The 263,698-nt window shown below is 40.1% G+C and overlaps 5 protein-coding genes and 1 non-coding gene across 6 annotated transcripts in view; 2 read left to right on the top strand and 4 right to left on the bottom strand.

The window, feature by feature from the left end:
• Positions 1 to 4,896, bottom strand: part of PLK4 (polo like kinase 4) — an 18,271-nt gene extending 13,375 nt beyond the window's left edge. Inside the window, exons 1-5 of the mRNA XM_066385011.1 lie at positions 4,628 to 4,896; positions 3,916 to 4,011; positions 3,043 to 3,138; positions 2,847 to 2,961; positions 1 to 431 (exon numbers count right to left, since the gene is read on the bottom strand). The exon at positions 1 to 431 is cut by the window's left edge and continues 572 nt beyond it. Coding sequence (XP_066241108.1) covers positions 1 to 431; positions 2,847 to 2,961; positions 3,043 to 3,138; positions 3,916 to 4,011; positions 4,628 to 4,657 — 768 coding nt within the window. The 5' untranslated portion in view covers positions 4,658 to 4,896. The remainder of the gene's footprint in view (positions 432 to 2,846; positions 2,962 to 3,042; positions 3,139 to 3,915; positions 4,012 to 4,627) is intronic.
• Positions 4,897 to 20,267: 15,371 nt separating this feature from the next.
• On the bottom strand, positions 20,268 to 72,667 carry HSPA4L (heat shock protein family A (Hsp70) member 4 like). The gene is made up of 19 exons (XM_066385026.1): positions 72,337 to 72,667; positions 61,425 to 61,482; positions 58,738 to 58,878; positions 52,302 to 52,424; positions 50,355 to 50,454; positions 49,857 to 49,990; positions 47,568 to 47,812; positions 47,366 to 47,442; positions 45,258 to 45,409; positions 44,714 to 44,820; positions 40,428 to 40,561; positions 38,188 to 38,387; positions 36,570 to 36,665; positions 34,044 to 34,181; positions 32,131 to 32,256; positions 31,482 to 31,589; positions 28,277 to 28,396; positions 23,902 to 24,063; positions 20,268 to 22,364 (listed from the first exon to the last, which is right to left on the bottom strand). The coding sequence occupies exons 1-19, from the start codon at positions 72,441 to 72,443 to the stop codon at positions 22,173 to 22,175; spliced, it is 2,520 nt and encodes an 839-aa protein (XP_066241123.1). The 5' UTR covers positions 72,444 to 72,667; the 3' UTR covers positions 20,268 to 22,172.
• On the top strand, positions 55,063 to 56,930 carry LOC136389745 (tetratricopeptide repeat protein 24-like). Its single transcript, XM_066361509.1, is given in 4 exon segments — positions 55,063 to 55,083; positions 55,520 to 55,625; positions 55,628 to 55,729; positions 55,732 to 56,930. Coding segments are annotated over 4 exon segments (1,428 nt in total).
• A 4,130-nt stretch (positions 72,668 to 76,797) lies between the features above and the next one.
• SLC25A31 (solute carrier family 25 member 31) lies at positions 76,798 to 93,906 on the bottom strand. Its single transcript, XM_066360906.1, has 6 exons — positions 93,641 to 93,906; positions 85,753 to 85,880; positions 84,555 to 84,672; positions 80,648 to 80,802; positions 79,175 to 79,300; positions 76,798 to 76,998 (listed from the first exon to the last, which is right to left on the bottom strand). The coding sequence occupies exons 1-6, from the start codon at positions 93,882 to 93,884 to the stop codon at positions 76,798 to 76,800; spliced, it is 972 nt and encodes a 323-aa protein (XP_066217003.1). The 5' UTR covers positions 93,885 to 93,906.
• Positions 93,907 to 96,915: 3,009 nt separating this feature from the next.
• Positions 96,916 to 179,256, bottom strand: INTU (inturned planar cell polarity protein). Its single transcript, XM_066385017.1, has 16 exons — positions 179,056 to 179,256; positions 167,240 to 167,778; positions 144,090 to 144,175; positions 138,139 to 138,345; positions 133,443 to 133,561; positions 131,968 to 132,057; positions 129,392 to 129,469; positions 124,160 to 124,349; positions 111,176 to 111,229; positions 110,614 to 110,676; positions 109,668 to 109,889; positions 108,155 to 108,628; positions 106,526 to 106,623; positions 104,751 to 104,940; positions 101,648 to 101,799; positions 96,916 to 99,011 (listed from the first exon to the last, which is right to left on the bottom strand). The coding sequence occupies exons 1-16, from the start codon at positions 179,199 to 179,201 to the stop codon at positions 98,900 to 98,902; spliced, it is 2,820 nt and encodes a 939-aa protein (XP_066241114.1). The 5' UTR covers positions 179,202 to 179,256; the 3' UTR covers positions 96,916 to 98,899.
• TRNAT-AGU (transfer RNA threonine (anticodon AGU)) lies at positions 161,127 to 161,202 on the top strand. The gene has a single exon. It is a non-coding gene; the product is annotated as a tRNA-Thr (tRNA).
• Positions 179,257 to 263,698: the final 84,442 nt, after the last annotated feature.

Here is a 263,698-nt window from a genome sequence, read left to right as displayed (position 1 = left end):
CAGACTTAAACGATCTTCTGGATTTCTGCGAAGTAACTGGTGTATAAGGTCCTTGGCTTCTCTTGACAAGAAAGTTGGCATTTCATAATCTGCCAATACTACTTTATTTAACGTGTTCTTGACTGTGTCAGTGTCAAAAGGTGGTCTCCCAATAAGTAACGTATAAAACATACAGCCTAAGGACCAAATGTCAGATTCAAGTCCATGTGCACTTCGAGTTGCAATTTCTGGTGAAATGTAATTAGGAGTTCCACATAAGGTATAGTGTTTTTCATGTGGCATTTGCAGTTGGGTTGCCAGCCCAAAATCGGCAATCTTGATGTTCATGTTACGCGTGAGTAAGAGGTTAGAGAGTGTGAGGTCCCGGTGTAATATACCATGAGAATGGAGATACAACATTCCTGTGATGATCTGGTGCATGAAGTGTCGAGCTGTTAGAATGCAAACATAAAACCTGTGATTCAGAAAATCTGGACATTCAGTATTTAGAATATATGACCCAAACCCAAGCACACATGTCAAGAGTATTAAAATTAGAACACAGGCTTGCAGCTTAGTTATATCAACCAAAATAATACTCTGATAATTTCATAATATTTTTAAATTCCCTTTGAGACAACTAGGCAGTTCTTTTATTGAATCACTGTCCTTTCTAACTGATGAGGTTTCTATATAGTTTAGGGAAGCTTAATTTTACTAACATTTGGAAAAAGAGTAACTAGGTTAACCAAAAGTCTCTAGCAATTAAGAGAAAACATTTATAATTGAATAAATAATTCATAAATACATTCTAATTGTTTTTTAAAAAGCAACTCACAGATACAGAGAACCTCTGATAGTGGACAGATGGGAGGGGGTTGGAGGACTGAGTGAAAAAGACGAGAGGGTTTAAGAAGTACAAACCGCTTGTTACAGAACAGTCATGATGCAAAGGACAGCAGAGTGATACAGTAAATAATATTCTAATAACTATGTATGGTGTCAGATGAGTACAACACTCATCAGGATGATCACTTAGTAAGTTTATAATGTCTAATCAATGGGCCATACACTTGAAACTATACTGCTCACAAAAATTAAGGGATATTTCAAAATGAATATCAAGTGATAAAAAAAAGCATTTGTGGGTTTTTTTAATTAAACAAGAACATCAGAAAAGCAAACATGTCAAAGAAAGTTGTTTGATTATGCAAATGAGATGCAAAACCAACTTTTATTTCATTGGTGAAAATGCAGACAAAAGCTGAGAGTACTGGATTATCTGTACGTTCCCTGATCCCCTCATTTTTGTGAACAGTGTAATATGAGATCATATAACTGTAAATAAAAAATGATTTAAAAAAAAGCAAGCTAATGTTCCTCTGATGTCCCCCCAAATGCTCCCAAAAAGCAATTACTATTGTCTGTATATATTTTTATACTTTTTCTTGTGTGCCTATGTACATTTAAGTCTACAAAAGTACGTGCGATAATTGCTTTTTAAATATAAAAATGATATATAGTTTCATTGTTTTCTCTCTGCCTTACTCCTCTCAATAATTAAAGAATAAAAAGTTATTTATAAGAAACTGGGGGCCCAGGCCAGTTAGCTCACTGATACAGTGTTGACTAAGTATATGGATGTTCTGGGTTCGACACCCCATCAGGGCACAAGGAGAAGTGAGCATCTGCTTCTCGCCCCTCCCTTCTCTCACTCACTATTCCACTCCCACAACCATGGCTCGACTGGTTTGAGCAGCCAGGCCCAGGCACTGAGAATGGCTTGTGGAGTCTCCACCTCAGGTACTAAAAATAGCTGTTGCCAGCAGCCCCAGATGAGCAGAGCATCGGCTGGAACTGCTGGGTGGATCCTGGTCCAACACATGTGGGAGTCTGTCTATCTCCCCTCCTCTCACTTAAAAAAAACAAAACAAAACTGGGGAAGCTGAAACCGATTATGTATTTGATGGTAGGAAATTATTAGGTGTGATAATGACTTTATAGTTACTTATTTTAAAGTCTGTATCTTTTAAAGAAATATGTCAAAATATCCATATATAAAAAGAAGTCTCTGATTTGTTCAAAATACTCTGGGAAACTGAGGAAGTAAGGATACAAATGAAACAATCTGACCAGGAGTTGAGTTTTGAAAGCTGAGTGGTTTAACTTCATGGAGGCTCATTATACTCCCTTCTCTATGTTTAACCTTCTATGATAAGTCATTTCAATAATTATTTTTGACTTAGAAACTATTTTATATTTATCAACAGCATTCTAAAGTTTTTCTAAATTTAAAAGGATACATACTAAATTGTTAACAATTTAATTTAAAATGTAATATTGGTGAAAGGTAATACAAATTTATCTTTTATTTTACTTCTATAATGCCTGCATATTTTATAAGAATTAACAGTTCTTACAATTGTGGGGGTGGCGGAAATCTCCTTTTGTAGTCCAGAATAATAATTAGATTTTATTAGCCTGACCATGCAGTGGTACAGTAGATAAGAGCATTGGCTGGGATGCTGAAGACCCAGGTTCAAAACCCCGAGGTCACCAGCCTGAGCATGGGGTCACCAGCTTGAGCGCAGGGTCTCCAGCTTGAGCGTGGGATCATAGACATGACCCCATGGTTGCTGGTTTGAGTACAAGGTTGCTGGCTTGAGCAAGGGGTCACTGGCTCAGCTAGACCATGAGCAACTGAGGAGCCACAACTATGAATTGATGCTTCTCATCTCTCTCCCTTCCTGTCTCTCTCCCTTAAAAAAAAAGTTTTATTAAATATTACAAAATAGCACATTCTTCAAAACTACAAAGTTACATTTATATCTACCAAAATAGAAAAGAAAAAGGAAAAAGCAGCCCACCTTCATTTTCTGAGAATGGTTTCCTTCTGTTCTTCAGGTATCTGTTCATTTCTCCATTGTGGCACATTTCTAATACCAGGTAAACATAATTGCTATCTTCAAAATAGTTATACAGCTAAAATGTAAAAGAGTAGAATAAATTATAATAGACAAAAATTCAACGTCCCTGGCGACTTTTATAAAATTCGTGTTTTACCTCCAAGATAGAAGGATGTTTCAACTGGCAGTGTATTTTCACCTCATTTTGGACTCTCTGTACCATTCCAACTTTGTACATGGCTTTCTTATCTATCTAAAAATAACATGAGAGGTTTAAATGTTGATGATAAACTTTCAAATATGAAGTTGTCACGTTAACTTTGAAAAGAGAAAGTACATTTAAAAATATTCTTAAATTCTTTTATTTAACTCTTTATGAGATTAAGTTACCGTAGTCTATTTTCCCTGTGCACCTAACAGACTGCCTAGCAGATGGACTCAGAAAAGTTTTCCAATGCATGCTCACAACCTCTCCCAGAACGACTATCGACTCTGAAACAACAAAAATTTGGCCACGCTTTAAAACAAAACTTTCTTTCCCTTCCCCTAGTGGTTTAGATGGCTTTAGGAGACCCCTGTGTTTTGGTCGTTCAATCCCCGCCGGGGTGAAGACCCACAGGTTGAGACCGCTGGTTTACATAATTGACTCTTAATTACTATGTTACTGTTAGTAGACTGACTTCCGAAATAGTATTTCAGATTGTTACAATACAATCTAGAACTATGCACAAATGCACTTATTAAAAATAAATCATTATTTATTCTTTGACTTCTACCAATGACTGCAAGTATGTAAAATTAGAACAGATACCAGGTCCACTGAACATTAACAAACTTAAAACACTTCTTTAATCACGATCAAGGACTTCCTAAGATATCTGTTAAGTTCATTGCTGAATGTGGAACTATTTTCTTCCGCCTAAGCAATGCGTTCTTTACACTGTAATAAAAAAAATAGGCTGTAGGTAAGGAGCTTCTGACATCTCAAGTAGTGCATCTCTCCTAGAGAATTTGACAAATGTCTTCTTACCATTTTGATGGCAACTTCCAAACCAGTGTGAATGGACTCAGCTCTGTAGACACCAGCAAATGATCCTTTACCAAGGAGATTCCCAACTTTAAAATCCTTAAAAGTGAAAGAATATATGTGATGATTCACAAGAGTAGAAAGGAAGAACGATAGAAAGGGGCTGTAAAAAGAAAGTACATTAAATGAATCGAGAGGAGGATTTGCATTCAAAATTCAAGCAGGTATTACACCTCAATACAGCAGGTGTCTGGGGTGGGAAGCATGCTGACGCCTCCTGGGGTTCCCTGAGTTTCCAGCTGGGCACCAGGTCGAGGACCCTAATGCTCTGGCTCCTCTGCCTCGGCGCAGCCTCCTCCTATCCCCCGCCAACCTCAGGGGTCCAGGGGCTGCCGGGATCCCGCCGCAGCTCCCGCCGGAGGTAACCGCCATCCCCTAGGAGATGATGCTCTAGCGCGGCAGCTCCGGCGGGACCGCAGACTAGAAGCAGCCGGGCGCAGGGACAGAGGGGCGGGGCCCCGAGCCACTCACCTGGGCCGCCACCTCGACCCCGCCCCCGCCCCCACGCACAGGGCCCTGGGCGGTTGGGACCCTGCCCGAGCACCTTGGCGCCCGCCCCGCGGCCGTTAGTTTCTCCGGGTGCCCTGCCTGCGATGGTCTCGAGTCCCGCCACTACCCCCGTCCCCGCCTGGCCAAGCACCGCCGAGTCTTTCACCTCGATCTTCTCCCCGATGCAGGCCGCCATATTTCCGGGCCCCAGCCTGGGTCCCCGGGGTCGGCGCCCTTCTCGCACTCCCTTCGAGGCAACGCTCCGAGCAGCCAGCGGTCCTTGGCGCCCATCAGTCTCGGCTCTCTAGGCCGCCGCTCCTGGCGACGACAGCGCAGCCACCGAAAGGTATCCGGCGCACCATTCGAGATCTGGGCGGCGCCTCCGCGCCCCCATTTTGAAAAACTCCCGCCGATTGCCGTCCGAGTGAGGCTGGCGCTGACGTAAGGAGATGGTTGGCTGCGGAGAACCCGGGCGCACATGCGTGGTGAGCTCTGCGTCGCCGCACGCCCGGTTTTCAGGCCTTGGGCGGAAGTGCTGGGCCGCCCGCGGCTGATGAGGGCAGAGTGGGCAGCTCTGCTTTGGGAAGACGGTGGGCGGCACGCGGAAGAGCTAGTCTGGCGTGTGAGGCATTTCCACCTGTGCGTTACTCCCCTGAGGGTCTGAAAAACTACTTCCAGTTCTGTAAGGGCTTTAAAACGATTAAACATTTCAAATGTTTAGTCTGACCAGGCGACTGCGCGGTGGATAGAGCTTCGGACTGGGACGCGGAGGACCTAGATTTTCAAACCCGAGGTCGCTGGTTTGAGCAAGGGGTCACTCGATCTGCTGTAGCCCCTGGTCAAGGCACATATGAGAAAGCAATCAATGAACAACTAAAGAGACTAAGGAGCCACAACGAAGAATTGATGCTTCTCAGCTCGCTCCCTTCCTGCCTGTCTGTCCCTCTCTCTGTCTCTGACACACCCACCACCACCACCACCATCACCACCAAAAAAACCATTTCAAATGTTTAAACTTGACAGGACTTCCCCCTGGGGTGGGGGGTGGGGGTGGAGGAGCATTATCTGGCTTAAACTCTAGTTTTCAGAATTGTGATGAATGTGTTCTCTGCTTTAAGAAGAGGAACTCCATTCTTCATTGTACTAAATTCCTCTTAATTATAATAATGTAATTTCTCTAACAACTTGAGATGCCACACATGTAATGGTAAGCATTGGGCAGAAGAGACCTCGGAGGGTGGCTGGGCCACTTCTAGCAGATGAGAAAAGTGTGATGCCTAGGATGTACACAAATGGAGTGCCCAACCAACTTCGATCTGTTTTTTTAAACATTATTTACTTAACCCTGTCTACCTACAAGCTGTAAAACAAAACAAAATGAATAAAAACAAACAAACACCGTTAAGAGGAAAGTCAGCTTTTCCCCTTCGTATCTGACATCATTCCTGAAAGGTTGTATGTTGCTGTGCTTGAACATTTGACTCCAGAGTCCAATCTTCCCATGAGACTTGCTTCTGCTGTTGTTGACTTTTCATAAATACCTATACTTCACATGTCATTGTGGGTTTTGGGGTGTGGAGTATATATCCTTCATTCTATTAGTGTATCAGAAAAGCAGATGGCCATATAGCCCACTAGTTCTGCATCTGTGGAACTGCACCCTCTGTGACAAGGAATGGTTGGAGGGGAAGAACTTGCTAGACTAGTAGCTGCCTGCAATCCAGAACACAGTGGCTGACCCTAATGGCCCTTCCGAAGGCGGAAAAGTTTGAAGAGAAAGGGAACACTAGCAGAGGGTAAGGGAATGGATACATGGGTTAATGAGGGGTACCTAGGTGTAAGACCTAGACAGAGGCTCAGAGCAATATGACATTCTCCTTAGTTCAATCATACCAGACACCTGAGTGAGGCCATATATTGCTGAGACCACACCTGCTTTTGGAACCCAACAAAATCAAATGGAAGCCTTTAAACCTGAGTGGTCTCACCCTGGGAGACATTTTCATAAGATAGTTGTTCTTTTTTTATTGACTTGAGAGGGAGATAGATACATGGAATTTTTTTTTGTTCCACTTAGTTGTACATTCATTGATTACTTCTTGCTTCTTGCATGTGCTTTGCTGGGGGATCGAATTTGTAACCTTGGCAAATGGGGACAAGGCTCCAACCAACTGAGCTACCTGGCCAGGTGGTGTGGATAGTTATTAAAGGCAGAATGAGATCCTACTAATGTGACAGTATCTTTTGACTTATGTGATTGTTTTGCTGTAAAGGGATCTGTTTTGAAGGCCAGGAGATGGATTACAATATTGTGATTTATAAAAAATATGTATTTGGTCATTCAAATGACCAAAATGTATTCAAATTTCTCATATATATTTGGTCTTCATCCACAGTTGCTGGCTTACAGCTCTCAAAACCCGTGTACTTTCCTAAGTGATGAGAACTTAAAGATGTATGTTTATAAAGTGACTTTTGGAACACACCTAAGGATGGCGGTTGATTGCCATAACTAACCATGTGATTGGAGGTTTAGAACTTGTAGTCCTACTTCCAGAGCCCCTGGGAGGGAAAAGGGTGTGGAGGTTGAGTCAGTTGACAATGGCTAACGATTGAATCAAGAATGCCTCTGTATTGAAGTCTCTGTAAGCCCCAGAAGGCTGGGGGACATAGAACTTGTGGGTTGGGAAACATGCAGAGATTTCAGGACAGGTGCTCCTGGACGGGCATGAAAGCTGCACGCCCTTGCCTCACATCCTGCCTTTCTGCATTTCTTCCACCTGGCTGTCCGAGTTCCGTCTTTTACACTAAACCGGGAATCTAGTGAAATCTAGTTCCCTGAGGTGCTGTAGCAAATGAATTGAGCCAAAGGAGGGACTTGTGGGAACCTCTGGCTTATATCCAGTCAGTGAGAAACAACCTGAACTTTCTACTGGAGTCCGAGGAGGAGATCGGTGGAACCTCTGATTTTTAGCCAGTCAGAAGCACAGGTTACCAACTGGGCTTGCAACTAGCATCTGAAGTGGTACTGAGCCCTCAGCCTGTGGCACCTGATGCTATCTCCCGGTAGACAGTGTCAGCCTTGAATTGTAGGGGACCAGACGGTGGCATCAGACCAATGCTCAGACGTGTAAAGAAGCACCTTGCCCCCTGCCCGGGAAATTAGGCCCAAGAACACAAAATACTTGCATATCTGGGATAAATCTCAAGTTGGCTGTGGTGTATAATGCATTTTACATATTGTTTGATTTGACTGGCTGATTTGTTGAGGGTTTTTTTTTTGTTTGTTTCTATGTTCATGAGCTATATCGGTCTATAGTTTTCTTGTAATGTTTTTGTCTGGTTTTGGTATTAGGATAATGCTGACCTAATAGAATGAATTAGGAAGTCGTCCCTTTGCTTCTGTCTTCTGAAGGAGATAGAGACTTGGTGTAATTTCTGAAATGTTAGGTAGAATTCATCAGTGAACCCACCTGGTCCCGGTGCTTTCTGTTTTAGAAGTTACTCATTACTGATTCAATTTCTTCAGTAGATATAGGCCTATTCAGAGTGTCTATTTCATTTTGGCCATTGTGTTGGAGCTTTGTAATCAAGGGGGAACATAATGAAACATTAGCAAACACATGTAGTGGTACAGATATGTAGGACCTTGCAGACTACAGTAAGGACTTTGGGTTCTACTCTGAGTGCTTTGGAGATCCATAGACAGTTCTAATCAGAAAAGTGACATACATTCTGATGCAACTTTTAAAAGGACCAATTTGGAGTAGATGTCAGGAAGACTAGCTAGTACATACACTAATGCAGTAATGTAGGGAGATGATGTGGCTTGGATGAAGTAGTAGTATATGATTAGTGTATTTTTTAAAATCATAAAGTGGAAAATAGTTTTCCAGCATCTGTTAAAATAATCATATATTTTTTTCCTTCCCTGATATGTTAATGTGGGAAATGAGATTTTCTTTTATTGAAGGAGACAGACAGACAGACATGAAGGGAGAGAGATCAGAAGCATCAACTCATAGTTGTGACACCTTAGTTGTTCATTGACTGCTTTCTCATATGTGCCTTGACTGGGGGGTGGGGGCTCCAGCAAAGCCAGCAACCTTGAGCTTCAAGGCATCCACCTTTGGGCTCAAGCCAGCGACAATGGGGTCATTCATGCCTATGATCCCATGCTCAAGCTGGTGACCCCTTGCTCAAGGTAGTGAGCTTGCACTCAAGCCAGTGACCTCCAGGTCTCAGTGTCCCAGGCCGATGCTCTATTCATTGCACCACAGGAATGGATTTTCTAACTTTAAATCACTCTTGTATTCTTGGGATCAAACTAATTAAATAGTAAATTTTAAATATATTTATAAATTCAGTAATTATAAAATTTATAATTGTTACATTTATGTTCATGAATGAGTATGAAGAAATAATTATGTTCCTCATAACATTCTTTACTCGTATGGATGGTATCAAGAGTATAGCGTACTGTGAAACTGGCTTTTTTTCCTTCTATTTATTGAATTTAAAGAGAAAGGGAGAGAGACAGAAACATCCATCTGTTTCAGTATGTGCCCTGAGGATCCAATCTGCAACCTTTACACATTGGGACAACACTCACCAGCCAAGATATCTAGCTAGCGCTTAGACAGGCTTTATAAAAGGCATCATGATGTATTCTTTTCCTGATTTCTGAAACATTAAATTAGAAAGGATATATTTATTCATAGAATATTTGTTTGTAAAACTATCTAGATTTGGTGTATTTTTTATGGATAGTTTAAAATTCAGTTTCTTTAACGTTTATTTTTCTTAACTTTACTAGAGTGCATTTGTTTTTTTTTTAATTTTTATTTATTCATTTTAGAGAGGAGAGGGAGAGACGAGAGAGAGAGAGAGAGAGAGAGAGAGAGAGAGAGAGGGAGAGAGAGAGAGAGAGGAGAGACAGAAGGGGGGAGGGGCTGGAAGCATCAACTCCCATATGTGCCTTGACCAGGCAAGCCCAGGGTTTCGAACTGTTGACCTCAGCATTTCCAGGTCGATGCTTTATCCACTGCGCCACCACAGGTCAGGCAGAGTGCATCTGTTTTTGAAAAATATTTTGAGATATGGGTTTTGATTCTGTTGATCCTTTATTCCATTTGCTATTAATTTCTGCTCTTTTTATTCTCCCAATTTTTAGGTTTATTTTGCTGTTGTCTTTCTATTGAAATGATTAGGTCATTAAATCTTTAATCTTTTTAAGTATATTTATTAAAGCACATAAACTTCTAAAACAGTGCTTCAGTTGCACATTACCATCTTATATTCAGCTTTTATTTAAAGATTTTTGAGCACTTACGTGCATTTTTGTGAATTGCAATGAGAAAAACTGACTAAAAGGTATTGAGATTTAAGAGTGTACAGTTGCTATTTAAAGTAAGCTTATATTACCATTTGATTTGTAGTCATTGATATGACTTGATTTTTTTAATATTTAATATGACGACATTTCTGAAAAGTTAATTTTGTCAATTCAAGCATATGGGCATAAGAAATTTCTTTTGGGTTACTTTGATAGGTGATATCTAATCTTATTGCACTGCTGTCTAAAAATCTGAGTCTTTGGTATTTATTGAGATTTGCTTTGTGGTTTACGATATATCAATTTTTATAACTATTCCATGCATACTTTAAAAAGTTTTACCTAACAGTTGACTGATAGTTATGTAAGCCTATTAGGTCTAGCTTTTAAAGTTGTATTCTTCTACTTATTTATTGCCTGTCAATTATCACTGTTATTGTATACCTAAACTTCTCTTTATAAGTATATATTCCAAGCCTGTTGTTTCAGAGTTGCTATCGTTTTGGTGAGATTGCTCTATTATTATTATTAAAGCCCCTTTTTTATCTCAATACTTCATTTGTTTTTTTTACCTTAAAGTCAATTTTATCTTTCACAATTTATCTTTGATTGGCATTTTCTTAGAATATTTTCCCCAACAATTTACTTTAGACTATTACATCATTATGTTTAAGAAGTGTTTCTGTAGAAACTACAATTAGTTTTTATACTTGCAATTTGTGGTACTTAATATTTACTATTACTTATAGACTTTATTTTTAAAAATATTTTATTTATTCATTTTAGAGAGGAGAAAGAGAGAGAGAGAGAGAGAGAAGTGGGGGAGGAGCAGGAAGCATCGACTTCCATATGTGCCTTGACTAGGCAAGCCCAGGGTTTCGAACCAGCAACCTGAGCATTCCAGGTCGACGCTTTATCCACTGCGCCACCACAGGTCAGGTTATTTATGATTACTTATATTTGGATTTCTTTTGCGTGATTTGTTCTTTGCTTCTCTTTGCCTTCAATAGGGTTCAATTTCTCTAATACATTCTTATTAACTTTTAATTTAATCTGATCCTTGATATCTCTAAAACCAGTACCCAAATCCTTTTAGATTTATGCTTTATCACCAGTGAGGTTGAACAGGAGACTAAATGTAATGGTGCAAAAGTGAGGCAATGTTGCTGAACACAAACAATTCAACTTCGTGCAGGCTATGTGAACCATCTTGAACCATTTTTGACCTTTAGAAAGGGGGGATTTTTGAGGATAAAGTATTGGGAGGAACCTAAAAATCAACAAACATTCCTTTTTCACCTCTGGAAGGTTATCACCTCTTTCCTATTTAATTCTTAGGGACTGAAGTTTTAAACAAAAACACACAAAATCCTCTACAATTTCCCAAACTCGGGATGAGATAAATAGAAATAAATTTCAATTGTTCACACATCTAAACTTCAGAAGTATTTAATTGCATTTCATTGGAAAATTTCAAGTGGATGGAGACATACACATTTTTTAGATTGAGGGTCCATTATCCTTCAAGTTCTCACAAACTGTTCAACTCCTGGAAAGTTAAAGACTAAATGCTCTAGCTTAGACCATGGGTCCTGAAGCAATTATTTTTTATTTTTTATTATCCCAATATGCTAAGCTATTTGACACCTTTTTGTCAGGAATAGCAATTCTCAAACAGAGGAACTGTGATGAGACTCTCTGGGGAAGGAAGCTCTTCTTTGCCTACTGAAAATTTCTAGTCTTCAAATTCATTTATTTCTAGCTCTCTTGACACTATAAAGTTATTTTTTGACAACACTTCCAAAATTAGTAACTACTGTACTGCAATTGACTCTGGAAAAACACAGAATTTTTTCAGTAAATATACAGTAGGCTCTCTGTCCCTGGGTTTTTGCATTCTCAATCAACTGAGGACCAAAACCAGTATTTTCCACCTGCAGTTGGGAATCCTCAGATGCGAAGAGCCAACGGTATGCATTGTTTTGTGCTATTTTATATAAGGAACTTGAGCATTGGTGTACTTTGGTATATACAGGTGGTCCGGGAACTAAGTCCCCATGGATACTGAAGGACAACTGTGGTTTGTTTTGGGGGAGTCAAAAGTTGTATGTGGATTTTTTTTTTTTTAATTTAGTGAGAGGAGGGGAAACAGAGATACAGACTTCCGCATGAGCAGCAACCGGGTCCACCTGGCAAGCCCACTAGGGAGCTATGCTCTGCTCATCTGGGGGTTGCTCTGTTGCTTAGCAACTGAGCTCTTAGTGCCTGAGGCGGAGGCCATGGAGCCATCCTCAGTGCCTGGGGCCAACTCACTCCAATAAAGCCATGGCTGCTGGAGGGGGAGTGGGGGAGAGGTGGAGAAGCAGATGGGCGCTTCTCCTGTGTGGTCTGACTGGGAATTGAACCTGGGATCCACACACTGGGCCAGTGCTCTACCCCTAAGCCAACTGGCCAGGGCCATATGTGGATTTTCAAGTATGCCAGGGGTAGGTGCCCCTAACTCTTGTGTTGGTTAAGAGTTATTTTAATTTTCAGAATCATTAACATCTGAGTGTTGAAAAATTTGCCAATTTACTACATTGCCAAGCAAATTCCTGTAAAGGACTCTGGTGACATGTCCACAAACTACCATCAAGTCAATGAAATTCAATCTGTGAAAATTAAACCTCAAATGTGCAAAACTCATGGGTAAAGGAGTAAGTAGATATATATTTATTATAATTACATAACTTCTTGCCAGTGTGCACTGACATCCAAAATGAACTGCCTTTATTATCAATTGCCATTTGTTTGCTCACTAGTTTTAAGCTGCCAATTTACATACATAGAAAACTTTGATACTGCCAATATGTAAGCATTTTTATGATATGTTTGTGAACTAAAATTGTATGAGATATATATATATATATATATATATATATATATATATATATATATATATTCCTAGAACGTTACCAACATAACATCACAAACCATTCTCATGTCTGCTCATTAAAGCTAGGAACTATTATATGCAAAACTCAGTTCATCATATTTATAGACACATCCCACTTGATTATGATTTTCAACATTGCACTGGTAACTCTTTGTATTCAAAACAAACTGGGAAATTGAGAAATCAAATGTAATAGTTTTCTTTAAAAAATTATTATAAGCTGCCTGAGACATTTTACATTAATGATTAGAATAAAAGTCACTATGTATATGAATTATTTTAATAATGGTTGAAGAAAAAAAGTGACTTGGATGCCATATTGTTATACGGGTACTTTCATTCAATGTTGCTTCTATAAACTGTGGTATTAAATAGCGATGGCTTCATCCTCCCAAATATAAGGTAACAGCTTTTAATGGGAGTTTCCTTCTAAACAGTAAGCCATAAGAGCTTCTCTAAGGGGAAAATAATCACATATTAAAGCTTCCATTATCCAGATTTCCACCTCTAATTACATTTTTAACATCTACATTCTGGGTGGGGACATATGATTTTAAGATCATTTATTTTAACTCAAGGTCTTGGAAGCAAAAAAATTAAGGACATTCTAAAACAGGGGTCCCCAAACTTTTTACACAGGGGACCAGTTCACTGTCCCTCAGACCGTTGGAGGGCCGGACTATAAAAAAAACTGTGAACAAATCCCTATGCACACTGCACATATCTTATTTTAAAGTAAAAAAACAAAATGGGAACAAATACAATGTTTAAAATAAAGAACAAGTAAATTTAAATCAACAAACTGACCAGTATTTCAATGGGAACTATGGGCCTGCTTTTGGCTAATGAGATGGTCAATGTGCTCCTCTCACTGACCACCAATGAAAGAGGTGCCTCTTCTGGAAGTGTGGAGGGGGCCGGATAAACGGCCTCAGGGGGCTGCATGCGGCCCACGGGCCATAGTTTGGGGACCCCTGTTCTAAAGCAAGGAAGATGCATAATGTGTGTAATCAGAAAGCAGCAAAGAATTGAAGATGTCTAATCTTTAACAACCATTTTAAATTTCTGACCCTTACTATTTTGTCACATTGATATTTGGATTAAAAATGAGGGGTGTTGGTTGCTTAAGACTCACAAAACTGACCTCTCTGGTCCAGAACTGCTTACAAGTAGTCTGAGTCAGATGTGAAAAATCTACTTGACCTAACCAATGTTACATTCTAAAGATATTATATGATATATAGAAGTTTACAACATGGCTTTTCAAGTATGAATTTAAGATAAAAGAAATTCTTAGTAAGATTAGGCGTTAAACTAAAAGCAGACAGAGGTAATCAAATTAGGTAGTAAAGTGATATGAAAGCAGTGGAACTCTTTAAAAATGCATGAAACAGAGCCTTCCGGTCAAGATGGTAGCATAGGTAAATGTGGTACTAGCATCCTCCCATGACCACATCAAAACTGCAACTAAACTACAGACTATCATTCAGAACTGCCTAAAATCTAGCTGAACACAAGTCCTACAACTAGGCATTTAAAGAAGCCATATTGGGAAAGCTAGAAGGGTAGAGACACAGAACAGGCTGGTCCTACGCCCACCTGTGGCAGATAAAAATTGGAGATATCACAGCTGTGGAGGTCCCCGGAGGAGTGACGGTACCAGCCCCATACCAGGTCCCCAAGCCCAGGGTTTGAATGCTGAAAAGATAAGTACCCATAATTTCTAGCTATAGAAACCGGTGAGGGTTGTGGCTGAGGGAGGTGAGAGGGCTGGTGGAGTCCCAGTGAGCCCCTCTGACGCACCGCATGGAGTTCTAGCACTGCCGTAGTAGCTCTACAGGCACCAAGGACACAAGGAGGAACTGAATTGTCTGCCATCAAGCAGGTAGCTCCGGGCAGCTTTCTCCCAGACCAAAGTGCTGGCAGAGGCCACTGTTTCTTTGATGAGCCCTCGGACAGCCAGCAGGCGGGTGCCATATCTGAGTCTCTTAAACTGGCTCACACTGTCCACCCCATCCTGTCATCCCCAAGACCCCGCCCACCAAACCTGCAGGCGCGCCCACGCTGGCTCAGTGAGAGTGGCCAATCTGGGCTCATGCTTCACTTTCCTACAATCTCTCAAACAAGCCATAGCTCTGGCCTGGCCATGTCCTCTCCCTCTTGTGGAGTGACTCCAGGCCTGGCAGTAGCAGCAACCAGCTGTGGTTCACAGCGTGGCTTCTCCTGGTCATTGCCAAGCACAGCAGAAGTAGCAGCCATTTGCAGATAGCTCTGTAGCTCAAGCCGCGGGCAGGACACAAGTGGCAGCTGACTTTGGCCTGCACCTCCTGAGAGGCCCAGGGGCCAGCGTACCCAGTGGATAGCTTCAGACCATGTCGAGCACCACCCAGCTACCTCCACAGTGGCCCACTCCAAGGGGAGACTCTGCAGGCACCAGAAGTAAGCCCTGATCTGTGGGCGGCAACTGCATAGCTGCTCTCCTATGGTGGTCAAAGCCAGTCCTTGCTGCCGCTGGGCCTAGGGGTAAGCTCCTCCTGTTGATGGGCCCACAGCAATCAAGGCTCAACTACAGCATGAGGGTGTACACAGCCTACACGGCGAGGGAGTGCACCTGAGTGCCCAGCTTGGATGCTGTACCAGTGTACTCTACAGAACAGCTACTATATTAGGCCGCTCTACCAAGCCTGGGAGACACAGCAGCTCTACCTACTGCACAGAAACAAACACAGCGAGGCTGCCAAAATGAAGCAAAGAAACACGTTCCAAAAGAAAGAATAAAATTCCAGAAAAAGAACTAAACAAAGTGGAGACAAGTGAACAGATGTAGAGTTCAAGATACTGGTTATAAGGATGCTCAATGAATTCAGGATAAGAGTAGATGAACTTAGAACTTGAACAGCATAAAAAAGGACATGAAAACCATAAAAATGACCAGTCAGAAATGAATGCTACACCTAATTAAAATGAAGAATAATTTATAGGGAGTCAACAAGAGTAGATGAAGTCAAGAATCAAATCAGCAATTTGGAATATAAGGAAGCAAAAACACCCAATTAGAACAAAAAGATTTAAAAAATCCAAAAAAATCCAAAAACAACAGCAACTGAAGCTAGTGTGAGAAGGCTCTAGGACTTGAAGCACACCAGCATTCACATCGTGGGGGTGCCAGAAGGAGACAAGTCTGCAATGTCTGTTTTTTTTTTTTTAATTTTATTTATTCATTTTAGAGAGGAGAGAGAGAGAGACAGAGAGAGAGAGGAGAGAGAGACAGGGGGGAGGAGCTGGAAGCATCAACTCCCATATGTGCCTTGACCAGACAAGCCCAGGGTTTCGAACCAGCGACCTCAGCATTTCCAGGTCGACACTTAATCCACTGCGCCACCACAGGTCAGGCCAGAAGGAGACAAGTCTGAATGAGAAATTGAAAACCTATTTCAAAAAAGAATGACAGAAAAGTTCCCTAACCTGGTGAAGAAAATAGACATACAAGTCCAGGAAGCAGAGAAGAATCCCAAACAAGATGAACCCAAAGAGGCCCACACTAGACACATCATACTTAAAATGCAAAATGTTAAATACAAAGAGCGACTCTTAAAAGCAAGAGAAAAGTAGTTACCTACAAGGGAGCTCCCATGAGGCTGTCAGCTGATTTCTTAACAGAAACTATGCCGACCAGAAGGGACTGGCAAGAAATACTCAGTGATGAAAACAACGACCTACAGCCAAGACTACTCTATCCAGCAAAGCTGTCATTTAGAATTGAAGAACAGATCAAGAGCTTCCCAGAAAGAAAAGGCTAAAGGAGTTCATCAGCACCAAACCAGTGTTACATGACATGTTAAAAAGTCTTAAGAAGAAAAAAAGATAAAAAACATGAATAAAATGACAATAAATACATATCAACAAATGAATCTTAAAAAACCTCCAAATCAAACAAAGAAATAGAACAGAAACAGACTCATAGATACAGAGAACATTTTGACAGCTGTCAGATGGGAGCAGGTTGGGAGCATGGGTGAGAAAGGAAAAGGGATTAAGAAGTACAAATATGTTGTTACAGAGTAGTTATGGGGATGTAAAGTACAACATAGGGAACAGAGTAAAAAACCCAGTAACTATGCATGGTGTCAGATCTATCAGGATGATCACTTAGTAAGTTATGTAATGTCTAATCACTGGGGCATATACTGGAAACTAATACAATATTGTATGTGAAGTGTAACTGAAAAATAAAAGGCCCTGGCTGGGTGGTTTAGTTGGTTAGAGTATCGATATGACCCACCAAGGTTGCGGGCTCAGTCTCTGGTCAGGGCACATACAAGACTCAACCAATGAATGCATAAATAAGTGGAACAACAGATCGATGGTTCTCTATTTCTAAAATCAGTCAATAAAGGAAAAGTAAAAAATGATTAGAAAATATATATATATTTTTTAGCGACAGAGAGAGGAACAGATAGGGACAGACAGGCAGGAAGGGAGGTGAGAAGCATTAGTTCTTTGTTGCAGCTCCTTAGCTGTTCATTGGTTGCTTTCTCATATGTGCCTTGATGGGGCGGGGGGGGGGGGGGTGTTACAGCTGAGCCAGTGACCCTTTGCTCAAGCCAGCGAAGCGACCTTGGGTTTCAAGGCAGTGACCATGGGGTCATGTCTATGATCCCAGCTCAAGCTGGTGATCTCGAGGTTTCGAACCTGGGTCCTTGGTATCCCAGTCCGACACTATCCACTGCATCACTGCCTGGTCAGGCTGATTTAAATTTTTTTAAAAATTCATGAAATAAAAGATCTAAACAACAACCAAAAAAAACAAAATAGACTGGAGAAAAATATAATGGTTATTTAAGGGTCTTAAACTGGATGAGAAGATAAATGAAACACAATAACAGAAAAAACTAAAGACCATGTAATTAAATTATCTAAAACATGTTGAATTTTACTCATGTCTTTAAAGGATGGGTCATTTTGAGGTGTCACTATATTTCCCTAATCATTAACCTGTGGCTTAGAACATGACAATAAATTAAGAGATTCTGAAGCAAACAGCATACTATTAATTTCTGTTGTTGTAGATGTTGACCTATTTGAGAGACTGAATCAAATGTTCATGATTCAATTATAATTATTTCTTTGACTTGAAAGCTCCAGGTAATTTAGTAATGTATTTTAACACACGTGCTTTTTCTTTTCATACTTACTTTAACAATATGCAAGATGTATCCTTAGGGATCTGGAAAATGAAAGATCCATTACCTAGAGACACTGACCACTGCTGTAGTCATTTAGGGGTTTTGTTTTTCCTTCTAAGCAGTTTTAGTTTGTTATTCTAAAAATTACAGGTGCCCATTTATTGTATGAAACAATTACCCTTGAATTTCATAAGAAAAGAAAACTTAGACATCTGGCTGTACTATAAACCCACAGCTGTGTTCACAGGAAACATGAGAGTACATGGAAGAATATTCATGTTAGTGTATTTTAAATTATAGATGGGAAAGTAAAATAGCTATTCATTTTTTAGTTAAAAGTCTTGGTCTTTGATCTGCATTAAAGTTTTGTTACTTTTTGTCAAAAGAAAAAGATTATATGCTTCCTGGGAATTATTTTTAAATGATACTTTAAATTAGACCTTGCCAAAAAAAGAAAGTAACTAAACCTAATTTTCACTTTTGATCAAAAAGTTTTTCTCTTCTAAAATTGATTCACTGCTTTAAGATTTAGTCTGCTAAATCAGTGACAAAACATGTTAAGAGAATAATGTTAGATACAACTTTATAAGTGTCTCTACCTATGTCATTTGAAAAGTCATCAGTGGCTATTTAATTATTGCTATATTTTAAATAGAGAAATACAATTAGATATGCCTCTCATTAAGTTTTACAGAATCAAATACCACAAAACCAAAATCCATTTAAAACTCAAAACTTCCAAAGTTTAACCATAAAAATAACATTTACTTTAGAATTGCTTTTGTTGTTGTAAAATTCTAAAAGGTAAGAAAAACAAAGCATTATTGTTCTAGCCATTTAAGAAATCACTTCTAAATCTGAAATGTAAGATTAATGTGGAGGCTTTAATTGTTGTGGACTACCATATACAAATTACCATATTAAAACAAAATCTTAATGAGTATGCTTATAAGCTTATTATTATAATTCCAATTTATGAAAATGGAGGGATGGTTATGTCCATCTGGGTCAAACTGAAGTCAGGTAATTTGATTACTGTATTTAAATGTCTATTGTCTTTAAATATGAATAATTTACAAATGTGCTAATGTGGATAAAATATTTTAACACTACAATTTTATTATATTGATAATTGAGCCCCGAAATTCACTTTCAATAAAGACTTCTATCAAGAAAATAGTCATGGGCCCTGGCCGGTTGGCTCAGTGGTAGAGCGTCGGCCTGGCGTACGGAAGTCCTGGGTTCGATTCCCGGCCAGGGCACACAGGAGAGGCGCCCATCTGCTTCTCCACCCCTCCCCCTCTCCTTCCTCTCTGTCTCTCTCTTCCCCTCCCGCAGCCGAGGCTCCACTGGAGCAAAAGTTTGCCCGGGCCCTGAGGATGGCTCTGTGGCCTCTGCCTCAGGCGCTAGAATGGCTCTGATTGTGGCAGAGCGATGCCCCAGATGGGCAGAGCATCGCCCCCTGGTGGGCATGCTGGGTGGATCCCAGTCCGGCGCATGCGGGAGTCTGTCTGACTGCCTCCCCATTTCCAACTTCAGAAAAATACCAAAAAAAAAAAAAAAAAAAGAAAAGAATCATGAACATATACTTAAAACCAGGCCCCCCAAAGTCTTAAGAAATCTTTATTTTTTCTTAATAAAAGTCTAATTACCCTTTAAAAACAGATTATCAGTTATTCCAATACCCTAATTCTATGGTATGCTGTTTCTAGTGTTTTAAAACTTAAGAATTCTGTCTACTGCTAAGGAATTAAAATTTGTCATATTATTGTCATAGTACTTAACAGTTTTTGTTTTATGGCCACAGTAGAATGGGCTATTGGGAGTTGGTTTTCAAACCAAGTAATTTATACTTTTCCATATGGCCAAAGTGTGTTAATATTTATTAATCATCCTAGATAACTCCTATATACTTAGTTCTTATTTGCTTACTCTAGAAAATGTGTATTTTGCTATGTATATTTTAAAATAACCTCTAAAATAGTGTCTTTTGATTTATAAAAAAAATCTTTAATTTTTTTTAATCTAGCATTACATATTTCAGTGATTAAAATTAAACTAAACCACAGCACTTACCCAAAACTGTATTAAGGAGAACATTTTCTTTTATTAATGTAGTTAATAAATAACTGCAGTATAAGGTTAAAGAGCTTTTGAAAATACTACGTAAGTTGAATAAACAGGTAAAAAGTATACATCTTATCTTTGGATGCATCTAACTTATTGAATAAGTGTTATATAACTGCAAGAATTGGAATGTTATACATCTGACCAAAGCACAGAACTATATAAAATGATTTAAGAGAAGGAATGGAAAATGTTAGGATATACCAGACAATCCAGATGAAGAACAGGTTGTTTCCAAATTTATTCCCAAGAAGTTATTGAGGTATAGCTCCTTAAAAAGTGGGTAGAGGTCTTCTTGTTAACTAAAGAAAAGCTATAAACTCCTTACTTATACTATTATGAAATCCATTTAATAACTGTTCTTCCTGAAACAAATCTGTATGTTCAACATACCAATGAAAACTGATACATGCTTCTTAAAATAATGTACTTATATTACTAATAATGGATATAATGATTTCATTTTAAGAGTATTAAAATAGTGATAGTTTAAAGACTTGGAAGACAGTAAAAACATATTGGGGATATATGATTTTCAATGTACAAAAGGGCCTTCTCCCTCAAAAAGGATGGATAACCTCCCTGGAAAATGCCATCCTCCTTCACACCCCCCTTTCAGTGCAGACTACATTGTAGAAACAGAAACTCTCTTAGAGAACTAGCTGTGAGAAATAATGACTATCCCTAAAGATATTAAACTCTCAATGTTTACTAAAGAAAAGTCCATATTAATTCTTAATATAAAGATTTAGCTTTGGGAAAAGTCTTTCAAAATTTCAAAACTGGGTCAGTGTGGTTGACTGGCATTGAACACAAGAGCCCGTGCACTGTCTATGCCCCGTGGCCTTACAGGTTTAAGTCATTTCAGTCTGCTCCCAGTTAGTTTCAAGCTTGTGGACAGAACTGAACGATGTGAACAAGTCTGGTGACGAAGCACAGATTAAGCCACAGTCCCTTGTCCCATATAATTTATATAAGAAGCACCAAAACTGGAGCCAAGGTCTGAACAGGTAAAGTTAACAGCTGGAACTATAATTTAATCACATCATATCATATCACACTATACATTCTATATTTGCCTGTTGATATGTCACGCCGTTTAGTACAAGCATTATTTCCTAAGACTTAGGGTATAAGTGCTTCTTTTCAAGTATTACTGCTTATTTAATAGTGTTTATATCTTAACATTAAGCATTTCAGTGAGAAAGGTACATAATGCAATACATTGTGCCGTTTTCCCTTATCCTGGGTTAGGATTTTAACAGAATCAATTAATAAAACTAAAACTATTAAGATTGAAACAAGGCTATCAATATCATATATGCATATCTGAGAAGGTCAACAGCATTTCCCACTTAACACGAAGGTATTTTCATCAAAAATGATTCTTTTCTTTAGGCTAGTTTCTATAGCAGCAGGTCTTCAGGACACGTAGATCAGAAGTTTCAAGTGAAAATGACACTGACTTACTCTGAGAAAACATCAATCCACATTACTGATAAAAGAAGAAAACTGCTGGTGTCACCTTAACATAAAAATGTGTGTTTTGCCATCCAGCATTTGATTTGGTTCATGTATGAGATGACAGCTAAGCTCTGGAGGTCTCAGGGCATACCGATGAGATGGACTAATTTGTCAAGGACCTCTTACTTGTTTTAATATTTAAGTCAGAACAATAACTAGAAAAAGGTCAGTGCCTCAGTGACTCTAAACCACATCAATTTCAATATTTGTTTTTCAAAATAATGATCAGCTATATCTATGTTCTGCAACAATAGTGCAAATACGGTCTCCTTTCCTGAATCAAGAGCTGAAGTTTATCAAACTAGAAGCTTTAAATAAGGTAGATTGTTGCCAACTACATGACAATCTTGCATGTTTGACATAAAATATATTAGGAAAGCTTAAACTGATTTATAAATCTATATTCAGCTAAAGCTTCACATAAGCAGCAATGGAAATGAACAGACGTGTACTCAATATAAAATACTTTTCAAAACTACTCCAAAAAACAAATGACAAAAAGTGGTTAAGAAAAACTGGACACGTGTTGTGTGTACCAGATGTAAAGAAGAATGGACCCGTGGCTGCTTGCACTGTTTGAATTACACGAAGGGAGAATGAAGACTTAGTCGACCTCCATCTCTCCGGAAGATTTAGCATGCTGTGCACTGTCTTTCGGTGTCTCTGCTTTCAGCTCAGGCCCACTCTGTCCATCCATCTGTCCACTGTGTTCACTGTTAGCTTTCGCGTTCTCTTCTGCAACCTCGACTTTCGGTTTGGGTTTATAAATGATGGGGTTACAGAAATTATCCAGTTCCTAAACAAATGAAGAATATTGATTAAGTTAAAATATTACTGTTAATTCCACATAACTTTATAAATTTTCATTTAATACCATACTTAGCTCAGTGAGATAACCAGCTGTTTATCAGTAAACAACTAAAGTGCTTCAATGAAGGATTTGGCTTCTGGGCTAGTGCTTGTTAGGGGTGACAGGAAACTAGTAAAACTTTAACAATGCTTTTTGTATCTAATCTTCCCCAAAATTGGTTCCTCATAATGTAAAATACAGTTTACTTCAGCAGCAATAATTTTTTTTAAACATATTCTAAAAATTATTTGTATTATAATTGACATACAATATTATGTTAGTTTCAGTTGTACAACATATTCATTCTACATTTATATACCTTATGATGTGATTACCACAGTAAGCCTACTAATTATCATCACCATACAGTTATTGTGATATCATTGATTATTTTCCTTATGCTGTACATTATATCCCGTGACTTCTTTATCACTGGAAGCTTGTACCTCTTATTTCCCTTTTCCCTTTTTATTTATTTATTTGTTTGTTTGTTTTTTACAGAGAGAGAGAGATGAGAAGTATCAACTTATCATCTTGTAGTTGTGGCACTTTAGTTGTTCACTGATTTCTTCTCATACGTGTCTTGACAGGTAGGGGCCTCTAGCTGAGCCAGTGACCTCTTGCTCAAGCTGGCGAGCCTGCGCTCAAGACAGTGACTTCTGGGTTTCAAACCTGGGTCCTCAGTGTCCCAGGCCGATGCTCTATCCACTGTGCCGCCACCTGGTCAGGCTTGACATTTTCATTAGTAATGTTTTTAGACTGGAAACTTTACCTTATAAATAAGATTTTACCATAGAATTAAACACTTTTTGAATTATGTCAGAGACGGCTATATTGCCAAGTTTTACAATAGAGACTTAAGAGGTAAGTCTTATCCAGCTCAGAAAGTCTGACATACTTCATTGTCAATAATTGTCAAACTGCTTTATTTCATTCTGTATTACACTTAAAATACCCCCCCCCCCCAAATCCTTGTGTATTTGACTAATGAAATCAAGGAACCTAATGTATAACCTAGAATCTTTCTTTTTCCAAAATTAAAAATTATAGTTCCAGCCTGGCTGGTTGGCTCAGTGGTAGAGCGTTGGCCTGGCGTGCGGGAGTCCCGGGTTTGATTCCCGGCCAGGACACACAGGAGAAGCGCTCATCTGCTTCTCCACCCCTCCCCCTCTCCTTCCTGTCTCTCTCTTCCCCTTCTGCAGCCAAGGCTCCACTGGAGCAAAGATGGCCTGGGCGCTGAGGATGGCTCTGTGGCCTCTGCCTCAGGTGCTAGAATGGCTCTGGTTGCAACAGAGCAACGCTCCAGATAGGCAGAGCATCGCCCCCTGGTGGGCGTGCCGGGTGGATCCCGGTCAGGCACATGTGGGACTCTGTCTGACTGCCTCACCGTTTCCAACTTCAGGAAAAAAAAAAAAATTTATAGTTCCCATTAAAAAATTTAAGTGCTTGAACCCCTTAAAAAGAGAATTTTATAGTTTCTTACCTTTGACTTTGCAACTATTTCTGAAACTTTCACCATAGGATCTTGAGTGAGACTCAATTTATTCTGTGCATTCATCTTACTGTTCAGCCAACTCATGGCTTCGCTGATGTATTTTTCAACTTTTTCCATTTCAGCAGGATCCAAATGATCATATCTTTCATCCTATTAAAAGAAAACCGTAACTTATTAGAACAGATTTTTTTAGCAAGTAAATTTTATTAATTTCTAGTTAAAAGATTCATACTCTTATTGTATATACCTTGTACATAACCATGTGAAGAAGCCACATACACATTACATAGAATTGGAGAGTGTGGCTTCTTAAAGTGAAAGGCTTTCTGAAGGGTTAAGATTTGGAAAAGAATGACTAGTGGTGAACATTCAAGGAAAGGTATTTAGCCAAAAAGAAGCTGTATGAAATTGAATTTGTTAGTGATTAAAGAGAAATAAAGGAAGCAGGCATACTACAATCTAAACAAAAAATTCTGAATATACAACAAAATATAGCAAGTTGTTGGTAAGGGGGAAGAACATAATAAAATTCTGTCTGAAAAAGAGAACTACAGCTGGCATACCTAGAAGACCATCTCAGAAGCTGTAGTTTATACTGTTTACCACAGAACCAGAAAAAAGTGGCAGTGCAACATACAGAAAGGGGATTTCCTGATGAATGGTAGAGTGGACATGGAAAATACACGGAAAGAGAATGTAAGAACACTCAAAGCCAGAGAACTGAGAGGACCGTGATGCCGTTTTTTTAAAACCATAAAGCTTTATCAGATACTTGACTCATTTTTCTGCTTGTATGATTACAAATTATGTATCCATCATCACTGACTCAGTTTCTCGGACCTCCTTTTCTGACTTCCAACTTCATGCATCATTTAAGTTCCTCTCCATTCATGCTCCACCCACATGCTTTAAAAAAATCTCTAGCCTTGACATGGACAAGAGTGTGGTGGTTACCAGGGGTGGGGGGAGGGAGGACAGGGGGAGAGTTAGGGGGAGGGGGAGGGGCACAGAGAACTAGATAGAGGGTGGCGAAGGACAATCTGACTTTGGGCGAGGGGTATGCAACATAATTTAATGACAAAATAACCTAGACATGTTTTCTTTGAATATATGTACCCTGATTTATTAATGTCATCCCATTACCATTAATAAAAATTTATTAAAAAAAAAAAAAAAAATCTCTAGCCTTAAAACTTCCCTGAAATTCCAACTCTATATCCAACTTCCAACTTGAATTTCTATTTATAAAGTTTGAATTGACTACTTACTTTATTTTTTAAATTTTTTATTGATTTTAGAGAGGAAGGGAAAGAAAGAGACAGGAACACAGATCTGTCCCTGTATGTGCCCTGACTGGGGATCAAACCGGCCACCTCTGTGCGCTGGGACGATGCTCTAACCAACCAAACTACCAGGCCAGGGCTTTTTTTTTCTTTTTTAAAAAAGAGACAAAGACAGACAGGAAGGGAGATGAGATGAGATGAGAAGCATCAACTCGTACTTGCAGCACTTTAGTTGTTTACTGATTGCTTCTCATATGTACGTGTCTTGACCTGGGGGCTCCAGCTGAGACAGTGACCCCTTGCTCAAGCCAGCAACCTTTGGGCTCAGGCCAGTGACCTTGGCGTTTTGAACCTGGGACCTCAGCATCCCAGGTCAACAATGCTCTATGTGCTGTGCCTCCACTGGTCAGACTATTTTTTTAAAGATTTTATTTACTGATTTCAGAGAGAGGAGAAAGGGGGTGGGGGTCCAGAAGCATCAACTCGTAGTAGTGCCTCTCATATGTGCCATGACCGGGCAGGCCTGGGCCTTTGAACTGGCACCCTCAGCACCCAGGCAGACCACCTACATTCCAAATGCCTGATGACCTCCCGACCTACTCTTTCCAGTTCTCCATCTAAGTAAATGGAAACTTCATCCTTCTACACCAAAATCTTTTGAGTCATTTTGGACTCCTCGTTCTGTTATATTTATATAAAATCTATCAGCAAATTTTATTAGTTCTGCCTTCAAAATATATGCAGCAAAAATCCAACCACTTCTTCCCCCTCTACTATTTGGATTCAAGTCTCTCATCATTTCTTGCCTGTATTTTATTTTTCTAATAATGCCTTCACTAGTCTGTTTCCAAGTTCTTTAAAAAGTAAGTTAAATCATATTCCTTTTATGCTGAAAAGTTGCAATGGATCCCTACTCTCAGAGGAAAGGCCAAACTTCACTAATGAGCAACTAGTCCAGGGGTAGGGAACCTATGGCTCGCGAGCCAGATGTGGCTCTTTTGATGGCTGCATCTGGCTCACAGACAAATCTTGAATAAAAAAATGTTAAAAATATAAAACATTCTCATGTATTACAATCCATTCATTTCCTACCACTCATGTTCATGGTTGCGGGTGGCTGGAGCCAATCACAGCTGTCCTCCGGGACAACACCAAATTTTTATTGGATAATGTGTAATGTACACAGGTCGTTGTATGGCTCTCATGGAATTACATTTTAAAATATGTGGCGTCCATGGCTCTCTCAGCCAAAAAGGTTCCCGACCCCTGCACTGGCCCCTCTGTCATGATCTGTCAACTGCTAACCCCACCCCAACAGTTTTAAGCCACACTGGCCTTCCTACTGTCATCCAACATGTTTTCCCCTTGAGGTTGTACAACTGCTATTCCCTTTTTCTAGAACTTTCTTCTTACAGTTATCATACATCTTGGGCCCTCACCTCCTGCAGTTCTCTCCTCACATGTATGTCATCTTATAAAGTCTGCCCTCTGATAAATCTCTACCTCTGAGAGTCCCTTCCTTTTCCCAAAGCCCTTTCTCACCCTTGTCTCCCTTACAGGAATTTACTGTAAAGCATCCCCCACTAAAGCATAAAGTCCAAGGTGCTGCTTCAGGGTGTAGTTTAAGCACCCTGAAGGGAGCCTGGCACAAAATCAAAACTCAGAATCCTGAACATAAGCAAAGTCTCCCTTGCTTCAGATTATCCTAAACGCGCACACTCGGGAAGACTGGGAGAGCCTGGGGACACTGGGCCATAGTCACTGTTCGGGAGGCTCCACTACCACGTGTGCAGCGGTCCTGGTATTCTCACTGGTCTGCTTGTTCCGCCGCGCTTTTCCGGTATCCTCACTTCTGTTTGTACCCACGGACAGTGTGAATGCTGGCAGAGGCGGGCACATTCATAGTCAGCACCTGGGTTCTCTAGGTCACCTGGATTGCAATCTTATTTTATAAATTTCACAGGTCTTTTTTTTCTGTAATCAGTAACTTTTCACATTACGTATAGTGAAAAGCACTCTAAAGAGTTTTTATGTTAACTTCAGACTGCTTAGGTTTAATCCTGATCCTACCATTTACTACCTGTGAAATCTTTGACAAGCTGCCCAAGCACTGTAGTTTTCTTGTTAGAATCAAGTGAAATAATCCATAAAAAAATGCTTCAAATTCACCAAGTGCTTGGTCAATGTAAACTATTATGATAATCTGCCTGAAACTTTCTGATACAGTATAAATTGCAATTTAAGTTCAATGCAATGACAATGATAAAAACAGGAAGAATTACAGTGACTATTTATTTAAAGCAGAAGTCAGCAAACCTGCAGGCCAAATCCAACCCGAAACCTATTTATTAATAAGTCACTCTGGGATGCAGCCATGCCCAGGCATTTCTGTATCATGTATGGTTTCTTTTGTACTGCAATGCAGAGCTGAAAGATGTAGAGAAAAAGCCCACAAAGCCCAAAATATTTGTTCATTTAAAGAAAAAGTTGGCTAAAAAACAAAAAGTTGGTTAACCTCTGGTTTAAAGGGAATATATGATAAGCTTAATTTTGTTAAATCTTACTGTTATATCCAAATAGAGATATTATTTGTACAAATAAATTTTTGAACCTTAAAGTCAGTGGAAAGGTCCAGGGTAGTGATGTAGATTTGGGTACGTATATATATAAAAGAACAAAGAGTACAGGGGATTACAAATGATGAACAGACTGGAAGAGAAATCAAAGAAAGGCCAGAGTATGAAATAAAGGCTGGCAGAGTCCTGTCTCAGAGAGGCCTGTTATAAAAAAAAGGTTCAAGAAAACCTCTTTCATTGTATCAATACTGATTAATAATGGATTTGGTCACTGGATTAATATTTTAGGGATTTAAAAAAACTAAAGCCACATATCTGCACTGCATTTTAAATAAATTAGTATTGTTTACCTGACAATTCTGCAATAAAAAACTAAGTGTCAAGTTTGGTGCACTGTGGCAGCCACAGCTGTGATAGCTCGTAGCTGAGGACGGGCAGGTCTGCCCTGTGCTCAGCATGTACCACCCATGCCATCATCATCAGTCGGCTTTATGCATGCAATACCTTGTTTCTGTATGCTTCTATTACTTTCATGACAAGTTGGATCTTTTTTCCCAAGTCGTTTAAAGCTTTGGGTCTCTCTTCATGTTCCATGTATCTCATTTGAATAGGCTGGCCATATTTCTGTCAACATAAGACATTTTTTTAAAAGAAAAAGTTACTAACAAACTTTTTAACATAAGACCTTAAATATTATATATATATATTATGTTTATTCATTAGACTAATATGTCTGTATTATAAATGTAGTGCTTTAAAAAAAATAAACCTTTGGGCCCTGGGATGGGGAGTTTTTATTTTTTTTTTTATTTTTTTTTTTTATTCATTTTTTAGAGAGGAGAGGGAGAGAGAGAGAGAGAGAGAGAGAGAGAGAGGAGAGACAGAGAGAGAGAAGGGGGGGAGGAGCTGGAAGCATCAACTCCCATATGTGCCTTGACCAGGCAAGCCCAAGGTTTCGAACCGGCGACCTCAGCATTTCCGGGTCGACGCTTTATCCACTGCGCCACCACAGGTCAGGCGGGATGGAGAGTTTTTAAATGTTAAAATAGCATCTATAACTTTGAGGAGGAGGATCCACTAGAAGAATAACTTTTCTTTCAAATGTTTTACACAATTAAATAAAAACAGCTTATTTTCGATTTTCTGAAAAGTTCCAAAGGGAATGCTAGAGCCCAGTAGCTCACACTGTTTGTCTCTAGCGCTGACATCGATACCAGTGTGGACAGTGGTCAGACTCAGAGACCAGCACTGCTGCATCACTAGAACCCACCCGGACTTCACTCAGACCTCATCTTTCCCTCTTCCAGAATACCGTATTGCATTTTAGCTATTTACATAATAATTTTTATTGTAAATGTTTCCCAAAGTGAATACTGCATTTTTAATTTCTAAAAGCCATCTCAAAACAATAGTAAAGCCTATAAAAACTTCTGCAACATTCACTTTTATGGTTACTTATACAGTTGGGCAAAATATCCATGTTGGGTGCTACTGGGCTTTTCCAGTTATTTCTATTGGCTTTAGTTGCCTGGCTCTTCCTGTGGCCCAAAATATATGCATTCTCTTAGGGAGATCATGAGTAAAACCACCAAGAGGATAAAATAGGATAAAGCCTAGTATTTCTATCATAAGCTTAGGTTTTCTGGTTATTTTCTAATTACAGGGGGTCCTTAGGTTAGGGCACAGTTCAGTTCCTACAACAGTAACATAACCCGAATGTTCATGTAAGTTGAAACACACCCTACCCTAACACAAAGGGAACACTTGGGCTTTTGAGAGTTCAAAATGGCATAGGTAAGCGCACTGGGAGATGCCAACTCCCTCACCCATACGCCGCACGCTGCATTACTGCAGAGTCTTCCACCGTGCACAACCTAACTAGTTTGGCCATGTAGTTCGTAAGTATGACGCCAACTGTGTAAGCCAAAACACTCGTCCCAATTTTTTAAAGTTTTTATGCAAGTGAGCATCGTAAATTCAAAATGTCGTATGTTGAGACTGTTATAACCTGAGAACCCTCTGTATACCCTTTGCAAGTAATTTACTGGCATGAAAATAATTGTTGCAAGATACTTTTTTTGCTTTTAATTAATTTCTTTGTACCTCCTCCCATCCCAGCTTTAGCCCATATTCTAGAAATCCTATTAATGCCATCACAGCATCCATGTATTCCCTTGCTATTCAAAGACTAGTTCAGGGGCCAGCAACATCAGACTCTCTCAAAAGCTTGTCAAAACTGCAGAACCACGAGCCCGCCTCACTATACTGACCCTTTACCTGCATTTCAGTAGGGGCCCCAGGTAATTCCTACACACAGTAAAGCGCTGCCATGACCCACACTAAGAAAGAAAGAATAAAATTCCCTGTCATTCTTCCAGGCTGAACTTTTTTTTTTTTTTAGCGGGGGGGGGGGGGGGGGGCGGTAGGGAGGGGAATAGACAGGAAGGGAGAGAAATGAGAAGCATCAACTTGTTGTTGCTTCACTTTAAAGTGAGGACCTGGCCATCTGGCTCAGTGGTAGAGTATCAGCCCGGAGGTGGAAGTCCCGGGTTTGATTCCTGGTCAGGGCACACAGGAGAAGCACCCATCTGCTTCTGCACCCCTCCTCCTCTCGCTTCTCTTTCTCTCTCCCTCTCCTGCAGCCATGGCTCAACTGGAGCAAGTTGGCCTCGGGCACTGAGGATGGCGACACGGTCTCTGCCTCAGACCCTAAGAGCTCAGTTGCTGAGCTTGGTTGCAATGCCCAAGATGGCCAGAGCATCGCCCCCTAGTGAGCTTGCCTGGTGGATCCCAGTCCGAACACATGTGAGAGTCCATCTCTGCCTCCCTTCTTCTCACTGAATAAATAAATAATAAAGTACACTGATTCCTTCTCATCCGGGGGCGCAGGCTCAAGCCAAGCCATTGATCCCTTGCTCAAGACAGTAACCTTTGGCTTCAAGTTAGCAACCTTTGGACTCAAGCCAGGGACCTTGTTCCTCAAGCCAGCAACCTTTGAGCTCAGGTTGATGATCTGACATGCCAGTTACCAGCACTAAAGCTGGTAAACCAGTGCCCAACCTGGTGACCTTGGGATTTCAAACCTGGGACCTCAGTATCCAAGGTTAACACTCTTATCGACTGCACCAGCACCTGTGAGGCCCAGGCTGAACTTCTAATCAAACTTTTTTTTTTTCAGGGTAGGGAGAGGCTACCTAAAAGGGAACCTGGTGACCATGTCTTTAAAAAAAGAACATTTAAGAGAAGGGGTGCTATTTTTGAAGTTTTCGCCAGTCAGTTGTCCCCATCAGTTGCAATGTGAAAATACAAAAGGGTTAGCAGTGTATTACCCTCAAACTCAGAGTAGTGAAGGGGGAAGAGAGGCTGAGAGCATGACGCCTCTGATATGCAGGGCTCAGACTGACAAATCACTTCTTAGTGACATGTCTCAGAAATACATGGCTTGTTAAAGTAATAGTAACACTCTGGTCATCTTCTAAATATATCTGAGTATCATGAGAAGACAAATATGATTATACATTATTTGATTTTAATTACATGTAGCATTACTCACCTCTCAAAATGCTTTTAAAATGAGAAACATTTCTTACACATTATCTGTCTTAAAACTTTCTTATATAGTTATAAAAAATACACTGTGCTCTTTTACAAATTTTTAGGTAAACTTAATGGTCTATTTAATAGTAACATAGACTTTAAAAAATTTTACCTTTAGTTCTTGAAGTTTATCCACATAAATTTGTTTAGGTTGGTCCTCTCCTTCTTCATAAAGCCAATTTTCTGTGTCTTCCAGTATTGAAGACAATTTATTCAAGTCCTAGATACACATTTAAGAGACAATGATTAAAAATGCTCTTCTTAGAAATAAAAGTCAAGGATACAATGTTTTCAAGCATAAAAAATTAAAGAGGACAGAGGGAAAGGGAATGATAGGATGGGATAAACCTGAAGGGAAGGGGGGAGGGCACTGGGCAGGGAGGGGGGCAAGGGAGATGTTGAGGGGAATAAGGGGGAGGGGGGATGCATTTGGGGTGACCCTAGAATCACAATTAATAAAAAAAATATATAAAAGAATAAAAAAATAAAATTTTGTGGGAGGAGCAAAAAGAATGAGATAAAATTTTCCAAATGTTAAAATAAAAAGTATAAAAAATTAAATTTTATATTTTTATGAAATTTTACTCATAAATTTGTCCTTCACCATACTTCTGAAAATTAGAAAATAACTGAGAACCATTTCTAAATGTGCTAAAGAAAATTGACAATACATTTATTACATTTATTTGCATAATTTATATTAGAAGTCTGAAGCAAATACTAAAGTAGTTCTAATAAAAAATTCTAAAATTTAGACTCACTTCTTGAGTGATGAATTTTTCATATACCGTGCCCAGCTTGTCTCTAAAGTCATATACATATTCTTCAACAGCATTCTTAGCATCGTTTCTTTCTTTTTCCAACTTATCTTGCATTATCATTTTCCCCTATTCAAAGAGTTTCAGGTTAGTTGCCATTAAGAGTATTAGGGAATTAGGGATGCAAATCAAAACTACAATAAACTGTCACTTCAGACCTACTAGGATAACTAATAAAAAAGTGTTGGTGAGGATGTGGAGAATTTGAAATGCTTGTGCTGTGCTGTTGGGAATGTCAAGTGCTGCTGCTATGACATAAAACAGTTTAGGGGTCCTCAAAAAGCTACACAAAGAATTACAGTATGACCCGGGAATTCCACTAGGTATATACCGAAAGGAACTGAAAGCAGGAACTCAAATAGATATCTGTATGTCAATAATCATTGCAGCATTATTCATAATAGCCAAAAGGTGGAAATAACTCAGCTGTCCATTAACAAATTAAAGGATGAATAAAATGTGTACATTCACAATGGATATTATTCTACTATAAAAGTTCTGATACATGTTACAAAGTGTAGTCAGTCAGACACAAAAGGACAAATATTGTAGTATGATTCTATTCATCTTACAATAGGCCAATTCACAGAGACAGAAAGTGGATTAGAGATTAAAACAAAACAAAGCACCCAGACAATCAGACTATGCTTTTGTAAATACTCAGGTTCAAACCCTAAGTTCCCCATTTATTAGCTTTGAGATTTCAGAAAAGTCACCTAAACTCTCAGCCTCAGTTTTCTTATCCTAAAATTGCACATTTCTTTCTAGCTCATAGGATTAATAAAATTGACACAGTCCATGGAAAATATATCGTCCAGTGCATGAAACATAACTGGTACTGAAAAATGTTAGTTCTGGAAGGTAATATAATATAGTGGTTGTCATTTTGAGCTTTGGAGAAATACAACTTGGATTCAAATGGAAAGTTTCTGTTTGCTGTTGTATGGTTCAGTCTACTGGTTCCTGTTTCCTTATCTGTAAACTCAGATCTCCAGCAGCACCTACATGTCACAGGGTTGTTTTGAGGTTGAAATAAAACACCAAAGATTTTAGAAAAATTATTATTGTTATAATAAAAAGCAAAAAAATTACCTGAGGAGTGTAATACGTAAGGAACAAAATTTTCACTTAAAAACATAGCATTTTAAAAACAAGACTGCAGTGTAACTAACATTTGTGAAACTAGCAAGACACTAAAAAACTTAATTTTAAAACCCAGATTTGCCATAATTACAAATTCTGAATTATTCAGGGCACGCAGGAATGCTTGCTTCCCATAACATGCAGCCTTCAATAATTACCGAATAGGAATTAAACTAGGAACCACTACTTAAATGTAAATTTTAAAAAAAAAAAGTTACTTCTTATAGAACTACTGGTAAAGAAACAAAACTCTTTTCTTCAAGAGACTAAAATTAAACATTTAGACATGTAAAGGAAATTTCAAGAATGACAACAGATTTAAAAAATTAAATGGAAGTCAGAAGCATTATGAATAGAGCCTTAATCTTTTAGGACAACATAATAGAAGAGGGAAGCTTCTAATACTTCCCTACATGATGTCTGTTCAGTGTTACTGTTACAGATGGAGTAAAAGGGGTAAGAATCATTAATGTTGGGATATCTTTCCTGTATAGTGGAGATAATCATGTTCTTCATATAACTCAGATGAAAAGTACATTATACAAGACATTACTATAGCTCAATATTTTGTCCAAAATAAAGTAGTTCAATGATCAATTTAATAATTCCTTAAGAGTTATAAACTAGTTTCCCCATTTGGGGAATAATCATTGACTTATAAAAATCTCAGAATACACGACCATCTATTTCAACATCAACTCAGATTTACAAACCTCATTTTCAATGTAGCTATTGAGAAGATCTTGACCCAATTGTCTACATAGGCTACTCTGGATAGGTAGATCAATATTCTTAACTTTTCCTTTTTTAATGGGCTGATTTAATCGGTCTTGTTTGTCCAAGGAAGCTGACTATAAAAGAAATGCAAGAGAATAATATTAGTTTCTAAAACACTTTAAAAATAGATTTAGGCCTGACCAGGTGGTGGTACAGTTGATAGAGCGTTGTACTGGGATGCGGAGGACCCAGGTTCGAGATCTGAGGTCGCCAGCTTGAGTGCGGGCTCATCTGGCAGAGCTCACCAGCTTAAACCCAAGGTAGCTGGCTCGAGCAAGGGGTTACTCAGTCTGCTGTAGCCTCACGGTCAAGGCACATATAAGAAAGCAATCAATGAACAACTAAGGTGTCACAACGAAAAACTAATGATTGATGCTTCTCATCTCTCTTCGTTCCTGTGTGTCCCTATCTATCCCTCTCTCTGTCTCTGTAAATAAAATTAAAAAAATTAAAAATTAAAAAAAAAATAATATAGATAGATTTAGGAGTAATTTCAGATAAGACAAAAAAGTAAAACCAAATAAAACTTATCATCTACTATACCTTATTTAAAACCACCACTGTAATGCTGACAGCATTTTATACTCTATATACTATGTCTTTCTACATAAAATATTGGGCTGGAAATGCAAATTTAAGCCATAATGAGCTACTATTATATATACTTCTCACCCACTAGGATGGCTATAATATAAACAAGGGAAGATGACAAGAGTTGGTGAGGAAATAAGGAAACTGCAAACCTCATTCACTGCTGGTGAGACTATAAAATACTGCAACCATTTTGGAAAACAGGCAGTTACTCAAAATATTAAACACAGAGATATGATGGAAACCAGCAATTTCAGTCATAGATACATGTCCAAGAAAAATGAAAACATACACTCAAACTTGTACATGACTGTTCAGAATAGCATTATTCAGAATAGTCAAATGTGGCAACAATCTAAATGTCTACTAGCCAATGACTAGATAAAATGGGGTATGCACCCACACAATGCAGTATTCTTCAGCTCTAACAAGGAATGAAGGACTGATACATCCTACAACCTATGAATCTTGAGGACATATATCAGCAGTGGAAAAAGCCATTCACAAAGCATCACTTATTGTATGACTGTATTTTTACAAAATGTCCAGAATAGGCAAATCTATAGAGAAAGAAAGATCAGTGGTTGCCTAGCACTGACAGGGAGAAAGCTGGAGAAAAAGATGCAGTTACTGCTAATGGGTACAGGGCTTCTTTCTGAGGTGGGAAAATGTCATAAAATTGATTGTTACAGCCTGACCAGGCGATGGCGCAGTGGATAGAGCGTCAGACTGGGATGCGGAAGACCCAGGTTCGAGACCCCGAGGTCGCCAGCTTGAGCATGGGCTCATCCGGTTTGAGCAAAAGCTCACCAGCTTGAACCCAAGGTCGCTGGCTCCAGCAAGGGGTTACTCGGTCTGCTGAAGGCCCGCGGTCAAGGCATGTATGAGAAAGCAATCAATGAACAACTCAGATGTTGTGACGTTCAATGAAAAACTAATGATTGATGCTTCTCATCTCTCTCTGTTCCTGTCTGTCTGTCCCTGTCTATTCCTCTCTCTGACTCACTCTCTGTCTCTGTAAAAAAAAAAAAAAAAATATATATATATATATATTTGTTTTTGCACAAAGAAAAATATTTTAAAATATGCAGCCAAATGTATATAGTAGTTAACCTTTTTTTTTTTTTTTTTGTATTTTTCTGAAGCTGGAAACGGGGAGAGACAGTCAGACAGACTCCCGCATGCGCCCAACCAGGATCCACCTGGCACGCCCACCAGGGGGCGATGCTCTGCCCCTCCTGGGCATCGCTCTATTGCGACCAGAGCCACTCTAGCACCTGTGGCAGAGGCCAAGGAGCCATCCCCAGCGCCCGGGCCATCTTTGCTCCAATGGAGCCTCGCTGTGGGAGGGGAAGAGAGAGACAGGGAGGAAGGAGAGGGGGAGGGGTGGAGAAGCAGATGGGCGCTTCTCCTGTGTGCCCTGGCTGGGAATCGAACCTGGGACTTATGCACGCCAGGCCGACACTCTACCACTGATCCAACTGGCCAAGGCTTACAGTAGTTAACTTTGAGATGGAGGGTTATTGCTAATTTAAATTGTCTTCATTTAGTTTATTCCATTTTCTATATTCTCTGAAATTGTATGATTTTTAATGAGAAGTCACGAAATAAACACATTTTTCCTACCAAAAAGTTAGTTTTACTTATAGTATTATCAGAGTTCATTCTTTAAAACACTCTATAATATAAATCTTTGAAATGTATTCATTCTGGTTCTGTGCTTTCTATACATTTCCATAGTAGTAAGATTGAAAACATCAAGTGCATTAAAGCATGCATTATAAAGTAAACATATCAATTTGAACTATCAATCTCAAAAGACAAAACCATAGAAATAGTAGAAAAAAAAGAATAGAAATAGTAAAAGAAACCTTTGTTTTAGTTCCTGTATGATCAATTTCCTCTTCTGGGGTGTGTTCAGCATGACATTTTTGATGACCTTCTTCTTGATCAACCTGCATTTTATCCTGAAAAAGAAAATGTAATTTATAGTATTTCTAGTATATTTTTTAATAAACAGTATATTAGAGCCTGACCAGGCGGTGGCACAGTAGATAAGAGCATTGACCTCTAACGCTGAAAACCCAGGTTTGAAGCCCCCAAGGGATCACTGGCTCAGCTGGACCCCCTGGTCAAAGCACATATGAGAAAGCAATCAAGCTTGACCTGTGGTGGCACAGTGGATAATGTGTCAACCTGGAACGCTGAGGTCACCAGTTGGAAACCCTGGGGCTTGCCCGGTCAAGGCACATATGGGAGTCCAGGCTTCCTGCTCCTCCCTCCCTTCTCTCTCTCTAATTTGCAGCAGCAAATTAGAAAGGCTAGGGAGGTAGAAAATGGGTGCCATACTAGTCTTGCTTATAGTGCCCAAGATTCACAAACATTCCACAGAGAAAACGAAAGTCGCCACAGAGACATTTTAAGAAAAAAAGTGAAGTAAAATGGATATCAAGAACTCCTCCCTAAGACAGTTCTCTTAATTTTAGTAAATATTAATGTTAATGGATTAAATTTATGTCTTCCATAAATTGTGAACTACAAGTAAGAACTTTTCACCTATCGTTCTTATGTTACTTTATGAAAAACTGACTTATCTTCTAACACATTAGGATATTTCGTTCTCAATTCGAGTAAGGATGTAATAGCAACATAATACATTGGAAGAATGAAAGAAACACCGCAGTCCCTAAATGAAGTACTTTAAAGAGTAGTGGTAGAAATATGATCAAGTCTGAAAGATTTTATAGTAAATTATCAATAAAAACAGACAAAAGACAAACTTTCTAAGGAAGAAATTATCTTGAAATTTATCAAAAAATCCATTTTTTTTGCAGATGACATACAATATGATATTAGTTACAGTGTAAACTTAGTGATTAGATATTTATATAACTTACAAAGTGAGCCCCGTGGTAAGTCTAGTACCCTTCTCACACAAAAAATCTGTTCTAAATATGTACAAATACATAAAAAATCTAGGGATTGCCAATTATAACAGGGAAAAAAAATCTCACAAATGCCATTAAAAATATAACAAACAGTATATACAAAGAGATGAAAAATTTGTGTAATGAAATAGAATCATGTTCTCCTAAGATTCCTTCATCTATTGTATACCAAGAGTAAGTACAGTATTAGGGTCACAAACTCTTTCCTAAAGAAATAACCGTATTTAGAGTTACTGAATGAACAGCACATCATTCTGCTCAACTGCTGAAAAGCTCTGAAAAATTCTTCACTGTGTATTTTCAATGCACATGTTTCACGCTATAGAAGGTGCACAAGCTATGAGATGTGTTACTATATGAAAAAGTACAGCACTTCAAATAGAATTATTCTTTGATGCTTTTATTTAAAGAGTTTATACTGATTCCTACAACAGAACTTCAGAGTAAAATCTGAGATGAATGTTTCTGACTATTGAAGTACCAGTTATGAATACAAGACTGTATATTTATTAGAGAAACTTGAAACAGACTTGCAACATACCGCATCATCTTTGCTTTCACCCTTATACAGAGTCTCTGTCTCCATAGGAGCATCGCTGTGGTCCCCTTCTATATTTTGCTTCTCAATCACTGACGCGCTGGCCACACTGAAGATCCCATGGACGTTAATGCGAACTTTAACCTTCACTTTGGAACTGTCACCATCAGACTGTGGAAAAACATTCTGAATAGCGAAGCTCCCTTCAAGAAAAAAGAGTTTTGATCAGTACAGGGGCCTCAGACTAAGTCAGTCAATTCATGAAATTCAATAATCTGACCATCATCTTTCCAAAGCTGGCAAATAGTTGTAAAATTATTACCATATCTAGATTAATTACTGTGGGATAGGTATTTTCCCCAAGTCACTGTTTTCATACCTTAGTAAACTTGGTTGTAAGACTCAGAAAGGTTAAGCTACCTGCCCCAAATCATCAATGCTATGAAAAGAAAGAACTGGTACAATACTTTAACCAAGGACAATCTGACTTAAGGCAATATAACTTTTAAGTGTGTTTTATAATATTGCTGCTCTAAAAACCAAATAACAAAATTCAATTTCTGAGTTTAAAAAACAAATATAAAATTACCCCTTTTTGCTATTATTAGCTTTGCAAATCATAATCATCTTGGCAATTCATAAATAAAGCAATTAAAAAATTTTCTGTATTGTTCTTATAGGAAAATTGCCATTATCCACTTACAGAGATCATATTAATTTTTCACATTAAGAAATCTAATTTTTAAAATAATCTCAATTGTATAATGATATTCATAGTACAAAAGAACTAATTTATAAGCCATCTGGTTCACCTCTGCTGCAGGTTAAATTGTGTCCTCCGACCCCAGTTCACATATTAAAAGTCCTATTGTCCTGTACCTCATAACGTCTTTACAGAGGTCAAACAAGTTAACATGAGGCTGTCAGGCTGGGCTCTACCCCAGTGACTGGTGTGTTTCTTTGGAGACAGACACACACAGAAAGAAGGTCATGTGAAAACGAAGATGGCCACCCACGGCCAAGGAGAGGGACTGAAGAAATGCCAGCCCCTTGACTGCCAACCTCCAGCCCCGGAACTGAGAAAAATGTCTGTGGTTTAAGCCCCCCCAGTCTGGGGCACTTTGTTTCAAAATCCCTAGCAAACTAATACCACTGTCAATAATTTACACCTACCAATTTAATTAATGTATGTGAAATATTTATACAGTCCCCTCTCTAGTCTGTAAATGAAAGCAGTTCATAGAGGATTTTAACTCCTAAAAATTATTCCTTCTCTTTTAAATGATACAACATCATAATTGTTTTGTACCTTCTAAAAAGTTTATTAGGCAAAAATAAATAAATGAAAATAAAAAGCTCAATAGGGATAATACAGTCTCCCATTCTCACTTTCCTATTAATCTAATCATACTCACTCTACTTGTCACTGAGCTTAAGTTTAAAATCAGAATACATAGGCAGCACAATCTGAATTTACTGATTACAGTTTTTCCATAAAAAAATCCTTATTCAAACCTTTCACACCTATTATAGAACATTTTAAATACAGATGTCAAAATGAATTAAAAATACTCAAACCTGCTGTTATTCTAGAAATAAACTCTGAGTACTAAAAAGTACATGTTTAAAAAAAGGTACGGGCCCTGACTGGTTGGCTCAGTGGTAGAGTGTTGGCCTGGTATGTGGATGTCCCGAGTTTGATTCCCAGTCAAGGTACACAAGAAAAGCGACCATCTGCTTCTTGAACCCCTCCCCTTCCCCTTCTCTCTTTCTCTTCCCCTCCCACAGCCATGGCTGGATTGGCTCGAGTGAGTTGGCCTTGAGCACTGAGGACGGCTCCATGGCCTCCACTTCAGGAGCTTAAAAAATGGCTCAGTTGCTGAACAAAGGAGCAACAGCTGGGCAGAGCATCACCCCCTGGTGGGCTTGCCTGGTGAATTCTGCTCAGAACATACATGGGAGTATCTCTCTGCCTCCCCTCCTCTCACTAAAAAAAAAAAAAGTATGAATATCCATCTTTTAAAATCCAGTGCTAGCTTGGCTTAAATATCAACTTATTTGTTTCTTTGATTCAAATATTAACATATTATCTATAAAAGTAAAAAAATTGTAAAAGTTTTTTCTTTTCAATTATTTTTATTAAATTATTTAATTTATTGTATTAACATGGATTCAGTTGTCCCCCTCAATATAACACCGCCACCCCCAAACAACGTGAAAATTTCTTTCTTGAGTTTTCTTACCAATTCTTGGATCAGGATAAGGCACTTCATGTAAATTAGTATAAAATGCTTCTAGTTCAAATGGTTCCTTCTTGTGGAAAGTAATGACTTTTGAGAATGGGGCAGGATGGTTCTTACAGAATACTTCACATTCCCTAAAATGGAGTGGGAAAATGCTCAGTTCAAAACAAACAGAAGGTTATCTATAAAAATAATTACAGAATCCATCTCATTTTAAATTCATAAGCAAAAATTATAAAACCCTCTCTATGTACCAATGAACAGAAAAAAAGAATTGGCTGCACTATAAACTTGCATTTTATTAAAAAAATTTTTTTTTTTAGATTTTACTTATTCATTTTTAGAGAAAGAGAGAGAAAAGAGGGAGGAGCAAGAAGCATCAACTCCCACATGTGCCTTGACCGAGCAAGCCCAGGGTTTTGAACTGGTGACCTAAGCGTTCCAGGTCAACGCTTTATCCACTGCGCCCCCACAGCTCATGCCAAACCTGCATTTTGACAGGTTTATGGCTGAAAGTTTTTAGAATGTCTGTCATAGTAATAAACAATTCTACTCAAAAGAGAAAAATTACCTAAGAATAGGTATATCTTAAGGCATAAGAATTTTTTGCTCACATAGGAATTTTTTGCTCACATCTGAGGACCAAATCCTATTCATTAACTTCCAAAATACTTGTCATATGTAACCTGTTTTATTCTAGATTCTTTAAAATGGAACTTTTATTTGCAAATAAATTCAAACTTACAGGGTGAAAAAATAAAGAAGTAACAACTGAATACTGTATATATTTTACCTAGATTTGCTACTGTTAACATTTTACCTCATTTGTTTCAGCATTTGAGTATACACACACTATCTGTATTTTATTTCTGAAACAATTAAAAGTGTTATATACATTTATGGCTCTTTCCCTTTAAATACACTGCTCAAAAAAATTAGGGGATATTTTATAGTTTCATATTAATTTTAAATACCCCCTAATTTTTGTGAGCGGTATACTTCAATGTGTATTCCTAATAAGGAAATTTTCTAATATAACCACGGTAGAACTGTCAACTTTATAAATTTACATTGATACTTTGTGATCCATATCTCAATTTTTTTCAGTTGATATAATAGCAGCACTTGTAGTATTTTCTTCTTTCCAGTACAGGAAATTTTATTTCTATATATTTTTATTTTACTTAAGTGAGAAGTGGGGAGGCAGAGAGACAGACTCCCGTATGCACCCCAACTGGGTCCACCTGGCAACCCGCCTATGGGGCAATGCTCTGCCCATTTGGGTCCATTGCTCTGCTGTTTGGCAACCAAGCTGTTTCAGCGCCTGAGGCAAGGCCATGGAGCTATCCTCAGCACCCAGGGCCAACTTGCTCTAACAGAGTCATAGTTGCAGGAGGGGAAGAGAGAGGTACTGAGAGAGAAGGGAGAGGGGGAGGGGTGGAGAAGTACATGGTCATTTCTCCTGTGTCCTGACCAGGAATCAAACCCAGAACTTCTACATGCCGGGCTGATGCTCTACTGCTGAGCCAACTGGCCAGGGCCGAGGAAATTTTGAAACCAAGGAAGCAATATGTATTCTTTAAATAGTGTAATAGGTTTATAACAATTGTTAACAGTGTCCCAGAAACTCATTCTTTAATGTATAGCACCATCCTATTAATACTTCAAGGTTGAAAATTGCTTATACATGGGCCTTGTCTCTATTCTAGTATTCAAGAACCTACCACAATTACCTTCTACTTTCCTACTGTAGTCACTTCGATATACTTACTTTTAAATTTAACTCCCCATGTTATAAATTTTTTTCTGGATCACTTCTACCTTTAACTGAAATTAGCTTTAAAGAATAATATTTCTTGCCTCAAAATTGACATAAAACAAATGCCATTTAAATGCTATGTAAAACATTCAAATCAGATTGATAATCCATAGTTTTGAAATTTGTGCAAATATTTCTATTTCTTGGGAGATGTATAGTATAGTACATAGAACAAAAATTTAAAAGCAACTTCAAAAGCTAAGTACAATTTTATTGTATAAGCTATAATTCTGGAAAATAGTCAATTATAATATTTGAAACAAATTATTTTTGTAGGGTAGCAAGTTATTTAAATCCTGAGTAGTTCATTGAAAAGAAAACATAAATGTCAATAAAAGTATGAAATTGTGACTCACAATAGTTAGAAACAGAAATTTAATGAGAAAGTAATATATATATATATATTTCCCCCCCCCTGAAGTGCGAAGTGGGGAGGCAGTCAGACAGACTTCTGCATGCGCCCGACCGGGATCCATTCAGCATGCCCTCCAGGGGACGATGCTCTGCCCATCTGGGGCGTTGCTCATTGTAACCAGAGCCATTCTAGAGCCTGAGGCGGAGGCCACAGAGCCATCCTCAGTGCCCAGGGCAACTCTACTCCAATGGAGCCTTGGGAGGGGAAGAGAGAGAGACAGAGAGAAAGTAGAGGGGGAAAGGTAGAGAAGCAAATGGGTGCTTTTCCTGTGTACACTGGCCGGAAATCAAACCTGGGACTTCCACATGCCAAGCTGACGCTACAGCTGCACTAGCCGGCCAGGGCCAAAGTACTACATTTTAATATTAGAAAATTAAATTTAAAAGTATAGGAGAAAATGAGTGATCTAATACACAATTATTAAGAATATAAATTGATAAATCTTTTTAGTGAATAACTTGGCAGTATCAGTTAAAATAATGTCATACTCTGGCTCAATTTTATTCCTACACAGTTATCTTATAGTTATACCAAAGAAATGTTACAAGGACATCCTTAAAAGCACTGCTCAAAACAGGAAGAATATAACTTTAAAGTGTATTGGTTAAATTAATAATGGCACATATAACTGTAGAAAAAACAGTTATTTTCTGTTGGCATGGAAAGGTAATATACAACATATTTTAAAAGCAAGTTACATGGGAGATATACAGATGATCAGTGCACACATTAAAAAGTACATGCTTTTTGCCAGACCAGTGGTAGTACAGTGGACAGAGTCTCAACCTGGGATACTGAGGTCCCAGGTTCAAAATCCCAAGGTCCACTTGCTTAAGCGCGGGCTCATCCGGCTTAAGTGCAGGCTCACTAGCTTGAGTGCATTGGGCGGAGGATCATCAACATGATCATCATGGTCACTGGCTTGAGCAAGGGGTCACTGGCTCAGCTGGAGCCCCCCCGCCCCTGTCCAAGGCACATACGAGCAGCAATCAATGAACAACTAACAGGCCGCAATTATAAGCTGATGCTTCTCATCTCTCCTACTTAATAAAAAAATGCATGCTTTTATTCTTGGGTATTTAAAAAAGTATATTTAGCCTGACCTGTGGTGGCGCGGTGGAAAAAGCATCAACCTGGAATGCTGAGGTTGCCAGTTCAAAACCCCAGGCTTGCCTAGTCAAGGCACATATAGGAGTTGATGCTTTCTGCTCTTCCCCCCCTTCTCTCTCTCTGTGTGTCTCCTCTCTCTAAAATGAATAAATAAAATTAAATAAATAAAAAGTATATTTAGAAAAGCATTAGACTTAGCTGTTAACTATGGTTACCTCTGCAAAATGGGCTAAGGAGAAGAGGTGTGACAAATGCAGGTTTTTAAGTTTTTATATTTTTATACTGTGATTTTTTTTCATTAGAAAATAAAAATGGGCCCTGGCCAGTTGGCTCAGTGGTAGAGCATCGGCCTGGCGTGCAGGGGACCTGGGTTCGATTCCCGGCCAGGGCACATAAGAGAAGCGCCCATTTGCTTCTCCACCCCCCCCTCCTTCCTCTCTGTCTCTCTCTTCCCCTCCCGCAGCCAAGGCTCCATTGGAGCAAAGATGGCCCGGGCCCTGGGGATGGCTCCTTGGCCTCTGCCCCAGGCGCTAGAGTGGCTCTGGTCGCGGCAGAGCGACGCCCCGGAGGGGCAGAGCATCGCCCCCTGGTGGGCAGAGCGGCGCCCCTGGTGGGCGTGCCGGGTGGATCCCGGTCGGGTGCATGCGGGAGTCTGTCTGACTGTCTCTCCCCGTTTCCAGCTTCAGAAAAATACAAAAAAAAAACCAAAACAAAACAACAACAAAAAAAAACAAAAAAAGAAAATAAAAATGTTTTACTTTTTAAAAAACACTTTGAAATATGCCATCATGCTTTATAGCTTATGTATTCTTTTTACTAACATTTAATTTTATTTAAATGTGTTTGAAAATTTTAAGAAGTGTGAATTTCATTAACTTATGAAAGTAGGTTCAATTGATTATTTATAACAACCTCTACCCAAGGCTTTAAGAAGTAATTTACCCGGTTCCATCTTCAAAAGAGCTCTTCCATCTTAATGTGATTGAATAGGGAACAATGTCCGTTATGGAGAACTCACGCACTTTAAACGCTGGTGAGAGAATCGCACACTGCAAATAAGACGTACACCACAGTTATACCAACACACACGAAACATAACCTAGGCAACACTTGATTAAAATGCTAATAAAGCCTTCTAATAAAATTGTGACATTTTAAAAACTACTGTTTAATGGTAACTGGTTAAAATTTAAGTGTGTCAGAGTATTCTTTTTTGATATTTTGAAATATCAAAAAAAATTTTAAGTTTGTTTACATGGATTCATAAAATAAATAATCTTTCAGTCCAGTTATAGACATATTGTCTTATGATCGTTTAAAAATATAACTATGAAAGGCTATAAGACTTACTTTTCAGGAATGATTTCAATTTACTTTTAGCCTATTGACAAGTGGTTAGAAATGATAATATTTAAAACTCCACTTAGGCCTATCACTGTATTTCTGGCAAAATATACATTTTACAAAGAATGTCTGATACTCCCACCTGTAACGCACATCCTCGTGCAACGGCTTCGTCAGCGTTGAGTGTGGTGCTTATCTCTTTAAAGAAGAACTTAGTGATCTGTTCCTTCACTGCAGGAATTCGCGTTGCTCCCCCCACAATTTCTATACTACTTATGTCTTCACGTTGCAAGTCTGAAAAGAAAAATGTTTTTAATTGAGAAAAATAAGATAATCTTTATAACAGCGGTTCTCAACCTGTGGGTCGCGACCCCGGCGGGGGTCGAACGACCAAAACACTGTGTTTATAACAATGTGAAAAGTAGACTTTGGGAAGTACTTTTTTAAAACGTGGGTTTTTTCATTGGCTCAAAACAAGAAAAAGGTAAGAAGATAGGCAAATAAAAGGCAAAATCTAATACTAATTATCTGTGAGTCAAGCACTACACTTGGTCCCGATGACAGAATGATGAGAATAAGGACAAGCACTTCCTGGGCATTTAACGGACTCTCCAGAGTCCTTCAGTGTTCTAACTACCATCTCACAAACTGCCACAGCAGGTAATTTTTTTTTTTAAGGACAAAATATAGTTATTTCCTGGGAACAGTTTTCAATTATAACTTTCTTTCTCCACAGAAAGTGGATTTTAATTGACTACCAAAAACTTAACAAAAAGCAATCATCTCCCCACTTCTACTTTACTTTCATCTTAGAATCTTCTAAACACTTCAAATTTTACTAACATTAGTTTTATGATATAAAGAAAGAAATGAAGCAGGAGGAGTTCTCAAAAACCCAGATTTCTAGCACCCTACTTTTATAAATGAAAATGAGTTACATGCCCATCAATAAATGATTTGACAAAATAGCTGCAGTATGTTTACACAATGGAATACTGCACAGCCATAAAAAAGGAAATATTACATTTTGCAACAGCACAGTTGGACCTGGAGGTTATTAGGCTAAGTGAAATAAGCCAGTCAGAGAACAACAAATACCGGTGATCTCGCTCATATGTGGAATCTAATGAACTCGGTAAACTGAGGAACAAAACAGAAACAGGCATGGACACATGGAACAGGCAGACAGCTGTCAGAGGGAATGGAGCTAAAGGGAATGGAAAAAAGGAGGTGAAAGGATTAGCCAAGAAAACATATAAACATAACATACAGACACAGTCACCAGAGTGGCAACAGCCAGAGGGAAGGGGGGGTGGATGAGGACAGAAAGAGACGTCATTTGGAGCGGAGGGTGGATGCTGCCCTGTGCAGATGGTGTTATATTGAATTGTACTCTTGAAACCTGTATGGTTTTGCAAACCATGTCATCACAATAAATTAATAAGCAATTCAAAAAAGAATGAGTTATAATTTCATCTAAAATGAGAAATAAAAATCTTAAAAAAAACATGAAGTTTTATAGCTTTTACTGTTTCCTACACCAGCGATTTTCAACCTTTTTCATCTTATGGCACAAATAAACTACTAAAATTCTGTGCCATACCAAAAAAAAAATTTTTTTTGTTGATCTAACCAAAAAATTAGGTTTAATTTTGATTCATTCGCACTAGAAAACTATTGTTGTGTTGACTGTTGTAATTTCTTTTATTTGACAATCAAAGTGAAAAGAGGTCAACGCCTTTGACTAAACAGTCAAGTATTGTGTGTTTTAAAAGTTCTTGGGTGGCCCTGGCCAGTTGGCTCAGTGATAGATCATCAGACTGGTGTGTTGATGTCCAGGGTTCAATTCCCAGTCAGGGCACACAGGTGAAGCAACCATTTGCTTCTCCACTTCTCCCCCACCCTCTTTTCTCTCTCCTTCTCCCACAGCTATGGCTCGATTGGTTCGAACTCATCAACTCTGGGTGCTGAGGATGGCTCTGTGAAGCCTCCACCTTAGGCACTAAAAATAGCTCGGTTCCGAGCATGGCCCCAGAGGGGCAGAGCATCAGCTCAGATGTGGGGTGCCAGGTGGATCCTGGTTGGTACATATGTGGGAGTCTGTCTCCCTTATCTCCCCTCCTCTCACTCGGAAAAGAAGAAGAAAAAGAAAACAATTCTTGTGGCACATCAGTTGAAAATCGCTGCTTTATACCATCCCAATGAGTAACAACGTGCTACAGGATGGGTGAGTCCAATGCTCCCACTTACTAGCTTGTTCCATTACTGCTTTTAAAGGTGGTTCCACTCTGGCAAACAGGGAAGCACATAATTGTTCAAATTGAGCCCTGTGGGAAAATGAAATAAAATTCACTATTTTGAGATCTAAAAATTGAGCATATCTTCTGAAATAACAGAATATAAACATTTTAAATTAAGCAAACACTTTTTCAGCTGAAAACATCTATAGTACCTGTTCATTTTACTGGAAACATCAAGGTCATTCATGAAACATTCAATGTTCAGAGGAAGATCTGACGCATTTGCACTCATCAGCTTCTTCAGTTTTTCACATTCCTGATACAAACGCAACAAGGCCCGAGAGTTTTCTTTCACATTAATCTTATATTTGGTCTTGAACTCTTCACAGAAGTAGTCTACTAAAGCTTCATCAAAGTTCCTGCCACCCAAATATGGATCAAAGGTAGTAGCTAAGACCTGTTTAATTGAAAAGGAAGAATTGAGTTTTCAGAATATACATGTTTGCTTACAAACAAACAAACAAACACAAAAATCTTTTAAGATCAAAGACAAAAACCTTGTCAAAAGTCACGAGGTGCCAAATTTGAAATCAAATTAATTATAATTTATATTTAGCCAACATATTTACCCACAGTGAATTATCTGCTTGACGTTACAGATCAACATATTGTAATTTAAGAATAATTCTAATTCTGGAATAACTGAGTTACAACTAAAATTTCACATCCTTTGATTCTATGACAGGACTGAACAGGTATACCAAAATCAAGTTTAAGAGAACAGAGAAATAGTCCTAAACATGCAAGCAAAAACAAAGCAGCCAAGAAAAGCTGATCCAAAGATTAAATCTAAAGTACTATAATTGCTCAATTTAGAGATCAGGAATTAGGTCTTCAAATATTTTTTTTTTTTTTAAGTGAGAGAGAGACAGGCAGGGAAAGACAGGAAGGGAGAGAGATGAGAAGCATCAACCTGTGTGGCATCAACCTTAGTTCTTCATTGATTGCTTTCTCATGTGCCTTGACTAGGGGACTTCAGCTGAGCCAGTGACCCCTTGCTCAAGCCAGCGACCTTGGTCTCAAGCTGGAAACCTCAGGATTTCGAACCTGGGTCCTCAGCATCCCAGGTTGATGCTCTATCCTCTGCGCCACCATCTGGTCAGGCTACGCCTTCAATTATTTAAATAAACAACAACAACTAGGCTATTTTTAAAAAAAAATACAGAAAAAACAAAGACTACATGAGAGGTCGAAAAAGAAAACAAAAGTGTGAAGAAGATACAAGAATCTGCTATGGTAGGCTTGTTGAGCAGTAAGCCCCAGTTAGCAATTAGGTGGAACAGGAATAGATAAGTCACGGACCTTTGACACCAAAGCTACTGAAATCACAGGACCAGCCATCTAGTCTGCCTCCCTATGGTGCAGGGCACAAAGGACTACTTACAAAAGTAACTACTGAAAGGTAGAATCTCACTGTTTTGTCAGCCTTTTTTCACAGGAATGGGTGGTGGAATAGTGATAAACCCTCAGATTTGATGGCTTGGCCCCCCACAGATTAGCACAGGGAATCCATGCACAGACTTCTCATGAAGTCCAATATTACCCAAAATTAAATGCAGAACTGTGTTGGTATGTAACTAGTGCAAATGTGCAGCATTCTGGACAGAAGGTCAAATAGCTTTTATCACACTTTCAAAGGTGTCTATGATCTAAAAATTATAGATCACTACTCTAAGGTATCTACTAAAAAGGAAAAAGAATGTTCTTTTACTTTTCCATTAGTTAAAATTCAAGACTGACTACCAAGGAGTAAACCAATTTACAGAAAACTACCCCATATTCATTGTGAACCATGTCCATTTAATTTTAAGATTACAAGGATGTTGTGATAGTAATAGAAACTGTAAGACAAAAAGGCTTTAAAAGGAATTGGATAACCCAGAGCATTTCATATTCATGTAAATTCTACACATGTGCATAATGGAAGGAGAGAATCTGTAAATCTTTGTAAGATAATCAATGTAAAAATGAACATAAAACCAAATACAGACTATACAAAGATAAACAGAAGTAAATTATGTCACGTCACAGAAAACTTTGATTAGGACTCCCGGATGCAGAGAGGTTTCTAAAAACAATAGAATCATTTTAGAAAATGTTTCCTAAGTATATTTATAAATGAATATATAAATTTATGCTCCCCAATAGCTGATATAACAGGTCAAAAATAATACAAATACCTAACGCACATTATAGCATTTACTATATGCATCCCAAAAATTATATATATGTTAATTCATTTTGTCCTAAAAATTCTGAGATAGCTACTAGTGTTATCCTCAGCTGAGATACCTAAGGTTTAGGGAGGTTAAATCACTTGTTCAAGGTCACCGTTTTTATATACAAGAGTCAGGATTTAAATCTAGAGATTAAAGTTCTCTATATAGTCTTATATGCTCTGAACCATTAAAGTATAATACTCAAATCATTTATTTACTTACTTTAAGTTTTCCTTTGTTAAAAGCACAAACTGAGACTTGGTAGGCAGAATGTCCCATATCTATAAATATTACATTTCTTGGTTTCTCATCTAACAGAGGAAGATCCTGTTTATAAATTCCATATGCTAGAGCAACTGTGTAAGAACAAAGAATTAGGTTAATTCCAGCATAGCAATCACGTGGAAAACACATAAATCACTCTGATACTGCACTTTAATACACAGTACAGCATGACAAATTATTAATTTCAAAGTAACTTAATTTTTCATAATTTGCTAAATATTTTTAAATTTATCTTTTTACCCATCTATAACTCTATATTAATGATTGTTATAGCCAATGTAAGATATATCTTAACTTCTGCCAAAATGTTGTACTCCAAAATAACAAGCTTACAAGAACCAATACATGATAGTTAAAAATATAAATACTTTGTACTAATTAGAAAAACACTGTAGCTATTTATCTGACAGTGATTTCAAATTGCAAAGGGCTCACCTGCAGTAGTTTCATTCATCAATCTTAAACAATTTAAGCCTGCGACCTGGGCTGCAGCCATCACAGATCTTCTCTCGGCATCTGTGAAAAAGCTAGGAATCTGGTATTTAAAAAAAAAAAAATTACGTATATTAATTTGATGTAACTTATTTGATGCTTAAAAATGTAAAATAATTAGACTAAAACTTGTGTATAACTTAAGTAAAAAAAACCAGTGTCTTAATTAAATGAGAAAATACACTCATTTTTTTTTAAGTTTAGCAGTTTTTTGTTTTGTTTTTAGCGGGAGATCGAGAGAGATAGGAAGGGAGAGAGATGAGAAGCATCAACTTATATTTGTGTCACTGTAGTTGTTCATTGATCGCTTCTCATACATGCCTTAAAGGAGAGCGGGGAGGGGCTTTCAGCTGAGCCAGTGACCCTGGGGTTTCAAACCTGGGTCCTCTGCGTCCCAGTCCAATGCTCTATCCACTGCGCCACCACCTGGTCAGGCCAGAAACAAACAATTCTTAAGTTTTAAATTGTTTGCTGTTTGTGGCCTGACCTGTGGGGGCACAGTGGATAAAACATTGACCTGTAATGCTGAGGTCACTGGTTCGAAACCCTGGGCTTGTCTGGTCAAGGCACTTATGGGAGTTGATGCTTCCTGCTCCTCTCCCTTCTCTTTCTTTATCTCTCTCCTAAAATGAATAAAGTCTTACAAAAAATTGTATGTTGTGAGTAGCATGATGAAATCTCACACAGCCCTGGCCGTTGGCTCAGTGGTAGAGCGTCGGCCTGGCGTGCGGGGGACCCGGGTTCGATTCCCGGCCAGGGCACACAGGAGAAGCGCCCATTTGCTTCTCCACCTCCTCCTCCTTCCTCTCTGTCTCTCTCTTCCCCTCCCGCAGCCAAGGCTCCACTGGAGCAAAGATGGCCCGGGTGCTGGGGATGGCTCCTTGGCCTCTGCCCCAGGCGCTAGAGTGGCTCTGGTCGCGACAGAGCGATGTCCCGGAGGGGTAGAGCATCGCCCCCTGGTGGGCAGAGCATCGCCCCTGGTGGGCGTCCCGGGTGGATCCCGGTCGGGCGCATGCGGGAGTCTGTCTGACTGTCTCTCCCCGTTTCCAGCTTCAGAAAAATACAAAAAAAAAAAAAAAGAAATCTCACACAATCCCGCTTCATCCTGCCTGGGCCAATCATCTTTTTGTCCCAAGTGTCCACCTGCCCAGCCCTTACCAGCCACCTCGGTTATCAGAGTGACTGCTGTGGCATTGTAGTGCTTGTGTTCAAGTCACCCTTATTTAACTTAATAACGGTGCCCAAGTGCAAGAGCAGTGAGGCTGGCAATTTGGACATGCCAAAGAGAAGCTATAAAGTGCTTGCTTTCTTTGAGTGAAAAGGTATGTATGGGGAGGAACAAACATAGTATAGACATAGGGTCTGGTACTATTGTGGTTTCAGGTACCAACTGGGGGGTCCTGTAACTTAACCCCTGTGGATAAGGGAGGACTACTGAACACTGGAAGATATGATTCGAGTATACATTACTTGGCCCTGGCCGGGTGGCTCAGCAGTAGAGCGTCAACCTGGTGTGTGGAAGTCCTGGGTTCGATTCCCAGTCAGGGCACACAGGAGAAGTGCCCATTTGCTTCTCCACCCTTCCCTCTCTCCTTCCTTTCTATCTCTCTCTTCCCCTCCCACAGCCAAGGTTCCATGGGAGCAAAGCTGGTCCGGGTGCTGAGGACAACTCCATGGCCTCTGCTTCAGGTGCTAGATTGACTTCTATTGCAGAGGAGCAATGCCCCAGATGGACAGAGCATTGCCCCCTGGTGGGCATGCCGGGTGGATCCCAGTTGGGTGCATGTGGGAGTCTGTCCGTCTGCCCCCCACTCCCCTTACACCGTTTCTCATTTCAGAAAAATACAAAAATAAAAAAAAAAGAGTATACGTTACTGATGTAAGACTTACTGAAATCACACAGTCAGCCACTGGTTTCTTCAAAGCATTTTCTGAAGTCTCTTTAAGCTTGGCCAGCAGCATCCCTGTAACCTGCTCAATAGCAAAAGGTCTCTCTTCATCTAGGTACCGCACCTAAACCCAAAGGTGAGATTTCTACTGAATCATTTATTCACCCAACAAATATTTGTGAAATCTTCTCTATACATGATGAACATACAACAGGGAAAAAGGCAAAGTCCTTGCTCAAGGGAACTTACATTCCAAAAAGATCTTCCAGTATTACAACCTCTTAGCTCACAAGTTTCAGCGTCTCACACAGTGTCACAGCCAGACTATTTTCCAGTGTCTTTATGTGCTCCAGATCCCTACCGCCCACAAAAGCAATGTTTATCATTCAGTTTCCTAGCTAACAACAAAGAGGAAAAAGATATAATGACCTTCTTCCTGGGTTTAAAATAAAAACTTTCATTATACAGTTTTAGGAAAAGAAATTAGAACATCAAGAGGAAAAAAAAAATTCCTTATTTAAAAAACGTTATGTGCCTGACCAGGCGGTGGCACAGTGGATAGAGCATCGGACTGGGATGTGGAGGACCCAGGTTCGAGACCCTGAGGTCGCCAGCTTGAGCGTGGACTCATCTGGTTTAAGCAAAGCTCACCAGCTTGAGCCCAAAGTCACTGGCTTGAGCAAGGAGTTGTTACTCAGTCTGCTGTAGCCCCTCGGTCAAGAAATATATGAGAAAGCAATCAATGAACAACTAAGGTGCTGCAATGAAGAATTGATGCTTCTCATCTCTCTCCATCCTGTCTGTCTCTATCTGTCCTTCTCTCTCTCACACACACAAAAAAACGTTACGTATTACTCCAAGGTTTCTGGAAATAATTATCAACTAAACATTAGAGTTGTATATATTAAACTTAAAAATTAGTTTTTGACCAAATAACTATTTCATCTTATACACAGGTTTAGGACTAGGTTGCATTTAAGGCCATAAAACTTGAAAGTGCTCCTTGACTAAGAAAAAGTAGAGGACCTGTGCTTATTCAAGTAATTAAGCCCTTTTATAATGACCACCACAGAATTTATAAGCAATGAAGCCCTTTTATAATGACAATCACAAAACTTATAAGCAGTACAAAGCTACCTTAGAGCCCATATAACGCCTACCCTTACTGAGGAAAGGCAACGTCTGACCTCTGTACCTCCAGTAGAATGAGTTTCTTCTTTAGCACTCAGCTCTGGAAGAGCTTTAAAGAACCTCTTTCTCAAGCAGCACAATGTATGTGTGTTTATAAGTGTGTATAAGTATATGTATGTAATGTAAAAATTACTTTGAAACAGATCTAAAATTGATATCCACTTAATTTAAAAACAAGTTCAACACCAAGTATAATATTATATGAAATTAATAAATGTGGGAAGGTATCAAAATCAGGAAAATGAACCAAATACCAACAATATAGTATTCCTTTGCATAAGAATATAAACATAGATGAAACAAACATCAAAGTATATCCAAACAAATGTAAAAAAAATGTATAAAATGCTTAAGGAGCCGAAATCTAAAGATTGTCAATCTTCAAAAGATGAAGATATTTAGTTCAACCCAGAACTGATTGATGGTTTCAAAGCCTCTTACACGCAATCATTATGACTGCATAAAAATTGTATCACTCAAAAATCAGGTTTGGCCTTCTTTTAAAAAATCTTATTCTATTTTTCTCAAACTTCTTACAAAGCATGATTTTTTATTTTTTTTTAAAGAATAAAAGCAAAACAATTTAAGTCTCTTTAAATAAAATTGCTTTACATGGTCATTAACCTGAAACACCTAAATATTTTCCTTTATCTCATTCATTGTTGTCACAGCCCATCCAGCTTCCTAGTCAGCAATCCTTGACCCATAAATTTCACCTAAAATATGGCTTCAGTTTGTCTCCTTGTCTTTAACCACTCATGTGTCTCTGAATTATTTTAATAGCCTCATATCTTATTAATAATCACCCATTATGTACTCAGAACCCTCTTTTAAAAATAGAAATGTGAACATAGTTTAAAACATATACATTACATTTAAAATTAATTAAAATAACTTTGAGATATAATTCATATAGCATAAGGTTCCTACTTGTGGTGCACAGTACAGTGGTTTTTAGTGTATTCCTAACTGCAGTACATTTTCATCATCCTACAAACACAGTCCTGTACCCATTCCTCTTCACCCTCAGCAATCACCCACTTTCTGTGTCTACTGACCTGCCTTACTATGGACACCCATATATATGGAATCACACAATATATGATCTTTTGTGACTGGCTTCTTTCAGTTAGCATGTTTTCAAGGTCCACCCATGTTGTAGTACATATGAGTACTTCCCTCCTTTTTATGGGCAAATAATATTCCATTGCATAAGTTTACCACATTTTGTTTATCTACTCATCAGCTGATAGGCACTTGAGTTGTTTCTACATTTTTGGCTATTATGAATAATGCTACTATGACCATTTGTGTACAAATGTTTTTTTCAAAATTTTACTTATTGATTTTTAGAGAGGAGAGAGAGAGAGAGAGAAGGGGGAGAAGCAAGAAGCATCAACTCCCATGTGTGACTTGACGGAGCAAGCCCAGTTTCAAGCCGGTGACCTCAGCGTTCCAAATTGACTCTTTATCGACTGTGCCACCACAGGTCAGGCTGTGTACAAGTTTTTGTGTGCACATACAGTTCAAATCTCTTGTGTGTATACCTATGAGTGGAACTGCTGGGTCATATGGCAACTCTGTGTTATGAGGTATTGTTTTGTTTTTGTAAAATCAACAGAAACATATTTTTATTAACCAATATATAGCTTACTATCTCAGGATGTAGAATTAAAAATCCAGACTCCAGAACTTACTCGGAAGCAGTTTGCTTTAATACTTCTAATATGTTTTAGGATTCTTCTAAATTAGGGAAAACTCATTATAGCAATTAACATATTCTTTGGGACTATTTTTCTAATCACATATGCCACCTCCGCCTTTACCCCTTAAAAACAGTTCACCTCTAAAAGTTCTCCCAATAATAATCATTTTTCCTTGATAATACATGTACTGTTGTGATTAAAAAGATTATCCAGAATCAAAGAATTCCCTAGGAGTGGAGAGCGGTACCTGGTTGTCTGGTACCAGCGGTGGCTCTGAGCTAGGAGCTAGGGTAGGTAACCCAAGCCAAAGGGACCATTCCAGAAAGTCAGCTGCCGAGAAGATCAGAGGAGTACTACGTCTTCCCCCAACCCTGAGGCTACTCCACAAGAGCCTGAGCCTTCAAGTTCCAAGAAGAAAAAGAAGAAAAGGGGCAACAGCAAGAAGCCAGCATTCAAGCCCTCACCAGGGCTGGCCATGGAGCCCTACTGGCCGGCCAGAACCATGAGGCCTTGGTCAGCTTCCAGAGGGCCTTCTCTTGGCCTTCGAGGCCCCACAAAAAAGGAACAGCCCTATTCTCCAAGCCTGTGCCTTCAACCTGGGGGCTGCCTACGTGGAGACTGGGGACCCAGCCAGAGGCCTTGAGCTGCTCCTAAGAGCCCAACCTAAAGAGGAGTCACAGGGCGGGTGTCATGGTGACCAGTGTTTCAATGTAGCTTTGGCCTACCAAGCCCTGGGCAACCTGCCTCAAGCTTTGGCCTGGTACCACAGGGCCCTGGGTCACTACCAGCCACTAGGTGACCAGGGGCAAGCCCAGGCAAAAATGGGAGCCTGCTCCCAGGCTCTGGGACAGCCGGAGCTAGCAGCCCACTGCCTGCAGGAAGCAGGCTGGGCATATGCCCAAACAAAGCAGCCCCAGGCTGCAGCGCTGGCACTGGGGGCTGCGCCAGGGTGTATGCTGAAGAGTGGGCAGCATGGCCTGGGTGAAGTGGTGCAGGTGCTGGAGGAGAGCCAGAGGCTTGCTGAAATGAGTACTGAGGGGGGACTGCTGGGGCAACTCTTTAATGACCTAGGTCTGGGTTACTCCCAGCTCCAGCTGTTCCTGATAGCAGCAGAGGCCTTCCAGCAGGCCCTGCCCTTGTGCCAGGGGCCAGGAGAGGAGGCCAGAGTGCTGAGAACCCTTGGGATGGCCCACAATGCCCTTGTCAACTCTCAGGAGGCCTGGAAGTTTCACCAGAAGGCTGCTGACCTGTGTGGCTCTGTGGGGCAGCAGTGGGAGCAGGGCCAGAGCTTTGGCAGCCTGGCATTCGCACTGAGCCAGCTGGGGGACCACAAGGCCACCAGAGACAACTACCTACATTCTCCGCAGGCTGCCCAGGACACTGGGGACACGAAGGGGCAGTGGCAGGCCTGCAAAGGTCTGGGTGCTGCTGCCGCCAGGCTGGAGCAGCACAATCAGGCCTTGAAGTACTATAAGAAAGCGCTGGCCCGGTGTCAGGAAGAGCCTGATTCTGTGCGAGAGCGGCTGGTGGCCAAGTTGGCGGATGCCATGAGGACCCATTTGGCCCGGGGTGGGCTGGACCTGACTCACACCCTGACCTCAGCTCCAGAGAGGCCTCAGGCTACAGGTGGGGCCTGCCCAATGGGGACTCCAGCCAGGGTGGGAAGGGCCGGGCAGAAGCACAACACAGGCACTGGCGAATTGTTCCCACATCTAGCCCAGGCTTGTCAATAACAGAGTCTTTGGTACAGCCTCCATATATAGTGACCAACACATTCCCTGACATCTACTTTCTTTGTTCTCCCAAAGCGTTCTCATTTCCAGCATGAGGGTTCTTAGTTCAGAGAGGCCTGTAATAAATGTCTGTCCCTCTCCATCCAGGACATGGGTACCATCTTCCATTTGGAGGCCAGAATGGAGTAGCCTGGCTTTCTGGTACCCAGTGGTGGCCCCCAAGCTAATAGGTGGGTCGCTGGAGGAGGGAAGGAGGCCTAGAGAATGGATAAAGGGAACAGGAAAGGATGTATCTTTGGATGGTTTTAATGGGACCATGACCACTGTTAAAACTGGGAGAAGATGTGGCCTGTGTTTGGGAAATAGTGTTCTGAGTCTCTGTCCTTGCCGTTTAGCAATCTGAACAACCTTCACCCAGCTCAGGAGGCCTGACATGTACCCTGCCACCTGCACAGCCTGACTGTAGACCTCAGAGAAAGGGAAAGTCCCATTGAATGGGGGGATATGCAGCTTAAGTCTATTCCCCATTGCTCTGCAACCCACCGGCACAGGTAAGAGCCAGGGAGGGCGACAGAAGATAGAGCCAGAGCAGGCTGCTTCTGCTCTTTTCACAGCCACTCCCACTGGCAAGTTCTGCCCTGTCTCCTGCAGTTCATTCAAACAGCCCAGGAGAACCCCCACAGGAACCCACAGAGGAGACCCACCATATCAGGTTTCTGCATGATCATGTAACCCTGCCCTGCTGGCCTCAGCGGTACACCCCCAATATACACACTTGTGTTTCTGGGATCGAGCCTCTTCCCAGTGTTTCAGCACTGTATAGACATGGAATACAACATAGTGAGCACTTGGGCTGCTGAGCAGGCTGGACAAGGGCTCTGCAGTCTCAGCACTGAGGTTATTTGCTCCTTGCTGGGAGTTTTGGACTCAACAGGCAAAAGGGAAAAGGAAAATAGATGATGAATTTCCCCCTTTTCTTTCTGGATCCAAACCTCATGATCATTAAGGCCCTTTCCAGTTCTAAAAAATGAATTCTTGGCTTTGGAGTCGGTGATTCTCTCCAGACCTCCGTTTTCTCATATGGGAAATGGGATTATAATACTATATAAGGTACGTTTTAACCAATGGACTCCACTTCCTCCATGAAATATCACAGAGGCTGGATGCAGGCCCCTGAGGCCTGTAGCCTGTAGGACAACTGCTGCCAGCAGCCACAACACTGATATCAAGTAGGTTTATTGATCACTTAGCACATGCCACACATTGTTCTAAGTGCTTCACAAGTATACTTACTGCTCACAAAACTTAGGGGATATTTAAAAAATGAATATGAAGTGATAAAATGTCCCCTAATTTTTGTGAGCAGTATATTTTCTCCTTTAATCATCACAACAGGTCACTCCTCTTTTGCAAAAACATTAGTAGTTTGTCTTCTCAGGTCACACAACTAGTAAGTGAAGAAGCCATGATTCTAACCTAGACAGTGAGTTGAGTTCCTTCTATTAATGCTGGGCAGTTCTACTCCCCCAGTTAAACCATGGTTTACCAAGAGTTGGTTGTGCTTGACACCAAATGTATTTATGCTGGTTGTATGTATTAGTGCAATTTGGTAATGTAATTTATTTAAAAAAAAAAAAGATTATCCAAATTATAATTTTTTGTACTCACTAAAGCTTACTAAAACAGCTGCCTGTATCTTGCCATATATGTACTACTACTACAGGAAAAAAGTTAAACTGCAAGTAAGCAATATTATCGTATTTGGTTTCTTTAAGTATATGAGTGCACTCGGGAATGCAAAGCCTACCTTAACTCCTGCACTTCCATTAGGCATCTTCTGCAGCTCATAGGGAAGTCTGATCCTTTCAGTTTGCACGATGGGATCATCAAATGATCGTCCATGAAGCTTTTTGAAGCCATGAATTGTATTTCTTACATTTGTGACTATCTGTTGGTAGTAACATTTTATTAATTACTTAATGAATGCAAAATAAACATCATGCTAATATCTGAGAACCACCAAGTCTCTTTATTCTCACACTGAAGTTCAGAATTACACACAATCATTCATTTTTTGGTTTCCAACTAGTAGTAAAATTATACAATAAAACATATGCATCTTAACTATTGCCCCCCAAATTCTCCTTCTTTCCTAGGAATCATAGATTCAAAATTAATGTCTTCAAAAAAGAATAGAACTTAAAATTTTTTCAAATAATAAAAACCTATCTACAACTTCTATCTTTGGTTTTCTTCAACACTTTTGCTATAGTACAGTGATTTTCAAACTGTAAGCCACAAGAATTTTTAAAACATGCAATGCCTGACTATTTATAGTCAGGATGCACTGACCTCTCTCCCCTTAGACTGTCAAATAAAAACATGACAACAGCCAACTTAACAATAATTATCTGGTATGAATGCCCTATCTTGAACTATAATATACAGGTTGAACTTGAATTATAATATTTAATAAAGTTGCATCTGATTGGTCATGACACATAGTAAGGTTGTATCTGATTGGTTAATTCCTGATACCGGAAATCTTTATCTACAAGTACAGGCATCTGATTTTTAAAAAAGTCACTTTGGAGCAAAAAGGGTAGGTAATTACTATTAATATATTTTTTGTAAATCAAAATTACACCTATTTTATTGACAGATCAGCAAAAAACATATTTTTGGTGTGCTGCAGAATTTCAGTAATTATTTTTTGATTTCTTCTGTTTCTTTCCATTTTTGTTTGTTTTCACTGTCCTGTTTTTCTTTTCCTCTGAATATCTAATTCTCTGTGAAATTTCTTACGTACTATACTGTGCTGTTACCATTGCTAAGAATTGCTTCTAGGCTAGTAAGTTAAAACTTTTTCCATGTAGCATGGTGCTAAGTTAAAGTGTTAATTGCAAATGGCTTGTATTCTGGCAAAGTAATTTTTTTCTTTAACTAGAGCATGCAGTTATAACTATAGAATAGTAATGAGATCCATTTGTTGCCCTCTTAGTGATTTTTAAAAGCCAGTTAAATCTTTATCTTCAGTTATGAGATGAAAACTGCAGGAATGCTGAATTGCTATGTTGGTCTTCAGCTTTTCAGGAGAAATATCTTTATAACTTTCTTTGGAGACTGATATCTATGATACACTTAGAAAATCAGCCAGCATATGAGATGTAAACTTTAGTGAAGGGCTCATTTCAGCACCAATTGACATTTGTTAGTGTACAAATAACAGTAGAAGAGCATACAAACCTATTCATATATAGACCAATTGTAAGACAACCTTCATAAACATGGTAAGCAAAAATTCCTGGATAAATGAGTCAATTATTCCTACAAAGTCATAAAGAAAAAAGCCTCATTAAACAAAGTTAACCTATAATGAAGAAAAGAAGACCCAGGAATATATTAAGATTTAAAAAGTAACACTGGTCAGATAGCTCAGTTGATTAGAGCATCACCCCAAAGTGAATTGCTGATTTGATTCCTGGTCAGGACACATGCAGGAACAGATCAGTGTTCCTGTCTCTCTCTTGCTCTCTCCCTTCTTCTCTTTAAATCAATAAAAAAATAAACAACAACAACAGAAGAATTAACTATAAAGGGCTGTGGTTGGAGCCCAGAACATAAGTGAATGAACGTGCTACCACCAGCATTTCAGAAGCTGAGAAATAAGAACACTTAAACAGAGTCCATGTAAAGTACCAGCAGCCACATTAGTTTCCTCTGGAAATGATCTCTTCCATTTTCCCCACCAAGACACTGCTCACTGCTGTTGCAGTGGGTATCTAGATAGGACATCCCACAGAAAGTGACCGACCATATAGTAGAAAACTGAAACCATATGACAGTACATCCTAAATTCACAACTAAAGATTTTTAATAAATAAAATTTAAAAAGTATTTCAAAACCAAAGCAAAATATATCTAATAAAATACAAAAATTTAGGATGTCATGTTTTCCCACTCTTTTTTCACCCTTAATACATAAAATGGGAGCTTAATTACCAACATTTAGTTGCTTATTCCTCTAAATCAGGGGTCCCCAAACTTTTTACACAGAGGACCAGTTCACTGTCCCTCAGACCGTTGGAGGATCGCCACATAGGGTGCTCCTCTCACTGACCACCAATGAAAGAGGTGCCCCTTCCGGAAGTGCGGCGGGGCCAGATAAATGGCCTCAGGGGGCCACATGCGGCCTGCAGTTTGGGGACAGGCGCAGTTTGGGGACGCCTGCTCTAAATCAAAACACCTACATTAAAAATTTACCTGGCTCGGCCTGACCTGTGGTGGCGCAGTGGATAAAGCATCAACCTGGAAATGCTGAGGTCGCCAGTTCGAAACCCTGGGCTTGCCTGGTCAAGGCACATATGGGAGTTGATGCTTCCAGCTCCTCCCCCCCTTCTCTCTCTCTCTGTCTCTCCTCTCTCTTTCTCTCTCTGTCTGTCTCTCCCTCTCTTCTCTAAAATGAATAAATAAAAAATTAAAAAAATTTTTTACCTGGCTCTTAGCTGCATTTCCAATGGCACGAGTTCTTGATCCCAAAGATATACAGGCCCTAAAGAGGGAAAAAAGACACAAAGTTTGTTTCCACAGTGCTTTTATATCAATGTGCTATGCTTCACTTTTATAAAAATAGAAAGATTAATACATTAATGTACTATTTTTGTGTGTTTGTGATGAGAACCATCAATTCTTTGTTGTAGCTCCTTAGTTGTTCATTGATTGCTCTCTCATATGTGCCTTGACAGGGGGTGGGGGCGACAGCACAGTGAGTAACCCCTTGCTCAAACCAGCAACCCTGGGTTCAAGCCAGTGACCTTGGGCTCAAGCCAGTGACCATGGGGTCACATCTATGATCTCACGCGCAATCCAGTGACCCCATGCTCAAGCTGGTGAGCCCACTCTCAAGCCAGCAACCTTGGGGTTTTGAACCTGGGTTCCTCACGTCCCAGTCTGATGCTCTACCTATTGTGCCACCACCTGGTCAAGCTAGTCATGTACTATTTTTAAAAGAGATTACCAAAAATCAGAATTTTACATATTTTAAACTTTTATAAGTAAAGGAATAGTGATTAGAGTAAATGTTATAATTTTTTAAAATGTGCTAATAGGTAGCAACACTTTGTTAGTCCACAAAATTGTTTTTCAAATTCTACTGGTATGACCCGCTAATAAAATTAACTGTATTCAGTAAGGACAGGCTGCTTGGATTTAAATCCTGTTTCTGCCACATAACTGCTAAATAACCATGTGGAAGTTATCTAACCATTATTTCCTTATTTTCCCATCTGGGAGATAGTAGTAATAACACCTATTCATAGGCTGTATGAGGATTAAATGAGTGAATATAGGCAAGTGCTTTTAAACAACAGAATTGCTGTTTTAATTTCTGCATTTATTTGTAATTCTGCTTATAAAAAGCAAGTATAGAGTAACATTATCATCAAAATACCATTTCATGTAAATATTTAAGAAAAGTATTTCTATGATTTCAGATGTAATTACAGGTAACTATACATTTAAGGAACAAATAGTTTCAGATACTGTGTGTATACTAGCTACAATAACTCTCTTTGAAGAATTTATAGTCTATTGAAAAAATCAGAATAGATTTTCAATGAATGAAGGTAGCAAAAAAAGAGGCTAATTACTTCTGGATGATAAGGTTTTAGGAAATGCATGCAAGAGAGGTGATTTCTGAATTAAGACTTGAAAGAGAAGAAAACATTTTATTATGTTTTGTTGAGAAGGACATTTATAGTAGTTAGGTTTATGTCTAGTCTCAATGATACCCAGAGTAATCCTCTTAAAAACTAAGGTCATGAAACTCTTCGGTTTAAAACCATCCCATGGTGTCCTGTCTCACAAAGTAAAAGCTTAAGTCCCCTAACAGCCAATAAAGCCCTTCAGAGCCTGGTCCTTGGCTGCTCTATCTACCCTGTAACTTCAACTTAGGAACAATGGTCTTGTCATTTCTAGAATAGGGAAAGCACATTTCTACCTCAGGTCATTTGTACCTGCTATTCTCTTAGTGAAACACTTCTAAATATTGATATATCCATATGGTTCCTGCTCTTTTTTCATGTCTCTGATCAAATGTCAGCTTATCAGAGACACCTTTTCTATCTATATAAACAAAATTCCTACTCCTCCCACACATACATCTCCTACTGTTTACCTAATTTTACTTTTTCTTTATAATGTATGACCATTTGATACAATTTATTTATTTACTGACTGTATCACCATACTGGATTGTGAACTCCATGAGGGTAGATACATACACTTATGCCTTGATTTGCACTGTCCAATATAGCATCCACAGGTTGTATGTGACTAGAAAAATTTAAATTAGCAAAAGTAAAAATTTCAGTTCTTTAACATTAGTCATAGTTGAAGTGCTCAATAACCAACTTCCAAGTGCTTAACAGCCACACATGGCCAGTGAGTACAGAGAGAACAGAACAGAAATACATTAGAATGCAAAGTTCTGGATAGAATTGGCCTAGATTATTATCTGGTACATAGTAAAGGTAGTTTCTAAATAAATGGAACATACTGAGTACGAAGATTTTAGATATATTGAGTTAAATATATTAAAATTAATTTCACCTGTTTATCTTTTTAATGTAGCCATGAGAACATATAAAAATGTATGTGGCTCATCTTATACTTTCAGTGAACAGTGTTAGAGTTGGTAATAGAGAAGGGAAGTGTCAAGAACAATATCCAGGTTTCCATTCTGCAGAAGAGAAAAGACAGACAGTGGGTGCCATTCAGTGAGAAAGAAAACCCTGTAAGGAGGACATGTTTGGGGAAGCTCCACTTCGAACGTGCTGTGATTGGGGAACCTAGGGGACACTGAAGATATAATTACAACGAAAATGTGGAAAGCGATGAACAGATGGAGAAGGTACTGCAAGTTACTGTTCTCTAACTGTGAGCTGGTGAAAACGGGAAAATGAGGACACAGCAGAGATCAGTGGGTTAGGTGCCATCTTCACATCTCTCACGAACAACTCCCAGATTCGACATAGCCTCTGCCACAGCAGATACGTGCGCCCCAATATGGCAATCCATGTGGATGGTTAACACTGCCCCCAAAACTCATCAGAGAAGATACTGATTAGCCATCTCTTAGCCAACTTTATAACTTGTCTTTCTGTCTACTCTATCATTTGGACATAATTCTGAATACTTTTAATTTTTCATTACTTGACTACCAGCAATTGTGTGCACAGAAAATCTTATGTTGAATTCTCAAGATTTTGACTTCTATTGGAACACTAGATTCATGTAACATTGATTCAATTACCATTTATTAAGTCCTAGATTCTTTGAAATATGCTTCACACATATATCACTTCACAGAGAAAGCTAAACAGTTGCCATTACCAGATATTCTCTTTAGTTGAGAGTAGACATATAAAGTTTAAAAAATTTAATGTTATAGCTTGAAAGTACCCAGTTTCAATATAAAGAAAACCATCCTCAAACTTCTTCCTTCAGTTTTCTGTCAAAAATATTCTAGAACACAATCATTATATAAATATGTCAAGGATTTTCAGAAAAATAAAAAGTTAAATACCTTTCTCCCTCAAAACTTTTTCAAAACTTTAGTAATACCAAGGTAAATAGGCACCTCGTATCACATATTAGGCAGATATAAAGTTTTTATAAGAAAAGATATTCAACTGTTTATCCAAATGTGTATCATGTAATCCATGTATATTGCACTTTCAACTAACACTTAGAAATTCTATTTTACACCTAAGAAAAAGGAGTGTTTATAGTGCAACTTGCATCTGTAATATTCAGTCTAATGTTGTCACCATAGTGGTTATCACAGATTCTCAAGAGAATGCCACAGAACTCTAAACAAACAAGCAGAACTTCCAAATGTCCTATGTCCCTTTCAGTAGAGGAAGGGCATAAAATCAAATGACAGTATTACTTTAAGTTATATTTACACTGTCCCTTAAGATTGAAGGTTAACTCTCTGTCTCTCTCATAAAGCCCATTTTAATACTTGCCAAGCATGACTGGGGTGGAGAACACACTGCCAGCCGACTAAGAGACTTCTCAATTAAGAGGTCAGCACTGTAAATCTGTTTCTTCTTTGTCAATCTCCACTAAGGATTCAGAATCCCTCGAATTTACCATTCACACTTTAAAAATAGCCCTATTTAAAAAATTCTGGCTTTCCCTTGCCAGTTTCCATATGATCACAGTAACCTTTTATAGCAGCGGTTCTCAACCTGTGGGTCGCGACCCCGGTGGGGGTCAAACGACCAAAACACAGGGGTCGCCTAAAGCCATCGGAAAATACATATTTATTATACAATACATTTTTAAATAAAATATGTATTTATTATACATTTTAAAATAAAATATGTATTTATTATACATTTTAAATAAAATATGTATTTATTATACAATACATTTTAAATAAAGTATGTATTTATTATACAATACATTTTTAAATAAAATATGTATTTCCGATGGCTTTAGGTGACCCCTGTGTTTTGGTTGTTCGACCCGCACCGCGGTCGTGACCCACAGGTTGAGAACCGCTGATTTATAGCCTCTTCGGCTATCATTAAGTAGACTCTAAGAATACAGCTCAATTAATAATGATGTGAAAGGGCAATAAGTTGGTTTAAATCATGGGGTCAGCTTACACTACCAATTTCAACTAGGGTTGCCAAGATGTCCATAAAGTATCGATAGGATTTCTCAGCCTTGGCCCTACTGACATTTGGGCCAATTTTGTTAGCAGCATGGGGCTATCCTGTGCAGTGTAGCATTTTAGAATCATTCCTGGCCTCTACCTGCAGGATGCTGGTAGCATTTCCTCCCTCTCCACCTCCAGTGTGACAACCAAAAATATCTTCCGACATTGTCACGTGTGCTCCAGGCAGAGGAAGGGGGGAAGGAGGGGATTGCTTCTACATAGTTTAGAACCACTGACCTATAACATCATTTCCTAAATATTGTTCTGTGGAATATGATTTCTTAGTCAAAAAGTTTGGGGAAAGAAAAACAACCATTCCTTGAGTGTTTCAATGTTTATAAGTAAATTAAAGGACCTACTAAGAAGTTCTGCAGTTAAAAAAAAATCTGGTTAATTCCCAAACTTAACTATCTGGAAAAAAGTTGCCCCAGGAGGAGGTGGGTGACAAATGTTCTTAAAAAACTCATTGTTACCATTTGCCTTCTTAGAAAAATAAGACTTCTTTTAGGCCTCATGCTTAGTAATCACAAAAGCTTTCCAATCTTTCAGTGTGGACAATGGATAAAAAATTTTAACACATAAAAACAATAAAAAATTTTTTAAGTTTCCAAATGCTTTTAGTAAGCATAATTCATAAATAAATTTGTTCATAACTTGAAACCATTAACAGAAATCACATTTATGTATATAGATACAATGTTTTAAAAGCTGATTAGATACATTAAATTAGATATATTATTTAACTATTAGATTATTACCTTAGAGATACCATATTTTTTTTTTTTTGTATTTTTCTGAAGTTGGAAATGGGGAGGCAGTCAGACAGACTCCCGCATGCGCTTGACCAGGATCCACCCGGCATGCCCACCAGGGGGCGATGCTCTGCCCACCTGTGGCATTGCTCTGTTGCAAACAGAGCCATTCTAGTGCCTGAGGCAGAGGCCACAGAGCCATCCTCAGTGCCCAGGCCAACTTTGCTCCAATGGAGCCTTGGCTGCGAGAGGGGAAGAGAGAGACAGAGAGGAAGGAGAGGGGGACGGGTGGAGAAGCAGATGGGCGTTTCTCCTGTGTGCCCTGGCCGGGAATCGAACCCGGGACTCCTGCACTCCATGCTGATGCTCTACCACTGAGCCAACTGGCCAGGGCCTAGAGATACTATTTATAAAGCTGATTATCTTACTTAAAACTCAACAGTTCAGAGACAAATAGCATTGCACAGGAAATTGAAAGTTCTACACCAGGGGTTTGCAAATTACCACTTGCCATCTATTTTTCTAAATGAAATTCTATCAGAACATGGCTATATGGCTATGCTCATTAATTTGTACTGCAGTGACCACATACCAAAAGAACTACCAATGGCATTTGAAACACCTCAAACCCAGATATTATGTAAACTGTATTTATTATTCCTTGCCTTCTAGAAATCTTTTAGAATTTCTCACCCACAAATTCAAGGCAATGACTGAAAATTTTATGTTTTGTTGTACATTTCATTTTGTTGTACATGATACTCACACCCAAAGGTCCTAGCTTTGGCATGCTCAAGTGTGATCTGCCCTTCTAAACATCTCAGCACAATATGGCTTAAAAAAATGTGAAGACATTCATTAAATTTTTGTTTGTCAACAGTAAAATATTTCAAATTTTCCACTAACAACAGTGTATCTATCAATGGAACATAGTAGAGCCATTAAAAAGATGAGGTACGTTAGAGACACATGTATATGTTTGAAATGTTGCAATATACTTTGAAAGGAGCAATTGTAAAATATGTATAATGTAATTCCACTTTGTTAAAAATCAAATAAAAAAACATCCCAGCCTGGCCTATGGCTACGCAGTGGATAAAGCATTGACCTGGAATGCTGAGGTCGTTGGTTTGAAACCCTGGGCTTGTCTGTTCAAGGCACATACAACAAGCAACCAATAAACAAAGTGAAGCAACTATGAGTTGATGGCTCTTACTCTCCTCCTCCTCTTTCTGTAAAATCAAGCAATAAAAATATTTTAACAAATTAGAAAAACATCCCAGTTAAGTACATATATTCACATATTTGTGTAAAACTAGGAACAAACAAGTTTTGGAAATAGCTGGAAAGGCACAAAAGGGGAGATTTACTTTGTGTAATTCTTCAATATTCTAAATCAAAGTTGACATAAGCTAATGGTAAAACGTATAAACAGAAACAATTTATATAGTACAAAGAATATTTAATAAAAAAAGCAAAAGCCTCTTCTTTCCCCCAAAATACTATCACCATGAAAAGTCCTCCTATCCAACCATAGCCACTCTTAATCTGTGAATTTTTACTTTTGAAATATATAAAAAAAATCTTAATATATCCCAGTGTAAGTGATTTCTACTTTTGTACATTGAAGAGGACATCCTAAACACCTGAGATGTAGTGTATAAATAATATTTTCCTATACTGTCAGATTATTCATGTACTGGTAAAGAAATAGGGAAAAAGAACAAAAACAGAAATTCTGGGACCTGAATATTAACTCTGATCACACAGAATTTGATGATAAAACAATATACCTAACAAAAATCTCTTGAAATAACAGTTCATTAAAAAAACCTATTCTCCTTATTGTAAAATATGTTCATAAGAATTCAAATTACAGACTGTATGTTAAAGCACTACCTCCAAGAAACATCCACTGTTAATAGTTTCTAGTCTTCCACATTGCTTTCCTCCTGTTTATTCAAACATATTTTGTGTTAGCATATGCTTTTTATGAATGTTTAAACTAAAATTTTATGTTAGTAAAATAACTTAGGAAATTAAAACATTTTAAAGCAAGATAGTATTTCTTAGAAACTAGCCAAAAATAGATGAGTTTGTCGATATTAGAGCAAAGATGCTTCTCTGTCCAGTAACTGCCCAGCTACCCCATTAACCCAGTTTGTGTACAGCATCCTAACAGCAAAGGAGAATGGAAGGACTACGGGGTTCTGGGGTCAAGCGGCCTGATACCGAATCCACTGCATTGCTTAGTTAGTTCTTGGCCAAGATACTTAACCTTGCTTTAGGTTTCTTATGAAAAAAGACGGTGGTAACACCAAACTAGAGAATGAGTGAGGTATAGATGACAGTGGAAGCACTATCATCAACATAGGCAGCATGTTTTAGGTGACCTCATGCTTTCACCTGGTATTGAATGAGGATCCCTGGCTGCAGTTTCTTTTATCATGTGTGAAACTAATCACTTTAATATAATTAAAGCCTAGAAATTCCAGACTCCACATCTCTACTTAAGTGAACAATACAAACATATCTAAAACCTTTCAATTCTGCACACATTAATTCTACTTTTTGAAATGTATTTGAAGGAATTATTTCTGGGTGGAAGAATTATAATTTTTAATTTCACCTTTCTTTTAATTGATTTTTTTGATAGAGGAGAGAGTGACGGGGTGGGGGTAGAGGCAGGAAGCATCAACTCATACTTGTTGCTTTCCATAGTGCCTTGACCAGGCAAGCCCAGGGTTTCTAACTGGCGACCTCAGCATTTCAAGTCAAAGCTTTATCCATTGTGTCACCACAGGTCAGGCCTAACTTCTTTTTTTAATGTGCCTATATTGTTACAATGAGCACATACTATTTGTTAAAAAACTTTTTAAAGAAAATGTTCAGAAAAAGTTAAGCTAAATTTTTCCTTTTCAATTTATGCATGTTAATTTTTTTTTTCCTGCTTAAGAAGAGAGGCTAGACACTCCAACTTTACAGAGGTGAAATCTGAAGAATTAATAGGTTAAATTATCTGGCCTTGGTTCCTTAGTTATAAGCCAAAATTAAGCAATGATTTGTTCATTAAACTGTCCCTGGTTTATACATAGTATCCTCCTATGTATATAATCAAGTATGTTACAGAATAAAACACATGTGAAAATGTATGGATGCTAACACCAACTAAATCAAGCCTTTCTTTCCTCTTTTCCACAGAATCCTTTTATAATGTATTTGCATCTTAGAAATACCTGTCTTATTACCTTGATGTCAGCAACTGGAATATGGAAAACACTCTTTTTGAAAAGCCAGTTTGCATGTATTATTAACTAGTATGGAGTATTAGAAGAGTTACACATCCTTTACTATTTATAATGCTTTTTGCCAGATAGGCATTCAATAAATAAGTACCCGGGATCAGGAAGAGCTATATATTCACTCAATAATTTAATCCCCACAAAATAATTACCCAGTCTAAAAAACCTGGACTACAATGAACTACTAATTCCGTACAATACAAGATACATGCCTAAGGTAAATCATAGTACATACGGGAAAGACGGGCCAAGCTGCCGATGCAAGCAAATTAAGAATGTGATCCTTACACCTTGGAAATTTCTAGTTTGTTAGGCTCATTAATCTAGATATTGGTAGAGGTTCTCTTACACACAAACCAGAAGTATATTAAATCTCAGCCACAAAGAATCAGCCAATATGCTTAAGAATAGTAACAGATCTCTAGAAGACTCAAATGAGCAGCCTAATTTTTAAAGAACTCCCTTTGTAAGTCTAGCCAGTTCTTTAAAGAGTTATGGACTCACTACTAAGATTTCTGAGTCTAGAAAGGCAGTATGTGTCTTACAGTTCTGGTTTTTGATCTTTCAGGATAAAGCTTTAAGGATTAAGGGAATGTCTACCCTACCTCTCATTTTTTCTCATAGGTTAAGTCCCTGAAGCCAAAGGCTGCCCCCATTAATCCCCACTCTGCTGAAAAGGAGAGACTACTATTTCCTGGTCCTTTTCTGCATGTGCTAGCCAGGTTTACCGTGCAAGTCAGGGAGTGTAGACCAGGGGTTCCCAAACTACAGCCGTGGGCTGCATGCAGCCCGGAGGCCATTTATCCGGCCCCCTCCGCACTTCCGGAAGGGGCACCTCTTTCATTGGTGGTCAGTGAGAGGAGCACATTGACCATCTCATTAGCCAAAAGCAGGCCCATAGTTCCCATTGAAATACTGGTCAGTTTGTTGATTTAAATTTACTTGTTCTTTATTTTAAATATTGTATTTGTTCCCGTTTTGTTTTTTTACTTTAAAATAAGATATGTGCAGTGTGCATAGGGTTTGTTCATAGTTTTTTTTATAGTCCGGCCCTCCAACAGTCTGAGGGACAGTGAATTGGCCCCGTGTAAAAAGTTTGGGGACCCCTGGTGTAGACACTCAGCAACACTGTTCCCACGGTTAATGACAACTCAGCAAAGCACTGTTTTTATTTCATGCAGTCTTCAATTTGAGAAAGGTGAGAAATACTGTTTTAAATAAACAAAATTCATACCATAAAAAAATCTTGTAGAAATGTCATAAATAGTTCACAAGTACTATTTCAGCCTCTCATTATACAGAAAAACATGTAAAAAGAAGAGTTTAACAGTACAATGAAGATTAACTGACCTACACTCATATTCCAGTATATAAAGATTCAAAATTTCAATAGAAATATATATAATGCCTATATCTGGAAAAAGTGCTATAAAACCTTCTAGAATATTCTTCAAAGAAACCAATGCAGACTGCTTTAAGTAAGATACTCCAACATTTTGACATGCTTAAAAATTTTCAGAGTTGTTGTAATTTAATCATTTAAAGGCTTAGCTTAACACTGATATTGGGTAAAATTAGTTTTACATTTAAATTATTATATTTTAGACCATTCTGAAGGGTCAAATTAATGTTTAGTGACCTTTGCAGAGGAAATAAGACATGGAAACTTGATTTCCTCATAAAATGACCAGTAACAGGAGCCCACAATAAGGATCCAATTTTGCATATCCCGGCCTTAATTTCATTTCTTTGCCAACAAACTTCCCAGCCCAGAGAAACAATGAAGCGTGTGGGAGCACGTTTCCATGACACAATGCCGCTCCTTTTAAGTCTTTCATCCAGTGCTCACAACAGACTCACTCCACAACCATGTTTCCACAGGACAGCAGGCTGCGACCCGCCGACTGTCCATTCTGTACACAGGCTTCTGGATAGGCGTTCACTCCACCTCCCATTAAAGCAGGTGCATACCCGTCCACGAAGCCAACGCCGATTCTCCCTCCCTAGTAATGCACCATCAACACACCCCCTGGAAACCGGTTCCATCACCTCAAATTCTCAAGGACAGTGGGGTAGAACCCAGCAAACCTCAACTGCTTCTCAAAAACAAAACAAAACAAAACAAAAAACCAAAAAAAATGAGGGGTGGGGGCCTGGGCCAGATGACCCTACACCTCGTCTTCTGACCCGTGCAGGCTAAGCTTTCCTTTACTCTCTGCGAGAACGCTGACACGCAGAGGGACGGGGAAGGAGGAAGGGCAGAAGGAACGCAGAACTCTTGACTCCGCTGGCGGCGGACGTCCGCCTGCAGCCGAAAATTCTCCGCAAGCTCCACGAAAGTACCCGGGGACCGTTCTCCAGCGCCGGGGACGTCGAGCAGGTCCACCCCAGCCCCCTGCCGGAAACTACAGCAGGGCTGCCGGGGAGCCAGGCGGGGGTGCGGGGACCGACAGGGGACATGCGCTAACTGCTCGAGTCGAGTCCCCGGTCCTGCCGGAGCAGCCCCGCGGCGCGGGCAGCCCGGGGGGCTGCACCTGTCACCCCGGCGCTCGGCGCGCATCCCCGGGGCCATCGGCGGGCCCAGCGCCAGGGCCGCGGCTAGGGCCGGACGTGGCACTTACGGGGTACACCTGTCGCTGTACTCGTTGGCGATGGTCTCGATGCCGCCGCTCCTGGCGACAGCGATGTAGCAGTTGAGGAAGCCGAGGTCAATGCCCACCACGGACATCCCGCCGCTGACTGGTCGCGGAGCCGGGGCCGCCTGCACGGGGACCGCGTCCTTTTCTAGGCTGTTGCTCCAGGGATTGCCACCCTATGGGAAGCAAAGGAGGGGAGGTGACCCGAAGTCACTGCGCTTTAAATCGGGGGCAGCGCGTCGGGAAGCCGCGGGGAGCCAGCAGACCGCCGCACCGCAGCCTGCGCCGCCTGGGTCCCCACTGCGGTCCGGCCGCCTCCAACCGGCAGTTACTGCGCTCAGCGCCTGCGCGCTTGGCCGCCCGGGGAGGGGGGGGGGGCGGGCCTCGGCTTCGGCTGCTTCCGTCAGCGCTCGGGCAACGGCTCCCCGAGGTGCTGCGGATTCGAGAAAGATCTGGAACGTGGAGGCGGCTGCGCCAGCTGGGGGATGGGCGAGCGGGGAGGACCGGAGAGAAGGATGCAGGAGGGGAGCGGCCGGGCGTGCTCGCTCTCGCCCCCGCGCGGCGGCCGGCGGCACTGAGGCCGGGGCTCAGGGTGGCGGCGCCCGCCCGCGGCCTCCGAGGCGCCCAGGCTGCTGTTGGCAACCGGGGCCGCGCCTGGCATGGCGGCAGGACGCCGCCCAGGCTGCCCAAGCCGGGCGCGCGGGCCGAGCGCAGCTTCTGCATCAGCCCGCCGGACTCGCCGCCTCGAGGGGCCCACGTGCCGCCCGCCGCGCGCGCAGTGTGACGGTCGCCGGGGGCTGTGCGGCACGCCCTCCTCGCCGTGCCCCAGGGCGCAGCGGATAGGCCGAAAGAGGGCCTTTCCCCCAGGATGCTACCACCCCATACTGGGGCTGGAAGGATCAAAAGACAGACTGTCTAGAGTCCAGCACACTGACAGCTTTCTCCTCCTGTCACTTCCTTGCCACAGCTCCAGAAGTGCAGTCCCCTCCATCAACAGGGAAGCGACCTTAGGCGTCTGTCACCATGCCCCGCCCCCCAGCCAGCCTGGGCGACGCCTCCCGCGTCCACCCTGTAGTTGGTAGGATAGGAGACTAGCGAGGCCCGGCCGCCTGCCTGTCCACTTGATGAGCATCTGAAGTCGAAGGGACCAAGTCAAGGTTTATACTTAACGGAGTTTGGCTGTCCTGTTCCTTCTGGTTCCGTTCTAAATGAGTTTCCTGTTCCTTCTCGTTCAGGTCCTTTTGAGATTCCTGTTCTTTCTCTCCCAGTTCTTCGTGGGATCCCTGGTACTTCTTGTCCAGTTCATCAAATGTTTCTTGCTCCTTCTCCCCAAGTTCTTTATCCTGTTTCCTATTTGTTGACATCTTAAAACAGACTTTCTTACCAGACTTCTGGGTACTCGCATTGTCACTAGTTCGCCAATTCTTAAAAGAATTTATGCTTATTACTATCAATGCTGCAACAACAGTGGCAGCAGCAACTGTGGCTATAGCTCCTACTGCTGTTGCAATGAGCACCAGGAAGTCCATTTTCCAGGGCAATACTGGGAAACTGTAATGTATCGTATTGCCCTGACCCTGGTCTTTCTACATGAAAGAATCACACCTCTCCTCCAGTTCAGCAGTACGCGAAAGCAGCAGCAGCTCCAGGGTGACGCCGTAGTCAGGGACATCGCAGGCTGGCCGGAGGGGCCTCCGTCAGTGTGCCAGCACAATGGGATTGGCTACCCGCTCCCCCACAGAACCCACCCCAGCCCCACCAATCGGCGCGTGGATTCGACCCACCTCCTTCAGTTGCCTTGGCCGCCATCATCCTTTTGGACCCACTACCATCTAGACTTATTCCAAAATATTCTGAAACTTGTTATTAAAAATTTTTGTTAATACTCAAAGCTTGTACATACAGGGATAGGCAAAAAGAGGTTTAGTTATTATCAAAAAGTCATATGCCAAAAAAAAAAAAAAAGACATGCCAGCCAGAGAAAGACAAGAATCATATATCATTCATACGTGGAATCCAATGAACTAACCAGCAAAATAGGAACAGACTCATACCTAAGAGCAGGCTGACAGTTGTTGGGGGAGGGGGGGCCCTGGGGGTTGGGTGTGGGAGGTGGGAGGTGGAGAGAGCAAAAAAGAACAAAAAAATCCTTCATGGACACAAACTACAGTGTCATAATTGGTTGGAGGGTACTGGGTGTGGAAGAGGGTATAAGGGGATAAATGGTGATGGACAGACTTTAAATAAAGTTAAAAGACTTGCAGCTGATGATTATAATATAAGAATAAACTTTTACATAATCACAACTATAACCTACTTTTGTGCACCCTTGCATATGAATAAAATGCTACATATATAGACATAAAATCTCATTTTAAAACTCCATTTTTTATTATAGTGGGCATATTACCTCACAGATAACTTGCAAAAAATTCTTCCCCCCGAATTCCCCCAATCCAGATGACCTACAAGTCAGGATGTACTGCTGAGATATTTAGAAACACTGAAATAGATGGAAACTGACACAATCAGACTGGAGTTTAAAAAATATTTTGGTAGCAGTGTTAGGAATGGATTAGAGCAGTGGTTTCAACCATTATACACTTGGGGACTGGTGAAAATAGAATTATTTTGAGGACAGGTAGGCAAAAATCACCCCTGAACATAAGCGAATTGAACTAAAATCATTGGGTCTATCTATAATCTTTATGCAATACCAGGGTAGTTAACTCTTTCGTGGACTGGTACAAAATTCTTGGCAGCCAGTCCACAATGGTAGTTGAAAAACACTGGATTAGAGCAAGATGAGATTAAATACATTAAAGGTCACTTAGGAAACTGTGGCAGACTCCTACTTGTCTTTCAAAATCGATTATTTTGTCTTGTACGTGTGGCTGCCCAACGACATACTATCTTTCCAATCTTCCCGTATAGACACATGACTAAAGTCTAACCAATGTCCGTATGTGACATGTGCAACTTCCACCTGCCCCGGTTTCTTCCCCTTTTCATGCAGGTGGGACTACATAATAGCAGGAGCCCAATTTGACTATGCAAGTGACTACAGTGCTCTAGCGAGGTCCTTTCCCTGCTGTCTCCAGACCCCCCAGAGCATAACTAAGATAGATTTAAGGGGGGATTGTCTTGAACTAACCTTTAACTAAAACTCAACATTTTTTTAAATTATGAATGTAGATACAAATCACAAAACAGTGATTTGTACACATCATTAATAGTATGACTTTTCCCAACAATAGAAATCAGACATTTTCACACTACATTATAATTATTGGATATATTGTTTCAAACCACATTTATGGTCATTAATATTATTAAATTAAGTACTCATTAGAACATGATCTTGGGAATGTTTAAAAGCATATTACTGTATGTCATAAATTTGTATTTTTAAATATTTTAATAACCATAGTTCAAATAGTTTTCTTTATAATCCTACATTATTTTATGCATTTAAAAGCTATTTATCGGGGGTTCATAGGTTTTACTACAGTTAAAGGTTTCCACAGCATTAAAATGGTTAAGCATACCTGCTTTAAGAAGTTAGAACAGAAAGACTGAGGAAGGCAGGTCTCTAAAGGACTCATGGACAGAGACCCGGCTGTATCTGACGAATCACTGCCCACAACCTGTTTTCTGTCTATATGTCAGTGCCTAATTCTGACAACAATCTTGTTCCTCTGCTTATTAATAAAGTTAAAATCAAGGAAAGCTCAGATATGTTTTAAACTTCCTTTATTATCAATACAAAATACGCAAACTAATTTTCAAAGGGACTTTTTTTGTTCCAAGATATATTCACATTAGCAAGATTTGATTTATTTTAAAGATAAAAGTCAGAAGATGTACCATGTCATATCTTTTATTTTCTAACTACAGGTTTACAGTGTTCATTGAAGTCATTATCAATTATTTCTTTGATATCTAGAATGTTTTTATTAAAAGCTATAAGCTACAATAAACACTACTTTATAATAAACTGAGCGTCTTAGTAGAGATATTGAGGAAGAAAACTTACTTACAGATATAATGATGACATCTTCTGGTAAGCTTTTAAGAAATATTTGTTATATCATATGATTTTTAAAAATGGGAAGACAATTATATTAAAAGAATGGTATTTTAAAAGAATAAACTTATATTTTAACATTATACATTTTAATTTTTAATCACAAAAGGATTTTAAACTAGTAGAAATAACATTCTAAGTTTAAGTAAAATGTTTCATTACAGTGAGTTTTAGTCTAAGTGGGAAGGACACCCACATTTATCTGATTTGTAGTCTTTAAATCCTTGAAAAAGCTTATGCTTTATTGTAGAATTACCACTTTACAAAACACAGACAGTGATAACAAACTATCAAAATGTATACAAATGGCAGGCTATGTAATTTGTATGTTTAACAAATTAAATGAATGCATTTCTCATTTAATCTCCTGATGAACTACCTCCAATATCAATATTAAGGAATTCTTTAATTTTATCATATAATACCAACACTAAGGCACCCCCCGTACCACGAAGAATATTGGAGAAGGCACCACGAAAAAATGCATTGGTTCCCTCATGTTGGTATATCTTCACAAAGCAGTCTAAAGTTCCTTTATACTGCCGTTCAGCTTCACCACTCTATAGAAAGACAAATATTTTGCCGTTATTTTAATAGGTTTTATGTTAAGGTAGATTTTATTCAGCACTAAATACCAATAAAATTAACATTGTGTTGAGTAAGTATGCTGGGTTGGGTTGAGGACATATATTGAAATTGTATCTCTAGTGGTTGCAGAACAGAATACTCATACTTTGCAGACACACTTAACAACTGACCCGATATTAGGGTTAACAAATATCAAAGGATGGCATCACATACCATGACATCCTCTCACCAGATTGCAATGAAGTGCAAATCAATAGTAAAAAAGAAAACCAGAAAAATATCATGTTTGGATATTAAGAAAAAACACATCTTAGAATATATTTAAAATGTAATAATAACCGCAAAACTCCTTAACTAAATTTGTAAGATCCTCCAGAACTATAAGAAAATAAATTTCTATTGTTTAAACTACCCAGTATGTTGTACTTTATTATGGTAGCCTTTGCAATACACTAAATACACTAAAAAACAATTATTTTGACAGTGAGTTGCAGGTATCATGACACTCATCTTTAAACATCTGAGTATACATTTTTCAAGAATATTTTCTTTTTTTAGAGAGAGAAACAGACAGGAAGGGAGAGAGATGAGAAGCATCAACTCACAGCTGCGGCACCTTAGTTGTTCTTTGATTGCTTTCTCATATGTGCCTTGACCAGGGGGCTCCAGCTGAGCCAGTGACCTTGGGCTTCAAGCCAGTGACCTTTGGGCTCAAGTCAGCGACCATGGCATCATGTTTGATTCCACGCTCAAGCCGGCAACCCCACGCTCAAGCTGGTGAACCTGCACTCAAACCAGATGAGTCCACACTGAAGCCAGAGACCTTGGGGTTTGACCTCGGTCCTCAGCACCCAGGTTGACGCTCTATCCACTGCACCATTGCCTGGTCTGGCTCTAAAAATATTTTCTCACATACTCAAAGTACAGTTATTAAAATCAGAAAAGTTACCATTCACACAGTACCATTTACTAATATAAAGTCTGTATGCAAGTTTAATGTTCCATTTAAAAATGTTTTTAATGTACTAAAACTACAGCTAGATATAGATCAAGAATAAAAAGATATACAGTAAATTGAATAACTTTAAAGATGGTCCAAGAGTGATGTAATAGGTTAAACATGTTTTACCCTTGTAGGTGGTCTCGTGGGTTCTTCCAGGACCATTTTGTAGACACAAAATGAGGATAATGATAGTAACTACACCTCAGAGCATCGTTTTGAGAACTAAATGAGTTGAAGTATCTGGCACATTAAGCAATAGAGTGCTGACTTTCTGGCCTCATTCTTTTCACTTGCCCTCCTGAAACCATTCACCTGGGTATACTGAACTACTTCTCAAGTGTAGCCCAGTGTTCTATGTTTTTTCCACTCTGCTTAGAATGTTCTCTGACTGGAGAAAAAGCCCACTACTGAGATTCAGCTCTGAAGAGGCCACATGGGATCACTTTAAGCACTGGGGCAGCCACCTCTATCACAATGCTGGAACCTGGGCACATTTCTGTTTAAACCTGTGACTGTGCGCCTTCAAGACTACACTAGGAATCTGGGGGCAGGGCTGCCTTCTTTTATTTGTGTCACCATAGTTTAGCATAGACTGGGCAGTCAAATGTTTGCTGAAGGAATGAATGTAACAAGTAACAGCAATGCAGACTGAATGTATCAAAATTCTGGTTTGGGGATTTTTATTTAGAACATAGATCAATATAAACAAGTTTTCATCTATAAAGTTAAAAGTATTTACTTTTATTAAGATATATACAACAAATAAAATTACATATGTCAGTGGCTTGTGACTGGGCTTATTCTATCTGATCTAATATTCAGTTGTGAATATTAGAGTTATATAATAAAGAGTTAAGATAGACATACTCATCCAATCCCTGCCACCCCCTCCACCCTTCCAACAATATACACCACAGGAGGGGAAAACATTTCTGTTCTGGGACCAGAAGAAGAAAAAAAACTTCTGGATGACGGCTGTTTCGGGATAGGAAAGACTACAAGATCACAAAGTAAGCATTTATTTTAATAACTAAAAGAAATGACATATGCCTTTCAGCTAAATTTTCCTCTAAAATTTGAATAAATGATACCTGAGTATCAGAGAGATTGGAAACTCAAACTTTTAAATAATAATATAAAAATACCTGCATCATCATACGTCTTCTAACTGTGTCAAAGGGGTAAGAGAGTATTCCAGAGCATGTAGTCACGACTTGAGCAATGAAAAAGGAGACAAGAAAGGGGGTTTCTTTTGGTTTGGGTAATAAGTCCTGGAAAATAAAAATGTATAAAGTAACCATCTAAATTCCTCAAATAATTAAATACTTAAGTCACAGAATAATTCTTAGAAATATATGAAAGAGGGCTCAATTATACTTAAAGTGCAATTTAAAACAGACTTAATGTGGAAAAATTAAAATATTAGTACGAGGTCAGGAAGAAATAGAATGTCATACATGGCTATACTTAAAAAATATATTTGATTTGAAAAATAAAAGTATATTTTCTATTTAATTGATTTGTCATTAATGCCACTGAAGACTAGGAAAGATGGCAGCCAGTGAGCGAGTTTTCTTCCATGGCTCTTCACAGAGTTGAAAAAGGTGAACGAATTCCTGCTATTATATGTAACTGATGACAGTTGATAAACTTGAAAGCTCTAACTTAGTGAAAAACATTCCTAAATTTCACAATTACTACAGGTGGTAAAAGAGAAATGAGGGAGACCTCACATAAATTTTCTGTTATTAAATTAACATACATAAGAAAAAACACTCTACCAGCTAAAAGTTGTATGTCCAGACCACAATGACATTTGAAAACATTTGATGGAGCATACAGATAATATATAAAGCACTTATAAAATGTCCATAAACTTTTAATCTTATTTAGTAAACAATACAGATATTGATTTCATTGCTTTATTTTGGAAGCATTATGATATAGTGATTAAGAGCATAAGACTTTTACCACTCTGGGGTTATCTATCTTTAAAACGGGGGTTTTAAAAGCTATCCTAGAACACCACGAGGATATAAAGAACTTAACAAAGGTCTCAGAACTAAGTAATAGCTCACAAAATGGTAGCCATTATTACAATCTTCTTCCTTTCTACCTTATAAAAATGCTATTACAATCTGAAATGAAGAGGCAAATTCCTACAATAACCTGGAGGATACAATAAAGTATCTAAGAGTACGCAATAGACACCTGATCTACTATAGCACTGATTACATTTAACTAATTATGCCTGTCTTACTTTCTAAAAATGATGAGAGTAAATTTACTACTTGCATGTAAAAAAATGATAATGAATGTAAAATCAGATAATTCTGTCAGAAGACTTTCTGTATGTCAAAGACTTGATTATGATGTGAGCCTAATCAGAATGTTTAATGTTTGGGTTCCTGCTTTATATCTAGTCATATCTAGTTATAAAAGAATTATAACTTAATTAGGTCTGGCACAGTTGTGGTTAAGCAGGATTCTATAATGTCTCTTATTCCATCATTTATTCTGATTGATATAATTAAAAAGTAAACATATATGCTGAACATGTTACTAATTACAACAATAAAAAAGTTGTTTAATATATACTAGTTAAAGCCCCAAATTACCTTAACTGTGTCATAAACTCCAAAATAAGAGGCTCGGTACACAACGATGCCCTGTACTGAAACACCAAAGCCTTGGTATAAACCAACAATTCCATCTGACTTTGCTATTTTCATAATACAGTCACCTAACCCCTTGAACTGTCGCTCTTCAGGACCTAAAATAAAGCCATTTAAAATTTGTTAGCAGAATTACATATCAGATAAATACTTTATTTAAACAGTTTATATATTTAAAGTATTTGGATTTGCCACTTAGAAATATTTTTAATAATAATAACAAAAAGCACACATCAAAGTCCTCCCATTCATTAAAAAATAAATAAGGTTTTAAGTAGTACTTTAAAAATATTTAAATATATATATCTTAAAGATTTTAACTATTGATTATACAGCGAGAGGAGAGAGGGGCAGTGGAGCGAGAAGTATCGATTCATAGTTGTTTCACTTTAGTTGTTCATTGGTTGCTTGTCGTATGTGCCTTGACCAGGCCAGCCCAGGGTTTCGAAACAGCAACCTTAGCATTCCAGGCTGACACCTTATCTACTGTGCCACTACATGTCAGGCAAAGTTTTAAATATATATTAATCTCTAATAAAAGCAATTAATTCAAGCAATATGACTGGCTTAAAACATTACAATAAAATTACCAGAAGTTACTAGAAATATAGTTACTGTACTGGGAATGCAGAAATTTATAGTTTTCATTAGAAATTAATAACTCCATGACTTGTTTCAGTTGAAGAACAAAAAAACAGATAATAAAGCAAAAGACAACACTAAAAACCAGTAACTTAAGAATCATTAACATTTTAGATGGGGTGTCCTATTTTTCGAGTGTTTGTTGGTTTTGTTTTTATTGTTCCTTCATTTAATATACATAATACAAACTAAATATAAATAATATAAACTAAATTCTCTCAATTTTGAAAGAAAACAAAACTACTAAACTTAAAGCAAGTTATTTTGAGTTATTTTCACTTTCTTAGCAATAACAAGAAAAAGTGGACTGCTGGTTAAACTAAGATGGAACTCCTGTTTTCATGTTTGCTCATAATGTTACCCTTTCTGAGGTATTTTCTCTGATCATTTATCTAAAATTGATGTCACTCCTTTCTCCTATTTTTCCCATGGTATTTATTAGTGACAGTATATTTTAGTCACTCATTATTTATTTATTTATTTATTTTTTATTTTTCTGAAGCTGGAAACGGGGAGAGACAGTCAGACAGACTCCCGCATGCGCCCTACCGGGATCCACCCGGCACGCCCACCAGGGGCGAAGCTCTGCCCACCAGGGTGCGACGCCCTGCCCCTCCTGGGCGTCGCTATGTTGCGACCAGAGCCACTCTAGTGCCTGAGGCAGAGGCCAAGGAGCCATCCCCAGCGCCCGGGCCATCTTTGCTCCAATGGAGCCTCGGCTGCGGGAGGGGAAGAGAGAGACAGAGAGGAAGGAGAGGGGGAGGGGTGGAGAAGCAGATGGGCGCTTCTCCTGTGTGCCCTGGCCGGGAATCGAACCAGGACTTCTGAACGCCAGGCCGACGCTCTACCACTGAGGCAACCGGCCAGGGCCAGTCATTCATTATTTTATTACTTGTGTCTTCCACTAGACTACTGAGTACACGAGCCCTGAGCTCCATGTTTTAAATGAGGCGTGTGTGTTTGTGTGAGATATGCACACATCTTGTATCTGAGGCAGGGCCTGATTCATGGAATGCAATGAAGAAATGTTTATTAAGTGAATTTCTCTCCCTTAAGACATTCCATTGAAATGACAATAAAGAAGTGAAACAGGTTTAAAGCTATATAAGCAAAGAAGAGTACATGACAGAGAATCAAATCCACTTTAGCAGATGGCAAGGAGGACAAGGAGTAGAACCTACCCAAGTAGAACAGAGAAAGCTGAAACTTATTTTCCTGCAGAAGGAGATACTTTTGAGAAGCAAGCCACCAAACTCCAACCTCAGAAAAACTTAGAAATTGGGAGGAACGAAATTCTATTCTTGTGGTGAAAGCAAAGTAGCATCTGGATGCTCAAAATGCACAACTTCGCCCTAAGCCGCCAGGGAACCTGCTCCTCTGCCATCCTCAGAATCGAACACAGGGCTCCAGATTGAACGGGGCCAATTGAGTTACCTCCACAATCACTGAAGAAAGATTCATACAAACATTCCTGTGAAATGTCAGATCATATGTCAGGGATATAAGGTGATTAAAAAGAAAGAGAGGCACATACAAAAGGATCAGCGGTAAGAGATCAACTTCTTAAGAGCACTTCTAGAGATTAGGATCCAGAGTAATACTTTTAAACTTGTGAAAGAAATTAAAACCCAGAATTTTTTACATCACAAAGAATTAAGAGGATAAAGCTGACATTTTTATTTTTTTATTTTTTATTTTTTTTTTAATTTTTATTTTATTTTATTTATTCATTTTAGAAAGGAGAGAGAGAGAGAGAGAGAGAGAGAGAGGAGACAGAGACAGAGAGAGAGAAGGGGGAGGAGCAGGAAGCATCAACTTCCATATGTGCCTTGACCAGGCAAGCCCAGGGTTTCGAACCAGCAACCTCAGCATTTCCAGGTCGACGCTTTATCCACTGCGCCACCACAGGTCAGGCTAAAGCTGACATTTTTAGACAAGCAAGATCTTAATTTATCTCCCATTCTGCTCTTCTCAGAAAGCTACCAGAGAACATAATCTAACAAAACAAGTGTGTAACAAAAAGAGAGGAAGACGTGGTATATAAAGTAAGGACAGGGAAGGGAATCTCTAGCATGAGACGTATACGAGTAACCTAGAGAGGAGTCACAGTCAGGGCAGGAGTAAGTGTACGAGTCACCAAGTAGGTGGCGCTCTAGGAAAAAAATGGAAGTGAGTTATAAGCAATCTTTAATTTGCTTTTTTGTCACTACAGTGTTGGCCTACCCCTCCCCTCTTTTAAGGAAACAGAAGGAAGTAGTAATCTTTAGGCCCTATGACTGTACCATTTGGTTGGGGATAAAGATTTTAATGTAACTAACACTGCTGTTACAGCATAACTACGTAAATAACACATTGTTCCACAGAGACAGAGAAAAAGCTGACTGACAGCTGCCATAGAGGGGTGGATGAAAAGGTGAAGCGATTAAGCAAAACAAAACAAAGAAACCCCTCACAGACAACAGCATGGGTACTACCAGAGGGAAAGGGAGTTGGGGGCGATAGCAGAGGGTAAAGAGAGATAAATGGTGATGGAAGGAGACTTGAACTGGGGTGGTGAACACACAGTACAATGTACAGATGATGTAGTACAGAATTATGCCCCTGAACCCTATACAGCAGGGGTCCCCAAACTACGGCCCGCGGGCCACATGCGGCCCCCTGAGGCCATTTATCCAGCCCCCTCCGCACTTGCACTTCCGGAAGGGGCACCTCTTTCACTGGTGGTCAGTGAGAGGAGCATAGTTCCCACGGAAATACTGGTCAGTTTGTTCATTTAAATTTACTTGTTCTTTATTTTAAATATTGTATTTGTTCCCGTTTTCGTTTTTTACTTTAAAATAAGATATGTGCAGTGTGCATAGGGATTTGTTCATAGTATTTTTTTTATAGTCTGGCCCTCCAACGGTCTGAGGGACAGTGAACTGGCCCCCTGTGTAAAAAGTTTGGGGACCCCTGCTATACAGGTTGGGGTAAAAAGTAGGTTAACAGCTGTGAGTATATGAAAGTTTCTTCTTGAATTATTATTTATTAATTATCATATTATTTTCCATATGAACTGAAAACCTTTTATACCACCCTGTATAATTTTATCAACCAATGTCACCCCAATAAATTCCATTTAAAAATAAATAACAACTGTTTAAAAAGAGAAAAAATACATTGTTCAAAACACAGAGCAGGAAGAGTTAGTATTTCCAAAGTCCCATACCTTTTCCAATATCAACACCTAATCGGGTTCGGGCAAAATCTAACGGGTACACCACACATAAGGAGGTTGCCCCCGCTGCTCCTCCAGAAGCCAGGTTTGCCAAGAACCACCTCCAGAACTGAAACATTGTAAATTAAAAAGTGGTTATTAAATTCTAGGATCTGACTGTGAAATTCTGATTTTTCTAAAGATTCAAAGGCCAAATTTACAGACTGCTTTTCTGCAGTAAACACATACTGTCCGGAACACAGTCTCTTCATGTCCACGTAGCCTGCGTTTCTCGTCAGGCAGTCTGCGAGGTACACTTCAGATGTGGACACACTGAAATGCCAAAGCAATCTAATGGTCTTCAGCAAAAGTAGCCCAGATTAGTGCAAGTGGCCGCATGAGAGAATCATCTCTTTAGATTGTATACACCATACACTTTAATCTCAGCTAAAAAGGTCCTTAGTCATAAAAGAATTATTTATCTTTTTAGAGAATTAACCCAGAGGTAGAAATACATATCTCTTGACTACTTTATTTATTTATTTAGCTTAATAAAAGAAAATAGAATGCTGAATTTTCCTAGCAAAGTAAAACAGTGATTATAAACTATACTAAAATTAATATTTATTCAGAGAAATACTGCCTTGAAGCAAAAGATCCCTTAATTATTATTATTATTTTTTTTTTTTTACAGAGACAGAGAGTCAGAGAGACGGACAGATAGGGACAGACAGGCAGGAATGGAGAGAGATGAGAAGCTGAGAAGCATCAATCATTAGTTTTCCATTGTGACACGTTGTTCATTGATTGCTTTCTCATATGTGCCTTGACCGTGGGGCTACAGCAGACAGAGTAACCCCTTGCTTGACCCAGTGACCTTGGGTCCAAGCTGGTGAGCTTTTCTCAAACTAGATGAGCCCGCACTCAAGCTGCCAACCTTGGGGTCTTGAACCTGGGTCCTCCACATCTCTACGCACTGCGCCACTGCCCGGTCAGGCAAGATCCCTTAATTATTAAAACTGCGTTAAAAGGTTTAGAGAAACTTGTAAAAGTTATATAATTTTACTTTCCATATAAATTTCTATAACATATTATACATCGTTAGTGTTTTAACTATTATTTTTCCACCTCTTGAGCACACCCTCACAATATCACATGTAAGACAAATCCAACTATTCCCTAAAAAATTTAGACATTAAAATACACTTGCCTGTTTTTCTTTATTAACTCCAGACATGAAAAGTTGTTTGTATTTGTCCTTAAAAGCAAAATTTAGAGCTTGTGTTGGAAAATACCGAATAACATTTGCAAAATTGCCACGCCAATAACTGAAGAAACCTGCAAAAGAAAACATACTAAATATAAACTTTCATTGTATTATTAAATAATTTCCAGTTTTAACAAACTTAGCTATTTATTTAAAACTAAATCCCTTTCTCATGAGAAAAAATAAGTTTGTGTGTGTGTTCACTAAAGAAAAAAGGCAGCACCTTGTTCCAATTTTGTTCATTTCCAATAAAAAACCTTGAATACCTAAGAACCTACGGAAACCATTATCAGTTAAATATAAGGCTCTTCACCAGCAGAAAAACATCTCAGGAGTGTTTCAGAGACATTAGTAATCCTTAGCATTATTCCCAAATCCTGACGTGCAATTCCTATAGTAGTAAGGCTGCTGGACAAAATGGGATTGCATCAGACTTATGAGGAGTCTAAAACATCCTTGCCTGCCCAGGTGGTGGCGCAGTGGATAGAGTATTCACCAGGGATGCTGAGGACTCAAGTGTGAAACCCTGAGGTGGGTGGCTTGAGCACGGGGTCACTGGTTTGAGCACAGGATCATACACATGACCCCCTGGTCACTGGCTTGAGCCCAAAGGTTGCTGGCTTTTAAAGCCCAAGATCGCTGGTTTGAGCCCAATGTCACTGGCTTGGCTGGAGCCCCCCAGCAAGGCACATATGAAAGCAATTAATAAACAACTAAGGTGCTACAACTATGAGTTGATGCTTCTCATCTCTCTCGTCTGTCCCTCTCTCTCTTTCTCTAAATAAATAAATAAGCAAATACATAAAGCACCTTTGTCTTTATGGTCTGGAACCTAGACAGAAAAGACATTAATTTACAATTCAAGGCAATTTCCAGAGGCCTGATTGAGAGACTAGAGGAAACTTTAAAGGTCAATGGTCTTCCCATTTCAAATCTCAATGGATTGACCAATCCTAATGTGTGACTCTTATAATTTAGAGCTGCCCTAGAATACAACAGTTTGCTCTTTACTAGCCCAAATTATCTTTACTTGATTACAAATTGTCAAATGGTTTGATCTCGCTACTCTGAATAGGGTACCTCTAGTCCTAGCTTGGAGAATATCTAGAATCAGATTCAAATGAAAAGAATTTCAACTGGTCTGCTACTCAGAAACTGAAAGTTAAATAAGTATACAGAAGAAAATATATTTATTTGTTCCATAAGTATATTTAGTGGGGAAAAAGCCCCAGAATCTTGGTGAATACATGCTGAGCTGAATATAAAGTTGCACAAAGACAATTAAGAAGCACAGTAAATAGTCAAGAAATAATCTTCTCGGTGCTCATAGCTGACTCCGTCTTTACCAATACCTTTACTACGTAATGGTGATAGCTACCACTTCCTAAGCATCTGACATGTGCCAGGTGCTGGTACAGGCTTTATCTGTATTTCACTTGATCATCACATTATGCTAACGATATAGGTTCTCCTATAGTACCTATTTTATACATGCACAAACGAAAACTTTAAAAATTTAAACACTATTTAAGAGCCAAACCAGGATTTTGAATCAACTTCCATCTAGTTTCAAATTTCTACTGTAGGTTTGGGTTTCTGGCGGGTTTTGTTCGTTTAGTCCTCATAATTACCCATAAGGTAGTCACTTTATTCTCTTTATTTTAAATATAAAGAAATGAGTTCCTTAGGATTATAAAAGTCTGCTCTCTGGGTAATGCCAGTGTAGAGGAGCAAAATTTACCAACCCCAAAATGTGTCCCTGGAGTAAGGATTATTTAGGGCTGATTTTTTTTAACTTTCCTGTTAACTACCAGAAACAATTTAGAGGGCCTGGTCCAGGGAGAGAACTAGCACCAGAGATAAATGTAGAATACGGGCCAGTGTGACACGCTGGGGGGAGCTGGCAGCATCTGCTTGTTCAAAGTCCCCTCCGTATCCTTGTCTTAGCACAGTACAACAAACACTTGTTTACAAATATCTGCTTTTACCATTTTCCTGTAAAAACTGTCTTTTTCCCATTGGAAGACCTAGACCCTTACCCCCTTCTCCTTAGTTCAGAATGGCATCTGAGCCTCAACTGACTGCCTATGGTTCTGGGTCTTTTAGGACCCTGTCCATATGCAAGTAAATGTTTTTCTCCTGTTTTCTGTTAATTTGATTAGAATATCCAAAGAACCTAGAAAGGTAGAAGAAAAATATTTCCTCCGCTACCCAAGTTTATCCCAAATACACTCACTTACAAATGAACATAAGAAATACATATTTGCAAATTTAGGAATGCATACATAATGATTAAAGAGTTAAAATTTTGTGAGCACTAACTATGCGATAGACATATTGTAGAGGCATTATCTTGTTTGACCCTCACAACTACCATATCATTAGGTATGCAGCATATAACTGAGGAAACTGAGCCTGAGAAGGGTTAAGTAAAACAATTCAAAGTCACAGGTAAGGGAAAGGCTGGGACTTGATTCTAGATCTGACCCCAGAGCTACAGCTATTAAATTTCTACTACCTCTCTATAAAAATCTATTTTCCATAAAAACAGTAGTCATTTTGGGTCAGAATAAAAAAAGGGAAAAACAAGAGTAATACAAAAGCAAGAGTATTTTGCCTCTCCTGTCATATCAGAGTAAAAGGAGTTTTCTAATATATAATCACAAAAATTAGTAAAGAAAAACAGCAATTGTGGTATCTTTGGTAATAGCAGAATAGCTAAGCTAAGTTTTTTACTTAACTGGTAAGAAAAAATAATCTCTTCAATATTTAAGGGCAATGAAAAAACACACCCTGAACTTAATTCTAAAAAGAAAAAAATTAAGAATTAAAACAGAACTTATGGGAAAATAGGAAAAAGTTATTGGGTCACTTCCTGTCAACTCACAGACAAGAATGGGCATGCTAGGCACACTTAGGTGCATATTTAGACTAGTGGGCCCCAGTATATTCTGACACAATGCCTATCAGTAAAAATACATGTAGTTAGCATGGTTCACAAACATGTATATATTAAAAATGTTATATACCTTTGTTACTATACTATCCTGTTATGTACATTTTAAAGATATACCCAAAATAGAAATTAAAGTATGAGATAAAGATTCTTCTTTTAAAAAAACTCCTTTTTGGTACCTAGTGCATAGCAGACCTGCTGGGGATAGTTCTAGGAACAAAGTTCTTGGTCTTATGGAACGTACCTTTTGAAGGAGTGAGGCTAAGGAGAGAGACAATGACCAAATAATTATGTCAGGTAGCCACAAGAATTATATAATTATGTCAGTTAGTCATAAGAACAAAAATAGTGTATGGAGACGGAGAATGACAAAGGGCTATTTAGATAAGGTGCTTAGGGCAAACTGCTAGCTAGGAAATATTAGAACATAAATGAACACTTATTTGAACATTTAAAAAACAATATTTTCAAATATCTTGCTAATTATGATGTTTTCACATCACAATTTGCTATTATCACAAGGCATCCTTAGGGTCAGGTTAAGTCTTAAGAATAGTGTACATAAATCTGTATTTCAAATAGTCTTGTTGATAATTTAAAATATTCAAATTCTTCTTGTCTCTATAAATCCATTTAATCCAGTGAACATAAACTATAATGTTTATTATGTAATATTGAGGATGAGGGCCTGGATCCTCTCTAGACTGTGTAATGAACTCCTGCTCCTTTTTCAGAATGTCTTCGTGTCCTGTGATATGTAACTGACATTTGGTCCAAGCATAAACGCCAGTGTTAACATAATAAATACCAATGAAGTTTATTTTCCCATTTTCTTTAAAGTGAATACCTAATATTTTATTTGCATGTCCCAGAACATCATCTTCAAGATATAAAAACTTTACTGTTTACTGTTACTGCCTTCAAAAAAGTAAGTTTGGAAAAGTTCAGATTAAAGATAGCTGATGAACTCATGTCCAGGATTTCCTATATGAGAAGAGTTCTGGTAGGGTCTTAAAAATGAGAATGCATAGTTCAGATCTTTAAAAGACTAAGTGACAATATATTAAACATAACAATTGTGATAATTAAAAATACATTTGCATATGCATATTTTTCCCAATGAAAAATCATAGAGTAAATATCAAAATGTTAACTAGTGATCTTCATCAGTGATTTGTTTTTACTTGTTAAATTTTGTTTTAATTTTCTAAATCAGCATGCATTACTGTGTAACAAAGATTCACAGTATTATATAAAAGAGCATACACAAAGCTAGAAGATCATAAAACCAACTAAAGAACAGAGTAAATCTTTAAGAATAGCATTAGTCAGGATAAATCCAGAAGCTTTCATTATCCAATGAAAACTTATAAAAAGTATCAAAGACACCCAAGAGATGTTTAAAGCAAGAATAAAGTTATTTATCCTTGGACTGGAAAGAAAGCAGACAGATAAAGTAAGAAAGTAGTGAGAGAATATCTAGCTGTGCCTTCTGAATTCTTGTTTCAGACTCATTCCATGTTGCCTTAAAGAAAGGAAAAGTTAGTAAAATTAGATCAAACATAAAAAACAAGAGAAACTTGCCTGATCTGTGGTGGCACAGTGAATAAAGCGCTGACCTGGAACACTGAGTCCACCAGTTCAAAACCATGGGCCTGCCTGGTCAAGGCACATATGAGAGCAGGGTTCCTGCTCTTCCACCCTTCCCCCTTTCTCTCTCTTCTCTCCTCTCTCTAAAATTCAATAAATAATTGGAATGCGGTTATGTCTTGACTTTCAGAAAAGAGACAGAAGGTAAATTCCAAAAAATAGCAACCTCAGAGTGGGATTATCTAGTAAATTCCAAAATAATCTAGCATGGTGATTCTAAACACTACCAGACTCAAGTCCTCTCTAAATAAATATTTATTGTAAATACTTCACTATTTAGAAACAGAATTCAAAGACAATGAGCTCTTTACCAATTCAAAAATAATCAATGTAATGTCTTCACTATTATATAAAAGAAAATAAAGGAATTTATAATCAAATATGTATTTTAATTAGAAAATTGAGCAATGATCACACTATAGACATAATAGATACTTGCTTCTACTTACAATTTATCTGTTCTATTTAAGATACACATTGACATTTAGAAAAAAAAAGGTCTTAATAAATATATTTATATATGTACAATGATCATGAATGCAATAGTTACAAATACAGATGGTGTAAGTGGTGATCCAGTACCACAAGCAGAGTTCCTGATATGAACTTTCACAATGAAGAACTCTTAAGTAAAATTCTGAATAAAAAATTCTTAATAATCTTCCCTCAACTAACATGGTGCCTATATTACTGGAATCAGTGTTCACTAGAATTACGACCAGATAGTTTGTGTTTCTAAGTAAATCAGTTAGGTTCAAGGCTTAGACAATCATAACCAGGTTTTACTGCTACATGAATGTCCAGTGAAAGGTCTGAGTCCTTCAAGTTGCAAAATAAGTCTTCGCTGTGTAGCACTGGCCATGTATAGCAACAAGATGTTTAGCCTCCCTGGCTTTTGCCTTTCACATCATTACAATGAAAGATTACACTCCTTTAGCTTTGTGCTAAACAAAAAATTCCCCATGAGTTTCCAAGAAAGCCCCTAGGTGGCAATATTATTCCTGTTGTGAATTCCTAATCTCTAAGCCTCTGATATACACCATAGTGCAGGGGTCCCCAAACTACGGCCCGCGGGCCACATGCGGCCCCCTGAGGCCATCTATCCAGCCCCTGCCGCACTTCCAGAAGGGGCACCTCTTTCATTGGTGGTCAGTGAGAGGAGCCTAGTTCCTATTGAAATACTGGTCAGTTTGTTGATTTAAATTTACTTGTTCTTTATTTTAAATATTGTATTTGTTCCCGTTTTTTTTTGTTGTTGTTGTTTTTTTTTTGTTTTTTGTTTTTGTTTTTACTTTAAAATAAGATATGTGCAGTGTGCATAGGGATTTATTCATAGTTGTTTTTTTTTGTAGTCCGGCCCTCCAATGGTCTGAGGGACAGTGAACTGGCTCCCTGTGTAAAAAGTTTGGGGAACCCTGCCATAGTGTATTCATAAGAAGGTCTCATATGTAAGAATAGAAAACATCTTAAAGTTCTGCTATTACCATTTCATCTTTGAAGGTAAAGAAAAGAGGAACTGGAATTCTATTCAGAATGATCTCAATTTATAAGAGCCATATTGAATATATTTAGGTAGAAATAGTATAAAGAGCATCTAAAATATAAAACAAATTAGCACCACTTAGCACAATCTAACCAGACTTTGCCCAACTGAACATTTAAAGCAGATATATATATATATGTAATCTCTGAAAAGGTTTTAGAATATAAACCAAGGAGAGAGAAGTTCCTACTTTTCCTGTAAAAACCTTAGGAGAAATGGGAAGCTTGCTCTGATAAAATAAATTGGGTGTAGAGATGTGAACCATTCACGACAAAGATCCAGGCACAGCTCTCAGATGGGCATTTTAAATTCAGTTTAGATAATCCCTTAAGAGTCTACCTTAAACACTAAATATTGCACCCAACATATCAAGAAGAGTTGCAACCAGATCTATAGGAAGAGAATGTTTTTGCCTTTTTTTTTTTTTAAGCGAGACAGAGACAGAGAGAAAGACAGACATCCAGGAAGGGAGAGAGATGCAACAATTCTTTGTTGTGGCACCTTAGTTGCTCATTGATTGCTTTCTCATATGTGCCTTGACCGGGGGGCTACAGCAGAGAGAGTAACACCTTGCTCAAGCCAGCAACCTGTGGGCTCAAGCCAGTGACCATGGGGTTAAGTCTAGGATCCCACGCTCAAGCTGGCAAACTCAAACTGGGTCCTCAGCATCCCAGGCCAATGCTCTATCCACTGCACTACTGCCTGGTCAGGCGAGGCACTGTCTTTTCATGGGATACTAACCTGCTCTAGACTTAGAAATGGAAGAAAAAACTACATAGAAGTGGAAGCCACTTCATTTCCTGTTCAGAATACACAACAAACAGGCCTATTTCCTTTTTAAAGTTCGTAAAGAATTTTCAATTGAATCCAACTACATGAGTGGATTATAAAAGACTTCTGATAAATTTATCCTGGTATCCACTGAGCTAACTTAGGAGCCATTCTGCAAAAGGAGGACATTTAATGGTTAAGAAAGTACTTTCATTGTTTATTCTTTGAAATCTTTCAATATTAATGGGAAAAAAAGCTCTCCAAAATAAAAAAAATCAAAATTTTAAATAAATACAAGGTCTGATGCAAAAGAAAATATTAGCAATACTGATCCTGCCTTTATATTAAATTTTATTTTGTTTTGCTCATCTTGGATTTTTACAATATACTGCATTAACATATTATTTGTCTTTACGAAGTTATTTTGCTCCCTTCCCCAATTTATGTAGAGGTGAGAGCCTCTTCAGGCTCAGTCCTGGTCCTCACGAGTTCTCAAGAATGAACAGAACCTCTTTTCACTGCAGAAAGCCCAGAGTACTGAGGTGGGGGCAATGGTCCCATATTTGGAATACTTCTCAAACATAAGATTTCAACAAGTACTTAAGCACGTTAAGCATCTGTTAAGGCAGAGCCAAGTGCCTAACAGCATCTTCCCGAAGCCTGGGAGCCAACCACTGCCTTGGGCGCCAGGCCCAGAGGCGCCAAGGTGTGAACCCCACTGGGAAGGAGAAGTTCAAGAGAAGGCAGGGACCTCCCTAGGGAAAGCAGAGCCTCTTGGACTGGACCGAACCGAATTCTCCAAGGGGGAGAAACAAACCCACACCCACTGACTGGCACGGGCCCGGCTCCCGTAGCCGCCCGCTCCCGGCTGTCCCCGCGGGGAGGGCCCGCGCGGAGGCCGCCCTACCCACCCTGCTCGTGGGGAATCCGCACTAGACAGTCCACCATGCCTTTGTACTGCGCCTCGGGGCTGATCTGCTTGGACGAAGCCTGCACCTGCAGCAGCAGCTTCACCCGCTCGATAGGCGCCACCGCCGTCTTGGACACAGCGGCCGCCACGCCGCCCGCCAGCAAGTCCTTCCCGAAGGACTTCGCGTCCAGCAGCTGCTTCGACACCTTCTTGTCCGGCTTCTTCTTGGGCACGTCACGCTGCATGGCAAGACCACGGCGGTATGTCCCAGCCCGACAGCAGCAGGTCAGAAATGAGCCCGGCAGAGATTACGAATAGGGGGGCACAAAACCACCTGTAGTCGTCCTGGCGGGAACGCTACGCTGAGGACGCCGGAAGATGAGCGCACCACGTGGGCAGGGCTGGGAGCTGCGCAGGCACGCTCCCAACTGCCTCCCGCCACCGGGTGCAGGCCACGTGACTCCCCCACGTGACGCCCCACGGGAAGCGCAGGAGCGAGTTTTTCCCGCTGCAGCGGGTGCAGGTGGGGCGTCTGCAGCCTGCGGGCAGAGCGGGAAGGTGCGGGGAGAGCCGCTTATGTGTAATGACAGTTAGTGTACCGAGGGGCGCACAGCCCCCAGCCACCTGGGCCTCACAGTTTGGTGTTAGTTCCCACGGCTCCTCTCCATTTTTCTGCGAGAAACCGCTTTCATGTCTGCTCCTTTCCTTGTGCAGGGGCCGTATAGTCGCATTGTCCTTGGCTGATTGCACCCCCTTTCTCTTCTATGTGATTGAACTCGGTGACCCCATCTGGAGCGGCGCATCGCAGGCCAGACCGCACACCCCGAGGGGACGGGATCGACCTGCTCTAGAACGGGGCTACACACCCTTTCTCATTTTCGGACCCCCCCACCCCCTTCCACTCGCAAAAATTCAGAGCACAAGGAAGCTTCTGTTTTCCTGTAACCTAGATGATCTGTACCATTTCAGAAAGGGAAACCAAATTTAAAACTCTTTAACTCATTTAAAAGAATAATTCACAACACAACACTTAAAATAAGTTTTCAAAAACAAAAGTAAAATGTAGTGAGGAGCATAGCCTTGTTTTATATTTCTGGAAATCTCCGCACTGTGTGGAGAAAGACCCAGAGATTTGCAGCAGTGCTTCTCAGCCTCTAGCGAGGTCACACCTGCTGGGGCCGCAGGACCACCCCCCGTGGAGGAATGGGAGAGTGAGGTGAGACTGGCAGGTGGCTTAGTGTTGTTAGGGCAGTGCTGACCTGATGGAGGCCCAGACGTCTGGGTGACATCTGCACCTCTCCCCTACCACGCTTTGTGAACTGATCAGAGGAGGTACGACTTTGGGCTAGAGTACTCAGTACATCTTCATCTGTCTCTATTTCCGTCCACCTCCTTTATAAAAAAAAAAATTCATGTATCCCCGCAATCCCTCTAGAATATATTCCTCATTCCTTTTTCTTTTAATGTTCATTTTATTGATTTTAGAAACAGAGGAAGGGAGGGTGGGAGGGAGAGAGTGAAAGAGAGACAAGAGCATCGATCTGTTTCTGTATGTGTCCTGACCAGGGATTGAACCGCTACCTCTGCGCTTCCGGACGGTGCTCTACCCACTGAGTGACCGGCCAGGGCTCCGGATTCCTTTTGATAGCCTGTTGGATGGTTTTGCATAAAAGCAGTCTCCATTTTATCATCTCTTACTCTGTAGGATCTGCGTGGTCTTGAAACAAACCCAGAAAACCTGGGATGGACATTTTTAAACTTAGATTCTAATTTTTTTCTTTCATTATCTTAGGTGTGTTATAACACTTTTTATATAACTTGTCACTAGTGAAAAAACAAATATGTAGCCCAAAGGGATTCCAGAGTAGGAATTTTGTTAATATTTTGATGACCTCACATCAAGCAAGTTGGCAAGCCCTGATGGTGTGTTGTTTTATGCTACTGTACCTTCCTTGCCACAGCAGCTCACTCGACTCTTAACTGGTTTTTCAGCCAGAGTTTCTCTCTGTTTTACATGTCACCACCAGATTAATCTTTCTGAAGCAATTGCGTTAGTCATTATTCCAAGGCTTAAAAAATTTAAAGTCTTCTCATTGCATTGACTTCAGGATCCTTTATTAAAACCATTGCAAATTCAAGAAATGAATTGTTTTACTTGCAAAAATCTGAAAAATGAAAGGTTTCAATCTCCTTAAAGGGAATTTGAAACATTAACAAGCACACAGGGAGAAATTTAAGCGGTGATTACTTGAATCACACTCCAAGGCGCCAAGAGGAAACATCTCTGGTCAGGGAATATAAGTATCTGAGGACAGAAAGGCAAATGGCCATCAGCTCCTTAGGGACTCTCCCTCCTTCCTTCTTGCCTCCCTTTCCCCTCACTGCTGCATTTGACTGCAGTTGAGAATGTTCATGACATATTTCTGTATGGTATCCTCAAGCTTATTGATGATCTATGTTCTCTGATAGAAGACAGCAAAACTGAAAGTATATACTTAGAAATGTAGCTTTTTTACCTTATTAAGAACTTAAGCCCTGGCCGGTTGGCTCAGTGGTAGAGCGTCGGCCTGGCGTGCAGAAGTCCCGGGTTCGATTCCCAGCCAGGGCACACAGGAGAAGTGCCCATCTGCTTCTCCACCCCTCCCCCCTCTCCTTCCTCTCTGTCTCTCTCTTCCCCTCCCGCAGCGGAGGCTCCATTGGAGCAAAGATGGCCCAGGCACTGGGGATGGCTCCTTGGCCTCTGCCCCAGGCGCAAGAGTGGCTCTGGTCCTGACAGAGCGACACCCCGGAGGGGCAGAGCGTCGCCCCCTGGTGGGCGTGCCGGGTGGATCCCGGTCGGGCGCATGCGGGAGTCTGTCTGTCTCTCCCTGTTTCCAGCTTCAGAAAAGTACAAAAAAAAAAAAAAAAAAAGAACTTAAGATCAACTCTTTTTAATAGGCTGAGCTATTGCAATAAAAATGCTCATTTTAACTTGCTGCGTTGCATTTTATATACTAATTTAGGGAACAAAAGCAGTTCTGGTGATTCATTTGTTAATATTAAAAGGACAGAGTTTCAGGGCCTTTGTGTTCCTCACTCCCACGAAGATGAGGATTTTTAGCTTTTTTTTCATCATTGTATCGCCAGCATCCAGAACAGGTTGGCACAGAGTAGAAATTCAATACACAGTTTTTGGACCAATGCACAAAAAGGCAACACAATCACAAACAAACCTCCAAACCATCTTTATTAAAAACTATCAATACAGTATAAAAATAGCTTCAGTGATACTGAATATAGAAATATAGCTCTACAAAATCAAATTGTTTTCACGCAGTTTAGTGTATAAAGTTTTAGTAACATTTAACAATATTTTTTAAATTATCCAAAAGTATATATCCTTGTTCTTGAAAGTGTTAATGCTGAATAGGTTTCCTCAGCATCTTCCCAACATTTTGTACAGTAGCACGTAATGATTTAACTGACCCCTCGGTTTTCAACCAACGGCTATTTGATAATAGTAGCAGCAGCTAACACTTTTACAGCACATAACATGTGTGAGGCACTATTTAGAGGGAATTCACACACAACAAACAATTATTCACAATATTTTCAAGAATGTTCAAAGCAGACAAACCTAAATTGGTTTCATAGGTTTTCCCATTTGTATTACAAATATACAAAGGCAGACACTGCAGATTTTCTATTTGCCTGTATGCATCATCGTTAACAGTCCCTTGGCACAAATAAGAAACTCTCCCTTGCTAATTATAGTTCTCTAACCCCACAAAAATAAACCAATGAGAGCTAAAGAAAGGGAAGAAGAAAAGGGAGTAGAGTCTAAAATGGAATTTTGGGGGGACTAAAAATATAAGGTGAGGCAATAGTAGGTTTACAGTCGTGAGTATGCAAAAGTTTATTCTTGTATTAATTATTGTATTATTATCCATACAAAAACCTGAAAACCCATGTTTGCCACATTCGGTATATGACAGTGATAAGACAGTACTTGATACTTTTAAAATGGTAGTCACATAATCTTTTGCATAAACAGTCTTTGGTGAAAGGACCATGTGCAGGATGCTAACAAAATCCAACTGAAGAGTGTTTCTGTACCTGCTAACGAATACACACCTCTGTGGTGTCTGCACTGTCACTGTGTTCCCTTTGTTTAATAAAGTGGCAGATAGACATTCACTATTGAGTAACAGCCTAAACTACTTTCAGATGTGACTATGAACATATTTGGAAAAATGAGCTGCTGAGTTTATTTGCAATGTTTACTTCAAGGTACATTAGGAGATGAAAACCAAGATGACGTTTGGTTTCATTTAAAAAAAATGCAACATCTCCACAATATGTACATCTATAATATAGCAAATGATTTCCCCTTATTCATATCTGTAGTATGCAAAAAGAAAAAATATATATCAGTAGTTTGCTTAGTCTTTTTATTTCAGTTACTGAGCAGTAGTCGATATGATTCTGACACCAGGAAAGCAGTTCAACAGACAAAAATTTCATTAAGTGAAGCAAAAAAAAAAAAAAAAAAAAAAGGTTTGCTATGATAAAACCCCAAGTTTTCAGTCTGTTTCAAAATCTGAGGTGATAGGTAGCTACATTTATTAATAATTCTCAGTATTAAAAATAGATCATGGTGAGGCTGAACATCGCCCCCTGGTGGGCATGCCGGATGGATCCCGGTCGGGTGCATGGGGTATCTGTCTGCCTCCCCTCACTTCTTACTTCGGAAAAAATACCCCCCCAAAAAAGATTATGGTGTTTTGGGGGAAAATATCAAGAAATTTAAGACATTTAATAAATATTTTTAAACAAAGTGCCTAATACCCATGACACTTTAATGCCCTGAGCTCAGAGAGGTACAAAGACTTGCTCATGGTCACAGCATTAATGATTCTTTTATCAGACTCAGTATTAGTCTTGAAATAAATACACAATGAATTGAGAATTTTTTCAAAATAAATATTTCCTATATTAATTTTATGTAAAACACTTCACATTATTTCAAACTTGTCAATAAATTAATGTATATACCAACATGGAAATAAGTTAACCATTCCTTCTACATACTTGGACCAAGTATTTTTTCAAAAGTCTCACAATTCTACATAAGATGTAGGGCATCAAATCCAAAATGTAACAGTCGTGAATATGCAATCCTGCACAGTGAGCAGGCGCTCACCCCTCTCCTGTGTTGGAGGTCAGCAATCCCAGCGCTGCTCAATGCTCCCTGCAGTCTTGCTGTGCAGCCAGAGCACAGTCACAGGGTCAACCCCAAGAACAACTTAAAAGCCATTTCAATGGCAATTTCTGTGACTGAGTCATGAAAACAAACGTAAAGTTCCTGAACTTTGGGATAAAGAAAGAGTCTCCTGTAGAGGAAAAGAAAACACTTATTTTAGAAATTCAAAAAACAAAAACCAAAGTTCACACTTTCATTTTTTTGTTTTGTTTGTTTCTGAAAGTATCAGTAGCAAATTGAAACACTAATGTTCAATCTGTAATGGGGGAAATACAAATAGATTTACTTTTAAATAAATATATATAGTATGCCTTAGGTCAATTATTTTTATTTTTTTCCCAGGGTGTAAAAAGCCTATTTCACCAATATGTATTAGCATATCCCTCAATTTTTAAACATTAAATTTCGTCATTATTATTACAATAAAGTCTATGATGATACCATCATTTTACGTACAATATTTATTAAACATTACCACTTACTTTTTAGAGAAGTTAATTATTATTAAAACATTAAATATATGATAGCTCTTCTTTCAAGTAGTATTGAATTGGGATTAATAATGAAATTTGGTTTTCTTAAAGAGTTAAAACATATTAAACCACTACTACTGTATATAAATCCGACTATTTAAATCACAGGTAGTCCTGCTTGACTCCCTTAATTAAGTCTCTGTTCCACATAGATCTGCGTCATCAGAACTCACCCGCTCTTCATACTTTCTAGTCCAGTTGTGAATGCAGCTAAGGCTCCACTGCACACCTGCCAGCATGCCTAATTGTTCCCATCTCTATTCTTTGGCGTATCCACACCATTCCAGTTGCTGTCCCAATTTAAGCGTCCAGTGGCACAGCTGTGATTACGCTGCACAGAACTGAACTGAGGCTGGTCTCCAAACCTTAGTGAGGTACACATCAGAATACAAGGGAGCTCACTGGGGTGGCCACAGGCGTCTCTGATTTCAACAAGTGACTCAGGTGATTCTAAATGCCATGGACCAGCACATGGGAATTACTGCTTTGGGTGACATTTGTCAAGTGTTTGTCATACAATTTAGAACTATATGGTAGGTGTCCAGTTAGTGTCACCTAACTTCCTGCTCCTTCTTCCCTCAAGTCTTTACAACTCAGTGGCTCAATATTTCCCTCAAAATTCAACTCTTTAGTCAGGGATTGAAGGCTCTCTGCTTTCCATTTTGACCCTTTTCACCTTCTCTTTGTATATGTCATTCCTTTATCTTCCTGGCAAAACAGCCTACTCACTGCTAGGCTTTATGACTTCCCTTGTTTAGATCTTTATTCATCCCATCTTTTTCCTAAAGTGTTCTATCCAGATCAATTCATTTTCTAAACCAGATCCAATGGAATCTGAAGGCCTTTCTTTGTATTTGGTTGTAGCAACTAACTTATTGTCTATCTATCTAATATATCTATATCCATATAATATATATTCCTAAATAGGTATCTAATCATAATTCATATTTCTTCTGCTAGATGTAAGGCCATTAGAGGCAATGAATGTGACTTCATCTTTCTGTTCACCATATCAGCCTCCCTCCACCATAGTCTTCCAAGCACAGCTCCATTTACTAAACTGGTGTATCTTTACCAGTGGTGTGCTAGCTGCCAGTGGTGGCCGAGACAGACAGGATGCCTGACCTCATAGAGCTGAAGTTCTAGTTTGAGGGAGAAAGACCATAAACAAGAAAATAACTAGTAAAGAAAGGGGTTATATATTGTAAGAGAGAATAATAGAGTAGCTCTTTTAATGCAGGAAAGAGATCATGGATCCTCTCTTTGAGGAGATAACTATTAAAACTGGTCTGATTATCAAGGAGCCAGACATGCCAAAGTTAAGAGGCAGAGATCCCACACCCAGGGAATGGCAGGAGAAAGACTCCAGCGGTGTCCGTGTGGCTGTGCATGTGGGATGGAGGTGGAGAGGGGAGGGGCAGGAGACTGGAACCGAGTGCTGGGCGGGCCAGGCGGGGCCAGATTGGAGGTGAGAGGTGAGGGGGAGGAGAGAAAAGGGAAGAGGGAAAGGACGGAAGAAAAGGATAGAGGGAAGGAAGGAAGGACACAAAAAAGTTGTGAAATCATTGTTTTTTAGTATATTGCTAATTGAATTTATAAGATAGCTGAGTAAGGTTTTTGTTTTTATTTTATTATTATTATTATTATTTTGGTATTTTTCTGAAACTAGAAATGGGGAGAGACAGTCAGACAGACTCCAGCATGCGCCCTACCGGGATCCACCCGACACGCCCACCAGAGGGCGACGCTCTGCCCAGCAGGGGGCGATGCTCTGCCCCTCCAGGGCCTCGCTCTGTTACGACCAGAGCCACTCTAGCGCCTGGGGCAGAGGCCAAGGAGCCATCCCCAGTGCCTGGGCCATCTTTGCTCCAATGGAGCCTCCGCTGCGGGAGGGGAAGAGAGAGACAGAGAGGAAGGAGAGGGGGAGGGGTGGAGAAGCAGATGGGCGCTTCTCCTGTGTGCCCTGACCGGGAATCGAACCCGGGACTTCTGCACGCCAGGCCGATGCTCTACCACTGAGCCAACCGGCCAGGGCCAGGTTTTTGTTTTTAATAAAGACTTGGGAGGAATTTAAAAAAGACACTTAGCAAATAAAATAAAATTCTCAAAAACATTAAAATATATATTACAGTTAGATTGATAATTGCATCCCTACATCTTAAAACTTGATCTCCTTTACCATGTTTCTTTCACTTTTCTAACATTTTGCTTTCTGTTCACTTTCCCCACTTACCCGACAACCCAGTAAGCCATAACTGGTGGAGCTTTTCTCTGGTCAGTCCAGCGTTCAGGCGAGCACTCAAACAACACCCCGTGTTCCTTCACAGGGTTAAGAGAAGACACTGAATTTGTAGCTGAATCTGCAACATTTACTGCTTTCTTTTTCTGTAAATGAATAGGTATTATTAGTATTAACTGGCATTAACAGTGTTACTTGAACATGTTTGCACACTTTCCCAGGGAACATTTTGTTCATAGCCCCATATCAGTATTTACATTATATTATACTCGCAGTTTTATAGTCTGTCTTCCCCAGTGCATGACAAGCTTCTTTTCCAGGGCAGGGACAATATATATACTATTCATCTTTGTATTTTTTGAAGTGCCTGGTACATAGTAGGTGCTTAATGAATAGCAATGAACAGATGATTTTATAACATACTGAAAACACATTAAATTTAAAGCACTCTTGTTTCTTCCTCTGATGCATACTCTCTAAATTTCCCATGGATTAAATCATTAGCAAAACAATGACTTATGTGGAATGTAAATCCTTTTTGTAAGTCTCAGTCTAGAAGAGTAGCGTAATCCTTGTTTCTTCTTTCTTTCCGAATCCTTACGTAACCCATCAACAGATCTTTTTGCCCCTCCCTCACCTGCAGAATACATCCAGAATCCAGACGCCACTGTTTTTTGCTTTGAGAATCTCCATAGCCCCTAACTGGCCCCTGCCTCCAGCCCTGCTACTCTATAGCACCGTTCTCCCATCGCAGCCTGAGTGATCCCTTTAAAACTAAGGATCATGTCCCTGCTCTGCTCAGAACAGTCGAAGCACCTCCCATCTCTGTCAGAACAAAGTTCAAGTTCTTAAGTCCACCAGACCCTGCTGCCTTTGCCACCATAGCGCCCCCCACTCTCCTGCCCACGCGGCCACTCCAGTGCTCTCAGCCACTCTGACCTCCGTGGCTTTGCACCTGCTGTTCAGAAACTCTGCCTCCAGATTTGTCACTTGGGTTCTCTCTCACATCATTCAACTCTCTGTTCAGATTTACTTGATATGACCAGAGGGCTCTTTTTTCCCATTTTTTTAGCGAGAGAGATGGACAGGAAGGGAGAGAGATAGGAAGCAGTAGTTCTTCATTGTGGCACCTTAGTTCATTGATTGCTTTCTCACATGTGCCTTGACCGGGGGGCTACAGCAGACCGAGTGACCCATTGCTCAAGCCAAGGACTTTGGGCTCAAGCCAGCGACCATGGGCTTCAAACCAGCAACCGTTGGGCTCAAGCTAGTGACCATGGGGTCAAGTCTATGATCCCACACTCAAGCCAGCAACCCTGTGCTCAAGTCAGGTGAGCTTGTGCTCAAGCTGGCCACCTTGGGGTTTCAAACCTGGGATCTCAACATCCAGGTTGACACTCTGTCCACTGCGCCACTACCTGGTCAGGCCCAGAGAGCTCTTTTGAAACAGTAACCCCACCTCTCATACCCTGTTTTATTATTCCTTTTGGAACTTACCGTGCTGGGCGTGTTCCACGACTTGCTAATGCATTGGTCGCCTCTATTAGAATACAGGCTTCATGAGGAAAGGGGCCCTGCTTTGTTCACTGCTGGATCACCAGCCCCTCAAATAGTGTCTAGCAAATAGTGAGTACTCCAGTGTTTAAATCATATGGGAAAGGCTAATGTGTATTACTAAACATTATTGAATAAGCGAGTGAGCTATTTCCTTATAGAATATCAGCATTGTTAAATAGGAAAGGAGGAGCACAGGAATGCAGATTGCATGGGAGATAAGGTTAAACGTGATGTTTCACTGAAGACCAATTTCTGATAGCTTGAAGAAGTCCTATGAGACACAGAAGTTTCCTGCGGAACGGGTCCTAAGAGATTATATAATCCAGCCCACTTTATAGCTAAGGAAATAGGAAGAGTTTGGGCTCAGGGCAGGAATCCTATTCCTAGCCCAATGTTCTTGTACCTTTAAGCCCAATTTCTTCACAAATTTAGATCCTGAACACACATACTGCTATATACATTATAATCCTCTTCAGAGTTTTGGGGACTCTATGATGAGTGAACAATCACAGTACAGTAAACTTCTATGTGTTTATCCTTTTCTAGAAATGAATATTTATCTTTTCCTGCCATTAAAACAACCTGATATTTTAATTATATACAACATTGCTACTTATCCAGACGGTACAATAGTAAATGAAATTTCATTCTGGATGAAAAAGCAACCAAACCACCAAATGGCTAAAACATCTGCAACAGTATTGTGTCTGCTGCTGTACCTTATCCCGTTCCGTTCCAAACACCTTATACTGCTGGCTGAACGCTTAATCTGGTAGATATCACTGTCCAAGGAGTGGGTGAATCATAGATATCAAATATGGGAGGCTAATTTACATTACAAGCTATACATTCTACTTTGCTGTAGAAAACATAGGTCTACCGCCCTGGCCGGTTGGCTCAGTGGTAGAGCGTCGGCCTGGCGTGCAGAAGTCCCGGGTTCGATTCCCGGTCAGGGCACACAGGAGAAGCGCCCATCTGCTTCTCCACCCCTTCCCCTCTCCTTCCTCTCTGTCTCTCTCTTCCCCTCCCGCAGCCGAGGTGCCACTGGAGCAAAGATGGCCCGGGCGCTGGGGATGGCTCCTTGGCCTCTGCCCCAGGCTCTCGAGTGGCTCTGGTTGCAACAGAGCCAGAGCGAGGCCCCGGAGGGGCAGAGCATCGCCCCCTGCTGGGCAGAGCGTCGCCCCCTGGTGGGCGTGTCGGGTGGATCCCGGTCGGGCGCATGCTGGAGTCTGTCTGACTGTCTCTCCCCGTTTCCGGCTTCAGAAAAATACAGAAAAAAAACAACAAAAAAAACATAGGTCTACTGTTTCCTGAAATAGTAAGGTAGGATATCAAATTCAGTATTATAAACAAAGCTTTGAAGTTAAGTACTGTGAATATAGTTCTTATGCCACTCTAACACTGTTAGAGTGGGTGACTTAAAAAAAGTAAGTGAAAATGGTCATTGCTAGACATACTGATTAAAGAGCTTTTAGAGAGACTACTTAGAGATCTTGAAATGAAACTGGCAGAAAACTATAGTACTTAGAGCAGTGCCTACCTCTTCCATCAGGGTCTGTTGGAAAACGGCACGAATGGAGAGACAGCACTGATGGAAATTCTTTATTAGCTGAGGGTGGAGAGAGCCGCTTAGCTGGGCCACTTCTTCGTGGGTAGGAGTAATGAATATCCCTTGCACTGTTTCTAAGGCAACGTAGTGGAAAAGTGTGTTCTCAGGACCAGATGTCAATCTTGACCAAAAAAAAAAAAAAAAAAAAAGGAAAGAAAAGAAAAAAGATATTTAAGTAAACTTAAAAATATTGCTTCATTTTGAATTGTGTAGACTCCTAATACGTTTTTAATCTACAATATAATATTAGGAGTATAATTAGGAAGGGAGAATTAGGCCAAACATTTAATTTCCTCATTTAATTCCCCCTTCCTCCTTAAAAGAAGTACAGGCTAGGGTTATTATCAATTCCCTTAATGGAGGCAAGTATTACATAGTATGCAAGGATAAATAAACACCAGTTCATTTGCAAGTAACCTAATCACCCCTTTGCTAGACAACCCAAATTGGCTAACCCCCTCTTTTTCCACGGTTGGTAATGAAGAACTCAGCCCATGTCTGGGGCGGACCTCCACAAGCCATGAACATGCTATCAGTCGAGAGCGCATCCCATATAAAAACAACTTTCAACAAACTGAACACATTTAAGTCAGCAGCATTCAAGCCTTTACCATGATAGTTAAATTGATGATCCTGAAGAAAAATAGAATTATTTCCAACTGTAGAGCTGGGTTAATATTCTAGAATACCATGCCAATTACTAGTTGTATTGTATTTCTCATTGTTTCAGTCTTACTTCTTGACTGTGTCCTTACTATTTTCATTTCTCCATTCTTCTTCTTCTTCATCCCTCCTTCCCCAATTTAGGTCTCACACAATCCAGCATAACCTCTATATACTGTTCATTTCTACAATTAGTAAGTAGAGCTAAAGAACAACAAAATAATAATAACCATATACTGAATGCCCTCTATGTACCAGGGTAGGTGTTTTAAAATATCTTAGCCTTAATTCTTATAATGACCCTGCAGGGTATTAAATATTACCAGCTTCATTTTAACCATGAGGAAATCAATGTTCAGAGGACTTAGATTAATTTACTTGACGTTACGGAGCTAAGTAGCAGAGCGCAGCTCACTCTAAACTTCATCCACTCTACTCTGCTTTTTTTCTCTCCACTGCTGACTTCTGATTGGCAGTCTTTAAAGATATGGACAGTAATTCCCCATCTGCCTCTCAAACACTTGTGCTGCCTCATTCTAATTCTAATGTATGTAGTAAAAAATCCCTTCAGTTGATTTGTTTTTCCTAGTCAGGAGCCCAGAGGCAAAGAAAGCGCAGGTGGCAGCCTTAGCCCAGCTACTGCCTCAGTGGTCCCGGCCAGGCCCTGGAAACGAGCGCTCTGGGTAGGGAGCTTCCGGGCAGCACAACGCAGCACCCGCCAGAGTCTAAAAATAGGAAACTCTAATTTAAAAATCAGACCCACAAAAGGAAAGTTACCTGTGGAAGAGAGATAAAGGGAGACTTTCACATTTTGAAATACTACTTTGTATGTTTTTATCTCTTATAATAGGAATATGTTTCCTATATGTGTAAGGAAGAACATTAGAGAAATAGCATAGATATTAACTGTAATATACAAGACACATCATAATTATAGTTGTTGAATATAATCTCTATCTGCTATAAGCTTATCCTTTCTCATTGTTAAATTTGTATGAAGATAGAGTTTAAGTGAAAAAGAATATTATAAAGAAGTTTCTTACTTCATTGTGTTAGATATTTCCATTTCTTTTTCTGAAAGGTCCCTTTTCAAGTTCCCCAAATGAAATGGATTTGGAAGAGTCGACTTCTTTTTAGTGACCTGAAGAATACATTAAGTAGGTCAGTTTATAGCTAAGAATGGAATCAATGAGCAGAAATGATGTAAAAACTAAATATCTGTCTAAGAGAACTATTTACTATTTTGCAGTGTTGCCTTTAAGTATCTTTGGTGCTAACTTGTGCCTCTTGGCTTATCCTTCATTATAAACCCAGTGACCACAGGGCCATGGCATAGGAGGACATGGAAGTTCTCCCTAAAAACCTTCTACCACAGCCACGATGGAGCCTTTACCGAGTTCTGTTATAATTTACGTGTATGTGTATATGTCTCCCTCTCTGGACTGCACTCCTCAACAGCAGGGGCTGTATCTTATCATCATTGTATCTCCTTTGTGTAGCCCTGGGGACATAGTAGGTGTTCAAGCAACAGCTGCTGAATGGCTAAATCTTAGACATTAATTCAATTTTTCTTAGGAGTTGTTCATGGCCTCTTAGTTCTTTCCAACTAGTCTTTTTTTATTTTTATTTTTTTATGTGCCTTGACCGCGGGCCTTCAGCAGACCAAGTAACCCCTTGCTCAAGCCAGCGACATTGGGCTCAAGCTGGTGACCTTGGGGTCTCGAACCTGGGTCTTCCGCATCCCAGTCCTACGCTCTATCCACTGCGCCACCGCCTGGTCTTTCCAACTAGTCTTAATGATATTTCCCACCAATTTTACCTACCAGGATAATGAGTAAAATACCAGTGAGCACTTCCTAAGTACATCCCCTTCGGGCCCTAAGAGCGCTCTTTTGTTTGGAATTAGGAGATCAAATCTACGGTTCTTTATGCCAGGACACTCAGAATCTCATATTCTATTCCTGTCCCTTCGCAGACTTGCCTTCTTTAGGCTTTGTCACCTCTATCCACCCGAATGACAGCTTTCAAAAATGTTTTGAAAAAGCAACATCACTAGAATAAGTAGGAAACGTCCTAGCATGATTATTTTGATAATCATTTGGATATACTATGGTAATTTTCATGGAAAAAATTGTAGAAAATGATAAATAAGCAGTCTGAAAAATGAACACTCTCTTTGCTTAATAACCACATTTTCAGTTCTTAAGTATGGAGACCAGAACTTCACAGGTGCAGATAGATAAATAAACAATCTGTAATAGGTAGAACAATAAACACAGGTATATTTTAAGTTACCGATTCTCTTTTTGTTTCTGCTGAGCATTTTATTGGCTAGTCAGATCAGCCCCCTAACTGTCCCACAACGAGGGTGTCCCTGTTAACACTGTGAACAGAGAAGAAAGAGATGAACAGGGAAAGCAGGATGAAAGAGTTTCTCTGCTTATATATAATAGTGTCAAAGCAGATGTCCTGGATGTTAAGGGGCTACTGTTTCACTACTTGATAATTCTTCCTCTTTTTGGTTCTAAATCATTGGTTTCCCAACAGTGACTAAAACAACCACCAATTCAAGTGAAGAATGGTCTGCCATTAAGAATTCTGTTGCAATTATAAAATATGGACCGGAAAGACAGCTTAGCTCCCAGAACATGCACACTTGAATGAACACCCACCTTAAGCAAGGCCCCACTCTCTTCTAAGCCGTCCGATTCCCTTCGCTTTCGTACCGCATCTGGTGTAGCGTGGGGGCTCGGGCCAGCTCTGTCTCCCCCTTCACAACCATTGTCAGATCCTCCACTGCTTTGGGAAGGGCTGGGCTTATGGCTCTTTAAGGCATAGTCACCAAAAAGAGTTCTTCTGCAGGTTGGAGAGGTTGCTACTTTGGAAGTACCTTGCAGCCTACTGAGGATAGGTGAGGTTGTCAAACAATCTAGTTTTTCATGGGACCCAGCAAGGAACCAGTCGGCACAAGACAAGTAGGGGCGTGGAGAAGATGCCAGCCGCTCGTTTATGCGGCAGTCTACTCCTTCCAGCTGGTGAAGAGTTGTTCTGACCTGATCCACGTATATACAGTCTGGTCCTGGGTTCCCAATAGCTTTGGATGCACAGCCTCCAGCTTCTAACAGTACACACAACATATAATACCTCTGTAAGAAAAAAATGTTGTTAGTGGGATTTAGCTACATGAAGATACTTATATGCAATATGCATCTATCAGTTTATGAATACTGAAGACAGATGGGCATGTGGCATAACCATGTGATGATTATTACAAACTCCTCCCTCCCCTTTTTCTTAGTTATTCTCAGTGCTTCTTGATCACCCTTGAAAAGAAATACCGTATTGCCTTATCCTGATAAACCATCAGTCACTACTTTGGGCACATGGAATTCCCTAATGTAGCTTTCAAACAGCCTCAATTACTGGAAGTCCTTTCATTTATAATCCCATATTTACTCTGACTCTGTATTATTTTTATGTCTCCTTGTATTTCCCAAAACAAACTAGAGGATAAAACCGCTATAGAAATTAGAACAAAAGACCTTAAGAACCTGCTGAAATCTTATCCTAGGTTTCATTAATATTTCTGCATGAAGATTAAATGGATGCTAAAGAAAAGAAATAAATAAGGGGCTCCTGACCAGGTGGTGGTGCAGTGGATAGAATGTCGGACTGGGATGCTGAGGACCCAGGTTTGAAACCCCGAGGCCGCCGGCTTGAGCATGGGCTCACTCAGCTTGAGCGCAGGCTCATTCAGCTTGAGCATGGGGTTGCTAGCTTGAGTGTGGGATCAGACATGACCCCATGGTTGCTGGCTTGGGCCCAAAGGTTGCTGGCTTAAAGCAAGGGGTCGCCCGCTCTGTTGGAGCCCCCCCGCCCCCGCAGTCAAGGTACATACGAGAAAGCAATCAATGAACAACTAAGGTGCCATAACAAAGAATTGATGCTTCTGATCTCTCTCCCTTCCTCTCTCTCTTGTCTGTCTCTCTCTCTCACTTGAAAAAAAAAAAAAAATATATATAAATAAGGGACATATAACATTTTCTTGAATACTGGTATTTAAAATGCTCAAAATTTTAAATTATCACATTGTGTATTTATGTAGATGGTAAACTGCTGTGTGTGTGTGTGTGTGTGTGTGTGTGTGTGTGTGTGTGTGTAAGAAAGAAACCAAGGTAATCTTACCCAGCCAACAATTAGCAAAAAATATCTCCCTTCAGGTTCTGGAAAGGCTTCAGTGTTTGCATCTGTAGGAGGTTGGAGGTGATGTCGAGGAAACACTTCTCTCCATATTACCAACTGACCAACTCTTTGTTTTGCTGCCAAAGGCAGTAGGCCACAGTGACGACAGTATACAGCTATATCAAGAAGATCATCTTTAGGCAAATGACTGCATATCAAATAACCCTTGAATTTAACCACAAAGAGCAGAAATCAACAAGTGATATCAAGCAATAATCCTATAATATATTTTAAGAGTTTTATAGGTACTTCTTCAGTTGGCTTAAAATATTCTACTTTCAAATGGAATAAGTGAAGACATAGTAAAAATAATTCCCCCCCTGTGGTCAACTAGACACCAAATATTTACCATAACTTAAGTCTACAACAGGTAGATGGTGGCACAAAGCAAGATCATCTCCAAGTAATATAAGCCTAAGTGTTGGGCAAAATTAGAACAGAACTGAATCCTAAGGATGGAAAGTGGAGAATGAGGAGTTGAAAAATGAACATACTTAGATTCATTTGATGCTTCACTTTCTTTAGATTGAGCCAACTCCTTGGTGTTCAAGGACTCATTCAGAAGGTGCATGGTTATGTGTGGAGATAGGAAAGCAGTGTACTACTGCGAAAGGAAGCCCAGGAGCATTCTCTCACTCTTACACACTTGGTTGTTTGCGTATGACTTCTCCTTTACAGATGTACAAATGCTTTAGAGCACTTTGAAGCCAGAAATAGTCATTGTATTTGTAAATATGTAGGTACAGTTTGGTTTTAAGATCTTAATTTTAGGGTACCTACATTCAGAGGAAAAGAGAAGGATGTATTTTTCATATTTGTAAAAATCAGAAAATTTAGGTCTGTTCATATAGCAGTTCAACATTTGTAAAAGATTCAAGCTTCAACTTACCTTGTAAAATAGGGAAGACCCTAAAATCGTATACAGCCGCCTCATGTCATAGTAGTCTTCAGACTGGGGGAAAAAGACAACCATAGTGGATTTAGATTTCGCAGTTAAGCGACAACAGTTAAAATGGCAATTACGTTCTTGGTAAACTGAACAACTAAATGGAACAGTGAGTTGATGCTTCCCGCTCCATCTCTCCCTTCCTCTCTCTCTGTCAATGGAAATATTAAAAAAAAAACAAAACAGATTAAAAAAGCCATACTGTTCCTTTCTATTTAAAGTCAGATCTACAGAGTTTTTATTTAATTTAATGAGCATTACATGTATGTCCTATCTCACAAAGCCCAGTTCTTAATGATACAAATGTGAATTAATCATTAGATACACATTATGTAACAAATATTTTTAACTGAGTAGAAAATTTTAAGGCAAGCAAAATAGATTTTGTCCTTGTCAAAATAGGAAACTAATATATATCAAGATAATTACATGGTACTTGCAAATGACTGATTTACAAAATGAGAATTCAACAGTGATCTTTCCTAAAATTCACTGCTTATCTTACCAATTCTGCAAAATCTGCAGCCTCCAAGTCACTCAGTGCATTGTCTAGTTCCATCTATGTGGGGAAAAAAGAGTAACATAAACATTTAATTCATAGTTACTTTTCAATATTGGCCATATAAACATGTTTGAGAATTACTTGTTAGGAACTGAGTATCTTTCTCCTTTGTATTATTTAAGAACAGTCCCAAATAGAACATCTTGTTTCTAAACTTTGCAAATGTAAAAAAAAAAATTTAACACGTAGGCATTTACAATTAAATAACAATTGCAAAATAGGCTTTACTCTGTATTCAATATAAAACAATTTATGAGATTAAAAACTGCTTTTAGTTTTAGATTAGAAAAAATTTTAATGTATTAAAATTCTTAAAGAGGAAATAATAACAGTCATAACGTGGCTACACTATTTTGATTTTTTTTTCTTTTTCCTATATATTTCTCAAAAGATGGACTCTTGGGAAATACCAACATTCTTCCCAGTGTCTCTCCTGAGTTTTGTATAAAGAACTGTTAATCTTTATTCATGAGTTAAAACATGAAGGCAAGTGTCCCCTGGAATCTGGCACAGTTTAACTACCCTACAGAGTTATTAGGAAAATCTTTTACTTAAGGTTTAGCCTTTGTTTCTATGGAAACTGCCTCAACTCTTGCATGCATTTTTTTATCGCCTAAAGCATTCGCAACTTAAAAAACAATAAATTTAATCAGCAGTTTAATCTGTAATGCATATTTAAAAACTATTGGCAATATATGCTATTTGTGAAAAAGAATTATTTTCTTTCCTTTTTTAAATCCAAGACACTCTCTGCAGGACTGTCTTACAAACTGGTTCTCACTGAGATGACAAAAGCTTTGGAAACATTAGTCATGGCTTTTAGTGCTTTCGCATGGTATGACGTATTACTCATTTGTGATCTATATTCTGCATCTAGCAAATACTTCATGTTCTCCTTTTTGAAGCCCTAGTTTCTCTTGAGAAAAACTGCAGGACAGAAAGAAAGTTACCCAGCTGTGATTTTTAATTTCAGAAATGTTACTGTTTAATAGATTGCTATTCCTGCTCCAGAACTCTGTAGCCTAATGTACAACAAGGTTACTATAATTGTTTCCTCATATTACTTAAGAGAAAAGGTAAAGTATCCTTTCTCTTAATTATTCCAATGTACTGTGGGAAAAATAATTTTTAAAAAATAAAACATATGACAGACAAACAAAAATAAGGAAATTCTCAAACATCTGGGAAAGAAAACTGCCCTCATTGTATACTAAACTCAGAACTAATTAAGTTTTTTTTTTCCAAGTTAAAATACTTTCCACCTAAAATTTATCAGGCACAAGTAACCTTACATACATGTTTTAAAATAGGTTTTTTAAGACATAAAATTCCTTAATATTTTCATTAGCAGATATATAGTCACTAAATCCTACTATTTTTAACACAGTAAGCAATTTCAAAGCAAAAAAAGTAAGCTTTTTGAGTTTTCTGGTAAAACAAAAACCTAAAATTACTAGTTTTAAAACTATATATTCACGAGACAGAGAAAGACAAGTACTGTATGATTTCCCTTATATGTGAAGTCTTAAAAATTAAAACAATAAAACTAAGAGGACTCTTCAACCAAGAAACACTGAAGAAGCCACACCAGGACTGGTAGGAAAAGCGGAAATGCGGAGAGGGCTGCCCAGCTCCCTGGAGCCAACGGCAGCAGGGAGAGACTCGCGTGGCGGGAAGTGAGTTTAGCAGAGGGGAAAGGGTCCTGAGCCCCAGGAACAAAGCCCCAGCCTGCAGCCCCAGAGCCCAGAAGAGGCGTAAGGACAGTATTTAGCTGGAAACAAGTCAGGATACTGTTTGTGAGAAAGAGTCTGATTTCTCAGACCCAGGAACCTTCTTAAAGGGACCGTGCAGAACATCTCTCTCACAACCACTCACCCGGGGCTCCTGGGGACAGGGGGAGAGAGGAGAGGACCAGAGTAACAAGAAGAGAGTGTAATCTAGGAGGCACAGGGAGAAACATTTTGGGAGATAGCCACCCTAACCCCTGGGACGAGTCACTCCCCAAAGCTGAAGTGAATATTTCCCCTGGAAACAGCAATACCAGCAAAGGGAAGCAGGAGAGCAGCCAAACAAGCTCCCCCGCGGCATTCAGAGCAGAGTCGCATAGAAGGAGGGAGCATTTGCGTCTACAGGAGTGAGTCTTAGGGTCCGAGCTGCAAGGCTCCCACCCACGTGGCTGAGGGCGCGCCGGAGGGCGGAGGGCGGGCGGCAGCGGGAGACAAAAGCGCGGTTCTGCTGGCAGGGGCAGAAGCCGGGTGGCCACCACTGGGCTCAGGTGTTAGCTCAATCTTGCCCGGCTGGGAGAAGAGGGCGTGCAAAAGCGGTCAAGCTCAGCGGCCGGCAGCCTGTAATCCAGCCAGCAGGAGAAGGGCGGGAACCCCGGAAAGGGTGGAGACCAGCAAGGGCAGAGGAGCACAGCCTTGCCCGCCCGTGCAACCCAGGCTTGCGGTCTGACTTGGTAGCTGGCTTCTCCCGCGAAGGTGGAGCCAAAAGCCCAGAAGAGGCAGAGTTCCGCTACTTAGCTGAGCTTGGGCACGCAGTCCTGCCCGGTGGTAGAGCCAAGGCTAGCAGCCGTTCCTTGAGTGGGCTCCTTCTGCAAGGGCAGGGCGAAAGTCCGGGAACAAGCAGAGACCCACAGCTGAGCAAAGGTGCTCGCCAGTGCCCTCAGGACCGAGCATAACGTCACACATGGGGGCGGGGCAAAGGCCAAGGCCACCAACGCTTGTGCACCCGAGCACGTGATCACAGCCACTCCCGTGAAGAGAAAATGCGGAGGCAGAGAAATACAACACAAATAAACGAAGAGAAATGCCCAGAAAAGGACCTAAGTGAATCAGATATAACCAAATTACCAGATACACAGTTTAAAATAACGATTGTTAGGATGCTCAAAGATATTAGAACAACCATAGATGACCATTACAAAAACCTAAATAAAGAGATAACAAATTTAAAAAAGGACATTGAAATAATAAAAAAAGAATCAGTCAGAAATGACAAATACAATATCTGAAATAAAGAATACAATGGAAGGAATTAAAAGCAGGATGGATGAAGCAGAGAATCGAATCAGTGAGTTAGAGGACACGATAAATAAAGGCACAGAACCAGAGCAGAAAAAAGAAAAGAGACTCAAAAAATTCTGAGGAAACTCTAAGAGAGCTCTGTGACAACATGAAGAGTAATAACATCCACATCATAGGGGTTCCTGAAGAAGAAGAGAAAGAACAAGGGATAGAGACTTTGTTCAAACATATTATAGCGGAAAACTTCCCCCAATTAAGGCAAGGAAACATTTCACATGTTCAGGAAGCACAGAGAACTCCATTAAGGAGAAACCCAAAGAAACCAACACCAAGACACATCATAAGTAAAATACCAGAGCTAAATGATAAAGAGAAAATATTAAAAGCTGCTAGAGAAAAAAAGACTATCACCTACAAAGGAGCCCCCATAAGGATGACTTCTGACTTCTCAACAGAAACACTTGAGGCCAGAAGGGAATGGCAAGAAATATTCAAAGTAATGCAGAACAAGAGCCTACAACCAAGACTACTTTATCCAGCAAGGCTATCATTTAAAATTGAAGGAGAAATAAAAAGCTTTAGAGACAAAAAAAAAACAACTCAAGGAATTCACTGCAACCAAACCAAGGCTACAAGAAATGCTAAGGGACCTGTTGTAAACAGATCAAAGGAAAAAAAGAATACAGCAAAAGAGGAATACAGTTTTAAAGAAAAAAAAATGGCAATAAACAATTACATATCAGTAATAACCTTAAATGTTAATGGATTAAATGATCCGATCAAGAGACATAGATAGGGTAGCTGCGTGGATAAGAAAACAGGACCCATACATATGCTGTCTACAAGAGACACACCTTAAATCAAAAGATGCACACAGACTGAAGATAAAAGGATGGAAAAAAATATTTCATGCAAATGGAAATGAAAAAAAAGCTGGGGTAGCAATACTTATATCAGACAAAATGGACTTTAAAACAAAGACCATAGTTAGAGATAAAGAAGGTCACTACTATAATAGTAGGGGATTTCAATACCCCATTAACATCATTAGATAGATCCTCAAGAAAGAAAATTAACAAAGAATCAGCAGACATAAAGGACATATTATATCAACTCGATTTAATAGATATCTTCAGAACCTTTCACCCTAAAACGGCAGAATATACATTCTTTTCAAGTGCTCATGGTACATTCTCTAGAATAGACCACATGTTAGGGCACAAAAGCGGTCTCAACAAATATAAGAAGATTGAAATCATATCGAGCACTTTCTCTGATCACAATGGCATTAAACTAGAATTCAACCACAATAGAAAAATTGAAAAACATTCAAACACTTGGAAACTAAATAGCACGTTATTAAATAATGAATGGGTTAACATTGACATCAAAGAAGAAATTAAAAAATTCCTAGAAACAAACGATAATGAGCATATATCAACTCAAAATTTATGGGACACAGCAAAAGCAGTCCTGAGAGGGAAGTTTATAGCATTACAGACATACCTCAAGAAGCTAGAAAAAGCTCAAATAAACAACTTAACCCTGTATCTAAAATAACTAGAAAAAGAACAGCAAGTAAAGGCCAGAGCTAGTAGAAGGAAGGAAATAATAAAGATCAGAGCAGAAATAAATGACATAGAGGCTAAAGAAACAATACAGAGGATCAAGGAAAACAGGAGCTGGTTCTTTGAAAACGTAACAAGATTGATGAACGTTTATCGAGACTCACCAAGAAAAAAGAGAGAGGACTCAAATAAATAAAATTAGAAACGAGAGTGGAGGAATAACAACTGACACAACAGAAATACAAAATATTATAAGAAAATACTATGAAGAACTGTACGCCAAAAACCTAGACAACCTAGATGAAATGGACAAATTCCTTGAATCATAATATCTTCCAAAAATCAATCTGGAAGAATCAGAAAACCTAAACAGACCAATTACAACAAATGAGATTGAAACAGCTATCAAAAAACTCCCAAAAAAGAAAAGTCCTGGGCCTGATGGCTTCACAAGTGAATTCTACCAAATATTCAACGAAGAACTAACTCCTATCCTTCTCAAGCTATTTCAAAATATTCAAGAGGAAGGAAGACTTCCAAACTCCTTTTATGAGGTGAGCATAATTCTGATTCCAAAACCAGGCAAAGACAACACAAAAAAAGAAAATTATAGGCCAATATCCCTGATGAACTTAGATGCAAAAATCCTCAACAAAATATTAGCAAATGGGATCCAGCAATATATGAAAAATATCATACACCATGATCAAGCGGGATTTATTCTTGGGAGGCAAGGCTGGTACAATATTCGCAAATCAATCAATGTGATTCATCACATAAACAAAAGGAAGAAGAGAAACCACATGATAATTTCAATAGATGCAGAAAAGCATTTGATAAAGTCCAGCACCCATTCATGATCAAAACTCTCAGCAAAGTGGGAATACAGGGAACATACCTCAACATGATAAAGGCCGTCTATGACAAACCCACAGCCAACATCATAGTCAATGGGCAAAAATTAAAAGCAATCCCCTTAAGATCAGGAACGAGGCAGGGGTGCCCCCTTTCACCACTCTTATTCAACATAGTTCTGGAAGTCCAAGCCACAGCAATCAGACAAGGAAAAGAAATAAAAGGCATCCGAATTGGAAAAGAAGAAGTAAAACTATCATTATTTGCAGATGATATGATATTGTATATAGAAAACCCTAAAGTCTCAGTCAGAAAACTACTAGACCTGATAAATGAATTCGGCAAGGTGGCAGGATATAAAATCAATACTCAGAAATCAGAGGCATTTTTATACACTAATAATGAACTGTCAGAAAGAGAAATCAAGGAATCAATTCCCTTTTCCATTGGAACCAAAAAAATAAAGTACCTAGGAATAAATCTAACCAAGGAGATTAAAGACTTGTACTCGGAAAATTATAAAACATTGATAAAAGGAAGCAGGGAAGATACGAATAAGTGGAGGCATATACCGTGCTCATGGTTAGGAAGAATAAACATCATTAAAATGTCTATATTACCCAAAGCAATTTATAAATTCAATGCAATATTGATTAATATACCAATGACTTACTTCAAAGATATAGAACACATATTCCAAAAAATTATATGGAACCAAAAGAGAACACGAATAGCCTCAGCAATCATGAAAAGGAAGAATAAAGTGGGAGGTATCACACTTCTGGATATCAAGTTATATTATAAGGCCATTGTACTCAAAACAGCCTGGTACTGGCATAAGAACAGGCACATAGATCAATGGAACAGAACAGAGAACCCAGAAATAAACCCACAGCTCTATGGACAACTGATATTTGACAAAGGAGGTAAGGGCATACAATGGAGTAAAGACAGCCTCTTCAACAAATGGTGTTGGGAAAATTGGACAGCTACCTGCAAAAAAATGAAACTAGACCACCAACTTACACCACTCACAAAAATAAACTCAAAATGGATAAAAGACTTAAATGTAAGCCGTGAAACCATAAGCATATTAGAAGAAAACATAGGCAGTAAGCTCTCTGACATCTCTCACAGCAATATATTTGCCGATTTGTCTCCACAGGCAAGTGAAATAAAAGACAGGATAAACAAATGGGACTTTATCAAACTAAAAAGCTTCTGCACAGCTAAAGACAATAAGAACAGAATAAAAAGACAAACAACACAATGGGAGAATATATTTGACATTGCGTATGATAAGGGGTTAATAACCAAATTTTATAAAGAACTTGTAAAACTTAATACCAGGAAGAAAAACAATCCAATCCAAAAATGGGCAACAGAAATGAATAGACACTTCTCCAAAGTGGACACACAGATGGCCAATAGGCATATGAAAAAATGTTCAACATCACTAATGATTAGAGAAATGCAAATTAAAACCACAATGAGATATCACCTCACACGAGTCAGAATGGCGCTCATCAACAAAACAACACAGAATAAGTGCTGGCGAGGATGTGGAGAAAAGGGAACCCTCCTGCACTGCTGGTGGGAATGCAGACTGCTGCAGCCACTGTGGAAAACAGTATGGAGATTCCTCAAGAAATTAAAAATCGAACTGTCTTTTGACCCAGCTATACCACTTTTAGGAATATACCCCAAGAACACCATAGCACTGTTTGAAAAGAAGAAATGCACCCCCATGTTTATGGCAGCATTGTTCACAATAGCAAAGATCTGGAAACAGCCCAAGTGTCCATCAGAGGACGAGTGGATTAAAAAGCTTTGGTACATATATACTATGGAATACTACTCAGCCATAAGAAATGATGACATAGGATCTTTTACAACAACAAGGATGGGCCTTGATAACATTATACTGAGCGAAAGAAGTAAATCAGAAAAAACTAAGAACTATATGATTCCATACATAGGTGGGACATAAAGATGAGACTCAGAGACATGGACAACAGTGTTGGGGTTACAGGGTGGGGGGAGGAGAGGGAGGGGGTTGGGGGAGGGGAGGGGCACAAAGATCATGGCTTTTCAGCATTTGCCTTATTCCCCCCTTAATCTATAGACAGACAGCAAATATTTACTTATGGTGTTTCCACTATACAGACTGCTGTCTTAGGGACAAATGCTGATGAACTATTTCAGCAGTTCCTCCTTCTTCAAAGACTTATATGTCAACATAGAGCTCCATGTTTCATAGGACATACTCAAGCTCACTCCATGCTCCCTGGAGCTTTAGCACAAAGGAATGTCCTTTTTTTTTCTCTCTCTCTCACTTTTTTTTTTGTTGTTGTTGTATTTTTTCTTTTATTTATTTATTTTTTGTATTTTTCTGAAGATGGAAATGGGGAGGCAGTCATACAGACTCCCGCATGCACCTGACCGGGATCCGCCTGGCATGCCTACGGGGGGGGGGGGGGATGCTCTGCCCATCTGGGGTGTTGCTCTGTTGCAACCAGAGCCATTCTAGCGCCTGAGGCAGAGGCCATGGGGCCATCCTTAGTGCCCAGGGTGGCTTTGCTCCTGTGGAGCCTTGGCTGCGGGAGGGGAAGAGAGTCAGAGAGGAAGTAGATGGGCGCTTCTTCTGTGTGCTCTGACTGGGAATCGAACCCAGGAATCCTGCACACCAGGCCAATGCTCTACCACTGAGCCAACCGGCCAGGGCCTAGGAATGCCCTTGTTGATCAAGTTACCCAAAAGAAAATTATATGGAGCAACCATGACAGACCAAGCAAGTCAGTCTCATACTATTCATCACCAGAACGCTGTAGCCCGGTGTGAACAGTTTCAACTTTCTCGGGAAGCAGCACAGCAGATTGGGAAATCCTGTCCAAGGGGTCCTATATTGCCCCTTCATTTGGAGTTAACCCTCAAAGACCCCTACCAGGACAACTTTGGCAGATGGATGTTACTCATATACCTTCACTTGGCAAATAGTCGTATGTCCACATTACCGTGGATACATATTCCTGATCTATAGTAACCTCTGTGAGAACAGGAGAGGCTGCTAAGCATGTTATAGCTCATTGTCTGTATGCATTGTTCTATTATTGGATTTCCTAAACTGGCTAAACTGAAAATGCTCCTGCATATGGAGCAAAAGCATTTACTGTATTTTGTCATGCTTACAATCTTTAAAGTTAAGGTATTATTAAAGTGTACTCAGCAAATATAGTAAGGTCAATTAAAAAATTTTTTTTAAAAGGGGGTAGTCATATCCTGGAACTCCTACGGGTCTACCATATCATGCTTCTTAAAAAAAAAAAAATTACATTTCTTTTGAATGCTGATGAACAGGAGACACCAAATCTTTTTCGCCTGCAAACTACTCCCTCTTTATTAGATCCAGCTAATAACACTGTTTTGTCTTTTTCCAAATAGCTCCAGATATATGGAAGAGATTTATATAGGCGGATGGGGATCTTCAAACCCCTCAGTGAGATCTTCTGAGCATGGCTTTTATGATACCTAGAGGCAGAAAAAGCCCAATAGAGATCAGGGGAACTACCAGCTTTTAGGATACACCCTTAAAGGCTCCAATGCCCCAAAGGGGTCTCATAGGATGCCATCTGGGTCCTGCTTCAATAGTGGAAAGGAAGGTCATTGAGCTAAAGCCTGCCAGGCTTACATGCCTCTGCTGTGAGGAAACAGGGACACTGGAAGGTAGGCTTCCCCCTCGCTCTTCTAAGGGAGGGTTCAGTCTCTTCCAGCCCTGCTCCAGCCACCTATGACCTAACCTTGCCCAGAATGCTGGGGTTTGCCACTGAAGGCTGAAGGTGCCCAGGGCCGTCAGCCCCATCTACAACACTGTGGATGAGCCTAGGGTATTTCTTCCAAGAAGCAGGTAAACTGATCTCATTTGCACAAGGGCCACTTAACTATGTTTTGCCTGAATAGTCAGGTTTTTTATTCTTCCCTCGAAGATCTCTGTTGTGGGTGTTGATAGTCCTATTTTCTGCTGCTTTGCTTAATATATAGTGTTTCCTTTATCCCTCCTACCTCAATGCCCCACGCATATTGCAGGCTGGGACCTACTCCTAATTTAGAGCTCTCTTTCCCCCTTTTGCCAACTTCTATTATGAATCTACCTTTGCCACCCAGCTTAGTGTATCCCAAGGTTCTCTTTACCATGCCACAGTCGCAGAGCTCCAGGGAAAAGCAACCTGGTCTCAACTCTCCAGGCAGAGGAGAACAGAAGCTCCATATCCACACATGCTGCAAATGGTTTTTCCAGTCTACCTGAATCATTACCAGCTAGAAGCAGCGGTCATTGGGACTTGGACATGAGCTGAAAAGTATAGAATGGTGACAAAAATTCCAGTGCCATGAGGACTTTTCCTGGATGTGGACTTTTCCTGGACTCCTGCTCCCTGTGACAGCTCCTAACAGACTGAACTGTGGTTGGGTTGCATTTTTCAGGAATTTGGCATGGTGTTGGGGCCAACGTGGACTTGGTGAACATCTTAAGGACACTACTCTTTTATGGATTCTTGCTGTATTGGCCAAGAGTTTGCTTAAAGACTTTTAATCAGTGTAAAAAAAAAATAGAAGACTGGATAAAGAAGATGAGGCACATATACACCATGGTATACTATTCAGCTAGAAGAAATGATGACATCGAATCACTTACAGCAGAATGGTGGAATCTTGATAATATTAAGCGGAGTGAAATAAGTGAATCAGAAAAAAACAAGAACTGCAGGATTCCATACATTGGTGGGACATAAAAACGAGACTAAGAGACATGGACAGGAGTGGGGTGGTTACGGGGGGTGGGGGGAGGGGAGGAGGGAGAGGGGGAGGGGGAGGGGTACAAAGAAAACTGGATAGAGGTGACGGAGGACGATCTCTCTTTGGGTGATGGGTATGCAACAGAACTAAATGGCAAGATAATCTGGAAATGTTGTCTTTGAATATATGTACCCTGATTTATTGATGTCACCCCATTAAAATAAAAATTTAGTTATAAAAAAAAAATAAAAAAAAAGAAAGCAAGCACAGATAAATAAAAAAACAAAAACAAAAATCTATACATTCACCAAAAAACTTCAGATCACTTAATAGCAAGTATACCTCTCTTTCCAGAAATTTGTTCTTAATTTTCTTAAGTAGACTACAAAATGTAGAAAAGCCTAAGCTCTGTCCTCAGTGTTTCAGTGTGTTAATTTTGCCTATCCGGCTGAACTTGAGCGTGCAGAGAAGACTTGTCTGGACTCCCCAGAGTATAACACAAACCCGAGTACTTGGCACAAGGAAGACTGATCTCCAGATAAGCAGCGTTGGTCTCACAAGAATAAAAGCAATGGAAGCTTTTTGAAGATAAGCAACTGGTATGATTTGAGGCAACAAATTAAAAACATACACCAGAACTCACACCAGAATTTCTCAGTTCAAAATTTCTTTCAGGTTGAGATAAATAAAAGCATATAGTCCTTTTAATCAAATGTATGCTAAATTAAGGAGAAATGCCAATAAAAAAGAAATCTGAATGTAGGAGGTAGCCTTCACATGTTATTTGTAAGAACAAAATAGGCTGTATGTTAAAATGTCTTAAATTTCTTAGGAGGAAGATAATACTTAACTCAATGTATTCATCAAAGACATTAAGTACCTCTATCACAAAAGAAGAGACTACCTATTTTGAAGGAAGAGATTTCTCTAGTGAAGAGGTTCAGAGACAGGAAAGAACCAGACACTACCAGACCAGACTGGCAGACCACAGGAGACTGTAGCTTCTGACTCAGGAAATCAACCTTCTGTTTATCAGAAGAAAAAAGACACTGGAGTGGCCATGAGACAGACTTTGGAGTCAGAGACTTCCTATCTTCAAGGTAAAGTTTTCTCTTTCTTTTCTGTGTATATTGAACACTTGTGATTTCTTATGAAAACACTGGTGGGGAGAATTATATCTCACATACATTTTAGTTTTCACATAATTTAGGAAAATGGTAATCTTCAGCCTGAGATATTAAAAGTTGCAGTATCAGTAATTGACAAAGGGAAGAACAAAACACAAATACCAGAAAGCAAAGCTTCCTCTAAACATGCTCTAACCCCTCAATGCCATTCAACTAAAAATTATACAATAATACTCGAACCACTGCAACTATGACTAGAACATGCCAGGCTTGATTCTAAGCACTTTACCCAAAACAACATGTAACTCGTCTGGGAAGTAGCTTCTGTTATTGTCCCTGTTTTATAGATGACGAAACTCAGCAAAGTCACTGATATACAAGTTTAAAATATCAGTCAACCGTCAAAAGCAATTTATTTGATTGTACACTCAAGAATTTCATGAAGCATAGAACCCTGAATGGAGTTTTCACTACGACACAGGCTGGGTTTCCTCATGGACAGGGAACTGGCTCTGGCAGAGCATGTCATTTAATACCAACCCAAATGTTGCGGCTAAATACACTGTTGGTGACGAAAACGTCTGACTTGCTCCTTTCAATTATTCAGCAGTCAAGTTATTCTAGGTCTCCAGCTATGACTAAAATCACATTGATAATACTTAACCATCATGAAGCCTTACTTTTGATATGCTATCTAGGGGACAAGGGAAAAGTTAGTTATAGGTGTTCATGTGAAGAAAGATTTTGCCATTATTAGTGGATATCTGTACTTTAGCTAAGAACATTGTTTGTTAGCTAATCACTTTATCTAGTCTTAATTTATACAGAAACATAGCCCTGCCCTGGTCAGTTGGCTCAGTGGTAGAGCATTGGCCTGGCGTGTGGATGTCCAAGGTTCAATTCCCGGTCAGGGCACACAGGAGAGGCATGCACCTGCCTATCCACCCTTCCCCCTCTTGCTTCTGTCTCTCTCTCTCTCTCTCTCTCTCTCTCTCTCTCTCCCCCTCCTGCAGCCATGGCTCAATTGGAGCAAGTTGGCCCCAGGTGCTTAGGATGGCTCCATGGCCTCTGCCTCAGGCGCTAAGAAGAGGGTGGCTGAGCAACCAGCAACACCCCAGGTGGGCAGATCATCACCCCCTAGTGGACTTGCCGGGTGGATACTGGTCAGGGCGCATGTAGGAGTCTGTCTGTCTGCCTCCCCTCCTCTCACTGAAGAAAAAAAAAAACATAACCCTAACATAACCTTGCATTACAAAATCAAAGTCACAAAATTCATAAAGCAGAATATATCATATAATTAGGATTTCTGAAAAGTATTCCAAGTTTGGACAAAGCTTAGATATTATAATAAGATGAAAGCGCTAATTTCTGTGTAGAAAGGAAAATTTGTCTCAGTTCACTGCACTGGACCTCCTTTTTCATCAGCCAATTGCCTTCTTAATTTTTACCCACAATCCCAAAGGCAACAGAAAGCTTAAGGAAAAAAGTAAAAGAGAGAAGACAGAGAGTTAGTTATAAGACAGCCGGTTGTGACGATTCTTTTCCGGAAGCTCAGCTTACCTTGATTTCTGGTGGGAGCGGGAGCCACCGCACGCCAGGCAGGCCATCTAAGAGCACCACGCTGGAGGCCTCGTACTGCTGGGCCCCGGGGCTGGCTCGGCCGTGCAGCCTTGTGGGCTGCAGCGCTCTTTGAAAAAACAGTTCAAAGAAATGGTCCAAACGAGGAGCCGACTCACCCTGGCAGAAGGCACTGAGGGACCAAGCAAGAGCTCTGAGTTAGAACAGCACACGGAAACGGCGGGCATCATCTGCAGGATGCCAAGGGGACTGGGTCTGTCCCAACCACATATGCTCTCTTCCTGATCCCTGTCCCTTCGCAAGGATCACTGCTGTACCGTTTCGACGGAGTGTGTGAACTGAAGAAATGCACTGTTGGTATTTCTTACCCTAACACTTTCTCTTAGAAACACTGGGCAGATGGTCCCATGAAGAACCACAGGCTAATCAAGTGATACGTCTACAGCAGAATGGCTGAAGTACCCTTCCGTAAAAAAAAAAAAAAAAATGTAAGTTGTTTTTTACCTCTGCCTACCAACCATTTACAACACCCAGTATCTACCAGGTGACGTAGGAAAATAAAGAGGTTTTGAGCTTTGTAATAGAATAGCTCTGGCTTTGAATCTGATCATGGTACTTACTAGGTAAATACAGGGATATCGTCTAACCTTTCTCCTAACTTTATTTCCAGCTCTGTACCCGGGATAACACAATCTAATTCACATGCAAAGTATCTAGTCCAGTGGTTCTCAACCTGTGGGTCGCGACCCTGGCGGGGGTCGAACGACCAAAACACAGGGGTCACCTAAAACTATCGGAAAATAGGCGACCCCTGTGTTTTGGTCGTTCGACCCCTGCCGGGGTCGTGGCCCACAGGTTGAGAACTGCTGATCTAGTCTATAGTAAGTACGTATTCGGCTTATTACTTTGTAAGCACATAAATTAGCCTGAGTTATTTCCTGATAAAGACATAACTACCGAAAAACTCAAAAGAAGTGGAGAGAGAAACTTGGTTTTAGCCATGTAAAAGTAATACAGTACTGCCTGCGCCATTCATGGGAATAGCTCACTGGATAATACAACAACTGGATATATCAGAATAGTATTCACTGATGCAGTCAACAAATTACTTGAGTACCTATTATGTTCTAGGCACTATTCTCATTGCTGGAGGTACAGCAGTAGGAATACCAAGACAAAAGACAGCATATCTGCTCCTGTGGAGCTCACATTCTATGTACAATGAATGAACAAACAGTAAAAGTATGAACTACGAAGGACCAGGAAGAGAACAGGACCGTGTGCATGTGTGATGCCACGGTGTTTGAGATCAAATGGCTGGGGAAGAGCCTCGTAGAATTGGGCGTGTAAGCTGAGATCCCAGTGCCTGGACGGTCCGGTGAGGGGAGAGGGCAAAAGTGAAGGGAGGGAGAACAGGCTTGGCCAGGTGCCTGTGGAGCTGGGCAGGGGTTGCATGCACTGGGAGATCTAAATCAGGTACGTATGCACCACATACCGTGCAACGGTCACTTTCCACATTGGGAATGACCTGAAGTGGCAAGAATGAAGGCAAGGAGGCCAGGAGGTCAGTGCAGCAGTGAGAGCGGCTGTGGCCGGACAGGGCGATGGGGAAGGTGAGAGTGGACAGACTGGCTGACGGAGAGCTGCTGATGGACGGGCTGGGGACGCTGAGGGAAATGGTCAGAGCGTCACTTGGATCACAACACTGAAACTTGATTAGCGTATCCTCAGTCTTCTGTGGCTCGGTGAGCCTTTCTTATCCTTCATATTCAGGAAAAAACCCTTGTTTTTAAAAAAAGTACTGCAAATTAACATTGGATCCGTGTACTTTTTGGTTTTAAAACTCAATGGATCTTCATATGTATTGCAGTTTGCCTTTCAAATTCTCACTTGAACAAGAAACTAGTTAAATTCGCTGCCAACTCAGAGATAATTCCAAATCAATGGGCGCTAAATTTCATGAGGAACTTCAGAGATACTGAGTCCCTCTGCCCACCATCTACTCCATTGAAATTTGCAGAATAACTCCAGTTGGTTATCTTCGTGAACAGAGTTCATTGCAAGAACCGATTCTTTGACTATCATTTTATGAAAACAGAAGATTCAACTAGGGCAGAACATAGCAAGGTTTGCTCAGCTAGTGTAAATTTAACGAGGTAGTTTATAACCACATCCTTACACTTCATTGGTTAAACACTTCTTTATGAGTAAAGGGTGAAATCCCTGTTTGTGGCTGCCAGGTCTCTTGTAGTTCACACATTTGGGAAATGCTAATAAGTACTTGGGTTTGAGAGGAATGTGTCTTCTAAGCAGTTTCTGGAGGAGAGTACTGTAAACCACACAGTTTGCCCAGATGTCAATCACAGAAAATTCCTTAAGGCTACTTAAGAACAGCGACAAAAAAGATCCACGTAAAAAGAGAGCTGGTACCACTGTGGTTGGAAAAATGTATAAACTGTCTTTGGACATATTGATATATGCTTAAGACTTTGTAATCAAAGGTATCATTTTAGTTCTCTGAAGTACGGTGACTTGCAAAAATCTCACTAAAAGAAAAATCTATTTTCCATCTATACTTTTACATGTTCAATTGTTGAGTAGTTTCTTCAAATATCCTTCTTCAGATAAGAAGAGGTGTATCACATTAAGTTGTAAGGTTAAAAAAGTAAAAGGCAGAAAAATATGTACAATATGAGCCCCTATGTGTATAAAAAAAGAGTCTGCAATTCATATTATATAGAAAATAAATGGGAGGATAAACAGAAAACCAAATAGTCAACACCTTTTCTATTGTCTTTTATTTGTTTTTTTAATTTGTTTTAATAGTGTTTTTTTACTTTAAAAGCTTTTTAGAAGTATTATGTTTTAGGATAGTGAATTTGCTAATAGTCTTATAATCAGAGAAAAACACAAAAAAACATTTGAACTCTTCTGTTATGAATAAATGCTCTTACATTTACTCCTACAGAAATATATCAAAACAAAATATAACACTGGGGAGCAATTTTTTTTTCATTTCCTGTTGCATGAGGTTTCTGAAATGTTTCTATATATTTCTGCATCGCTGATTCCAAATCTGAAATCGTTTTTTGGTGCATGCTCTAGTTTTTATGCAATTTTAATTTCTTTTTGTTACAGTTAATGGCATACCTTGGTTTTTAAATTGGAGTTAAAGGGCAACGACTCTTGGATTGAACATAACCACAAGGCAATTAATGTTTTACAAACATCATTTTTACATAATTGTAGTTGTTTTTAAATGTAAAAAATTATTATCTGATAAAAACACCCTCTCATTTTGTTTTAAGATTGAATCATGGCTTCTTCCAGTAGGCGAAAATGTAAGAATAGTCCTGACACCTTCTGTTATATATGTGGCTGTTACACACTTCAACGTCAAAGGTGCAATATTTCATCATTTGTGACACATGCATATATTGCCTATTTTCAAGTTCCCCTTGGCGATCAAGACAAGAATTGGGCTCCTCATATTGTGTGTCATAACTGTGAGGAAATGTTTCGTGAATGGACAAAAGGAAAATGCAAAGGAATGCCTTTTGGTATTCTCATGGTTTGGCATGAACCTAAGGGTTTGGCATGAACCTAAGGACCACAGCAGTGACTGTTATTTCTGTCTGATCCATACAAAGGGCATCAGCAAGAAAAAACGGCATATGATCGCATATCCTAATATTCCTTCAGCAATACGACCTATCCCACACTCTGAGACACTCCCAGTTCCAGTTTTCAATGGTTTTATTTCTTCTAAGGATGAAGAAAGTGAACATGGTGATCAAGTGTATTTTGATAAGATGCAAGAGGAAATGGTTGTAGAATCTGAAGGGTCGTCTTCTGATGCCAAGCAGTCATTAACCCCTCAGCAGTTTAGCCAACCCGAATTGAATGACTTAGTAAGAATGACATAAAAGTTGTCCTCAACTTTCTGAAGTATGAGGAGCATAACTAGATCATTTGTGTGGATCTTAAAATGGTAAATTTCCTGCTAGGACAACAGAGAAGTTTCACAAAGTATCCTTGCTTTCTGTGTTTGTGGGACAGCTGAGATCGGGAGAAACACTGGACACAGAAGGAGTGGCCAAAACGTGAAGCTCTGGAAGTAGGGATGCAAAATATTGTGAATGAACCTGTAGTTAATCGAGACAGGGTCATTTTCCCCCCACTTCACATCAAACTTGGCTTAATGAAGCAGTTTGTTCAGGATCTGAATAGAGAAAGTGAATGCTTTCAACATATTATTTCTGCTTTTCCTGCCTTGTCCTTTGAGAAGATAAAAGCAGGTGTATTCTATGGACCTTAAATTCGAACCCTCATACATGACGAAGAATTTGCCGGGAAGATGAATAAGGAGGAGAAAGCAGCATGGCAGTCTTTTGTGGCAGTTACAAAGAACTTTCTTGGCAACGAAAAAAGCAGAAAACTGAACTTCTGGCTCAAAGGATGCTGTTGGCTTTCCACAACACTGGATGTAACATGAGCATTAAGATTCACTTCCAGAACAGTCATCTTGATAAGTTTCCCGAAAATCTTGGAGCTGTTAGGATGAGCAGACTACTGCTGGAGCATCAAATGAGATTGTCCTCAACAAGTACACAAACGCAAGAGCTACAAACACAAATTTTTGCCTGAATAGAATTTAAGTTTTGTGCAAATTTTATGATTAAAATAAGTGTTTTAATATGTTCTGTTTCAAAATTGTAGACAAATTCTAACGCAATCATATCTTTTAGTGTTTAGTGTATTTACTGCATTATATAAATTATTATATTTTCACAAAGATGATGCCCAAGAAGATATTCTACTTCATTATGATAAACCAAATGTTGAAAATTTTACAATAAGATGAAAACCCAAAATCTTGAATTGCAAAAAAACTGTAGCTTACAGAGAAAAACTAATGTCAGATTTGAGATCAGCATACTCGAATTAGATAAGAACAAGTGTTTTTGTGGATGCAATAAAAATTTTGTTCCCCAGTGTAATTGTGGTTCATCACTATTTCACTAAAGTAAATGAGATCCTCCCCCCAAAATAGCAAGGGATAGAATGAATAATTGCCTAGAGCTGTAATAAAAGGATGAGAAAATAAGAAGGGAATGAAACCCAAAACTCAAACAACTAACTTGCCAATCAATGCAGAAGGTGATTTAGAATCATACACTTAAAACCTGAGATTCAATTTAAAAAAGTACTTACTTATCTAAAGAACCATACATAAATTTTAAGGTTTGGGCAACATCTTCTATCATATTCCTTAGCTGAGGAAGAGGAACACTAAAAAAGGCAAAAACATTTGTTTATTTACAACATAATCAAATACATATCTAAAGAAGCAGACCAAGTTTGTTTATAGCTTCTACTCAGTTCCGGAGCTGGACCCTCCTCCCCGCTCTAACTGCCTCGGCTGCCTGTATCTTGCCACTGTATTGTTTTTCTTCTGACTTTTGGCCTACTACAAAAGCCCAGAGACAAATATTTTACCCGGCCACTACATCCTAAAGTATCTTACTATGGTGTTCTACAATTCTTATAAATCCGCACTTGCAAAACACCCAGCTTTTCATAATCCAACCTATTGGCTTCAGGCAATCTTATGCTGTTTTACATAAGGAACTTGAATATCTGCAGATTTCGGTACCCACGAGGGGTCCTGGGACCAGTCCCCCGTGGACAGCAAGGGCCGACATAATCTCCGTTAGACTGAAAAACATGCAGTAGTTGGTTAAAAAGAGCATCACCTAGTGTGTGTCACTGTTATCCCTTCATGTTAAATGTTTTGAACCCCACATTTATGATAGATTGTATATCTGTTAAAAACTAAAGTCACCTTCAAAACACAGTCCTTTTGATATTTCACTGAAGCCTACTTTGGAGTTGCTAATTGTGATGTTAAAACATGTACATTAATTCTCTTCTCAAGAGATGGTGCTTAATTCCTTCCCCTTTAGTGTGGGCCTGACTTGGTAACTCAGTCTAACAAATAGCATCTAGTGGAAATGATAGGATAGCTCTTTTAAGACTACGTCATAAAAGGGCTTGCAGCTCCGCTCTCCTTGGATCTTGCTCGGGGTCAGCCTGCTGACATGTTGTGAGGATGCTCAGGCAGCTAGCTCTATAGAGGGGACCATAGCAAGGAACCGAGGCCTCCAGACAATGGCCGTGTGTGTAAGCCATCTGCAGACTATATCCCTGGCCCCCATTTTAACTCTACCCTCAAAAAAAAGCCTGAGCCAGAACCCCCCCCGCTAAGTTGCTGCTGGATTCCTCACCTACAGAAATACCTATGAGATAATAAATGTTTACTGTTTTAAGTTCCTAAGTTTTGAGGCAATTTGTTACATGGCAATAGAGAACTAATACACTGTTCTGTGATGAAAGAAATCTGGTTAGCAAAGTCATTACTCATAGAGAATAGTCATATTCGATATGACTACTGCATTTGGGGGGGGGGGTGCCTAAGGTAAAACACCAAAAGAAAATTTGTCCAAAATGGTCTTCTCTGAAGTTGTGTCAGTCACATACTATGGTATTTATTTTATATTTGATTACTGTATAGACAATGTATGATGGTTCTGTTGACCAACAAGGTAAACTAAAGTGCATATAATAGTTTTTATTGAATTTACTGGGGTGGTGTTGGTCAATAAAATTATATAGGTTTCAGGTACACAACTCTACAACACATTTCTGTACTCCATCTTGTGTGTTCACACCCTCCAAGTCAAGTCTCCCTCCACTGCATTTACTTCCCCTCTACCCTCCTCCACCTCCCCCACCCCTGCTCCCTCCTGAAATCTCCACACAATTATCTGTGTCTAGTATAGTCTAATAGGAATTCCCCAATCACTCCTTAAAGTAGGCAAATGTCTAAATGACAAAGTTTACAAATCATTGCATAGGGACATCGACTAGTCTACATGTAGTTAATCCAGCTCTTTGGGGCTGTTCTCCTTGTCTTTACCCCATTTCCCCAGCTTTTCATGTGCTAGGACATAGGGGAAGCGATGTAGTACTAAGAATACAGACAGACTATTGTTCACTTTCCAATTCTGCCTCTGGCTGATTATGTGACCTTTGGCAAGTTATTTAACCTTCTCTTTACTTTCCTCATGTATAAAATTGGACCAGGAATCATTCAGTCCATTTGGAGCTGGTTTTGGAAATTAAATGAGATTAATGAATGTCAAGTGCCTAATGTAGTTCCTAGGTTCATGGTCAACTCATTATCAGTATCAATCCTGTTCTCACCTTAAACTATTAAAGTAAGATCTATTTCAAAATACTTGCAAACCAGTTAAGGAGATCATGATAATATTATAAGATATAACATTAGAGAAGTCACTTTAGAGTTAAATATTCCTTATTTTGCCAAAGGAGCTCAAGATCAGGGAAAAACACTTTCCTGCTGACCATAATTCGCCAACATCTCAACAGTAAAAAACTATAAACATGTCAACGTTGAATCATGGTATTGTCCAAAATGTGACCAGAGGACAAGCTCATCTCTCACAGTTACCTCTACTGGCTGTCATAGAGGAAAGTGATTGACAGCCCCACCCTTCCCAGCTGGTCCAGTGGGCCTTCTGTTCCCCATTCTGCACTACTCATACCATGTGAACACATGTAGCTATCTTATTCCCACAACAGACCTTTAAATCATAAAGCTTTTTAAGGAGTTTGCCTTTTGACGAAAATATCATAATCATAATGAAACAGACTCTGTTGGCAGCACTTGAGAAATGATTTTAAGGTAAATAAAAATCTCAACTTACTCCTCAGCAGGCAGGCCAATTAACAACAACTTGTCAGATTCTTTCCAATAAGCCACATGAATCTGTTTCCCATTTAAAAGAAGGGATGAGCTAAGAAAAAATAAAGTTGAAATAAAGTTAGACTATCTTTAAATGATATAAAATTATTAACAGTCATTCATAAAAGACTTAAACATATGGGATGGTTTAAGAACTGCATGCTTAAGAAGCAGATTTTTTAGCATATCCCTAACTGCCGTACAGAAAAGGAATTGTATAACAACAAAAATATACTCTGAAATGTTTTTTAAAACCCCACGAAAATTCAGACAAAAGTAATCCATTATAGAAAAACAAATGAATTTTTTTCCCTAACGTTGACTATACAATTTTTTCCAAAGGAAAGCTTCCATCCCTGTGTGTTAATTAACAAAACTTGTCTGTTTGCCTGCTTATGAACCTGATTTAGTAAAAGAAATTACAAAAAATGAAGATATAGCCCCATCTTACAAGATGATAATTCAGTATAGGACACAGATATAAACAACTAACCAAAATATGTCAGATTTAAACGTGTTCCTTAAGGAAACTTTTGAAGTGATGGCTACATTCATCATAGTGATAGTTTCAACATCTATAACTTTGTCAAAAGATCATATTGTACATTTTACATATGTGCAGTTTATTGGATTTATACTTCAGTGATGTTATAAAACTAACTGTATTAAAAAGAGATATAATCATGAACTATAAAAACAGAAAACACAATTCCTTTTTATAGTGTGGGTATGTGATGAGAAGAAGATAAAATAAAAATATATTTAATGTTATCTTTCTTTAAATGAAAATACATACATCAGTCTTTATCTGTTGAGTTCTTAGGATACAGTGTACTTTCTATACTGCAGTAGATATGTGGGTGGGATTTTAAATATGAATTGTGAATTTTTTTTCAAAAAGGATATTATTTTTGGCTTAAAGATTAAAAACATATACATTTAGAACAATATTAAACTCTATAGTTAGAGATTAATATTACTCTAGTTTTGTAACAGTATATACAACAAAAGACACACACATTACTAAGGAACCCCTGAAATAATAATTATTTTCATGCTTATTTCACAAAAAGGTTTTTCTGCCTATATTTAAAAGCTAATCCACATGGAAAAGTTTGAACCAAGTTTTCTTTCTAATAAGATTAGAAAGGAACCCTGCACCTTGAAAATATTATGTAAAGTGAGAGAAATAACCACATAGTATGATTCCATTCACACAAAATATCCAGAAGAGGGAAATCTGCAGACGGAATGCAGATTGCTGGCTGTCCCGGGCTTGGGGGTTGCGTGGGTGGGCTGAAGCACAGCCTCTCAGACACGTGCTCATTACAAGTCACGTACACCTGTATAACAGCTACTTCTACCAGCATTTAGTCAGAGTCGAGATGAAGAACTTGAAAGAAAAAGAATGAAAGCTAAATAAAAGTCAGTTATTACCTAGTAACTTGTGTCCTCGTCACATTTTCCAGCATGTCGCACAGTGTGAGGAATATCCCTCTCACACTTTTAAGTTTCTGAGATGCGTCAGATACTGGATAATGGTAAAGGATTTCCTGCTGTTAAATGAAAACAAACAAAATGATCACACTCTGCAGATTTTCAACCATTATTTTCTGTCATGTAAAGTTCAGATTTTGTATTAAAAGAACAACAACAGAAAGGACCCTTAAGCTTCAGTGGGAGTTTTATTCAGGCATAATGAGAAATATGCCTGGAATTTTAACACATTACCTAGCAGTTAAAATACTCCATTTGAAAATAGAGACTGTCAAACTTGGTCATGATACCAGAATGTGCTAAGTAGGACACTAATTAGTTGGAATAATTTCAAACATTGTTTTAAACTTTAACCTCCTTTACAATAAATACTAATACTAGTATCTTATTATATTTCATTATACAGTTATTTTTTAGCCCCTATAGTTAAATCTACACAGGATACTGCATGTAACTTTTAGGCATCTTTTAACTACAAAGATAATCTTTGTCATTTTTGTGAATTTGTTAAATTATTAAGTCTTTACTTAAACCCAAGACAACACTGAAATTAAAAAGTAAGAACACAAACTATATTAGTGTAGTACAGATAGGAAAAATGAAGTACTGTATTATAAAATTGTATGTCTTAAATTTGAAAGGGTTTGCCCACCACAAATTAAGCTGAACAAAATCTTTTAAATATAGCACATTTTAAATTATAGAAGATACTATGTCTAGAAGATAATTCAAAACATGCTAATTACTTTTCTATTTTCAAGAAGAGCATGTTCCCAAGAAACATCAGTTTTAACAAAATAACAAATTTCAGAATCAGGGTGTGCGTTGTGCTACACACTTTTACACAAAGGTATCAATAATTCTGTACCTCATTTTTTTGCTGTTTCTTAAAGCAACATGTTATTTTTCTTATAATACAAATAAAATAAACATTTTCAGAGAAAAACCTCAGAGAATTCAGAGTAGCTTCCACTAATACTGTTTAATGGCAATGTACATAAATATTACTATAGCCACTACTGAAAGCCCAAACTCCTAAAATGATCAGATCTCTTCCTTGGTTCTGTGTCTCTGTAAGAGGGTTCTACATCTTGCTTTGGTTCCTTTACAAGAACTAATTATGTGAGAAGGTGTGTATGTCTTGGCAACTTTTACATAAGGACACATATAAATAATAAAAAACTGAATACATCTGCTTTTTATACTTATTAATAAGTACAATCAATATATGCAAATTGCTATGGAGCATGTTGGCCAAATACACTCTGCCTAACAACTCAGACTTTCTTGCAATATTTCTAGTGTAAAAACAGTTAAAGACTTTATCTCTAGAAATTAAGTCAAACATCTGTTAAGATCTTCTGTTATGTCTACTTACTGCATTTGAAACTTGGCTAGTAAATAAACTTATTGTATTTAGCCACGTAACAAATATCACTTTAAATAACTATATTTCCTTTGATTCATTTTGTAAAATTTCTAAATCATGTGACTCAAAGAAAACAAGCTTTTCTTAAATATGTAACTCACATGAAAACACAATGACCTTCTGACACCTTATTGTAAAATAAGTCACACCGGTAAAAAATGTCCTTAGAAAAACCTCTATTTCAGCTGCTGAAGCAACCAGCCCGGAAAGCCTCACTATCAAGGTCTGGCAAGCTCTCCGATCCTGACCAGCTTAATTAGCTATATTTTTAAGCACTTGTTAGCAGCATGCATTTGTAGCAGCCTCTACTCCATTCAATGAGAATAAAAAGCCTCTCCTGATTACAGTGTTGACACAGGGCTGTCACTGGACAGAAACCTGTTCATTTGAGAAATACCCACACACTTTCCCCTGGAAAGAAAGGCAAGGGTGACAAAAGCCTCCACAGTATCCTACTCTAAGGTGACTGAGAAAGAGCTGGGTGCTACCGCCCAGAAATTGGTTGTGTGTTTTATATAATAAATGGTTAAATTTCTCATTTGTTTTAAAGATAGGAAGAACTAATCATACATGCAAGAAATTAGAATTATTAACTCTAGTTTTCTAGGCATTTCAGAATACAGAAAATAATAAAAATACATATAAGTAAGTCCCTTCTTTCCCATTTCAATTATTGACTACATTTGGATATATGAAGAAGCAACCTAAGGAAATAAATACACCCCTTGCATAAAATGGTTTTGGCATTCAGAATACAGACTGCAAGGATTTCAAAAGCAGAGAAATGTAAATTAGGTAAAATCTTTTTTACCTAAACTAGATGCTCTGAGAGACCTTTGTGCTGTAAAACAATTAGACCCATGGCCAAACCCACTGGTTTGAACTGCTGGATATGTGAGAAGTAGAGAGGTTTCCAAGAACATCCTCTCCATACCCTTCCACTCCCCTTCCCCCCACTGCAAAGCTAGCCTGGGCCCAGCGGGGAGTGCTGAGTGGTGGGCAGAAAGATAGAGGGAGGCCTGTCTTGAGGGTTGATGCCTACAGTCACTTGGGTCAGGACACAGCACTGGGGCTGGTGCTCAGTAGGTGAGCTAAGTCTATGACTAGTGTGCTCAACCCAAATCCTTGAGTAAGGCCGAAGGGCCCTAGGTCAGTGGCAGAAGCAGAAGCAGCAAGTCCTCTCTGGAAGAACACATTCCCACTTTGGAACCACAGGACCCCCAAAGACGGAAATCAGACAGGAAGTTAAGCTGATGATCTCCAAGGACATAAGAAAGAAAGCACCAGAAGTCAGAGTGCCCTCAGGACTTAGAGCCAGTGCAACGGACAGATTCGGAACAGAGAAGAACTTGGTGTGAAATGCTTAGAGAAATAAAGTAACGAATCACTAAGATGAGCAAGCAACAAGGGACTACCAGGAATAGCTCTGCAGATCTATATGCCTAAGAGTTTAACTTTTTTCAGAAACATTTAAAGATAAAACTGTGACTTTTTAAATAGAAAACAAAGGAGAGGTGAAAAAACCATATGGATATAGCAGAAGCAAGAAAATGAACAAAGAAAAGACATTTCTTACAGGAGAGTGACAGGAGACTTCGTCCCAGCAATTACAGAAGACAGAAGCCAAGGGAATACTGTCTTCAAACAGATCAGAAAAAATCACTTTCTACCTGGTTGGCATAAGCAACACCATGTCTTGACCTCATCTTCTTCCTGGACACACAGGAAGACTACATTTCTTACCTCCTCACATCAAGAGACCATGTAACTAGTTTGAGGCGCTGGGACAGGAGCAGAAGTGATGCTGCTTTGTGTGTGTGTGTGTGTGTGTGTGTGTGTGTGTGTGTGTGTGTGTGTGTGTGACAGAGAGAGAGACAGAGAGAGGGACAAATAGGGACAGACAAACAGGAAGGGAGAGAGATGAGGCATCAGTTCTTTGTTGCAGCACCTTAGTTGTTCATTGATTGCTTTCTCGTATGTGCCTTGACCGGGCGGGCTACAGCAGACCAAGTAACCCCTTTCTCAAGCCAATGACCTTGGGCTCAAGCTGGTGAGCCTTGCTCAAACCAGATGAGCCCGCGCTCAAGCCGGCGACCTCAGGTCTCGAACGTGGGCCCTCTGCGTCCCAGTCCCACGCTCTATCCACTGCGCCACCGCCTGGTCAGGCGATGCCGCTACTTTTAAACCAGGCTTCTGAAATGTGCACTTGTTATGGCATGCTTTCTCTCCTCTCATGTTGGCCAAGTGGATGCAAAAGATGCAAGAGGGCTCGGAAGCTCTTGGGAATCATAGAACCACTAGAAGAAGGGTTTGGATCACTGAGCCACATGGCCAGGAATATTTACATTGAAGTGAGAAATAAACTTCCATTATGTTAAGCCTCTGAGACATGAGACTTGTTTGTTACAGCGATGGGCCTATTCTAACTAATCCAGTGTAGAATTATAAAGCTACCTTTTAAGAAGGCGTAAAAAACACATCACCTAACAAATAACAAAAATCATTTATTGTGAACAGACTTTCACTAAAATATAGAAATTCCTAAAATATATGTTTTAAGGAAAAAAAAAGATCAGTTAAGGACAATCTGAGATGTAAGAAAGAATGGTGAGTAAAGAAACTGGAAAGCAAATATGTAAATTTAAAGAAGGTTCATCTCTAGAAAATATGTATGAAACATGAAATTTATAATATACAATTTATACACTTTATAAAGTATCAAATATAGTAATTATTAGTAATAATAGTATAATTATGCCCAGTTTGTGGAATTGAAATGATGGCACTGAAATATTGATGACAATAGCAGGCGGGTGAAGAGGGGATGACTGACATCAAGGCCTTGAATTATTCTGAAAAGGGGTGAAGATACTGTTTAACTTTGGAATCTGGTAAGACAAATATGATAAACGTTACGAGTAATCACACACACAAAAAAGTAGAAATAAAGAATATAACAAGAATAATAATGAAACAAGCAACCAAAAATAGGTAAAAAAAAAATATCATGGAAAAATCAGTTCACAGGGAATTTTTGAAGAAGGCAGCAGAAACAAATCCAGGTATTTCACTAATCTCTCCGAGTGCACTCGTTAAGCCTGTCAGGAAGACTGCACTTGGAAGAAGTAAGAGACGTGGGTATTCTTCACTTGGAAGACTACACAGGGTCCCTCCGTGTTTCCCTGGCATCTTTGCGAAGACACTCACCTCCTCCTTTGTGGTCTCTGAGTCTGGCTCTAAAGTGAGGTACAGGACGACATGAGGGCTGCTGAGCGCGCTCTGCTGGACACCTTCACCCTCTTCTCCCAACAGAAGTTTGACCAGATCTCCTTCTGTGTTCGGCTGTGTCTTTTTCTGTTTAGGTTGAGTCGTTTCCTTTTTCACAGCATACGCATTTTCAAGTGTCAGTTTCACCTTTAAAAATGAAAACAACCTGTTAACGACTCAACAAGGGAACATCAGCTGCAGTTTTCTCAGAGGCTGGGTCTGGGCACTCGCACTCAGGTGTGCGCACAGAAAGGCATCCCGTGGCGTGGATGCCTGGTGGCAGGGTCTGTGTGTGTGGCTCCTGGCCCAGGTCCGGAGCACGATATTAACCCTATTTACTGAGCAAGAATATGTAATTCTCTGCACAAAATTTATCTGTTTAAACTTAATCATTGTCTTCTAAGTGTGACAACAAAAACAAGAAATGCCCCAGGAAAACAAAACTGAGTGTGATCTGACAGCCTAATGAAGACTAACACCACGTTATGAGCACGGAGAGCCCTGACTCACCCGGGGACAGCGAAGGAGGAAATTTGGATTTAAGAGGGACTTAGACAACCAGAGGTAGGGCTCCTTTCAAGTGAGGTGACACTCAAATACTCCCTTAGACCTTCTTTGTGGTCTTTTAAAATGAGGGCTCAGGAGAGTAAAAACCAATGGTGGATCTTGGCCCACAGCCCTGAGATTATCAATCAGTTTTATCAAGGTAGTTTTCCTTTATGTTATGATGTCAAACCAGCCTGGTAAGTGTCCAGGAGCCCAGTTTCTAGCTGTTGAAAGGAAATTAATTACCTTTCCTTGAAAAGGGAGCTGTGTGACTAGATATCCATTGGCCAATCATAACTCCCTCATTTCAAAGCACCCAGTGTGCATCTTGACTAAAAGAAAATTTAAATATACTTAATCTGTGTATCAAGGATATCATCATAAACTAGAGCGGACAAAGTATCCCTAATATTTAAAATCTGGCCAGAATATAGATGAGTGAAACGGGACATTCTAACTGTAACAATCCAAAGTTTTTTAGATTTAAATATTAAAATACAATGACTCTTCTTAGATTAAATTTTAAAAGTCAAAAAATGAATTGATGCTTATCAAGAAGTCTTGTCAGTATATGGATATTAAATATCACATTGTGTAGTTTTTAAAAATCACATTGTACAACCTAGACATATACAATTTTTATCTGTCAAGCATACCTCAGTAAAGCTGGGGGAAAAAGAAATCTGGTCAATATTTTAAATGGATAAAACTGTATGTAGTAAGTCACAGTCTGGGGTAAAATATCTAAAATTATTATCAGAACAGTAGTAATCCCTATTTTTAGAAATTTATTATGAGGTATATCATTTTCAAGGCCAACTTTAAATATATGATAAATACTAAAAAACATACTATAACTTTTTAATAATGAGCTTTATCTATATATTTTTATAAAAATTGTTAAGCATATTATTTAAAAAACTCATTCATAATCCCACCAGCCCATCCAGTGGTTGTTTGTATTACACTGTAAAATAAATCTGCCCCAATGAATAAAACCTTCCACAAGTAAAATATCGAGAGGTCTTCTTTTTTGTTGGCAAGGAATGACTACTTATGATTGTGCTTGGTTCTGCTATATATAGCTGTCTGGGATTTCAGGGGCACTAAATCTCTGTTTACCTTAAGTAAACTAAGTAACACAAGCATCTTTTCTAAAATAAGTCTCAGAGTTTATTTCACTAACAAGGAGAAAACAAGAAACATGAGTTCTAAGTTCATCAATATGTATGCAATCAGAATAAAGATAAACTAGGTCACAATTAGTAGTAACCTGTAGAGAGACGAGGAGGGGAGAGGTCCCTCACAAAATTTTTCTGAGGCCTGCTGCTTATCTTTCTTTACAAAACATTTCATTCCAAATGGAAAAGATCAACCTTTATTAAACTTTTTGTTTTCTGTAAACCTGATATTAAGAAATGGGCCCTTGGCCCTGGCCGGTTGGCTCAGTGGTAGAGCATCGGCCTGACTTGCAGGAGTCCCGGGTTCGATTCCCAGCCAGGGCACACAGGAGAAGCGCACATCTGCTTCTCCACCCCTCTCCCTCTCCTTCCTCTCTGTCTCTCTCTTCCCCTCCTGCAGCCAAGGCTCCATTGGAGCAAAGATGGCCCGGGCGCTGGGGATGGCTCCATGGCCTCTGCCTCAGGCGCTAGAATGGCTCTGGTCGCAACAGAGCGATGCCCCGGATGGGCAGAGCATCGCCCCCTGGTGGGCATGCCGGGTGGATCCCGGTCGGGCGCACGTGGAAGTCTGTCTGACTGCCTCCCCGTTTCCAGCTTCAGAAAAAAGGCAAAGAAAAAAAAAAAAAAAAAGAAAAAAAGAAATGGGCCCTTGATATTAGAACACTGTATCAAGAAAAGAAAGGCTGAGTATAAAATTAGTATATTTGGTGGGGGGGCATATTAAGTAAACTAAAAAATATAAAATATTATAGATCCTACATGGCAAAAATCAAGATTTATCTGATGGCAATTAATATATGATTAAGGTGAGAAAGAATTGAAGAGACGCTGTCTTAGAAACGATCTTAGATGGATGTGGAACGTGTTTGGTATGAAATTTTGACCCAGACATGCAACATGGAAGCATTATATGGCCTAAAAAACTACTTTCTGAGGTGGCATCTGTTCTAGTGAGTAATTCTCAGTATGTTCAACATATGTATGTACAAATATAAACAGAAGCACACATACATAAAATCCTGGAACCAGGATCTGATGAAGTGAATGGCTTGGTGGTCAGGGGGTTCTTTTATCTGAGAATGAGGATTTAGGAGTGTCCAAAAAAACACCTTCGATGGTGTTCCTTAGAAATGTAAGACATGTAGAATTTGGGGAAATCCCAAGCGCAGACTTTGTGACAAGATAGAGGGGAGCTTTGAAGACAGTTCCCGGGCACTGGGCTTGGGGGGAGGAGTGGAGGGGATGGGAGACACCTGATAGTCGGGTCCCGTGGTGACTGGGAAAGGTGGGTCCTCATAAAGAAATGGGCCTCAGAACAGGGAAGGCGTCTTTTCCAGCTGAGACTTGTGGGTGGAGAGGTCAAAAGGTAGGGCGCAATTCCCCAGAATGACCACAGGAAATGACTTGGTAGACTTGAAATAACACTTCGCCATTTACTTGAGGCAGCAATGGAAACCTCAAGTTGAAGACCAGTTTGCTAAGCTTCATGAAGAACAAAATACTTGAAAACCAGCTTTCATGTTATACTTGGCGGACGACAGCGCTTTCTCTCTGTGGTACAAGGACCTATTCCCCTCACCACGATGAAGTCTCAAACCAATGCGCACACCATAGGGCACTCCGCTAAAATTCCTAAAGGAACATGTTAGCCACCATTCTTCTGATTTAAGAAACGTTGGCTCTATAATTCAAAAATATATAAGTATACTTTAGCAAGACATTTTTAAAAAGCTTACATGTTAAGCAGCTATAAATGTCAGGAAATCTGGTTGCCTAGATAGAATAATAAAGGGTGAGACAGATAACCAAATAAAGAGTTAAGTGCTATTTTGTAAAAGGGGGTTGATATATGTAAATATTAGGGTATTGTGTGTTTTATAGGAAAACATTTTTATTAAACATCTAATATAAGATAGTTTATATGAAGCTTTTTAAAAAAAGGTTATCATGATCTTCCACAGACATGAACCTGTGACAAGCTTCACGGACCCCCATCTCCAGTCTCCCCCAGAACGATTCTGTTTTGTGCACGTCGCCCATCTTGTTTCTTTTTCCTCTCCCAGTTCAGGAGAGGGTGTGCCTTTCCTCAGGTCTCAGGACATGCTAACTCCTCACTTCCAAACCCTTGTTGCTGCAATGATCCCCTCTCTCCTTCCGTCTCTAGCCACCCTGTCAACACGCACATTCCGTCTCCTTGATCCTCTTCTCTCTTGGAAAGCCTCACTGAATTACTCAAGACGAAACCTCGAAGGCATCCTGAATTCCTCTCTGTCCTGCAGGAAGCACTGTCCTCTTCGCTTCCCCCTTGTCTTAAAGCTAATCTCTTCCTCTTCCATATCCCTGGCCAACGCCTTACCTCGGGCCTCAGTCACCTCCCTTCTGGACTTCTCTAACACTGACCACCTGCCTTCCCAGCCTTCAGTCCCAACCAGAGTGATACATTTCTGAAATGCAAATCTGCTAAACCTCTAGCACTTTCAGTTTACATTTCCAAAGATAGTTAAATTGTGTGTGTGTGTGAGAGAGAGAGACTCTGTGTGAGTGTGTGTGTGCACATTAAGAGAAGGCAGTGAACATAGGGAAATCTTATTTCTTAAAAATCAAGGAATTTCATCATGGGTCCTATTATGTGAGAATCTTAATCAGATGCAGCTAAGATCCTGACTTATCAGGGATTCTGTTCATCCTGATCAATCTCAAAACTGCTCTATCCTCTCACTGCCTGATGGAGTCTCTAAACTATCTGAAGTATATAATCCTCTTCATTCCTCAAAAGAGAGAAAGTGAGCCTGACTAGTGGATAGAGCATCGGCCTGGGATGCTGAGAACCCGGGTTTGAAACCCTGAGGTTGCTAGTTTGGGTGCAGGCTCATCCAGCTTGAGCGTGGGCTCCTCATCCAGCTTGAGCCCAGGTCGCTGGTTTGAGCCCAAGGTCGCTGGCTTGAGCAAGGGGTCACTTGGTCTGCTGTAGCCCCCTGGTCAAGGCACATATGAGAAAGCAACCAATGAACAACTCAAGTGCCACAACTATGAGTTCATGCTTCTCATTTCTCTCCCTTCCTGTCTGTCCCTGTCTGTTCTTGTCTGTCCCTCCATCTCTCTCTTTCTCTCTCTCTCACTAAAAAAAAAGAGAGAGAGAGAGAGAGAGAGAAAGCGATTTCTTGATGCTAACAAGAGCAGGGCACTCATAAATAGGAGTTGTAGCACTTTCAAAATACATCTAATGATCTGAAAATGCCACCTCTGATACAAAATGTCAATGGTTGGCGTATCAAAATAAGTTATTATGAAATAGATTTATTTTTACCTACAAAGAATGGAAAATAATTCATTAAGTAGCTAAACAAAAGCTCAGGAATAAGGCTAAACTAGATAACAGAAAAATCAAGAAAATAGTATGATTTTTAAAATAAATAAAGCCACATAAAAAACTTGGTAGCAATAATGATTTTAATAAGTCAGATAATAAAAAGTTCCATGACTGCTTAAAATGACTTGTCTAGCCTGACCAGGTGGTGGTGCAGTGGATAGAGTGTTGGCCTGGGATACTGAAGACCTAGGTTCAAACCCAGAGGTTGCTGGCTTGAGTGCAGGCTCACCAGCTTGAGTTCAGGGTTGCCAACTTGAGCACTGCATCGTAGGCATGACCCCAAGGTTGCTGGCTTGAGCAAGGGGTCACTGGATCAACTGCAGCTCCTCAGTCAAGGAATGTATGAGAAAGCAATCAATGAACAACTAAGGTGCCACAACTATGAGTTGATGCTTCTCATCTCTCTCCTTTCTTGTCTGTCTGTACCTATCTGTCTCTCTCTGTCTCACTAAAAAATAAATAAATAAATAAAATGACTTTTCTAGGTACTGGATTTTCATCAACACATATGGTAGTTAAAATGGCAAGTTGGTTATTATATATGATTTTATTATTGTTCTTGTTCCTGCTTTACTTAGGATGAGTTTTATTTGTAGATACTATTCTCTCTTTTAAGAAAGTCTCCCAAAGCTAAAAATGTTAACAAGAACTAAAATGTTTTAAATATCTGAGTATGTTAAGTAGAACTCACCCATTATACATAATTTCCATAATCTTAAAAAAATAAAAAAATAAAATAACACAGATGCACTTATTTTATGTAATTCATCATAAGATCCAAAGAACGTCCATACCTGCATAGGTCCAGGAATGCAAGACAGAACTCTCTCTATGTTCTCAGTGGTCACATCAACATCATTCACAGCAACAAGGACATCACCTGAAAAAAGAACAACAATAAAAGATAGTTGTGTGAATATCCAAAAACCAAGAAGATCTAGAATTCAATATTAAAAAGCATCGATTCGCACTTTTTCAAAGTACAGTAGAAAATATGGTACAGACATTCAGGGCCTTGGCCAAGGTTATAAAGCTCATTAGTGTCAGAGCTAATATTCCACTCCATTCTTAAACTAAAATACAGCCTAATACTGTATCATCAATAAATACAACCAGTGAATATCGAAAGAGATGACTATTCTTATTTTTGATAGAACTGGGAGATGTAAATCCAAAGGACAAATGGAATATTTGTAGCATATACCAACTATTGTCCTTAACAAAATTGAATCTAACCACTTATACCCACAGTAAAAAAAAAAAAATCAGCTGAATTTTTTTTTAAACATCACTGAGAGGAGGGGAGGCAGAGAGACATACTACCACATACACCCCAACTGGGATCCACCCAAAAAGCTCACATGGGGAGTGTTGCTCAGTTGCTCAGCAACCAAGCTTTTCTTAGCACCTGAGGCAGAAGCCATGGAGCCATATTCAACTCCAGGGGCCAGTTTGCTCCAATTGAGCCATGGCTGCAGGAGGGGGAGAGAGAGAGAAGCAAGAGGGAGAGGGGTGGAGAAGTAGGTGGGCGCTTCTCCAGTGTGCCCTGACCAGGAATCAAACCCGGGACATCCATACGCCGGGCCGATGCTCTACCACTGAGCCAACTGGCCAGGGCCGTGAAGTTTTAATTAAATCCAGGTGGTATATCTTAACTCAATATGCTGTGGTATTCAGTTATTGATCTGTGTCTACACATAGCTCCTTGTTTCAAATGCCCCACCATATCAAAGCCCATTGATTGTTTTGGTAAAAATCTCCTTTGCCATCGCTTTTCTTTAAATGTTTATGTTTGTAAATCTGGGTATGTAGTATAATAAAGATCATTCTTAAAATGGAAATTGACTTTCACAACATAGTTCAAGGTAACATGAAGACACCAGTAAGCTATAGTAATAAAAATGTATACATAACAAGATTATTTCTCTTTATACTTTCATTAGGAAACTGATCAAATAATTCATAATCATCCATCCATTAATTCTTCCAACAGATATTTATTGAGTACCTACTGAGTGCCAGGCATTACAGACAGAACTAAACAGAGAAAAATCTCTACATGAAGCTTAATACTCTTTGGGGAAGATGGATAATACATATGAATATAGATTAAATAGTGTTGATAAGACATGCTCCATTGGTCTCTCATATTTTGTCCATCTAGTTGAAAATTTTCTTTCTATAAAAGAAGTGTGACATCCACTTTGAAACCTCCCAGATACTTGTTTTCCTTAAGTTTTTCCGAGCACCTCAGTGAGGTGACTCATTGACGGCAGGCTTCCGGGACATCGCAGCTCTGTGGCGGGCAACCTGCATGCCAGGAAAGTCCTTTCTCAGCAAGTTCAGGGAGCCACTAGTACACACGGTCCCATTCCAAAGGCTGAAAGGAACTGAACTGCATGAATTGCTTTGAATCGTTAAATAAGAAATGGCCCAGGGATTATCGACGGCATAAGAAATCATTCTTATCTTTAGAAATAAGAAGAAAAATGTATTAAGAGATACAGTCAAGGATCAAATAAAACAAAGAGGTGAGGTCAGTTTATCACAGTGCTTAAATCAGTCCCTCAACATAAAGTTAATTGTTTGAGAAAGCCCATCAGTTTCTCAGCATCTACTTATTATCCAACGACAAATGTGTACTGAAAGGCTACTAGATAAAGTTCCAAGGGCTATGACAATAGACTTGCAGGAGTTTGTTTCGTGCTCTATTTGTTTCCTGCTCTATTAGACTGTAAACAAAATGAATATACAGCTGAAGAAATTCCTTTTGAAATAAATTATATATACAAAAGTGTAGGAAAAGGAAAGATCTTACCTCAACAAATACACACACAAAACTCCAACCTACTATGGTAGGCAGAGCAATAATTGTCCTTCAGATATCCACATTGTAACCTGTGAGGATGTTGCCTTAGTGGCAATAGAGACCGAGATGTCGTTAGGTTAAGGCCCTTGAGAGGGGGAGATGATTCAAGCGAGCCCGATGCATCACAGGGTCTTTACAGAGAGAGATGGGGGTCAGAGCCAGAGAGAGAAACCGAGGACACTGTGCTGCTGGCTTTGAAAATGAAGAAAGCTACCAGACAAGGAATGAAGGTGGCTCCAGAAGCTGGCAGAGGAGAGAAAAGCCCCTGAAACCTCCAGAAGGAGCCCAGCCCTGTGGTTTGCTTTTTGTGCAGGAAGCAACACTTTTAGAATTTGGACTTCCAGAACTGCCAGATGATGAATTTGTGCGGTTTTAAACCATGAAATTTGCAGTGATTCGTCACAGCAGTAGTAAAAAATGAATACATCCTTCTAACAACACAAGGCAATGTTGGCAGAACACCAGTAGAGAGTTGGGGACAGTGAATGCTAGAGAATGGAGGTGGCTTGACAAGGAACATTTGGTGGTCATTGGGGAAAAGTCTGTCTTGTTGGAAGGGGGACTCACGCACACGGCAGGACTGGGAAATAGGCATGGGAAAATGGGGGAGGGATCAGATTCTGAATTTACACTGATCATTGAAACTCGGCCCCATTTAACTTCAGAGGAGAGAGGATCTGGGTTTTGAGACATTGTTACCATACTGACATTTTATACATTTAAGTGAATGCATTTACTCTTAATGAATTTACTGACAAATTCCCAAGTTTTAAGAGAATGATTTTAATGTTTTGAGCTTGAAGATCAATCCTTCACCTATAATACATGAGTACTGAAGTAGAGAAAACTAAGGGCCCTCCCAACCCACCCTTCCAGAAGTTCTGGAATAGTGGCTGCTCATACATTGTAACTATCACCTAGAACAGGGGTCCCCAAACTTTTTACACAGGGGGCCAGTTCACTGACTCTCAGACCGTTGGAGAGCCAGACTTTAAAAAAAACTATGAACAAATCCCTATGCACACTGCACATATCTTATTTTAAAGTAAAAAAACAAAACGGGAACAAATACAATATTTAAAATAAAGAACAAGTAAATTTAAATCGACAAACTGACCAGTATTTCAATGGGAACTATGCTCCTCTCACTGACCACCAATGAAAGAGGTGCCCCTTCCGGAAGTGCGGCGGGGGCTGGATAAATGGCCTTAGGGGGCCGCATGCGGCCCGTGGGCCGTAGTTTGGGGACCCCTGACCTAGAACATTTGCCCGAGCAAAGTGTCCCATTCCCTGGAGATGCTGTACAAGTTATTGTTTTTATTTCTCATTAAAATAGAAAAAATACTAGACACGTTGGAAAAATTATTGATGACTCCATCACTATTGCCATGATTATTTTTACAAATTATTTTTAATCTTTATTTATGTTCACACAAATAAGGTATCAAGGACTTTTATCCTTCTAAACCTCTCAATAAAATTTCTGTACTAGTGCATAGCTTTTATAATTTTTAACAGTTGAGTAAGATATAGAATTATTAAATTATAATTCAAACAGCCATATTCTTGTTTGATATTTTCATGCATTTTTTTATTATTGCTAAAAAAAACCGGTTCAATAAATATTTCAGTCACACAGTTTTTCATCTTTTTATATTTGGGGTCAGCAAACTTTTTCTAGAGAGGGTCAGATAGGTAAATATTTTAGACTCCGCAGGCCATATGATGTGTCACAACTACTCAATGCTATTCCAATAAACTTTTATTTATGAACACTGTTATTTGAATTTCATATCATTTTCATGTTATAAATATATTTATTTTGAACCACTGAAATAGATAAAAAAGCATTCTTGGTTTTCAAACTGTATAAAAACAGGTGGTGGGCCTAATGGGACATGCTAACTGTGGTTTGCAGATGTTTTAGATTCTTTCTGTAGGAAAAATGTCTCAAAATGGACTAACTGGGCTACATGATACATTGTTGTGGCTTAATATTATGATATTCCAAATTACATTTTGAAAGATTAAATAGTTTATTTTCTTGCTTCAAATGGAAAGCCTCTGACCTACCAGTTCAAGGGAGCCCATACATGGCAAGTGAAAGAGCTCTGGGGACAGAAACCAGAGCCGTGGGGGCTGGCTTTCTCACGGACCGCCTCTGTGCTGGGCACCTCACTAGTCCCCTTGGTGCCCATCTGTAAGAGGAAGCCACTGCACCCGACGCCCCCTAGAAAGGCCTAAAAACACTACAATTCTGTCTTTCCAATGAACTCACTGCCCACAGTTGCTTTCCTTTACTCCTGGGCAAAGGGCCACAGGTAAAAGTGTGGGCAAGAAATGCTTTGGGACAGAGGAGAGACAAACACAGTCGAGTTATTTTCATTACGAGAATCAAAGCATTAGTATTCCAGAAGGTGAAAATAAAAATGTGTACTGAGTAACAACAGCATGCAAACTAGAGAATAAAACGATACATGGAGGGGAAAACCTAACCTATCTTAAAAAGAAAAAGCATTTCAACTATTTTCACTAAAGTATCCGTGACCAAGAGAAGAGAGAAAGAAATAGTGCATATTCACACCATGGGATACTACATAGTGACAACATGAGTATTTCTCATAGATTATAAAACTAAAGAAAATAGATGCGAGGAAATATACATCACATACTTCCATTGATATGAAGCTCAAGAAGAGGCAAAATCAACTGTTGACAGAAAACTTGGGACTTCTAGAAGATTCTTTGGGGGAGGGCATGTTGACCGGAAGCATCACGAACATCCTGAGCACTGGAAATGTTCTCCTGTCTTGACCTAGATGGTCTCTACAAAGGTCAGAATTCATCAGTTGTACACAAGATTTTCACCTGTTATAATGTATGTTATACCTCAATTAAAAGTGTTTTTAAAACATAAACCAAAAGAAATGAAAAGAGAAACATAGCAGACGTGTTACACAAAACAAATTTATTTGGTGATCACAGGTGGGAGCATTAGAAGTTATAAAAAGAGAGCCTGAAATGAAGGCTTGATTGTTCAGTAAAATAGTCTGAAAGGTATGCATGTCTAGAGCATTAGTGTGTCATTAAAATGATCAAAACTCGCCTGACCAGGAAGTGGCGCAGTGAATAAAGCGTCAGACTGGGATGCGGAGGACCCAGGTTCGAGACCCCAAGGTCGCCAGCTTGAGCACGGGCTCATCTGGCTTGAGCAAAAAGCTCACCACCTTGGACCCAAGGTCATTGGCTCGAGCAAGGGGTTACTCGGTCTGCTGAAGGCCCAAAGTCAAGGCACATATGAGAAAGCAATCAATGAACAACTAAGGTGTTGCAACGAAAAACTGATGATTGATGCTTCTCATCTCTCTTCGTTCCTATCTGTCTGTTCCTATTTATCCCTCTCTCTGACTCTGTCCCTGTAAAAAATAAATAAATAAATAAAAATAAATAAAACTCAGTAATCTTGAGGAAAGAAATACCACCAGGGTGATATGAAGTTTCCAGAATGTACAGTATATAAAAGGAGGCCTCTCATTTGCTCCTACAGGAGTCCAGGGCCCACCGGCTGACTGTAAAACTGAAGAAAACCTCGGGAATAGAAAGATAAAAAATAAAAATGCAAGACCTTGGCAGAAGGAACAGTGAAAATGGCACCAAAAAAAGGCAGCAAGTCTCCCAAGATCCCAGCGAAGAAGAATCAGAATGAAATGAGATCTGCCATCCTGAAAGGAAAGAAGAAAGTCACCGGTCTCACTGTGCTGGCCAAACAGTCACAAGAAGGTCATTGTCCAGCAGGACAGAGGCAGAAGCAAGTCCGCAAGCTGTCCTAGGACAGCTGCCATGATTCTCCCGCCTGCGGGGTCACCTCCCAGTTCAATCCCAGACTGCAGTATGAAAGGTAACTATGACAAACTGCCATCACACAAGCACCTTGTGGGATTAGCAAACCCACAAAGTCTTTAAAACAGTCTGTTCTTTATTCCTAAAACAGTTAATTTAAAAAATATAGACTATAATCAAACCAAAACTCTGAAGTAGAGAAAACATACTGTCCTTACACTAACACAACACGATTAGCCTTTTGTTATATTTATACAGACTTCTAATTGTGTTCCCTGTAAAATTCTTTTGACATAGTTTATCCAGTTATTCAATACATGTTTTTCAGAGCTTATTTTGAGGCAAGCATTTTGCTATACACCAAGGTTGAAATATTAATTTTATTTTGACAAATCTTTTTTTTTTTTACTTATTAGTAAATCATAAGCATTTCCATCATAAAAGTAAAATTATGAGCCTAGTTTTCTTGCATTTTATTGCTCCTTACTACACATATAGAGAAGTGTACAAGCTGTAGAGGCACAATACAGTGAGTTCCCCCGAAGTGAACACATCCATGTAACCACACTCAGGTCAAAAGCAGACAATGAGGATTTTTCAGATGGCAGCGGAGTAGGCGGACGCCCAGACGCCGAGCTCTCACCACCAAACGGGAATACAAATCATTTTAGAAAAAATCAGCATGAAAAACCAACTCTGAACTGCAAGAACAGCTCTCAAAAACCAAGGAGCAAAGAAGAAGCCACAACAAACCTGGTAGAGAGCGCCTGAAACTTCCCTGCTTACAGGAACGGGGGGGGGGTGTGAGGCTGAGAGCCCAGAGGGGATCTCACACAAGGGAAAAGAGCAGAAACTACTGCTCACAGCCACTTGCCTGGCGACCAGGGAGCGAGGTGTGTTGAAAAGACCAGCTTATCTCCCAAGTGGAAAGGAAAGAGAGAGAAACAGACTGTGAGGGGCTAAGGAATGAAGGAGATGACCTAAAAAAGCTGACTCATCCATGCTGGAGGAGGCCATAGCTGGGGGAGGGACTGAACCTTTCACAAAACAGAGCTGAATTGCTTCCGGATCAGAGATCTCTGGACATCTATCCAGCTCCAATCAGTGCAACAAGACACAGCTTGAACAAGAAGTGGGGAAGAGGGGCAGTAACTCAGGTCTCCATGGAGATCTGAGATACTTCTCCCCCTACTGAAGCTGAGAAAACACCCTGCCCCCAGGGAGATTAGTTGGCTAAAGAGACCTTCAGAGTCTCAGGTTACACCCATCTCATTCCTGGATACAGTTTCAAGGAAACCCCCTGCTGAGATCAGTAAACAAGACTATCACCTGTTAAGAAAACAAACAAATCAAGACTTCAAAGCTGCCCAAATCCAAAAGTGGATTACAGATAACAGCTGATACCAACCCAAGAAGACCTAGAAATAACACAACTGAAAACTGGAGGCAGACAACACCAAGCCTAGACTCAACCAACTCTACAAATTAAACACCCAAAAACAGACAATGAGAAGACAAAGAAGTGCAATCCAAATGAAACCACAAGAGACACCTTCAGGAGATGAACTGAGTGATATGGAAATAATCAAACTTCCAGATGCGGAGTTCAAAATAATGATTCTAAGGATGCTTAGGGATCTTAGAACAACAATGGATGGTCATTATGCACACCTAAATAAAGAAATAGCAAGTATAAAAAAAATCAGTTGGAGATGACAAATACAATATCAGAAATAAAGACCACAATGGAAGGAATTAAAAACAGGATAGAGCGAGCTGAGGATCAAATCAGCGAGTTGGAGGACAACTGGAATGAAGGCATGAAAGCAGAGAAGAAAAGAGAAAAGAGACTCAAAAAGTCAGAGGAAACCCTTAGAGAGCTCTGTGACAACATGAAGAGAAATAACATCTGCATCATAGGGGTTCCTGAAGAAGAAGAAAAAGAACAAGGGATAGAGACTTTGTTCAATCATATCATAGCTGAAAACTTCCCTAAATTAATGCAAGAGAAACTCTCACAAGTCCAAGAAGCACAGAGGACTCCATTAAAGAGAAACCCAAAGAAACCTACACCAAGACACATAATAATTAATATACCAAGGCTAAGCGATAAAGAGAAAATATTAAAAGCTGCAAGAGAAAAAAAAGTTATCACCTACAAAGGAGCCCCCATAAGGATGACATCCGACTTCTCAACAGAAACACTTGAGGCCAGAAGGGAATGGCAAGAAATATTCAAAGTAATGCAGAACAAGAACCTACAACCAAGACTACTTTATCCAACAAGGCTATTGTTTAAAATCGAAGGAGAAATAAAAAGCTTCCCAGACAAAAAACAACTCAAGGAATTCATTACAACCAAACCAATGCTGCAGGAAATATTAAGGGGCCTGTTGTAAACAGATCAAAGTGGGAAAAGAATATAGCAAAAAAGGAATACACCTTTAAAGAAGAAAATGGCAATAAACAAGTACATATCAATAATAACCTTAAATGTAAGTGGATTAAATGATCCAATCAAAAGAAATAGGGTAGCTGCGTGGATAAGAAAATAGGAACCATATATATGCTGTCTACAAGAGACACACCTTAGAACAAAAGATACACATAGATTGAAGGTAAAAGGATGGAAAAACACATTTCATGCAAATGGAAATGAAAAAAAAGCTGGGGTAGCAATACTTATATCAGACAAGCTGGACTTTAAAACAAAGGATATAGTAAGAGATAAAAAAATTCCGGAGATGACATCAGAGTAATGGCGGGGTAGGAAGCGATACCGATAAATCTCCCCCAAAACTCAACAAGATCTTCAACCAGAAACAGAAAAACCTATCCTTGGAGCCTCCAGATGTTTCGCAATACACCCGAAGGTATGGTCGAGCGAAAAATTGGCTAAATATATAACCAAACCCCGAAGGAAATAGGGAGTGGAAAATGCTCCGCCTTCCTCACTAACCTAAACAGGGCGGCTTTCTCTGGGATCTGTGAATATAGAAACTGAGGCGGGCAGAGGGGGTGAATAGATCCAGGCCATGGCACAAACGGCCGAACCAGGCTGTGGCACGGAGATCCAAGCCGAGGAAAAACTGATCTTGTGGCAACCCGGGCAATACAGCTAACACTCGCGCCAAACCCAAACAAAGAAAGACAAGCGGGGCAGCCATTTTACCTGATCTCCTGGTCGGTGCGCGCAGCTACTGGGCGAGAGATTTCTTCCTAAGCCCCGGGAGTGGGTGCCCGTGTTACCCCACAGAGAGGCAGAGTCAGGGGCCTTTCTGTGGGCCGAAAGCAGAGTCTCTGGGCAGCCCCAGTGCCCTGGGAAAGCCGCGCACGGGAGGGAGCAAGAACTAATTCCAACGGTGGAACTTTTCTGTGCTGGTGGGGGTTTGACTCAGAGGGAAATGCAGCCGGACTCATATCCTGGTCTGTGCGCTCAGATAGTGAGCAAGAGATTCCTCCGAGTGCCTCGGCAGTGCACGCCCGTGGTATCGCACAGAGGGGCAGAATCAGGGGCCTTTGTGTGGGCCAAAGCAGAATCTCGGGCCGCCCCAGCGCCTTGCAAAAGCCGCGCATGGGTTCGGAGCGAGAGCCAATTCCAACGCTGCAACTATTCCATGCGGTTGGGGGTTTCACTCAGAGCATGAGACTGCTGGCCGGATATCCTGGTCTGCGCACGGAGCGAGAGTTTCCTCCAAGCGCCCCGGAAGTGGGCGCCCGCCTGTATTATCAGACAGAGTGGCAGAGCCAGAGGTCTTTGAGTGGGCGGAAACCCCGCCTGATTATGCTAGCAGCTCTGACTGACTGAGCCTTACCCAGAGCCCTGTGCTGAGTGGAAATAGAGTGGGGAGTTGCCAGCTCTTTGAGCCTCTTACTATCCAGGCAGAGGCAGCAGCAACCCCATAGCTGGATTATCAGGCTACTAATTGAGGAAGGAAAGACTAGGAGAAAGGTTCCAGGAACACGGACTCTCTCACTGGCGGAGCCTATAAATGCTAATGAGCCTTGACTGCCAACGAGACTAAAGCAAAATACATGACATCGCCATAGAGACTTATCAACTGCAAACCTCTACCTGAGCGTGCCAAAGTGGCAGAACCCAGGGTACAGCGTCACCGACCAGGAAGAGGGAGAGAAAAGAAAAAGCAAGAAGATAACCTCTCAAAATCAAGAATAATCTGCAGACTTTATAACCTATCCCATTTTATTATATTTGTTCGTTTGTTTCTCTTATCTTCATTCTTGATTTTTTTTTTTCCTCCTCCAATTTGGCCAATTAACTCTCTGCCAGTCTTACTCTCTCCTCTCCTTGAACTACACTACCCATAAGTGTTACATCTCCCATTATCTTTTCTCTCCTCTTCCTTTCTCTCTATGAGGGTTGTACTCCAAAACCCTTAAATCTCTCTCTCTCTCTCTCTCTCTCTCTCCTTTTTTTTCTTTTGTCTTCTTTTAGTGGTTCCCTCTTTTTTTTTCTCTCTTTCTTTTCTCCCTCTATATTAGTTTCTTCCTTTCTCCTTTACATCTCCTCTCATTCAAACCTCAATAACAAACAAATTATCTTATCTGGGACTCAAACTTATGTTTGTGGCATTTTGGGGGGTTTTTACTTCACCTTTTTAACTCACTAGCAGTGCTCCCATCCCTGGCTCTCCATTTTATCTAGTTCTTGTTACACTAAATACAATAGTAATTTTTTAATTTGTCCCCCAATTTTTCTGTTTTCCTCTTATTCCTCTCATCATAACTCATAGTCAACCAACACCTAGAAGCAAATCATTTTATTCTTGATCCAAATTTTTTCCTTATTTGCTTTTTGTGGGTCCATACCCCCTTCTTTTTTCTTTTTCTTTTTTTTTGCCCCTTTATTACTTTTCCCCAATTCAGGCCCTCCATTACAGGCATTGTTTGTTATAATTCACAGTTCACCACAAGATTTTCTCAAGAAAGAGGGGAGAGGAGAGGAGAGAAAAAAAGGAGGGGGGGAATAATTTCCTTTTTTTAAAAAAATTTTATTTTATTTTATTTTTCTTTATTTCATTATTAATTTTTTAAAAAAAAAACTTCAATTTTTTATTTTTTAACTTTTTATTCTTTATTAAATCTCATTAATACTATCAACAAAAACCACCCTCAGATGCCATTAAGGAAGAGAAAATCGAATATCATGGATACAAAAGAAAGAGAGGTAACACAGCTAGATGAGGAAAAATCTATGGAGAAAAAATTTAATATATTGGAAACCTTGGAGCTAAATGACAGAGAATTCAAGATAGAAATCCTAAAAATTCTCCGAGATATACAAGAAAACACAAAGGCAATTTAGGGAGCTCAGAAAACAACTCAATGAACACAAAGAATATATGTCCAAGGAAATTGAAACTATAAAAACAAATCAAACAGAAATGAAAAACTCAATTCACGAGCTGAAAAACGAAGTAACAAGCTTAGCTAATAGAACAGGTCAGATAGAAGAGAGGATTAGTGAAATAGAAGACAAGCAACTTGAGGCACAACAGAGAGAAGAAGAAAGAGACTCAAAAATTAAAAAAAATGAGATAGCCCTACAAGAATTATCTGACTCCATCAAAAAGAATAACATAAGAATAATAGGTATATCAGAGGGAGAAGAGAGAGAAAATGGAATGGAGAACATACTCAAACAAATAATAGATGAGAACTTCCCAAGCCTGTGGAAAGAACTAAAGCCTCAAGTTCAAGAAGCAAACAGAACTCCAAGTTTTCTTAACCCCAACAAACCTACTCCAAGGCATATCATAATGAAATTGACACAAACCAACAGCAAAGAAAAAATTCTCAAGGCAGCCAGGGAAAAGAAGAATACAACATATAAAGGAAGGCCCATTAGATTATCATCAGATTTCTCAGCAGAAACTCTACAAGCTAGAAGAGAGTGGACCCCAATATTTAAAGTCCTGAAAGAGAGGAACTTTCAGCCACGAATACTATACCCATCAAAGCTATCCTTCAAATATGAAGGAGAAATAAAAACATTCACAGATACAGAAAAGATGAGGGAATTTATCATCAGAAAACCCCCACTCCAGGAATTACTAAAGGGGGTTCTCCAATCAGATACAAAGAACAAAAAAAAACAGAGCCACAAGTAAAAGCTCCAAGAAGAACACAATAAAACCAAATTTAAACTGTGACAACAACAAAAAGGAAAGGGGGGAAGAAGATGGAGATTAACAGTAGCAAAGGACGATGGAGTGCAAAAGTACTCACAAAATAGTTCGCTACAATGAACAGGGTAGGGACCCCTTTAATTACTCAAAGGTAACCACCATTGAAAAAACCACCACAGAAGCACATGAGATAAAAAAGATAGCAACAGAGGAAAGATGCATGGAATACAACCAAATAAAAACAAAAGATAGAAAAATGAAAGAGAAGGATCCAACAAGACACAAAACTAACAGAAAGTAAGATATAAAATGGCAATAGGGAACTCACAAGTGTCAATAATTACACTAAATGTAAACGGATTAAATTCACCAATAAAAAGGCACAGAGTAGCAGAATGGATTAAAAAAGAAAATCCAACTGTATGCTGCCTACAGGAAACTCATCTAAGTAACAAGGATAAAAACAAATTCAAAGTGAAAGGCTGGAAAACAATACTCCAAGCAAATAACATCCAAAAAAAAAAGCAGGCGTAGCAATACTTATATCTGATAATGCTGACTACAAGACAGAAAAAGTACTCAGAGACAAAAATGGCCATTTCATAATGGCTAAGGGGACACTGAATCAAGAAGACATAACAATTCTTAATATATATGCACCAAACCAAGGAGCACCAAAATATATAAAACAGCTACTTATTGATCTTAAAAGAAAAACTGACAAAAATACAATCATACTTGGAGACCTCAATACACCGCTGACGGCTCTAGATCGGTCATCCAAACAGAGAATCAACAAAGACATAGTGACCTTAAACAAAACACTAGAGCACCTGGATATGATAGATATCTACAGGACATTTCATCCCAAAGTGACTGAGTGTACATTTTTCTCCAGTGTACATGGATCATTCTCAAGAATTGACCATATGTTGGGCCACAAAAACAACATCAGCAAATTCAGAAAAATCGAAGTTGTACCAAGCATATTTTCTGATCATAAAGCCTTGAAACTAGAATTCAACTGCAAAAAAGAGGAAAAAAATCCCACAAAAATGTGGAAACTAAACAACATACTTTTAAAAAATGAATGGCTCAAAGAAGAAATAAGTGCAGAGATTAAAAGATATATACAGACTAATAAAAATGACAATACGACATATCAGAATCTATGGGATGCAGCAAAAGCAGTGATAAGAGGGAAGTTCATATCACTTCAGGCATATATGAACAAACAAGAGAGAGCCCAAGTGAACCACTTAACTTCACACCTTAAGGAACTAGAAAAAGAAGAACAAAGACAACCCAAAACCAGCTGAAGAAAGGAGATAATAAAAATCAGAGCAGAAATAAATGAAATAGAGAACAGAAAAACTATAGAAAAAATTAATAGAACAAGGAGCTGGTTCTTTGAAAAGATCAACAAAATTGACAAACCCTTGGCAAGACTTACCAAGGAAAAAAGAGAAAGAACTTATATAAGCAAAATCCAAAATGAAAGAGGAGAAATCACCACGGACACCATAGATATACAAAGAATTATTGTAGAATACTATGAAAAACTTTAAGCCACTAAATTCAACAACCTAGAAGAAATGGATAAATTCCTAGAACAATACAACCTTCCTAGACTGAGTCAAGAAGAAGCAGAAAGCCTAAACAGACCTATTAGTAGAGAAGAAATAGAAAAAACCATTAAAAACCTCTCTAAAAATAAAAGTCCAGGCCCTGACTATACCAGCGAATTTTACCAAACATTCAAAGAAGACTTGGTTCCTATTCTACTGAAAGTCCTCCAAAAAATTGAAGAAGCAATACTTTCAAACACATTTTATGAGGCCAACATAACCCTCATACCAAAACCAGGCTAGGATGGCACAAAAAAAGAACACTACAGACCAATATCTCTAATGAATACAGATGCTAAAATACTAAACAAAATACTAGCAAATCGAATACAACAACATATTAAAAAAATAATACATCATGATCAAGTGGGATTCATCCGAGAATCTCAAGGATGGTTCAACATAGGTAAAACGGTTAACGTAATACACCATATCAACAAAACAAAGAACAAAAACCACATGATCTTATCAATAGACGCAGAAAAGGCTTTCGATAAAATACAACACAATTTTATGTTTAAGACTCTCAACAAAATGGGTATAGAAGGAAAATATCTAAACATGATAAAGGCCATATATGATAAACCATCAGCTAACATCATATTAAATGGCACTAAACTGAAGGCTTTCCCCCTTAAATCAGGAACAAGACAGGGTTGTCCACTCTCTCCACTCTTATTTAATGTGGTACTAGAGGTTCTAGCCAGAGCAATCAGACAAGACAAAGAAATAAAAGGCATCCATATCGGAAAAGAAGAAGTAAAGGTATCACTTTTTGCAGATGATATGATCCTATACATCGAAAACCCCAAAGAATCCACAAAAAGACTACTAGAAACAATAAGCCAATACAGTAAGGTCGCAGGATACAAAATTAACATACAGAAGTCAATAGCCTTTCTATATGCCAACAATGAAACAATTGAGAACGAACTCAAAAGAATAATCCCCTTCACGATTGCAACAAAAAAAATAAAATACTTAGGAATAAACATAACAAAGAATGTAAAGGACATATATAATGAAAACTATAAACCACTGTTAAGGGAAATCGAAAAAGATATAATGAGATGGAAGAATATACCTTGTTCTTGGCTAGGAAGAATAAATATAATCAAGATGGCTATATTACCCAAAGCAATATACAAATTTAATGCAATTCCCATCAAACTTCCAATGACATTTTTTAAAGAAATAGAGCAAAAAATCATCAGATTTATATGGAACTATAAAAAACCCCGAATAGCCAAAGCAATCCTAAAGAAAAAGAATGAAGCTGGGGGCATTACAATACCTGACTTCAAACTCTATTATAGGGCCGCGACAATCAAAACAGCATGGTATTGGCAGAAAAATAGACACTCAGACCAATGGAACAGAATAGAAAGTCCAGAAATAAAACCACATATATATAGTCAAATAATTTTTGATAAAGGGGCCAACAACACACAATGGAGAAAAGAAAGCCTCTTCAATAAATGGTGCTGGGAAAACTGGAAAGCCACATGCAAAAGAATGAAACTGGACTAGTTTGTCCCCCTGTACAAAAATTAACTCAAAATGGATCAAAGATCTAAACATAAGACCTGAAACAATTAAGTACATAGAAGAAGACATAGGTACTCAACTCATGGACCTGAGTTTTAAAGAGCATTTTATGAATTTGACTCCACAGGCAAGAGAAGTGAAGGCAAAAATTAATGAATGGGACTACATCAGACTAAGAAGTTTTTGCTCAGCAAGAGAAACTGATAATAAAATAAACAGAAAGCCAACTAAATGGGAAATGATATTTTCAAACAACAGCTCAGATAAGGGCCTAATATCCAAAATATACAAAGAACTCATAAAACTCAACAACAAACAAACAAACAATCCAATAAAAAAATGGGAAGAGGATATGAACAGACACTTCTCCCAGGAAGAAATACAAATGGCCAACAGATATATGAAAAGATGCTCATCTTCGTTAGTTATTAGAGAAATGCAAATCAAAATGGCAATGAGATACCACCTCACACCTGTTCAATTAGCTATTATTAGCAAGACAGATAATAGCAAATGTTGGAGAGGCTGTGGAGACAAAGGAACCCTCATACACTGTTGGTGGGAATGTAAAGTAGTGCAACCATTATGGAAGAAAGTATGGTGGTTCCTCAAAAAACTGAAAATAGAACTACCTTATGACCCAGCAATCCCTCTACTGGGTATATACCCCCAAAACTCAGAAACATTGATACGTAAAGACACATGCAGCCCCATGTTTATTGCAACATTGTTCACAGTGGCCAGGACATGGAAACAACCAAAAAGCCCGTCAATAGATGACTGGATAAAGAAGATGTGGCACATATACACTATGGAATACTACTCAGCCATAAGAAATGATGACATCGGAACATTTACAGCAAAATGGTGGGATCTTGATAACATGATACGAAGCGAAATAAGTAAATCAGAAAAAACCAGGAACTGCATTATTCCATACGTAGGTGGGACATAAAAGTGAAACTAAGAGACATTGATAAGAGTGTGGTGGTTACAGGGGGGAGGGGGGAATGGGAGAGGGAAAGGGGGAGGGGGAGGGGCACAAAGAAAACTAGATAGAAGGTGGCAGAGGACAATCTGACTTTGGGTGATGGGTATGCAACATAATTGAACGACAAGATAACCTGGACCTGTTATCTTTGAATATATGTATCCTGATTTATTGATGTCACCCCATTAAAAAAATAAAATTATTATTAAAAAAAAAAAATTCCTAGAAACGAATGACAATGAGCCTACAACAACTGAAAATTTATGGGACACAGCGAAAGCAGTACTGAGAGGGAAGTTCATAGCACTACAGGCACAATTTCAGAAGCTAGAAAAAGCTGAAATAAACAACTTAACCCTGCATCTAAAAGAATTAGAAAAAGAACAGCAAGTAAAGCCCAAATGTAGTAGAAGGAAGGAAATAATAAAGATCAGAGCAGAAATAAATGACATAGAGGCTAAAGAAACAATACAGAGGATCAATGACACTAGGAGCTGGTTCTTTGAAAAGGTAAACAAGATTGATGAATCTTTAACTAGACTCACCAAGAAAAAGAGAGAGAGGACTCAAATAAATAAAATTAGAAATGAGAGAGGAGAAATAACAACTGACACAACAGAAATACAAAATATTATAAGAAAAACTATGAAGAACTGTACGCCAAAAAACTAGACAACCTAGATGAAATGGAAAAATTCCTTGAAACATACAATGTTCCAAAAATCAATCTGGAAGAATCAGAAAACCTAAACAGACCCATTACAACAAATGAGATCGAAACAGTTATCAAAAAACTCCCAACAATGGCCCTGGCCGGTTGGCTCAGTGGTAGAGCGTCGGCCTAGTGTGCGGAGGACCCGGGTTCGATTCCCGGCCAGGGCACACAGGAGAAGCACCCATTTGCTTCTCCACCCCTCCGCCGCGCCTTCCTCTCTGTCTCTCTCTTCCCCTCCCACAGCCAAGGCTCCGTTGGAGCAAAGATGGCCCGGGCGCTGGGGATGGCTCTGTGGCCTCTGCCTCAGGCGCTAGAGTGGCTCTGGTCGCAACATGGCGACGCCCAGGATGGGCAGAGCATCGCCCCCTGGTGGGCAGAGCGTCGCCCCATGGTGGGCGTGCCGGGTGGATCCCGGTCGGGCGCATGCGGGAGTCTGTCTGACTGTCTCTCCCTGTTTCCAGCTTCAGAAAAATGCAAAAAAAAAAAAAAAAAAAAAAACTCCCAACAAGGAAAAGTCCAGGGCCCGATGGCTTCACAACGGAATTCTACCAAATATTCAAAGAAGAACTAACTCCTATCTTTCTCAAACTATTTCAAAAAATTCAAGAAGAAGGAAGAATTCCAAGCTCCTTTTATGAGACGAGCATAATTCTGATTCCAAAACCAGGCAAAGACAACACAAAGAAAGAAAATTATAGGCCAATATCTCTGATGAATATAGATGCTAAAATCCTCAACAAAATATTAGCAATCCGGATCCAACAATATATGGAAAAAATCATACACCATGATCAAGTGGGATTTATTATGGGGAGGCAAGGCTGGTACAATATTCATAAATCAATCAATGTGATTCATCACATAAACAAAAAGAAGGAGAAAAACCATATGATAATTTCAATAGATGCAGAAAAAGCATTTGATAAAATCCAGCACCCATTCATGATCAAAACTCTCAGCAAAGTGGGAATACAGGGAACATACTTCAACATGATAAAAGCCATCTATGAGAAACCCACAGCCAACATCATACTCAATGGGCAAAAATTAAAAGCAATCCCCTTAAGATCAGGAACAAGGCAGGGGTGCCCCCTTTCACCACTCTTATTTAACATAGTCCTGGAAGTCCTAGCCACAGCAATCAGACAAGAAGAAGAAATAAAAGGCATTCAAGTTGGAAAAGAAGAAGTAAAACTATCATTATTTGCAGATGATATGATATTGTATATAGAAAACCCTGAAGTCTCAGTCAAAAAACTACTGAACCTGATAAATAAATTCAGCAAAGTGGCAGGATGTAAAATCAATACTCAGAAATCAGAGGCATTTTTATACACCAACAATGAACAGTCAGAAAGAGAAATTAAGGAAATAATCCCCTTCACAATTACAACCAAAAAAATAAAGTATCTAGGAGTAAACTTAACCAAGGAGACTAAAGACTTGTACTCGGAAAATTACAGAGCATTGATAAAAGAAATCAGGGAAGATACAAACAAGTGGAAGCATATACCGTGCTCATGATTAGGAAGAATAAACACCATTAAAATGTCTATATTACCCAAAGCAATCTATAAATTCAATGCAATACCAATTAAAATACCAATGACATACTTCAAAGATATAGACCACATATTCCAAAAATTTATATGGAACCAAAAGAGAACACGAATAGCCGCAGCAATCTTAAAAAAGAAGAATAAAGTGGGAGGTATCACACTTCCTGATATCAAGTTATACTACAAAGCCATTTTACTCAAAACGGCCTGGGCCCTGGCCGGTTGGCTCAGCGGTAGAGCGTCGGCCTGGCGTGCGGGGGACCCGGTTTCGATTCCGGCCAGGGCACATAGGAGAAGCGCCCATTTGCTTCTCCACCCCCACCCCCCTCCTTCCTCTCTCTCTCTTCCCCTCCCGCAGCAGAGGCTCCATTGGAGCAAAGATGGCCCGGATGCTGGGGATGGCTCCTTGGCCTCTGCCCCAGGCGCAGGAGTGGCTCTGGTCACGCCAGAGCGACGCCCCGGAGGGGCAGAGCATCACCCCCTGGTGGGCAGAGCTTCGCCCCTGGTGGGTGTGCCGGGTGGATCCCGGTCGGGCGCGTGCGTGAGTCTGTCTGATTGTCTCTCCCTGTTTCCAGCTTCAGAAAAATACAAAAACAATCAAACAAACAAAAAAAAAAACAGCCTGGTACTGGCATAAGAACAGGCATATAGATCAATGGAACAGAACAGAGAACCCAGAAATAAACCCACAGTTCTATGGACAACTGATATTTGACAAAGGAGGTAAGTAAATACAATGGAGTAAAGACAGCCTCTTTAACAAATGGTGTTGGGAAAACTGGACAGCTACCTGCAAAAACATGAAACTAGATCACCAGCTTACACCACTCACAAAAATAAACTCAAAATGGATAAAAGACTTAAATGTAAGCCGTGAAACCATAAGCATCTTAGAAGAAAACATAAACAGTAAGCTCTCCGACATCTCTCGGAGCAATATATTTGATGATTTATCTCCACGGGGAAGTGAAATAAAAGACAGGATAAACAAATGGGACTATATCAAACCAAAAAGCTTTTGCACAGCTAAAGACAACAAGAACAGAATAAAAAGACAAACTACACAATGGGAGAACATATTTGACAATACGTCTGATAAGGGGTTAATAACCAAAATTTATAAAGAACTTATAAATCTCAACACCAGGAAGACAAACAATTCAATCCAAAAATGGGCAAAAGAGATGAATAGATACTTCTCCAAAGAGGACATACAGATGGCCAATAGGCATAAGAAAAAATGCTCAACATCACTAATCATTAGAGAAATGCAAATTAAAACCACAATGAGATATCACCTCACACCAGCCAGAATGGCGCTCATCAACAAAACAACACAGAATAAGTGCTGGCGAGGATGTGGAGAAAAGGGAACACTCCTGCAGTGCTGGTGGGAATGCAGACTGGTGCAGCCACTGTGGAAAACAGTATGGAGATTCCTCAAAAAACTGAAAATCGAACTGCCTTTTGACCCAGCTATCCCACTTTTAGGAATATACCCCAAGGACACCATAGAACGGCTCCAAAAGGAGAAATGCACCCCCATGTTTGTGGCAGCATTGTTCACAATAGCGAAGATCTGGAAACAGCCCAAGTGTCCATCAGAGGACGAGTGGATTAAAAAGCTTTGGTATATATATATATACTATGGAATACTACTCAGCCATAAGAAATGATGACATCGGATCATTTACAATAACATGGATGGACCTTGATAACATTATACGAAGTGAAATAAGTAAATCAGAAAAAAAACTAAGAACTATATGAAACCATACATAGAAAGGACATAAAAATGAGACTCAGAGACATGAACAAGAATGTGATGGCAACAGGGGTGAGGGGTGGGGGAGGGGGGATGGGGTGAAGAAGGAGAGAAGGGTTGGGGGAGGGGAGGGGCACAAAGAAAACCAGATAGAAGGTGACAGAAGACAATTTAACTTTGGGGGATGGGTATACAGCACAATCAAATGTCAAAATAATCTAGAGATGTTTTCTCTCAATATATGTACCCTGATTTATCAATGTCACTGCATTAAATTTAATAAATAAATTAAAAAAAAAACAAAAGCAGACCACGAGCACCCTGAACATCTTTAAATGATAAAAATAAAGAGCAGGACCATCATGGTAGTCTCTTTCTATGGTTTATTTTCTTCCCTCCTACATGGATAGCGCAAAAAGATTAGGCCTAGCGGCCACTGGGATTCCTAGAAAATTCAGGAGACGAGTGAGAATGAGGGAAAGACGTGTGGAACAGAAGGCTCTCTCCACCAGGTTTTAGGAGAAAAGGGTAAAAAGAATTTTAGAGATTTGCCTATAAACCAGTCCACACAGGTATTCAGAGCAGAAGCCCCCAGGAAACTCCCCGTCCTTCCATACCCACGGGGGATTGATTCCAGGATCCGCTGCAGATAAAATCTGCAGGCGCTGGGGTCCCACATATAAACCTGCATGCCTCCTCCTGTATACTTCAAATCACTTCTAGATTACTTACCATACCTGATGCAATAGAAATGTGATGTAAATAGTTGTTATGTTTATATATATATACTGTATTATTTAGGTAACAATGACAAGAAAAGAAGTCTGTGCATGTTCGGTCAGATACAACCATCATAGGCCTAACTACATAGTATATGTACATCAGCAGTAAAGTAACAATTTACTTTAGAATAGTTCCCATTTGAGGTTGGTTGAATTTGCAGATGTGGAACCTGTGGATTCCAAGGCCCAAATGTACAAAGAAAATGCATTAGCTGGAATTTCCTGTCACGTGGGATCCTAAAATGATGGGGGTCAGCAACAACCAGGCAGGATTTCATAAGCAGGAATGCTGGGCTCCTTTGATGACTAAAAGAACAAACCTTAGAGATATTGCAGTCCAGTCTATCATTTTACAAATGAGAAAGCTGGGGATGTGAGTTAATGTAACCATTCATCAGCTCCGGTTCCAGCTATCTAGGGCCGTATAGTGAATCACCCAAAGAACTTAGTAGCCTCAAACAACAGTCATTTTTAACTACATGTGGTGATGGATGTTAACTAGACTTATTGTGGTTATCACCGTGCAATGTACACAAAAATCAAATCATTATGTTGGACATCTGAAACTAATTTATGTTATATGTCAATATAATTCAATAACAAAACGAACAACCACCATGTATCATCTCTCCCGGTTCGGGGGTCCACTGGGCTCGGCTGGGGTTCTCCAGCAGGGCTTCTCGTCGTAGTCATAGCAGATGGTGGCGGGGGCTGGAGGCACTGGAAAGCTCCACTCGTGTCTGGTGGCCAAGGCTGCGGGTGGCTCGGGCCCGCAGAGCTGTACCAATGGCCTTTTCACATGGCCTGGCCTTCCTCGCAGAACAGAACGGCGACTGGGTTTCAAGGATGCCAGGCAGAAGCAGCAGCATCTTTTCTCTTATGGTCCCACCTCTTAAATCACACGGTGCTACTTAAACTGTAGTCACAGGCCCACCCAGATTTAAAGCGGTGGGCAGGTAGAGACACACAGACCATAGCGCTCCATGGACGAGGATCAGCATGAGCGTGTAAGAGCAGAACCTGGGGTCTCGCTGCAGCCCCTGTAACACACACTGCGCAGGCACCCTTCCCACTGCACAGGCGAGCCTCCCTGCAAACCCCTCCCCTGGCTGGGAGTTCCCACCCCGCAGGTAACTCCCGCCTGTGCCCCACCGTCCCTGTTACTGCAGTCCGAGCTCCATTACGGAAGCATCTGGATCATTCACCTTTGTACTGCTGCCAGGTAGCAAACCCTCAACACGTTTTTGTTCAATCAGTGAACAAACAAGTCAAATGTAGACTTAAGATAGAAAATTATTTATGAATATTTCTAAAGTATCAATAAAAGTTTCTTTATCTAAATCTCTTAGGCTAGATCAACTTAAGACTGTCAGCTTTTAGCACTGTTAACCTTTAAATTTTACTAATAATATAGTCTCACATTTGTCTAATTTATCTTTAAATAATAAAGTTACTAACTCAAACATCATATACAACAGCTTAAGATGTATCAGTAACACAAAATGCTCATCTTAATATATATTCAGAATAACTTGTGGATTTATTTTTTTCCCATCAAAATTAGTGGGATATATATGGTAAACACCCTTAAAAGGAAATTTATGTATAACACCACTGTTGCTAAATAGGCCAGATTAAACAGTTAAAAACCAAGCCAAGATCCTGGTGCACTCAAGTGCAAACGTACAATTTTAAAGTGTTTTATTCATAAATCATATATTTTTGTATCATGCTATTAGACATAGGCCATTCAACCCTAAACTATCACTGTACAACCAACTTATTTTCTTTTGCTTGTCAGCAAATATAACCAAGATTACATAAAATTATATAACTCAAAAATCAAAAATTAGCTAAGCTGTTCCTTGGCCTAAGCAAGGCACACACACATATGCAAGGCACCAAAATGTGTATTTTCAGAATGGCATGCCTGGAAGTCCACCACCCTTAACAATTTCACTGCTGTTCCCAATCCCATCCAGCAGTCCTTCAGCAGCTGAGACTCTAGCTGTAATTCTGTTCTGATCAAGCTCCTGACAAGGCATCGTTAAGTCCGTATCTCAGCAAACAAGGACCCGCGCTCAGCAACAGCACTTACCGATCAGTATCTGACCGCTCTTCATGGCCGACCCCCCGGGCATCAGGCCATGGACCACCAACCGCTCTCCCCCGGCCTGCTTCCCGGGTCTCCTCCAGCTCCACTTGGTCTGATGGATGATCCCAACCAGCACTTCCAGAAGCTTGAGATGCTCTTTGGCTTTGGTGACCGTTAGCTTTTTGGGGTTTACATAGATGTTGACATCTTTGTATCGCTGTTGGACAACAACTCCTGTTTTCTGATTGGACTGATGCTTTAGAATGGAGACAGGCCCACTGTCTTTGCTATTTTTTTTATTATAGCGCTTGGGTAAAAGTCTTTTACTTTTTAAAATTTTGGTAAACCTCTTGAGTTTCGGTTCATACTTTCTTCCTCCTCTGTAATCATCCTCTTCAATAATAATCTCGTTTTCACTGAACCGGACGTGGTTCACAACAGGCGGCTCAGGAAGGAGGCTCTCTTCTTCCCCCTCGCTCAGTTCCAGGTAGAACAGCTCTCCATTCTTCTGCACGCTGTCCAGCCATTCAGGCTCCAAGTCACTACGAAAAAAGGAAAGGAAAGACAATCTGAATAGCCGCTGAGCAGAAGAAACACAGTTGTCCGCCGGGCACGGGGACATGGGTAGGGGCAGGGTGCAGGGGCCGGGAGGGGCAGATGTAAAAGTTCTTGGAGTATGAGAGTCTCCTTACTGTTTCTCATTTATTGTGAGTACTAACACTTTATTTTGGAGGGTGCTTTTTGAACCTTGAAGAAAGGGCGTTGGAGGACTCCAACAGGCATGGTGATTGAAAAGAAAACATAAAAAATGAGATGCCCCTTTCTAGAATCTAAGATTTCTTTTTTTCTTTCTTTTGTTGTGACAGAGAGAGTCAGAGAGAGGGACAGATAGAGACAGAACAGACAGGAAGGGAGACAGATGAGAAGCATCAATTCTTCACTGCAGCACCTTAGTTGTTCACTGACTGCTTTCCTTGGGGTCTCGAACCTGGGTCCTCAGCGTCCCAGTCCAACGCTCTATCCACTGCTCCACTTCCACGTCAGGCTACAATCTAGAAATTTAGTGTAGCCCGTGTGGTTATTGTTCATATAAGACAATTTCATTGAACAATATTTTACATCAGTAGTTGATTATGTAATTATATCCACAGATGTAAACCATTTGGAAATTGTACATAAAAATATCTTTTTTGCATAGAGATTTTCAGCATGGTTGTCATATTAAAATGAAAGCTATAGACTGGTATTAATAGACTTTGTTTATATAATATTTTTTTTTAAAAAGCATTCCCTTCACTACGAATAAAAATAGTTGTTGAAAACAACCAGTTTATAATCATGGTTAATAACGATCATGTCTATAGCCTATAATTTCTATAAAACTACTTTATATCTGAGTAATTGTAGTAGGAAAAGTAAACCACATATTACATAATTCATCATGTGATTGTAAAAAGAAAACTTTTAACTGGGAAGTAGGCCGCTGAAAGGAACAAAATTATTGCTATTTGAAATGACTGAAACAGCATTAAAAAACAAAAATACCCATCTTAAAGTAACACACCTAAGCACAAACTCTATTCTGTTCAATGATATGAACATTTTCCTTCTTAAACTACTATTCTTTAAAGCAAAACTGGTTACAATGGAAAAACTAGTGGAGGGAGTCTTTAGAAACATGAGCTATAATATCCTGGCACAAAAGGGTATAATTTGTGTTCTAATCATTCAATCAGAGAGGAGGCAGTTTGGTGTTCTGCAAAGTACATTAGCAACTCTCGTTCCTTTAACTTTAAAGTCTCTTTCTAAATACTGAGAAAAATCAGTCCTTAAATGCACTATTCTATTACTCAACTCTGAAACTAACCACCGTCTGAGGTTGGTAATTAATACAGAATTTTTAACTATATATGAAAGGTGAAAAAAGGCATAACTAGCTCCAAATATCAAAACTTGTCATTCTTTGGCACTTGTTGGTTCCCAGCGTGTGGCATCATTTTACCCACTTAGCACCCACCATAAATAATTTTATAACAATGTACCAAAATTTAAAATGATATAATTTAAATACACAATACTTACAAAGATATATATCAATTTAAACAATGAATGTTGCCTAACCAGGCGGTGGTGCAGTGAATGGAGTGTCGGACGGGGATGCAGAGGACCCAGGTTTGAAATCCTGAGGTCGCCAGCTTGAGCGCGGGCTCATCTGGTTTGAGCAGGCTCACCAGCTTGAGCCCAAGGTCACTGGCTTGAACAAAGAGTCACTCTGCTGTACCCCCCCATCAAGGCACATATGAGAAAGCAATCAATGAACAATTAAGGGGCCGCAATGAAGAATTGATGCTTCTCATCTCTCTCCCTTCTTGTCTATCTGTCCCTCTCTCTGTTTCACTCTGTCTCTGTCACAGAAAAACAACAATGAATGAATTTATTTGTTTTATAATCTCAAATCTCATCCTTTAATCTCTGGTGTGTTATTTGTATTAGAGACATATGACCACCAGCCCCCAAATAACTCTTCCGAACCCCATTAAACAAGACAACAGTTTATCTTACTCTCTAAACTCTAAATGTGAAACCACTTTTTGGTTATGATTTAAAGATCCGTGCAGGTGGGGGCAGGGACTCCAGGTGGAATTCAATCATGAAGGAAACAACAGTGCCAGGCACTATAGTAAAATCTAGACCTCCAAAGATGAAAACATCAGTTCCTTCCTCTGTAGCGGAACGAGGAAGTGAGAGGAATTCATTGTAAGTGCAAGAGAAGGGCCACCTGGCTTAGCCAGGGATTGAGGGTGAGGTCAGGGGAGACTTTCTGGTCAATGAGACCCTACAGTGAGTTTTAAAAGAATCAGTGACCAGGGGAGCTGAAGGGGCAGAGAAGAGAATTCCAAAAAGAAGTAACAGCATAAACTAAGCCCCTGAGCGATGGTCTCCAGGGCCTGTGTGGACAATTTAAGCTAGTCTGCAATGGGAAGAGCTTAATTCATGAGGTAGGGAGGGACCTAAAAATTAGGCAGTCAGGTCCTAATTTGGTAAGGCCTTAGGACCACGGCAAAGGGTTGGGGTTTTGCAGTGTAGGTAAGAGAGCATCAATGAAGAGTTTAGGTTTAAGTATCACATATCCTTGGACAGAGCTACTTTGACAAGGTAAGAGAAGAAGGAGTTGAGGTGGAGAAGACTCAAGAAATCAGTTAGGGGGCTTTTCCCACCATCCAGGCAGAGAAGATAATGAAGACGATGGTAGAAAAAAAATTGAAATCAGGAAAAACATAGAAGAAATGCTTGAAAATCACCAGGGCTATCAGATTGCTTGGATGAGAGGATGATGGCGAGGAAGGGAGCAATGTGGACGGCCTCCCAGCTGGTGATTATTACTTTCATGCATCCTCTTATGCATACGACTGCACAGCCCCATTCTACACAAATACCATACACATCCTTTTCCCTTGCTATCTTTCACTGACATCAACAATGTTAAAGAAAATCTATGTTCTTATAATCATATAAAAACATACAGGCTTATTTTGTCACTGTTTTTAAAAAGTGGCATCAGCCTGACCAGGTGGTGGCGCGGTGGATGAAACGTTGGACTGGGATGCCGAGGACCCAGGTTCTAGACCCCGAGGTCGCCAGCTTGAGCACGGGCTCATCTGGTTTGAGCAAAGCTCACCAGCTTGGACCCAAGGTTGCTGGCTTGAGCAAGGGGCACTCGGTCTGCTGTAGCCCCACGGTCAAGGCACATATGAGAAAGCAATCAATGAACAACTAAGGTGTTGCAACAAAAAAGTAATGATTGATGCTTCTCATCTCTCTCCGTTCCTGTCTGTCTGTCCCTATCCATCCCTCTCTCTGACTCTCTCTATCTCTGTAAAAAAATAAATAAAAAAATAAAAAATAAAAAGTGGCATCAATGTAGAGGATGTATCTTTATTATTTATCATTTAACAATATAATTCAGAAACCCCTAACTATCCACATTAGAGATGTAACACATTTGTTTATTCAACTACTGATATGCTTTGTGTTCACCTGTTTTTATTTTTTTGCCCCTATGGACAACGATACAATAACCATCTTTATATGCATGTGTATATATAGATCTTTATACAAAAGATGATACCAATTCACATTAGACTTTTAAAAAAGACTTTACTTTAAGAGGAAGAAGAAATTTTTGAAAAAGAAATATTACAAGGGAATAAACACAGGAAGTGGCCTGACCAGGTGGTAACACAGTATATAAAACATTGGCCTGGGATGCAGAGGACCCAAGTTCAAAACCCCAAGGTCACTGGTTTGAGCGCAGCTTCACTAGCTTGAGCGCAGGATCATAGACATAACCCGAAGGTCACTGGCTTGAGCCCCAGGTCTCTGGCTTGAGCAGGGGGTCACTGACTCAGCTGAAGCCCCCCAGTTAAGGCACGTATGAGAAAGCAATCAAAGAACTAAGGTGCCACAACTAAGAATTGATGCTTCTCATCTCTCTCCCTTCCTGTCTACCTGTCTCCTGCCTCTCTCTTTCTCTAAAAAAAAAAAAAAAAAAAAAAGGCAGGAAATGAACCTAGGAGACTCAGTAAGAGAGGGTAATGTACAATGAAAAGGAAATGAACCGAGAAGACACAAAGCCTTGGTTCTTTGTGTTACTAACTTCCCCCTCCAGGAGATGGAGCTTAATCTTTCCTCCCCTTGAGCATGACTTAATGCTTTAGGAAGCACATCCAAAGAACAGTGTGCAAAATGAGAAATAGAAACCATGGTGAAGAAACCTGGCTAACATTACCTTAACCAAGAGAGAGGTTATGAAAAACAAGGAAGGACTGAGAACTGTCAGAGACCAAACAAGACTAAGTAGACGAGATGACTAAATGCAATATGATATCCTGGATTGGATCCTGGAACAGAAAAAGGACGTAAGTAGAAGAATGGTGAAACCCGAAAAAAGTCTGGAGTTTACTTAATAGCACAGTGCCAGTGTTAATGTCTTAATGTGCCAGAGCTGTGTCAGATGTTATCAACATCCGGGGAAACCGCTGAAGCTGAAGGGACTCTGCTCTATCTCTGCAACTCCGCCGTGAATCTAAACTTACTCCAACATCAAAGGTTTACTGTTAAAAAGGAATTAAAGTCAGCAGTTTTAATTCAGATTTTTGTAATATGTGGGTCACATGAATCAGTTTTAATATAAATATTCTTTCATCCCTTTGCCGAGAGTCTGGTGCAAGCTGCAAAGTTGTCACTGTGTAAATGTCTCTCAATGAGATTCTTATTTTGTTTAGTCTATTTCGCCCTAAACAGAAATAACTGTGTAGTTCTAGTCTGCTCCAAGTTTGACGGCACTTTTGTTGGTGTTCAAGGCCCTAACTGATGTGGTTAACATGAGTAGAATCCTTTCCAAAGAAGACTTGCTAATTTGCACATAAGCAAGTTCTTACAGGGCTGTAACATGGGTATATTAAAGAATATGAAATTCAGATAATGCTAATAAGTTTCTCAGTCCCTGATGTATCAATATTTAAGAATTATACATTGATACTAAATCTTTTTTTCCTTCTTCTAAGTCAGCAGTTCTCAACCTGTGGGTCGCGACCCCAGCGGGGGTCAAATGACCAAAACACAGGGGTTGACTAAAGCCATCGGAAAATACATATTTATGCCCTGGCCGGCTGGCTCAGTGGTAGAGCATCGGCCTGGCGTGCGGGAGTCCCAGGTTCGATTCCCGGCCAGGGCACACAGGAGAAGCGCCCATCTGCTTCTCTACCCCTCCCCTTCTCCTTCCTCTCTGTCTCTCTCTTCCCCTCCCGCAGCCGAGGCTCCATTGGAGCAGCGATTGCCCGGGCGCTGAGGATGGCTCTGTGGCCTCTGCCTCAGGCGCTAGAATGGCTCTGATTGGGCAGAGCAACGCCCCCTGGTGGGCGTGCCGAGTGGATCCCGGGCGGGCGCATGCGGGAGTCTGTCTGACTGCCTCCCGGTTTCCAGCTTCATAAAAATACAAAAAAAAAAAAAAAAAAAGAATAAAAAAGAAATCTTAAAAAAAAAAAAAAGAAAATACATATTTATTATACAATACATTTTAATGGCCAATACACAGAGTTACAAGGTGCGAAAGGTACAGCAGGACAATCCTAGGGACAGAGGAAAACCACACATGATAAAAACACCAGGACAATGAACATAGGTTCTGTCTGGTGCTCAGTCAGTAAATACCAGTCTGCCTAATGCTTTTCTTTGTTCTGTCTACTAGCAATACCTCATTTTTATCCGTAAAGTCTTTTTTCTCTCCCTCTCTCTCTCTCTTTTTTTTTTTTTTTTTTGACAGAGACAGAGAGAGTCAGAGAGAGGAATAGATAGGAACAGACAGACAGGAAGGGAGACAGATGAGAAGCATCAATTTTTTGTTGTTGTGGCACTTTAGTTGTTCATTGATTGCTTTCTCATATGTGCCTTGACTGGGGGGCTACAGCAGACCAAGTAACCCCTTGCTCAAGCTAGCAACTTTGGGCCCAAGCTGGTGAGCTTTGCTCAAACCAGATGAACCCGCGCTCAAGCTGGCAACCTCAGGGTCTCGAACTTGGGTCCTCCACATCCCAGTCCGACATTCTATCCACTGCGCCACCACCTGGTCAGGCCATGAAGTCCTTTTTTTTCTAAAAGAAAACCATGATTTCAGTGGTTAACATCTATGCTAGATGTTATAGCAGCTTGAGGGGGTGGGGACCAGAGACGGGCTGATGCTCTTTCTGGTTTAGTCACCACTGAAACAAATGCCCAGCTTGCCAGAGAAGAGAAAGTGAACTCCTAACTGTGTCGTCACTGAACGAAATACATTTTTACATCAGGAATACATCTCCATTGGAACCATGCTCATAGCAATGCTGTTCCCAGAATCCCACTCCCTGTCTGCAACCCTTCAGCTCAATGGCGCATGTCTATGCATCACTAAGTTAGCGAGAAGATCCAACCCTGGCAGAATGGAAATCACAGACCAGCAAGCCATTCTGTGATAGGGCATTATTTCATTTTTAAAGATGTCAGATGGACAAGAGCTCATCACCTTGCTGACATGCAAGTGCCAAGAGTGAGGAATCAAAGCTTCCATGGCAGGGTAGAGTTTGGAGAAATGAAGTTTAAGAGGGATCAGAAAAGGCTCCGGGAGAAAGTGGCACTTAGTGGGACCCTGAATGATTTTGGCAAGTAGAGAGGAACAAAGTGTTTCGAGCAGAAAGAGGAAAGCGTGTACAAGTGCAGGTGTGAAGAAAATATGGCAGGTATGAGAGCAGGTGGTATTTCAGTGTAGTGACGTTCTTCAGTTGTGCCCTCACTGTTTATGTTCCCCCCAAGTTACACATAATGGTATTAGGAGGTAAGGCCTTTAGGAAGTAAATAAGATTAGATGAAGTCAGGAGGGTGCAGCCCTCACAAATGGGATTAGTGCCCTTATAAAAGTAACAAGTGCACTTGCTTTTCCTCTTTATTCTCTGCTATGTGAAGACACCTCTGTGTAATTCATGCTCTGCCGTGTGAAGACACTAGCAGTCTACAGCCTGCAAGTGTGCCCTCACTAGAGCCCAACCTTGATCTTGGACTGGCAGCCCCCAAAACTGTGAGTAATAAATTTCTGTTGCTTATAAGCCACTCAGTCTATGTTATTTTTAAAACAGCAGCCGGAGCTAGGGCAAGTAGGAATATAGGTGGCTCAAAAGAGGAAGAGCATCCAAGATGAAAGCAGAAAGGCTAGAGACAGGCCCTGGCCAGTTAGCGCAGCGAACAGAGTGTGGGCCAGGTGTGTGGATGTGCCAGGTTTGATGCCCAGTCAGGGTACACAGGAGAAGCGACCATCTGTGTCTCTTCCCCTCCTTCTCCCCCTTTTCTCTCTCTTCCCCCCTCCCAGCCAGTGGCTGGTTGGGCTGATGCTCAGGGTGCATGCAAGAGTCTGTCTATCTCCCCTCCTCTTATTTAAAAAAAAAAAAAGGCTAGAGACGGATCTACAAGAACTTTAAAATTCATTCTAAGAGATCTGGAGTTTACTTGGGAGGACATCAGGCTTTTGAGTAGTGCGAAAAGTGATTTAGTCAACTTTATTTGTTTTAGAGCAGTTACAGGTTCACAGCAAAACTGAGTGGACGCTGGATATTTCCCATATACTTACTCCCTGCCCACACCCCAGATGCACAGCCACCTCCATTATCAACACCCCCACATCTCATAGGGCCCGCAAGAAGGGAGAGGAGAAGGAGGGGTGGCTATCAGAAAAGGAAGTCACCAGGCCCAGAGACTTAGGAGACCGGAAAATATGAGTAAGGACAGAGTGACATCCGTGAATGAGACGGGCAACAGCAGAGAAACAAGGAAGGAAATGAGTTCTCTTCCAAAATGCTGAGCTGAAGCAGAGAGAGATGGCAGCAAAGAATTACCACTCCTCATCATAAACCTAGTTCCACACTATTTGACTTTTTAATCTATATAATTTGATAAAATAAAAATTAAAAGTATGAAGAAGTAAGGATTCACAGCAGGAAAGGGAAAATAGAACTATCCTAAATGGTATGTTAATATATGGGATTATAAATCTGAATGAAATGTTTTGATTTTACATCCTCATGGCTAAAACCCAAGAAAAAGATAGATTTTGGTATACTCATACAATGGAATCCTCCTATTCAGAAATAAAAATCAATGAACTAAGGGTGACAACACGGATGTGTCTCAAAATAATTATGCTGAGTAAAAGACAGACAAAAAGTAGTCCATATGCTATGATTCCATTTATATAAAACTCTAGAAAATACAGACTCGTCTCCAATTACACAAAGCAGTTTAGTGTACGAATATTATTAACAATCTTCACTGCATCATTCATCAGTGTGTTCAATTCAGGGTCAAGTTTCCTTACAACTAAATGCTGCTGGCAAATCATACAATGCGGAGCAACATTTCCGGATGTGCAGCGTCCTTTATTTTCCCAGCTACCCCTCAGTGATGCCAGTCATGCTTGCAGCACCATCCATATGCACTCAGACGCACTTTGCCCAGTCTAAGCCCTCCACTTGAAAGTACTCATAAACAGCATTCAATATCTCTGAACTAGTGATCCAACCAGGTAGAGCAAGACAAGACTAGTTCAACACTTAAGTCTTTATTGTCAATATACCTCACAAAGTCAAGAAGAATAACATGGTTACTTATAACAGTTGGTTCATCAAGTTGAATGGCAAAATATTCTGATGTCCTTATCCCCTCTATAATTTGTTCTTCTGTATCATTGGCCATATCAACATTACTATAAATGGCATTGTCTAAAAGTGGTATAGCCTCAAGATTTTGTGCAGCTTGAGGACCCAAAATTTCGAGTCACATCTAAGAGGCAAGGATCTCCTAATTCTTCACTAACAGTGAATGGTTTCTTCATTTTCAGTATTCAAAGGTGCTCGAAGCAGCGATTTGTCACTAGTCATCATTTTCTTCACTTGATTTTCTGACTTTTCATTTGGTTGTGTAATCTTTAAAAAAAAAAAAAAAGATCCAGTGGCATCTCAATAAAGTCACTATGCTTCAAATGCAAATGACGAGGAAGTCTGGAAGGTTTCATTGCGTCATTTGACAGAATTTCAGAAAGTACTACCGGACAAGGGCAATGACGAGAATTCATTACCGGGTGAAATGAAGTTGTAAATACTCCTTATACTGCCTAACAGTTTCCTTTTCTTTTTTGGTTTCTGTTGCACCTTCCAAATTATCAACACATTTCTTTTCCACTTTTCCTTTTAAATTTGAAGCACTAGTACTTGGTTTAATTTTGGTGTTGTCACTACTTTTCTTTTGATTTTTGTTTTTCCCCATGAAGAAGGTTAAAATATTTTGTTGTTTTTTCTTTCCATTTTGTAGGGTTTAAAATTTATAGCACAATGATACTAAAACACACAATAATTTATTTGCAGATAATATGGACATGTCCTGAGTAGGCAAGTACATGCATAAATGTTTGCACAAGTGTGAAAAAATGTACAACTGAGAGAGGGAAGGGGTTGGAAACAGAAACACATAACAGATCAAGTTTCATCATACTGCGCACAATAGTGCATTATGGTGCAAGCTGGTAGTTGGTTTCCAAACGTCATATGTACAATGCATTGAATACTACATAAGTTTGTCCAAACCCTATTTGTGCAAGCTTGAAAAAAAGGAACTACAGAGACAGGGCGTAGGAGTTACAGCCAGGGCATTACTTAGCCTTTTGGAAAGAGAAGCACAGGTAACAGTGCAACCTACAGGTGAAAGTAACTGCCAAGTAACTGTTACTCCTAAATACACATTAAACACTAGTAACTGTTATACCTAAATACACATAAAATGTCATCCTAAAACTGATACAAATGGCAGTCCATTACAGGGTTGGTTGGTTGATGTTTTGGCACCTGGACCTTTTCACTGTTAATCATTTCAAGCTACCATTGATTGACTTTTCAAAAAAGTTCTTAGTCCATAGAAATAAGAGATAGATTCCTCCAAAACTGAAGTAGCACTGGATATGGTGAATCAAAGTAACTTTTTCATATCTGACCAGGTGGTGGCCCAGTGGATAAAGCAACCTGGGACGCTGAGGACTCAGGTTCGAAACCCCAGGGTCACCACCTTGAGCACAAGCTTATCCAGATAGACTGCGGGGTTGCAGGCTTGAGCGTGGGATCATAGACATGACCCCATGGTAGCTGGCTTGAGCCCAAGGTCACTGGCTCAGATGGAGCCCCCCAGCCCCCCCTTACCTCCCTCAAGGCACATATGAGAAATAAATCAATGAACAACTAAAGTTGATGCAACTGTAAGTTGATGCTTATCATCTTTCTCCTTTCCTGTCTGTCCCTTTTTCTGTCTGTCTGTCTCTCTCTAGCTAAAAAAATAAAGTAACTTTTTTATTATTATTAAGGATAAAAAGAAGTGAAAACAATACTTAAGTATTCTGTATTTTAAAAATTACATTATGACATAAAATAGAAAACAAGACAACCATGAAGATGTCTAGGAAAATATAGCAGACATACCAAAAAAATGGTAAGAGTTTGTCCTCCATAGACTATGAGTGGATTTTCTTTCTTTTATACTATATATCTATTCATTTTGTAACAGGAAAATATCTACATACTTTAAATAGTTGGCACAGAAAACATGCAGCGTGTCCTTTCACTCTAAATACTAATAAGATTGAAGTCACAAAGATCACGCTGTCATACAAGCAAGAAGGCACTGTGACAGGGCACTTTTATGAAGACCCTCATACATACTGGAACCCACCACAAAGAGGAGAGAGCCTCCTCATCTGAGAATCGTAAAAAACCAACAATGGCAAAAAATGGCGCCCTCATTCCAACTCAGTAGATCACACAACTGAAAAGTAGTGCAAATAAATCCCACTTACCACAGAACAGCGACTTTCCACCAGTGTGTTCAAGAATGTTTAAACTATGCAATACCTATTTAGTCAGGGTCACTGAACTCTTTTTTCCCTTTAGATTGGCAAATAAAAAAAAAAAAGAAAACAGCAAACACAACAATAGCCATCTGGTGTGAAAGAATCAAAATTATACCTACTTTTTGTGATATCAGCAAAAATAAATAAATAAAAAAATTTTTTGGTCTGCCACATAATTTTAGTAATTAGTTTATGTGTGCCCTGAGATGAAAAAGGTTGAAAATCTCTGCCATAGAAGGTCACCCAATTCCAACCAGCCAACACTTTGCAGTCCCCACTGCCCACGTGTACACCCTCGGATCTAACTGGATGGATGGATTCCATTGTCCCTCTTAGAGATCCTTACTCATAATCGGTACTTGCGGATGAATATGAAGCCGAGTCGCCTGCGGGATCTTCAGGTTCACAATCCTCATCTTCCTCCTGCGAGAAGGGGTCTCCAAGGATCCCCTCCGGGCTCTGGCGCCAACCGCACAAATCTGAAGACGCCATCAGCAGGGATGCACCAGCTACCAGTAGAATAATTCAAATCCGGCAGTTAGGGAATGCCTGGGCCGCCATGTTGCCTCCGCTAGAGACGCGGCAGAGGCCACGTGGTCACAAATCCTTGGCTGCGATTGGTGGCAGCCCCGGTTGCCCTGGAGATGGGGAAGCATCCCCGGGAGAAGTGGAAAGACTGAAAGGAGCCAATGAACTGACACTTCTGGGAAGGCGTGTCGGAGGAACGGAGAGACCTAACCCTTAACCTTAAGCGTGTGTTCTCCGAAGCGCGCTCCTTTGAAGCAGCGTGATTTATTAAAACATGTGGAGACCCACTGGATTTACCCCCAGGCTCTTTCCCTCCCATTTTGCACTTTGTTTCTGCGCGAAACAGCTGTCCGAAGTCTTAGAAACACTCAGCCTGCGTTCCCTTTGAGGCAAAGGAAAGTCCCCTCCGCCTGTCCTAGGGCCTTGGCTTCTAATCAGGGGAATCAGGGAATGGACGCTTTTAAGCAATACACTCCGGGTGTTAATGTAAATACACGCCATTCTTTGCTTTTCTTATTGTTAAGCTTTTCCAAACATTTGTACAGTTCTCCCGGACAGATACTGTAGACAGGTGCTTTAAATAGGTGGCGATATTGTGCAGAATACTGTGTTCATTTTCTAACTTAAAATTTTCTATTTTGAGGGAGTGTTCTCATCACTGATGCTGGAACTGTAAACAGATTAGTTTTACTTGTCATTTGCGAAAACCTACATCAAGAATTTTTTATCAGTACAAAATTATAGCTAGCGTTTATTGAGAGTTAGCCATTGCTCTAATTACTTGTTCTATTCATATACTATGCTAAATATGCAGATACTAGGAAGTAAATACCCTATACTAAAAGTCAACCAAGAATTGAACTGAGTCACTCATTACTAGATTGTATTTCCTCTTCAAGACTCATTCAACTATTTGAGATCTATTCTAAGAAAATAAGGGATGCAAATACAATTAATAAACGTGAAAACAATCTAAATATTCAACAATAGAGGAAAAGTTAAATACACTTATGTATTATGTGAATATTATGATATTACTAGAGGTGTTTTCAAAGAGGAATGCAGGGGGGAAATGTTCCTCTTACCCTAAGAAAAAAAGGATATAATGTTATTTTACGGTATTACTGGTTGGGGGCTGAGGATTCAGTTTAAACTACGTGGTTAGATGGTGGGGACTGAAAGGTGAAGGGGCATTTTATGACATAGTTATAAGTATTATCTGAGAAACACAGGGTTCTAATGGGATACCCACAAGGAAAACAAACTAGGGTATACAGTGCCACAGCAAATGTCTTAGGGGAAGCCTTAACTTACCTTTTTATTACGGGACAGTGATATTCAACTTGTGTGCCAAGAAAGTTTTTTAAATATGCAATACCTGACTATTTAGTCAGAGACACTGACCATTTTTTCTTTAGATTGTCGGATAGCAACATGACGACAGCCAACACGCCAAAAGCCGTCTGGCGTGAATTAATTAAAGTTATATGTAACTTTTTTTTTTATCAGACCAGCAAAAAAATATATTTCTTGGTGTGCTGCAGAATTTTGATGTGCCATAAGATGAGAAAGGTTGAAAATCACCGGTATCGGGTGTAGTGTTGCAAACAAGGAAGGGTGCTGGAGATGCGTCATCCCCTGGCCCAGAGTGACTGATACACACATGGGGAGCTCACGAGGACCAGGAAGTAGCGGTCACACACTCCAGTTTTCAAGCTGCAGTTTAGTTTCACTTGTCTCCTTCAAGTGCCCATTTGAATACCGGCATTTTACAGCTTTATTTGTATCAATTTTCAAATGTGCCTTTTTAGAGTTGTATACCAGCTATTGAATTTTATTTTGCAGTTTATTTGTATTAATTTACAAATTTGCTTTACTTCTTATAAGAGCTATAAAGCAGAGAACTTATCTGTTTATGTAAAATAATGGTTTAAAAAACATTTAAGTCATCCCTGGAAATCTCCAAGAGTTTTTTTTCCCTTAAATATCACTCAAATTGGAGAACAGGGGACTAGTTCCTAAAGGGATAATGGCCAAAGCAGGTCTATGAGGTGGCGAGGGGGGGGGGGTGGCACTCAAGGTGTAAGTGGAGGGATGTGACTTGCTGACACCTCCCCCTAACGCTGGTTCCCATAGGAGGGTGCAGGTGGGGGCCGCCTTGCCAGTTTTAGTTAGGAGGCTGAGACAGTCCCACGGAATGATGCTCATTTTGTCTGGTAAACGCAGGGCAACCTTGCTGGCTGAAGGTGATGGAGGAAGCAAAGGAGTCAGATATTTGAGGAGAATGGGCCCAGGAAAGAAGGGGAGCAGACACTGCCATCAGCATTATGGTCCAAAAAAGATACCACTTTTAGAATCACAGAAACAATATTATTTTAAAAAGTTGAAATCACTATAACAGTTATATTTCATATTAAAACAGACATACTCATTCTCACAACAATCTCAGGTGTTAAAAATTTGTTAAGATTCCATTACCCACCCCAAAAATGCTTTAGATACCTCTTTAATAAGTTACCCAAACTTCTCCTCACTTTAAAAGCACCATATTGCACCTGTCCAGGTGGTGGTGCAGTGGATAGAGCAGCGGCTTCAGATGCTGAGAACACAGGTTTGAAACTCTGAGGTCACAGGCTTGAGTGCAGGGTCACTAGCTTGAGCATGGGATGCTAGACATGACCCCATGGTCGCTGGCTTGAAGCCCAAGGTCGCTGGTTTGAGTCCAAGGTCGCTGGCTTGAGCAAGGAGTCACTTGCTCTGCTGAAGCCCCCCCCCCCCATCAAAGCATGTATGAGAAAGCAATCAGTGAACAACTAAGATGCCGCAATGAAGAATTGATGCTTCTCATCTCCCTTCCTGTCTGTCCCTGTCTCTCTCTTGCGTGCGCTCACGCACGTGCTAAAAATAAAATAAAAATAATAAAAGCACCATATTGGAATTTTTTTAAAACCACATTTTAAGTTTAAACAAAAAAACACATTCCTATAAATAACACTCCATTTTTCTATATGCCTCTAATAACTATATACCCTGCTCATAAACTTTTAATGCCACCCCACTATACAGAAAATAAAGTGCTAACTGCGTAGTTTCTTTAAAAAATAAAAATCTAGTTCTACAAACAATTGAGCACCAATTGGGAGATAGATGCCTTATTCCCTGCTCTACATTAATCAGGTTAATCAAGTGTGCCAACTTGCCCAATTCAAGGATGACTTAGGGTCCTTGCTAAACATACAGATTTTAATGCCCTTCCCACTCCAGAAGAGTCCTCCTGGAAGTCTATTTTTAAACAAGAGCCCCTGTGATAGCGGGTGGAGACAAAATTGAGGAACACTGCCCTGAGCCTTCCTCAGCTCTGTGCTTCACACTACTCACCAGTTCCCGAACAGGCTGGACCCCTCCCACCTCCTGATTTTGAGTCTGTACACACACTTCTCCCTGCTCCGGAACTCATCATCATCTGTATCATCTTGTGCTTATCAACCTCTCTGAGCTTTACTTTCTGTATCTGTGAATTTGGATATTGGTACCTACTTCATAGGACTCTTTGGGGTCCAGTGAGTTAATACATGTAATATACACAGCACAGAAAGTGTCAATCAAACTATTTTATAGATTGTTTACTCACACAATTCTCTCACTGTGGGATGCTACTTATTTAAAATACTACCTGGTGGCCCTGGCTGGTTGGTTCAGCAGTAGAGCGTCGGCCCAGTATGTGGAAGTTCCAAATTTGATTCCTAGTAAGGGAACACACTAGAAGCGACCATCTGTTTCTCCACCTCTCCCCTTCCTTCTTCTTTATCTCTCTCTCTCTCTTCCCTTCCTGCAGCCATGGCTCAAGTGAGTTTGAGCAAGTTGAACCCTGGTGCTGAGGATGGCTCCATGGCCTCACCTCAGGTGCTGGAGTAGCTCAGTTGCTAAGCAATGGAGCAGCAGCCCCAAATGGGCAGAGCATCGCCCCATAAGGGGCTTGCCAGGTGGATCCTTGTTGGAATACATGCAGAAGTTTCTTTGCCTCCCCACCTCTTACTTAAAAAAAGATACTAGGTTGCCTTGACCGGTTGGCTCAGTGGACAGAATGTTGGCCAGGCATGCGGACATCCCGGGTTCAATCCCCAGTCAGGGCATACATGAGAAGTAACTATCTGTTTCTCTTCCCCTCCTTCTCCCCTTTCTCTCCCTCTTCCCCTCTCGTAGCCAGTTGCTCAATTGGTTTGAGGGTCAGCCAGAGTGCTGAGGATAGCTAAGTTGATTCAAGCATTGGCCCCAAACGGGGGTTGACAGGTGGATCCCAGTCAGGACGCATGCAGAAATACATCTCAATCTCCCCTCCTCTGACTTAAAAAACAAACAAACATTTTCTTTCAAGACACAACTGAAATAGTGCCAAGAAGCCTTCCCAGACTCTTCCTATCTCCATAAGCATTCCTGTTTCAGTTCTGTTATAATAAGTATCAGTCTGGTTAGTATCTAAATTATTTAGGGATGTGTTTATCTTTGCTGCCAAAGGACAAGCTCCAGGAGAAATGGCTGGGTCTTTTTTTTTTTTTTTTAAATCTTTCTTATTATATAAGATTAAATTGGAACAAGAAATGACACATAAATGAGTATCTTTTAAGAAATGTTGCTTCACACTAGATATACCTGAGGTATGACAATTTCCTTGGCTAATTTGTTTCTATATGTTAGTTTAATAGACAAAATACCCCCCACTCCTAAAGTTACCACTTCCTTGATCTTTCACAAAAGAAATAATAGCAATCATTTTTAATTCTAATTTAAATTTTCAGGGTGAGGTATTAGCTAACCAGATTTCTAACTTTATATGTCATATTTGTACTAACTGAATTAATATTTCTTAGACGTATTATAGAGGATGAAGAAAGGAAAAGAATAAGATGCCATTTTAAAGGCCTTTTCACGAATACTTTTTTGTCTGTTTCATAATCAGCAATTGCAGAAAGACTTAAAAGAGTTAGACTAAGGTATATTCTTATTTTCTACTTTCCACTTCATAGATAACCAGACATCTTCTCAGCCCCAAAAAGGTTGTTTTATATGAGTCTTAAAGTCCTTATTTCCATAGATTATCATCTCAATTAGTCAAACAATACAATTCTGACATAAAATACACCAGATAAGAACATAATTAAATATTTAGCATCTGTAGTGGGTTCCAGAGCTCTTTCCCCACTAGTAATAGAATCTAGCATTGAGAAGTAAATGAAAACAGAGCCAACGGAGGTCATGCCCATTAAAAAAAAAATTAAACTTTGTTAGAAACTAATTAATACTGCCTTACTTGTGAACATGGAAATATTAATTCCTAAACTATATGGTAATTCTGACAACCACAGCCATTTTTTGTTTTGTTTTTTTATTTTTTATAATTTTTATTTATTTATTTTTTACGGAGACAGAGTCAGAGAGAGGGATAGATAGGGACAGACAGACAGGCACGGAGAGATGAAAAGCACCAATCATTAGTTTTTCGTTGCAACACCTTAGTTGTTTATTGATCGCTTTCTCATATGTGCCTTGACCGCGGGCCTTCAGCCAACCGAGTAACCCCTTGCTTGAGCCAGCGACCTTGGGTCTAAGCTGGTGAGTTTTTGCTCAAACCAGATGAGCCCGCCGCACTCAAGCTGGCGACCTCGGGGTCTCGAACCTGGGTCTTCTGCATCCCAGTTCGACACTCTATCCACTGCGCCACCACCTGGTCAGGCCCACAGCCATTTTTTAAATCATGAATAAATAATTTGGGAAGTCAGCAAATTAGGATTTTAAAAAACTGAGACTTATAATGTGGAATTTAGAAAATCTGGGATAGAGACATACAATATAAAAATAACATTTCAGCAATCCTGTGTTTCTAGAACTGCATTACATTCTAAAATTCTCATTTGCTGCCATGACGGGTAGCTCAACTGATTAGAACATTGTTCTAATGTGCCAAGATTGCTGGTCCTTCCCTGGTCAAGGCACATGCAGGCATCAACCAATGAGCGCATAAATAAGTGGAACAACAAACCGATGTTTCTCTCTCTCTCCTTCTCTCTCTCTCTCTCTCTAATGAAATCAATAGAATCTTTAAAAATTAAAAAAAAAAAAATTTTCATTTGCCTATACAAAAATGATATTACCTGTAAAAAGGTATGGAACTTGGTTCTAAGAATATGCAATTTCCACTTGAATAATAACAGAATAGAGATGAGAATACAAAAGTAAACAGAAAAGACACTAAAGTAGATGGCACAAAGCTCAAGCCCCATGCCCTTTATTTACTCCCATGCCTCCTCAGTAGGTATTTTCATTGACACACGATAACGAATCCAGTGAAGTGTCATGCTGCGAGATCAGTAGCTGCCAGCCAGGGGGAAGGGAGGCTTAAAAAGGGGAATACAGCCACTGCAGAAATTGCTGATGGCTGACAGTCGGAGGCTGATGAAGAGGAAAGTTGGAGACCAAAGCAGACAGAAGAGTTACAAGAAAACCATAGCTTATAGACAAGTGCCAAGTGCCCTCAGTAGCACCTAGGAAAAGGTCACTGCATTGTGGAATCTTGCAGTAATTTGAGAGCAACTGTAAAAATACTTGAGAATCCTTAGGTGCCATCCATTCCCCAGTCAGGGGAGCCAGGTCCTCATTCTGATTTTGGAACTACACCAAGTGGACACCGTTTCCTCATCCAGAGACAAGGATGAGAATCCCTGCCTACTAGGCAACACTGCCAAGAACCAAACGTGACAACCATTGAAGTCTCATGCCTTCTACCTAAGATAGGGAGAAATAGAGCAGTGTGTGCTACATGTTACAAGTTTTTAAAGTTTTGATTCTATTATACATTTTAGTTTCTACTTTGTAAGTATACTTTTATCTTTTCTTTTTCTTTTTCTTTTTTTACAGGGACAGAGAGAGAGTCAGAGATAGGGACAGACAGACAGGAACGAAGAGAGATGAGAAGCATCAATCATCAGTTTTTTGTTGCGACACCTTAGTTGTTCATTGATTGCTTTCTCTTATGTGCCTTGACCGTGGGCCTTCCGCAGACCGAGTAACCCCTTGCTCGAGCTAGCAACCTTGGGTCCAAGCGGGTGAGCATTTTGCTCAAGCCAGATGAGCCTGCGCTCAAGCTGGTGACCTCGGGGTCTCGAACCTGGGTCCTCCGCATTCCAGTCCGATGCTCTATCCACTGCACCACCGCCTGGTCAGGCTATAAGTATACTTTTATGCATCAGAAATATTATCTATGGGGCACACCTCTACCCTTGACAGTTCTAGATATCTGAGGTATTTTAAATATGAACATTTTGCTGTTGATAAAAGAATGACATGTAGGTCATCCAATATTTTCACAGGCTTGCCTCTAGCTTACGGTCCCGGCTGACTTAGGCTCCTGAACACGCCAGCACGCCAGCACACCATACTTTTAGCCATTAGGTTTGGGGCACAGTCATTTAGCTGAATTCTCAGAGTCTTTAGGAATAGCTATCTTTCAGTGCTTTGTTTTAATATTTTAGGACATTTGTTAACCTAATCCCTTATTTTCATAGAACTTTGATTTTTTTCGAGCAGTTATATATCATCTGAAATTCACACCACCGCCCTGTAAAGTGAGTGTTATCTCTTCATATTCCTGAACGAACAGGAAAATATAGACAAGTTAGTATCTTGCCAAGTCACACAATTAGTTTGAAATAGGACTCCAAGGGAATGATTAAGTTTCAATAGCCTTGTGCATAATCTTTTTAAAAATCTTTGCAAAATGCTGAGTGCTAATATATTTGGGGACTTCCTTTTTATATACATTTTTTCATCTTTATTGATTTGAGAGAGAGAGAAAGAGGGGGAGGAGCAGGAAACATCAATTCTCAGCAGTGGCTTCTGGAGTCTGTGCCTTGACCGGGCAAGCCCAGGGTTTCAAACCTCAGTTTCCAGGTTGATGCCCTATCCACTTCACCACCAGAGGCCAGGCAAGTAAATATTATAGTCAAGATGACAAGTATGTGTTCATTTACTAAAGTAAAAGTAACTAGAAATGCAGTACTGACACCACCCTCCCCCCCAATGCAGGCAACCTATATGTTACTTTTTATCAAGAACCAGGACAGCTGAACATTTTTGGCCAAGCCATTGTTATTTTGGTATTGACATATTTTGAAGTTAACACCACATGTAGAGAAAAGTTTGCAACTTTGCTTTAATTTTGGTTTGGCTGAAGTATCTTTCTCAAAAGCACAGCAATTTAATGCTTTACATTTTGAAAACCATATTTACAACAGAAAGTACACAAGTAATTAAAAAATAAACACTCAGGAGACATCCTTCAAAATAAGATGTAAAAATCAAATAGAACACTCTGCTAGTTTCTCTTGTCTATAAATGTTCTATGACTCAGGGCTACTGGTCTCTTTAATGCAATTGCCAACATTTTGTGGATATTCTTAAAAGGGATGGTTTAAAGGAAAAACAAAAAAGTTTGTAAAGCTGATCTTAAAAAAATAGGCCATGCACTGGACTAGATGCTGAGAACTACAGTGAACAGAGGAGTGTGGTTTAAAGGTTATCTAATGTCTCTAATTTCTATTGTTCCATCTAAATTTATATAGTATATTACAAGAAAAATACTTGATTAAATATATATAATCTTGTGTGAAAAGATAGCTTCATTAAATGAAAGAGAGACCTCTATAGATGTCTCAAAAATTTTAACTGTTTGAAACATTAAATAACAAATAACCACTTATAAAAATAACTTATTGCAAAAAGATTTCCATATACTATTACGGAATATGGAAATAACAGAGCAGTTATTATTGTAGAGCTGCTAGCTATGATACCGACAAACACGTGTATAGTTTCAATTCCATTGGTTCCTAAGCATGTGGGAACAGTTATTTGTAAGTCAGAGTATCTTTTCATTTGCTGAGCAGGCTTATTCCAGAAACACTCCACTTCCTTTCAAAATAATCATCTCCGTCTTGAGTATGGGTTAAAGATATTCTTTTGCCCAGGGTCATTCAGACAGGTTTGTGCTTTGGGTCTGAAACACTGTCGCGTTACTCAGTTCAGAATCTTTTGGCGTCTGTCATTTAAAACACGAAGAAATTCTGTTGCAGGAGCGTCTTAAGCTTTTAAAATCAACAGCCCTTCCAGCTTCATCAAAGTCATGCTGTGAATGAGTTTCTAGTTAATACTTTTGAGGATTATTTCTAGTCTGTTTAATTTTATCAAATGTAGGGGAAACTGTCTCTGACAATTTCGCAGAATCCCCTTTCTGCTGCTCACTTGACAGTATTTTACTGGATATAGCAGGGGCTCTTTGGAGGAGAGCGGGGAACAGAAACCAACTGCGGAGAACAGCGGGTTTCAGAGGACAGCTTTTTAAATCGAGGAGACCCAATTCTCTCCTTGCACAACGTCTTTCTTTTTTACTCACACTTCTAGCAGAATACAGTTTCCACAGCTCATATGGTTTCGTACAAAGACTTAAAAGGGTCACTTGAAACGTTTACAGATGAGAGAACGCACATAAACCTCCCCCTGACAGTTACTAAGCCGCCACTTAGCCTTTCTCACCACAAATGTGTTCAAGAGATACTTTCGCTATATTTCTAGAAGAGTTTTCCCCATATGTCTTAAGAAGGCTGGGCTTTGCTAGAGTTAAAAGCAGCACGAACCGCCTGGCACACCATCCGTCCTCTCAGTCTGAAAATGGAAAGAGAATTTGCTTTCCATGTGGATTCTAATTTCTTTCTCTTCTATAACTCATCACCGTTACCATGGAATTCAATATGCTAGTCTATTTTGCATAAAGCATAAGGTTGGACATAGACAGCAGCAGTAAATGAATACACTAGCAGTCTACGGAAAGTTGAAGCTCTGTTCCCTCTAAAGGAACTCTTGAATTTCTTTTGTGTAGTTATGCGTGTGGGGTGTGTGTGTGTGTGTGTGTGTGTGTGTGTGTGTGTGCGCGCGCGCGCGCGCATGTGGGGAGAGAGGATGTTAAATTTAGATTTCTTTAAAAAGTGGCTCGTTCTGACTCCAGTCACAACCAAACTCCAAACACAACTCTCGGATATATTTTTCCTGGAGAAAAGTCTAGAGGTGTTTAAAGAACGGCTTTGTTCAATCTTTTTTTTTTTTTTTTTTCTTCCGCTGCTTTAGAAAGTTGTGTTTTTGGAGGGGGTGGGTACGCCGGACCGCGTAGGGCCAGAATCCCCACAGCGAGACCGGGAGCACCGAACTGTGGGTCACGCGGGGGCAGGTCCCGTCGCCTGTCCCGAGTGAGCCCCGTACCAGCGAGCGTCCCCAGGAGCCTTCCGCGAGGGCCCGGGGGGAGCGCGGCCTTCCTTGGCCGGACCCGGACCACAGCGCGCTCTCGCCCGAGTCCCGGCCGGCACTGACCTGTGCAGGAGAACGCGCTGCACTGAATCCAGGTCCTCCAGGCTCCGCGGCGCGGGTTTGGGCACGCTGGACCTGCCCGCCTGAAACATGCCCGCCGGACACGCGCCCGGCAGGCACCGGCGGCGGGCGACGGGCGCCCACTCTCTGCCCGGCGCTCGCGGTGAACGAAAAGCCAATCAGTTTGGATGCACGACAACCTGCGACGGAAGGGCAGCGGCGTCAGCCACGGCTGTGCCTCTTTTTCTCCTTCTTGCTCACCCACGCAGAGCTTGGAGCCCCGGGGTGGGCACGTGGCCACCCTGGCGCCGGAGCCCGGGCAGGTGGGAGCTCCGTGAGCCGCTACCCCGCCTGGGCTGCCCAAGGCTTGAGCGCCCCTCTTTCACGTCTGGTCCCCGCCCTTCACTGTCCAATCGCTTAGAAGGGACCTCGCACCCGCGGCCAGCCGTCTAGCGCCTCCGGCGCGGCTGCCCAGAGCTGCACTTTCTCGCCGCCTAGTGCTGGCCGGGAAACACCAGTGCCCAGGCACCGCCCCCAGCAAAGGAGGCTCCCACCCACAGCCTGAAGGGCAAACATTGATGAGCCACGTCCGAAAACTGAAAAGGGAGTGGGAAAGAGAGGCGAGTTACGTGTGGTTCTTGGTGGGAATGTAAATTATGCGTAAAGACGCTATATCCATCCTTCCACCCACCCACCCATCCATCCATCCATCCATCCATCCATCCATCCATCCATCCATCCATCCATCCATCCTTCCATCCATCCTTCCATCCACCCATCCATCCATACATACATCTGGATTATCTGCTATATCCCAGGCTGGGTTCTAGTCTCCGTGGATAAAAGGTTTACTAAAAGTTGGTCACTGACCTGTCAAGTATGGACCCTATATTCTCTTTTGGGGATCTATTTGCTTTAAACATACACTTGACTGTGCAAGATAGTACAGGAAGAAATCTGGATGAATTTGAGTGTGGTGATGACTTTTTCAATAAAACACCAAAAGCACTGACCCATGAAAGAAATGATAAATTGGACTTAATTACAATGAAAAACTTGCTGTGCAAAAAATGCTGTCAAGATATTTGAAAAGATACAGCATGAGTGAAAGCATGGAGCAGTGTCTTATTTCTACCCCCAGGCAATACATACATAGGCTGTCTAGATTTTTTAAATTATAGAAATATCATCATCTTGTCTTTACTCTCAAAGTGATTAGCTTTCTTTGGTTTTTACAATGATCAGAACAGGCTTCTCTATTTTGTCTATACATCATCATTTGGGAGGGGTCTTTTAGGCTAAAATAAATTGAAATTATTGTCAATTGCCAGGAGAGTTTTACTTGTTGAATAGGTGCTCCTTTATGAAGAATTTGAGGATCCACCATTGCACTAGAAAATGGAAAAAAAAATAGACCTCAAAACCACTTTGACTACAAAAGACACCAGAAGGATGATCCCCTGGCAGAACAGGATGGAGTGAGAGGGAGGTGAGGAGGAGGCTGAGTAGGAATAAGGAAGAAGAACAGGTCTTTGGGGATACATACCAGCCTATGGAAGGTAGACAGTAAAGAAATGTGTACCCTCTGCATTCCGTGTTCATGATTGAATTCTGGTGACACTTCCAGACATTGAGGGGGCACAGTAACAAGGTTATAACAATTTAGCGTTTCTGAATTTTTCTCATTTATTTAACAAATGTTTAGTGATTAGCCTTAAATGCGTATCACTGTGATATTATGTAGAAATGGTTTTAAAAGCCCTTTATCACTTGGTTCCAGTTCCATCTTCCAAATGAGTGGAGGTATCTTGTTTGAAGCTCAGCCTCCCAGAGGGCCAGGGATCCCAGTAACTTTCTCAGAAACTGGCTCCCAGCTCTGAGCAGCCGGGCTCTGACCAGCTGGGTTTGGACCAGCTGGGTTGAGACCAGCCCTGTTTCAGGCTGTTCCCACTGCGGTTCCACTGGAACAGAGTGGGAAGGAACATTTCTGTCTCTGCTCTCTGATGCCCTGTTGATACACACTTGCCATTTCCCAGCCCACTGAACCCACATTCAGGTTTTGTTTTCATCCTGAACGTGTTAATAGATGTATGGAAGGAGACGATGATGGGTGGATAATATTTGATTTGCCTTGATCCAGCTCCTTTCTGTGTGTCAATCCTTAGAACAAAGTAAACGAGAAGGGCTCCTTCTTCCTACTCCTCTCCCTGGGGCCTGGCATGCACCCCCTCTTCAGGAGCTGGGGATCAGTTGAGTGGCCCAGAGACCACTAATGACACTCCTCCCTTCCTGAGTTGGAAGTTACACTGCAGTCTTACACTACAGAGCTGTGTTTTGAACACGCTCTACTGTCTGTTTGTGTGAGCTGCTGACAGTGCCACCTTGTACACTCCCTGTAAGAGTGTCACACAGTGGAAAGTGAGGTTAGTCACAAGAACATGTGAGAACCCGTGTGGGAAGTGGGAACAGACAGAGAAACGCTACAAAGCCCCTGTGCCTTTGGTAAGTACCTTTCAGTCTTCCGTGGCTCAAGTATAAATAATGGCATGGTGAACTGGTAAAAAGAAGGATGTTGTGTCCACCTGACTGAGAATTGAGGAAATGAGACCAAACCTATGAGAAAACACCTGAAAGGAAATAAGATCAGGACTGCACAGAAAGTCAATGATTATCACAGCTGGCTCATGTTTATGTGTGGGGACATATATGAATGAGGACACACAAAAACAATACATAATTTGTTATATTCAGAAAATCCTTTCATGAACTTTCCCAATGCTACAATGGGTTAAGGTGCAGAGGGTAGACGATTTAACTCTTTGAGTAGTATGAATGTTCATGTACGTCCTCACTCAAGGTCTCACAAAAAACTCACTACTCAAAGGGTGTAAAGAATAGTATTAGAGACATAAAACAAATAGTGTCTGTGAACAATAGGAGCCTCCAAAAACAAAGCTAAGGCTGGCTGGGTTAAACAATGTATAAATAATGGAAAGTAGGTATAGGCAATGGAATCTTGGTACATGAAGGTATCACTTGTTGCTAAGCTATTTTGAAAATTCTAATGACTGTGGAATAAACTATAGGAAGATTTTGATAACTATGAATAGACAAAAAAGGCATATTACATTTCAGTGATAGAAAATACATGGGAAATTTATCCCAATTATATCGATTTATGTGTATCAGTTATGAACCAAGCAAAGGACTGGATTGTTGATTAAGATATAATCTCAATGTGTATAGCCTAAAAATTCAAGATTTTTAAAAAAAATGTTGATATTGGATACAGAATAAAGGCTATTATCAACTCTAGGTCAATGACAGGATCCTCTTTTAGCAGAGTTTCACGTAGTTTTGGATGGTACTCTATATTAAAATTATTAGGAAACTGGCAAATATTTCCAAAGAGGCACTTTAATGATCTTTAAGGTGGGTGGGCTGAGTAAGGGATAAGGATTGCATGGCCAAGGAATGTGATTTATTCATTGTTTCTTGAATTTTTTATTTTGAGAAGTTGCAACCCTACAAAAAGTTGGAAGAACAGTGCAACGAACACCCACATGCCCTTCACCTAGTATTCATCAATTTATAGTTTTTACATTTGCACTCTGTTTTTCTGAGTTATTTTCCAAATAAGTTGCAGATATCGTGTTGCTTAGCATGTATTTCCAAAGAGAAAGGACGTTTTCTCCCATAACTACAATACCATTATTGCAATATTACTGATACACCAGTATTACCTAATAAATGGTTACAAGTGTTTTCAAATTTCCTAATTGTGCAGTAATGTCTTAATAGCTTTGTAAAAACAAACAAACAAACAACAACAACAACAAAACAGGAACCTACCATTATTTGTTGTCATGTTGCTTTAGTCTTTTATCTTGAACATAATACCAGACTTTTCCCTGCCTTGGTCTTGATGTTTATGAAGAGTTCAAACCAGTTGTTTTGCAGAATGGCCCACAGTTTTGATTTACTTACAGTCTCCTTATGACTGAATTCACATTAAACATTTTGAACATGAACCCTGCATAGATGATATTGCTTTCAGTGCGTGGCACCAGGAAGCATGTGTTGTCAGTTTTCCTCACCATTGGTGATCTAAAGTTATTACTTGGTTAAGGTGGAGCTTGTCAGATTTCATCACTATGAAAGTTACCCTTTCCATTTGTAATCAATGAACAATCTTTGGAGTGATATGCCAAGGTTGTGTTCCACAACAATTTTTTTTTTGACAGAGAGAGAGAGTCAGAGAGAGGGACAGATAGGGACAGACAGACAGGAAGGGAAAGAGATGAGAAGCATCAATTCTTTGTTGGCGGCACCTTAGTTGTTCATCTGTCGATTGCTTTCTCATATGTGCCTTGACCGGGGACGGCGGGGTGGGGGGCGGCACAGCAAAGCAAGTGACCCCTTGCTCAAGCCAGCAACCTTGGGCTCAAGCCAGCAACCTTTGGGCTCAAGCAAGCGACCATGGAGTCATGTCTATGATCCCATGCTCAAGTCAGTGACTCCACGCTTAAGCTGGGGAGCCTGCACTCAAGCCGAATGAACCTGTTCTTGAGCCGGCCACCTCAGGGTTTCAAACCTGGGTCCACTGTGTCCCAATCTGATGCTTTATGCACTGCGCCTCTGCTTGGTCAGGCCATAACAATTTTTTAATTAGAGTTTTGGTATCATTGGAGCAGGTCACTGAGAGGCTGTGATCTCAGGTTGTTCCTCTAGTTGGATCCAGGCAGTGGGAGGCTCCTCCCCACTCCCATCCATGGGCTGTGCTTTCTGCTTGTCTTCCTCATGGTGGAAGCTGCCTCTACTCCAGGGGCACAGCCTGGAGACAGTAGTGTGGTGTCGAGACCATCTTGACTGAAGATGTGACTGAACTCCATTAAGGCTTCGATATCGACTTTAAAGATTCTGGATGGCAGGTGTGGAGGTTATCTTGGGCTGTCCAAGACAAGCCTTGTAAGTGCCCTTGCTTATTAAACCTGCCACCTACAGTCAAGAGTGGTCAGTGTCTTTGTCTGGTCTCTCCTTGCCCTCCATGTACAGAGGGAGGTTTCCAACCCAAGAGGCATTCCTTGACGAGTCATACTTAGTTTCCCATTCTTTCATTGCTTCTTATTAGCTGGCAGTCTTCTGTAAGCACAGCTCCCTCCACCACCGTTTAAAAGGATTACTACAGCCTCGTGAATTTGTTTAAATATGTAATATATCATAACCCATTCCTTAATTACTTGTTTTGATGCTCATATTGTTCTAGCTCCTGCCTTCCTCTGAATATCCTTTATCAATGTTTCAGGGTTCCCTCGTTCCTTACACAGGAAGATATTCCAGCCTCGCCTGTTCTTTCTGTGCCCTAAATTTACACTCAGCTACTTCTCAAAGGAGTCTCTCTCTCTCTCACTCTCTCTCTCTTCTTTCTCTCTGTTTCTCTCTTTCTTTTTTTAAGTGGAGTGTGGTATTTAGACACCAGGATTTGAGTGTTGGCAGACAATTCTCCATGATTCTCTCATGTTTCAGTACATTCTGTCAGTGACGCAGTCACTGCCCTTGTCTGAACTGTTTTCTCAAGGACGTTTGTATAGTTAACAGCCTTAGAACAGACAGATACTGTCTCTCTTCAGAGCAAAGTAGAGGTTTGCTTACTGTCCAGAATAACAAAGATAATGTCTTCCTTTGGGGTCAAATCTAAGACAGCTGTCCCATTCTACAAGATTCTGATTTTCCCAAGGTGCACGGTCCTGTAACAGAACCCACTGTCTGTCCAGATACCACTGGGCCATTTTCACATTGTCTTGTGGATTGGGGCTGGGGAGCTGGCATGACTATGGATACTCTGTTGGCTGCTGTTACTGAGAGTAATAAAGTCCTTTGTTGCTGACCCAGGAGTTCCTTGTGTTCTGTGAGCATTCATGAAACTATGTCAGGTGAGCTTATTAGGTTGCAAGTAGGACACAATCTCAGACCCTGTACAGTTCTTGACTCTGGGGAATAGGTGTGTTCACTGCTACTAGTGTACCATTGTTTCTGTGCCCTCCTTGTGGAAAAAACTGGGAAATACATAAAAAATGAGTCAATATACTAATATCTCTTGTTCCAAACCAATGCCGTAAGGTTCTTTCTTTCTTTTCCTTAATCCATATTTGCATGTCTTCTCCCCAGAGAGAATTTCAGGGCCAAAATATCAATAGATTTACTCTTTTGCTCTCTCCTACAATTCATATAAATTAAGATTAGAATTATTATGCCAAGTCCGCTACCAGAGCAAATCTTCTAAGCAGTTTTGCAAACCAGTGTCATCCCAATAAATTCAATAATAATAATAATAATAATAATAGTAATAATAAAAAGAATAAACCCAGATACAGTTTTGGCAGATACGGACCATCTCCGCCCAATGGATGCACCATTGTGTACTACCACCAGGAAACTTTGAGATGCCTGCAGAGCTTCTGTATAGCTTCAGGTATGTACATATTGAAAAGCTCTTTAAGTTTTGCCAACATGAAAGATAAAAGGTAGCATCAGTATTTTGCACTTCTCTTATTAGAAGTGAAAGTATGTATTTTTTCATATGTTTAAAGTTATTTATTTACCTTTCTTAAAAACTGTCTGCTTCTGTCTTCCCATTTTTCTATTGGGGTTTTGGTCCCTTTCCTGCCCCTCTTAATTTTTTTAAAACCATTTTTCGCTGACAGTTTTATCGAGGTATGATTGATATACAATAAACAGTACACATTTACAATATAGAATTTGTTGAGCTTTAACATATGTACAATGCACATACGATTATCCCACAAAGTCTGCTCACCCCCTTAGCAATCTACCCCTTTCCTGTCCCTCACTCCCATCCGTCCCCCCTTTCCGGCACTGCAGACTGACTTCCGGTTTATTTCCAGGATCCCGCCCTCTGCTGGTGGGGGCTGTACTATTCCTAGTGCGGCATGAGCTCTGCGGATTGCGGATTGCGTGTCTCCGCCCTCTGCTGGTGGGGGCTGTACTATTCCTAGTGCGGCATGAGCTCTGCGGATTGCGGATTGCGTGTCTGCCCCTTCCCCGGGGTTCTTTTCGGGACCAGGTGGAGAGACTCAGCAGGCAGGAACCCTCTCCAGTCTCTGCAGCTCTCTGGCTGCACTGGCCTCTCCTCTGCACACTGCTTTCCCTCCCTGCCCCACCCCGGCCTCCCCAAACTCCACCTCTGTCTCCTCATCTCAGAGGAGACGGCCTGACTTTTTTTGGGTTCCCGTCCCTTTGCTGTGGCCTGGAAATTCCCTCCAGGCAGTTAACTGGGGCCATCAAAGACATGGCTTCATTTGTTTTGCTTCTTTCAGGGCTCATGCCCTGTGGTTCAGGGTCTGAAAACCATTCTTTCATGTTGTGTCTGGTTTTTCCTTTGTTTGAGAAGGGAGAGCAATCTGGTCTCTGCTGCCTCGTTATGGGCACGGTCCCCATCGTGAGGATTTTTTCCCTTTAGCTTTTACGATTTTTTTTCTTTTCTTTCTTTTTTTTAATTACATATTAGTGAGATTATCTTTTTATATATGACATCTGTTCAAATATTTCCTCCTAGTTTGTTTATCCTTTGACTTTGATTATGGTGTATTTTTTACTTTGTGCAAAAGCTTTTTCTCTTTGCAGATTAACTTTTCATTTTGTTGCATCTGGATTTCAAGTCATGTTTAGAAAGCTCTTCCCATACTCAGATTATAAAGGAATTTACCTACATTTTTTCTACTATTTGTATGGTGTCATGCTGGTGGCCAAAGCCAGGCAGGTTCACACTGAATTTAGACTGACAGTAGAGGAGCTGCGGAGCGGGAAGGCAGCTGGCCATTCCATTTATTGGAGGCTCGCAGAGATGGGCGAGCAAATAAACAGAAAAACCTGCTTTTTGCAGAGGAGGGCAAGGGATCAGGAAAAGCGTCTCTTATGGCTGAGGGAGTCAGGGAACCGCCCCCCCCCCCCATGGTGGCGGGAGAGTAATCTGGGAGAATGCCACTAAGGGAAAGCACCCCTAGCTTTCCATAGAGACACACACCTGGCTTTCTGCCACGAGCTCACGCACTAAAGCCTGCCAAGTGCTTGCAGTTGGAAAACCAGCAAGCGAGCCTGACACAGCTGTTTCCCCACATATGGTTTCTTTGTTTCTTTTTTTAACATTTTATCTTTATCCAAGGAGAACGGCCCAGGGGAAGCTGCCTTCCTCAGCTGGCTGCTCCATGGGCGGGTCTTGAGGTTCTGGTTCCAGAGGCCTCTGTTGCCTTCTCCTTCCTAAATTGCATGGTGAGGGGCTGGTGGGCGAGGGCGGGTGGTCACTATGGCCAACCTGTGCAGGCCCCTGACCTGGGGTGTGAGTGGGGGCCACTCTGGGAGCCCCTGGAGGCACTGCTGTAGCTGAGTGAGGCCTGGGCTGCCCCGTGCGCCATCCTGAACGTGAGGGAGAAGCCTGCGCCACCCTGGAGCTGGGCACGATCACCAGGACCTGCCTGAGCAGGCCAGGCCTGACGCCACCTTGCAGCTGTCAGAGCAGTCGCACCGTTCACGTTCACGCAGGTAGGCCTTGAGGTGCCAGTTCTCCTCCCCCACGAGGAGCCCAGCCTGGCGGGAGTCAGGTAGCAGGGCATGTCCTGGAGACCCTTGGGCGCTCTCCCGCTCCCTCGCTCCCTCCGCTCTCCGTGAGCAGGTTGGTGGCGTTGGCCAGCGCGCTGTAGGCCGGGCCCCTCCAGCTCCACCAGGGCCAGCCTGTCCCCCGCACAGCCTGCAAGTGGCCGGCGGCTCCAGAGCAGTGCAGGACCCACGCGGTGTGTTTTTCTATATGAGCTTTAGCGTCAGATGTCCTAGCACTAAAAACAAAACAAAACAAACAAACCACTAACTCTTGGTATGGAGGGGGGGGGGGGGACGACACATTACATTTACGAATTAACTTGGGGAGAGTTGATTGATATCTTTATGTGACACATTCATCTTACCCAATAGAAAGATAGGTCTACCAGTTCAAGTCTATTTTTGTGTTCTTTAGGGCTTTCTTAAAAGTTTTCCTTATATAATGTTATTCTCAGGTATTCTGTGTATTTTAATTGCTTTTATAACTGGAATTTCCCTTCCTATTAAGGTTAAAAAAAAAAAGACTTTGACAAAATTTTACTCATTCCTGGTCTCCACTCCCCTAAAATAAATATGATTTTACACACTTTAGTCTTAAAGCCAGCACTTACTTACTAGGCCACGAGTGTCATTGCCACAGAGACCTAGCACAAGGTGGCACCTGGCATTGCCTGGTTGTATACATATTTGACTATAGAAAGGCTGTTGATGTTTGCATGTTAATTTTATGTCCTGCTATATTATTGAGCACTTCTACTGTCTGTGTTAGTTTTATTAGTGATTCTCCTGGGCCAGTAGGTATACGGTCATATCAGCTGCATAGAGAAATTGTTTTGCTTCTTTTCTGAGGAGCATGTCTGCTTTGTGTCCTGCGGCCTGATTTCATTGCAACAGTCTTGCATAGCAGTGGAGGCCATCGGCACCCTGGCTTTGTTCCCGGTCTCTGTGGGAACCCCTTTAGCATTGCCTTATTAAATAAGGTGCTTGCTTTAAGAATGAGTGTGTAAAATCATATTGTAGTTAGTTATTTTGGGTGGTGGCATGGGCTAGGTTTGTTTGTTAGGGTGCTCGTAAGAAAATCCCACTGAATGGGTGGCTTACCAGAAATTTATTATTTTCCCACCAAGCTGGAGCCTAGAAGCCGGAGATGAAGATGTTGGCAGGTTTGCTTTTCTTGAGGCTCTTCGCTTGGCCACTTTCTCACAGTGCCCTCACCTGGTTGTCCTTCTATGTGTCTGTGTCCTATTCACCTTTTCCTATAGGAACACACTCTTCTTAGAAGGCTTAGTGCTCACCCTAATGATCCGTTTTCACATGATTATCTCTTTAACAGTTCTATTTCAGATATACTCTTGAGGGGTATAAGGCTTTAACATACGAATTTTGCGATACACAGTTAAACCCATGGCAGCCATATGATGAGTGGGCATAAACTTTTTTCAGACTTTTTTTTTTTTTAGCATTAATGGAAGTAATTATAATTTTTGTATGCAGTAACATAACTGTAGTAAATTATAACAATGGATTTGATAATACTGAATTATTCTTACAGGACTAAATAAACCTCATTTGATTACAATGTCTTACTTTGTTAACATGGTTTTGAATTCTGTTTGCAAATAGTTTATTTAGGATTTCTGCATTAAAATTCATCAGTAAGATTGGTCTGCAACTTTTTTGTCCCAATGTTTTTCATATGTAAATATCAACGTTATACCTGCTTTGTGAAAAGGGTTTGGGAGTTTGGCTTCTTTTCCCATGCACAAGAACAATCCACAGGCCATTGGGGATTATCTGATATTTGATGTTTTTAGTCAACTTTGCCTGTGAAATCATCTGTGCTTAGTGCTTTCAGGTGGTGTAGTTCCTCAATAATGTTTTTTTTTTTCTTTTCTAAGTTGAGAGGAGGGGAATTAGAGAGACAGACTCCCACAGGTACCTCAACTGGGATCCCCCCGGCAACCCCCATCTGGGGCGGATGCCCTGTCCATCTAGGGCAATGGTCACAACCAAGCTGTTTTTAGTATAATACTTGAGGCGGAGGCTCCATGAAGCCATCCACAGTGTCTGGGGCCATTGCACTAAAACCAATAGAGCCATGGCTGTAGGAGAGGAAGAGAGAGAGAAAGAGAGAGAGTCAGAGTCAGAGAGAGGGACAGACAGACAAGAAGGGAGAGAGATAAAAAGCATCAAGTCTCCGTTGCAGTATCTTAGTTGTTCATTGATTGCTTTCTCATATGTGCCTGGACCTGGGGGCTCCGCTCCAGAAAAGTGAGTGATCTCTTGCTCAAGCCAGCGACCTTGGGTTTCAGGCCATTGACCTTTGGCTTAAGCCAGTGACCATGGGGTCATGTCTATGATCCCATGCTCAAGCTAGTGACCCCATGCTCAAGCTGATGAGCCTGTGCTTAAGCCAGCAACCTCAGGGTTTTGAACCTGGGTCCCTGCATCCCAGTCTGTTGCTCTATCCACTGTGCCACCACCTGGTTAGGCTAAAATTTCTTATTTTTCTGGAAGCCTATTTATACTTATTATCATGTCTCAGATTTCTGATTTCAACTCTGTCTTTTGTAAACACCTATTTTTTGATTAGTGACATTATTTCATTCTTGAAAACCATAACATTAAACTAAAAACATGCCACAGACCTGTGGTGGCACAGTGGATAAAGCATCAACCTGGAACACTGACGTTGCAGGCTCAAAACCCTGGGCTTGCCTGGTCAAGGTACATATGAGAAGCAACTACTATGAGTTGATGCTTCCTGCTCCTCCCCTCCCCTTATCTCTCTCTCTCTCTCTTTCTCTCTCCTCTCTCTCAAATAAGTCAAGTCTTAAAATAAAAAGCCTGGCTTGGGGTGACTCAGTGGATAAAGTACTGACCTGAAATGCTGAGTTCGCTGGTCCCAAATCCTGGGCTTGCCCAGTCAGGGCATATGCTACAAACAACCAATGAACAACTAAGGTGAAGCAACTGTGAGTTGATCCTTCCTGCTCCCTCAACTCTTCTCTGTAAAATCAATAAATAAAATCTTTTTAAAAAAGCCATAAACAAAAAATATATTTTTGTGAATTTTAATGGAAAAATCACAGTGTCTTCCATCTCACCTCAAGATAACCAAACACTTTTACAGATAGAAAAAAATCAATTAAATGGTGTAAATATAAATAATAAACAAAAATTTGAATGTAAATAAGTTTCAATTGCACATAAAATGCAACAAACTAATGAAGATTTCTTGTATTCTCCAAAGGAGAAAGAGACTATTTGATAGTGGCTGAAGGAGGGTGCAGGGAGCCATTCTTTGAAAGTGTGTTCTGCTTGCATGATCTTTGGTTTGTTGGTTTGTTTGTTTTACCTTAAGGAAGCTCGTGATTATTTTGTACTTAAAAAGACAGTTACAGCAAGTAAAAACACCTTAGAATACAATAACAGGTAAACACTACTGTGCTTTGAAACACATGTGCACGACCACAGACTGCAGAGTATAGATTTCTTGACACAGGTGTACCGAGCAAAATATTTTGGCTCATTCCTGTCGTGGAGCTAAATTCTGATTCGCTTTATTAGAAACTTTCTGACTGGAAATGTATGGAGTAAATTGGTGACTGTTTCTGAAACTGTAACATTGAAATAATCACTTTTTTTTTTTCAGTGAATTTAATTAGTATGTTTTAGGTGTAAATATAGCCACACCAAGGGAAAAAAATCTGAAAGGCAGTGTAACTTTTCAAGATATGTATGGTAAAAAGGCACTAAAATCAACAGTCATGCCCTGGGTGGTTGGCTCAGTTGTAGAGCATCAGCCTGGTGTGTGGATGTCCCAGGTTCGATTCCCGGTCAGGGCACACAGAAGATGTGCCCATCTGCTTCTCCACTACTCCCCCTCTTGTTTCTCTTTCTCTCTCTCTCTCCTGCCCTCCTGCAGCCATGGCTTGGTTGGAGCCAGTTGTACCCCAGGTGCTTAGGATGACTCCATGGCCTCTGCCTGAGGCGCTAAGAAGAGCCTGGTTGCTGAACAACAGAGCAACACCCCAGAAGGGCAGAGCATCACTCCCTATTGGGCTTGCCAGGTGGATGTGGAAATCTGTCTCTGCCTCCCCTCCTCTCACTGAATAAAAAATATTAAAAAAAATTAAAAACCCAGTCATTACTGAAATTGAGTCTATCTTAATTTATTCTAATGAATAAGCAAAGCTAAAATTATTAGATCTAAGATGTTTATGTCAGTAGGAATATAGATGATTCTTCCAACATATTGCTCCTTTAGATGCCAATTCTTAGTCTGGTTATCACATCCTTTCAGGTTTAAACTCATCCTTTCACATTTAAACCATCCTTGATTTATACTTCCCATGGTTCTAGGATAAAATTAAAATTTCTTAATTCACTCAAAAGATCCTTCACATTCAGGTTTTCACAAACATCTCCAAATCTTTTATTCTTTGTCCCCCTGCCCCCAGGACCTCCTTGTTTAGCTATTTTGAACCATTTCGACTTTTGAGAATTTGAGCTACTCTAACCTCTTGGCCTTTTTTCTTAAAAAACAAAAGCAAAAAAGCTTTTTACTTTTCACTTAGAGTTAATGTATACAATATTATATGAATTTCAGGTGTACAACCCAGTGATTAGACATTTATATACTTACAGAGAGATCATCCCCCAACCTTTGTAAGAGCTTATCTTCACTTTAAACACCCTGCCTCTTGTTTTCCATCGTCTTCTCTCCTACTGAGGAGTCTGAGCGTAAATGGCATTCTTTGGGAAGGTCTCCTCTGTCGCCTAGATGGGGTCACCCACAGGGTGTCGTTGCTGTGCGCTCCCTCCCTTCCCTGCACTTCCTTAGTTCTGACAGCCTTTATTAGGATTGCTTGTTTCCTGGATGGCTGCATGCATTCTGATCTCAGGCTCCGGCCGTCTGCCTCAGTCCTCTCTCTGCTGCCGGTGGCCGGTGCTCCGTAACTGTTTTCTGAACAGAAGAAAAAATAAATACGCACACAAACTGTTCCATTACATACAGTTGTCTCTTGGGATCTACAGGAGGTTGATTCTGGGACACACATACCCATCTCCACCCGCATGCCCGTACCGAAACAAGGGGATGCACAGGCCCTTTATATAAGTAGCATATTATTTGTATAGAAAGCATGTACCTCCTCCTGAATACTTGAACTCATCTCTAGATTACTGATAATTCCTAATACAATGTACATGCTATGTACGGTATTGTTTAGTGAATAATAACCAGAAATAAAAGTCTATACACTTCGGTAAAGACACAAGCTACCATCGCAGGCCTAAGTACTTGATAGATACACGTCAGCGACAATGTGAAGTGTTTTTCTTTTATTATATTTTTTCCTGAATGTTTCTGATTCTAAGTCAGTGGAATCCCCAGGTGCGGAACTGAGGATGCACAGCCCAAGGACACGGACAGACGGTATACTGTGTGTTCTTTTGAGGGTGTGGCAACCCTTTCATTAAAAATAACGTTTTTGATACAAAAAAATTCACTTACTTGTATCTGTATATGTCTCCCTGCAACGAGGAAGGAAGAATTCTGAGGCATCCAGGCGTCCCCAAACTATGGCCCACGGGCCGCATGCGCCCCCCCTGAGGCCATTTATCCAGCCCCCACCGCACTTCTGGAAGGGGCTCCTCTTTCATTGGTGGTCAGTGAGAGGAGCACTGTATGTGGCGACCCTCCCACGGTCTGAGGGACAGTGAACTGGCCCCCTGTGTAAAAAGTTTGGGGACCCAGACACAGAATCAGTAATGCCTCTCACTTGTCACAATTTTCTTGTAAAAAAGCACATCTTCATGATAAAGTTAATCATTTAGTTCTTTTGAGAACTGACATAGAGAAGTTGTTAAAAATTTTATACATTGTTATAACCTAAGCCCCGTTTTTTAGCAATATCCTTCCTCTAGAGAAGGTATATTGGATAAAAAAGAATGATTGTGGAGCAAATTGAAGGTGTGGGAGGGCATTTTCAGTAGATATTGATTTATTTAAGGATTTACTATGAGATTTAAATTAGATTCTCAGGTCTTTCTTTGGAAAGAACACACGTTTAAACTGGTGTTATTTACAATTTTATTTTAGAGATTTAACAATATTTTTAGTCTTGGTGGTTTTGTTATATTCCTATTGCAGTTTGATCTTCTAGTCCATGGTGTTTGGAGCAAATATCAGGTTTACAATGGTGACAAATAGGGTGTGAAAGCACTTGAATGATTTTAAAAGATGACTTAAGAGCTATAAGATAATTAGCCTAAGTCTGTATTAAATTAAGAAAAAAGAAAAAAAACCCAAACTCTTTCACTGTTTAAGAAAGCAAAAGAGCTCCACCTGGTGTTGAACAAAACTACTGGATACTTTTTTATTTGATGAGTTAGACCTGTTGATTTTCTAAAAATTGTCATTCAGAATGCTTTTGTATTCTCTTTATAGTAATGCTATTGATATTGCTCCCAATTAATGTGAAATTCGTTTTTTTAATGAACTAATGCATTTCTGATAAAAACAGGCCTTCTCTTTAATGTTTTAAAGGCTTTTTAGAAAAGTCTCCCTCTGCAGTGGGGGGAGTAAGAAGGCTCCTCACAGACCCGGGGTCCCAGCGCTGTGTTTTGAAATCCATCCACCCCTTGGTTTGCACGGAGGCCACGCCTCCCATTGGCGGCTCCTCCAATGACTGAATGCAGGGATAACTTGAGGCGGACCTGGACCTGGGAGACAGGTGGGACTCTTTGTTGGCCATGTTGGCTCCTAGACGCCCCGCGGTTTTGCCAAACCTTTTTCTTTTTTTTTTTTAATGCGCAGCTGTCTCAGATGCATCCATTCAACCGTCTCCCAAATTTCCCATTCTCTCGAATTAGATTTGCATGCAGTCTGACAACCCGACCTGCCCTGCCCAGTCACCTCCCGATTTCTATTTACACAGGCATTTCCTTCTCATGAAACCCTGTCTTGGTACCTGCGTCTGAGAGATACCAGACTAACACAATGTCCGTTCTGGAAGTTTTAGGAAAAATGTGGAAGTGGAGACATCTGTCTCAGGTTCTGATATCTAGGTTATCTAATACATGGCATGTATGCATTAAATTCAATTTTGAGATATTACACTCAGATCTGGGTCTCTTCTAGCTTGGCTGATGAATGCCTGTGTGGAAAATGGCATGTGTCTTGTGAGGCCATTCGGTTCTTTGATGCTTCGTGGCCAAAGGGATCTCCTAGATTAGCCAGCCATCTGCTGTTTACCTCGTCAATAAGACATGTAGGCAAGGGTGCGATGGATCAAGGCAGATCCAACACCTCTTACAGTAAAAAACTTTCATAGATGTTTTTTAAACACACAGAGGGAGGCACTTTAGTGTCATCTTTGTATGCACACAATAGATTATATTCAATATTATATTTCAATACGAAGTCCTGCTGATTTCAATGCAGACGCTGATTTGTTTGACTTTATTATTGAAAGGGGCGCACGTTATTGAAGTATTCTAGAAAATCGTCAGCCCTCTGGAGTGAAAGAGGCTTTGCAGTTCCCGACAGAAAGGCCGTGAGCACCAGTTAATTTACAACTCCTGGGCAGTGCATGGGGGTTTTGTGTCATTGCATGTTCTTGGTTTACTTCAGTGTCACTGCTAGTGACTCTAAGAGGTAATACGACTCTAGGAAAACAAAACCTCACACTGTTATGTGTGGTGCAGTGGAAAGAACAGCGGCCTGGAAAATAGAAGATCTGCGTTTGAGTTGGCTTCACTCCGCGATAACCCTTTTCTCGCTACAGTTTCTATGCGTGTTAGATGGAGCGACAAATCCTTGACTCTTTCCCACAGTTATTAGGTTTCAGTGAAATAATTCATGTAAAAACATTGGGTAAGCTAAAGCACATAGCATACTAAGGTGTCATTATCATTGTTTAATTGTATTCCTAATGAAATTATCTGCTAAATACGCAAGTAGGTGTTCTCTCCTTATACAGGAGTTTATGGGTTTCATAGTCCATGCTAAGGGGTTTCTTAAGTAAAAAGGTTCTGAAACACTATTTCAATAAACAAAATGGACCTTATTTTACTTTGCTGCCTTCACATAAAATATATGAATTATTGACTAAGAAAGAAAAAAGTTTTATTATTTAATTATCCTATGAAAGGTTAAAAATGGAAACAAAAGCAAGTACAGATTTAAATAAAAGGATTTAGATGGGTTAGAGAAGTAATTACCTGTCTTTGATTTCATTTATTGGTGGTGGAAAAGATACTGATTTATACCTACCTGACAATTAAAGCAAAGAGGTAAATGAGACAATTTCATTAATTTGTAGAAAATAGCAATACAAATATTTTATTATACTCTTTTGGAGGTTATTATGAAGTACATTAAAATGTTACTTCTCCACAAATTCTGTTTTAAAACTGTAGCTGACAATGTTATTCTATAACAAAATGTTGCAATAAATTATTTATTTATGATTAAAACACAACATAATGATGCCATTTCACTTTATTCTTCACGTTTTACACTTCAAGTGTAACATTGTTATCACAAAGTCATTCGATGTGGCATCCTTATTCTGGTTACTGTAAGCAGAAAGTGAAGATAGTAAGATACTGGGATCTCACACAGATTCCAAGGATGGACTGAGTGTCTTGGCCATGGATGTGCAGGAACAGGCAGCTCCAGGGGGCCAGGGAGCAACCTTTTGTCCTCCTTACTCCCTTCAAGATTTCTGTTCCTCTGATTCAAAACTGGCTAGGGTTGTGTTCCATGCCCACCCCTTGCTCCTGCAAAGGCTAAACACCCTCCATGCAACACCAATTCCATGTGCCAGGAGAGGGGTGGGGCTCCTGAAAGAAGAAAAAATAGCAGATATCCACTAATTGATATCATCACTCAGGTACTCCCTAATGCTTTATTTTGTTTGTTTGTTTGTGATAGTAATACTCATTTTCCTTAGCTCTTGAGATGATACACAGTCTGTTAAGCTGTGTCAACTTGAATACCACTTTTGGTGTCCTGCTTCTTCTCCCGAAGCAACTGCTGCCTAAAATAGACCAGGCACTGGTTCGTGGCCACTTGGGCATGGGCATTGTTTACACTGGGGAACAAATTTTTTTCATTTTCTGTTGCATGAGATTTTAGAACTGTTTCTATATATTTATGCATTGCTGATTCCAAATATGAAATCCGTTTTTTGGTGCATGCTCTAGTTTTTATACAATTTTAATTTCTTTTTGTTACAGTTAACTGCATGCATTGGTGTTTAAATTAGAGTTAAAGGGCAACGACTCTTGGATTGAACATAACCACAAGGCAATTAATGTTTTACAAACATCACTATTATATAATTGTAGATGTTTTTAAATGTAAAAAATTATTATCTGATAAAAATATCCTCTTATTTTGTTTTAAGATTGAATCATGGCTTCTTCAAGCAGGCATAAATGTAAGAATAGTCCTGACACCTTCTGTTATATATGTGGCTGTTACACACTTCAACGTCAAAGGCACAGTATTTCATCATTTGTGACACGTGCATATATTGCCTATTTTCGAGTTCCCCTTGGCGATCAAGACAAGAATTGGGCTCCTCATATTGTGTGTCGTAATTGTGAGAAAATGCTTTGTGACTGGACAAAAGGAAAACACAAAGGAATGCCTTTTGGTATTCCCATGGTTTGGCGTGAACCTAAGGACCACAGCAGTGACTGTTATTTCTGTCTGATCCATACAAAGGGTATTGGCAAGAAAAAATGGCATATGATCGAATATCCTAATATTCCTTCAGCAATACGACCTATCTCACACTCTGAGACACTCCCGGTTCCAGTTTTCAATGGTTTTATTTCTTCTAAGGATGAAGAAAGTGAACATGGTGATCAAGTGTATTTGCATGATCAAGGATAAGAGCATGAGGAAATGGTTGTAGAATCTGAAGGATCTTCTTCTGATGCCAAGCAGTCATTAACCCCTCAGCAGTTTAGCTAACCCGAATTGAATGACTGAGTAAGAGATTTGGGCCTATCAAAGAAAGCAGCTGAGTTATTAGCCTCCAGGCTTCAAGAAAAGAATGTATTTCACCAGTCAGCTAAAGTATCCCATTTCAGGAAGCGTGAACAAATTTTTATGGACTTTTTTTCCAAAGACAAACACTTTGTTTACTGTCATGATATCAGTAGTCTTCTCAGCCAGCTAGGTGTTACCACATACAGTACAACAGAATGGCGGCTATTTCTTGACAGCTCTACATGGAGCCTGAAATGTGTTCTCCTACACAACGGTAATGTTTATGCAGTTCCAACTGGTTATTCAAGTAATCTGTGAGAAGATCATAATGACATAAAAACTCGCCTTGACTTTCTGAAGTATGAGGAGCATAACTGGATCATTTGTGTGGATCTTAAAATGGTAAATTTCCTGCTAGGACAACAGAGAGGTTTCACGAAGTATCCTTGCTTTCTGTGTTTGTGGGACAGCCGAGCTCGGGAGAAACACTGGACACAGAAGGAGTGGCTGAAACGTGAAGCTCTGGAAGTAGGGATGCAAAATATTGTGAATGAACCTGTAGTTAATCAAGACAGGATCATTTCCCCCCCCCCACTTCACATCAAACTTGGCTTAATGAAGCAGTTTGTTCAGGCTTTGAATAGAGAAAGTGAATGCTTTCAGCATATTATTTCTGCTTTTCCTGCCTTTTCTTTCAAGAAGATAAAAGCAGGTGTATTCGATGGACCTCAAATTCAAACCCCCATACATGACAATGAATTTTCCAGGATGATGAATAAGGAGGAGAAAGCAGCATGGCAGTCTTTTGTGGCAGTTTCAAAGAACTTCCTTGGCAACAAAAAAGCAGAAAACTATGAACTTCTGGTTCAAAGGATACTGTTGGCTTTCTGTGACATTGGATGTAACATGAGTGTTAAGATTCACTTCCTGAACAGTCACCTTGATAAGTTTCCCAAAAATCTTGGAGCTGTTAGTGATGAGCAGACTACTGCTGGAGCATCAAACGAGAATGTCCTCAACAAGTACACAAATGCAAGAGCTACAAATGAAAAATTTTGCCTGAATAGAATTTAAATAAGTTTTGCACAAATGTTATGATTAAAATAAGTGTTTTAATATGTTCTGTTTCAAAATTGTAGACAAATTCTGATGCAATCATATCTTTTAGTGTTTAGTGTAATTACTGCATTGTATAAATTATATTTTCACAAAGATGATGCCCAAGAAGACATTCTACTTCATTATGTTAAACTAAATGTTGAAAATTGTACAATAAGATGAAAACCTAAAATCTTGGATTGCAAAAAATCCTTGTTGCTTACAGAGAAAAACTAATGTCAGATTTGAGATCAGCACACTCGAATTAGGTAAGAACTAGTGTTTTTGTGGATGCAAAAAAAGTTTTGTTCCCCAGAGTTATTCTTGGTGTGACTGCCACTGTAAAGTTAGGGCAAGGCGCACAGGCTCCCTGCAGGTATGACAGAGGTCCAGGTACGTTGTGTTCCTTGACAGCTTCCTGTGTTCACGGGGCGTTACTGCACTGGAAGACTTGAGCGGAGGCAGGAGATGCTCACGGAAGCAGTGTTTTATCTTCCAGCCACAGAAGTTCTGTGTCTGTGCATGCGTGCCTGTGGACAGGACACAGGTGTCACTCTGGGGACTACTGGATATTGCTGCTTTAAGAATGACTCTTGTAATTCCTTTAGTTTGGAGTTGGCTAGGAAGGTAGCACTAAATGGTAGAACAAGGTGTGTTGTAGGGGTGTCAGCTGCCCCATTCCTGAAAAACTCAGCACAGCTCTGATTTCTATTCCCTCTGTAATAAATAAAAATTAAAAAACAGTTTGCTGTTTAAAAACTATTCTTTTTCATTTTGCAAGAACTAGTTAAAAGTATGCACACTGAAATCCGAGACAGATGAAAATGCTGAGTTTGAGACTTTTTTGGGGTTGGGGAAAGGAGATACAGCCTTTAAACTTCATGACAGTAGATCTTTTCAGTTCTGTTTTGCACATTAATCACATCCTTGCTGCTTAACACATAAATACTAGGAAAATCCAAATTAATTTTGGTAATAACCCAGGCAACACAAATTGTGACTAATAAACAAAATGTGGTCCTGGCCCCTTTTCTCCTCCTGTTAGTAAGGGTGGTATACACATCACAGTAATAGCTATTATTCAGGGAGGACAGCACTTAACCAAATGTCTTGCCTCTCCATATTTGGGTAACACGTGAAACATTATTCAACTCAGATTTTATTGTTTATGAGTTTATTTTTTAAATAATTATGAAAATATCATTTGCATATTAAATTTATTTTGTTATTAGAACTGATATTCTAGCAAGAAACACTAGAGGGCATTCATTGCTCTGTTGAAAGACGTTTGTACACTATTTTATGCTTTCCAATGCAATTTGTTCATATACTTGAGAAATAAAATATGAAAATTTGAATTTGCAAAGTATGTCACTGAATACTCAAAAGAATAAGGAAACAGAAGCAAAAACAGAATGTGGATAAGGCCACAAGGTATAAGAATACCCCACTGAGGATATAATGGAAACAAACCCTTAAATAGTCTTCATTTGACTTATTTTTCCTTAAAGTATGTCAACAAATACTGCAAACTATGAAGTGTTTAGAATTTCTAGCATAGATGGCAAAACAAACCCAGCACAACTTTAGACCTTTATTTAGATCACACAGAATTTAAAAAGTTGAAAATAAATTATGATGTGGAAGTAAGATCGATGAGTTAAAGGCATCTATACATGACTCATTACATTTTATTGTAAAGTATTGCCAAAATCGCTCCATTTCTAGTTCCATTCTCAATCTCTCTTATTATACTTTGCTCTCTATCAATTTAACTTATTCATTTATGAATTCAGCTCTTGTACTGGACACATTCTTCATGTACGAGGTATTGAGTTGGGTATTGCAATGATCAGCCTACTGTATGTTCGCCACAGCAAAATGTGCCCGAAGAGTTGAGACTACGCACAAACCCTCACAAACTTTTCCTGTGGAGATGACCCAAAAAGCCACACTTTCTTTTAGGCTCAGTTTGGTTTGGATAGGTTTATTTTAGACTGTACATATGGCTCAATATTTACTTGATTTTATACCACAATATGTAAAATTATACTAACAATTTCATAAACAGTTAACTTTATAAAACTAAGAAAACATTTTCTTAGCATTTTTATCCCCAATTTTTGTGTTTATATGTGACAAAAAAATTTTTTAACCCAAGTGTCATAAACATAAATCTTAACAGGTCCCGTCGTGTCTTTAGGAACTCATATTTTTCAGATCAAGTAAGAATGTAATGAAAGTTAAATAAATTGAAATAATATGTATGAAATCCTTTTAAAAAAAAAGCATAAAATACTGTTTCATTCCAAGAAGTCATTATTTGGGACTTTGAATTCTGACTTTGATACTAGCTCAGTGTTTTCATCTGTAAAATGGGGATGACAGCTCATTTTGCGACTCCTACCCCCCTTTTGCTCTATTATTTTCCTGAGAAATGACAATCTAGTTGATGGACAGTGTCTAGGTCAGCATGGCCAACATACAGCTCATGGAATGAATTTATGCAGCCCACAATTAAATTTTTAATATTCTCCGCACGATGCACTGTGGAAATGACACAAGTGGTACTTTTAAATCGTTATATATAAACTACCATACCTAACCATTATGCAACAATGGAAGTTAAAAATCTCAGCTACTCAGAAGTGAAAGCATCTTTGATTATTGGAAATGGAGATATTTAAGAAGATAGAGATATGCAGAAAAGAATTCCACATGTGACTAATCTAGGGTTAACTTCCAATAATTGGTCGAATGGATTCGCGATACTTGTTTATTTTTTTTTAAAAATTCCATTATAAAGATTTATAGCCTGACCTGTGGTGGCGCAATGGGATAAAGTGTTGGCCTGGAACGCTGAGGTTGCTGATTCAAAACTCTGGGCTTGCCTAGTCAAGGCACATATGGGAGTTGATGCTTCCTGCTCCTCCCCCTTCTCTCTATCTCTCTCTTCCCCTACCTCTCTCTCTCTCTCCTCTTTAAAAATGAAATAAAGTCTTTTAAAAAAAAGATTTACAACTTTTGTACTAATCTGTGCAATTTTTAGAAGCAATTGAATAATGGAAAATATGAAAATTTAAAAAAACTTGCCGAGGAATATTTAGTAATCTTCAGCTCAACTTATATTTGTGAACAAACTTTTTCTTTAATGAATCTAAATGAAAATACAACAAGATCAAGAATGAATGATTTACATTTGGAGGCTGTGTTAAGAATAGCTACTACAAGTATAGAGCCAGATATTAAAAAAATAATAGGCGATGCAAAGTGCCTCAACACGTCACATTAGTTCTTTTGTTAATTTGTTGTACTAAATTACTTACATTTATTCATGAACAAATTACATAATAAAATTTTGCTTACTTAAATGAATCATTTTTGTATTTAACATTTTTTAATTTTAATATTTCATCTGGCCTGTGAAAAAAGTTTTCTTTCTAATCTGGCCAGGGGGCAAAAACTGTTGGCCACACCTGGTCTAGGCACATCACCTGAGGAACAAGAAAGATAAAAGCAAGAGAAAATTTTGTCAAATCAGGGAAAATGATAGAATTGTGACAATGATTTTTTTTCAGTCGTAATGTGATACTGCCAGTGTAAAAGATAATAAAAAATTACAAAGGGACATTTGGATCTCTTTTAAGTCCCTAACCTTACAGTATCTCGGTTGTCAAATCTCTGTTATGTGAGGATATCTGTTTTATAGATTATTCCAATGTGGTTTGGACCTTCTACTGGCTTCTTCTACTGGCTTCTTCCATTCAGCGCTGTTTGCAGTTGTCACCTTGTTATAAATCAGTGTGGGATTAGGGAATGCAATAATAGATGAAATTAAGCATAAATGAGAAAAGTGTCTCATGAGTTAGCATTCCACAGTGTGGGGGAAACAGCTGTGTTCGGCTTGCTCGCTGGTTTACCAGCTACAAGCACTTTGCGCAATTAGTGCATGACCATGTGACAGCACTCTTGTGAGGCTAGTAAGTGCTTTCCCTCAGGGTGATGAGAACAGGTTATGCCCCTGCCACAGCAGGGTGCTGTTTGTTCCCTGATCCCTTACCCTCACTGCCAAAAGCAGGTTTTCCTTTGTTTGTTTTTCCTCTTCTTCTTTTGGCTTGCCTGTCTTTGCGAGCCTCCAATAAATTGGTATGGCTCACCGTTTTCCGGTTCCACGGTTCCTTTACCATCTGCCCGAACTCAATAAGAATCTGCATGGCCACGGCCCCCAGCCCAACACACAGAAAAACTTTTGACGTTTGGGTTATTAACTTTATCCCCCTGCTTTTAGTGTAGATAATTAGAAAGTTTAACTAATAAATTCCCCCTTCCCCTTTTTTTTGAGTGTGGAATTAGCTCAGAGACAGCAAAGCACTGTTTCTGTAAACAATAGCTCTGTCTCAGAGTCAATGTTTTCGTTCAGATATTCCAGATGTTGTTTGTTTGTTGTGGAATGGAAGAGTGTCTCCTGGGAGGTAGCTGACAGAGGCAGCAGGATCCAAGCAGACGTGTTGAGAAACTCATCGTGGACAGCTTTCTCAGCACAAACCATCTTCTGTTTTGCAAATAGTATCTATAGCACTGCAGGATTCCTGGGCAAACAGAATACAGTTTGATCTTTTAAAATTTTCTTTATCCACGTTTTGTGAGGGATTAGATCTACTTTGGAAATGATGCCTATCTGGAACTTATTTTTTTGCAATCTTTTTTTATTATTAATTTTAATGCAGTGACATTGATAAATCAGGGTACATATGTTCAGAGAAAATATCTCCAGATTATTTTGACATTTGATTATGTTGCATACCCCTCACCCAAAGTCAAATTGTCTTCTGTCACCTTCTATCTGGTTTTCTTTGTGCCTCTCCCCTCCCCCCACCCCCTCCCTCTCCTTCCTCCCCCCTACCCCCCCCATTACCATCACATTCTTGTTCATGTCTCTGAGTTTCATTTTTATGTCCCATCTATGTATGGATTCATATAGTTCTTATTTTTTTCTGATTTACTTAATGCTGGGCGACTCCTAGTTCTGACAAATTCTGGAGGAAATGAGGTGTTGAGGGTCCCAGCCCAGGGCCAAAATGGCAGCTTCTCCAAAGGAATCCTTAGTCAGCATTTTTGTCTTCTTACACTCCCAGCATTATCTTGAACCTCTGTCACCCTCAGCCTGCCTCTTAACCCTTACCAAATGCTTCAGTGACCCACCAACATATCTGAAATCAAACACATATTCTTCAGCTCATTATTTAAGGCCCTTCATAAGATGCTCGATCAATATAACTTCTCAGGTGTTTTTATTCCATTCTCTACATTTCAGTAATACCCATTAATTTGCCTTTTCCCCCTAAAATTGTGCCACATTTTCTTACCTTTGCATATTTGTTCCATGTAGTAGGAATTACTCTATTTCCATTTTTTTTTTGTATTTTCTGAAGCTGGAAACGGGGAGAGACAGCCAGACAGACTCCCGCATGCGCCCGACTGGGATCCACCCGGCACACCCACCAGGGGCGACGCTCTGCCCACCAGGGGGCGATGCTCTGCCCCTCCAGGGCATCGCTCTGTTGCGACCAGAGCCCCTCTAGCGCCTGGGGCAGAGGCCAAGAAGCCATCCCCAGCGCCCGGGCCATCTTTGCTCCAATGGAGCCTTGGCTGCGGGAGGGGAAGAGAGAAACAGAGAGGAAGGAGGGGGGGGGGTGGAGAAGCAAATGGGCGCTTCTCCTATGTGCCCTGGCCGGGAATCAAACCCGGGTCCCCCGCACACTAGGCCGACGCTCTACCACTGAGCCAACCGGCCAGGGCTCTATTTTTTATTTGCCAAAATTCTGTCATCTTCAAAATGCATCCAAATACCAAATTCTTGATTTGTTTTGTACTACTCTGTATAAAACAAGACAGAGTATCTTATCCACAGTGTCCAAAACAGGGCTGGATTCATATTAATTGCCAAATAAATATTTTTTGAATTGCGGTTAACTCCCAAATCTACCCATGAACTCTCTACTGGATCACCTCCCATGCATGTAGAATAATGAAATCACCTGAAATTACAGGTACTTTTAAAGATATGTATTTCAATTATTAATTCTAAAAATATGCTCTTTTTTGGGAAAGGCTTTTACTCTCATTTAGCTATCAGAAATAAAATATTTTTTGCATGATTTTATTATTATTTTGGGTCGGTTTTAAAGACTGACTGGTTTTTAACACAGGGGAGTAACCATCTTATAAAAGGAATGGTTATATAGCAAGTCATGGTTTGCACTGGAACACCATGATTCTGAGAGACTCGCTGTGCGCCTGATCAAGGATTTTGGCCACCATGCATATTGGATTCTTTAGCTCACCTGTAGGGTGGTTGTGACACTTCTGGATTTAAATCACTCTTATGAATGGAGGTCAATATTTACACTGAACAGTATAATTCCCGAGGGGGCGGAAACCTTGGCATTGACTTGTTCCCTTCAGCTTGTCTCAGTAGGAAAATGTCCTAAGTCACATTGGCATCAGACAGTTGCTTGGAGGTCATAGTGTCAATCTGAGCAATGCGAGGACCTGAAGGAATTTTGTCAAACTCTGGGTACTGGTGACCTTTTATACCAAGTGGTACTAATTTTATAGGGCATCCTCTTTCCAAAGTCTTTTCCTTTCATTCTTTTCCCAAAATCCGTGTAGACCACAAAAATGTGTCAGAACGGGGAGAACTTAGTAGAAGGGGCTTTCTGCAGGGTCTGGCAAAAGTAGATTTATAGTTGTTTGTTTGGAAGATAATACAATAATAAGTAATACAAGAATAAACTCTGTTTCATGTACTCACAACTGTAAACTTAACCTTGGCCCTATCCTGTGTATCAACTGCTGTTTGCACCTTGAACTGCTTATCAGAGGGGGACAAAATGGATTCGTTCATTCCGCACATAGACTGATGTCTGCTGGTCATGATTTTGGGGACTTTGAACTCTAGCACACATCCGCTTTACTTTGTGTAGACATGTTATAAGTAATTACACTTCTGTGGGCTGCACTGTAGCAGCCCGTGTCTACATGTCTAACTGCCAGTTCCGTGGCATTATCTGTGTGCAGCACGGGCCTCTTCAACTTGCTGGGACACTTCGATTTCCTTGGTCGGTCCCCTGTTTGGCTACTTAAGCTCCAGTTCTGACAGACTCACATTTAAAACCCACCTCATGGCGAGTTATGTCTCACTTTGCTTATCGTATGCAGTTGGAGAATCCCACTCATTTTATCATGATTGCAATAACCATTCACCTTAGAAAACAGGAGGCACCTTATGAATTGTTTAATTTTTTTATTTGAGACCAATTTTTAATCCTTAGGCTCCTAAAAATCCTTAACCCCAGTTCTGCAGCTGATCTTCCTTCCGTTCTGCAGTGCTTATCTGGTAGCATACCTGATGGAAACATATGACCACATATACACACTCTATAGAAACACAGTACACTACTTGAGTCTTGCTGTGATAGTCGTATCCTGTTAAACTTCCCAGATCAAGAATAGTACACAGGACTTTATTAGTAATCAGTTTACATACTATTCATCAGTGTGTAGTTCTTTTTAATTGGTATTGCATTTCTTTAATAACCTAAAGTCATTAGAAGGAATTCTTCATATATTAAGTTAAATGAAGTCTGAAAAGAGATTACAAATAATAACTGAAAAACCGTTAGAAACCCCATAAGACAAGATGAACAAGGACTCTTTAAGAGGTGATATGTGTGTGGGGTGGTGTATGTGTACACCAAGGTGTGTGTGAAATCTTTTTGCCTGACCCAGGTTTAAGATGACATTATAAATAGAAATAGTCCATTTCAAAGGCCAGTCCGATGGAGAGAGTGGTCTCACAGAAGTCTTTAGATTGTCTGGATAATGAGGTGTTAGCTGAGATACTCTGAATAAATGCCAGCTTTAGTGGGGAAGGATTTGGAACGAGTCTTTGTTACACTGTGCTGAGCATACGACTTGAACAAATGCCACCAATCTGGCTGATTCTGAGTGTAATCTTTCTTAGCCATAAAGCAGGTCTTCAAACAATCATGATTCCAGCTACTTGCTCAATTTTAGGCTATGTGAGATTAGTCAGCCAGCAGGACGTCATCTTAGTATTTACAAAATCATGGAGAAAGTTATAAGGAAGTAGCAGGAGTGACTGTGCTGTGGACTTTGTAATTGGGTGAGCCCGTTGACGTGGTCTGTATATGTCTGAGAACGTAAGCGTGTCTGCTGGCGTTCACTGAAGAAACGGCTAGATATTATGAAGAGATTTACTGCAGATACGGTAATTGGCTTACGGGTGGTGGGGGCTCTCCCAGCACATCTGAGGCTTATAGTGCAGGCTGTCAGGAAGGGCATGCTGGAATGTTCAGGCATGTGGGCTAAAGCTGGTGCCTCCGTGTGGCACTTCCCCAGGAAGCCTAAGCTCTGCTTTTAAAGGCCTGTCAACTGACTTCATGAGGTCCACCCAGACTAGGACAATTTCCCTTATGTTAAGTCAGGGGTCGGGAAACTATGGCTCGCGAGCCAGATGTGACTATTTGATGGCTGCATCTGGCTCGCAAACAAATCTTTAATAAAAAAAATAACGTTAAAAATATAAAACATTCTCATGTATTACAATCCATTCATTTCCTACTGCTCATGTTCATGGTTGTGGGTGGCTGGATCCAATCACAGCTGTCCTCTGGGACAACACCAATTTTTTAAAAATTTTAAATAATATATTTTATTTAACTTAATATATCTAAAATGTCCTTTCAATTTAAAAGCCTTATAAAATTATTAAGCTATTTTAACTTTTTTTCATATAAAGTTTTTTTGTTTTTTTTTATAAATAAATTTTTATTTTAATGGGGTGACATCAATAAATCAGGGTACATATATTCAAAGAAAGCATGTCCAGGTTATCTTGTCATTCAATTCTATTGCATACCCATCACCCAAAGTCAGATTGTCCTCCATCACCTTCTATCTAGTTTTCTTTGTGCCCCTCCCCCACCCCTCCCCCTCTCCCTCCTTCCCTCCCCCCACCCCCCGTAACCACCACACTCTTGTCCATGTCTCTTAGTCTCGCTTTTATTTCCCACCAATGTATGGAATACAATACTGCAGTTCTTGTTTTTTTCTGATTTACTTATTTCACTCCGTATAATGTTGTCAAGATCCCACCATTTTGTTGTAAGTGATCCGATGTCATCATTTCTTATGGCTGAATAGTATACCATGGTGTATATGTGCCACATCTTCTTTATCCAGTCTTCTATTTTTTTTTTTTACAGTGATTAAAGCCTTTAAGCAAACTCTTGGCCAATACAGCAAGAATCCATAAAAGAGTAGTGTCCTTAACATGTTCACCAAGTCCAAGTTGGCCCCAACACCATGCCAAATCCCTGAAAAATGCAACCCAGCCCCAGTTCAGTCTGTTAGGAGCTGTCACAAGGAGCGGGAGTCCAGGAAAAGTCCACAACCAGGAAAAGTTCGCATGGCACTGGAATTGTTGTCACAATTCTATACTTTGCAGCTCATGTCCAAGTCCCAATGACCACTGCTTCTAGCTGGTAATGATTCAGGTAAACTGGAAAACCCATCTGCAGCATGTGTGAAGATGGAGCTTCTGTTCTCCTCTGCCTGGAGAGATGAGACCAGGTTGCTTTTCCCTGGAGCTCTGTGACTGTGGCTTGGTAAAGAGAACCTTGGGATACACTAAGCTGGGTGGCAAAGGTAGATTCATAATAGAAGTTGGCAAAAGGGGGAAAGAGAGCTCTGAATTAGGAGTAGGTCCCAGCCTGAAATATGAGTGGGGCATTGAGGTAGGAGGAATAAAGGAAACCCTATATATTAAACAAAGCAGCAGAAAATAGGACTATCAACACCCACAACAGAGATCTTCGAGGGAAGAATAAAAAACCTGACTATTCAGGCAAGACATAGTTAAGTGGCCCTTGTGCAAATGAGATCAGTTTACCTGCTTCTTGGAAGAAATACCCTAGGCTCGTCCACAGTGTTGTAGATGGGGCCGACGGCCCTGGGCACCTTCAGCCTTCAGTGGCAAACCCCAGCATTCTGGGCAAGGTTAGGTCATAGGTAGCTGGAGCAGGGCTGGAAGAGACTGAACCCTCCCTTAGAGGAGCGAGGGAGAAGCCTACCTTCCAGTGTCCCTGTTTCCTCACAGCAGAGGCATGTAAGCCTGGCAGGCTTTAGCTCAATGACCTTCCTTTCCACTATTGAAGCAGGACCCAGATGACATCCTATGAGACCCCTTTGGGACGTTGGAGCCTTTAAGGGTGTATCCTAAAAGCTGGTAGTTTCCCTGATCTCTATTGGGCTTTTTCTGCCTCTTGGTATCTTAAAGGCCATGCTCAGAAGATCTCGCTGAGGGGTTTGAGGATCCCCATCCACCTATATAAATCTTTTCCATATATCTGGAGCTATTTGGAAAAAGACAAAACAGTGTTATTAGCTGGATCAAATAAAGAAGATAGTAGTTTGCAGGAGAAAAAGATATGGTGTCTCCTGTTCATCAGCATTCAAAAGAAATTTAATTTTTTTTTAAGTAAAAAACATGATATAGTAGACCCGTAGGAGTTCCAGGATATGACTCCCCCCTTTAAAATTTTTTTTTAAATTGACCTTAAAATATTTGCTGGGTACACTTTAATAATACCTTGACTTTAAAGATTGTAAGAATGACAAAATACAGTAAATGCTTTTGTTCCATATGCGGGAGCATTGTCAGTTTAATCAGTTTAGGAAATCCAATAATAAAACAGTGCATACAGACAATGAGCTATAACATGCTTAGCAGCCTCTCCTGTTCTGACAGAGGTTACTATAAATCCAGAATATGTATCCACTGTAACGTGGACATACGACTATTTGCCAAATGAAGGTATATGAGTAATATCCATTTGCCAAAGTTGTCCTGGTAGGGGTCCTTGAGAGTTAACTCCAAATGAAGGGGCAGATTGTAATATAGGACCCCTTGGACAGGATTTCCTAATCTGCCGTGCTGCTTCCCAAAAAAGTTGAAACTGTTTACACAGGGATGCAGCATTCTGGTGATGAATAGTATGAGACTGAATTGCTCGATCTGTCATGGTTGCTCCAAATAATTTTCTTTTGGGTAGCTTGATCAACAAGGGCATTCCTAGGCCTTGGCTGGTTGGCTCAGTGGTAGAGCGTCGGCCTGGTGTACAGGAGTCCTGGCTTCGATTCCCGGCCAGGGCACACAGGAGAAGCACCCATCTGCTTCAGAAAAATAAAAAAAAAAAAAAAAAAAAAAAAAAAAAAAAAGGGCATTCCCTTGTGCTAAAGCTCCAGGGAGCATGGAGTGAGCTTGAGTATGTCCTATAAAACATGGAGCTCTATGTTGACATACAAATCTTTGAAGAAGGAGGAACTGCTGAAATAGTTCATCAGCATTTGTCCCTAAGACAGCAGTCTGTATAGTGGAAACACCACAAGTAAATATTTGCTGTCTGTATATAGATTAAAGGGGGAATATGGCAAATGCTGAAAAGCCATGATCATGGCATATAATTCTAGACTTTGAGCTGATTTTAAGTTGACAGTTTCAGTATCAAGTTGTCCATTGATTTGCACGAGCGATTTTCCATTTAGTGGAAGATTCCCAGAGCCATTGTTGTTGATCTTTTGAAAAAAGGAACAACAATAATTTTGAGGCTCAAAACCTATAAGCTGTAAGGGTCGCCTATGCCCCTTGATAATCCAGGAGGCAAGAAGATCAAAATATGGAAGTGTATTCCATGTGCTATTAGATGGTTCAATGTGCCCAAGCTGTAGCTGCTCTTGTACCCATTGAGCAGCTGCCCTAAGTTTCTCCTGAGAAAGGGGCCATTGGTCTACCCATACAGGATTATCTGATTTCCAAGTAATTGGGTCTGCTGAATGCATTATTGAGGTAGCAGGAGCTACCAAGGCCCCTATGCTAAATTTTGATATCCTAATCCACACCTTCTGGTATTGGGTGCCATTTCTATGGGGGTGAGAATTCCTCGCTGTTCTTTCCCTAGTCCCTTGGTGGGCAAAAATCCCCGATCAACCATCTGAGTACTGACTAAACCATTAGGACTGACAAGCAACGCTCCCATATTTTTCAAAACATCTCTACCCCACAAATTAACTGGCCATCCAGGGAGCACATAAGGCTTAAAAAATCCAGAATGACCTTCTTAATCTTACCAGTGTAGAAAACTAGAACTTTGTTGAGGGGATTTACTCTGCCCTATACCTTGTAATTCTGTGGCTGCTGCATGAGTGGGCCAGGAAGGAGGCCAATGTAGCTTAGCAATAACAGATACATCAGCTCCAGTATCTAAAAGTCCTTTAAATTTATGCTCATGTATTGTTAGTTCCATTTCAGGGCGTTCCTGACCTATTTTTTTTAATTCCAATTGGCAAAATCAGAGGAGCCAAATCACCAATTTGCTTGGGGCCCCTTTTGCAGGATGTGGCCTGAGAAGCAGAATTAGCATCCTTATACTATTCTTCTAACTGCCTGAATTAATCGTGAGACACATTCTTTTTTTTTTTTTTTTTGATTAATTTTGATGGGGTGACATTGACAAAATTTTCTTCTGTCACCTTCTAACTTGTTTTCTTTGTGCCCCTCCCCTCCTCCAACCCCCTCCCTCTCTTCCCCCTACCCTGTAACCCCAACACTGTTGTCCATGCATGTCTCTGAGTCTCATTTTTATGTCCCACCTATGTATGGAATCATATAGTTCTTAGTTTTTTCTGATTTACTTATTTCGCTCAGTATAATGTTATCAAGGTCTATCCATGTTGTTGTAAAAGATCCGATGTCATCATTTCTTATGGCTGAGTAGTATTCCATAGTATATATATAACAAAGCTTTTTAATCCACTCGTCCTCTGATGGACACTTGGGTTGTTTCCAGATCTTTGCTATTGTGAACAATGCTGCCATAAACATGGGGGTGCATTTCTTCTTTTCAAACAGTGCTATGGTGTTCTTGGGGTATATTCCTAACAGTGGTATAGCTGGGTCAAAAGGCAGTTCGATTTTTAATTTCTTGAGGAATCTTCATACTGTTTTCCACAGTGGTTGCACCAGTGTGCATTCCCACCAGCACTGCAGGAGGGTTCCCTTTTCTCCACATCCTCGCCAGCACTTATTCTATGTTGATTTATTGATGAGTGCCATTCTGACTGGTGTGAGATGATATCTCATTATGGTTTTAATTTGCATTTCTCTAATAATTAGTGATGATGAGCATTTTTTCATATGCCTATTGGCTATCTGTGTGTCCTCTTTGGAGAAGTGTCTATTCATTTCTTTTGCCCATTTTTGGATTGGATTGTTTTTCTTCCTGGTATTAAGTTTTACAAGTTCTTTATAAATTTTGGTTATTAACCCCTTATCATACGCATTGTCAAATATATTCTCCCATTGTGTTGTTTGTCTTTTTATTCTGTTCTTATTGTCTTTAGCTGTGCAGAAGCTTTTTAGTTTGATAAAGTCCCATTTGTTTATCCTGTCTTTTATTTCACTTGCTTGTGGAGACAAATCTGCAAATATATTGCTGCAAGAGATGTCAGAGAGCTTACTGCCTATGTTTTCTTCTAAGATGTTTATGGTTTTACGGCTTACATTTAAGTCTTTTATCCATTTTGAGTTTATTTTTGTGAATGGTGTAAGTTGGTGGTCTAGTTTCATTTTTTTGCAGGTAGCTGTCCAATTTTCCCAACACCATTTGTTGAAGAGGCTGTCTTTACTCCAATGTATGCTCTTACCTCCTTTGTCAAATATCAGTTGTCCATAAAAGTGTGGGTTTATTTCTGGGTTCTCTGTTCTGTTCCATTGATCTATATGCCTGTCCTTATGCCAGTACCATGCTGTTTTGAGTACAATGGCCTTATAATACAACTTGATATCTGGAAGTGTGATACCTCCCGCTTTATTCTTCCTTTTCAAGATTGCTGAGGCTATTTGTGTTCTCTTTTGGTTCCATATAAATTTTTGGAATATTTGTTCTATATCTTTGAAGTAAGTCATTGGTATTTTTTTTTTATCTATTTTTATTATTATTATTATTATTATTATTATTTTTTGTATTTTTCTGAAGCTGGAAATGGGGAGAGAAAGTCAGACAGACTCCCGCATGCACCCGACCGGGATCCACCCGGCACGCCCACCAAGGGCGACGTTCTGCCCACCAGGGGGCGATGCTCTGCCCCTCCGGGGCGTCGCTCTGTTGCGACCAGAGCCACTCTAGTGCCTGGGGCAGAGGCCAAGGAGCCATCCCCAGCGCCCGGGCCATCTTTGCTCCAATGGAGCCTTGGCTGCGGGAGGGGAAGAGAGAGACAGAGAGGAAGGGGGGGGTGGAGAAGCAAATGGGCGCTTCTCCTATGTGCCCTGGCCGGGAATCGAACCCAGGTCCCCCGCACGCCAGGCTGACGCTCTACCGCTGAGCCAACTGGCCAGGGCCAAGTCATTGGTATTTTAATCGATATTGCATTGAATTTATAAATTGCTTTGGGTAATATAGGCATTTTAATAATGTTTATTCTTCCTAACCATGAGCACGGAATATGCCTCTACTTGTTTGTATCTTCCCTGATTTATTTTATCAATGTTTTATAATTTTCCAATTACAAGTCTTTAATCTCTCTGGTTAAATTTATTCCCAGGTACTTTATTTTTTTGGTTGCAATGGTAAAGGGGATTGCTTCCTTAATTACTCTTTCTGACTTCATTGTTAGTGTATAAAAATGCCTCTGATTTCTGAGTATTAATTTTATATCCTGCCACCTTTCTGAATTCATTTATCAGGTCTAGTAGTTTTTTGACTGCGACTTTAGGGTTTTCTATATACAATATCATATCATCTGCAAATAATGATAGTTTTACTTCTTCTTTTCCAATTTGGATGCCTTTTATTTCTTCTTCTTGTCTGATTGCTGTGGCTAGGACTTCCAGAACTATGTTGAATAAGAGTGGTGAAAGGGGGCACCCCTGCCTTGTTCCTGATCTTAAGGGGATTTCTTTTAATTTTTGCCTTTGAGTATAATATTGGCTGTTGGTTTGTCATAGATGGCCTTTATCATGTTGAGGTATGTTCCCTGTATTCCCACTTTGCTGAAAGTTTTGATCATGAAAGGGTGCTGGATTTTATCAAATGCTTTTTCTGCATCTATTGAAATTATCATGTGGTTTTTCTCCTTCCTTTTGTTTATGTGATGAATCACATTGATTGATTTGCCAATATTGTACCAGCCTTGCCTCCCAAGAATAAATCCCACTTGATCATGGTGTATGATTTTTTTCATATATTGCTGGATCCTGTTTGTTAATATTTTGTTGAAGATTTTAGCATCTAAATTCATCAAGAATATTGGCCTATAATTTTCTTTTTTTGTGTTGTCTTTGCCTGGTTTTGGAATCAGAATTATGCTCGCCTCATAAAAGGAGCTTGGAATTCTTCCTTCCTCTTGAATTTTTTGAAATAGCTTGAGAAGGATAGGAGTTAGTTCTACTTTGAATATTTGGTAGAATTCACTTGTGAAGCCATCAGGCCCAGGACTTTTCTTTGTTGGGAGTTTTTTGATAACTGTTTCAATCTCATTTGTTGTAATTGATCTGTTTAGGTTTTCTGATTCTTCCAGATTGATATTTGGAAGATTATATGTTTCAAGGAATTTGTCCATTTCATCTAGGTTGTCTAGTTTTTTGGCATACAGTTCTTCATAGTATTTTCTTACAATATTTTGTTTTTCTGTTATGTCAGTTATTATTTCTCCACTCTCATTTCTAATTTTATTTATTTGAGTCCTCTCTCTCTTTTTCTTGGTGAGTCTCGATAAACGTTCATCGATCTTGTTACGTTTTCAAAGAACCAGCTCCTGGTTTCATTGATCCTCTGTATTGTTTCTTTAGCCTCTATGTCATTTATTTCTGCTCTGATCTTTATTATTTTCTTCCTTCTACTAGCTCTGGGCTTTACTTGCTGTTCTTTTTCTAGTTCTTTTAGGCATAGGATCAAGTTGTTTATTTGAGCTTTTTCTAGCTTCTTGAAGTATGCCTGTAATGCTATAAACTTCCCTCTCAGGACTGCTTTTTCTGTGTCCCATAAATTTTGAGTTGATGTATGCTCATTATCTTTTGTTTCTAGAAATTTTTAAAAATTTTCTTTCATCTCATTGTTTACCCATTCATTATTTAGTAACATGCTATTTAGTTTCCAAGTGTTTGAGTATTTTTCAGTTTTTCTGTTGTGGTTGATTTCTAGTTTAATGCCATTGTGATCAGAGAAAGTGCTCGATATGATTTCAGTCTTCTTAAATTTGTTGAGACCGCTTTTGTGCCCTAACATGTGGCTTATTCTAGAGAATGTACCATGAGCACTTGAAAAGAATGTATATTCTACTGTTTTAGGGTGAAAGGTTCTGAAGATATCTATTAAATCGAGTTGATCTAATATGTCCTTTAAGTCTGCTGTTTCTTTGTTAATTTTCTTTCTTGAGGATCTATCTAATGATGTTAATGGGGTATTGAAATCCCCTACTATTATAGTATTGCTGTTTATCTCGCCCTTTAAATCCATCAAAGTCTGCTTTATATATTTAGGTGCTCCTATATTAGGTGCGTAGATATTTATAACGGTTATATCTTCCTTTTGGATTGCTCCCTTTATCATTATGTAGTGACCTTCTTTATCTCTAACTATAGTCTTTGTTTTAAAGTCCATTTTGTCTGATATAAGTATTGCTACCCCAGGTTTTTTTTCATTTCCATTTGCATGAAATATTTTTTCCATCCTTTTATCTTCAGTCTATGTCCATCTTTTGATTTAAAGTGTGTCTCTTTTAGACAGCATATTTATGGGTCCTGTTTTCTTATCCACGCAGCTACCCTATGTCTTTTGATCAGATCATTTAATCCATTTACATTTAAGGTTATTATTGATATGTAATTGTTTACTGGCATTTTATTTTTTAAAACCGTATTCTTCTTTTGCTATATTCTTTTTCTCCTTTGATCTGTTTACAACAGGTCCCTTAGCATTTCTTGCAGCCTTGGTTTGGTTGCAGTGAATTCCTTGAGTTTTTTTTTTTGTGTGTGTGTGTAAAGCTTTTTATTTCTCCTTCAATTTTAAATGATAGCCTTGCTGGATAAAGTAGTCTTGGTTGTAGGCTCTTGTTCTGCATTACTTTGAATATTTCTTGCCATTCCCTTCTGGCCTCAAGTGTTTCTGTTGAGAAGTCAGAAGTCATCCTTATGGGGGCTCCTTTGTAGGTGATAGTCTTTTTTTCTCTAGCAGCTTTTAATATTTTCTCCTTATCATTTAGCTTTGGTATTTTAATTATGATGTGTCTCGGTGTTGGTTTCTTTGGGTTTCTCCTTAATGGAGTTCTCTGTTCTTCCTGAACATGTGAAATGTTTTCCTGCCTTAATTGAGGGACGTTTTCAGGTATGATATGCTTGAACAAAGTCTCTATCCCTTGTTCTTTCTCTTCTTCTTCCGGAACCCCTATCATGCGGATATTATTTCTCTTCATCTTGTCACAGAGCTCTCTAAGAGTTTCCTCAGACTTTTTGAGTTTCTTTTCTCTTTTCTGCTCTGCTTCCGTGTCTTTATTTATCGTGTCCTCTAACTCGCTGATTTGATTCTCCGCTTCATCCATCCTGCTTTTAATTCCTTCCATTGTGTTCTTTATTTCAGATATTGTATCTGTCATTTCTGACTGATTATTTTTTATTATTTCAATGTCCTTTTTTATATTTGCTATCTCTTTATTTAGGTTTTCGTAATGACCATCTATTGTTTTTCTAATATCTTTGAGCATCCTGACAATTGTTATTTTAAACTCTGCATCTGGTAATTTGGTTATATCTGATTCATTTAGGTCCTTTTCTGGGGATTTCTCTTGCTTCATTTGTGTTGCATTTCTCTGCCTTCGCATTTTCTCTGTGTAAAGGAAGGTTTTGGTCTCTGGAGTCTACTTGGTGTGGCCTCTGTTATCTAGGTATGGTCTGTCTGCAGGCCCGCCACCCCCTCTTCTGTTGCTGCCTAGGGCTTTTGGGTTTGGGCGTTGCCGGTGCCTGCCCACTGGGGATGTTGCTGTGGTTTCCACCTCTCCTTCACGGGAGTGGCTGTGATCACGTGCTCGGGTGCACAAACCTTGGTGGCCTTGGCCTTTTCCCCGCCCCCATGGATGGCATTATGCTCGGTCCTGAGGGCACTGGCGAGCACCTTTGCTGAGCTTCAGGTCTCTGCCTGTTTCCGGGCTTTATCCCCGCCCTTGCAGGAGGAGCCCTCTCGGGGAACTGCTGCTAGCCTTGGCTCTACTGGCTGGGCAGGACTGTGTGCCCACGCTCAGCTCAGTAGCAGAACTCTGCCTGTTCTGGGCTTTTGGCTCCACCCTCACGGGAGGAGCTGGCTCCGAAGTCAGGCCACAAGCCTCGGTTCCACGGCGGGGCAAGGCTGTGCTCCTGCGCCCTTGCTCAAGGGTTGGTCTCTATCCCTTCCGGGGTTTCCCCCTTCTCCTGCCGGCTGGATTACAGGCTGCTGGCAGCTGGGCTTGACCGCTTTTGCATGCCTACTCCTCCCCAGCCAGGTAAGACTGAGCTCACATGTGAGCCCAGTGTTGGCCACCGGCTTCCGCCCCTGCAGACAGAACCACGCCTCCGCATCCCGCTGCCACTGCCGCCACCCGCCCTCCAGCGAGCCCTCAGCTGTGTGGGGTGTGGGTGCTGCAGCTCAGACCCTAAGACTCACTACTCTAGCCCCAAAAGCTCTCTCCTTCTAAACAACTCTGCTCTTAGTGCCGTGGGGGAGTTTATTTGGCTGGTGTCCTGCTTCCCTTTGCTGGTATTGCTGTTTCCAGGGGGAAATATTACTTCAGATTTGGGGAGTGACTCGACCCAGGGGTTAGGGTGGCTGTCTCCCAAAATGTTTCTTTCTGTGCCTCCTATATTACAATGTCTTCCTGCTACTCCGGTCCTCTCTCCCCATCCCCAGGAGCCCCGGGTGAGTGGTTGTGAGAGAGGTGTTCTGCGCGATCCCTTTAAGAAGAATCCTGGGTCTGAGAAATCAGACTCTTTCTCACAAACAGTATCCTGACTTGTTTCCAGCTAAATACTGTCCTTATGCCTTTTCTGGGCTCTGGGGCTGCAGGCTGGGTCTTTGTTCCTGGGGCTCAGGACCCTCCCCTCTCTGGTAAACTCACTTCCCTCCATGAGAGTCTCTCCCGGCTGCCGTTCACTCCGGGGATCTGGGCAGCCCTCTTCACGTTTCCGCTTTTCATACCAGTCTTGGTGTGGCTTCTTCAGTGTTCTTTGGTTGAAGAGTCCTCTTAGTTTAGTCCAAAGTTGGTTTTTCCAGATGATAGTTCTTAAAGTTAGTTTGTAATCCACTTTGGTTCTGGGAGGTGGATGTTGGTACGTCCGCCTACTCCAGCGCCATCTTGTCTTCTCTCACAACACCAAATTTTTATTGGATAATACATAAGGGGTCGTTGTATGACTCTCACGGAATTACATTTTAAAATATGTGGCATTCATGGCTCTCTTAGCCAACCCCTTCATTAAGTCAACCGATTGTGACTTCAGTCACATCTACAAAATACCTTCACAACAACACCTGGATTAGTTAGTATTTTTTTTTTCCTTTTGTATTTTTCTGAAGTTGGAAACAGGGAGGCAGTCAGACAGACTCCTGCATGTGCCCGATTGGGATCCACCTGGCATGCCCACCAGGGGGCGATGCTCCGCCCATCTGGGGTGCCGCTCTGTTGCAACCAGAGCCATTCTAGCGCCTGAGGCAGAGGCCATGGAGCCATCCTCAGTGCCCAGGCCAACTTTGCTCCAACGGAGCCTTGGCTGCAGGAGGGGAAGAGAGAGACAGAGAGGAAGGAGAGGGGGAGGGGTGGAGAAGCAGATGGGTGCCTCTCCTGTATGCCCTGGCCGGGAATCGAACCTGGGACTCCTGCACGTCAGGCCGACACTCTACCACTGGGCCAACCGGCCAGGGCCGGATTAGTTAGTATTTGATTGAATAACTGGGGACCATAGCTAGCCAGATTAATCTGGCAAAGAGCATCAAATTGATCATGGCAGGAAATAAGCCTAAATCATGAATAGCTTACTGTGCATATCTGTTCAATTTCACTAAAAAGTCTGGGAATGTTAGGTTATTGAATAATAGGTAAATGGTTAAATTATGGTATAGTAATATGAGAGATATTATGTGCTTAAAATGATGTTTTACAATGATATGTATCTTTTGTTTCATAATTAAAAACTCAAGATATGTGATTATAACCTTTTAATAATTTAGATGGAAAAAATGGACATCAGCAAAATGTTAGAAAGGGAATATTGATGTGGTAACACTATTTGCTAACTTTATTCAAATTATCTCTAAGAAGCATGTATTACTTTTATAGTAGGAAAAATTAAATTATAAAAATGATTATTCTGAATTTTCAAAATATGCTTTATCAAGGACATTTTATTTCTATTAGACCAGCTAACTTTCTAAAAATTTTTTCAATAAATTTTTTTGTAAAGTTGTTATAAAATATGCCTAAACTTTTTTTTTTTTGTGTGTGTATTTTTCTGAAGTTGGAAACGGGGAGGCAGTCAGACAGACTCCCACATGTGCCCGACTGGGATCCACCCGGCATGCCCACCAGGGGGCGATGCTCTGCCCATCTGGGGTGTTGCTCTGTCGCAACCAGAGCCATTCTAGCGCCTGAGGCAGAGGCCATCCTCAGCGCCCGGGCTAACTTTGCTCCAATGGAGCCTTGGTTGCGGGAGGGGAAGAGAGAGACAGAGAGGAAGGAGAGGGGGAGGGGGGAGAAGCAGATGAGCGCTTCTCCTGTGTGCCCTGGCTGGGAATCGAACCTGGGACTCCTGCACGTCAGGCCGATGCTCTACCACTGAGCCAACTGGCCAGGGCCTGCCTAAACTTTTATGCTAGGGTCATTATCATAAATTAGGGGGGACTATATAACTTGCTTGATGCCCTTTTAAGAAAGACAGAAAAAAAATATAGATCTCAGATTTATGGCTATTTTTTATTACAGACAAGAATTTTTAAGACTAACTTATTTGTACAAATGCATTCTGCTTTAATAAAACCTTCTGGAGAAAAGTACAGAGTTATAACATGAATTAGTCCATGCATATTCTACTTTGTTAGAACTGACCAACAATTCCTTGAAATGGATCATGTTATTGCAGATATGGCCATGTGGAAAGGTTGTGTATGCCGATTTAGGATATATCCTATTTTATGTTTAAAATACAAACAAATTTACAATACAAAACTATATAGTCTGTATCATTCCAACTGTGTATAAACTATGTGTTTGTATAAGTGAGTGAGTGTGTGTGTGTGTGTGAGTGTGCAGGTATGTACTTATGTGTATGTGCATAATACAACAAATTGTTAGAGATTTTGTGTGGGTGGTAGTTATTGTTATATATTTTTCTGTATGTTCTGTGCCTCATCGGGTTAAGTGGAAGTTGAGGGGGCTCAGCTGTTAGTCATAGTGACGGGCGTTTAACCATAATAATCTATTTGAGAATGGTTTATAGCCTGACCAGGTGGTGGTGCAGTGGATAGAGCATTGGACTGGGATACGGAAGGCCCAGGTTTGAAACACCGAGGTCACTGGCTTGAGTGTGGGCTCACCAGCTTGAGTGTGGGGTTGCTAACTGGGATCATAAACATGACCCCATGGTCGCTGGCTTGAGCAAGGGTCACTCACTCTGCTGTAGCCCCCCAGGCAAAGCACATATGACAAAGCAATGGATGAACAACTAAAGTGCCACAACAAAAAATTAATGCTTCTCATCTCTGTCCCTATCTGTCCCCTCCTCTGTCTCTGCCAAAAAAACAAAAACAAAAACAGTTTATAAGTGAAAAAAAAAATATATTTAAAAATATATTTAAAAAATATATATTTTTATATATTTTTAAAAATATATATTTTTATATTTTTTAAAAAACTAAGTGGGACACTTGAATCCATGTTAACACAATAAATTAAAATTAATAAAAATAGAAAACAGTTAAAAGATTATGACTAAATCTTAAGTGGGGAAGCAGATTTTGTGCTTGCACAGTATTTCAAATGTAAGATATTTGAATTGGAATTGAGTTAGAGGAAACTGTAGTAACCATCAAGAGCATCTTATTTCATAGATGAGTCAATTGTGAGTCAGCAAAGATCATCATAACGTGTAGTCATTGCTGTAACATTCCATGTCAAACATTCTGCTGAGCGCTTTATACGTTGACCCCTCACAGCAGACCTGTGGCATAGGCATCATTGTCCCCATTGTAAAGGGGAGGACACCTAGGCTGACAGAAGTTAAGTAACTTAGAGAAGCTCAGAGCTCTCCTAAACACCAGAGCCATGAGTCAAAGGCCAAGGCAGTCTTTCTCTTGACTGTCAGAAGCTTTCTGACGATTAATGTTTTATGTTTAGACCCTAAAAAATTCCAGTATCAAGGCTCCTTGAGTTTTGGGACAAGGCCTTCTATTTTTTCCTTTGCTTGACTCAAAAACTTGGGCTTTTGACCAATATGTTCTGTTTCTGAGTGATAATGTGTTCCAAGTTGACTGTTGGAATAGTTGGGTCCCAAACCATAAACCAAAGCCGTTAGACTCCTGGTTTGGTGATCTTTATAGGATGCCACCCCACTGATAGAACCCCCCCCCCCCACTTCTCTAACCAGCTGCTCAGGGACCACTCAGGGAGGTAAAGGGTGTTGCATTAAAGCCTTTCTCTCTTGGTGACTCCCGCTGCCACAGCCCTGTCTTCCGATGACCAGTTCCTCTGACAGAACCAACCATGAATGATTGCTTGAAATTTGGTCCAGGTCGGCTTTACCTTCCTCACTTGCCCTAAATGAGTTTCGACGTTGGTCCAAGAATGTTTCCAAATTAAACTAAACAGGGAAAATAATTCTATCAGTAATTTTTTTTCTTCTGAAGAATTATTAACTAGGGGAGAAATTGGAGGAAAGACAGAGCACATTTAATGGTGTGCAGATCATACTGTTCTGCCAGAAATTCTTCCTTGTTTTTAATTCTTTTCTCCAGAGACAACATTTTAAAGAACATTCAGAAGGAAGACATAAAAGCCTAACATCTCTGGAGAAGAGAAATATGTGTTATCTGAGTGGAATAACCTGGACCAACATTTGCAAATGACATAATAAACATCAGAAATGCTGAAACCAAAGAATAGCAGATTATAGCCTTCCAGCATGTTCTTTGACTTCTTGCTGTGTCTTTGTTTTGTTTTTTTCTTGTAGGACAAGACCCTTATGCACACATCCCAAAGGACTCAGGAAAGTTGGCTTGTTCTTTTTCTGTCCTACACCTGGCTAAATATTCTCTGGCACAGTATAGCTTGGGGTAATACTTGGATTTATTGACCACAGGGTGGGGGTGACTGTGTCAAAAGAATACATTCAATATTCTTTCAGAAATTCAAATGAGCAAGAAGATTCTAAACCATTAGGAGTCTTGAAAATTAGAAAATTGACTCCCAGCTGGTTAGGTCAGTAAAGCATCCTCCCGAAGTGCCAAGGTTGTGGGTTCGATCCCTAGTCTGGGTACACATGGAAGGCAACCAGTGAGTGTACACCTAAGTGGAACAACAAACTAAGGCTTCCCTCGCTCTTCATCTCCCCTTCTTCTCTTTCTCTCTAAAATCAATTAATAAAAAATTCATTAAAAAGAAAGAAAATTAGAAAATTGACTTAGCAATACTACATCTAGACATTTATATTCAGGAAGTAATAGAACAAGTAAACAAAGTTGTAAATGCAAAGTGTTCACTGAAGAGCTATTTATAATAGCAAAAATAGGAAACACCATTTAGAAGAATTAAGATGTTTTAAAAATAAATCATGTGCGTGACGTCAGCATCATGGTAGAGTAAGATCTTCCACATTTCCGCCCTGCCCACCCCCAACTATAATTTGGCGTTTATCTATGGACAACAGTGCCTCTGTGGGAGCTGGGAGAGACTCATTGCTCTCTAGCCCCATGGAAGTACTGAATTGTGAGCCACGCGGTGTCCCTGGTGAATTCTACCAAAAACATTTAAAGAGTTAACACCAAATCTTTTAGTTCATCCAAAAAATTGAGAAGGAGGAAGCCCTTCCAGACTCATTTTAAGAAACCAGTATTACCATGTTACCAAAACCAGGCAAGGACACTCAAAGAAAAGGCAATAGCTGTCCAGTATCTCTGGTGAATAAAGATGTAAAAATTCTCAACAAAGTACTAGTAAGCCAAACTCAACAGCACACCCCAAGTGAGATCCCTGAGATGCAAGAATGATTCAACATTTGCAAATCAATAGATGTGGTATGCCATGTTAATAAAATGAAAAATAAAAATCATATGAGTAGGTGTACATAAATTATTCTCAAGTGCATGGATTGTTTATAAAACTGTCTATATTCTGGGTGATAGAGCAAGAATTTAAGAAAGGTCATTTTTTTTTTTACCTCAAGACAATTGTTAGAAATCAATAGAGAATAAAACAATAAGATAACCCCCTATATTTAGAAAATTTAAAATAACTATAGTTTATTTATCAAAGAAGAAATCACAATGGGAGTGAGAAACATTTGATGTGGAACAAGAAAAACCTTATGGGAACTGTATAGCCTTAAATATTTGTATTATTTAAGAAGTAATTAAAAAAATATTGACCTAAACAGGTCACCTTAGAAATTAGGAAAAGCACAGGAAAAGACATATAAATAAAGTAAAAGAAAATAATAAAGGCAAGAGAAAATAATAAAATTAAGATACAATAAAGGGAATTAGGAAGTCAGAAACTGACTCTTTGAAGTACTAGAAAATGGTCAAAGACCAGCATGATTTATATCAAAAAGAGAAAGGTCACAGAAAAACTGTAAGAAATGAAAAAATGATTAAGTACAGGTATAGCAGAGTTTTAAAAAATAAAAGTAAAAACACCTTTATGCCAATAAATTTAAAAACAAAGTGGACAAATTCCTACAAAAAATATTTAGTTTACTTAAAAAGGTTTTAAAAACCTGAATTATTACAAACATTTTAAAAATATAATTATAGAAGACACTGATTCAGTGGTTACGTATCTTTTCACAAAGAAAGCACCAGGCCAGAGAATTTTTTTGTTGAGATCTAGCAAACATACAAGGAAGATATAATTCCAGTCTTTCAAATATTGTCTAATTCATTTTATAAAAATGTTATGATTTTCATATCAAAACCAAAGAGTAGGAGATAGAGAAATTGCAGACTAATTTTATTAATAAAAATAGATGTAAAAGTAATAACCAGACTCATAAATGCAGTAGTAAAAAAATTATAATTCATAGATTACTCCCAGTGTTATATTTAGATATCTTATATCATATTATAGATTAAAATATGAACTCATAAAAGAAAAGACTGATCAACATGCTTGTATCAAAATTAAGGTCTATTTATCAAGAGACCCAGAACAGAGTAACACACAAGACCTAGCCTGAGAGGAGAAGTTTGCAACATATATGACCAACAAAGAAATGTTGCCTAAAATGCAACAATTCCTTTTAAAAGATCAAGAAAAAGGCAAGTAACCCTACAGGAAAACAGGCTGGTGACACAACCAGGCATTAAACAGAAAAACAGGAGTGATTATAAAATTCTGAAAAGATGCTCAACTTCCTTAGTAATCAAGGAAATACAAACTAGAACCACAACGAGGCACTGTTTTATAGCCATTATAGTGGCAAAATAATAAGATGCATAATACCAAAGATTGCTGAGAATGTGGATGAAGCAGGGATTCTTATACACTGATGATTAAAGTATAAATTTGTACAAAATCCTGGAAAAGATTTTGGGATTATCTGGAAATATAAATAAATCTTGTAAGTCAGCAGTGACCCTCCTACTTTTATATCTGAGAGAAACTCTTGCTCTTGTGTGGATCAGGAGATGTGTACAAGAATATTCATAGCTGCAATGGACATTCCCACGTGATAGCCCCAGTCTGGAAGTGACCCAAAGGTTCAACAGCGAGAGACCAGACAAACACATTGTGGCAAAGTCATATTGTGGAATACTATACGGCAGTGAAAAATGAATGAAGTAGCGCTACTCACACTGACACAGATTCAGCTCACACTGAAAACATGGAGTGAAAGAACAAGTTGTAGATGACTATGAACAATTTGAGCCCATTAAAAAATACAAAAGAACAGGCAAAATTCAACAATATATATATATTGGGTTGGGCTTGTTCACAATGAAAAGTCACCACTAGTTTCAATGACCTGGGCAAGGAGATATATATATATTAGGTTTCAATTACAGGTTACATTCTATATTATTCTATATTAGTTTCAGATGAACAGCATAGTGGTTAGAAAATTATATTAATATATTTTACAGAGTGGTCCCCATGGTGTTTCAAGTACCCACCTGGCACCCTATAGAGTTATTAAAATATTATTGACTATTCCTTATGCTGTAATTTACATCTCTGACTATTCTATAACTACCCGTTTGTACTTCTTAATCCCCTTACCTTTTTCACCTAGCCTCCCAACCCACCTTTCTCTGACACCTGTCAGTCTGTTCTGTTTCTAGGAGTTTCTATTTTGTTTGTTTGAACATTTTTAGAGCAATACAGATCTATAATGAAATATCAAGAACCGTGAGATAGGAATGAACGCAGCTCAGGACCCAAGGAAGAGATAACGTGGGGGCGGGGCTGCCAGCTGCACACCCCCAGGGGGCGCCCTTCCCACTGTGTGCTGAGGGAATGATGACCCCTGAGGTTGAGAAGCACAGTGACCCTTGGGGAGGAGATTACAGGGGCTTCGATATCAGTGGGAAGGTTCAGGTCCTTAAACTGAGTGCTTGACAGGAATACCTATCCTTTTACATGTCAAAGAAAATAAAATAGGAAAAAAAAAGTGTAAAAGAAAAACCCCTGCGGACAGAGAATGTGTTTTGTTCCAGCTCCACGTCTTAATAGAAAACGATGTCATCTTTGGCAAGTCATGTTCCCTGAGCCGCATTTACTCATTTTAATAAAGGGCCATGACAAATCCAGTCCTACTTGTTTTATAGGATTGTGTGAGGATCAAGTGTACTTGAAAACATTTACAATGTTATTAGTGAAATGAAACGTTCACATGCAACACGATTTTTTTCCTGCACGTGAAAGCAAAGGTTTTATCTCTCCAACTAATAGTCAAAATCCACATGATGAAAGGTAAGAATGTTCAGTTTGATCAGGCAGGGCTGCCCCTGCCAGGTGAAGTGTTCAGTATGGTTATTGGCCAAAGGCTAACTCTGGAGCAGCCGCGCTGCAGCTGGATTTGGAAGGAACACCGCCTCGGAATTAGGAGGTCTGGTTTGAAATCCTGGCTTTGTCCCCTACTGACTCTGAGATGTTGGCAATTCGCTTCCTACCTCTGCCCTTGGGTTTCTTGATGGACGAAATGCTGATTTTAGAGGCCTTATTCTAAAGAGGGAATTGCAGTATTGACATCCACATGACTGTCTGTGTGGCCATGGGGAACAGCAGCCAGTGTCCTTGTCCAGGTCATTGAAACTAGTGGTGACTTTTCATTGTGAACAACAAGCCCAACCCAATTGTTTTCTTCTGTGTTGGTTTCTTCTGTGAATAGGCTATTGTTCATCTGCAGACAGTGATCTCTTCTGTCTTCTAATTATTGACTTGCCTGTAGACAGGGCTGAGGCTGCAAACACACGCTTCTCTTTGGAGGAGCTGCCAGTTTCGCCCTTCTGTTCCTCACGCTCCAGACTCAGCAACATGCAGTCCAACCAGTGATTCTAATTCTTTCAATTGAAATCATATAATTAAGTGCTGTGTAATGATAATGCAGTAACCAGGGCTGGGCAAAGTTAATGCAACCTGGGGTCCTTGTCCTAACTTCACGAATTCTTTTAGGGGTTAAGAGTCAGCTCCACAGAGGCAGAGCATCGGCCCAGCGTGTGGAAGTCTCGGGTTTGATTCCTGGTCAGGGCACACAGGAGAAGTGCCCATCTGCTTCTCCACCCTTCCCCCTCTCCTTCCTCTCTATCTCTCTCTTCCCCTCCCACAGCCAAGACTCCACTGGAGCAAAGTTGTCCTGGGCACTGAGGATGGCTCCATGGCCTCTGCCTCAGGCGCTAGAATGGCTTCGGCTACAATGGAGCAAAGCCCCAGATGGGCAAAGCATCGGCCCCTGGTGGGCATGCTGGGTGGATCCCTGTCAGGTGCATGTGGGAGTCTGTCTCTCTGCCTTCCCACTTCTCACTTCAGAAAAATACAAAAAAAAAAAAAGTTTCAGTAGATTATTATTATTATTATTTTTTTACATTCTTTAACTTTTTTTTTTTATTCATTTTAGAAAGGGGGGGTGGAGAGAGAGAGAGAGGAGAGAGAGAAGGGGGGAGGAGCAGGAAGCATCAACTCCCATATGTGCCTTGACCAGGCAAGCCCAGGGTTTCGAACCGGCAACCTCAGCATTTCCAGGTCGATGCTTTATCCACTGCGCCACCACAGGTCAGGCCAGTAGATTATTTTGATGACTAAAATCTAGAGATAATTTTTCAAGAGGAAGCTTCTTATTTTGAGATAATTTTAGGTTAAGATGCAGTTCTACAAAATAATATAGAGAGATATTATGTATACTTTACCCAATTCTCCCTAATTTCAACATCTTGCAAAACTATAGTATGTTACATGTAATTCAGATTTTATTTAGCCTAACCATTGGCAACTACAAATATGTTCATTTGTAAAATTTTGTCATTTCAAAAATGTTATATAAATACACTATTCTTTGGGGATTAGCTGTTTAATATTTTTTCTTTATTGATTTTTCAGAGAGAGAAAGGATGAAGAGAGAGAGAGAAACATTGATTTGTTGTTCCACTTATTTATGCATTCATTGGTTGATTCTTGTATGTGCCCTGATCAGGGACTGAACTTGCAAACTTGGTGTATCGGACAACACTAACCAAGTGAGCTACCTGGCCAGGGCCAGAGATTAACTGTTTTTTTTTCAGCATAATTCCCTGAGGAGTTATCCATTGTTGTGTGTGTGTGTGTTAATAGTTCATTCCTTTTTATTGCTGAGTAGTATTCTATGACTGAATGTTTAAACATTCATTTGTTGAGACATCTGGGTGGTTTTCAGTTTTTGACTTTCATAAAGCTGCTATTCATGTACAAATTTTTCTGTGAATGTAAGTTTTCATTTCTCTGTGATAAGTGCCCAACAGTACAATTGCTGTGTCATATGGCCGTTTTATATGAAACTGGCAAACTGTCTTCCAGAATATCATATCATTTTGCATTTCCAGCAATGTAGGAGTGCTCTAGTTTCCATGAATCCTTGTCACCATTTAAAATGTTTTTGCTATTTTTTTTTGCCATCCTGATAGGTGTGTGGTTTTAATTTGCATTTCCTTTATTTTTTTATTTTTCTTTCTTTTTCATTAAGATAGAGGAGGGAGGCAGAGACAGATTCTTGCGTGCACCCCAACTGGGATCCACACAGCAAGCATCTACAGGGCAATGCTCTGCCCATCTGGGATGTTGCTCCATTGCTCAGCAACTGAGCTAGTTTTATCACCTGACACAGAGGTCATGGAGCCATCCTCAGTGCCTGGGGCCAAGTTGCTCCAATCAAACCATGGCTTTGGGAGGGCAAGAGAGAGAAAGAGAGAGAGAGAGAGGAGAGAGATAGAAAGAGAGAGAAAAGCAAGAGGGAAGGGGCAGAGAAGCAGATGGGCATGTCTCCTGTGTGCCCTGACTAGAAATCAAATCTGGGACATCCACACACTGGGCTGATACTCTACCACTGAGCCAACCAGCCAGGGCTCAATTTGCATTTTTCTAATGGCTAATAATGCTGAACACATTTTCACATGCTTATTATCCATCTCCATATTATCTTTAGTGAAATGTATTTTCATGTCTTTTGCCCATTTTATAATTAGATTTTTTTGTATCATGAAATTTTGAGAGTTCTTCATACAATAGAGATACTAGTCCTTTGTTGGATATGTGGTTTGCCAATATTTTCTTCCAGCCCATATCTTGTCCTCTCATCCTGTTCACCTGGTCTTCTGCACAGCAAACATTTTTAATTTTGATGAAACCAATTTATCAATTTTTCCTTTTATGGGTTGTGCTTCTGCTGTCAAGTCTAGAGTTTTTGTTCTTGTTTTTTTAACAAGAGAGAGAAAGAGAAAGAGAGACAGACAGACAGGAAGGCAGAGAGACAAGAAGCATCAGTTCTTTGCTGTGGCACCTTAGTTGTTTATTGATTGCTTTTTCATATGTGCCTTGACTGGGGGACTCCAGCTGAATCACTGACCCCTTGCTCAAACCAGTGACCTTGGGCTCAAGCCAGTGCTCTTTGGGCTCAAGCCAGCGACCATAAGGTCATGTCTATGACCCCATGCTCAAGCCGGTGACCTTGGGTTTCAAACCTGGGTCCTCAGCATCCCAGGCCGATGCTCTATCCACTGTGCCACTGCCTGGTCAGGCTATTTTCTAGAGTTTTACAGTGTTAGATTTTTAGACTTAATTGTGTGGTTCATTTTGAGTTAATTTTTGTATAAGGTTATGTGTAAGTTGACATTTTTGCCTATGGATATCTATTTGCTTAAAAGGCTATCCTTCCTCAATTGAATTAATTTTGTACCTTTCTCAAAAATCAGCTGTAAATATTTGTGTATATATGTATAATAAAAATGAGAAAGGAATAAAATCAGAAATCAAGAAGTCACAATAATCAATTCATAATAAGCAATTTATAAATTCCTAAATATAACTGAAAGTTCTCCACATTAACTCACATGTAGAATATAATGTTTATTTAAGAATAAGTTATGCCTGACCTGTGGTGGCGCAGTGGATAAAGCGTCGACCTGGAAATGCTGAGGTCGCCGGCTTGAAACCTTGGGCTTGCCTGGTCAAGGCACATATGGGAGTTGATGCTTCCAGCTCCTCCCCACATTCTCTCTCTGTCTCTCTCTCCTCTCTCTCTCCCTTTCTCTCTCCTCTCTAAAATGAATAAAAAAATTAAAAAAAAAAAAAGTAACACAGGCCCTGGCCTGTTGGCTCAGTGGTAGAGTGTCGGCCCAGTGTGTGGAGGTCCTGAGTTCGATTCCTGGCCAGGGCACACAGGAGATGTGCCCATCTGCTTCTCCACCCTTCCCCCCTCTCTCTATCCTTCTCTTTCCCTCCTGCAGCCAAGGCTCCATGGGAGCAAAGTTGGCCCAGATGCTGAGGACAGCTCCATGGCCTCTGCCTTAGGTGCTAGAATGGCTCCAGTCACAATGGAGCAATGCTCCAGATGCCTCACTTCAGAAAAAAAAAAAAAAAGAATAACGAATATGCCAATTTGAAGTTTGCACACATGTTATCAAAACAAAACACTAACCACAGCAATTGTTTAGAAATTAGTCCAGCAGAAGATTTTTTTTCAGGTAGCAATATTTTATCACTGACGTTTTTTACAACTGTTGTTAGCTCATGGTGATAAAAAGCAGACCCGCTTTCTATTTGTTTCATTACTGTTTTAGAATTTCTGTATTTATGATGAGCCCCTTTATGGCCTCCATCTGGGACAGATCTGCACAATCTGGTATTGGAGGTTCCGAGATGTTTGGGGCCTTCTTGGGGGGGGGGATGGACAGCTGTTCCCAAGGACAGGGGGGATTGGAGCACCTACTTGTGGCCTACAACCAGGCGGCCTCAGGCCAGTCTGACTTCTCAGTGGTGGGGATGCAGGGTCTCTCCATCCCCCAAGGCTACCTCACACGTTCCAGGCAGGGCTGCAGGCCTCTGGGCCTGGCCCAGGAAGGCAGACTATTGCTTCCCATGCATGGGTCAGGCAAGGCCTTCATTCAGTCCAGACTCAGGAGGAAGGGAGATTAGCTTCACTCTCTCAGCAGAAGGAGTAGCAACACATTTGCAGTCACCCTTCCTCTTCCAGGGTCAGTGTCATTTGTGTTTAGGGGCACGCCTCCTCTTGTCATTGTGTTGATTTTCACTCCTCTCTCTTCCTTACCTCTTATTCAATAAGTACCCAAGTCTGAAAGTTCTTTCTCTGTCAGGCACTTAGAATTTATGAATTGATCATTGTGACTTCTGAATTTCTGGTTTTAATTATATCTTTCTTTCTTTTTCTTCTCTCTTCTTCTTCTTCTTCTTCTTCTTCTTCTTCTTCTTCTTCTTTTTACAGAGACAGAGAGAGGGACAGATAGGGACAGACAGACAGGAAGGAAGAGAGATGAGAAGCATCAATTCTTCATTGAAGCACCTTAGTTCATTGATTGCTTTCTCATATGTGCCTTGACCGGAGGGCTACGGCAGAGGGAGTGACCCCTTGCTCAAGCCAGTGACCTTGGGCTCAAACCAGCAATCTTTGGGCTTAAGTCAGTGACCATGGGTTTAAGTCTATGATCCCACGCTCAAGCCAGTGACCTCACGCTCAAGCTGGTGAGCCTGTGCTCAAGCCAGCAACCTCAGGGTTTCAAACCTGGGTCCTCTGCATCCCAGTCTGATACTCTATCCACTGTGCCACCACCTGGTCAGACTTAAGTGTAAATTTCTGTGATCTATGTATCAAATCATGTGCCCACCACCCAAAGTCAAACCATCTTCTGTCACTGTATATTTGGCCTCCTTACCCCCAACCACCTTTGCACCCCCTTCCCTCTGGTAACCGCCATCCTGTTGTCTATATCTTTGAGTTTATCTTTCTGACAGCATGAAGTACAGTTAGAAAAAAAGTTTTGAGGAAAGGGCATTGTGTTTCTCATATTTCTGGCCTGTATCACTCTGGGTAGGTCTTGGAGCTGATCTATAACCCAGGAACCAAAGATCTAGTGCTGGGCTGGTTTTCGTGGTGGGACGCTGCTGTCTCCTACTGGAGTTATCTGGGCCCAGCCACACTAGGAATGTTTTTGAAGTGGTAAGCTCATTAAAAAAAAATCAAAACGGGAGGAAATCAGAGAAGTGAAGCATTGCAAATGGCTCTGTTTGTTTAGGCAGGGTGTCACCACTGTGCTGGCGGGGGTTCCATAGCTCAGTCTGGGACCCGGCCCCTGAAACCAGAGCTAGAGCCTCATCAGATGTTCAACCAGCAAGTATTTGGTGAGAGCTCAAGGGATATACCACTGAATGTGGGAAGCGTATGTGAAACAACGCCCAGACTCTGGCCTGGTTGAGTTTATCGTTTCTTTAGGTCACACTAATGTGTAATCAAAATTAATGTAGACTTATAAGTACAATAATGGCGGATGTGTGTTTAGGGAGGTGGATGGGTGAGAACTGAACTACGGGGTTGAAGAAAGGGGAGAGTCAAGTGAGGGAGCTGCAAAGACACATTTCCCAGCAAGCTTTTCTTCCCTGGTTTTCCTCCCGCAGGCTCGAAGAAGCCAGGCTGTAACTACAGACTAACAGGCACCCAGCCACAGAGTGCTGGGAGGCTCCCTCCCGCACTGTCAGCGCTCACAAAGGAGTGGGGCAATAGCCGTTAAATTAAAATGCCTGTTTTTTCTCAAGTTGATGCCCCTGCTTCTGGGACTCTGTTTTAGGAATAGAAACATCCATATCAATGAACATATGTAAGGACACTCAAGTAGCATTATTTGTAGTAGGCAAAATGTAGTAGTCAATTCGTGTGTCCATCAAGAAAGGGGTTGTTGTATTTGTAGAGCATTTGTACTGTGGATGGATAATACAGTTCTTAAAAGTAAATGGAATGCATATCTATTAATCCAGAGGGATATCAATGACGTATTGCATTTATGAAAAATTTCCAAAACTTGTAAATAAAGCAGTAAAGATGATTGCATGATCTTTATGTCCGGCAATAGCATTTTCTAACAGGCCTTTCTGAGGGTCAGCTAAAGGGACTTGGATTGACTTAATAAATGCACAGGTGATTAGGGCCCAGCATTTTACATCTCAAGAATGTTAAAGTTTAACTTGTAGAAATCTAATAAGGTGTGCAATGATTTCTTTTTCTTTCTGTGTAGGAAAGGAGATAACCTCAAAGGTTATGATTTTATTTCCCTGTAGGACAATGACCAATCTTATATTTAATCTAGCAGCCTTATTTATAGCATTCTTTGCTTTTCTCACAGTTTATATAAGGCCAAGTTTCTCATATCCAAACTGAATCAATATCGTCATTCTGCTGAGTTCCTCATTAATGAGTCAAATAAAGTTTTGACCTGTGGCCATTATATTTGTGTGGAACTTTGTTTTAACCAATTTGAGAATTAGGTTTTAACAATTGTGTCAAGTGAGAAAAGCAAGTTGCAGAGTAACGTGTATAGATTATTTATAGAATGATACGAAAATCCCTACTGGCAGGTCTGCCTATCTGTAGATCGTTTATGAGCGTGGATACAGTGGTAGAAAAATGCACACTAACCCCAGCTAATATTACTTCTGTTATCTTGAGGGATGGAATACAAGGAAAATTATATGATCTTATCTATATTTTAGAACTTATTTTGTGAATTAATTTTCAATAAACATTTTATTAAAGAAAATTAAGGAGGGAAACACTTAAAAGATTCTGCAAAAATGATTATTCGTCACTTATTTCAATAACGTATATAATATATCCATAAAAAAAGTTTATATTTTCAGATGAAAAATAATTTCACAAAATTGGGGTTCTCTTTTGCTAGCTGCATCCAACCATACTTGTATGCTTGATAAAATGAGTTTGAAATTTATTGATGCACTTTTCTCTTTTCCCCTTTTGACTACATCACCTTAGCTCTGTCTGGTCCAGAAACTCATTTCTGTGGGGCGGAGATGGAGAGGTAGCTTGGCAGGAATAGAGCTCCAGAGCCCGAGTTTGCTCCAGCACCACAGTCTTGCAAACCAGGCTACTGACAAGAAAGGGTTTTGTAAAATCCTGTATTCTCCCCTTTTAGCATCTCAGGGAGCAGATTGGGAGCATTCCGTTTGTGGAGGGGTGCCAGTTCCCTGCCACCTAGCACATGAGTGTGCTGCTCTTTGGGCAAGGGACCACAGGATGCCACCTGGGAGACAGTGCATACTCCGGCATTGGACTCAGGTTTGAACCATATTTGACGTTTAGTCATTCTCTCCCATTACCCAGAGAGAGGGTCGGGGCTCGTGAGAAAAACCACATTCACTTCAAAGTGGGGGGGCTGCTTTCTCTCTGTACACCTGGGATGAGCTCTGAGTGAACTAAGAATGCCTTCACGCTTTTGTGAGTTGTGCCCATAGTTAGGGTTGTGTGTGGTCTGGTCAACTGGGAAGGGCTTGGGCTTTGAAATCAGCCCCGCCCTTCAAAGTCATGTGTCCCTTAGGTGATTTAGTGTGACCTGTAAGAACCTCAGTGACTTGTCCATATATACACTGTAAAATAATAATGTGTGTAATACACCCAGCACTGTGCTTGCCACAAGGTAGGCTGTCAGAAGCTGTGACCTTTCTGTCTTTTAGGGGGAGATGTTAAACCACTCCATTCTGGCGTGACTCTAAAAGAGCGACTTCCCCAGCACAGTGCACAGAATGGAGATTGCCTATTACTATTTTTTGGCTCAGAAAAGTCCTCCACTGTTTAATATTTAATAAGACATTTGTAATGGTTGCCACCTGCTTTATTAATAAAATGTTTTCTCATTAGGGTAGATGAGATAAATTGACTGCTCTGGGGCCCGGGTGTGTCCTGCTGAAATCAGTAGGAATTTCGCAAGGGCAAGTCCCTATTGGTATTATAAAAATGTGTGGCCATGATTTTGGTGGTCTGAAAATGTATAAGGGACTCCTTTTATGGGAATCTAATAGTTCCATTGGCATAGACGAACGGGCATTGAAGTTTGAAGTAATGATGTAGCAAACTGGAATAAAAGTAATCTGTAATGAGTAGTTTCTCTTGTATAGACTCCGCCATGATGACAGACAGCCTACTCCTCTACGACTAAATTCCTTATGCCGGGATAGCTGGGCGGGTTCACGTGTCCCCTGCCCAAATAAAGATTCTCCAGTGGGAGAGGATTATCGCTTTTGAAGGCATGGTGTTATGAAGAACTTAGTGTTTTATGTAGCCACTGAGTCCTTTGATCGACTCTGAGGCATGTTTGCACAAACAGGAGATGTTTTAGTGCAACAATGGAAATGTGTAGTGAGCCAATCAGATTAGCGTAGGAATAGTGCCTCAATTCATAAAGGGTTTATTGATTTTTGTTAAATGATCTCCAGATGTGTTTGCATTTTTTCATAACTTATTACAACCCATATTATAATATTTATATATAATACAAAGGATTCTTTGGGGATGATGCTATATATAATAAGTTAATCTACACCAGATGGCATTAGGTAAGAGGTAAATACTGTTAAACTTGAAGGCCTGTGTGGTGTAGGATTTGAAGCAATTCCCAAGCAAGTCGTAAAACACCAGATAGCTAAAATTTAGAAATGTACATCTTCTCTAAAAGGAAAAGTTTTGCAGATTTAATCAGATTCTCATTTCATGTGTGTGAGATGGATTTTTGCTGTTGAAGTTAGCTATTGCTACTGCAATCACAACCTTACTATAGGTTCTAGAACTCAATAGCAAGTGTTACCATTTGCAAAGACCACTTACCTAAGCGGCTGGACAAAACCAGAAGGAGAAAGAAATCTTGTTTTTTTTTGTGTGTTGTGCCTATATTGTATAACAACTGAAGATGCACTACAAAACACTGTATGTAATATATGTATATGTGTACATGCATGTATATGTACACACATATTTGTGTACTAGGGTGAGAACAGCGTAACGTAAGAGAGAGGAGAATCTCACTCCTCCAAAATTAATTTAAGCAGTATATAAATATAAAGCAATTAAAATTCATTACAAGAAGTAATGTTGAGCCTGACTTGGCGGTACCACAGTGGAGACAGAGCATTGGCCTGGGATGCTAGGACCCAGGTTTGAAACCCCGAGGTTGCCGGCTTGAGTACGGATTCACCAGCTTGAGTGCGGAGGTCAATGGCTTGAGCGTGGGATCATAGACATAACCCCATGGTCACTGGTTTGAGTCCTAAGGTCGCTGGCTTGAGCAAGGGGTCACTTACTCTGCTGAAGCCCCTTGGTCAAGGCACATATGAGAAAGCAATTAATGAACAACTAAGGTGATGCAATGAAGAATTGATGCTTCTCATCTCCCTTCCTGTCTATCTGTCCCTCTCTCTGTCTCTCTTGCTAAAAAAAAAAAGAAAGAAAAAAAAAAAGAAGTAATATTGACATTATTTTCAAGACAATGAAATAAGAGAAAAGAGAAGAAATTCTTTTTTGGAAAATAGCACAGTGGACAGAACACAAACAGGAAAAGCCTGTTTTTTCTTGGTGGTGTTCTATGTGCTTCTAGTTTCTCTGTATCAAGTCTAAATACCACTTTTTGAGACATGGTTAATTTTATTTCACAAGGCTCATTTCTGATAAGAAATCTGATCATTCTTTTAATTCTGCCACTTTTGTGATAGTGTTTTCATTGCTGCAATTCCAAGATCAATGTGAGATTTGTACAGTTACAATGGCAGGTAAGCCCCGCCTCAATGTACATTGTTGCTAATGCCATATATATTTTAAGAAAATACTAAACCAGTGCTCCAATTCTGAACTAACAAATAAAAATAAAGTTATAAAGCCCCCCCCATTATATGGGTGATTTTTTTTTTTTTGTATTTTTCTGAAACTGGAAACGGGGAGAAACAGTCAGACAGACTCCCGCATGTGCCCGACTGGGATCCACCCAGCCCGCCCACCAGGGGGCAATGCTCTGCCCCTCTGGGGCGTAGCTCTGTTGTGACCAGAGCCACTCCATCGCCTGGGGCAGAGGCCAAGGAGCCATCCCCAGCGCCCGGAGCCTCGGCTGCGGGAGGGGAAGAGAGAGACAGAGAGGAAGGAGAGGGGGAGGGGTGGAGAAGCAGATGGGCGCTTCTCCTGTGTGCCCTGGCTGGGAATCGAACCCGGGACCTCTGCACGCCAGGCCGATGCTCTACCACTGAGCCAACCAGCCAGGGCATGGGTGATTTTTTTATTCTATTAATTTAATGCTAGATTAAGAGATTTTTAGGCTTCGGCATTCTAATGAGGTAATTAAGTCCTCTGCATGTGAGCGGAGGGGTGTGACTTCAGGTAACTGGCGCCTCCTCTCCATCCTCATCATGATTGCCCCCCCAACAGACCTTCGTTTCTCTGCGAGACCATTTCTGTGTTCCACTGACTGGCTTGCATACTGGGAAGCCACGGCTCCCTGCAGTCTGTTATGTACATTACAGAGAGAATGATATATGTATTTGGAACGCACAGCTGACCACTCATAGCCTGAGATGGGCTCTGTGGTGAGGTGTTCCCCAGCAGTTGGGGACTCGGATTACACTTCAGGAGGGAAACTCTAATACCAACACAGATGATCAGATTGTAAAAACCCATCTGGCCCTCAGGAAGGCCAGACTTCACTGAAACCTGTTGTCTATCCACTCAACAGACAATGCTAGACAGCCTCGGAAGCTAGAAAACGGGAGAGTTAGAGGTCAGCTTGTCCTGCGAAGGAGAGATGGCCTTTTGGCCGTCAGGAATCCTGGTCCCACTGGCAGGATTATATCTGCTCTGGAAATAAGCACTACTGTTTTTCCTGAGGTTCCACGATGGCTCTGTCCTGCTGACGTGAAGTGCAAGTTCTTTGCACTTGCCCTTTTCTTTGGTTTATCTTCTCTGGCTCACTTGCACAGTGTAGGCATCACTGCCTCCAGGAAGCCTTCCCCTCCTACTCTGTTAAGCACCCTCCTCTTTGCTCTTATGACTGACACTTGACATGGTGCACTGAAATTGTACTTTATGTACCTAACTCTCCTGTACTGTTTTATTCTCAAAGTTAGAGGACAGAGACTGAGCATACAGGACAAGGGTGTGTGTCTTACTATCTATTATCACTAGGGCTCAACACTGGGATATTCCCCTCTCTAGTTATTAAGTTCTTGTTGTAGCTTCTGTGTTTGCTTTCCCACCAGCGGTGGGGGAGAGCGACTCTAGCCTTGCCATGGAAGTGACTGTTTTCATTTTTGTTTCTCTTATCACGTGTGAGGACAAACATCTATCCATATGGCGAAGGGCCACTTTTTATATCTTTCTTGTGTGTGAATTATCTGTTCATGTCTTTTGCCCATTTTTAAAATCATGTCTTTGAACTTCTACCCTTCCATTTTTAAGAATTCTTTATATGTGAGGGATATTAGCCCTTTAGCTGTGATGCACTCTGCAAATATTGTTTCTCAGTTGTCTTTTCACTGACCTTTCTTTTTCTTCAATGAAGGTGTTAATTTTTATGGAGTCAAATTTGTCACTCTTTTAAAAATTGCTTCTGGGTTTTTATTTATGGTTAGAAATCTGTTTCCTACAGCAGGTTAGTGAAGAACTCAATTATGTTGTCATCTATATTTGCATAGTTATATATCTTATATTTAGCTCTCTACTCCACTTGGAGATGTGTGTTTGTGTGCGTGCATGCATGTATATTGCGAGGTATGGATCTAATTTTATTTTTTTTCAAATGGCTAAATAGTTGTTCAAATTCCATTTATAAAAAAGTCCACTATTTTTTTGCTGTACTGAGCTGAAATACCATATTTAATATCAATTTTCTAGTCTAGTTCCATTAAAAAGCTTGCTGGTGTTTTGATTGAGAAATTATATTAAATTTATAAATCAACATAGGGACAACTGACATTTTTAAGATGTTAAATTTTCCTATCCAAGAACAAAGAATGGCTTTCTATTTATTCAGCTCTACTTTACATCTTTTAGGAGTGTTTTAAAGTTTTTCTAATATAGGTTTTTCATATTTCTTGGTAAATTATCCCAAGTATTTTAATTTCTTTGTTGCTACTATAAATGGGCTTTTTCTTCTTTTTTATATCCTTACCTCCTCCTCTACTTGCTTATCGGTTGTATATATGAAGACATATTAATTTCCATATGTTAATTCAAAGATGATTTGGAATAGGTAGTCACAATAGTGTAATAATCTATAATTTCATTAAATGTAAATAAAAAGTTTAAAGTACATTTTAAGCAAATCCTGATAGAGTTAAATTTTATCTGAAAGAAGAAGTATGTGAGAATATCCAGAAAATTTCTTGAAATAAATGTTAATGAGGGGATACTTTGCCACAATACTCAGAATGTGACTACATTTAGAGATAAGGTCTTCAAAGAGGTAATTGTCATAAAATGCAGTCATTAGGATGGGCCCTAATCCAACATGACTGATATCTTTACAAGAAGAGAAGATTAGAGCACAGACAGAGAGGACCAGACGAAGACACCACGAGAGGACGGCCATCTGCAAGCCAAGGAGGAGGGAGGCCTTCAGAAGAAACCAATACTGCAACACCTTGGTCTTGGCCTCTGGCCTCCAGAATTGTGAGGAAATAAATTTCCTTTTGTTGAAGCCATCTGTCTGAAGTTCTTTGTCATGGCAGCCCTAGCGAACCAACTTTAAAAGGCCTCGACCAAAAGGACACAGGAGGCTTGTGAAAAAGGAGAGACCTGTGAATGATTGGGAAAAGAATGGAAAATACTGAAGAAAATGTCTATACTTTTAGTTTCTTCAGAGAATAGTCAGGACACAGGGTTATCAAAAAGATGGCATTGACCTTGTGTGATTTTCATTCTTTAGTAACCATAACCATATTACCATGTGAGCAAACCACACAGATTTTATTTTTTTCTTAAAAAAAGCATGATCTTCTATTCTGTTATCTATGCAAGGATATAAAGAAAAAATGGCAACTCCATGTTGAGTGTCGATGCAGAAGTTCCCTTTTCTTGCATTGACTCTTGGATCCTCAGGCCAAAACTTTGGGACTTAGACCAGTGACTCAGAGCCAAATATGTGGATTTCTTAAAGCTCTGACTGGTAGATACACAAACAGAAGACCCTAAAACGGTCCAACAAATATTATTCATTGATTTGCTAAGACTTAATGATTCTGATATCTTGCCTCTCTTTTATGGTATGATAATATTCTGTCTGTCTGTCTGCTCTTCTTCTTCACGACTCTTATTGCCTGTCTTCCCTTTCCCCGCTCTCTCCTCCCTCATTCTCCGTTCTCCCCCTTTGTCCCCATCCCTGGCATGCTCTGTCATCACTATAATGCCATTCATAAATCCTTGCGGTAATTCCATTTCCAGTGGATATTAAGACGGCATTCCACATATATTACAGTAGATATCTACGTGTGGAAAACAATTAGTGTTATTATTCTCGGGATGTTTTTAAAATTTTATGAGTGAAAAACTACATAAACAAGCAACAAACCCTCCCAAATGCGTACTTAGAAAGTGTGCCATGCTTTTAATATGGCATTAATCTACAGAGGCCCCCCAGGGAAGGGAGGAGAAGGGAGTTCATTTTCGGCTTCTCTAAAGGGTTTTGTAATGTCCTTATAAATTTCTCTTTAAAAAACCCAAATATTATGGTATGTCTGTTTAATATTTAATCACGTTTTTACTAGAATTTGTAGGATTCTAAAGCCTTTAATCCTGAAAGCATATATTGTGCACTTTAAGGAGGCTGTTTTGTAGCAGTGTTCTGTGGAGATGATCTTTAAACTTTCTGCCAGGTGAGAAGACTGACATCAGAATTTCTAAAGTTATCTTGGTGAGAAGAAAAGGGAAAAGGAGAAAAGACACTTTGTGAGGAGGTGAAAGAAGTTTGGCACTGTGACCTGTAGAAGCGAATCCCCATCCTCACAGAAAATTGGGGGCACGGGACCGTGGGGCCCGGGGAAGAAGCCAAGGTGGGCTGACTGTGTGCATCTAGAAGGTGCAAGCAGGTCAGCCCAGACACTGTGAGACTGCAGGGTGTTATCTGCCTGGCTCCGTGAGGCTCACTCGGAGGCTGGCCCTGGGACAGGGCCGAGCTACTGACCCCAGGTGGACACATCCATTGGGGACAAGAGGGAAGCCAGTACACCTATTTCAACTCTGGGAAAGTTGGGAAGTGAGAAAAGAAGCAAGTAGATCATGTACTGTAGACGGCAGAGTTATAAAATGCAGCGGAGACTTCCCATTGATGGCTGGGAAGGTGGAGAGAGCCAGGCGTCCGTCTGGAGCCTGAGAATTATTTCTAGGAGCCAAGAGTGACCCTCCGAGCAGCCAGCAGGAGAACGGGAACCCCAGCCCAACCACTGTGAGGAAATGGATGTGGCGATGGCGCCAATGCGACTGGAAGCACCTTCTTCCCCCATCCTCCAGATGGGAACTCAGGTGGGCTACAGCTTCCCTGAGAGGCGCAGGGCAGAGAATCCATTTGAGCCGCTCCTAGGACTTCAGATTGACATGACCATGCGACTAAGCGGGTAGTTTTAAACTGCTGAATTTGCGGGACGTTATTATGCCCCAAAAGAAAATTAATACAGTGACATAATATTGACAACTCTTTCCTTAAGATAGCTTGGTGCCCATAAATCTGCTCCAAGCTGGCTCTGCCTCTCAGCAGCTGTTTGACCTTGGCATTTCTGAGTCTGTTTCCTCACCTGCATAGCCAAAGGAAGTGATGGTGACCTCCTCTAATGGTTTCTAGGGGGAGCAAGTGAGTATTAGTAAACTCCCAGTAGGAGCCTCAGCATGGGGCAGGCACTCCAAGTGGTCTGTTCTCTGCTCCTTCCCTTTCTCTTCCCACAGGCTGTGCATGCTCTAGTCCAGCTGTTTCCAAAGTCTTCTCTGAGGCCTCAACTATTTTTATAATAATCCCAAGTGCTACTGGCTTTTCCCACTTTTTCTTTCATGAGTGTCTTTGGAGTTTTCCAGAAACTACATTACTTATCATGATAGATGAGATGCAGAAGGACAGAGGAGAACTAGAGGGCTTCTATTAATCCAAGCATTAAAGAGACTTGCAAAAAAAGAAAGAAAAAAAACTTTCAAAAAATTTAAAAAATTAAAAAGGCAATCACCATCTTCCCACAAGATATTTTTGTTTTGGAAAATATAGTGATTTTTAAAAAGAAAAAAATATTATTGATATTAACATGTGAAAAAGTTTATTATATTTATGTTTAAGTGAATTAATGAAAATCTATGATTTCTTAGTTTTAATTGTCAGTATGATAAATATCAATGATCAGAAGCTCCTGGACAGTTTTTCAGAATGCAGAGGGTCCTGAGACCAAAAATACTGTGCTTCCCCAGAGAACCCGGTATTTCCTGAGAAGTGTCCGTCTTCCGTGGGGAGATAGATGTAGGGTGCTTAGATAAGAGGTGGTCTGTGGGAAAAGGAATTTAGGAAAGGCTGCAATATATTCACTTCTGTTCCACCCCTTACCCCACAAATTGAAGGCCCGAGGGGTTTTGGAACTGCAAATACACTTCCGGTTTGCTTAGTTCAGCATTTCTTCTACTTCAACTGCTCTTGACTGTCAAGGGAAACACCTAGCCAGAATTATTTTACCAGCCACTGAGAGCAAGATTGAGATGCAGGCTGAGATTATGAGAGAGTAATTGTATTTTAAAGGCATCAGGAAAGAAGAAAAAGACATTCAAACTAAGGGAGATCATTTTTTCCAAGGGTAAAAAAAAATTAAAACAGAACGTCTATCAAGAGATGAACAGCCTTCTGTTCCTAGAGAGTGGCTCTAGTCGAGTTTTGCCTCTGCTGCCTGTCACCCCTGCTCACCTTGTCTCCTCTCCTCTGCGCTTGTTCACTGTTACCTCCTTTGTGCATCTTGCTGCCTCTTTGGAAAATAAAACTGTAAAAGATATTCTTTCTTTCTTTTCTTTGTGTGTGTGTTACTTTGAACGCTCAGCCGTTGTTTCTAGAAAACGTTTTTCTAAGCCATGTATGTGCCCTGAGGAGATAAAGAAGGTCTGGGGGAGGGGAAGGTGAGTTGTTACGGACCCTCTGCTAATCCCCTTGCCCATTGCTTTCTGGTTTCTGCCCCCTGTCCAGCCTGCCAGGGGCTCAGGTCCAGAGTTGTCATTACTCTGGGATCAGGGGGCCCCAGGAGAGCTGGCACCCCAGCACAGGGAGCCAGAGCTGCAAGGGAATAATGAAAGGTGTTAAATTCTTTCCCTTGTTCTGTTTCTGTAACAGCTCAATTCTGTGACATGACAAATCTCTCTATCTTACAATAAATAGTCTGCAAAGAAAGCCGAAAAACTCTCAGTCATGAAGTGCTGCCCCCTACTGATGGCTAAGGGACCTAAACAACAAAGGAGGGTGTTGGAAATTTGAGGAAATTCTTTCAGAGAAGAAAAAGGAATAGAACTAAAGTAGAAAAACCTCAACCGGTGATTGGGGATGAGGGAGCCAAGGGGGAGATGCTGCTTTGTAAAGGAGAAAGATGATTCTGAGAAAGCCTTCAAAGAATTCATGGCACTAGCAGAAGAAGTGCAGAATGTGGCAAGCACTTGAGCAAAGCATCGTCCTTGTGCATGTCCTGTTCTTTCCTTCTGACCCCCCTGAGTCTCGCTCTTGTTCACAGTGACTGATCACATAACTCCAGCTAAGATTATGTTAGTCAAGAACAGTCTAAAGTACTGTTGGTCCCTTTGGGTATTTGTATTTCAAGCTTCGGGAGGAAGGATGAGAGGATCAGACTGGTAGGTCCGAAGTCTGACAGTGGTTGTGTGAAACCTTTGGTGTCATGTCTTGGGGTCAATGGGCTCCATTGGGAGCCTCTCAAATGCTGTCTCACTGGACGGCCCTATCTGTGGGTACGGAATGAACCCCATAGTGTGGGGTTCAGTCTCATGGTTTGTTGCTTTCAGTTTTCATTGTTTGACTCAGTCCACATATGCTTCCTGACAGCAAGGTTTTATACCTGCTGTGCTCATTGCTCGGACCGCAGTTCCTAGCATGTGTCTAGATGTGGCCCTTGCGGTAGCTCAGGGAGGATCTCAGCATATTTTTATTATACAGCACCAAATTAGCTATTAAAAAACTAGAAGCATTTGTCTATGTGCATAAGATTAGTAATTTCCATTTTCTGCTAAGTCCTTCAGAATTTTTATTATACATGCAATTAGTCAGAAATGGGTATACATGAAAGACCGAAGGTGCAGTAGTTTGGGGTGCAGCAGAAACTCGGGGAGGTTGGCTCCATATCCCATTCATCAACTAGCTGGATGAGGATTATCCATTTTCATACTGAGAATATGTTCTTATCTTGACCTTTCTGATGGGAATTTTTGGATCAAAGATCAACTATCTACTGATACCAAATAATTTGGAGTTTATCTTCCACACATTTGTAGAAGATGCAGTCTCTCCAGATATGTACAGAATCTAATTGTTGTTGTTTAAAAACTGATACAAGCACAGGAACCGGAATAAAACTTAATGTATATACTTTAAAGACCAAAAAGATGGGGTCATTGTACTGATAGTAAATTTTACAATTTAGAATGGACATAAAATGTGCTGAAATTAGTGTTTTTGTTTCCCTTCCCTTCCCTTCCCTTCCCTTCCCTTCCCTTCCCTTCCCTTCCCTTCCCTTCCCTTCCCTCCCCTCCCCTCCCCTCCCCTCCCCTCCTTCCCTTCCTCTCCCCTCCCCTCCCCTTCCCTCCCTTCCCTTCCCTTCCCTTTCTTTCCCTTCCCTTCCCTCCTTTCTTTTTTTCTTTTTTTAAAGAATGACCTGTTTGCTAATGGATTTGTTTTGGAAACTTGGAGGACACTCAAATTTGTCACCGTTTGTTCTTTGATTAGTACATACTTTTCTTTAGGAAATACACACTCTAAATCTTATTTTCTTTTTGCCCTAGAGATTTCACTAGTCTTTTTGGTATTATCCTGCAGTACTAGGCGATTAGGTGCATTTATTTTATGTTTCCTCTCAGAATGGATTTAAATTCTTTTACTTAGCAGCTGCTCCTTCCGGGAATGAAGTGGGCTGATCTTCATGGGCCTCATGGGGTCCTGCGAACTCTCACACCCACCAGGATAGCAGCTTACATCCCAGTAATGCTGACCTATCTTCTGTTGCTCCAATATTTGGTGAGTTTCCAGCTGCTTTTCCTTCTGTCTGAGATGTACCCTTCTAGCGGTACACACTTTGGTCATTCTTCAGCACCTTATTTATGAATCAATTCTTTGTGAAGCTTTCTTTCCCTCTTCACCTCCCTGGTCCTTTGACCCAACTCCCAGGCCAGAGTTCATTGCAGCCCCTCCTCTACCTCCACATTATGCATACACCTCTGTTACTATAGTAACCACACTATATTGTGGTCAGAATGCTAACTCTCCTAATTTCATTTAGCTTTTTAGAATGAACATTGTTGACCTTCCCACTCCCTGTCATCTCTACTCCAGAGTCTCCACACAAGACTCCTAAATCATGAGTTGTATGTGATGGCAACTTCTAATGTGCATTAAGTAATTGCTACCATATTTTATCAATTCTAAGATGTACACATTTTTTCTTCCAGATGTAAACATCTCTAAAGTCATGCATCTCTAAAGGATGCATCTTAAAATTGATGAAGTCTTAGGTGAAACACAATGTATGCCAGTCACTGTCCCAATCAATGTCTTCATACAGTATTACATTTCATTCTTAGTCCAGTCAGGTAAGAACTATTAATATGCAGCTTGTGGCTGAGGAAAGAGAGACTTGGAGGGACTCTATAACTAGTGCGAGGTCACATGGCTACTAGGAGGCAGAGTAGGACTGCGAGTTAGTTACTAATGTCTCCATCACCCAAGATCTCAATCACTATCCTGGAAGAGCAGCGAGAAGGGAAGAAAACTAACATTTGCAGGACTTCTATGACATAGTAGCTATTGTGCTACGTGCTTCAATTACTACTTCCCATTTCATCCTCACAAAACCTTAATGAGGTAGATAGTATGGTCTTTATATTACAGCCGAGGAAACTGGGGCTTATGTTAGATAGCTTGTTTTAAGTCACACAGCTAGGAGGTGCTGAATCCTGTATTTGAACCCAGGTCTGGGGCTTCCAAAGGCCCTCTCACTACAATTTTATTTTAGTTTTTAAAAGTAAATTCATGCATTCATTTATTATGTATCTATTAGGATCTACTATGTACCAATACACTGATACTGTGATAAGCGGTAGGATACAACTGTAGATTAGGTAGGTAGGTATCATTCTGGCTTCACAGAGTTAAAACAAGAGAAATAAAATAGATTGTTTCTTTGATGATGTGTCCCTAGTTAGCTTTTGCCAAGAGTGTCAGTAAAATCGACACCTTCAGTTGATAAAGTTAAGTAGCTGTTCTTTGAGATTGCATTCCCAGGGTGTTAGGGAAGTTATAGAGCAGTTATTTCTCAATATTAGCTACAAATTGAAATTACCTGAAAAGATATAAAAAATACTAATGCCAGAGCCCCGCCCCGAAGATTCTGATTTGATTGTTCTGGTGTTGGGCCAGGGTATCAGATTTTTTAAATGTTTTCCCATGATTCCAATATGCAGCCAAAGTTAAGGACCAGAGCTTTACAGATATGCTCCATCACTGAAACTAGTGAGTGATTCTGGATAATGAGGCCAAACAAGGGACCAAAGAATGCTGACTATATAGGAGTAATAATGTCTCTCTAGTCTCCGGGTACCAAGAACATGACTATACACTTGACATGTATTAAGTCAGTTTGTAGTCCTACCAGCCCTGTGAGGAAGTCACTTTTAGTGTTCCCATTTGAGAGGTGAGAAAATTGAGGCCCAGTAGCACACACCCAGCAGTATCTGGGCAGGTGCTTGCACTGAAGCAGTCTGTTCTAAAGTTTCTGATCTTAACCACTACGATATAGTGCCTCTAAATATAAGGTAATAGTGATTTTATACCAAGAAGAATTATAAAAGAAGAGAAAAACTTATCATAATGGCAGAATATTATTAAATCTGTGAAATACCAGTTACTAACTGCAGAGTGGCTGCATAGAACACCTACAGGCTATTTTCATATGTCTGTTTTCTTCCGTGAACAACCGTTCTCCCCTTATAAGAGAAATGCAACATAGTTTCACCAACTAATCTTAACAAATTCACTGTGGGAATACAAATCTACAGTCCTGGGTGTATTAAGCCCTTTCAAAGAGTATCTAAAGCAGGTGAATATAGCAGTGTTTTCATTTTTCACTTGGGTAAATTTTTGATACGAAACCAGAGATGATGAATGTAAGGGTGGCATTCTAGAATGGTGGTTCCCAAAATGTGTTCCCCAAAGAGTTGACCTTTGAAAAATTGGTTCCATGGTCAGATCAATGTAGGAAATGTAGCAAAACTATTCCCCCATCAAAGAATTGAAATGTTAAGTGTTGGTAAGTCCGGCTATGAAGAGCTTGTGTTTTAGGTAGCCTGTTGACATCTCATGGATCTCGAGTTTCCTTAGTCCCCTGAAGGGTCCGCTGTCTGCAGTAGAGGCTGCGCTTGTTCCCGGGACCCATTCTCTTTCTTCTTTTAGTAAGAGGACCTCTGAGGTTCAGTTAGGCATGCGATTCTCCAGATAAAGACTTACATTTTCCAACGCCTGTGGTTCTGTTGAACAAGTTTCTGCCAGTAGGACGTGAGCGACAGTCATGTGGCGGCTTCTGTGTCACTTTTTTTTTTTTTTTTAAAGGAAGTGGCTTGCTCTCTACTTTCTATCTTTTCCCCTTCTAGCCAGTGACTCAGTGTTGACCCTGTGACCACGACAACAGTGTTGGGGGTGCAAGTAAAAGGATACACGAAACCTGGGTCCTGGATGGTCCCTGTGGACTAGTTCTCTATTTCTGAAGTGTTTCACAGAAGAGGAAGAAAATCCCATCTTGTTTGAATTATTGCATCTAGGGTGTCTTTGTTATAGCTGCTTAACCTGAACTGTCACTGATCACTGCCCGAGAATTCTCTTAAGAATTGTTTTTTTTGCTTGGGTTAGCATAAACTTCCCTAATTCTATTGGCTTTCCTTAATAAAGGTTTCTAATGAGAAATTTCTAAATGCTTTAGAGGAAGCTAAAGTTTTAGGTCAAATAACATGTAGAATGAAGCTAAGTTGTTGACTTAAGATTAAAATAATGTGCAGTCAAATCAAGAAACATGTGCTCAGACCGAGCCAGGTTAAAGACTGGAGTTTCTAATAAAATAAGATGAGGTGTTAAATGACTCGTGTTGTATATAGTATCACTAATTCTTCTAAGTGTGTTTATACATAAGTGTCTCAAGCTACTGAAATAAATGAATGATTCATATTAGCTTCAAAATGAAAACCTTTGGGGTTTCTTTGTGTCTGCTCAGTATTTTACTTGCCATCATTTAAAGGCTTATTCAAGATGTTTAATAGCAGACACACTGGCAACAATGTCGTTTCTGACCTCAGTCAAACATAATAGGGGAGAGCAAATTGTGTTTTCTTCAGAAAAGAAAACCACAGCATATTTTCCTCCTGGAATAATTTGATTTCCTCTCCCTATAGAAAGCCCAGAGCAAACGGCTGCAGTTCTGCCACAAGCTTCCCCCAGTTGAAACTGGAGGCCTGTGATTTTACTTCCCATGATGACTTTTCTGCGCCAATGCTTGGGTTTCCATGTAAGGGCCCCTGATCACTGGATGTACTGGGAGATCTTAATGTGACTGAGCATACTTGGCTTGGCTCTGCGTCGGGGCAGTGGCATCCTGCCGGCTTCCATGATGGATGTGTCTAGAGCTTTAGCCCTGAAAACTCCAGTCTCCTGGGCATAGGCGACTTTGCCTCTGACGTTTATGAAGGGCACCTGTGTAATGTCTGACTGTGGCCTGAAGCTCCGTCTCTCAGCAGTTAGCATGGTACCTGTGTTTAGTCGCATGCTGGGCAAGGAGAAGGGGCCATGTGCTAATTAGAAATTGTAACAAGTTTTGACTTTTTCATTGCAACATCTGTGAAGCAGTATGAGATTTGATCAGTGTCTAAAAATATTTATTTAACTTACTACCAGAAGCAGATCAAATTTCAGATCCCCTTTACTGGCATTAGAGTCAAGATAAATCTTCTATAAGGGAGAACAGGAATTCCAAAGAAAAAGTGAAACCAAAAGCTTCTTTCATTTTCTTTGTTTTATGTTGGGTTTCCTAGAAATGGAAAAGAACTGTTTCTTGGGAGAAAGTTTAAAAAGTACTTGTGCAAAAGAGAAACAGGAAAGGAAACATGATACTTTATATTTTTAGACTCCTGAAGGCTTCTTTGGAACCATTTCCTGTTCTTTATGTAAAGATTATAGTTGAGTTCTTTGCAGGTCACCTCATTTCTGGAACATTCTCACTCAGTTACCAAGGAAATCCATGGGCATCTGTGGGAGTCCACTATTCTTTCAAAGATTAGCTCCGGTTTGCTATCAACCAACCGAATTGCACACATATCCTCTGCCTTATATTATCTTTTGAGAAAGGATTTGTGAGCCTTTTGGATACAATGGCTATGAAAACACAAAATGGCGGTAATGGATGATATAAAGGGGAAAAAATGGTTTCTCAAGAAATAGACTTTTGTTCATGATAGCTCTTAGATTTTAGGGGGAAAAACAGTTTCTTTCAACTGAAAGCTTCAGGTTGTAACTTGTTAAACTAGCCTTCTGCCCCAGAACCTTCCTGCAATGGAATAGGTTTTCCTCACTTGGGAAAATAAAGAGACCTACTGGTCAGCACAGCAGTGTTTGTTCATTGGCATGGCTTGAACAGAGCCTCAGGCTAGGCTGGGCTTCGGTCTCATTTGTGGTAGAAACCATGGGCACCAATGAGGTCACATGGGCTCTCACCATTCAAATCTTACTACCTTGTCAGAGCCTTAGCCTCCTGAAAATCCCTGCCAGGTCTATGGTTGGGGTATCTCTTGGGGGTGTCTCCTTGGCAATCCTAAATGGCTCTTGTGCTCAGTGGCACCCCCTACCTGAGAAAATCTCTGAGAGTGGTTACTGTCTGCTGTTCCTACACTCCTAGTGCTCCCAATGCTGCAAACTGGCACAGACAAGTACAGTTCAAGTCCTGCAAGTGACCCAGACCAGGAACAAGCTGTGCTCCACACAGAACGTGTTTTGTCAGCAGAAACACAAAGAAGGTTTTAGGCCGTGTCTAAGTTTCTTTGGAAACAATGTTTGTTTGCTTGCTTGTTTAGGGTATGTGTGTGTGTACATTTATTTATTCTTTCCATTTTGGCCTCTAGCACCTGTCCTTAGAGCTCAGACATGAGCCCATGAGTCCCAAGTAAGACAGTCAATGTGTTCCTTTCAAATCCCAGGTGCTTCTCACGGTGTGCCTTGAAAAGCCCGACTCCCCATAGCCACCCCGCACCTGTCGGCAGGTCAGTTTGTATAAACAGACCCCTGGGGGCCGCCACCGCCTGCATCAGACATGCTCAGATGTGTCTGAGTCCCAGCAGAGGCAGCAGCTTTGACTGAAGCCAGAGTCCCTGGACATGCTTAACAAAAATGCACATAGAAATACGATGAAGCATAAAGTCTTTTAGTAGAAAATGCCTCATATTAACTTGGTTCATGCATGCATGCTTCATTTATAATCCAAATAAATTCCGAGGCCCCATATGGTTCAGTCTTGGCACAGTACCATGTTAAGGAAACACCGTCTAGCAACCAAAGGTGATTAAAAAGTAATTCCCACGTTCATTGGGGCTTCTTGGAGAACATTAAATGAACGGGAATTTTGTAACCCTCAGTGACGTTAGAAGCTCTCTTTCTTCCTTCCTGTATTTCTCTCCCAAAACTGCTTTTATGTGGCTTACTTTGTCTTCTTTTTTTTTTCTTTTTTTTTGCCTTTCCAGTTGTCCCTCTCTTTCTCGAAAAGTCTAGGAATTTCTGGCAAAATCGCACTCATTTTAATGGGCCAAAGCTGCCGGAAACCTAGCAGACCAAGACAAGATCTTTTTCACTGAGCAGAAAGGGTGGAGATAAATCAATATTTTTTTTGTCCCATTACACATTCATCTAACTTCTGTTCAGTACCTAGTACATGTGGGCGGCACTGGGAGGCACTGGGGCACAAAGGAATAAGTATTATTTCCAATCTCAGGAAGCCTCCGTCCATTAGAGGGTACAAGCACATTAGACAGATGGTTGCAATTAGTGGGACATTTATAAGAACGGAGTTAGATTTTTGGCCATGGGTGACAGCAAGCTTGGGTAGGTCAATAAAGAGTCCCCAGAGAACAGGACCCTTTTTCAAGGGGTAGTTTCCTAAGAGAGAAACCCAAGAATCACCCTGGAGTCTTCCTAGTCCTCTATTTTCCATAAGTACTTCTAGCCTTATGGCCTGTTGATTCAATCTCCGTCGTAACCCTGTTATCTATCTCTTCCTGTCCATCCGCATCAGTGTTTCTTATTGTCAGCACCCTCCCACTTTGAAAGCATCCAACCGACTTCTTATTTTATCTTCTTGCCTGTAATCTGGTACTTTTTGAAAATATCTACCATGTTGCTTGTCATCTAGATAAATAGCTTTCAATTTTTTTTTTTGTCTCAAAACTCCTTTACGCTCTCAAAACTTATTGAGGACCTAAAAAAGCTTTTGCTTATCATATTAGAAATTAACACTAAGGAATTTAAAAATTAAATGAACAATTTAAAGATCAAAATATTCCCATTATATGTAAACATAAATGACATATTTTTTATGAAAAATATATTTTACTAAACAAAAATAAATTTAGAAAGAAGAGTGGTATGTTTTGGTTTTTCTTTCTTTCTTTCTTTTTTGCAAATCTTTATAATGTTGGGTTTAATAGAGAACAGAAGGATTCATATATCTATTGAATATTTCTACATCAACCTGTTACATCACATGTCATGTAGCCTCTGTAAGCCTTCACTATACACATAAAAAATGAGAGTGAAAAAGGCCCTGGCCAGTTGGCTCAGCAGTAGAGTGTCGGCCTGGTGTGTGGAAGTCCCAGGTTCAATTCCCAGCCAGGGCACACAGGAGAAGCGCCTATCTGCTTCTCCACCCATCCCCCTCTCCTTCCTCTCAATCTCTCTCTTCCCCTCCTGCAGCCAAAGCTTCATTGGAGCAAAGTTGGCTCGGGTGCTGAGGATGGCTCCATGGCCTCTGCCTCAGAATGGCTTTGGCTGCAACGGAGCAAGGTCCCAGATGGGCAGAGCATTGCTCCCTGCTGGGCATGCTGGGTAGATCCCCGTTGGGCGCATGCAGGAGTCTGTCTGACTGCCTCCCCACTTCTAACTTTGGGGAGGAAAAAAAGAGGGTGAACAATATTATCATAAAGATAGTGTGACCTTGCAAACCTTCTAAAAAGGTCTTGGAGACCTCACAGCTTCTTGAGATCTGCTGGTATCCATTTTTCTTAAGTACAAATATGATTTTGTTTCCTTCCTGTGTAAAATCTTTCTGAAGCACTCTTTTGTCTACAGAATAATGTAAATGAGGTTGTGGGAAGACACTAAGGTGACCCCTAGATGTTAGGGTTAGGCAATTAGTTGGATAACCAAAATAGAAAATAAGAAAGGAGAGAAAGGAGAAGTATATTTTTCATAGCAATGAGGTTGATGAATTCATTTTGTTATGGATTTTGAGGTGAGTGTCAGTTAACTACTGTGCAAAACAAACCACTCAAAAAAACATGATGGCTCAAAACAGCATTTGTTATACAAGACCAAAGACATGATCTATGAAAGAAAGAATTGATAAGCTGGACTTCATTATTATTAAAAACTTATGCTCTATAAAAGAATAACAAGAGAAATAGAAGACCAGCAGCAGACTGGGAGAAAAGATTTATAGAAGACACATCTAATGAAAGATTGTTGTTCAAAATGTACCATGACCTCTTCAAGCTCAACAATCTGAAAACAAACAACCTATTAAAAAAATGGGTCAAAGATCTGAGCAGACCCCTCACCGGAGAGAAAATACAAATGCAAGTAAGCACATGAAAAGACGCTCCACATCCAGTGTCATCAGTAAAATGCAAATTAAAGCAATAATGAGATACCACTACGCACCTATCAGAATGGCCAAAATCCTGAACACTGACAACCCCGATGCTGGTGGCGATGTGGAGCCTTGCTGAGGAGAATGCAAAATGCTATGGACACTTTGGAAGATAGGGGGCGGTTTCTTACAAAACTAAACAAATTCTTACCATATGATCCAGCAGTTATGCTCCTTAGTATTTACTCAAGTGAGTTGGAAAACTTCGTCCACCCAAACACCTGCATAAGAATGTTTATATTACCCAAACTGGGAGGCACCCAAGATGTCCTTCAGTAGGAGAAAGGATAAATACGCTGGTACATCCAGACAATGG

Source organism: Saccopteryx leptura, chromosome 1 (assembly GCF_036850995.1).
Source record: "Saccopteryx leptura isolate mSacLep1 chromosome 1, mSacLep1_pri_phased_curated, whole genome shotgun sequence".
NCBI lineage: Eukaryota > Metazoa > Chordata > Mammalia > Chiroptera > Emballonuridae > Saccopteryx > Saccopteryx leptura.
The sequence above is the reverse complement of the archived record's forward strand: the minus strand, read 5'-3'. Positions and strand labels throughout refer to the sequence as shown.

Coding starts and splice junctions, on each gene's coding strand:
- HSPA4L (XM_066385026.1), bottom strand. CDS start 72,443: ATGTCCGTGGTGGGCATTGACCTCGGCTTCCTCAACTGCTACATCGCT. Junction 31,590..32,130: donor AAAAATTCATCACTCAAGAA/GTGAGTCTAAAT, acceptor ATGTGTATCTAG/GACTTGAATAAATTGTCTTC. Junction 24,064..28,276: donor TAGAAGCATACAGAAACAAG/GTATTGCATGCA, acceptor TTCTTTTAATAG/GATGAAAGATATGATCATTT.
- SLC25A31 (XM_066360906.1), bottom strand. CDS start 93,884: ATGCAGCGTGACGTGCCCAAGAAGAAGCCGGACAAGAAGGTGTCGAAG. Junction 80,803..84,554: donor AGGTGTTGATATTGGAAAAG/GTATGGGACTTT, acceptor GCTTTATTTTAG/GTCCTGAAGAGCGACAGTTC. Junction 76,999..79,174: donor GAAGACGTATGATGATGCAG/GTATTTTTATAT, acceptor GTCTTTCTATAG/AGTGGTGAAGCTGAACGGCA.
- INTU (XM_066385017.1), bottom strand. CDS start 179,201: ATGGCGTCTTCAGATTTGTGCGGTTGGCGCCAGAGCCCGGAGGGGATC. Junction 138,346..144,089: donor GCATTCCTGGACCTATGCAG/GTATGGACGTTC, acceptor TCATTTTTAAAG/GTGAAACTGACACTTGAAAA. Junction 101,800..104,750: donor AACAGACCCTGATGGAAGAG/GTAGGCACTGCT, acceptor ATTCATTTACAG/AAAAAGAAAGCAGTAAATGT.